The 288,358-nt window shown below is 37.0% G+C and overlaps 1 protein-coding gene across 3 annotated transcripts; it reads right to left on the bottom strand.

Annotated features, from left to right (window-relative positions):
• Positions 1-60,068: 60,068 nt before the first annotated feature.
• On the bottom strand, positions 60,069-282,300 carry WDR72 (WD repeat domain 72). 3 transcript variants are annotated; one of them, XM_039254230.1, is made up of 20 exons: positions 282,263-282,300; positions 255,304-255,467; positions 250,875-250,981; positions 245,077-245,155; positions 243,793-243,967; positions 243,098-243,174; positions 241,936-242,055; positions 240,935-241,080; positions 240,456-240,552; positions 235,298-235,439; positions 233,459-233,686; positions 230,985-231,205; positions 227,755-227,950; positions 197,231-197,433; positions 150,092-150,918; positions 147,377-147,468; positions 143,118-143,197; positions 138,460-138,658; positions 66,633-66,737; positions 60,069-61,098 (listed from the first exon to the last, which is right to left on the bottom strand). In XM_039254230.1, exons 2-20 carry the CDS (start codon positions 255,454-255,456, stop codon positions 61,043-61,045), a joined length of 3,303 nt encoding a protein of 1,100 aa, XP_039110161.1. In that variant the 5' UTR covers positions 255,457-255,467; positions 282,263-282,300; the 3' UTR covers positions 60,069-61,042. The 3 variants fall into 3 exon arrangements, with proteins under 3 accessions (XP_039110161.1, XP_039110162.1, XP_039110164.1); XM_039254231.1 differs by lacking the exon at positions 282,263-282,300 and adding an exon at positions 282,111-282,236; XM_039254233.1 differs by lacking the exons at positions 60,069-61,098; positions 66,633-66,737 and adding an exon at positions 126,820-127,048.
• Positions 282,301-288,358: the final 6,058 nt, after the last annotated feature.

Here is a 288,358-nt window from a genome sequence, read left to right as displayed (position 1 = left end):
TTAAAACATATATGAAATCATTATTGCAGCATATAAATATTAGGACTTTCACATTTTACAGAATTAGAAAAAAATAGCAAGAAGACAAAAAAAATCTTGTCTCTTCATTAAGATAATTTTCCTTACAATATGTACTTTGAGAAAGATTGCTATAATTATTCATTTACTTTCCCTACTCTTTGACTTAAGATTTTCCTAGAAAAATGTACTCCTAGATTCATAATGGATTGTGAATTTTGCTTTCTAACAAATGACCATTATTCATAGTCACAGAAAACCCCACAATAAAAATTACTTTTTCTGATTACAAAAGCTATATCTGTTTATTTTAGATTACATGGAAAATGCACAAGAGCACAAATTACTTGCAGTTCAAAAATGATAGGGTTTAAAACCAAGAGACTTAAAAAAAAACTTTTGTCATATGTCTATAGCCGTTATATAAAAGTTTTTCTGTTGGCAAATCAAATGTCAAAACACTTGGCTAGGAAGCTTATAGTTTAACCCTGCGTGTAGACTCAGGGTGAAGCAAAGGTCTCTAATTCTAAATATTTGTTGGTAAATGTTGCTCCACTAGCTACTTGGAAATCAGTTTCCATCAGATTAGGTAAAGCCTGCTAACCAAACAAAGCAGCAGTCGTGACTGCAGTCAGAAAACAGCCTGTTTTTTCTTCTTCCTATGCCTCTGCTGCATCAGTTTTTCCCTGGCCTCAATCCTCTCACCCTCCTCCTTCTTTGGTATAAAATGTCTTTGGCTTGCAAAGCAATGTCAGTGAGTTTATTAGTACATTTTATGACAGGCTCACTATGAACTGCTTGCCTCACAAGTGTTCATTCTTTGAGAAGGCCTATCTGTGTGACTGGGCCTTCTTTGAGTAGGCTCGCTTGTTGGCAGGTAGCTCGAAGCAACACCCCTATAACTTCCCTTTAATGGCAATATGAACACTGAGAGGGAAGCTGTGGATTTACAGGGCTTTCTTGAGGCAAATTCAACTCTTTAAAGAAAAATAACAACAATTCTTTGCGTGCAGACCCCTCTTCCCTGCCCCCAATGCACACCCCCAAATCAGACAGGCCAGATGTTTATGAAAACTGCAGTTTCCGCAATCAAAAGTACAACATTTACCATAGCTTTTATCAAAGATTTCAATTCCCCTCATCTTAAGGAAAATGACCCTTTTATTTTGTTGTGGACATAAAATTATGGCCCTGGGAAAATTGGAAGCATTTCTGTTGAGGAAAATCAATTTTCTCACTGCCATATATGATCAACATGTCACAGCCATCACCCAGATAATAATAGTAAAGTACAAGTAAAATGGCTGGTAATACTGGCTCTAAAGGTAGCAAAAGATAGAAGCAAGATAACACCCTCTGCCCCCACCACCTCCTTTTTTAAAGCATGTTTGCAAAAAGGAAAGAAGAAGAAGACGAAGATAAGCCTTTAAGGGTTATTTTTGTTCCCTAATTTTCTTCCTTCCCACCCCACTTTTTTCCTTTTGCTAGTGCTTTCTAGAGTGTAAGTATTTTATTTTGTATACTAATCGGCCAAAGCATTAATGAAACTGTAGAGATATGTGTTCTTCCTGGAAAAGAGTAAGCACTTTATGTGTAAACCACTCTGGCTCCTTTTCAATCATCCTGTTAATGGGTGGCTAATTGTCAAAAGATGTGACCAGAGCAAGATGACCCAAGAGTGTGTTTAGGGGGGAGGCAATAGGGAAAGTACAGAAGCAGCTTCTTAATTTGGATCCTGCAAACAAAAGGAAACATCAAATCTGACCTTGCTGCTGGAGTGTTAATGGCTTTCTCCCATCGCGCCCCCTGCCACTTAGCATCTTTTGTGCCCCACCCTAGGAAGCTTCCCGGCAGAAGTGTGCATTAGCAGAACTCTACAGTTACAAAATGCTGCTTACTACAGACAAGGGGAAAAAAACCTTCAGAGTGATTAAATGTTCTTTGGACAAATACATCCACAGCCATAAAAGTACCATCTTTATTTCAGGCAAGCTTCTCAGTGGTGTCCCTGCTGTAGCCACCAGCACAAAGGAGTGTTGTGCCTAGGACATCAGTGAAACCCTTCAAAGAAGATCCAGGTACTATCTTTATAGAAAAGTTGGCCCCATGTATGAATATGGGAAGATAAAATGGCATTAATGCAGGCCAAGACCATAACTGAGAAAATAGCAGGCAAGGTTTTGGCAAAACTTCAAATTTTTAAAATAATTTAACCATTTACAAACAAAATAGAAATGAACAAAAATAATCATAAACAAATAAGCAATACCAAAGAGAAAAACCTAACTGCTTAGTTTGGAATGAAAATGAGAATAGGAAGTAAGAATGAGAAGGAAAAATAATAGCATCTAGGCTCAAGGAATCTCATAGATATAGTAAATGTGTCTGCACGAAGATACTCTTAGAAGTATTATTTAGGATTGAAAATAACCTATATGGCTGGTGATAAAGAATTCAGAAAGAGAAGGTATGGCATCTACATTGGATAACATGTTTTGTAAATATTAGAAATATTGGTTTTTGAAAAAATAATACTTCAGAAAATATGAAAAAGCATGTACTATAGATTTAAGTAAAAAATAATGATAAGAAGTTATAGCCATTTAAAAAAAATGCAAGCTCAGGAAAACATACCAGAAGGATGTTATGGTTGTGTTAGGATGATAGTATTATGGGTGAAATATGGTTCCCTTCTATTCCAATTGGTAGTGATTTGGATATTGTATTGGTTAAGAACAAAACAAAACAAAACAAAAGCACAGGAAAGAAAAAGCCCCAAGAAATTCATTGGTGGGGAAGAAAATCATTCAAAAAGGAGAATTTTTTTCCCCCACATTTTATTAGAATTTGACTAGTTTTTAGGTGGTAAACTGGGAATAAAATGACACTGTGTGCTCTTTCTAGCCCAGAAGAAGCCATGTCACTCTAACAGCAAAGGCTCCAATACCTTCCCAACTCAGACTTTAAAATGTTATATGCTTCTGTGCTGCTGATTTCCAGAGTTGACATGGAATTTGGAGATTTTAGACAATGCTTAATGTTAAATGACATTTCAGTAACTCCAAAATCAGCTTTTACCTCCCATTTATTTTATAGCATTTCTTTCAAAACCTGTTTTTCCTTATACAGTGAATGTGTAAATAGTTCATCTGAAAGTTTATTTCTTGCTAAATCTCTTCTTTTTAAAAGACTAAGAGTTGGGGTGCCTGAGTGTCTCAGTTGGTTGACTGTCCAATTCTTGATTTCAGGTCAAGTCAAGATCTCACAATCTGTGAGTTCGAGCCCTCTGTTGGGCTCTATTATGACAGTGTGTAGCCTGCTTGGGATTCTCTCTCTGCCCCTCCCTGCTTGCACACACTCTCTCTCTCCCTCTCAAAATAAATAAACAAACTTAAGGGAAAAAAAAAAAAAAAAGAACAAGAGTTGTCTGAGGTATCCATATCCCAGCCCATTTCCTGTTCACACTTCCCCGAATGGGTGGATTATCTTCAGGTCATGATGCAAGTTCTACATTAGGAAGCTACTGTCCTAATGGAGGAGACTGGGTGCCTCTTGGCCCACTTATCACTGTGGCTGGTCAGGCTCTCAACTCTCCAGACAGTGGGTGGACCATGTGTTGGAAAAGATCAAACTCAGTGGCTTATTGGAGTGGAATGGTTGGGAGAGAGGTGTTCAAAGAACACTTCCTGTCAGTTAGTAAAAGCACATCGATAAAAATAAATCAATGCCTACTTGTTTTCTAGGAATCTGCTTCATATTCAGCAAAGGTTCCCATTATGCTGCATTTCTAATCAAGTAGCCTAGAAAATATGTGGTTTAGCTAGAGTAAAATATCCTGATGAAAAGCATTACCCTGAGATGCTGAATCTTTCTTTGTGCACCAAAATATAAAGCAAAGATAAATCAACCAAAAACAAATGAAAATGTTCTGTGACCTATTTGGAAAATGGATTGTGAAGGAATTGCATTGGGCTATATAATTTAAGGTTGATTCTTGACTTATTAATTTACCTTCTGTGTGACTTTGATTCCTTCTTCTCCTTTTAGGGCCTTGGTTTTATTAATCGTAAAGCAAAAGGATTGAACTAGGTCAGGGGACTCTAGGTAGCACACGCACCACTACTTACCTTTGCAGCACTTGTAACAGACATTGCTAGTCAATTGTGGCTCTTTCTTGCTGAGCCAAGCTGAGGCCCTCAGAATCCATTTGATGGTGCTCTTGGAAGCCACTTTAGATATAATGGATAAAACTTTCCAGTTACAGACCAAAATTAGTTCCTAAGTCTCTGATCCTACATGACCCTATATATTTTTTCTCAGTCCTTAACAGAACAGAATTAAGACCTCTTCATTTAGATATCTAGACCACAAGTACACTGACACTGTAGGCTGCAGGTCAACATTGATCCAAATTTACATGTAACTGTAACTATGTTTTAAGAATTATTGTGCTAAAAGCATCAGCTTGTCCAAATTCTGCTTCCCTTTCTAGTGGCCAATTTGTACCAATGTCAGATAGCTAGTTTTTTCTTTGTGTGACTTGAGTTATCTGGCAATCTCCACTACTACTATGTTATGTAATACAGTAAAAAAGCATGCATTATTAATTCTTAAAAGGGCAGGGTAATATTCACTCATAATTTTAATAGTTGACATACAATGTTATATACAGTTTTATTTTCTTCCCAATTCATAAAAAAAACAGAGCAGTATTGACCCCTTCTATGGATCAGCTGTTATGTGTTTCAGAATCCAACTGAACTGTTGCATTATATGCTCATGCTATGAAAATATTACCATGTCCCTTCTCCAAAACCTGAGCTCGCTCCACTGACTCATTGGGTTCAGACTCATTGCTTTGTGCTTTATAGCCTGTTCTTAGTTGGTTTGTCACTGTGCCCTCATGTCTCATTATTTATCTTTACGCTGTTATTCTGGGCTTCCTGTCTCCTGTCACTGGCCTGGGATCAGGGTGAGGCAAGTGTGGAGATAAGGGAGCAAAATCCACAAAAGCAAGATCTCAGAGTTGTGCTTTCTTAAGTTTTGCACCCTAAGGTCACTTGCCTTATTGTAGTTCTGGCCTTTCCTAGTATGATTAATTAAATAATAACAATTTTTATTTCTTGGCTAGTTTTCAGCTCTTCAAAGCCAATCCACTTGCATTATCTAATTTTATTCTCTCAGTCCCTAAAAAGGCCAATGTAATGATTTTCCCCATTCTATAAGGATACACATATTTTAGTTTCGGAAAAGTTAAAAGTTAGGGAGTGTTACAATAGCCAAAACATGGAAAGAGCCTAAGTGTCCATCAACAGATGAATGGATCAAGAAGCTGTGGTTTATCTATATGATGGAATACTACATGGCAATGAGAAAGAATGAAATCTGGCCATGTGTAGCAAGGTGGATGGAACTTGAGGGTGTTATGCTGAGCGAATTAAGTCAGGCAGAGAAGGACATATACCATATGTTTACATGGATAGGTGGATTAGGAGGAAGCTAACGGAGGACCATGAAGGAGAAGAAGGGAAAAATAGTTGGGGAGTGGGAGGGAGGCAAACCAGGAGAGACTTTTGAATGCTGAGAACAAATTGAGGGCTCATGGGAATAGGGGAGAGGGGAAAGGGTGTGATGGGCATGGGAGAGGGCACTTGTTGGGATGAGCACTGGGTGTTATGTGGAAACCAACTTGACAGTAAACTATTTTTAAAAAATTATTCACCAAAAAGTTAGGGGGTGTTAGAACTGATTATCAAATGTTCTGAATCTAAGCAGAATATTATTTCTAGCTGAATGAAACTTAACCCTCTTTTCTGTGCTCTGTCACAAGGCATGCCTTTCTCTTCCTTCAAAATCCACACTTTTACTAACTTTTCAGATCCAATTGCTTCATTTATTCCAAGATTTTTCCTATTTCCATGTATTATTCCTCATTTGTTTTGCAAATGTATGTTATGTGTTTTTATCTCTTACCTTTTGGGGGGCATCCTCTTTCCTTAATAGGTTGAATATTTATTGAGTTTTGAACAATATGTAATACATAAAGTATTTTATTTCTATAGAGTCTGAACTTGTAATTAGACTCGGTGAAGGATAGAAAGATTTGTATCTATAGTCAAGTTTTATAGATGAGGAAACTGAGTGATAAGGAAAGATGATGACAGCTAACAGTTATTAAGGACGTCAATGTTGAAAGGATTGTGCTCAACAGTTAACATACAACATTTTCATGGATTTCACAACCCAAAGAGGTAGTTATTGGTATTCATATTTTTAAAATGAAAAAAAAAAAAAAGCTTTAGAAAAAAATAGCAAAACTGCATGCAATCCTAGCACTTATAAATTCAGGGCCAGAATTCAATCTCAGGTCTGGCTCTATAATCCATGTATTTGAATGATGAGTCCAGGGCGGCAGAACCAGTGAGGGTCAAGTTGGAATTTGGGCCTGAGACTTAGTTCCTTTTTCATTGTCCTCGTCTGCTTCTGATTTTCTCAAAAAAGTATAGGTATTTAATGCCTTTTTATTTTAAGTGAACTCATATTTTATTAATTTTAGCTTATCTTTACTTTAATAATTTAAATGCCCCCTTACCCAAAACGAAAGCCTAAATAGAAACATGACCAATGTCTGTATCTACTACTTGTTTATGGGACAGATACAGTGTCTTTGGAGCATACAAATATAAAGATGGCTCAATAGAATGCAGGCTTCATGTCTGTGCCTTGCAGGTTAAGAAGCATGAAAAGGCTTGTGGTTATTAAGCACAGGTGGATCCCTAAGGGCATAAGAGAAATGGGTTGTGGGAACAGTATGGCACAGGGATGGTGAATAAGCAGCATGACTCATCTATCCCAGCCTTCTTTCCAGAGGGGCTCTGCAGTGCCTCACAATCTATCTCTCTACGGAACTCCAGGCAGCCGCTACCCACCTACCAGGGCTGGAGAGAGAAAGGTCAACTGTGAGGTGGAAGAGACTTAGTTACCAGCCCAGAGTGCTACTTACTGGCTGAGTGGTCCTGGATAAGTTATTTAACCTTGAAGATCCTCCATTTTCTCATTATTAAGTAGAGGTAATGATAGTACCTTCTTCCTGGAGTTGCTGAGAGGGTTAAAATGAGATACATGTGGCACAGGCCCCCAAGAGACATTAAGTATCCTTACAAAGAAAACAGAGAAAATGCCTCTTTTAACTCCCCTTTCTAGTAGCAAGTCATCCACAAAATAAAAAATAATGTAAAAGACTCCAGTATCCCCCCATCTTTTTTTGGTTTTTGATTTCTGAACTTACTCAGAATAATTTTGAGTTTTCATGAATTTTTTTTGTTCGTTTTTAAAAGTATAATGCCATCAGTTCATGGAATTTAGTGTCAGACAGACCTATGTTTGAGTTACAATTCTGTTATTTACTTGGAAACTAGGGATAAATTGCTAAACTTACCAAGCATCTGTCTCCTCATCCATAAAACAGGAATGACATTACCTATACCACAAAGCTATTGTGAGATTAAAAAGACAAAACACACAGGCCATAAATCACTTGGTAAATATTCTTTGTAATCATTCCTGCACGGCAGGTCTCTAAGGGGCATCTGTACCCATTCCAGTGAAAGGAACCATCTGGCCATGACACTGCACTTTGAGCTTGTCCTGCTTAGTGCAACCATTGTGCTAACTTCTGTTTACCCTACTCTGATGAAGTTACTCAGTTCTCGTCCTTGGCTGCTTCCTGGCCTTTGTGCAATACCTCCTGATTTGAGGCTGGATCCCTGCAGATCATGTGACCTGGTCACAGCAGAGATGGTTATGCTTTAACTCTCTTTCGTACCCTGTGTTATGAACTATCAAGTGGAAAGAGACTGAAGGTGCTGGGGGTCAGAGTTGGGGAATATCAGGGATCCTGCTCTACCTGATCTTTTGCATCTGATTCAATAATTATTGATTGCTTACCATGCACCAGGCTCCAAGGATATAAACAGGACATGCCCCTGCCTGGGGAGCTCAGAGCCTGATGAGATGCAGTAAGAATAAAATTTCCCTTATATGAACAGTTACACAGAAAGTAAGTTGGATATAATAAGTTTCCTTCAAGAAATATGTGTAAGAGTACACATGCCAACTTGAAAGAGAGTAAGTTTCTTAAAAGATCCCTTTGACACTGAAAGAAAGAAAATGCATATTTCTTTAAAGAAGAATAGAATTAAAAGCTACCAAGACATATGCAGACTTTAATGTATATGTATAACTTTTGTGGAATATATATGAAACTGAAACTGAAAATTTTTGTCAAGTATATATACACATATATGTGTGTGTATATTATATAATATACTATATATATATAATAACTTTAAAACTCAGTGAACTTTCAAAAACTGGACACACTTAGGTAAACAATAAGCAGATTTAGAAACAGAACCTTACCAGCACCCTAGAATCTGACCCATCATGTACTTTCTGATAGCGTGAAATATATTTTTGTATCTGTACACTTTATATAAATAGAATCATACAGTATAGTATGCATATTTTAAGAGTGTTTTCCCATCAAATTTCAATTTATTATTTTGTGCTTTCTACATTAAATTAAACCAGGAAAGGTTTAATAGCATAGGCTTGAAATAAAGTATTCTCAAGCTTACATAAAAATCTCCAACTCTTTCTGCCCAAGATGATGTCTTAGTATCTGAATGTTCTGATTCTGGAGGTTACATTTCAGAATGTGAACCCACTCATTAGAAAAAGCTTTATTTGATGGAGGGCCAGGTACCTGCTTCCCAGCAACACAGCTTAAGTAAATGCCCAACTCAGACAGTCAACATTACTGTCTCAAAAATCTTTCATTCTGACATATTATCACACATTTGTCATTAGGGAACTGCATACTCACATATGTCCATAAATATTTGGTCTTGGTAGACCTAGGTTGACCTGCTTGAGAATCAGAACAGGGAAAAGTCTTATCTCTGTCCTTGGAAAACATACAATTAAATGAAGGGAAAGTTTGAATGTGGCCTCTGAGAGACTCTGTTTCCCTGAAAACAAAATCATTTTGCTCTAGTCAATCAATAACTACATGGTAAATGTGAATCTTAGGCTCAGAAAGAGGTTATCGGCCATGGCATTTCTTAACACTTTCATAATGTTATCAGGAATTAAAAGGTAACATTTATCAAATATTTACAAGTTGCGTGGGACACAGCACAGTGTAAACATATGAATCTGATAATATCCAAGCTGCAGTTTAAAACAGATCCAAAAAAATCTCAAAAATGTTTGCTCTTCAATGATACATTCTCCATCATGTAAAAATTTAACTATTGAGATGCTCTAATGACATGTGGAATGGGTCACACCAGGAGGAATGTATCACAGGTGAAAGGTCAATATCAGCAGAGATGAAAGAGATTGCATTAGGCAAGTTATGCCATCCAGGAAGGACAAACATTTTTACATGAACATAGGAAAAAAACTATCATATAATGGAAAATGAGAGGCAAATATTATTTTACTTCAGTTGATTACGTATGAAAGGTGTGTGCTAAAGTACACAAAAAAGAAATTGTCCCATCGTCCTGTGGTTAACTCCATTCTTTCATTTCCTGTCTGTGGTGGCATTTGTCCAGATTTTTAGGGGACAGAAACTTCATTTATCTTTCTCCTTCCCCAGTTCCTTGGGCACTTTGCCTCTGTATTAGGGCTTTGTCCAGTTCAGAGCCTCCATCACCACTCCCATTGTAGTAGATCTTTTTTTGTATTAATTACAGATGGTATAGAAAAGTAGGAGGAAGAGAAGAAGGAAGGGGAAAAAGAGGAGCAGGAAGAAGGGAACATAAGCTGGGAGACAACAATCTTTAGAAAAAATAAGATCATTAGCTAGAAAAAAAAACACAACAAAAAGAGTCACATAGCCCCAATACCTCAGTCTCCACACACCCATCCTTCTGGTGAACTTGAATGGTTCAGGACACTGCTGTTCAGTTTGTACCTTGCATACTGCTGCTGTCTCTGTTGTGTTTCACCTCTGGGCCATGTGCGAGGGCTAAAGCTCAGAGCAAACTGGAGTGGGCCTGACTGGACAGTAAGGTATATAGCTATAGTGGTCTGAAAGATTTAGGACAGTGAAATAACACTTTCCAGAAAAGAGAATTTCCTAAAGTAGATTTTATTGGTGGAACATTTGTTTCTTTGCTTTCAGAGTTGAAAGTGCTTACATTGTGAATTTTTTAGACCTTAAATCTGAGAACTGTATTAAGCTCTATAGTGATGGCGGATGGCAGCTAGAAATTCAAGGTTGTATTGCAAGGGTAATTGAAAATAAGACCCAAATGCCCTTGTAGAAATACAACAACAACAACAACAACAACAACAACAACAACAACAAAATGTTTCTCCCTAAAACACAATAAGTGAAGATTTTTATCAAGTATAGGAATAAAAACTGGAGACAAAGAGAACCAGAACTTGAGTATCATGAAACGTTGGGTGACTATAGAACAGGCATACATACATTTTTTATTTCAGCATTTTGCTGTGAATGAAATACTGCAAGCTGTAAAAGGTGATTATTTGTTTTTATTTACATGTGTGTAATCATAAGCTTTTTAAATTGGGCTAAAGAATGTAAACCAGACACCAGTTCATTAAATTGGAACTTTAATGGATATTCACCCTGCATAAATATGGGTGGGAAAAAGGAGAGCTTTAGAACTAATTGACTTCCTGCCCCAGGCACCCAAACGTCTTTCTGCAACTCTGGATTTGTCCCTCCAGGATACTACTGCCAAAATGATCAACACAGGGTCCCAAAATAACAATTTATTCTGCCCAAAGGACATTGTGCCCTCAGTCTCCTGGCCAGATGAATTGGCACAATTACATCCTTCTCTCTTGCTTTCCCCCTCAGGATACCCTAGGTGTCAGGGCTTTACATGTTGCGATGATTCAGAGCAAAAAATCTGCTAAGAGGAAAGACAGTGCTACAAGCGTCTTCTTAGATTCTTAGGTCCAAACTGATGGAGCGAAACACAAATCCTCCAATGGTTTGTTTCCTTCAAAACTTCACTGCCCCTCAGGCACATCCACAGATCAAGTGGAAAGCTAAATCCTTTCCTGACTCCTGACACAAATGTATTGGCGTTAACCAACAACAGCCCCAAATTAGCAAATTTCAAGTCCTCTTTTCCAACTGCCTCCCTCCCTTCACCAAGAATTAGTGAGTTAAAGACCATTGTGCAAATGGCTGTTAATCTGCTGAGCTCCAGTGCTTTGTCTGAAGGAATCCAACAGAAAAATAAACATTCATATCTCTTTTTGGAAAGAAAATTCTGTTCAACATGGTTGTTTGATCATTTCCTCCTATTTGTTTTGCCTCTTTTGCCTTAAAACTCTCTTCTATCAGTATGTTCCTTTGGACAGAGCTGTGTTTTGGGGAAAAAAGTTCCTTTACTCATTTTTCTTTCTGAGTCAGACTCACTGAGCTCTGCATGAACAAACCCTTTCATCAGGAAACCCCACAGATCCCCCTCAGGATGTTCAGGAACAGGTGTGTGTCTGCTGGAAAAGCTTTTCTCAATATAAATAAGCTCAAGGTGGCATTGTTAACAAAGAGCTGGGAAGTTGGAAGAAGGTGGTCATTTCCTAAGAGGCTCAACATCTGAGCCCACTGAGGTCCCCACTATCAAGCATTAGGATGAGTGATTCTAAAACCCACACAAAGGTGGGCACTTGAGCATTGTTTTTGACTCTGAAGAGCTACCTGCTAGGGAATTACCAACAGTATTTCACTGCCATTTAAAGAAGATGATATGGTTACTTCCTGAAGTGAGAGATGAGGAGAAGAAAAGGGCCAGGTAGATTGTTCCCAATGAAAATGAAAAAAGAGGAGACATTTACATAAGTCCTTAATAATTCTTTAAGACTAAACTCTTACTTACAAACTTTTTTAACAAAACACAGAAATAGATGGGATTCTTACCAAGAGGGACATAGCATTCTCTTGAATTTTCATTATAATAAGGATTAGTTTGAGGGATTACCTTCATTCTCCATTTATTTGCTCATTTATTCAGCCAATATTAATTATCGAGTGCCTGCTTATGCCAGGTGTGGTGGCAGGTTCTGGGGATGCAACAATGAGCTGAACTGGGCACCTCTACCTCTCTGTGTAGGTGAAGAACAAGAAATTGATCAACTAATCACACAAATAAACGTAAAATCACTAAGCTCTCCAAGGACAGGGACACAGGACTATACAAACCAATAAAAACATTGTTAGTCCTATTCAGGAAGTTTGGGAAATACTTAATGAGAGGAAGTTATAATTGTGCTTGGATGTATAGGTGGAGTAGTACTCAAAGAAGTGAAGGTATGGCTGGATTGGGGAGAGTGAGGAAGGATGGGAGATAAGATACAGCAGAAACAGACCTTTAGGGACGGGATCATGCAGACTCTCATTAAAGGCAATGTGAAGGCTTGGACGTTATCCTAAGAGCAATGGAAAGCTATCAGAGGGTTTTACACAGGAGAAATGATAGGATATGATCCGAAATGACATGACATGACATGACATAATACTGTTAGGTTGGATTTCTCTGCCTGCAGCATGTTGGTGGTGGTAAGAACAGAAGGACAGGCAGGCTATCAATAGACTGAAAGAGACTAGAAAGGTGACTGGTACAGGTTATTTCACTGAGAAATCTTTACACATTAATTAAATCAAATCTGATACAAGGTAAATCAGATCTAGTTTTTTGTCTGACACCTCATATAATTCTTCTTTCAGGCCTATTTACATTTTCCCACTCTCTTCCTAAGAGAACTTCCCCTCCATTTATTCAACAGAGGATTTGCTTCTGCCATTTTATAAGCCAAAATCACTTAGCCAACCTGTCTAAGAATCTTTATTTGTAAAAGGGCTATTGATAGTCTCTAGGCTTTCCTTCTGGAGTGGGTTATTAGGCATATAATCTGTAGTAATAGGTGTGAAAGTTCCCTGCACACTAGAATACATGAGATCAATGTGGGTTGGAATTACTGCATTGCTCCTAATTATGTGTGATGTCTACCTTCGCCGGGAGTTAGTGGAATGTTGGTGTGAATATTCTAGCAGGAGAAATAAGTTTAAATGCTTTAATTATGGTACTCATCAGATTCCTAGGTAAGGCAATACTTAGTTCAAAAGTAAAAGGGCAAAACAGAGGCAGACCTGGAGAGTGAACTGGGACAACTCTGTAGCCACAGCCTCAGGTCTGTGGATATTACAAGGCTATATATACTCGAATCTATTTGCCGTGGTGAAAAGGTATGTTTAATACCAGTAGGTGGCAACTGTGCCCTCACAATGCATCCATTCACAATTGTGAGGAGTCGGAAAGGCCCTAAGAACTGAGAAATGAGGGGCGCCTGGGTGGCTCAGTTGGTTAAGTGTCCAACCTCAGCTCAGGTCATGATCTCGTGATCTGTGAGTTCAAGCCCCCCATTGGGCTCTGTGCTGATGGCTCAGAGCCTGAAGCCTGCTTTGTATTCTGTCTCTGACCCTCTTCCTGCTTGCACTCTGTCTCTCTCTCTCAAAAATAAATAAAGATTTAAAAAAAAGAACTAAGGAATGATATCATCGCTGTCTTTGAGGGTAACTGGCAGATAAGAGCCTCTTGTCTCCCCAGAATAATGAATAGCTATGCTTAACCCCCAACTTCTGTTTGTGCAAGCAGGTTCAGGATTTGGTCAAACAAATCTACTTTAAGGGTAGCAGGGGCACATCTCGGGGTGGGGGGGGAATAGGTAGCAGAACAATCATTGGAGAGAAGAAAATAAAAATATATCAAACTTATTATAGAGCTTTCTATCCAGATTACATGGAGACCAAGCTACTGTAGGAATCAGGGCCTTTCAGATACTTCTGTTCTCTGTCCTCTTGCCCCTTTCTCAAATTTTGACATAATTTCTGATGACTTTCAGAATAGAAAGTGTTCTGTTCATTTTCCAGGGATGCAGTAGTCAGTCAAGAAGTTGTTTGTGTGAGGAGAGCAAAAAAAAAGATGTTGGGGGCATCCTCTTCATCTGTGAGCATTGCCTTCAGTACATTGAGAATCAATTCTAACTGTATAACCCTCTGGGTTTCTCCTAAGGTCATTTCAAATGGTATTAGAAAAGTCCTTCCCAAACTGAAGCAGTGAATTCTAATGTACAGTAACCTTATCTAGATATTTCTATTCTCTCTTGGTAAAGGTAATACTCCCTGGGGAAAGTTGTGAAGAGGTGCTCAAGAAATCCAAACCAGGCCTTATGGGATGTTTCCATTTGAGAACAGAGAGGGCTCTTAGGGTCTGAGGAGGTAAGATCCTGAGAATCCCACTTCCTGTCTCATAAGCAGCCTTTGGGATGGTATGTTTGTGACTGTGTGTGTCTGTGTTTGCAGCAAGAAGTAGAAGTGTTATACATTTACCTTTGTAAGAGATGGAATATATAAAGGGGAGTTGAAGAATCTTCTGGAAGTTTGGATGATCTATCAAATATAATAAACATGTACTGACATGAATGTAGTTTGAGATGCTCTTGAAGATGGATAGGACTTGGGAGGCTGAGGTACATTGAGAATTGGCAGGATGTGGCAAGCAGAAGAAATAGCTGGAGCAAGGAAAATAAGATATGAAAACGTAAGACTTAGGCAAAAAAATATCCAGTCAGTCAGTATGGCTATACATTTCTGAGTCGATTATAGTTGAAAAATAAGACTGGAAAGCTTAAGTATGGTCAAACTATAGAGAGCTTGGAAAGCCAGTCAGAAAGGTGGGAGGACCATTGATTCAGTCACTCTAGAAATATTTATGTAGGGGCTCCTGGGTGGTTCAGTCGGTTGAGCGTCCGACTTCGGCTCAGGTCATGATCTCACTGTTCATGGGTCGAGCCCTGCATCAGGCTCTGTGCTGACAGCTAGCTCAGAGCCTGGGGCCTGCTTTGGATTCTGTTTCTCCCTCTCTCTCTCTGACCCTCCTCTGCTCACGCTCTCTCTCTCTCTCAAAAATAAATAAAACATTTAAAAAAATTAAAAAAAAAGAAATATTTATGTAGTATAACTATGTGCCAAACACAATTCCAGGTGCTTGAGATACATCGGGAAACAAAAAATGATGAACATTTCTGCTGTTACAAGATTTGCATTCTAGGGATGACAGTCTTTTATTTGTCTTTGGTTCAGAATGTTCATGAACTTAATTAATCTCTACAACAACTCCATAAGGTTGGTATTATTATTAACCTGCTTTAAGGATGGGAAATTGAGGCACAAGGAGGTTGAATGTATTGTCCAAGGTCACACAGTTGGTAAATATCTAGAGTGGCTCTTAACAACTGCTTAATATTAGTTGTAAGAGCTGAAGGAGGTGAATTTCAAGGTGCTATGTTTGGCAAGAGGGGTAATTGCAAGCCTCTACCATAATAAAATACCAAAGACAGACCAGGTGGCTTAAACAACAGACATTTATTTCTCTCTGTTTTGGAAGCTGAAAGCCTGAGATTAGGGTGCTAATATGGTCAGATTCTGGTGAGAGCTCTCTTCCTGCCTCGCAGACAACCACCTTCTTGCTGTGTGTTTACATGTCCTTTCCTTTGTGCTTGTGCATAGAGGGAGAGATGTCACTCTTTCTTTCCCTCTGTGCTTCTTCTTTGTTTCTTTCTTTTTTTAAAGTTTTTTATTTATTTCTAGGAGAGAGAGAGAGAGAGACAGCGTGAGCAGGGGAGGGTCAGAGAGAGAGGGAGTCACAGACTGAAACAGGCTCCAGGCTCTGAGCTGGCAGTCAGCACAGAGCCCAATGCGGGGCTCAAACCCATGAACTACGAGATCATGACCTAAGTGAAAGTTGGATGCTTAACCGACTAAGCCACCCAGGTGCCCCTCTTCTTTCTTTTTTTAAACCACTCTGTTATGGTGTGATTGATCACAAAGAGCTGTGCATATACATATTAAATGTATACAACTTGATCGGTTTGGAAATAAGTATGTATCCATTAAACAACTACAACTAAAATAGCCAAACTCAGAAGCAGAGAGTGTAATGGTGGTTGCCAGGACCTAGGAGGAAGGGGAATCAGGAAGGTGTTAGTCAAAAGGTTTTAAGTTTCAGTTTTGCAAGATGAATAAGTCCTAGAGATCTACTGTCAGCATAGTGCCTATAGTTAACAATATCTATTGTATACTTAAAAATTTCTAGGAGAATAGATCTTATATTAAATGTTTCCCTCTTCTTCTTATAAGGCCCCCAATCCTATAGGAGTAGGACCCTATTTTTATGGTCTTATTTAGCCTTAATTATTCCTAAAAACTGTATCTCCAAATACCATCACATTGGGGTTGGGGCTTCAGTATTTGAATTTGGGGGAGGGACACAATTCAGTCCATAGTACCAGGAAATACTAAGATTTTAAAGATCGTCTAGTATTTGTCCAGGCATAGTATCTACATGTGTTTTCTCATTTAATTCTAGTCATGGCCCTAGGAAATGGGCAATATTCTCCCCATTTTACAGACAGTGGGAATATACAGTTGCAAGAATTTAAAGTTTTTTAATTGCACATACCCTGACCTAAAACCCCTGGTCCACCTTCTTTGTACCTCAGTTCCACTGCCTGGCTGCCACCCACACTTCTTACTGAGTGCCTGGCTGGGTCCTAAAGACTCTGTGACTCCTGGAAAGGAAGCACTCATTCTACACAAGAGGTTTCTGATGTGCCTGGAGGCCCAATGGCTGCTGAGGGCTGGCAGAGCTTCCTGGGTAGTCTGGGAAACAACTCTATGCCCAGGGAAACTAGTCTGGAGAGGAGATGGAGAGAAAGAGGGTTTGGATGGTGAATTGATCTGAGTCAGTTTAAGAAAAATGATTTTTTACAAAGATTGTGTTTTCTTTAAGGAACTTTCAGAGGGAAAAATGATAGAACATTTCCCAGGGTGAAATTACTTAGTGATTTGGGAAAATTAAAATGTGTTTTCCACAAAGGGAAATCTGAACCTCCTTTTTTCATAGCCACCTTTCATGGCCTTGCTTTTTTAAGTGTCTTCATTTTCTTATTCCTTTCTACATGGTCTGCTATTCGCATGGCTGTATGTAAAGGTTGCCATGAAAAAGGAGTTTGTGGCTAAAATCATGAAAATGCATTGGTGGAATAGTTTGTTAATCTTCTCATGCCAGCTATCTGATCTTCTAGATAGAGCCATGAAGAGTTGGGATGCTTAGAAACTGACTTGCCACTTAGTGATAAGAAGTGAATATTAACAGCATTCTGTCACTTGGATATTTCATACCAACAGGTCTGTGGGAAAGGTAAATCAAAGTGGGAGTGAAATTCAACAGCTTATATTTGAACAAGTTAATGTGTTTCTCTTAAAGTCATAATAAGTAACATAGATACATGGGTTTGATACCAGATGTCTACTTTTAGTGAGCTAATATTTGTCTCCTGAAACTCTCATAGCTCATCTTTGTTTTCAAACACTCTCAGATCCTACATTTAATTGAATAGTTTCTCTGCACTTGGAGAAGTCACATATGTTAAATAATTTAATCTTCACAAATGGCCTACTGAGATGTGGTTATTTCCATGTTACAAGAGAGGAAACTGAGTGATGCATGTCAGTTTTATCCCCTGTAAGTTCACTAAGGATTGTGCCTACATACGTTCATCATATATCCAGGGCTCACACAAGTACCTGTCACACAGTAGATAGTCAGTATTTGTGAAATTCATGAAGAAAAACATAGCCAATTTCAAATACAGATTTTAGGCTCTTAGGGCAGTAAGAATGACTTATGACATCAGAATGACTTGTGTGGTAATCCTTGTACAGAATTATTTTCCTAGTATTGCAACATTATAGAAATTCTCTGCAATATCCATTTCAATATACTACCCTTTTTAATAACATGTAAGGAACATGTTTATTTATAAGAATTAGGGAGTAGAAATGATCAAAAAGAACAACAGGGCACCTGGGCGGTTCAGTTGGTAAAACATCTGACTTTGGCTCAGGTCATGATCTCACAGTTGGTGGGTTTGAGCCCCACATCGGGCTCCACACTCCTAGTGCAGAGACTCTTGGGGTTCTCTCTTTCTGCCCCTCCCCAACTTATACTCTCTTCTCTATCTCAAAATAAATAAAACTTAAAAAACAACAACAAATACATTTAAATCACTTGATACTAGGCTAACTAGAACACCTGCCTCTGTCTTGCAGCATCTTGTGCTGTGATAAGAATCTGTACCCTTTTTTTCATTTTTTTATTATTACTGAAGTATAGTTAATATATTAGTTTCAGGTGTATAACACAGTAATTCAAAAATTCTATACATTACTCTGGTTCACTGTGATAAGTATAATCACCATCTATCACCTTACAGAACTATTACAGTGTTATTGACTATATTCCTTACACTATACTTTTCATTTCTGTGATTTACTTATTTTATAATTGGCAATTTGTATCTGTTAACACCTACACCTATTTCACCCATTCTCCCTCCCTCCCTCCTCTGCCAACCACCAGTTCTCGTGTTTGTGAGTCTGTTCCTGTTTTCCTGCTTGTTTGTCATTTGTCTTGGTTTCTGGATTCCACATATTAAGTGAAATCATATGGTATTTGTTTTTCTCTGACTTATTTCACTTAACATAATACCCTCTAGGTCCATCTATATTGTCACATATGGCAAGATTTCATTCTATTTTAATGACTGAGTAATATTCCACTGCATATACATACCACATTTTTTTTTATCTATATTTTCTTTCTTAACAAAAGGAGTGTTCTTCCAGTCTACCTTCCTGAGTTCTCCTTGGAGTCAAAGACAAGACAGGTTCTCTCTTTATGATCACCCAACAGGATCTAATAGGACCATTCCTTAGGGCTGTGGACTAGAAACAGGCATGGCAAAGCTCCCATTTCAAACAGTTTTTTCCAATTGCTATCAGTTAAAAACAAGCACCAGGGACAGCCTTCAAAGGGAAGTGACTTTGTCCTCAATCTCAGTTGCTCAGTGGAAAGAACAAATTTAGGTGATTTGCTACTAAATCCCCAGATGAAATCCAGATCTGTCATAGCTATTCTATCTCCCAGATCCTAGCTAGGAAGCTACCTACTATAACAAGCCTTTTGGTTTTCCAAGTTCTCTTTTATCCTGCAATCTAGGACTTAGACACATTGAATTATATTTATTTGACTAACTAAAATATATCCTTGTTTCTCTGACTTCATTTCACATAAATGATAACTAAAAGGCTGATTTGATTAATAAGAATAAGGAATAAACTGCCCATTCCAGTAAAATTAGTTTAGTGCTGTGAAATAGAGCTTTGTTTTTCCCTCAACTCTTACCTTTCCTTGGTTCCCTAACTCATGTGCTCAGGCGGACTGTGCCGGTCTCTCTTTCCCAACAGCAGTGGATGAATGGTTCTTAAGATTTGGGCGAGGTCTTGCCATCACTCTTACTCCACAAGAGTTTTCATTTCTTATTCTTTTATTACTATTTTTAAGATGTAAGTCTTGATTTTTGTGAGAGGTCAGGGAAGACTGGCAAATGTAGAAGGGAGAGAAAAGAGTAACATGATATTTTCTATAGAAAAATGTATTTTGGGTGTCAGGAGCTGTCAGGGGAAAAACACACAGACATTCATGGCAAAATTGTTGATAGAAGCTTAGGGGACTAATCCTGATGCTTACTTTATTTTCTTTTTAATGGGATGTCAGTTCTGAAGAATAAACAGCCTTTCCTGAATCCAGAGTTATAAGCACTTATTTGTCTAGATAAAGTATAGAAAAGAAATATTGTGTGCTGTGGCCCATAAGTCATCTTCATGGCCTTTCAGGTAAACTACCAAGGATTTTTACTGTTCAACTCAGTGGAACACAATTTGGTAAACTGAGAGCTAACTGATCACAGCCATTGAAGCAGTTCACAGCTGACACCCAAAATTTCATCTTAATCTGAAGTGGCAACATCAATTCCTAAAAAAGTGCCACAGAAGGGAATGCCCACACCCCCTATTATGGGCAAAAGAAAAAAAGGAAGCATGTGTCAGATGCTTCAAGGAAGGGCCTATTTTATTCTGATACCTGTTTCAAGTGTTCCCTACCAGAGGAGCAGAGTGGGGTCACCCTGCCCCTCACACCCAACACTCCCTAAGGCAGCATCTGTATAGAAATGTGGATTGCAAAATACAAAGATGTACAATAGGGTTGTAGCATGGGACAAACACAGAAATAAGGTTACTGGAGTAAGTATTTTTAACAACCTGTCCATCTGTTCTAGTATCATGAATTGTGGAGTTAGGAAGACCAGCAGTCAGAGTGTGAATAGCTAAAAATCAATTTAAAATCTGAACCAGGCACAATTGCTGAAGGAAGGCTGAGAATTCTCTGAAATTGCTCTGAAAAGCCAATGGCAAGAGGAAGCTGTAAGTGAAGTGCAGAATGGCATGAAGCAAAATCAAAGAGCATGGAACAAGCAGACAATGTAAAACCTTAATGACAAAAGAAAATGTAAAATAGTCTCACACGGTTCTTACTGAGGACAGTTGGAAAGTTAATACCAGAGCCATATTATTCATTATAACATTAGAATACATTTAATTCCAATAGAGTTTCCTTCCTTGCAAATGGTTGACATAGTCTGTAAATTTGAACAATGATGGTAAACACTTGGAACCCCGGGCTGGCCTCAAGCCCTACCTGAACCTATTGCTAACTGCTCATTTAGTCATTCATGTGTCCATTCAGTCATTCCAACAAAAGTTTCTGAAAACCTATATATTTTACACTCTGTGTGTGTTAAAGCAACTGTCTAATACTTTTGGAACTCAGATTACACATATGGAAACAGGGATGGTAATTCGTATACTGACAACCTTGTAAGGTCTACAGAGAATCAGATGAGGCAGTGATTCTGAACTGAACTATGGCTGTAATTTTTCTTATTCTCTAGACAATTAACATAATTAAGCTCAAAAATAAGCTCACTTAACTTATTTAAACCTGGTCTAAATAATGTGGTAATTATGTTTACACTATGACTGCAGAAACTTATCTTTTGGTCTTCTGAGCCACCACTGAAACTCGAGGCAGCACTCAGGCATTGTTCTGAATGCTTTTAGCACTCCATGTGTGGTTCAATTTTACTTGAAAACTGTCAAATATCAATTGGGATTAATATGATTCCATTGATCTCTTCACCTGGTTAGATAGGAAATATCAGATTTGGAAACTATCACATAAAAAAAGTCATTTGTTGTTCATAAACAGGTTGAGAAGTTAGTAGAGAAGGCTTCAGTGAGCTGCTGCTTGCACAGATATCCCCTTTTGTCTTCCAGAAAGCCCTGCCTTGTCAATTTGTGCTCAGGTGAACTCAAAGAGCACGCTGTACTGGTGCCAACGTTCAACATGCTTATGAAAATGCCTTTCCATTCTTTCCTCTTTCCACAAAGAGGCTTGTCTTTAAAATGGCCCTGCTGGGTGTTTGTAAACTCAACTGATAGAGTAGCCAGAACCTTAGCATATGTATCTCTCTAGCTCAGGAATGGAAGAAGGTTGTTTCCTCTTATTTTACTTTTACGTGGTTGCTCAATGAATGAGAGTTTAGACATATAACTTCTTTTCTGGCTTAGCTTCTTACCAGTGATAAGCCTTCTTCTGGCATGTGAATGGGTCATTTAAAAGGCAGAAAAAAAATCCCATAATTATGTGGAGTAATTTTGACACTATTACCAGGTGTTTAGTGTATATGTAAAGTCGGCAAAAAACGAACATCTCTCAGGACATGCACTAGGTAATGGTCAGCAATGTTACCAAATAGAACTTGTCCCCTCACCATACCCTTAAGAACACCAATGTAGCTGTCCATGCTCTCCCTCTTGCATGGGGCATGCTTGTCTGCATTGAGCTCTAGAGTCCACACAGCACTGTCCCTGACACTCTCTAATTTCATAATCACAAGTTGGTGAAGTTTATTATCTCCCATTTATAGAGGATAATTCCAAAGGATGAATTGATCTTAGGGGCTTTGGTGAACTTGACTGAAATTCACATCATCTGACTATAGGACTTTGCTGGTGAATTTCTGAAACAACTTGTGTGCCTCGGAAAAGAGACCTAGCACTGGGTGAAAGACAGATTGTCACCATACCTTGGGTGCTTTATATGAGTTGCCCTAACACTAATTTGTATACAAAAATTCACAAAGAAATTCAAACTTCACAATTTGTGTTTTTCCTACCCTAATCATTATTTAGCACTCTACTTTGATAGAGTGCATTACATATGTAGGTATGTTGTAAAACTTCTTCCAAGTTCTATTAACCCATCATATTAAAACCTATGCCTTCCCACTCTTAGCATTTGACGGTATAATGTGGCTGTTTTAAAAATAATGTATTTTGAGACTGCATTGATAGAAATACACTGTTTGGAATGTAGAAGGGTATAGCACCATTCTATGCTAGGTCAGGTCACATCTCAAACACAACCTTCAGTTCAGCACATTGATAAAATTAATATTGTATATATCCAGAGGATCATGCCTCCACCACTGGGAACTAGGGATCTGGGCCTGGGGATTAAAGAAATGTAGGGTGAACATGATTGCTGTCTTCACATTTGCAAAGGCTGTCAAGGGAAGACAGATTAGTCTCACTCCATGTTGTCCTCCAGGGCCAAACTAGATTCAGTGGGTGGCAGCCACAGGGTGGCAGATTGAAGCTCAATGGAAGGAAGAATTTTCTAAATTATTAGATCAGTTCACATTGGGCTGAATTGCCTCAAGGGATATGTTGCTCCCAGGTACCAGAAATGTGCTTACAAAGGCTGAGCCATCCTTTGGCAGGATTGCCTCTGCATGTATTCAAGCACTAGAAAAGGATTTAAGAAAATAACATTTCAGATACCTTTCACTCCAGATATCTTGGGTTCTAGGATTCATGGTGAAGCAGCATGCTCAGAGCCTTCTCTCTTGTTTTCAGACCATCTAAACTAGTTTTCTTAAAAAAAAAAAAAAAAAAACTTCCACCAACAGGGAAAAAGGAATTTATTGGTTTTGGATATCCCTTTGGGTTTATTCTCAATTTTTCCTTATTTTCTCTCATTTGAGCAGAAGATTTTATTCCATAGTGGAAATATAGGCATCATTGAATTCCTTTTTTTTAAATTAATTAATTTATTTTGAGAGAGATAGAGACAGTATGAATAGGGGAGGGGCAGAGAGCGAGGAGACGAGAATCCTAAGCAGGCTTCGTGCTGCCAGCACAGAGCCTGATACAGGGCTTGAACTAATGAAACTGTGATATCATGACCTTAGGTGAAACTGAAAGCCAGACACTTAACTGACTGACCTATCCAAGCACCCCAACATCATTGAATTTCTCATAAACTCCTGAAATTTAAAATAAATTGTAATTTGTTTCCTTTTCTAAAGACTTTATATTTTTAGAGCATTTTTAGGTTCATGGCAAAATTAAGAGGAATACAGAAATTTTCAATATACCTTCTGCCCCTAAATATGTGTAGCCCATCCCATTATTAATATTCCCTACCAGAATGGGACATTTGTTATAATGATGAACCTACATTGACACATGATTATCAGCCAAAGTCCACAGCCTACGTTAGGGTTCTCTTTTGGTACTGTACATTCAGTAGGTTTGGATGAATATATAATGGTATGCATCAATCATTATATTTTTCTATATCCATTTTCTATGGAAATATGATATCATTCTGATGGGGGATGTTGATGATGGGGGATGTTATGTGTGGATGGGTAATATGAGAAATCTCTGTATCTTCCTCTTAATTTTGCACAAACCTAAAACTTTTATAAAATATTTTATAAAATATTTTATAAAATATATTTTTTTAAAAGTTTGTGTAAAAGGACCTTGAGCCTGCCGCATTTCTAAGAATGTGATTGTACTGCTAGTTCATGAGTCCTTCTGGTCTTTTTATTAGCAAGAAAAAAAAAGGCACATTCAAACTTCATTATTGAGTTGAGTGTAGTATAGAAATGTTTCAAAGATAGAATGGGGCTTAGAAAACTAAATTTTACAGAACCCAGGGTCTAATAGTAGTGGGTACAGTTACTACTCTGAAAAGAAAACAGGGAAGAACAGTTTCAAAAACCCACTGAGGGTCACTGTGTAGAAAGAATGACTGTCTGGTATAGAGACCAAGGCAGCCCACCATGACCTGGTAGAAGTGGAACTGAGAGAAACCTCCCTCATTCTTATTTCTTGCCACCCTGTCAACTACTAGTGCCTCTTATTGATAGAACCAACTGAAAGCCCATGGGAAAGGGCACCTGTCATTGCTATCCACATGGATCAGCCTTACAGGGCACAGAGTTGGATGGAGAAGAACTCAGAGTGGACATGGAGAGGCCAGCAGGAAATAGCCAGCACTGTCTGCACTCACAGTACATAATGAGGTAGTTATTTCCCATCTGCTGTCTTTGTAGCCTGGAATGTACTTGTTAGCAGAGCCTATTTAATTGACTAGACTTAGAATTGGCTTTAAAATAAGATTAAAAGCAGTCATTGCTTTAAAAGAAATGTTCTCACTTCGGTTTATGAGAACTTTAAAGTAATTTAACAATAAATATTTCAGGGTAAACTAAATTTTTGGTCTCACTTAAGGAAAGGTTTATAGTAGGAGATTTATAAAAATCTCATATTTCCAAAATGCTTTTTTGGAATTGGAATTCTCCTTATCCCAAATTAGCCATACTTATTGTTCCTTCCTTCCAAAACGATCTGGTATGGTCTTTGATAGGAAATCTATGATATACCTCCTAATTTCATTCTGAACATTCATATTCAATAAAATATTATATCATCATGTTTAGACAATTGAAATATTCAATATTTTTTGCTAGGTTAAATGAAAGGAAGATCATTTAAACATTACTATTTGTTGTAGGGCCTGTAACAACTTGCCAATAAAAGATACACACTCTTCTTATGGCATATAAAATACCATGATGTTGGGGAAATCAATAAGGCTATGACTAGAGAAAGGAGGTGGGCTAAATGGCCCTCCCAGATTCCACGCACACACTTCCCTCTCTTCACCTAGAAGGAATTATCAGAAAGCAAGTGAGTCTGGTATTTAAACATAAATTCATCTGTAATTTGGTGCTTTTCAATGGAGGTTTTCAGAGCTCAATTTCAGTTTCATCTCAAAGTGGAATTTCAGAGTTACTTGACAATAACAGGTTTGCTCTTGAAAAATGAAAGTGGAAAGTGAAGTCTGGATACTCCCCACTCCCACTTACCATGCCATAGCCTTTCAGCATCTTCCAAAGTGAAGAGCATGTTCAATGTTGATGGAAACACAGTGAGCTACCTTGTGGGAACTACTTTAGTGCAGCCAAATATTTTACTGTGGCAGAAATGTTCAAATCTTGTTGAGAAATTCATGGGACTAAAAGCAAAAGCTTCGCATAGCCTTTTAGGTCCAGATATGTAATATTCTGTAAAATCTAATATGAATTTGGACTGAAATAAAATATATGCAAAAGGCCCATATTTTGACCCTAAATTCCTCTAGTTTTGTATGTAAGAAAGTTTTCTATGTGATCCATCCAACTGGAGGACCTGATAAGATAATCAAAAACAAAGATTTGTTGTGCCACCCCAAAGAATAGACCCAGATGGTCTCCTAAAGAGAAATTGTCCCCAAACAGTTACCATAAATCCTTTGCTTTGGGGATCAGGTCCAAAGGAGGTGGTTGAGTTGAGTATTTGTATATACTCTTTGGAACTGTTTAGATTTTGATGAGGATGCAAGAGGTATTAGAAGTGTCTCAGATAGAAAAACTATGCCTAATAAAAGCTAAAAATCAAATATTCTGTTTAATACTTTGGAATTAATTTCTGTTTAAATTTGGTAGATAATAAAACTATCAAAAAGAAAAAAAAAAAAAAAGAAAAGAAGGGGCACCTGGGTGGCTCAGTCGGTTAAGTGGCCGACTTCAGCTCAGGTCATGATCTCACAATTGTGAGTTCGAGCCCTGCATCAGGCTCTGTGCTGACAACTCAGAGCCTTCAGCCTTCTTCGGATTCTGTGTCTGTCTCTTTACACCTCCCCTGCTCATACTCTGTCTCTCAAAAAAATAAATAAGTGTTAAAAAAATTTTTTAAAAAGAAAAGAAAACTATTATTAGAATTTCTAAAAACTTTGATGTAAATGGTGTAAAGAAAAAAGTATATAATTCAATGCCAGGAAGTAGGTGTAAGAGTATTAGAAAATTTATTATCTTGTGTTCTGAGTTTAAAATTAGCAGGTTCTTAGATAGCACTGCTCAATTACACCACATGTATTCTAAGGATATAATAGGACTCCATTTGGGTTATTAATATGTGACTCTCTTAATATTTTATTTTTTGATAAACACTGTCCAAGTGAATTTTTTTTCAGATTCAACATGTTGATTTTCCTAGAAAACTACTCAAAGCAGATGACTTTCTTTTCTTTTTTTTTTTTTTTTTTAATATTTTTATTTATTTCTAGGAGAGAGAGAGAGACAGCGTGAGCAGGGGAGGGTCAGAGAGAGAGGGAGTGACAGACTCTGAAACAGGCTCCAGGCTCTGAGCTGGCAGTCAGCACAGAGCCCGACGCGGGGCTCGAACCCACGAACCGCGAGATCAGGACCTAAGCGAAAGTCGGACGCTTAACCGACTAAGCCACCCAGGCGCCCCTAGATGACTTTCTTAAATAAAGCTGAAACTTATAGAAATTAATCAAAAGGAAATTTTTGTCCAAATAATTGGAGGTTGGGCAGAGGGAGAACCCAGAACACACGCGTGTTATCCCAAAACCTGTACAAATACATCTTGGGAGACAGCCAGTTGGTTCTTTTGCAATAGAGTCTGTTTAGAAAGCAACATAAAATCTTCACCATATCATGTGTATTTAGTACACTGTATAGTGTTTTGGTAATAGAAATATGGGAAGTGTTTGTCAGAGTGTGAAAATGACAAATGATTACATACAAATTTTTTCTTATGTTTCAGGTGGGAATACAGGGAAATAATGGTGTACAATGGTCATACTTTTTCTTAAATGTTTGCACCATTTAACAAGTAATATCAGAAAGTGCTATCTGCTGCCTTTCCCTAAAGTTATCCCTCACTGGAAGAAGAAAAAAAGCAGTCCTCTAGTTAGCAGTTAGCAAGGAAGAGGAAGTAATTGCTGTGTTTAGGCCAATGGTAGAATAAAGCATTTTCTTTCAAAATCCTGCAGAAATACACAGAGAGGAGAGTGGGCAATTGCTAAGCATATTTGTTCCCATGGTCATATTTTCTTACATGGGTGACGTTAAACAAAACACTAAAACTTCATTATGTGTCCAGGACACTTGCTACTTGACCATCCCTCAGCAGTTGCCACCACTCTGAATGGCATACAAGATTCTTCACAACCTTACCCTTGCTTGCCTCTCAGTCTCATGTCCTAACACTCATACATCTGTCCATTACTCCAAATGTATCACAGTTAATTATTGTAGATCCTAAATAGACTGTATCTGTAAGCCTCCATGCATTCCTCATTCAGTAAATATTTTGGGGTTATATAGTGTGTGTCAGACACTGTGCCAAGGGCTAATAATAAATGGTGGGCAAGGTAACATGTTCCAAGGCCTCATGCAATTTATTGTGGAGTGAGGATAACAAAGAAACAAAACATCCCCCTACCAACAATAAATAAAGAAATATAAATAAAATAATTATAGATTGTGATAGGTGCTGGGAAAGGAAAATAAACACAGTGTTAACATAGAGACAAAAGGAAATGAGGGGTGTGAAGTGGTGCCATTTGGTATGTGCCAGGTGAAGACCTGGGACCAAGACTTCCAAACCAAGAAAACAACATACACAAGTTATAAGTATGGAAGACTTTCTCAGGTTTAGTGAATTGAATAAAGGTCAGTGTGGCTGGAGTATGGTGTAGGGGACATAGCATGACTTGAAGATGAAGAAGTAGCTTCAGATCAAGCAGGGTCTTCTAGCTCATAGCAAGGAGTTTTATTCCAAGGGCAATCAACAGTTATTGGTTGGACTTAAGCAAAGTTGTAACGTGGCTTAATTTATGTTTTAAAAAGATTGTTTTGGCTTTGTGTGATGAATGAATAAAAGAAACACAATAGATAAAGTGGATGGAGCAGTTATGTAGGCTTTTCTGGCAGAACAAAAAAAAAGGATGAAAGCAGATGCATTCAAGAGATATAAGGGGGAAGAATTAGTAGTACAATTGAGTTTTTCTCTTTTCTGACTAATTTCTATTACCTTAAAATCCCAAACCAAGGAACCCCTACAAAACTAAGCTACTTTGAAAGCCTTTTAAACCGCCAGGGTTAGAGACGATCTCCTGTTCTCTAAGCAGCTTGTCACATGGCTCAACAATGTGACACCCCATAATATTGACTTCCTTGCCTGCTTTCTGTAAGACTGTGAACTCTTTTTAGAATAATGGCCTTGTCTTGTCCATTTCTATATCCTTGGCCTGAGAACAGAGCCCAGTGCATAAGAGGCGCTCAGTAGGTTTCAAATGTGTGTGAATCATGCCTTCTAGATTCTTGGAGAGCTCTTCAGATGACATGCAACACTGAAAGGAAGCCAGATCTAGGAGCCTTGGATTGATTCTGGTATTCAAAGGATTGTGGAAGAGCTTCTGCATTCCAAAGACACCTACATGTGTTGGAAGTGACCAACACATCTCAGACAGGAATCCAAATTGATTTTCCACGGCCTTTTGGGGGGAAAGATTTCTTGACTAAGGTAGACTTTCTCAAAAGTACTTTGAGTTGCATTTCTAAGCCTTGCTGTGATAATTACAGTTCAGAAAAGCTTGCAGCACATAGCTTACCAGACACTGTCATTTTTGACAAGGAGTTTGCATTTATCAGTCATGTGTCTGGGAACTGTTGGGCAGAAATCATAACCAAGCTGTCACCACAGCCTCCCATTACCTTCAAGCAGATTCATTTTAATTCACCCCCATAAAGACTTAAGTGCCTAACATGAAACTTAAGGTGTTGTGCCTGGCTGTTAAAATAGAGATGGATGTCAGAATATTTGTAAAAGACCTCTGTTCATAAGGAACTCACAGTCCTTTGGGGCAAACAACTAAACAGGCATTGCAGTTGGGGATGCTAACTTGTAATGTGTACATATAACATTATGTATATGTAAGAGAAAACAGAATAATTTATGTTTTCTTCTGGTGGGAGGAATAGAACGTATATGTAGTCAAAAGGAGCTTAACTTGAATTGGATCAGTAGTTTATCTGCCTCTCTCTGTCAACTTCCCAGATGCAGGAAAGCCAAGGGCTTAAAGGCATTGGCTTCAGAGATAGACTGTCTGGATTCAAATCAATTACTTTATGACCTGTGTAACCTCTACCAAATTACTTAACAACTCTTCACTCAACTGTTAAATGGGATAATAGTATGTACCTTATAGTGTTGCTGTGAAGATTAACTCAGTTTGTACATAAGAACATGAAAATGTAATTCCAAGCTTCCCTGGGGAATACTATCAGACATTTAAATCAGTGTTAATACCCATTCTTCTCAAGCTATTCCAGAAAATAGAAATCGAAGGAAAATTTCCAGACTCATTCTACAAAGCCAGCATCACTTTGATTCCCAAGCCAGACAGGGACCCAGCAAAAAAAATAGAACTATAGGCTAATGTCCTTGATGAATATGGATGCAAAAAATCTTCAACAAGATACTTGCAAATAGAATTCAACAGCACATAAAAAGAATTATCCACTATGATCAAGTGGGATTCATTCCTGGGTTACAGGGCTGGCTCAATATTCACAAATCAACCAATGTGATACATCACATTAGCAAAAGAAAAGATAAAAAGAAAAACCACATGATCCTGTCGATTGATGCAGAAAAAGCATTTGACAAAATACAGCATCCCTTCTTAATAAAGACCCTCGAGAAAGTCGGGATAGAAGGAACTTACTTAAACACCACAAAAGCCATCTATGAGAAGCTCTCAGCTAACATCATCCTCAACGGGGAAAAACTGAGAGCTCTCCCCCTGAAATCAGGAACATGACAAGATGTTCACTCTCACCACTGTTTTTTAACATAGTGCTGGAAGTCCTAGCATCAGCCATCAGACAACAAAAGGAAATAAAAGGCATCAGAATTGGCAAAGAAGAAGTCAGACTTTCACTTTTCACAGACGACATGATACTCTACATAGAAAACCCGACAGACTCCACCAGAAGCCTACTAGAACTGATCCATGAATTCAGCCAAGTTGCAGGGTACAAAATCAACATATAGAAATCGGTTGCATTTTTATACACCAACAATGAAGCAACAGAAAGAGAAATCAAGAAATGGATCCCACTCACAATTGCACAAAAAAATCCTAAAATACCTAGGAATAAACCTAACCAAAGATATAAGAGATCTGTATGATGAAAACTTATGAAGGAAATTGAAGAAGACACAAAGAAATGGAAAAACATTCCATGCTCATGAGTCAGAAGAATAAATATTGTTAAGATGTCATTACTACCCAAAGTAATCTACACATTCAATGCAATCCCAATCAAAATTGCACCAGCATTCTTCTCAAAACTAGAACAAACTATCCTAAGATTTGTATGGAACCACAACAAAAGGCCCCAAATGGCCAAAGTAATATTGAAGAAGAAAACCAAAACAGGAGGCATCACCATCCCAGACTTTAGCCTCTACTACAAAGCTGTCATCATCAAGACATTATGGAATTGGCACAAAAACAGACACATAGACCAGTGGAATAGAATAGAGACCTCAGACTTGGACCCACAAATGTATGGCCAACTAATCTTTGACAAAGTGGGAAAGAGTATCCAGTGGAAAAAAAGACAGCCTCTTTAACATATGGTGCTGGGAGAACTGGACAGCAACATGCAGAAGAATAAAACTGGATCACTTTCTCACACCATACACAAAAATAAACTCAAAATGGATAAAGGACCTGAATATGAGACAGGAAACCATCAAAACCCTAGAGAAGAAAGCAGGAAACAACCTCCTTGACCTCAACCGCAGCAATTTCTTATTTGACACATCCCCAAAGGCAAGGGAATCAAGAGAAAAAGGAACTACTGGGACCGAGTCAAGATAAAAAGCTTCTACACGGCAAAGGAAACAATCCATAAAACTAATAGGCAACTGACGGAATGGGAAAAGATCGTTGCAAATGACATATCAGATAAAGGGCTAGTATCCAAAAAGTATAAGGAACTCACCAAACTCCACACCCGAAAAACAAATAATCCAGTGAGAATTGGGCAGAAGATATGAACAGACACTTCTCCAAAGAGGACATCCAGATGGCCAACAGACACATGAAACGATGCTCAGCATCCCTCCTCATCAGGGAAATACAAATCAAAACCACACTGAGATACCACCTCACGCCAGTCAGAGTGCAAAAATGAACAAATCAGGAGACTCTAGATGCTGGTGAGGATGTGGAGAAATGGGCACCCTCCTATATTGTTGGTGGAAATGTAAAGTGGTGCAGCCCCTCTGGAAAACAGTGTGGAGGTTCCTCAAAAAATTCACAGTAGAACTCCCCTATGACCCAGCAATAGCACTGCTGGGAATTTACCCAAGAGATACAGGAGTACTGATGCATAGAGGCACATGTACCCCAATGTTCATAGCAGAACTCTCAACAATAGCCAAAACATGGAAAGAGCCTAAGTGTCTATCACCCTACGAATGGATCAAGAAGATGTTGTTTATCTATATGATGGAATACTACATGGCAATGAGAAAGAATGAAATCTGGCCATTTGTAGCAATGTGGATGGAACCTGAGAGTGTTATGCTGAGCGAAATAAGTCAGGCAGAGAAGGACAGATACCATATGTTTGCACCTATAGGTGGATTAGGAGGAACTTAACGGAGGACCATGGAGGAGGAACTTAACGGAGGACCATGGGGGAGGACCAGAAGGGGAAAAATAGTTGGGGAGAGGGAGGGAGGCAAACCATGAGAGACTCTTGAATGCTGAGAACAAACTGAGGGCTGATGGGGTTGGGGGAGATTGGAAGGGGGTGATGGGCATGGAGGAGGGCACTTGTTGGGATGAGCACTGGGTGTTATATGGAAACCAACTTGACAGTAAACTATTTAAGAAAAAAATAATAAAAACTAATATGTGCCAAAATAAAAAAAAAAGAAAGAAAATGTCATTCCAGTCAGTGAAAATAGTATGACCAAAGGCAATGGGTATCTATGGAATGTAAAGGAAATGCAAATCTCTGTGCACAGAGTATAGGGTATATTTGAAAAGGGAGATTGAGGAGGAGATTGGGAACACAGTTTGTGACCCAGATCCTGAAGAATTTGTAAAATATGCTAAGAAATACTATAGGAAATGAGGAGCTGCCAACGGTTTCAAACAAGGAAGTGGTGTGACCAGATCTATGTCTTAGCAAGACTTCTGCCAAGAGTAGAAAGGTTGGACTAGAAGGGGAAAGAATGCAAGGCAGAGAGTCCAAGCATTGATTATAGCAGTAATCCATGAGAGATGATTCAAAACCCAGAATGGGGTATGAACAGTAGGGAATGCTAACCTGCTCAGTTTAAGGTTTCTCAGATATTTTGACCATAGGACTTTTATTTCCTTATATAATATTCCAAGGCTTCCTCAGGATTCAGTTTGGGAACGCTGGCTTAACACCTGCTAATTAAAAAAAATTGTTTTTTAATTTGATCCCTTTATGTTTTTCTGCATCTCAGATTTTCTATTTCTAGCACCCAGCAGGGAATCATGATCACAGAAAGAGCTACTTGTACATTATCTGACATGGATAGTTTAGCAGATCAACGAATGAGCAAGTATTCAGTGGAAATTGAGTTTATGCTGAGCTCTCTGGAATTGCACATGAGCCACTCCTCCTCCATAATGTTCTCTTCCCTTCTTGGCCAGAGAAGTTTTGTGAGGAGAGTAGTGTGATAAAAGTCGTATTTGAGGAATATTAATCTGTTGTTTGCATATACTGTAGGTGGGGTGGTGTACTGCCCTAGAGGCTTAGAATTCCCTTTCCAATGAATTTGGTGCAGTTCTCTCTGAATATAAAAATAACAAATCCTTAGAATATGCTAGGTATTATTCTAAGTGCTATATACTTAGAAAATACACACACACACACACACACACACACACACACACATTCTTCATAATAACCCTATAAGGCAAAACTGTTATTACTACTATTTTATGGATGCAGTGAGTCACAGAGAAAGCCAAAATCACATAGCTAGTAAAGGATAAAACTAGGAGTGTCAGTGACAACAGGTGGTGTGTAATAAATGTTGAAAGAATGTGTGAGTGAGGGAGTGAACAGAGTAAAAGAACAAGACATTATTAGTAAGCATTAGAAAAGTAAGAAGAAATTATGCATGCAGTTTAAGGACAACATTAGGAGCCAAACAGGAAAAGAAGCCCTGGCTAACCTGGGCAGTATTCCAAAGAAATTACTCTTCAAATGAGAGAGTTTGAAGTAGAGTTAGTAAAGAAAAAAAGAGTGAAATTCACTCAAGATTACAGTAAATAGGGCACATTGGGAAAGTTAACACATCTCTCTGCTGTCAAGATCAAGCTCTTGTATTATTATTGGCTCCTATAAGTGGCATTTGAAACAGATACCATTTCAACTGCAAAGAGTTTACTGAGTAAGACCCAAGAAATGTTTTCAATTTGCTGGATTCTGTGACCTCGCGAATAGAAATGACATCTGTGTATCTAGAAAGAGGTGCTGAATACGTCCTGTGGAAGGCTTGCTGACACGGTTCTAAACAAGACATCACTCTCTACCTGAACCTGTCCGTAAGCATGTACATAGCCCTGTGTTAGGTGTTATCAGAGGACCAAAGCATAAATATCATCAGTCAATAAACATTCGCAAAGTAAATACTAGGGCTAAATGGATAAGATATAATCCCTAATTGCAAAGGCCTCCCAATGAAATATACCTAGTAAAGTGTACTATGAAAATATAGCAAAGGGTTATATAATAAGACCAAAAGTACAAAATATATTTAAATAAGAATGTCTCAATAAGGATTTAGGACAGGAGGAAGAATTTCAGGTGGGTCTAGATTATTAAACAAATGATGAAGAGGAGGAGAAAAACATTTAAAGAAGGAAAAAGAGCAGCAGTACTTAATGCTGATTTTAAATCAGGGACACTGAAATGGTTAAAATATAATATTCATAATCATAGTATCTTTGGGTTTCCTCATTGAAGAAAGATTCCGCTGACCTTGAATCATGAAATTAATTACCCAAAGGATATAATGCTAACTGCAAACAGTTATTTCTTCTGAAAGCAGGGTCCACTCTTGGATCTTTATGATTTCACTCTCCCAATCTTTTATCTTTTAGGGTTTTTGGTCTTTAGAGCCCTACAGACTTTCTCTTACCTTTCAGTTCTTGCATTCCCAAGGCTGGCATCAGTAGGCATTCTGAGTCATTTATTCACACAAAATAGAAACTCTGCCTTCTTACTAGCTTAAAATTCTGTCCTTCTCTGACCCATCCTTGACCCCAAATGAGGCACAGCTGAGCACATATCCAATTAGGCTCATCCTTATGCTAAAAGGTAGGCCCAGGCCAGCATCATCTACACACTATACTTTTGTATGTGTGCACAGCTCATGTGTCATAGCTGGCAACCTGGCGCTGACATACAGCAAACCCTGATTGCCATCAATCTGCTTCCAGAACCATCTACCCAACCATCACAAGATATCATTTTGGGGCTGACATCTTTGGGGCCTAGTCCCAGCCAGGAGATGTGAGTCACCCAGGAATGACAGTCTGATCAAAATGCATGATGGATAGGCCTAACCATCATCCCATCACTCATGAGCAAGGAGGCAAAAATTGTCAAGGTAGGAGTGTCAGGTGTGGGGAAGGTAATTTCTGACAGGTGATTAATGCCAAGGAGCTAGCAATCATCCAGGTACTGCCAAGAGAAATGGGCAGTTATATATATTTTCTCCTATGACAGTGTCTCCCTTCCCCCACTCTTGACCTGTGGTTTTACAATGCTGCAGAAAAGTCTCACAGATGATTGATTTTTCTTTCCCAAATTCTAAATATTTATGCTCCTTAAAAATCAAGAGCTTATATACAATATACATGCACACATACCCCAATGTAATTCTAGTTAAGACTTCATAGCCCCATTGTCTTTTGAAAACCAACTGATATGTTCCCCAGTTAATGTTACTCTGCTGATTATTAAGGAAGTGATGGGTCTGTCTGCCTCAGGCCAAATCTTGGTTTTGTCTATGGCCTTGAGCAAATGATTGTACTTGTCTGTGTCTCAGCTTCCTCACCTATAAAATAAGATTGCTTTGAGGATTAAAGGAGGATCTTTCATCTTTATGGTTTATGACAAATGCTTAATAAATACTATGTAATATTGTTACTATCCCTCTGCTGTGCTTATTATGTATGAGAGAAAATTTTCAAGAACTGCAGATTTTGTGAAACACAGGGCACCTGAAGAAAACATAAAATGAGCAAGGGTAGAGGGTACTTTGGACACTTGAATTAAACCAAAATGAGTGTGGGTCCTTTGAGATAGGAACTGGAGTAAAAGAGCAAAAGGCAGAGAAGAAAAGCTATGCTTGAAACTGCTGAGATTTGGCCCTTCTTTCCACTGAGCCCCAGATAGCGACACCGTCAGCTTTTTCAATATGTGGAGGATTCTGTGGCGGTGGTACAAAACCAGAGGTATTAATTACCCCTGGACTCACCGGTGCGTCCAGTGGTGAGGAGAAATCCCATCTAAGGTCACAGCAGGAACAGGTGTCAATACGCTGAGGGGGTACAGCTTCACCCAGACTCCAGGCAAGAGAGAGAAGCCACACTAGCTATTTTAACATTTTTCTAAATGTTTTTGTTTATTTCTGAGAGAGAGACATAGCATGAACAGGGGAAGGTCAGAGAGAGAAGGAGACACAGAATCCGAAACAGGCTCCAGGCTCTGAGCTAGCTGTGAGCACAGAGCTGGACCGGGGCTCAAACCCATGAACCGTGGGATCATAACCTGAGCCTAAGTCGGACGCTTAACGGACTGAGCCACCCAGGTGCCCCTATCCTAGTTTCTCAGTAACTGAATAATTTGGTGCCTGCCAGTTATGCCCCAACTAGCTATTTTAACAGAAAGAATTTTATATAAAGATTTGTTAATTAGGTTTTGAAGAACTGAAAATGCAAAGGAACTCTGAGGTATTACAAAGATAGGAACTGCAAAGAGCAGCTTCAAGCCCTTTGGTCGAGGGAGCCAAGGGAAAAGGCTTTAATTATTCCATTTTAGACGCTTGGAGCCCTGTGGAGCTGAGAGTCAGACCTCTGAGGAGGGGGTGCTGCTCAGCTGAAGCCAGGATTTTGAAAGATGTCCTGGTTTTTCAAGTGTGGGAAAAAATGACTAACAGGATTTAGCTGCTGCTTCTGGAACACAGATGCTTACTGGGGTGAAAAAATGAGGCTGGGGTGCCACTGACAAGAACAAGAAACCCATAGGAAGGAAGGAGCAAGACCCTTCTCTCCACAGCAGCCTTGCAGTCTCCCTCTGGCACCTGCTATTGGATGCACCTAACAAAGAGGTGTCGTTCGCACCCTTCCACCCCACAGGGATTCAAAGTAGGGTAGAGGAGGGTGGGTGTGGAGCTGAGAGATAGTAACTTACTAACTGGCACACTGTCTACGCTACCCATCCAGATGCAGGATAAACATGCCTACTATTTGCCAAAGACTAGAAGCTAAGATGTACTATGTTGCCCTCCAGGGACTCAGGCAAAGGAAAGGAGAAAAAAAGAAAGGGCATATGACTTGGAAACATGACTAAGAAATGTAAACCAGTGTGAGGGATAGAGGAAGGATGGGAAAGAAACTACCCAGAGTTGCAAATTAAAAATGAGTTGGGATCTGCTGGATGAAGAGAAAGAAAGTAGGTAGACACTGATATATGGAAGAACAAATCAGGAAGGGTCTTATATGCCACATATGGACTTGAGATTTTTTTTTCCTGAAGGCGATGAAAAAATACCAATAGTTTTTATCTGATGCAGTCAAGTTTATGTTTTGACAAAAAGAATTTGAAAGTGGTTATGATGGCAGCAGACTGGCCGGATTTTAAAAATTGCAATAGTCTAGAAATAAATGTTTAATTGAGGGTTTTTAATAATTAATACATTTACAAAACACAAATGATACGAAAGGTGGATATTAAGAAATCTCCCCTATAGATAACCGTTTTCTTTTTTATTCAACCTTTTAGTTTACTTTATCTAAACACAAGTGAACATGTATTTGACTTTTTCACCCTGTCTCGTGCAGTCTTTTCTTATTTCAAACAATGCCAAAATGAGTCTCCAAAGTAAGATTTCTGGGTCAATGGGTAAATGCTTTCGTAATTTTGGTAAATGTTGCCAAAAGTGGTGAAGATTTTCCTTTTCTAGTTGTATCATTTTGTACTCCCACCAGCATAACAAGAGAGCCCCTCCTTTCTCACGGTCTGGTCAATGATGTGTGCTGTGAACAGTTTTGGAATTTTGGCCATACGATAGTTGAGAGACAGAACGTCAGTGTAGTCTCTCTGAGTGAAATCATGCTCTTGTTTCATTCTTAGGGACCGTTTGTATTTCTTTTATTTATTTATTTATTTTGCTCTCTATTTTATCTTTTAGGTATTTTTCTTTTGGGATGTTATTCATTTTCCCCCCATTTTATAGGGGATGCAAATGTTTTTCCCAGTTGCTCATTTATTTTTGAATTTGGCTTCTGGCTCTTATTTTCTTTACCATGCAAGACATAATTTTCTACTCTCAGTTTATGAAAGAAGTCACGCATACATTCTATGAATACATTTATTGTTTTATCTTTACATTTAAAATACTTCAGTGCAGGGGAGCCTAGGTGGTTCGGTCACTTAAGCGTCCAACTTTCGCTCATGTCATGATTTCACAGTCTGTGAGTTTGAGCGTCAGGCTTGTGCTGACAGCTCAGAGCCTGGAGCCTGCTTTAGATTCTGTGTTTCCCTTTCTCTGCCTCTCTCATGCTAATGCTCTCTCTCTCTCTCTCTCTCTTGTTCTCAAAATTAAATAAACATTAAAAAAATTAAAATACTTCAACACATTCAGAGTTTAGACTGAATATATGTTCTATCATTATCATTATATAACTGAATAATGTTCTACCATTATCTTTCAGTAATGCTAATGCCATTTATTAAAATGTCCATTTTCACCTCACTGATTTGAGATATCATTATTATCGTATTTTAAATTTCCCTATATACCTGGGCTTCCTTCTGGAAATTTGTTCTATTCCATTGATCAATTTATCTAGTCCTGAGTCAATACCACACTGTTTTAATTATTGATGCTTTATAATATATAATATATATTTTAGCCTGCTAAATGTCAAGATGCCTCTTTTAGCTCTTTTTTTCAACACTTGAATTTTTTAAAGCACTTTTAGTTTACAACGAAATTGAAAGGAAGGTCCATAGGTTTCCCACATATCCTCTGCCCTGACACAAATATAGCCTCCTCTATTATCAGCATCCCCGACCAGAGTGGTATATTCTTTACGGTTGATGAACCTGCACTGATAATCATAATTAACCAAGGTCCACATTTACTTTATGGTTCACTCTTGATGTTGTACATTTGGAGAAATGTATAATGACATGTATCCATTACTACAATATCATACACAGTATTTTCACCGTCTCCCCAAATCCTCTGTTTCATACCCACCCCTCTCCCCCACCTTCTTCCTGGCAGTCACTGATTTTTTTGTATTATTTCCATACTTTTGCTTTTACCAAAATGTCATATAGTTGGAATCATATAGTATCTCCTCTTTTCAGATTGGCTTCATTCACTTAGTAATATGCATTTAAGGTTCCTTTATGCATTTTCATGGTTTGATAGTTCATTTCTTTCTAGTGCTAGAAACTATTCTTTTGCTGAATATACCACAGTGTATCCATTCACCTACTGAAGGACTTCTTGATTGCTTCCAAGTTTTGGCAAACATCCTTGTGCAGCTGTAGAGCTACTGTAAACATCTATGTGCAGGTTTTTGTGTGGACCTTCAATTCCTTTGAATAATACCAAGGAGGGTGACTGCTGGATAGTATGGTAATAATTTGTTTAATTTTGTAAGAAACTACCAAACTATCTTCCAAAGTAACTATTCCATTTTGCATTCCCAAAGGCCATGAGTGAACGTTCCTGTAGTTCTTCATCCTCACCAGCATGTGGAGTTATCAGTGTTTTAGATTTTGACCATTCTGATAGGTATTTATAGTGGTGTCTTATTATTGTTTGAATTTTCATTTCCCTGATGCCCCATGATGTGGAACATCTCTTCATGTACTTATTTTCCATCTGCATATCTTCCTTGGTGAGATGTCTTGTTAATGTGTTTGGCCCATTTTTTTAATAGCATTGTTTGTTTTATTATTATTGAATTTTAAGAAGGTTTTTTTGGTATATTTCGAAGAACTGTCCTTCATTAAATATGTCTTTTGCAAATGTTTTTCTATGACTTGTCATCTCACTCTCTTGATGCTGTCTTTCACAGAGTAGACATTTTAATTTTAATGAAGTTCAGCTTTACAGTTATTTCTTTCATGGATCTTGTCTTTATTGTTGAATCTATATAGGCATCATTATACCCAAAGTCATGTAGATTTTCTCCTATGTTATCTTCTAGGAGTTTTATATTTTTATTTAGGTCTATGACCAATTTTGAGCTTCTATTAGTGAATGCTGTAAGGTCTGTGTCTACATTCCCTTTTATTCATGCAGATGTCCAGTTGTTCTAGCACCATTTGTTGAAAACACTGCATTTGCTCCATTGTATTGCCTCTGCTTTTTGGTCAAAGATCAGTTGACTGTGATTATATGGGTCTTTTCTGGGGTCTTTTTCTTCTCTAGATTCACAGTGTCTTATGTGTACTTAAAATATTTATTTTATTATATCTTGCAGTTTAATAGGTTGTGTCTATCTCCCTATGTCCTGCTCTATGCCACCACTAACATTGTGTACCATTCCACTATACCCCTAAGTCTGATTTTATTTTTTATTAAATATTTTATTAAAATATTTTTAAGTTTATTTATTTTTGAGAGAGAGACAGAGAGAGTGAGCAGGGAAGGGGCAGAGAGAGAGAGAAGGAGATGGAGAATCCCAAGCACACTTCACACTGTCAGCATGGAGACCAATGTGGGACTCAAACTCTTGAACCATGAGATCATGACCTAAGCCAAAACCAAGAGTCAGACGCTTAATGGACTGAGCCACCCCAGGTGCCCCCCAACTCAAATTTTAAATACTGGGGCCTGTATCAATTCACAGAAGAGGCTCAATGTTTGTTGCATTTGTACATTTTTCTGAAATGTGAATTTGAAAACTAATTATAATTAAACCTGCTCAATCTGACTACATACTCCTCCAAAAGCCCAATGAGTGGGTGAAAAGTCTCTAGGCTGGAATACTTCAAGGAGTGTCTTAGTCCTACTGTCTCAGATGGTTGGGATGCTCATCCTCTTCTGGGTACATTCTAACAGCACTTAGGAATTCCCTCTACATTTAGTCTCAGTTTCCATGCACTATATACTAGGGCACTGGGCCCTGGTGAGAAATCCTTCTAATATAGATCACTTCTCCTTTGTCCAACGCTTCTTAACTTAGCCAGATTTTTCTTCTGTTCTGCAATCTGTTTCACTGCGGTTAAATAAAACACGATGTACTGATCCTGCCCCCTCCCTATACATTGACTCCCTTCCGGGTTAGACTCCACTTCACTCCCTTTGGCTCCTGGCTGCTTCCCTGGGGCCCTCTGCCCTCCCAAAGCAGACATTTGGCTACCAGGTGTCTTGCAGCCTCTCTACCTACCGTCTGCCCCATGGGAGATATTGCAATGTTACATCTTTCTCTTTCTCACTCTCTATATCATAAAAGAGTTATTTACTTGAATAGAAGCCCCATTCCCCAAGGAGACAGACCAGAAATTTTTTCTATGGTTCTTCAGGTTTTCTCATTTTCTCTTTAGTAAAGCAGCAGGATCCTGAGGCTGGGTTTTAAACATGTCATTCTCCATATGAGTTTCCCTGGCTCTACTGGACTCTGTTTTGACTGCTGGTTTTTCCTCCTTTTTCTCCCTGTTCTTCCTTCATTGACAGAGTCAAATATCACTAATATTGTTTCATTTATCAATAGCAATACTCTTATCTCTATGCTTTAAAGGTAACTTCTCTAGTAAGAAATTATAGAAACTTCACTCTCTCTAACCCCTCTGATTTAATCAATGAACTTGGATTGTTTCCTATAGATATACATTGTGAAAATGAAGAAAGAGACATTAATTGTGTGGCTACACTATCCTGACTACTCTGATAGTCACTTTAAATTTGTAAGCTCATTTTGTAGTAGATATTAGCATCTGAATTTTTAAAAATTTGCTGAGAGAAATTAAGAAACTTTCCCCAGATCTACAGCTGGAAAGTAACAGAACTTGCATCAAAACTGGCTCAGGTTTCAAACTACTTCCACTACTATTCTACTATTTCTACTGTTGTTGTGCTTTTTAAGCTAATTTCCACAAACTCTGCTATAAATAAGGAGCAGTCAAAACAAATCAGCACTTAGATAAGCTTTCCTCAGGTCCCCATAGCTGTCCAAGATTCAACCACACCACTGAAAAAGTAGAAATGGAGGAGTTTATTTCTTGGGTCCCCATGCTGTGCGAATGAAACAAGGGTGTACGGCACATTGGTCTGAAGGGGCTAGAGTGTAAAACATGTACTCTTGCCATCTCCCCAAGAATACCAAGACTGGGAACAACATGTGTATTTCTTTGTATTTCTCTAGTAGATGAAGTGATTCCAGGATACTACACATGGCACTTTGGGATTCTTACAGATGAAAGGTGCTATATACATGTCAGGTATTACTATACAGCACTTATAAAAAGTGTTTCCACTTATTGGTGTGGACTCATTGTTGAAAAGCTTAGAGATGATAGTTATTGCTGGTAATAGCAGTCAGAATAGCAGTGTAAATGGCCTTTTTTGCTATAATTTGCTCCATATCTTACTGTTTTTTTTTTTTTTTCTCTCCTAATCCAGGGTGCCCTAGAACAAAAAAGGAAGATATTTGCCGACAAGGTTTAAAAATAGAAGGATAACTATTTTTCTTATTGTGGTCAAGGTCAACAGCAAGGAAGAAATTTACATGAGTGCATCATAAATGAAGGTAGACCACAAGAAGTTTTTTTTTTTGTTTTGTTTTTGTTTTTAATTACTACATGTAACATTTTTGCCTTTAAAACTCACGGTCTAAATGTTATTATCTTCTGACAGTGTATCCACTATAATTGGGAATTGTGCACATTTTATTGGTAGAAAAGACAATATACTGTAATGTCTTCATGGTTAGAAACTAATTTTAAAATCTCCTTTTTAGGCAATCATCTGGGTTTTGAATCATTTGGCTTGACCAGTTTTACTACCTACCTGTGTCCATTGGCTTCCTATCTATTCCTTAACCATCTGTAAGAATACACTAGAGAGAGATACCATCACCTTACCCTGGTGTCACTGAATTCTTCACAGTTAGCTATTGTTCAGTCAAGCAAATAGTGCTACCTTGGGAAGAAAATATCCCTATTTTTTTTTTAAATTCCCATTTGGCCCCAGCTTAGATATCTACTCCAGTGCTAGGAAAACTTCAAAATGGCAGAGAAATGAGATTTTCCTTTGTCTTTTCTATGAGACTTGACAAAACTATTCTTCATATTTATTATGCACTGGCTACAACTTTTGGATTACCAACCATTGTCATATACATTTGCTTATGTAATTCTCAAAATTTCTTTTTAAATTTCTTTTATTTTTTCTGTAAATTTAATAATAGAAATATAAATTTCTTTTTATTTTTGAGGAGGGGGGAAGAGGGGGAGAGAGAGAGAGAATCTTATGCAAGCCCCATGTCCAGTGCAAAGCCCAATCAATACAGGGGCTCAGTCTCTAGAGCATGAGATCATGACTTGGGCTGAAATCAGGAGTCGGATGCTCAACTGACTGAGTCACCCAGGCGTCCCTCAAAATTTCTTGAATTAGGCTTGATTCTTACTTTTCAGAGAAGGAAACTGAATTTGGAAAGGTTAAATCAAATGCCCCAGAGTATACAAGCACTAAATCTAGTCAGAATTAGATTTCAAATTCAGGTCTCTTGATTTCAAATTCTAAAAGCTTTCCTTTAGATGAGGGGTTGAGACACTTTCTCTAAGGGGTTAGATAGCAAATATTTTCATCTTTTCAGGTTATAGCATTTCTGTTCCAACTATTAAATTTTGCCTGTGTAAAGAGAAAGAAGCCATAGAAAAAAAGGTAAATAAGTGGCTTTGTTGGATAAAACTGTATTTACAAATTCATTGTAGTTTGCCAGCCTCTGCTTTATAGTTTGCTTCTCCTATAATTATACTCCATTTGAGATTTATTTATGGAATCTCTTCTGATTAAGTTTTCACAAAGTTTATTTATAATAATTAGAAGAGAAAATAATAGTGCTGTCTCATAACCTAAGCTACTAAGCTGACAAAATTTACTAGTTTAATAGTCTATTAATATAGTAAAAATAGCACTGGACGTAGAGTAAAAACTTTGGATTAGAAAATGGGCTCAGGGCACCTGGATGGCTCAGTTGGTAGTGACCAAATCTTGATTTTAGCTCAAGTAATGGTCCCAGGGTGTAGGATCCAGCTCTGTGTCAGATTCCTTGCTGAGCATGGAGCCTGCATAAGATTCTCTGTCTCACTGGCTCTCTCTCTCTCTTTCTTCCTCTCTTCCTCTCTCATTCTCATGCTCTGTCTCTCTCTAAAATAAAAATAAATACTCCCAACAAATAAGAGCCCTGGACCTGATGGCTTCCCTGGGGAATTCTACCAGACATTTAAAACAGAATTAATCCCAATTCTTCTCAAGCTATTCCAAAAAATAGAAATCGAAGGAAAACTCCCGGACTCATTTTATGAAGCCAGCATCACTCTGATTCCCAAGCCAGACAGAGATCCAACAAAAAAAGAGAACTATAGGCCAATATCCTTGATGAATACGGATGCAAAAATTCTCAACAAGATCCTTGCAAATCGAATCCAGCAGCATATCAAAAGAATCATCCACCAAGATCAAGTGGGATTCATTCCTGGGTTACAGGGCTGGTTCAACATTCGCAAATCAATCAATGTGATCCATCATATCAATAAAAGAAAAGATAAAAACCATATGATCCTGTCAATAGATGCAGAAAAAGCATTTGACAAAATACAGCATCCCTTCTTAATAAAGACTCTCGAGAAAGTTGGGATAGAAGGAACCTACTTAAACATCATCAAAGCCATCTATGAGAAGCCTTCAGCTAACATCATCCTCAACGGGGAAAAACTGAGAGCTTTCCCCCTGAGATCAGGAACACGACAGGGATGTCCACTCTCACCACTGTTGTTTAACATAGTGCTGGAAGTCCTAGCATCAGCCATCAGACAACAAAAGGAAATCAAAGGCATCAGAATTGGCAAAGAGGAAGTCAAACTTTCACTCTTCGCAGATGACATGATACTCTACATAGAAAACCCGACAGACTCCACCAGAAGCCTACTAGAACTGATCCAAGAATTCAGCCAAGTTGCAGGGTACAAAATCAACGTACAGAAATCGGTTGCATTTTTATACACCAACAATGAAGCAACAGAAAGAGAAATCAAGAAACTGATCCCATTCACAATTGCACAAAAAACCATAAAATACCTCGGAATAAACCTAACCAAGGATACAAGAGATCTGTATGATGAAAACTATAGAAAACTTATGAAGGAAATTGAAGAAGACACAAAGAAATGGAAAAACATTCCATGCTCATGGATAGGAAGAATAAATATAGTTAAGATGTCATTACTACCTAAAGCACTCTACACATTCAATGCAATTCCAATCAAAATTGCACCAGCATACTTCTCAAAACTAGAACAAACTATCCAAAAATTTGTATGGAACCACAAAAGACCCCGAATAGCCAAAGTAATCCTGAAAAATAAAACCAAAACGGGAGGGATCACCATCCCAGACTTTAGCCTCTACTACAAAGCTGTCATCATCAAGACAGTATGGTATTGGCACAAAAACAGACACATAGACCAATGGAACAGAATTGAGAACTCAGAAGTGGACCCAAAAGTATACAGCCAACTGATCTTTGACAAAGCAGGAAAGAATATCCAATGGAAAAAAGACAGCCTTTTTAACAGATGGTGTTGGGAGAACTGGACAGCAACATGCAGAAGAATGAAACTAGATCATTTTCTCACACCATGCACAAAAATAAACTCAAAATGGATAAAGGACCTGAAGGTGAGACAGGAAACTATCAACACCCTAGAGGAGAAAGCAGGAAACAACCTCCTTGACCTCCACCGCAGCAACTTCTTACTTGACACATCCCCAAAAGCAAGGGAATCAAGAGCAAAAATAAATTGTTGGGACCTCATCAAGATTAAAAGCTTGGTCTCCCCTCCCCAAATCCATTCTACTTTCAAATAAATAATCTAGAATTCTGTTAAACCTAACTTATCTTGGTGGCGATTGGGTTTGGAATATGCATGTCTCCAGTCCTACTCATTGAAACAAGAGGAGAATTGTGCTGTTTAGAAGCTTCTGAAAAAAGTTTCCTCTCTCCTATTAAGAAGACATGAAAAGAAACAGTGCCTTTCATCCTTAACACATCTTTCTCACTGGAAATTTTGTCTGGAATTAACACAGCTAGCTTGAGACCATGAGAGTCCAGCTGAGGGGAAAGCTGTCACATAGAAGATGGCAGAGCAGAAGGATGGAAAGAACTAGAACCTTTGATGACCCTGTGGAGCTTCTGAAACAAACAAGGTAGGAATCTTGTTATGTTAGGTAATAAGATTATTTAAGGTATTGTTTAAGCCCATTTGATTGAAATATTGGATTGTTTGAAGTCCTGATATAGCTTCCTATTATATATTGTTCTTTTAAATTTTTTATTTCATGTCTAAGGATGAAAATAAGAAATGTTAGGTTGCTGCCTTGATTCTGCCAGTCTGATTAACTGAATGATTTCCACATAATCATATTATTTCTATGAGTTTTAGTTTTTCTATTCATATAATGGAGTCAAATCAAAGGATTAAACTTCAAATAAATTTACCTGTTCTAATAATCTCTAAATCCATGATAATGCACAAAATGCTTTCTTACTTCTTTTTCATATATGTTTTGGTCTAGATCTGCTCTGTCCCATATATTAGCCATTAGCCACATATAACTAGTCCATATTGAGATGTCTCATACATGTAAAATATGCATAGGGTTTTGAAGATTTGGTATGAAAAAAGGACTATAAAATATACATTATTTTTATATAACTTACATGTCATAATGATATTTTGGATTCCTAGGGTTAAATGAAATTTATTATTAAAATTAATTTTACTTCTTTTTTAGTACTAAAATCTACTTTTTTTGTTTTTAACTGAAATCTGAAGGAAAGAGCAACAAACTGATATGTCAGGTAGGGTACCTATGTTTCAGTCCTGAGAAGAATTCCTTCTACTTTAGGAAACAGGTCTATCACACTTAAACAGTATCTTCAGAGCAGCACTGGTATTTGACCAAATAACTTGTCACCATTGCCTAGTCAAGGTGACATATAAAATCAACCATCATAACTCCCATATTTTTTTTCCTCTGCTCTAGAATTTATTTGCCTTCTGTAAATAAAAACATAGTATGTTTTTATACTCATCAAGAATTTGAGTTGTGTTGCTCTCTGTAGTTTCTTATACATTTTGATTTTTGATTTTTCCCCTTATTGCCAGCAGTATTTATTATCTTAGGAGAAAGGTGACAAGACACACAAGCAAAGAAAACACCTTTGAGCTTCAAAAGCTTCTGCATCTAGAGTGTAATGTTTATATCACAAAAAACAAATCTGAGAAAATGGACAATAAGTTGGGCTACCTCATTGTAAAGGGGTAAAGACAGAATGGGGAGGGCAAAGAGAAGACAAATAACTCAGATGTACGTGGATTCCTAAAAAGCAATCCTGTGTCTCATCCACAGCTTGTTTCTTAGTTGGGGGTTGAGATAAATAGAATAGAAACTTGAGATAAAATTCAGAATTCAAGAACTGTGGATAATTCCATCTGGATTTTGAGGTAGAGCTCACAAAGACTGCAAGCTCCACAGAAGTTTCCTGCATGCAGTACAACGTAGACAGGGTTGAGTAGAAATGCCTGAGACAGTCATGTTACAGCCCAGTGAAATGCAGGGGATTCAAGTCATTTTTGCCCACCTCAGTGAAGCTTCAAAGGACCTGAAAGTGACCCAGCCAAGAGATACCTATTGCTAGAAAAGAGGGTGTAAGCAGCTATGTATGGACAGATGACAAAAGACCAGATAGGAATGAGGCAGAACATTTTTCCCCTCTGGACATTGTTGTATCTGGATATAATATTAACTGTCATGTAGTATAGACAGATGATTACTGAATAGTTAACAGATGCCAATACTCCTCAACTACTAGACCTACCTTACCTAAGTCAAAGGTGACCATATATCTCCATTTTCCTAGGATAATCTTGATTTATTCTAGTTGCTTCATGCAAAACTCTTAAATAGTGGTTCCTCTCACTAAAGAAACTACAACTATAAAACTAAAAACTATGTGGTCACCAACTAAGTTCTCAAAAGTTAGAGGTGATATATGAGAAAAAGTAGTATGAGAAAAAGTAGAAAGCCTGAGCCAATTGAGATTGTTTCTTCTATCAAGAAAAATGAAGAGGAAAATATAAAATAGAAATTAAATTCATTTATGGGGAAAATAAAGTTGAGTTTCTGGCAGACCTGAGAGAATGTCCTGAAATTCACCTTTACTAATGTAAACGGCACCTAAAGGAGCTTACATCTTCAAGTCCATAACACTATGCACAAACAATTACTTCAATATGATAGGATATATAATACATTTTATGTATTTAGTTTCTGGCTTAAGTTCTCAGAATGCCTTTATCCTAGCAGCAAATGGAATCCTCACTAATTTGTTATAATAAGATGGTAGAAAGCAAGAGATGCTTTACAAAGGGCTTCACCAGCCCAGCTAAGGGGATTTGGACTGTATTTAAAGGAATAAAAGAATGAGATTTGTATTTTAGAGCATTGGCTTGGGCAACAATGCAGATGATACACTGAAGGAGAACTAGCCAGAGGCTCCTGTGGCAATTTGTATGGTAAATAAGTCTGAACTAACAATGAGGATGCCAAAGAACAGATTGGGAAGCCATTTAGAAAATCAAAGAAAAAAATATTTGGAGACCAATTTTACAGATCTCCAGTTTACAGAATGAGAAACAGAGAACATTTGTAGAAGTGGAGAATGAGGACAGATTTGGACACATTGGCTTGAGGTTCTTTTGGGATATTCAGGAGGAGATGATGATTTTTCAGGTGTATTTTTGGGTTTGGAGTTGACATGAAGTTGTGTATGAGGAACATGTGATTTGGAGGTACCAGTTTATAAGAGTTAAGGAAAGTAGTGAGCACTGAAAAAAAGGTTACTTTTTTTTTACTTTCTCTTAGTCTCTCAGTACAAGGAAATACAACCCAAGTAAATTTTATGTCAAAATCAGGCTAGAAGGTATTTTTCTGAAATAAAAATAAAGCACAATAACATACTTTATGAACTGTTTATTGGAAATTTACATAGGAAGAATTTTACCTTTGACCATTATTTCTCTTCTGGGGCATTTTGTGTCATAGGGGACATTTAAAAATGTCTAGAAATATTTTGGGCTGATATAACTACAGAGGGTCATCAGGAGGGACTGTCACTGGCATCTGGTGGTAGAGGCCAAGGGTGCTACTAAATATCCTACAATTCACAGGCCAGCCCTCACCAAACAACGAATTAGCCAGCTCAAAATGTCAATAGTGCTAAGGTTGAGAAACCTCTGCCTTAGACAGTTGAGCTAAGAATTCTGTTGAAAGAGCTGAAATCACCCTTAAATTGTTTTTCTGATCAAGAAACATCACAGAAAGGCTTTGATGTAATGCATGAAAGTACCTTGATATTCTGACTGAGAAGTCCATTCCAGTTAGCTTTTCTAACTCAAAAGGCCACTTATCTACTCAAAAGCTCTTGTGTGCACAAGAGCACACTGGGTGCACATCACATTGAGGGCTCCAAGGACGTATAGCAGTTTTACCTACAGATCCCTCTAACATAGGTTAGTGGTTGATACAGAGTTAAGTTCTTTATGGGAGTGGATGGGAAAGCATATGCCACTAAAGACCCCTTAAAAAATGGAAGGTTGAAAATGGCCGCTAATTTTGGCTATTGCATTGTCAGATATGAGGACAAAAGGTGATGACAGTGGTCAGTAATATAAGATAGTGGTGAAGAGTATGAGTTGCTGAATCTAGCTCTCGGAGCTAGTCCTATAATTCACTAGTTGTATGATCTCAAGCAAATTACTTATCCTCTCATTTGCTGTACTCTTTTTCATCTGTAAAATAGGGATAAGATTAATACCTGCCTCAGAGAGTTGTGTTTGAGAGTAAATCAAATATCATTCTCTGATCTTAGTGGAGTGATTGAGGCTTAATGGGCTCTCAATAAAATGTCATCTACATGGCTTGAGGAGCCTAGCTGATAGAGGGTGTTATCAATGGAGCAAAAGAAGACCTAGACCTAGCCCACTGCTTCAAAAGTGACCCTTCTCTAAGGGCTCTCAGGTAACTAACGCAAAGGTACTTGTAGTGTTGGTACGGGGATTAATACTTCTTGTTTCTTTTTAATCAAATTAATAATTTGCTGGTTAATATTTTTTAAAAGTGGTGACAGTCTTGCTCTTGATTCAACTAGTTTCCACCATAATGAATGGGAGTAGATTCATGCTTTTCAAACTGTAGTTCTCATAAGCCAATGAAAAACTTGGGAACCACAGATGAGACTGTGGTTTATAAAAGACTCTACATGATTCTATGTCTGAATGCAATACCTGTATGCATACAACTATACTGCCATATTTAAACACTTTTGTCACTGCTTACGAACCGTGTGGTCTTTGGGAAGTTACTCAAACTTTCTGTGTTTCTGTTTTCCTGCCTATAAAATAAGCATTAAAACTATCTCATAAAATGGCTGTGAAGATTAAGTGGGAAACAATATGTAAACTCTTAGCCATAGCACACAGAAAATATTCAGTAAATGTTAGCTATTAATATTTTATGTAATTAACAAACACAAAAGTAAACGTGTACAAAATTTAGATGACCCTTTAAAGATAAACTTTGAGATGCCAGAGAAATTTCACATTTGCAGTGTGGTATTTTAAGCTATCCTGTGTACTATTTTGCTTTTCTTCTAAGAACCCCGTGGTAAAATTCTTGAGAAGCATCAGTGTAGAAGGTGACCTTCTAGTCCACTGGATAAATATGCGACATAGAATATTTTGACCAATGTTCTTAGATGCTATCCAAAAAAAAAAAAAAAAAACCAACCCAAAACCCTTATGAATAGATACATACTCAATATTATTTTCAGCTGTTTAAAGTTTCCCTATCTCACACTCATTAATCACACATTACGCTCATTAATCATGTTACAAAAGAGGATCATTAACAACTATGGCCAGATGTGCAGGAAAATCTCCTGCCTGGAAGCCTTGCATGCTGGGTCCCTCTGCAGCCTGAGTCACAGCCACCTGTCAGACAGCGTCAAATGGGGGACATGGCTGGGGTTCACAAGAGCTGTACAATCTGGGTAATTTCTTGAGCTATGATCCTAAACAACCAGAGAGATGCAAAGATAGAACCACATATAGGGCAAGCAGAGGAAGTCACTCAAGGATTCCAGATCATTCTTCTTGTTGATAAATTCAATATACAATCATTTGAATTTGTAAAGTGGAAATTTACTCATTCTTTGAGATTAATTGAATTCTCAATTTTAGTGATTCCTTGGCTATTTCTCCTCTCCTCCTCCTCCTCCCCTCCTCCCTCTTCCTCCCTTCCTCCCTCCTCCTCCCCTCTCCCTCCCCCTCCCCCTCTCCTCACTCCCCCCCTTTTCTTCTTCTCTGAGAATAATAATCATTTTTGGTATTATTCACAGTTGTGCCATGTAATACACTATGACTACATTTCTTCTCTCTCTTCTTCTGCTTCGTTTTCCGTCGTACACAATCCCTGTCACTAACTCATTACGACGCTCATCCATGGGACCCTAAAATAACTCTCAGTTTAGTCAGGCTTACAGCATTGCTCTAGGGCCCTCCTTACTGGAGTCCGCACTTTCCGCTACACCTGGTGGGTTGCTTTCTAGCCCTGTATGCAGCAGTTCACATGCCATCTATCTTCACCATCCTGTGGGGAATTTCCTTCTTTCCTATGTTCCATGTGCTGCTCATTCTTGGTTTACTCCATTTAGTAGGTGAATTATATCCTCCAGTATTTTTATGAAAAACGGTGCATAGAATAGATGGAGTGGCTAAATACTGAATTCCAGGATGGAATATCAGGATATTAAGTCACATTTTCTTCTAGCATCTGGAATTGCAATTGAGAAGTCTAATGCCATTCTGATTCTCTATCATTCACATTGGGCAAAAGTTCTCTTCCTTTTTCTAAGGTTTTTGAAATCATCCCCTTGTCTCCAGCATTCTGAACTTTCACTAGAATATGCTTTCAGGTGAGTCATTTTCATTAATTTTCCTGAGCACACTATGGATTCTTTCAGTCTGGAATTTGCTTCATCATTTCTGGATGAACACACTCCTATTTGTGTTTCTTGAAGGTAATTTCTTCTCTTATCTCTCTGATTACATTAATTATAGATGATTTGGGATTTTCATAAAATACTATCACCTATTTCTGCTGTCTCTTCCTGCATGTTTGTTTTGATCTCTCTCTTTTGAATTAAAATCTTTCTTCATATATTTGCTGATCTTTGGCTTTCCAACTAGTGAAGCACAAAAATATTTGTGTTTGGGAATAGGTCAGAGTGCTAGTCTTCCTTATGAGATTTTCTGATTATGATATTTCATTGGAAGAGCCTAAGTAGTCAGCATTTGTAGGTCTTTTGTTCTCAGGCTTTTTTTTTTTTTAATTTTAAAAATTGTGGCAAAATATACGTAACATAAATTTTACCATTTTAACTATTTTTAAGTGTATACTTCAGTAATGTTAAGTATATTCACACTGTTGTGCGCCAGTCTCTAGAACTCTTTCTTCCTTCAAACTGAAACTCTATACCCATTAAACAACAACTCCTCAGTCCTCCTTTCCCTCATTTTCTTCCCTCTCCCAGTAACTTCCATTTTTCTTTCTGTTTGTATGATTTTACCCTAGTTTCCTCAATAAGTGGAATTATACAGTATTTGTCATTTTGTGACTGGTTTATTGCACTTAGAATAATGTCTTCAAAGTTAATCCATGTTGTAGCATGTATGAGATTTTCTTTCCTTTTTGAAGTTGAACAATATTCTTTTGTGTGAACATACATCTTATTTATCATTCATTCGTTGATGGATCCTTGGGTTGCTTCCACCTCTTGGCTGTCGTGAATAATGCTGCTGTGAACAGGGATGTACAAATATAATTTTGAGATCCTGCTTTTAGATATTCTTTTGGATATATATCCACTAGTAGAATTGCTGGATTATATGGGAATTCTATTCTACATTTTTTGAGGCACTACTATACTATATTGTTTTCTATAGCAACTGTACTGTTTTATATTCCCACCAATGTAGCATAAGAGTTCCAATTTCTCAGCATCCTCATCAATACTTGTCATTTTGTGTTTTTGTTTTGTTTTTTGATAGTAGCCAGTCTAATGGGTGTGAGGTGGTAACTCATTGTGGGTTTGATTTACACTTCCCTAATGATTAGTGATGTTGAGCATCTTTTCAAGTGCTTGTTGGCCTCAGGCTTGTTATTTTATCATAAAAGAGTCATCTGTCTCTTGTCTAGCGTTAAGAGGAATGGTTATCAGAATCTTTGGAGCAAAACAGAAGGGGACTAGGGTGGGAGTGTGGTCATCAGTGCACATATTTGTACCCATCCCTTGTTTTCAGGATGATAGCCTTGCTCTCAGCGGGGCTTACTGTCCTGAATCCAGAATCCTTCCTATTCATCCTGACCAAGGAGGGAACTCCCAGATGTCAAGTGGGTTAGGAAATTGACATGAGACTCAAGGAGATTAACTTTCTTTGGAACAGTTTTCCTGTACCCCCACAAAAGTCACAGCTGACTCTAATTTCTGAGCCTTTAAGACACCCTGCAAAGAGTTCACTTCTTGGCATCATTCTCTATAACATTTATTTGCTCTTTGGCTTTTAAAATTTCGCTATTGTTACTCCTTTCCCCATTCTCTATTTTCCTGTTGGATTCTTGTCTTTTTATCCCATTATTCCAGTGGAGCTTTAGGAGAGGGTGGGGATAAATGTGTCTTTAATTTGCCATTTTAATTGAAAATCCTCCTCATCATTTTATTATTATTCCTGACCAATATCCTTTTTTTCCACTTAGAGAAGAGGAAAGAAGGCAACAGAAGTAATGAAATGTTATATTTCACCAAACTTTATTAAAGTAAAAATAAGGATGAACATCCTTCTCCCAGTACATTCTTGTGTTTGATACTCCTGATACCATGGTCAGCGCCACTCTAACCCTTTCTTGACTCAGGTTTTTCTGACCTGTTCTTCAATTTTCAGATTTTTGTCTCAAGGGAGAAATTTCTAATATGTACCAACCTTGGTAGAAAGGTAGAATTTGATATACACTCTTTGGTTATACACACAATCTTTCAGGGGTCCATTGACTTTCTAAGTTGTGGTACACTTCTTTACAAGTACTTATATGTTTTGGTTTGGTCCATTCATGACATTCATGTAAAGCTATAGAAACATGCTTGCTAGTGTCATCTGATACAAGTAAAGAGAAAAGCTACCTGCCATTTTATACAACCTTAGATGGACCATAGCCTGTTCTACTCTGACAAAAACATTCTCAGAGGATTATCTTTCAGGACCCAGAAGAAAAACTTTGGGCTACTTACTATTTGTTATTATCCACTGAGCTGGGAAACGACTTGACCTTTAAATAAATTGTCAAAAACTGAAATTAGCCCTTGATCCTGGGAGTGCCAGCTAACATGAAACATTTTAAAAGAAGAAACTTTTGTTAAAACCACCTATTTAGCTTGTTTATGCCAAACTGCTCTCCTAATCTGAGTAAGAAGCTTTTTCAAGCATTGTAGTGCCATGGTGGTTGACTATAATTAAGATTATTATAAAAATAGGCATTTTTGGCATGTGTAGTGGTTTCAATTATTTGTAATATTATGTTCAGTAATAATAGTTCAGACATATGGTGCTTGAGAAATTGAAATTATTAGTCTTAATGCAGAGATGAGAGAACTGAGTTTCTGAGTACTATATAAGTTACTTTTCTAATGTCACTCAGCTAGTAAGAAAGTGAAGGGGCTTAGACACAATGCCAGTACTTCAGATTCCAAGTTCAATACCTGTTACAATTTAAAATACTTGCATTGAATTACATAGATATTTGTGGAAAGTGACCAAGGATATGAAGGACAAGAGAAGTTAGAAGTCATATTGATGAGATTGAAAACTATTAGATAGTTTTAGATTATCTATTTTAGATTTAGATTAGAAGAACCTCTTCTCACCTTCCTCAAAACCTTCAATGACCTCCTCATAGCCTGGGAATTTAATTGTTATGTGCTTCATCCGGGCCTGGAATTGTATATATGGATTGTACTTTGGACTTGGTGACCAACCATACATAAAAAGAACACTCTAAAGATTCCTTCACAAAAGCTACCAATATTTGCTATAACATGTATTAATTTTAGCAAAATGCTAGAAATTGGAGAAATTCTTACTGATAATCAGTTTCCAATACTAAAGAAGAACAAACTTATTAATATAGACATGGGCATCCTGGTTTCATTTCTGCCTGGGTACAGGAGCCACCACCTTCTCAAGGCAGTGATCCATATCCATGCAATGACTCAACACCTTCAGTGTTAGCTTGTAAATCCTGTTTGACTTCTGGCTTCACATCAGGTGTCCTGGGCCTCTCTGCTTAGACATAGCCTTCATTTGATTTGCACACACCTAATTTGAATGCAGTCTCCTCAGTTTAGAATAATCAGGGGAAATGACAAAAGGAAAATCCACAATTACGAAATTCCCCGACTTCTTAGATGTTTACAAAGAATGAAAGAAGAGGCTTTTGCTAATTCCCAGAAAAGCTTAGGTGGTCATGGAATAAACCAGAATTTTCTTCCTTTTTCTTGAGAGAAAAGCTTTAGCTCGAGAGAAGGTAAAGAATTAAGATCTTAGTAAATAAAGAAACAAAAGCCTAATACTACCAACATGTACGAGAGCAGAATATGACTTCTGTATTAAAGGAAATGATGAATGTTTTCACATTATGGGAACCGCTTTAGCACAACCTTAAAATAGTGTTTTAGAGATATGTTAGGACATAGAGAAATTTGTCTCTACACTTTAAACCTTTTCTCTTCCACAAGGGTTTTTAGTAAGAATGTGGTTTGGACTAGAGCTTGGAGAATGTGAAAGAAAATTTCTAGCCTTGAGTGTTGCTGCCACCTACATGGCAGGAAGCCTATAAACAAAACCTCACACCTTTCCAGACAGGAATCAACTGCAGTATACTTTCTATGGAATCACACTCTAGAAATCCCCAAATTTGTTTCTTTACTTGACTATCCCAAAGACAACTGAAATGGTAGTATTTTATTTTTGCCTCACTTGCTATCTGAAATTCTTACAGAAATTGGACCAAATGGTTTTACTTAGATTAGTGAAAATGCGCTGATCATATGAAATAGAGACTGATCCAAGGAAATTTTCCTTAACATAAAAAGTCCTAAGTGCAATCTGATCCCTGTGGCTATGATTGTTTTAGGGACAGGATGATAGCTCTTAATCTCACTGTTAGAGGTTTTTTCTTTCTTTCCTTTTCTCCCCTCACCAACCCCGCCCCCAAACCATCTAAAATACAAAAGGAAAATTTTTAAATGTTTCTCTTTTGATTCTGATTACAAATCGAAACAAATGGAGATAACCTAGATGGAAGAATTCTTTTGCTATAGATGAGAGGTTATTTCTGATAGAAATGTAGTTACCACTACACAGTTAACAGAAAATCTCTTTAAAAGTCTAAAGGAAACTTGTGATACATCAAGAACACATCATAGACTGTCCTTTTATCTTAGATGGCATCATCTGAGGACATGATGAGCAGTTATTGAAGCTGTATAATAACACTTCCTTCCTTGAAAATACACTTGCAAGATCGAAAACCCCATTGATGACTTTACAGATAATTGTAATTAAAATAATTACTAAGTGAATAAATTATAGGTTTGTAATGATGTACCAGCCAATTATTGCTATTGCATAATGTTATGGATACTGGTGTTTTGCTGTCATTTGGCACTTTGCAGATTTAGGCAAGGCTATACTAAACGGGTACGCATTATCTTTGGTGTTAAAAACCTTGGATCCTTGAATGAAAAATCACTGTTACCTTTCCAATTAGTAGTGTGTTGAAGACAGAAAGGATCCCTACATTTGATGATAGGAAAACATGCTCTGTGCAATGAAAAAAGGCATCTGGAGAAACATTGTCAAAAAAGAACCACCATAGGTGCCTAATATTTCCCCCTGTACACCACTAAAAATAAGCCATTTCAAACACTCTCACTGGTCTGTGGCTTTCATTTTCACAAGATTTGTATCATTATAATCATTATAATCTTGCTCACAATGATGTGATTGTTCCAGTGTATTTACCTGTATGGTATACTTTCTGGGATAAAGGCGAATCTATCCAGATTTAATGAAAAGGGCCCAAGACTAGCAGGTGGCAAAAAACCCAGTATTCAAGATGAATGTGTTTTAACACAGTATTTTAAAATGTCAGAGTAATGTCCGAATTCCATGATATCAAAATTTAAAATAAAATGGGATCTGAGAAGGTCAGGTGAAGGGTGGCAGGAGCCAGGGAATTATGCTGGGGCAGTCCTTGCCCTGCCAGTGAGATGAGGTGGCACACGATGTCTTCCAGGAAGGGTTGCAGGCTGATGGAGCCCCTCCGTGGCATGTTCACACTGGGAGACCTGTTCATTTTTTGTTTGAGTGTTTCTCGTGCACACCATCTGTAAGGTCCTTGTTGATGAAGTCACAGCACAAAGTGGCCTGGGGATAAGGCCTCATAACTTCATCAGAAAGAAAGCCATTCCAGAAAGCTTTAACTTGGCAACTTCTTTAGTTGTGTTGTTTTGCAATTATTTTACAATGCTGACTACGTACAAGTTTACAAAGCAAGAACTTTCATATTTAATTAGACACACCTTTGGGTACTTGACATGTATAACAAGACTTCATGGAGAATCACAAGGTATATAGCACTGCTTTTAAATTACTGTGTAACCAAAATGTGTACAATAAAAAATTTTAAAAATTACATGAATAAGTCCATTCTGTGAAAATAAGACTGCAAAATCAATTGTCATTAATGTATTCTGAGTCTTCATTTTAAACATATGGAATAAAACATAAATAATTGAATGATTGAATTCTTAAAAATTCAGTTATTATAATGTACCCTCTAAAGATTGAGGAGAAAAACTGACTTTTCTTAAATATTCACTTGAATAATTATAAAAGGCTTTTTTAAAAATACAGAACATCAGAGGAAAATGTGCAAGGAGGGAAATAAAAATCACCTCAAATATTACCATCTAGAGATAGAATACTAATTAATATTCAGCAAAATGTCTTCCTATCGTTTTTCTAATAGTGATGTATTCAAATGGCCTTAACTAGTTTCTAATATAGCAACAGAATGTTTCAGGTCTGAAGCCACCTCTCTATTTGTGTGTTTATAATATTATAGATTTTACCTTATATTTGAAGTGCTTTACAGTGTTCAGATTGCTTTCCATAGACCATCTTGTGGAGTGCCTTTGCCCAAACCCTGGGACCCTGGGAGGATGCACTTGCCTTCCCCCCGTCCCCCCGCCCCGGGGAAGCAAGGCTCTCTGACAAGTACAACAAAGATGAGCTACCTGAACCCATGGCGGTGAGCCCTGGGCCCCATAAACTTTTCCTCAGCAATACAGTAGGCCATATGTAACTCCACAATGAGTAACAGAATCCCCGCTTGCAATTTTGAAAATATGATACTCCTTGGAGGGAAATAGATAATCCTAAATACCACCAAGATTAACGACAAAAAGAAAACACAAGATGATTTTTTAATTAATTATTAATGACAACAACAAGGAAGACACTGGATACAAACAAATTACCTGCTTGCTAATACAGTTACTTCACTTGCTAGGCCAACAAAGGATACACACCTATTCAAGAAGCAAAGAGTTTTGAGTTTTGAGTTGTGGTAGCAAGGGATTAGGGTCACAATGTGGTTGATCCACTTAACAGGGTGGCAACTTGCTATTTCTAGTTCTCCTTAGGAGCAATTTCAATATTGCTGAACTTAAGTTAATACAAAGAAATCATTTTTAAACAGACAGTTGGATTTGTCTACATTTGCATATAGATATTAGAGAATGCTATTTCAATGTCTTTCTCTAAAACTCTTCATTTTTAGGAATTAAAAGTTTTAATGATTAATGGTGGTGGCCTCCAGAATTCATATTGATAAAAGAAGATTATAATTATCATTTGATATGAATTATTAAATTTTAGCAACTGCAAAATGTGATGCCAGAAAAATCTCAAAAATCTCATTTAGTACTGTCAGGGTTATGCCAGTTCTAATTTCCTATATCTGGTGACATCATAAAATATTTATCAAGGATTCAATATTGGTTTCCTTAGTCCTCAAAAATGCTAAATATGGCAACTGTTTAAACTTATTTTTATTCTTCATTGAAAAGGGAATAATAGGACATAGTTATAAAAATAAGCTTATTTTTAATAAATATACCAGAACTTGAGCATCCAAATTAATTTTAACTATTAAAATTGCCCTTTTGAGAGAATATATACATATTTGATAGTGCCATCAAAAAAGATGTTTTTGGTAGTCCTTGTAATGACCTTCAGAGCCAGGACACAGCATGTAAGAAAATGTTTTCCATTGCCTAGCTTATTACCTTCCTTTATTTTGAAACTTAATTCCAAGTAGCTTTGGACTATTTCTAATGTGTGTATGTGGGACAGGGCGAGGTGGGATGTATATATGTTGATTTTCAAAAGATGACAATTTCCCATGATTATTCATATTGATAATATGTTACTCGTTATGAAGTACAACTCAAAAATAATTTCAAGCAATGATGTCATATTTTAGGAGACAAAAAATGAACACAGATTTATGTCTGCTTTAAAGGAGTCACACTCGGGGTGCCTGGGTGGCTTAGTCAGTTAAGCATCCGACTTTCGCTTAGGTCATGATCTCGCGGTTCGTGGGTTCGAGCCCCGCGTCGGGCTCTGTGCTGACTGCCAGCTCAGAGCCTGTAGCCTGTTTCAGTCTGTGTCTCCCTCTCTCTCTGACCCTCCCCTGCTCACGCTGTCTCTCTCTCTCTCCTAGAAATAAATAAAACATTAAAAAATAAAAAAATAAAAATAAAGGAGTCACACTCACAGGATGTCTATATTCTGGTATATTCATCCAGGTCAGCCATTACTTATAAGTTCCTTAAAGATAGAGACCATGCTATTCTAATATATAGTTCTCTTCTCTAATGTCCCCATTGCCTCCCAGCATAGGACCTGATGCTGCTGCCCTCAAAAATGTTTGTTCAATTGAAGTGACTGGAACTTCCCTATTAGATAGATAAATAGATAGGTAATAAACTTAACATTTTATTTCCATCTTTATGGATTAGACAATATTTGTATTTATATGCACACCACTTTTCGATGATTTTCTATAAATCCAGGAATTATACAATACAAGGCACAGAAAATAAATCAGATCACTAAGGGCCTTAATAGATGAGCACTTTGTTCCTGTTTATATTGCTTCACATATTTCAGTTTAAAAATTCCTGCTAGTCAAGCTTCTTTCTGGGAAAAGAACTACAAGAGTTTATACTTAATAAGGATCAATTGTGATATGCTGTAAGTAGATATATAGTTCACATCCATATGGCCAATAAGATCAGCCTTTGGCTGAAGACATTAGCTTCTATGTCATGAGAAGTCCAAATGAACCTAACCACATAAGATTGGTCCCTGTTATACTGTCTATCACATATTTGGGCTAATTGATCACTAAATGGAACTAGCTATTTGTTCACCACATTTCATGCTTTGATGAGATTTATGGCAGGGTGACTGATCCATATTAAAGCATATACTAAAACAAAATGTCCTAACCTACCAAATCAAATGAATTTAGTAAAGTTTTAGATTAAATACATTGAAGCAGCATTAAATTTAGAAGCATTGTATCTTACATTATTTAAAAGCAGTATGATTTTAATGTTGCCTATATTATTTAGGAACTGAAAAGATGGAAGAAAATCTAAAACGGTGTTAAATTTGTATCTTCAGACTAGCATTGCTTGTTGTAAATTTTAAAGGAAAGTAAGAGGCAGGAATATAGCCATGATTTCCACAATGATTTTCAAAAATTAGATCAATTTGGATATTTTCAATCAGTAATTACATTTTCACTACATCCTTCCTAAGGCATTAGCAAATCTACTTACAGTCTAATAACTTGACCGATAACAGCATAGTTTTTAATACAACAATAAACATATGGAATGTTTGGGTTTCATAGTTTGTCCAAATCCAATTCCTATAGATAAGATTCCATTTAGCACAGTTTGCAGGAGCACACCTTTGCTATCCATGAATGATGCCTTGGCTTACCTAGAAAGGAAACAGATGATCAGGTTATATGGTGAAATAAAGAAAGAAGAAAGAAAAAGGAAAGAGGAAGAAAGTGAGAAAGGAACGGAAAAAGACAGGGAAGGATGAAAGAAAGGAAGGAATGAGAAAGGAAGTGAAGGAAGGAAAGAGTTACCTATAATTTCTATATCTTTTCTATCCTGAAATACAATAGGTTACTATAATAAAAAATATTCTTATAAACTAGGCTTCAGGCAAGTGCATTGCACACATTATTATGACAGGTTGTTTTTTCTTTTAATTGCCAAGAAAGATGAAAGTTTCCAACAAGATGAATTGGGCTTGAAATTAACAAATTTGCATAAATTTCAAGTAGCTCAGTTGTTTTCAGAGAAACCCACAACTGCAATTTTAGGATCAAATGTTTTAAATATTAGCTGAAAATTGGCTTGAATTAAAGAATCAAAAGATCATTTATTTCTCAAGCTACCTGGATGATTGTCACTGTAGGCTGATAACTATCACTTAATTTAAATTATTTTGACTATCAAATATACTGAAGCATTGTGCCGTATTTAACTACTTCTAAATACATTTATATTAATGACATGACCATGCATACATAGTAACTCCTAAACCTACTGGCAAAGATTAAAAAAAATGGCTATTTTGTTTAGTTAAATATATATTATACATTCATATACATAGCTACATGTATAGTTATATATATATAGTTACATTTATGTATAGTTATATACATGGTTTTATATATAAGTTATGTATCTATAAAAGCTTATATACATAGAATTTTACATCTTTTAAAATTTAGGTTGATGCTTAAATTTTCCCATTTGAGTAATTTTTTAAAATGTTGATATTGTTAAACTCGACTACAAGAAAGGTCTATGTGTTTTTACTACTGAAATTGTTCTTACTTCTTCTAGAACATTTTTTTTAGCACTAACCCTAAGAAGTGTGTACTCGATAGCTATGATTGATGGGCTGCTCACACATTCCACATTTTTTCTGCTTCATGCATCATCATCAGCCATCTCCAACACTCCAGTCCTGAATCTGTCCTACTTTCTGTTACCTGATTTTTGCTGTTGATTCATGAGCTAGAATAGTAAAAGGAAAAAAAATCTCTCCACCTTGGCTTTTCACAATGTAGAGTCCCCTGGAAACTGTGAGAAACCTAGTTTTGTTCATCAGATTCATGCAAATGCAATATTGATTGACAATGATGTATATAGATCTGTACACATAATGTGCTATATAAAAGCCACTAAAATGTTCTATTAATGGCAGAATGCATACTGATTATAAACTACTTCAGAATGACATGAAAACGCTGATCCCACTGCCCTTTTTTTGTACTTTCAAGCTTTCTCTTGTTACTGTTACTTTCAGCTGAAGCTATGTTTAAGTGCACTGTCCCCAGTGCACTAGGAAGTAAAATCCTTAATTTTCCAAGCCAATAAGGTGATAAAAGCTCAAGGTCTCTCATTAACACTTGGATAAAAATTGTGAATGTAACACTAAATTTTTTATCATCATGAGTGCAAAGATGAGGACAAGAAATGCTTTTTATTATATTCTGGAGAATAGGAATTGAGCTTTAATCACTGTGTATGAAGCAGTTAACAAGAAGTTAACCAGCAAAAGACTGCACTAAACTATTTTTGTGATAGCATCTTTCAGATTCAGAAGTGATGGGGCTTTAGAGAGTCAAAGAAAGTCTAATGGCCCTAAAATCTGAAGAAAAAAAAAGGCAGCTGTTAAGTTCACACCATTGTCTTGGTGCTTCTATTACTAGACATCAAGTTATTCCCGCAGGTTTAGGGAATGTATAAACGCCAGTGGAGAAGCAAGTAGACTTCACAGAGTCTAAGCCAGAAACTTCAGTCTGGGATTCACCTGTGAGTCAAAACTCTTTGCTAATGAATTATTCCAAAGGAAAGACCCTGCTGAGGGAGACCTTAACCTATCAGACAAGACCTCCAGGTTCACTGACAGGGTCAGAGTAGCAAGAATGCTCTGGTCTAAAGTTGCTTTGCCAACCTTAATGGACTGCAGGCACTCACCTGGGTATACAGCATGAACCAATAAAGAGATCACAATGGCATGATGAATAGGTAGAGTGCTCTAGAGAGCAGGTGAACAACCACTTCACCAGTCCTCTAAATTGTGACCTATATGCACACTCTGGTCCATTTACAAATGGGTCATCCTAGTCACTTCACTGCTGGAGAAGTAGTGATGTCAGTTGGGAAATAAACAATCTACCGACCAAGTTCGAAGCCGTTTGCATTCAAAGATAATCAATTCATAATTCATAAAGTCAATCTTATTTTTACATAAATTTTAAAAATTCAATTTTACCAATTACATTTTAAAATGTTGAATCAATATTTATTTTTTACCTTAAAAAATGAACTTATAGTTTTTTCTGTCCTTCAGTATCCCTTTCCTCTCTGCATATGCAAATGAATTTATATCAGAAATATATCAGAAATCTGAAGCTCTAAAGGATAAAGTAAGATGATGTTTAGATGATTTGCAAAGAAAAGACTTTATTTGGTGAGAACAATATGTATGAGGCAATACTCTTGAACTGTGCTTGGATGGGAAAATGATTTTTGTTTTCATTTTCTATATGCTGTTTGAACAACTGGTTTATTCATTTAAAGTGATGTAAAAAATATATTAGTCATTTAGAGTTGCATAGATAAAACCATGTAAGGTCAATATCCATTAAAGCTAGGAGACTGACTACATTCAACTTTGTAACTGGGATTTTGCATCTACATGAAAATATTAAAAGGTCTTTTAAATGAACAATAATATGCCAGGTGAAAATGACAAAAATAATGCAATCAAATCTAAATGCACTCCATTCCATACAGGAAATAACAAATATACCAGTGCAGCTATAAGCTTAGCTACGGAAGCACCTCTCTTGGTTTGACAGCACCTTCCCAAAGCTTATCACCAAAACCCCCAAATTTTGCCTTTTCTTCTAACAAAGGTAGTTAAGTGTACTTTCCAGAGGAACACCACTCATACATGGTAAATAGAAGTAACCACCAAAGTGATGTTTATAGTTTTGGAGTCCCTCCATCTGAATGACTTGCTATTTTTTACTTAATTGTTGGACACTGAGAAGTGGACAGTCATATTTTTACAGTTTGAGAAAGTCCCCCTAAGCTACCAATTTCACATATCTTCCTTCATGTTCAGTTTTAAGAATTTTCCCTCTCAAATGCTCATACTTCAAGGAAATGCACTCTCTCCTCAAAATCTTTCTTACTAAACAAGCACCTCTGTCAGAAGTGTCTTAATTTCTTGTCACAGAATTTTATCCACACAAGGAGCAATAAATAATTCATGTCATTGCCTCTTTGTTGTGTGTCCCTGAACTGCACAGAGCTGGAAGGCTGACAGCTGTGTCAGGACAAGCACCAAAGATCTGACATGACAAGTGACTAACAAGTTTCTTTCAGTTCATAGTGAAAGAAGACAATGGCCCAAAGTGCAGAAAGAAATCCTGAAACAAAATAAAACTGCTTCTTTCTTTTTACCTAAGTGTTTGCTATGAGCTTATTTCCAACCCACAAGCCCTGGTCATTTTATAGGACTGCCCAGCCCCCTTTATTCCTCACACTCGCTTGGCCATTTACGCCTGGCCACGGATCAATATGAGCAATTCTTGGAGAAATACGATGTCTCCATGACAACCAAGCCACAAATTCTCAGTGGAAGGCAGTGAGACCAGTAGTGAACTCTCCAGAGGTTTCTAGGCCTATAAGGCAAGATGTCTTAAAATGCAGGAATGGACAGAGGAAAAAGCCAGAGTAATTCATTCTTTATTACCAGTTTAATGATGTCCGATGTATAGAACAGTACTCACTTTTTAAGTTAAGATTCTTTATCAGTACCTCTCTTTACTAATTAATCTTTGTTTTGATATACCCTTTTGTTTATATCAATCAGATGAACTATGTTGTATTTGAATTTTACTACAATTCCACTCATATTGAGGGATGACTGAAATTTGTTCTACTTTTGAAATGACATAAATCCAATCTATTCTTGCCCAAAACAGTGAATAGTTAACAGACTTAAAAACTTGACTTAAGGTTGATAGGAAAGTATGTATTAAGACAGTTTAAAAATCTAGTCACAACGAGGCAATCTTGTCAAAACTAAAAGCAATTTTTAAATAATTTAATAGAAATTTAATGCTACCACCACCCTCTCCCTGTTAGAGTGGGACTAACCTGTATTTGTTTTTTAGATATTATGCCAGAGGGTGGGGTTAACATTCTGATTAAAAATTTTTGTCATTGTGAAAGGTGCCGTTTCTCAGTTCCATGGGATTCTAAAGCAGAAGTGTGGTTGAGAACAGACACAAGGCAGCAGTTCATCTTTTGAGGAATCTTGGTGTAGTGGAGGGAACTGAAATACAATGCCATCGCCACTGGGTCTATTGGGGTTCCGAGATGACTTAGGGGACCTGACATAGATTGCAGGCTGCACCTTTCACTGAAAATTAAATCTCAGTAGCTCTCCTCGGGGAAGGATCAGGGGACTGTTTGCAGCTGCCCCCTGTCAGCGAAGGCTACAAGATTTGGAAATCTCTTAACTAAGCTGACAGGCCACAGAGAGGATGAATCAAAAATCTGATACAAGGATCAGCACACAAAGATGCAAGAGGGTCGAGGGTACACAGCAGATGGAGAAAACAGGAAAGAAAAATGTTCCATGGGGGTGATAGTTAACTCTTTCACTCATGGCAATAAGGTAACTTCTAGCACCTTATGGCTTTGCAGTGATCCAGGAATGTCATTCAACCTTCATGGGTTTTGTTTTTTTTTTCCTTTTAATTCATTAGCTGTTAAAGACTAGGCGTGTTTTGAAACAAGACAAAAGCAGAAACATAAATCCATGCCTAAGTGTTTCTGACTCTATCCTTACAGTATATTTCTCTCTATTCTTTCTACAAAGAAAATACAAACATAAGTAACTTGGGATGTGGCATGAGGAAAGCTTATCACTTTCTTTTGTTTTGTGTGTTCCAGTCGTGTCCATGAGTCCATTACTGTTACGCCAAAATCCTTTCATCCAGGTTAGAGCACTGTTGGTATTTAGAAAGGTAAATAGATCGTATTGATGACAATCTGTGTCTCTTTTGTCTCTAACTCTCTACTTCCGCTTGATCCCATTGTTTGAAATATTTAAAATGCTGCCACTTCTCTAGTTTTCAATCTCCGCCTCTATTCACCAGTTTAGCTTAAAATGGATGATAATGAACTAATAGTGTCAGCTTCCCTTCTCAGTCATAAAGCCTTTGTACTTCCTCCAACTGAATTCTTGTTGAAAGAGGAAAAGGTAACAGCTCCACACTGTGACCCCTGGAGGTGACCATTAATTTGACAGTGCAGCTGCTAAGAGAAAACAGCATTACAATGTCCTCCCCGCCACCTCCTTCCAAGGACCCCAAAGCTGTATCAAATTTATCATTTTATACTTGACTATTTTTAAATGGCTTTCACCTGGACTCTCAGACTCTTCCAAGACACATCTGTCAGGCATGTCCTCAGTGTCTTGGAAGTTTGCCGAGTTTGAGTCGCTGTCATGCTTGACCGGACTGACTGGAGCTATTAAAAGGCGAGAGAGGGAGAGAGAGAAAAGAAAGAGAGAGCAATGAAAAAGTAGTAATAAACATCACTGAAACATTTCCTTTCAGTTCCACAGATACTTCCAGGGACACACTATGTAAACACAAATAATAAATTGAAATAAAATGTATCCTCTAAGTATGTATTGGCAGACATGTAATTAGTTGAAAAATCTATAGATGAGACTTTATCTTACAAGAAAAATAAGTTCATGGCATCAGCTTAAAAGCTACAAAGTAACAAAGCGATCCCTTTGAAGTAGAAATCGTATTTTTAATGCATAAATCTAAAACAATATAGTCAATTAACAGCCACAGGACACAGATGGAACATTGGACTGGTCAGTTAGACTCTGTGGGTGCAATGGTTCCTTTTGTCGCACAAATCACAGCTGATGAACTTTTTATGCATTTTGTTTCTCCATCAAATTAAAACCTCTAAACACCAAAAAGATAGAAGCTTTATACAAATAAAATTTAAAATATAGAATAAATACTTCACAAATGATTAATAAGAAGGGCTAATGTTTTCAACGGTGACTTCAGACAACTTGTCTCCAAACAACTTGTCTTTATTATCTGGGTAGGAATTATGGGCAGAAATAGAAATGAGCACAGAAACCTAAAATTTCCTATAAACACATTATACCACTAGTCCGTTAGAGACGGTCTCAAGTTTCCACATTTTTGCATAAGTTGTAATATTTAGTCTAACTTATCTCCCTGAGTAACATATTTCCATATTATATTCATTCAAGGAATCACTTGTCAGGAAGAGTGAACATTAGCTTCATGAAAAAAACTCCTTGAATAACAAAACAAAACAATCTTGGAATAATATAAATTATGTCACACTTACTTGTCTGAAGCCAAACAACATAAATATGTATATTATTGACTAATTTTATCTATCACAAATTGCTGCAGTAAACACTACTACGGTCTCTTCAGGTCTTGATAACACACACGACATATTACTTATAGGCCATAAAAACAAAAAAGAAAATATATAAGCCATTCTGAAATAATATGTTTGTTGGCACAGGGGAATAGGCCTGGCCACTGTTCCTAAGCCTCCATTAGGAAATGATAGAGCAAACACAGAGGCTGAAGGCTGTGTCACTTCACACATATACTCAATAAGTGACACATAGGAATGCCACCCAAGGTCTAAAGCAGCATGAGTAGAGTTCACTCTGCCCACACTCATCCTCTTTCCATGGAGTATGTAAAGCACTGGTGATCACAACCTGAGGCCCACCGTATACACGCCTTAAAGGAGACTAGTAACATAATTCTGATACAAATTCTCTTGAGTTTCACCTATCTCTCAGAACAAGGATAGTTCTCTTCTGTTCTGTCAAAGTGTGAGCATAGAGTTTGAATCCACTGCTTCTCTAAAACCTTTTACTTGAGAACAAAATATGAGAAAAGCGTATGAAATTCTGGCACTTAAGTTTTCCAAAAAATATATGGAAGTATGTACCATGTCTTTTTTATTCACCTCTATGTGTGCTGGGCCATCAGAGGTATTCTTAAAAGGATTTGTGGAATGAATGAATGAACAAATGAATGAAACAGAGGTAACATGCTAGATGTCCTGCTGACCGCAAAGGATCTGTGCTTTGAATTATCTTCAATGAAATCTATTCAGTTTTTTGTTTAGGCCCACTTGACACAAAGGATGCATATTTATAAAATGGGGGGGGTAATCTGTAATTTGGAGGGGAGACTATGTGTCTCCCTAAGAGACTATGGCCTAAGTATTTATTGGTGTAATTGCCTTTAATTTAATTTTCCTTGGTTTAGATCATACTTATAGATTATTTTTGTAATATGTTTAAGTGGATAATTAAATGTATCAAAGTTACAGAAAACTATTACACTGGTTAAAATTTACTAGAGTGTTTTAATATTTTATCCCTAAATATCTTGTTAATTTTCTGAAATATTTACATTGGTACTTCTAATAGGGGATTAATCATACAGCTAAATCTATTATTAACAGCCAATGAATTAGCACCTGTGTTTATTTGGGCAAATGCACTCCACTTGTCGTCCCATACATTATCTTTCATAATTTAAAACTCTCATTCATTCATTCATTCATTCTTCCAGAAAGACACTGTAATAGATATAAGAATCTCAAAGAGGAGGAGAGCATGGTATTAGAACTATAAAGCAAATACCAGTAACAATTTTTAGTGACAATAAAGTGGTCCCTGGTTGACCTGACATCCCAAACCTCTCAAGAAAGTCAGAAAGTTAGGTATAATTGTAGCTGAACGATCTTCATTAAAGTCATACTAGTAGGTGGCATGCACTATTTTTGTCTCTACCTCTGATTTTGAAGGATCTCGTTTGTGAAGGGGTAGGAGAGTAGAAACGGTTATTCCTCAGATATTTTGCCCAATTACATTTTAGCTTCCAAATTTGAAATGTTACACGATTTGTCATTTTTACTGACTAATTTATAGAGTACCTGGTTAAATTTACTATAGAGGAAATACCTTCATTCTGTCAGTTGGGAATGGCAGACATTAGAGAAGTTAATTATTGCCATTCCACTTTTTCTTTTTTGAAAGGCTAATCTTTGCTATTGTTCTTTTGGGTGTTTTCTGTGATGTTTCATCATTAAACTCTGACATGATGTGTGACCAGGGCTTCTCTAATGAATCATTTCAAAAACAATGAAATCAACAAATATTGATCTAGTGCTTATTAAGGATAAAACTCTGTGCCAGACTATGTGAGGGGTGAAAATTAAAAAAAAAAAAAAAAAAAAAAAAAGACATTTTTAATGTGCCCTCATACAACTTGTGATATAGTTGAGGTATAATGAAAAGTAACTAGTAGAAGCATTAGAGACAATATCCGGAGAGTGACATAATTTTTAGGAATGCAGAAGTAATTCTCCTGTAATAGGAGGATAGGGAAGTGAATTTTGAATTAGATATCCTTGAAAAGGAATATGGGTAGCCTAAATGGTGCTCATTCAAGAAAAAAGAAAAAAGGAGTGAGCCCAAGCATGGTCAAAAAAAGTACATTAGCCTAATGCCACAAATGTGTTTAACAGAATGTTGCTGCCTACTTTTTTTTATATGCATTTTTAACGAATTCTCTTAACATGTCTCTTTAAGCTTTCCCTAAATTGCTGTCGTGGCTAATTCTTCTCACCTGTAGAAGTTAGCTATAGACAGGTTTTTCCTTGCCCTAGATAGTCAATAATTTGATCTTTACTGATGGTGGGCCCATTTATCACAGTAAGTTGTCCTTTCACTATACATATTGACTTTTATTTATCAATACCCAAGTCCATTTGTAGCTCATCACTAAAGTTCTTGGATATTTTCAGTAGGTTTTGAAGATGCATTTTAAAGCTTGGCAGAGAGATACTTTTGACATCAATATAGTGCAAATGATTGTTAGGTTCATCCTTAACTTAAAATCAACTGTTTATTTCCTCTGTAATGGATTCTGATATAGTCCACATTTGGAGGAAGAGGGGCAAAAAAGACAAACTCTTCTTGACAGTTCTACCACTGAAAGATGTAAAGCTCTTCCATTTACTCATCATGTACCTCAAAATATTGACAGCTCAAAGGCCAGTGTTCTTAATATGGTTGTAATGTCTTTGGTAGCAAAATAGAGAAGTCCATGTACTTTGTATGGATGTGTTTGACTATAATGTGTTTAACTATGAATATGATTGTAGATATTAAATAAATGAATAGTTAAATGGTAGAAAAAACCCAGAAGATTGTATGACAAAGACACTATAGAAAGATTTACTGTAAGACAGTGGGTGACAGGGTCATCAGTGGTTATGCTCCTCCATCTCCCTCTATACTCTGTTTTGGTTTCAGTTAACCTCCAAAAATTCCCTCCTTCCTTTTGCCATCATTTGCAGAAAGATGGTATTTGCTCTTGAAGGTGGCTAGGTCTAGGCAGCAAACAATTCCAAGAATCTTTCCCTCCACCCTCAGTAAGACAAGAGAATGACCACTGGAAAAATTTCCATTCACCTCAACAAACAGCAGCTGGTTCTTCCATGCAAGGCCAGTACTGTAGACTAAATATAGCCCTTGTTAACAATCCATGTCATTTACAGTGTGAATAAAATCTGCAGTACAAATAATGTTTTCAATACAATGACTTATGAATGATTTTAAAATAGATCCCATCCATCATATGTATGGACTTTTTGGAATTATTGAGGATATTTATAGAAAACCATTAATAAAAAGATATAATAGTTTGAAATGTTGGTCTGAATAGAATAAATTACTATAGGAGCAGATAAAAGTCTGAAAAAAATCTTATTCACATCTTACTCAAGAGCATAAAAATAGTGTACATGTTGCAGAAGTCAGGAAAGACTAAAAAAACACTCAGATTTGTGGAATGAGCAATGGAGAAGTCAAAGGCCTGAGTTTAGATCTACTAGCTCAATATGGTGGCTAAGAGGTGATCACTTTCTTGGTTGATCATTTAGGTCTCTTGTCAATCTTAAAGCATCACTGTGAATCAATTAAACAAACAAACAACTTTCTACAGACTTAGAAGAAAAACTACATTAAATTCAAGAAGTAAATACTAATGCAACACTCACAGATCACCAAAGACTGCAATATATTTTAAATGAGAGGGAGACATAATCAGTGAAAAGACTTGAAGTGATAACACCAAATTTGTAAACAAAGGAGATGCCATTTGAATAGATCCCAAATTCACTTTACAAAGTGGTTCTCTCAGGACAGATGACTTATCAGGAAAACATATCTAGCTAAAGAATTATGTACTTATTAACCCTACTTTAAGAGTATCTACTGAGATAATCAAGTGATAGGACCTCTTAATTATATTTGCATAGTATTAGCTACATCCTGCACCAGGCTTCAGGCTTATTTTTGTCACTAAGGACTGGAAACTGGGAAAAATATCACATAAAGATGCCCAGAATTAGATAAAATGTCTAATGCTTTTTTATAACTAAGTAATAAATGTTTTATGGACAAGTTAAGCAGGTTGAGATAACATTAAACTTATGTGTTTTTGCTATCTCTCTGCAACTGTAACCTGACATGGAATATTATTTTCTGGATGACATTTTCTAGTATGAATTGCTTTAAGGATGACATTTTCAACTGGTAGAAAAATGAATTTTCCAAAATGCCGGGAGGGGTAACTCTTACTTTGGTATCCTTACTAGGTGTATAGAATTAAAGTTGTTATTTAATTTAAATATTTATATACATATATATATATATTTATGTATATAAATATATATCACACACACAGGATCACATTGTTGACTACTTAGTCTAAGGGGAACAAAATCTATCTGTAGCTAACTTCCACAGGTGAACTGTATGTCTAGAACAGCCAACCCCAATTTGGAGGAAGGAAAATGTGAATGATAAAAATAATAATCAATTTTGAATTTTTTTAAACAATGTTTTATTCCTCTCAGATACAGAAATTCCTCTGTCATCCAAGATGTTTGGGGAGGGGATGCTTTGGTAAGGCTGATATATAAGCATGTACATCTCTAGCCTTATGCCAGGCACAAGGCACATACTTAGAGTACTTATTAAATGACTGAATAAAACTGCTAATTAGCTTTCCTAAAAATTGAAAACCAATGGTTAATTTCACTTGTAGTTTAAGGGAAAAATCTCAAGGTCAAGCCTAGAGTTTACAACTCAAACATTCCCAAACAACCCTGCGATCTATTATTAATGTCAATAGTCAGTCTACATAAAGAAGGAGCCCCTATTTTCTTTATTTCTGAGTGAAAAATGAAATTCCTCATTGTTTAGCATCCATATATATATGAATTGTAACAAAATATGTATCAAAAATTTCATTATAGAGATGAACTTTTGAGTTACCGGGGAGATATAATATGTTGTGCTGGACAAAAGTGAAATTAATAGGACTCAGAAGATCTGTTTTTTAATTCCACCTCTGGTCCAAATAGTGTGACCTTGTGATTTTGAGTATGTCATTTTATTCTCCTAGACTCAGGTCCTTTTATTAATAAAATAAGTGAATTGGACTGGACAACTTCCTTGATACCTTCTGGCTCAGAAACTCAAATACTCCTCCAGTTAAAAATTCAAGACAACCAACTATTCAGTATGTCATTGAATAAGATATCAAGATGGTAAATGGCTACTATACTAGTCTTAGAAATAGCGGCGCCTGGGTGGCTCAGTCGGTTAAGCCTCTGACTTCGGTTCAGGTCATGATCTCATGGTTTGTGAGTTTGAGCCCTGCATCGGGCTCTGTGCTGACAGTTAGCTCAGAGCCTGGATCCTGTTTCAGACTCTGTATCTTCGTCTCTCTCTGACCCTCCCCTGCTCACGCTTTCTCTCTCTGTCTCTCTCTCTCTCAGAAATAAATAAATATTAAAAAAAGAAGAAGAAATAATGAGGACTTCTAAAGCTCTTTTGCATTTAAGTAAGATTGGTACTTTCCTACAAGTGGCAATGTCTTGTCTGACTGAGAGACAGAGGACATCAAGGCAGCTTCAGAGGGATACTTGGGTAGCTGCAATGGTAGGGTCAGGCAGCCCTATGGAAAGATGACCGAGAAAGATCTGAGGCTGTAGTATGGCTACTCATGAGAACAAACAAGGTGACTCCTTGGCATAGAAGAGCATCTGTCAGATGTGTACCAATGGTGCAAAACGTGTCTTTAAAACCAAATCTTTTTTAAAAAAACTTATATCTTACCCTTCTTAGAATCATATTTATTCAATTAATTTCTTTAAATAACCTCTCTTTTTATCAATCACTTTGGCAAATAGGAACTTTGGTACAAGATAAATCATCCTAAACTAAATTAACTGGGTCCATGTAATTATTGCAAGAAGCACAGATGCAGTGGATGAGCCCTGGTACAGACCTTACATGGTCTAAGTTAGGTTAGGCTTCATGTGCGCTGGACTCCTCTGAGGCCTGGCTCCATCTTGGCTTTGGGGCCCTAGGCATGATGAGCTTCTCAATTATCATTTGTCAAGTGAATGCAGAGATGTGGTGTTCTTTGTGGAATTAATTGTGTTTTTCTCAAGTCAAATCTCTTAAAGTGCAACTCTTTCTATTCCTTTTATACGTAAGGATAGGGCCAATGAAGTCATTTGTCTTAGTCAGACCTGACATGAAAACCAACTCTAATCAAATTATCTAAACAATCAGACTGAAACAGACTACAGAGACAGATCAGAGGTAGGGTGGGGAGGGTATGACAAAGAAAATGTGTAAGGTAAGTTGGGAACTGGAAAGGAGAATAAAAGGTAATGATGCAACTCTTTCTTCTCTTTTTGCTGTGTTTCCTCAGTCCCCAAACAAGTAATTCTTGAGCTACCAATAATAGTCTTGCCTGGATTTCTTTATGTATTCCTTCAGAGTATCATTGCCTTGGCAAGCAGTGTTCCCAGGAGAGAAGGGATGAGCAGGTGAGCAGGCACCATTTTTAAAAACATCAAATCAAAATAATTTGCTCAACTTTGGTTCCTGAACATTAATGGATAAATTCAGAGTGGAAATAACTCAAAGAAACATTATCACTATTTTTCATATTTAAGTATCATCATTGGGTAAAGAAGATAATTTCTAGATGCAAGAAATAAACTGGTCAAATTAGCAAACTCAATCCCAGCTTGCTATGTTTACCAGAGAGATAAATATTCAAGACAAAGAGATTCAGGAACATCTTATCTAAAAGGACTCTGTCCTCACTAAAAGGAACTATAGGTGTTGGATGGGTTCTAAGAATGTACAGAAATTAACTCTCACACTCTTCATGCCATTTAGGTTCTGCAAAACTCATTTGACTTTTCTAGTAGAACCAAATCCTAGGGTAAATACACAAATGCATTCATTTTGCTTTTCAGAAGTTCAAGAAGTGGAAAGCAGGAATAGATTTCAAAGATGAAAACAAATATATCCCTACATATTGATAAATTGAAGAACAGTCAGTAAAGGAAGAATTCTATAAGGAAATTTATAGTCAGCTTCCCAGCTTGAATTTGAAAATTTAGAACAAGGTCAGGAAAACAAAAGAGACCCTTCAATCAAAAGAGCAACAAGCTAGCATTTGAGACTAGAGATAAATGTGATTTATATATGAACGTACGATAAGGATTCCCAGCATAGGGCAATTTAAAGCACAGCAAAGTCTACAGTTATGCCAAAAACATTTTTCCTCTTGAATCGGTGGGAGAAGAAACTGTCAAATGGCCTGACCATTGGAATTCATAAGAGCGGCAACCCTTCCATAGGCTGAACCTAAGACAACACCATCAGCATGTGGAGGATAGTTGGCAGGCAGTCTCAAATTCCCAGCTGATAGTCATCTCTATCTCAGGGGAGAACGTTTGTCTCAGATGGTTAATCAAGTGTCAGAGCTCTTTCATCTCCTAGATAGGAAATGGAAAGTAAGGAAATCAAATTATCTAGACTATGCCTTAGTTTTCTACTCCTTTGTCAACATTAAGAAGGATGCAAGGAAGAAAAGGTCTAAGTTACCGCATTTTGTGTCATTAGGCTTGGTTACTCTGAAGGTGATTTATTTTTATTTTAATGACATCAAATGCTATGTTAGTGGACTTGAGAACTTACTGAAATTGAATGGAAGATATGCTTCGATGCTAATAAAGTGCTTAACCACTGTATTATAATATAATCAGTGGCAAGCATCACTCTCTTATACATGCACTCCTACCAGACAGAGAAAGCATAGGTGGTCTGTTGGCATTGATTGTTTTTTATAGTCATGCCTATAAAATGTAGCCACTCATTTCAAAATATTAATTTTGCTGGGGGATAAATCATTGAAAGATGCCCTCTCAAATCCTCAAGCTGAGTCAGTGCATAACACCCAGTATTTATATTAATATCTCTAAGAGACGATTGTTCAAAATATAGCAATGACCTTGGTACGTGGTAGAAATTCGCATTTTCATACTAAGCAAACCAGTGGCATCTCTAAATAAAGGATAAGAGAAGCATATCTAAAGAAAGCAACATTTTAAACAGCAAACATGCATATGGATAAAGGGAAGCCAGGAACTGTAATCTAATGAGTCTTTCAGAAAACTATGTTCAAGACAAAAAAAGATGTTTTCATAATGACAGAACTAAGTAATAGGTAACAAAAGGCAAGGGACAGATATTTCTAGATAAGACAGTATAAAACAGTGTCCTAGATCATTGGAAAATATTCCTCCTCCTAAATTTTTACAAATTGTTTGGAAGAATACATGGTTAAAATCTCCAGAACTATAGATAACACTAAGAGTTCCTGAGTTGTGAAATATGAGGCTAATTCGATTATCTATGGAAAACAATTGAAAGGCTGAATCACTAGGAACACGTGCTGTGTACACATTTCAGTGTAGTAAAGTCTGTGAACTATTTAAAGGAAACATGATCCAAGCAACAAGTATATGTAACAAGGACATGGTCTGAGCTGTCATTAACTATGACTCAAGGACATTAAGGCAATGTAAAAATACAGGCAAATGGTTAACTGCAGGCTGGCACTTTAGGAAGGGGACAGTCAACACAATAAACCAACCACAAGAGGGGCACCTGGGTGACTCAGTCGTTTGAGAGTCTGACTTCGGCTCAGGTCATGATCTCACTGCTTGTGAGTTAAAGCCCCGCATCAGGCTCTGTGTTAACAGCTCAGAGCCTGGAGTCTGCTTTGGATTCTGTGTCTCCCCCGCCCCCTCTCTGCCACTCTCCCACTGTGCTCTGTCTCTCTGAAAGATGAATAAACATTAAAAAAGAATTTGAAAAGAAAAAAATAAATAAACCAACCACAAGAAAACCAACAATCTGGAACTGGATTCCAGCCCCTGGATCTGGAGCCCTGTATGTGCCTCCAGAGATTGTAGCCAGTATAGGAAATGGTGGAATATTAAGAGGCCAACCAAAGGTCTGGGAGGAATTAGGAGAGTAGAGAGTCTATATCATATCAGAATATCTTAAGAAGAAATTAGGAAGACCAAAGACTCCAGCATGGAAGTAAATGTGAAGAATGTGACTGATATTTGCAAACTTCCCAAGAAATTATATATGCCTGCTACTGCCATTTTCTCTTCTCTAGTTCCTCCAACCCCTCAAGGTGATTATGCTGTCACCCTACTTTCCAATTCCATTGTCACTCCTCTATTTTAATAGCCTGTTAAGACATGTCTCTCCCTCCAGTAACTCTTTAAATTGAGCCAAGTCATATCCCTAAAAGCAGGGTCTGATCTTGTGGCTTCTGTGTAGAAAAACCTGCAAGCACCTCTCTTCAGTCAGCAATGGAGAATTCTGGAGCCATGGTTTGAAGACCTTTCATAATACAACCTCAATTCACACTTAGAGGTTTCTCACTGCATGCTGGCCTCCTCTGCTTTTCCCTATTTTAGACTCTGATCTCATATATTATAGGTGAATGAGACCACTCATTATCCCTTGGGTATGCCATTTCTTTTCTACATCAGTGCCTGTGTGAAGATCCCCAACTTGAGATATCTTCTCTCACCCCATATGCAATTCCCTACTTGACAAAATACTCCCCCTTATTCAAGACTCAGCTCTAATGCTACCTTTTCCATGAGGTCTTTATCATCCTACCAGACAACATTAATTTTTCTCCCTTCTTCTGTGTTTCTTAGCACTTTATTTGGCTTGTGTTATTCTTCTTATCCCTCATTGTCTTTATCATTCTCATTGCTTATGTCTGACTACCTCACTGGGTTACATTTAATAGGGAAGAAAGATATTTAGACACATCTAAAATTTTGAGACTGATGTCACGAAGACAACTGTTCTTCTCTACTGAATTCTAGTGCTACAATCAGAAGACTGGGCTAGAAGAATTACACGCCTGACTTAGTGTGCCTTTTTCTGTCCTCCATAGCTTGTCTCAGACAGTTAGGTATTCATAGATCGCATTCTTTTTCTACACATATGATGAGTCTAATGCACCCATGGGCTGTGAATGCAGGGAAAGTCGCCTGCTCTGCATGGAATAAGGTTATATAGACAATGCATGGACCATGTTGAGGGAGATCTCTAGACCAAAGCATCATTTATACAATAGTCACTTCCCGTCCCTTCAAAGAGCTTTATAAAGTAAAAGTCATCCATTGCAAAATATTGTATCTAGCCCCTACAACAGAAGGAAAATGCACCAATTTCCACTCTCTTTTCTTCACTCTCATAAATCATGAAGTTAAATTTACACTAGAGATTTCATTTCTCTGAACTCAATGTACAGGCATAAAACAAATTTTGTTCTCATAGGACATCCCATTTTTGTTTCATTAGTTCAAGGAAAGGGTCACTCAATTTTTAAAGCATTTGGTTTGATCTTTGCTATGATTCATGCTATCTAACATCCACAGCACACTCTATTTACTGAAATGTATCTTATATATGGAATGTGTCTCTATGGACCCCACAATGGTGGTACCTTCACATAAAGTACTCAAAAGCTACCTTATAGATACATGAGTCTAGGAAAGGTGACCAGAAAAAGAAAGTACACTTTTCATTGAATATTTAAACAGTTTTTGTTTCACTCAGGTTCTTATTCCAAGGTAATTCTGTATCTCTCTCTGAAAGGCAAACTGCTTCCCTGGAGATGGAGGAGGGAAAGCTTTAAAAAAATATTCCCCAAATATGAGGCCTAAATTTATTCTCATTCTATTTCATACATTTACATTCTACGATTAACCACCTCTCTGATTCTACAGAGAGAAAGGTGATAAAAATTTTTATTAATATAATAAAGGAAAAAAGAAATAAAGATAATTCGTCATAATTTAACTAGATAAAATGAATTCTTCTGATCTTAATGTAAGAACAGATTATGATCTCTAAAGGAATACTGAATTATGGAAACATGATTTTTACATAATAGAACCATTTATACTTACCATTTAATCATATTAAATAATAACTCTTATGACTCTATTGGTTCATACGCTTTTTGTCTCTAAATTCTTCCCGTGGAACAGTTAAGATATTTTAAAAGGTTTTCTCATTCTATTGCTATTAAGAAGCTTTCTCCCCCTCCTCTAATGGCCAAAATTTGATTTTCCATGCTGATTATCTACAGGGAACCATGATCATCAGGCTTTGCATAGAACCTCCCTTTCTTCATGAATTAAAGATCACATAGACTTATTCCTCAAAAGGCAAACGGGGAGAGGAGATTTGAATTAAACTCATTTTGCCAAATTACAGTTATTATTTTGTTTTAAAACCTAAAGATCTCAGATTGGAGATTTGACCAACCAAGCACAACACAGTTGGAGTCTGCAAAATGGCAGTTCAAACAAGGAGGCAGAAGTTCTCTCCAGGGCATTTCTCTCATTTCCTAGGGTAAAGAAGTCCAACTTAGAGACATTCGGTACTGTAAGAATAGGGAGGGAAACACAAATGCTTCAGAAGTCCATTTCATTGACACATCTAAACACAGATCAAATTGGCCCTTCTAAGAATAAACAGCCCTGCATCCCCACTGCCCACCTCCCCCCATCCTGAGGAACAGAATCCTAGAGATTCCAACCCACATATGGCAGAAGACCCTGGCCTCCAGTCAGCCAGCTAGTTATCCATGGAAGTGGCTCAAGGCTGACACTCAGATTGACTGGTTCACACTAATTTACTTCACACAGATTCCATTTATCTCCTAGAAGATCCCCTGGCAGCAGCTTATAATGGCATATCCTAGGATGCCTGCCTACATGCGTTTTTAAAGTGGCAGCGCTTGATGAATCTGAGTCCAGAAAACAGTTCACAGATTGAGGAGTAGGTGCAATCAGAAAACATTAAGAGGCACAGCTGGGACTTGGTAGCTTGCTTGACTGGTCTGAGCAGCTGAGCATTAACTGTGTCTGCTTTTCTGCTGGCTGCTCACCGCCACTGGAGCAAATCAGAGAGCCACTCCCTTTTTCCTTTACTACTCACGCTCAGAAGGAAAAGAGAAAAGAAAGTGCATGACCATCCAAGTAGCATGTGCAGCTGTAGGGAAAGCTAATTTGACCATTTAACCTTTACTCTTTAAATATTATGATATTGCTGATCTAAGTAAAACTAGAGCTGATAGTTCTAAGATGCTGGATATTTGCACTAGGAAAAATGTTGCTAGAAAAAAAAAGTAAAAGAGAACTCCCAATTATTTTATTTACTTTCATCACTGTGGAGCTAGGTGGTTACCATCTCAAAGCCTGCTCTCCTGTGTTTATGGTACAGTTTGGGGAAAAGACACAAAAGTGTTAGATGTTTATCAAAAGAATAAGTAGGTGGGTAAATGTATGAACAAACAAACAAGTCACTATTCTCTATTTGATAGTTTAGAAGTGTGGCAAACCACTGACTATTTTTAAATTAAGGCATAAAATACTGAGAATCCTAATGGTAACATGGTCAGTTTCCAAAAGCAGAGAGAACTGAGAAGATATTTTAATGGCAGTGAAGCTAACAGCATTAAACAATAACAATTCAGTGGCAAATCTAAAGCAGTGACAGAACACATTTAGTACTTAGAAGGTTTAACACTGGGCTGCAGTAGCTGGTTTATGGGAAAAAGTAGGATTAAGGCTTTTGCATGAGCCTTGACATGATCGTGTTGTCTGCCTGCTGCCTTAAGCTTTGAAAAACAGCTGGGATCATCTTCTTATAAGCTCCAACCCGAAGATGTTTAAGCAGTCCCCAATCCAATTAAACAGAGGTAAATAGAAGAAAGAATTTTGCTGAGCACCGTCATCACATTTTTTTCATAATGAAAAACACGTAATTGCGGGTTAGACAGATCCTTAATCTCACATTAAATCTAATAGATTGCTGATTTCTCAGAGCGTGGCAGTCCCCGCTTTCTATGTCGGTGTGCTTAATTTTAGGTCATTATCTTTTATTATGTGACTTGTAATCCCTAAAGCCCATGATTGTGTGTGGATATTTGGCAAGGATTGTACTTGGCAATACTGGGATTCTACTTCTAAGAGTGATGATTTAATTGAAAGATACAGTATGATTAGATGTTGAAAGAATTACATATATTGCTTTTCTTTTGTAATTGCCTAGCTTTATAAGTGTTTCCTTTAGCAAACACTGTTTAAGATCACCCTTCAGTTTGGGTACTCTGCTAAAAAAGACAGCTTTCACAACTAAAAGACAAGTAGCTTATTGTTATGGAAATTTATCCATATGCTGTTAAAATAGCCAATTCAAATAAAATCCTGGCTCATCCACAAACTGGGTAACTAGTCAAGTTGCTTAATCTTTCTATGTCTCAGTTTCCTCATCTACAAAATAGTAGTAATAATAACATGATTAACGGTAATAATTCTACCAGGTGTATAGATTTGTTGTTACCATTAAATGAGTTAAAACATGCCAAATGCTTGGACTAGTGGCTAGAAAGCAGAAACCTAAATAACTCCAATATTATTACTATTTCTAAATATGTCCTTGCTAAGAAATATGTGTAAATGGTAGTAAGATAGTCTGGCTTTCAGATCAATGTTCTTTATTATACTAGCAATACAATAATATTTAAAATTTCTCTGACCTAATAATGAAAGAAATATTTAAATACTTATATAATCTTAAACTTCACTTAAAATTGAAGAAAACAAGAAGATATTAGTGGCCCATTAAAAAAAAGTTTAAAGAGAATGTGGGTTTGTATCCATTTGATGATATCTGTAAATAAATTCCTGTCAGAGTCGTCTGTAATTCTCCTTTTTCCTATCAAGAGTGCGGAAGTAGAACTGGTTTCTGATCATGCAAGCAAAGTAAACAGTCTTTAACCATCACTTATGTATGATCGTGGATTGCCAGTCTTTTTAGTGGTTTCCATTCACTATAATATTTTAAGAATGTGCTAGGATTGAAATCGAAAGTCTAATCCAGCTCAGCCCCATCAAGACAAAAACATTACTAGAGGGTGGTCATTGGATGGAGCACAAAACAAAACCTAGAAATAGTGGCTTACTTGTTACTGATATTCTTTTTCTCACTCATTTCTAGGGTAGATAGCACCATATCAAATAAAAACAATAAAACAACTTTTTTCCTTGTACATAAGGTTAAACCATGAAAAAACAAACATGCTTACATCTATCTTAATCACAAGTTTGAAAAAATTATCTATTTCTGTTCATCATTATGTTTCATAAACATAAATCATACAGTTTTGTTTTTAGCCAGGGCTAAAAGTGTACCCAGTCTGATCCAGGTATTTTTACTGCTGTTCCTCCTATCTCTATATATAAGGTAGTTGGTCACAAAAGTGGTCAGATCCTTACATGATTGATTCCTCTGTAAAAGCAGCTGAAATAACTGGATCAGAGGCTTAGTAATTGGCAAGATCTTAGCAAGTACATTTAGATATTAAGTATTGCCTTGCTTTTGGTCTTTTATACTCCATGAAGTCCCATCAATATGAATTTATTAACCAGAGCAGTATCACAAACTTAAGCAAAGTTCAAAATATAAACAGAATAAGAGGTGGGTGAAATTACTCATAAGAGAAAGAAGATCAGATTGTTACAAGATTTTGATAACAATTCTTTACCCCAGAAAATGGAGTAACATGGTTTAAAAATTCAAGGAAGGAAAAATTTGAGCTAAGATTTTCTATCCAGCAAAACTGACCCTTAATTATAAAGGCTGTAAGCTGATATGAGCATGCAATAGTTTAAGAAATGTTATTCAAGTAAACCTTTGCTAAGGGGTCTGCTAGAGAATGAATTTTAGACAACCAGAATAACCGAACAGACATCAGAGTAAGAGCAGGAGGTAATTACCAAATATACATACGTACCTATAAAACTAAGACTGAGTGCTTGTTTTAGAAGTATGACTATATGTTCTGACAGTGCAGAGATAGATCAACTATGAAAATGGAGAGAATTGGAAGGATAAGGAGAGCACAAAAAAATGCAAGATGAACTCACTGATTACATTATGGATATTACCTGAGAGTTAAAGAATATCATTTCTTTTTTTATTAAGCTATAAATGACATATGATATTATTTTAGTTTCAGGTGTACAACATAGTGATTTGACAATTATATACATTACTAAATGCTTACCACAGTAAGTGTGGTTACCATCTGTCACCATACAAAGTTATTACAATATTATTGACTGTATTCCCTATGCTGTACTTTTCATCCCATGATTTATTTAGTTTGTAACTTGAAATTTGTACCTCTTACTCCTGTTCACCTATTTCATACATTCCCCCCAATATCCCTCCACTTCTGACAACCACCAGTTTGTTCTCTGTATTTACGAGTCTGTTGCTGTTTCTGTTTGTTTGATTCAAAAGAATATTATTTCAAATCAGATGCTGGACGAGAAGTAGTGGAAATGTTACTTGCAAAGGTATTTCAATATTGCTCATAACCGAGAACCAATCGACAATGGCAAAATAAAAAAGTATTATATAATGGTATTAGCATAAAGGTAAGCATTGGAACAAAAAATAAACTTTCCAAAATATTACCCCTGACCCCACCTCCCCACAAAAAAAGGAGAGAGAGGAGAGATTTAGAAAAAACTAAAATGAAACAGACCATATAGTGAAAGAATATGTACAATTTCATCTATTTGTGTGTATGCACAAATTTACCAGCATCATCAATAGATATTAATGGAGTTAATTAACCTATCAGAAGAAAAGATGTACAAACTGGTTAACAAAGTAAAATCTAACACTGTGTTGTATAAGAGAGACATACTAAAAACAGAGATTAGGAAAGATTAAACAAAAGGATGGACAGGATATAAACATATAAAAAAAAAAAAGCAGCAGTCATATTATTGAACACAGCGGATTGTAAACCAGAGCTCATTACATAAGGGCACAAAGCAGGGTATTTTATGATACTAAAAGCTACAATTCACAATGAAGTTATTTCAATTATTAATATATGTGTACATAATAACCCAGCCACTTTAATAAAACAGAGACTATAGGAAGTACAAAGCAAAACAAAAACTAGTAACGGATAACTTTAACACATCTCTTGATCTAAGACAGACAATGGAGACAAAATATTGACAAGTATATAGAAAACTTACACAACTAAATCAATAACGTAGGTCTAATAATCAAACTCTGAATGCTAATAATAGACAGCACACCTGTTCTTAAGTGCACATAAAACATTCATGAAAATTGGCCACATTTTAAACTGTAAAGTGACTTCCCAATATTCCAAGGAATAGAATTAGTACAGACAATATTCTCTAATGATGATACATTGAAACTGGAAGTTAATAAGCTTCAAACAAAACAAAATAAAACAAAACAAAAAATCTTCCTACCCAGAAATTTAAAAATGTATTAGCAAATGACTTTGGGCTCAAAATGGAATTCCAGTACAAGTTGAAGAACGTTTTCAATATTACAATAATTAGCATAACATAAAACTTAACAGAATCTATGAAATTAATGAATAATTAATACTGTTATGAAAGGAAATTTTATAGCATTAAAGAGCCAATTAATAAAAGTGAAAATGAATTAAATATCCAACTCAAAAAGGTACATAAAGAAAAATAAGGTAAACCAAAAGAACTAAGAGGAAAGAATTATTAAAGGTATTGAGTTAGAGAACAATAAAACAGAAAAACCGAGAAAGAAATCCAAAATCTGTTTTTTTAAAAAAAATTATAAAACATAAAATAATCATAAAATTTGCCTCTAGCGAATTTAACCAAGAAATAAAGGGAAATTCATGATCACACAATATAAATAATGAAAAAGAGGAAATAGCTATCAATAGAGAGGGAATTTTTAAAAGTCCTAAGTGATAAAAAGGTGCTCAACCCGATACAAATTATTTGAAAATCTAGATTAAGTAATTTTATGGTATAATTTTTAGTGGTCAAAAGGGTAAATATATAATTACCAGAGCAGAAAGGGGGACAGAAAACTCATTTGATAAAATTTAATACTCATTTATATGAAAAAAACTTCATAAAATATGGTTGTTGACTATTTCTTTGATATGATAAAATATATATATGCTTCAGCCTTGAAGCCAGCATTCTACTTAGTATAGAAACACCAATGACTTTCCCACCAAAGTAAGGAAAAACAACAGAATGCTCACTTTTTCCAAATACCATATAACATTATGTTAGAAATATTCATCGATGCAATTCGCCAAACAAAAACAATTGGAGACATAGTAACTGGAAATGAAGATGTATACCCATTTTTTATTAAAAGATACAATTTCATATCTGGAAGCCTCAGAGAATCTATGAAAAAACTGTTGTGAGCAAAAAAAAATTTAGAAAGTAGTATGATATATATATCAATAGTTTTCAAAAATAAAACAAAACCAGTTAGAATATATAAAGAAAAAGATCTATTTACAATCATTAAAATCATAAAGAAATATACAAAATTTATATGACACAAGCTTTGTCACTCTTAAAAGACACAAAAGTAGATTTGAACAAGTAAATTTCAGTAAGATACAATTATTCTTGTAAGAAAAAACTCGGATCCAGTAATTGAATTATTTAACTATGTGAATCTAGTCCTATGGCATAATATCATTTTAAAAAATGTTCAGAGATGTTAAGTTACAGAGATGCTGTTTTAGAGGAACATAGCTTTATATCTGAATTTATAATTTGGTGTTTAATAGACTACACTCAGTCTAAGAATTGTAATTAAAGTATGAGAAAATATACAAAAACAATTTTTTTAGAGAGAGTGTGCACACACAATTAGGGGAGGGGAAAAGGGAGAAGGAAAGAGAGAATCTCAAGCAGACTCTATGCCGGGGAGAGAGGCCGACGTGGGGCTTGATCTCATGACACTGACATAATGACCTGAGCTGAAAGCTGAAATCAAGAATCAGCTGTTTAACCAACTAAACCACCCAGGCATCCCCCAAAATAATTTTTATGTTTATTTATTTGTTTTTGAGAGAGGGGGAGGAGGGACAGAGAAAGAGGGAGAGCAGCAGGCTCTCCAAGCAGGCTCCATCCTGTCAGCACATAGCCTGACACAAGGCTTGATCCCTCGAACCATGAGATCATGACCTGAGCCAAAATCCAGAGCCAGATGCTTAACCTTCTGCGCCATCCTCGTGCTCCCCCCAAAACCAATAATATAAAATTTTTAAACATAAAATTTAAACAAATAGAGTGAATATTCTTATCAAAATTTCTGGAAATGATTTCTGTTAGAAATGAGTTGCATGAGTATTTCATGTGCTACTATTGCAGAGTACCTGAAGCACTACTATTATAACATCATTAATTCTATGGACAATAAGTGCTGACTGGGTACCAGGAACTGTGTGAAATGTTGTACCCAGTGGTAATCAATCTCTGTATTTCAGTGGTAATCTTTATACTTCAGTTGAGAGTGATTTTAAGCACTAACCATTAAACCATTTACTATACTTAATATAGGGTAAAAGGGCAGACCAAGAAAACAGCCCAGAGTAGACAGGAACAGGGAACGTCCAAAATTTCCTCCTAACAAAAACTGCATTAGTCTCTACTGGATGCCATGCATGGAATGAATGATTTTCATCTAGGTATTCTGTTCTTGCCTCACCTAGCTTAAGGTTCTGAGACTCAGAAGGTTAAATCATTGCTTGATCTACAGACAACTCCCCACCCTTTGTCCATACTGTCATAATGGTAGAAGAACTGATCTGCTAGTAGGTGCTTCAGGCATGTTTATGCCATCTGAAGTGGGAATACAAATGACTATGTTGTCTCTGCAGAAATGCACAAAGAAAATGGGGTGTTCTCGTGGCAGCAGTTAGTATCGGGTAGCACCAAACCCCACAAATGTTGCTGATTTCCAAAGGCCAATATGATAGCTGCATGACATTGCAATTGACCGCTTGGATTTGTCTGCTGTATTAAGTCCATGCTGAATGTGAGACAACCTTATCCAATGAAAACTGAAAGTATAAAATTGATCATAGGGGATCCATCCACTCTGCTCACTCCCAATAGTAGTTTAGAGTTAGGTGATGATTACCTCCTACTTAAAACTTCCTTTCTTTACGTAAAGTAGTATATGTTAGCATTGTATCATGTTCCAGACCTTCCTTCTAAATGTATCCATCATACCTGTCTTTCAGAGGTAAGACTTTGCAAAGAGAAGAGGAATGGGCATCGCCATCCTCCTCCTATAGGGTAAGCAGAGGGGGCCCAATGTGAGGGGGCAAACACTATAATGCCATATGGTTTGTCTTCATCACACACTGGGCTTGAAATTCCTGTTACATATCTGCACCTTGTACAGAACTGCAGGCCACTTCAGAGAGTGATTTTGAGGAAAGAGAGTTAGTCACCAAAAGGAGAAAGGTAGGCATTAATCTTTAATAAGCTCCATTTACTAATTTATAGAGGCAACAGAAATTGGGGTGAGGTGAAAAAAGTAAGCACTGAGGGAACTCTGTAGTGAATCCTAATGATTTTCTGACCATGCCATGAACTGTGCTTTTGGGGGGGAGGGGGGGAATGATAGCTCAATTGTACAACAGTACATATGGCTTTGTAGTTTGAAAGCGATTATAAGATTTTAAAAACCAGCTCCAGACACTTAAAAATGGAAGGGCAATTTGCCAGAAGGGGCTTGAAGGTCATAAGTAGTTAAAAAGACATTTTTAGAATACAGTCAACAGAGACTGATTAGTATGACCAGTACTGCAAATAGTGCTCATTTTTGTGGTCAGCTTCTTACTGCCAATATAGGAGAGGTTGGGAATGACAGGTAAGAAGCTTTAGAAAGATCTTTGGGAAACTTAAAGAAGAAAGAGAACTATATCCGTGCCCTGGGTATAAAGAACACAAACTTCTAAGTAAGAAGAGTTGGCCTCAGTTACATATGGACAACATTATTTATTCTTATGGATTTTAATTTAATTCGACAACCTTTTCTTTATTCAACATTTTATTAATTCAGCAACAAACATATTTTTGCGACCCTAGTAAATCAGATACTACCCAGGGTGGGAAGGGGAAGTAATAACAATAAAAGAAAAGCATAGATGATGCCCTCATAGATCTTACAGTTTGACAGGGAAGGGACATTGGACTAGGCATTACAATCACATTTGATGAATGCCATGTAAAGTGACTACAGAGTGCTTGTGGAATAGGTAGCAAGGGGACATTAGACTGTTTTGTTTCTTGAGAGAACTAGAAGGTAGCAAACTCTTTAAATTTTATTTATTTTTTGAAATTGAGAGAAAGAGAGAGATAGCATGTGAGTAGGGCAAAGGCAGAGAAAGAGAGAGAGAATCCCAGGCACTGCACTGTCAGCATAGAGTCTGACGCAGGGCTCCATCCAAGAAACCATGAGATCATGACCTGAGCCAAGGCCAAGAGTCAAATGCTTAACCAACTGAGCCACTCAGGCGCCCCAACAAACTCTTTCAAAATTAAGTCAATCTTCAGAAGGTTTTGTTATTGACACATACATACATATATTTATGTATATGTATATATATATTTACACACATCATGCCTTTTAATACTTAAAACAACCCTACCAAGTAGGTACATATTTCCCCATTTATCAATGAGGAAATTTAAATTCAAGGTAATAACAGTAAGATGTCCTACTCACACACATTTGGCTTCAAAAACAAGCCAATTTGAAGAGGTTTTTGTTGTTGATGTTAAAGGTATGAAGTCTAGACTGACAAAGAAAGATCATCGTTGGCAAGAGCAAAAATGGTTAATAAGTCCATTATAAAGATGAAGTTTTACTCTTAAATTTGCCTAGGCTTTGGTTTTATAATCTAGTAGTTTCCACCTTGCATGTGATGCCTTTCCTACCAAAGGAAATTATCTTGTCGGTATTCATGTCAGCCTATTGCTCTTAGTAATACAAGCCCCACAAGTAGGGAATGGCACAGCCCACCTGTCTTGTGGGGTGGTGAGCATATGCTCCTATTCTGACTGTGGCCCGACTGAAATCCGGAGACTTCAGAACAAGCATTTATATCAGGTGGTTAATGGGAAGGGATGACATGGGGAAGGAGGCCCATCCAAGCCTTCATTGCTTTCACAGACTTCTGCATTCATCTTCAAAATGTAATCTCTGGACCAGCCACATCAGCATTAGTGGAGGAACTTGTTAGACATGCAAATCTCAAGCCTGATCCCAGACCAACTAACTTAACAACTCCGAGTGTGGGCACAGGACTATACTTTAACAAGCCTTTTAGGTGATTCTGACGCATGCTTGAATCTGAGAACCACGAACCACTCTTCCCTCTTTCTTTGAACGATATTTAAGTGCTCATCTAGCTTTGTACCTGTAAGTGTAAAGAAATATAAAGACAGAGGTCATTTAAAAGACTGATTTGTGCTTTGTTTCTACATAGAACAACGTTTGAAGAATCAAGTTATTTGCGTTTCTCTTTTACCATGAGGGATACTGAGTTAGGAAGAGGGAGTAACTTGGACCCAAGGGAATTAAATAAGAGGTTAAGAGAGATTCTGGGATGATTGCTTTTATAATTGAATAACTGAATGACAGAGCTCTGATTACTCTATTAAGGTCATGTGAATTCTGGTCTGAGATCCTGACATACCCTTTATCTCCCTAGCTTTTCCCTTTCCTCCACAGTAAATGTTGGGATCTCCACAGAAGCAGTGGCAAGAATCATACACACCAGAGGCTGCACACCAGGCTCTATGTTAGAATCACCTAGAACAGTTTTTGAACATACAGCTCAATTCACAGCAATTAAATCAGATTCTTGAGGTGGGGGTGGGGCTGTTGGTAGGAGTCAAGCCCAGGTGATTCCAATTAGCAGTCAGCAATGGGAACTATTGCCGTAGCAATTCCATGGTGATTAAATTAGATAAACTACTAAGAGCACCTGCCTCAGTACCAGGCATATGCCATGGGTGTTTAATCAATGTCCCCTCCTTTATCTTTTTCCTTTACTCTATAAGAAGTTGTGGAAAGTAAAGGTACCAATTAACACGTTTTTCTAAGCAGTTAGAGTCCATGTGGCTCTCTACTTCCTGACTTCTCATTATACTTTGCCTTTGCTAAAGAGTTCTAAAACTCACTATATTTAATATTTTAATGTCTAAATGTTTCCTCCTTGTATGTCTTTTTTTCTCAACCCAGATGTAAATTCCTTGAACGCAGGGAGTCTCCTGTTCTAAGTTTCAGAATCTCTTTCCTTACAGGACCTGAAGTTCATGATCCTTCTGTCCTCTTATCCCTACTTCTCAACGTCTACAATAGATAACCACAGGGCTCCTGATCCAGAAGCCAGTTTGTTTCTACTGAATGAGCTTTACCCTTGAACCATGATCTGTTGCCCAGAATTCTGCCTTGTTCTTGTGCCCAAATTCATAACACATTTCCAAATTCAAGTATTTAAGCCCCAGGTTTAGGTCTAAGATTTCCCAGTTACCTGTGCCGTCTGTCATTATCTGCTTTCCTTTTCACTCACACAGGTACTTTACATTCATGAAGATACACAGTTACCTTCCTGGGTGAACCATTTGAGTCTTCCTTAGTAATACAAGTTCCACAAATCAGAAGTTCAATTAAGCTAGAAATATCTAAGTTTAATTAAATACAGTCACTGTTTATGGAATAGTCCTTGATGGAAAGTCCTGTGATAAGTATTGAGGAAACAGACATGATGAGACATAATCTGTGTTCTACAGTTGCTTCCCCTCTCATGGGTCTTGTCCAGGGATCAGCAAACTTTTCTTAAAGGGATAGATAGTAAATAGTTTAGACTTGTGAGCTATACAGTCCCTATTTGAACTATTTAACTCTGCAATTGTATCACAAAAGCAGCCAAAGAAAACACGTGAACTAAGGGGTGTGATTGTGCTCCAGGAAAACTTTATTTACAGAAACAGCAGGCTAGACTTGGCCTATAGTATGTCATTTGCAGACTCCTGGTCTTGAACATTTCTGCTTGGCTCATCAAGCCACCAGCTGAGTTTCCACTGCATAATGATGGCAGTAATGTTAACTGAGAGCTCATCAGATCCTCTAAACCTAGAACTATAACATAGAATTCCCTCCATCCTTACACTTATTAAGCATTAAAGTAAACCTAAAAATTATTTTGTCTTCCTCTTCAAAGCCCCATCCAACCACCACCAGGGTCCAGCAGAAAAAGAGATGTGTTTTGGTTTCTTCCATAGGAAATGGTTAGGGAAATGGTCAGCAACTTTCTGTAAATATATTGTCTCTCAGATAAATAGGACTCCATTCTAGGAGTGCTATAAATCAAGAAGAAGAGAGAATGAAAGCACCATTAATTCAAGGAATATTTACTGAGCACCCGCTATGTGACAGGTCCTGGAATATAGGTGTTGGGAATGGAGTGGCATATAAAACACACACAATCGCAATCGTTTATAAAGCTTAGAATCTTGCTAGGAGACCTACAATAAATATATAAACATAAAACAATGTAAATAGTCACTAATTACACATGAAAGTAAGTGGTTTGAAAAACAATCACAGGGTGCTGTGAGAATGAATAACGAAGTGATCAGGGAAAGCAGTGTGCATTGAGACCTGAAATGAGTAAAAATTACATGAAGAGTAGCTGTTGGAAAATATCACAGGCTGAATGAGTGCCTTTGAGAAGTTTGTGAAAGCCCTGAGGCAGGAAAGAGCTTGGTCCAGTCTAGGGATTGGAAGGCTGTGTGGCTGGAGCCCAGAAAATGGGGAAGCAGCTGGCAGGGACTAAAGATGGAGATGCAGAGCAATCAAACTATAAACTAACTTAATAGAACTCGTTAAGAATTGTGTACTGTATCCTAAATGCAATGGGAAGACATTGGAATAACTTATGCAGGGAGGGGCATGATTAGACTTTGACTTTTAAAAGAGCATTCTGACTGCTGTATAAAAAAAAAAAAAAATGCCTTGGAAGGGAAATTTGATCAAGCCCATTCTCCACCTTCCTCCTTCCAGCACCTTCTCTGGAGAAAGTGCCTTTACACATCTTAAGTACCCAGTGAGGGGATGGGTAAAGAGAGAAAGTCATCTCTTCCTTCCCCAGGGTATAAAATGGACATACTTATTACCGTAAGTTCACTTCCCTGTGCTAACACACAATTATAATGCTATCTGCAAATCAAATAAGAAAGTCAGAATCCCATTTATGAATCATAAAGTCACCATATAAAACAATTTTACCTTAAGAGTCAAACCTTATGGTCTGGACAAAAAGCAGTGAACTGGGTCAAACACTCCTTTGAAGAGGATTCTGATAATGAAAGGCATCAAAGAAATAGGTAGTAAAAATAGATGTAGAGGGATGACTCAGGTATATAAGACTTAGAATACAGCCCCACCCTCCCACACACGCACCTCCACATGAGCATGCACACACAATCTGCTGAGCTGGAAGCTTCTGACCCTATCTGGCAGTTGGTCTCCATTTAGCTTCAGAGTCCTCTAAGATCAGGATCAGTGAGGTAGGAAGTAGAGTGACCACTTGACCATCTGCTGCTGAGCATATGCATAGAAAGGACAGAATGTGTTTGTTTGGAATGCCCCCTAAGTGTCACCTGACATTTTTAGATTATCCCCAAATGAACTGTTCTACATCTATCTGTGTGTGTGTGTGTGTGCGCGCGCGCGCGTGCGTGTATATACTATTATGTATAAATACACAAAGACAGATTCAGTATCAGGTAATTTCATATTGGTAACAAAACCATATATCCAGGATTAGAGTTGTAACATTAGCTGTATGGTGTATTAATGCCTCACTGGACTCATGAATGCCACATATTCTCCACTATTTGTTTACTAGCTTGTCAGAGTTATTCATCATATGCAGTGTCACAAAGCACATGGTCACATCTCATATGTCTGCTTCAAGGGCAGGACCAATGTGACCTTTGACTTTTTGTTTTCCAAAAGATAAAATCATTCCTTAGGAACATTGTCTATTTGCACAGCTATGCAATCTGCTATCAAAGGAGTCTCAATCTTCTGTAGTATTGCTTGTTAAACGTTTATAGCTAATTTTCTGGTATGAAGCTAGATGTCTGAATATTTTCAAATCTATTCTCTACTGAGAATGGATCTTAAACTGCTTCTCTTTTCTTATGTTTTATGATAGGAGACATAGAAAATAATGAAGATGTTTAGAAAAGTCTTTTTATCGGATGATGAAAAACCCATTTAATAAAGAAGAATGCTGTAAAACATATTATATTATATCTTGTCATGTTATATATTGGAGGACATATTATATGTTTGTCACTTATTTCTCTTATTGAAGCAAATATTAACCAGCAAAATCTAATGCCATTTGATTCTATCCTCCTTTGCTTTAGAAACTTATGTGACTACCCAAAGTCAGAGTCAGCATAGTGAATACTAGTTTATGTGAAGTTCAGAAAACCTACAAGAAGTAGGCTGAAAGATTAAAATTACAGCCAAGAAAATGATTTCAAACATTGTCAACAGTCAGTATAATTTAAATCTCAAGAACTCTTATGAAAAAAAAATTAATGAGAAGTAAAGACTAATGCCTTTCTTTTGAGGATCTCTCCATAGCCAGAGCTTCAGAATATTACATTTTTAGATAGGGAAGGAAAAAATAATAATGTCTGTAGAAAGGAGAAGTAATTTTATTATCTGGCAAGATAGTGGCTTCATCATTAAAAAATTCAACCAACTAGAATACAACGTCCTTTGACCTAGTAGATAAGAGGTCAGAAAGCAATTTTGAATAATAAATGAGACCTGTTGACCTCATGACCCAAATCTGGCAGGGTCAGTGTTTCCCCTTTCACCAGATGCTGATGGCAGACACACACACACAGACAGCTCAGCTAATGAGCTGCCTCAACCCAGGTTGTAGGTGCTGTAGTATTTTAGCGTTATGTAGCACAAGAGAGAAATGGTTTTTAAAGCTGTTATGCTGTGTAAAGAGATATTTATAGAAATATTTCTGTTCTCTTAAGGAGGCTCCTTTCTTGTTTCTTAAATCTATTTAGTTGTTAAATTTAATGGAAACCTAAATGTTTGCCAAGATCTTTCTTCTAATGCTGATTTCTTTTATTATTTTAGCACTGGCAAAAAGTAAAAATTGCTTTTGCTATATTTATTTCATTTATTGATGATGTTTATAAGGTGATGTTTTATAAGAATTTCCCAAATATGGAAATGAGCCTACTTATTTCTAAATATGTGACTTTTGCCCTTCATTTTACTGCAAATAGTCCTTGTATTTAGATAATGGATTTAGATGTACATAGTATTAAGCTATATGGATATTTCTGATACAGTAATTAGTTAAAATGTTTACCCTTATTTGAATTACACAGTGATCTAATCTAGAATTTTAAAATTTTTCATAAAAAAACAGAAACAGAAATACAGTTAAACTAAACTAGCTATCCTTACAATTTTAATGTTTAAAATTTTTATTATTGTTTTTGGGGAAAACTGCTTTGTAAAGTCAGTTTGGTAAATATTTATTTTATCTTCATATATTTAATATGTCTCATTTTGACATCTTTGATTAAGAAGAGTACATTTAATTTGTGTTTTCTTGGTTTTCTTTTAAATAAAAATATTCAGGAGTCTGGCCAATTTCCAGTTTAGCTAATTACATTTATCTTGTTAGGTCTCCTTTGAGTTTCAACTGAAAATGATACTCATTTTCACTCTTCATATTAAACTCTTGCCAATTTGTTAATTGCCGAAGGGCCACTTAGAAAAATAACATTATTTCCCCTTACAATAATATAACACATTTGAATAGGGAATGTTTTGAACAAACTGTTTTTTGTTTACCACAAACTGAGGGGGGAAATAACTACTGGGAGGATTTGTAGCAAATGTCACCACCACACATTCATCACAGTTTTCCATATCTGCCAAAATTAGAAAGGCAAATGGCAGCCAAAGGTAGTTGTTCACCTGGTTCAAGCTTATTCAACTTGATTCAACTAAATATATATATATTGAACTTTTGGTGTGCAGGGTCTTGGTAAGCATCATTTTGTTGTGTGAAAACATTATGTCCTGTGCATATTGAACTTTTCAAATATGCACATGAGTTTTCAAAGTAAATTCACTTGACTTAGATTTACGGTGAGGTCACACTCTAATTAATAATACAGAATTCTCCTGCTATATACACATATACTAGCTTCATGAACTGTGAGACAGGAAAAGAAAGAAAGTGAATTTATAGGCTTAAGGAGAATAAAATGACACCTACTGGGTACTGTGGAGCATTTCTTAGTCCCTTTTAAGTACTTCACATTTCCTTTCATTTTAACCTCATTATGACCTCAGTTGTTTGCTGGGGATTATTTAACAATCTGCTATAAGAAAAACAAAAACAAACCTCCCAAACTCTAATTTGAACCATTTGCTGATTTTCTTGGTATGAATTCTTCCACCATACCCAACTCGAAGCTACCAAGTGACATCCCTGAACATGGAACTAGGCAGAGAGGCATACAATTGGCTCTCATGAGTTAGTGCTAGTTGGCTCCATCATACCACTGGACATATGGCAGATATTAGTATCTTCATTTTTGAGTTGGAAAACTGATATGGAGAGATTAGGAGACTGACCTGAGGTGAAGAGGTAAGGAATAGCAGGGTTGAAACTAGATACTTTTTACTACCAGGTTCTAGGTTTTCCTCTCCTTTCTATACTGTGAAGCCAGAAAGAGCATTGGATGGAATAAGATGGCCTTACAAGAAAGAACAAAGCCAGCTGCCCATACACCATTTTTCCCAAACCCCTTTGACTACATTTGCTTTTTTCCTAAAGACTGTTTTGCCCTTACCTAGGCAGGTGGTCATAAGAATGTATAGGTTGAGGATACATTGGTCTCTCTCTGCATTTAAGTACTTTTATATTCCTGGACATTCAGTTGTATGTGGTGGCCAGTAACAGATGCATCTTTAAATAAAGTCTGTTCTTTTCTGGAGTCCTTTCTCATAATGTTCATCTGGTGTTATACACCAAATGAACCACTTTGGGGAGGGAGTGTGGTATGGGACGTAAATGGTCCAGTCTAGTCTCTTGAAAACAAAGCAAAATAAAACTAGTTTAATAAGACAATAATTAAATTTGTTTTCAATTTAATAATTATTTCAGTTCTGGCAGAACTGCGAGACAAATCTGGTCCCAGGCTTCATTTAGTAGATTTTGAACTACTAAACAGCTCTGTTTAGATTTTGAAGGCTAATGAAAAATAAAAATCCATATTAAATAGAGCAGGGGTGAGGAAACTTTGGCCTTCTGATTTCATTTTATCTAGGCAATAAGGCAGATTAAAGACAATACCCTAATTTATTCTAATAAATAGTAAAAGGCAATATGTAATTGAGGGTCTTCAGCTATGATCTATTAAAATGTCACAAGGTAGAGCTATCATTCTATAACATTTTCATCTTCTCCCTTTTGGGTGTGTATTAGTTTTTCTCCTATTGGTTCATTTGCTTCTTTCCCACTTTTATCCCTTCTCTTCATTATGCTGTAAAAAATATATATTTAAAAAAATTTTTATAACATAAATTTTTTAAGTTTATTTATTTTGAGAAAGAGAGACAGCACAAGGGGCAGAGAGAGAGGGAGAGAGAGAATCCCAAGTAGGCTCCACGCTGGCAGCACAGAGCCCAACCTGGAGGCTTGAACCCATGAAGCCGTGAGACCATGACCTGAGTGAAAACAAGAGTTGGTCACTTAACTGAGCCACCCAGGGCCCCAAATCTATTTCTTATTTGTGGTCTTCTTTGCAGTTTTCTAATCCCTATTAATATAACAACAAACAATCTATGGTGTCATATTTCTCTCAACTCATCTGCCCCTCCCCTATCATCCACACTGCAAAGTAAATTAAAATGAGGTTTGGTTTATTTGTTTTATGTTAGGAGCGCTTACTTGATTATTTTGCTGGATTTATGGCTTGCAATGAGGAAAAAAAAAAAAAAAGTGTCCCAGCCCTGTATGATAGTATGACTTTGCAAAAAAGACAGGCTGTACATCCATTACCTAAAAAGTCTTATAGTACTCCTATAAGGGGAGCTATTATTTTCATTTTACAAAATAAAGGTAGACAAAAGAAATGAGGTAATGTTTTTAAACAAACAGCAAAATAAACTGAGACTTGAATCTGTGTTTCTGCATTATTATTCTATGACATTTTCTACTATCCTACAGTATTTCAACATCAAAATCTACACTAAATTTTTAAACACCTTTTTCTTGAAGATAAATGTTTGCATGAGAATATATCCCATCATTTCCCTATGGAAGAAGCAAATAATAAAAATAATAATGGTCTCCTTTACTTGCCAATATAAATAGGCATACTGAAAAGGTAAATGTATAAATGAATCTCATATAATAACATGTTATCAGCAGTTACATAATGAGATTGAGTAAATTAACATTAGTATGAAGATATAGGTTTTAATGATGAAAACCATTTAAGATTTTCAGCATAAGAAAAAAGATAAAGTATTGTGTTAAAACTAAGAATTCGGGTTCCCTTCATTTTAGTTTTCACTATATTGCAAAAAAGTCACTGTTTTTCTAATCTGTTACCTCACAGAATTCACATAGTGTTTCCAGAAGCACTGCCTCTCGTAGGGTCTGGAAATCAGCAGGGTGACATCCAGCAGTGTTCCTGTACATGGATGGATGGAACTGACTTATCAACTGTCACCTATATCACCCAATCATCCATGTGAAGAAGGCTGACTTGGCACCGAGCTGGCAATTATCTGGTGAACCCAACCCAGTGAACTGCCTAGACTGATAAAAGTTCAAAGAATAAATATAATTGCACTGGGAAATCATCAAGAATCCTCTCTGATGATTCAAAATGCAGTATCTTGACCAGATGCAATTTACAATAGCAGCCCAACCAAGCCATCAAAAATAAGACAAAAAATAGACTGCTATCACAGGTATTTAATAACTTAACTCAAAGCATACTATCAATCTGGTCTTTACAAAAATATAAACTATATTATAAAACATGCCTAGTACATGTAGAAGTTACTCATTAATGTCATACGATGGATATTACACATACAACACAGTACATCCACATACATTGCACGTACACATACAATAACTTGAATGAAGAATTTGGGTTATTAGAGCACCAATGAAAAAGTGTTTCGCTCTGAATAGGTAAAAAAGAAAAGAGGACAAAAATGTTTATTGACAGTAGGAATCTGTCTTCACCAATTAAACTATGAATACTGCCAGGGTTGCCTTGGCCAGGATAAGAAACTGTACTTTAAAAGATAATTTACTTTATTAGCTCTTAGTATATCAGGCTATCCAGAGAGCTTAGATGCCAAGAGGCAGTGTCACAGCAGTCAGGGCAAAGTGAATAGTTACAGTGTCATTATACTTAGTGATCTAAGGTTAGGACATTCTTTCCCGTTTTCTAAGTGGAAGGAGTCATTTATGTTCAGCATTTATTCAATTTTCTTGAACTGTAAGATAATCTTGGAGAAACAAGTGGACTGATGCCTTTAGTACAGTAATAAGAGTCTAAGGTAAGGAGCACTATATGTAAACTTTTGTGTGAATTTCAGGGTCCCTTAGACATTAATATGGCTAAGAGTTTCAGCTGACCTGCCACATCCAAAGCAATTATACTAACTGTTAGGAAGAATATGTCCAGAAGATCTATAATGCTTTTTGTGGACCCAAGAAGAAACAGTGCCTTGATTGAAGAGCATTGTCTGCCATAAGCTAGGAATAAAGAAGAGGAAACTCTCATGGTGCCTTTCATGATCTTGTGTAATGAGATCTGGGCTGAGGTCAAGAGAGACCCAGCCAATGAACTTGGGAAAATGGCCATCAGATGTCATGAGGCTCAGTTTCTTTACCTTTAAATAAGGGGGACTGCTACTGCATAATTTTAAAGGCTCCCATGAGCCCTAAGATAATTTACTAACATGTAATATTTGTACAGTGAAATTGCAATTAAAAAATGTTTTATATATATTAATTTCTTGTATCATTACAATTTATAGATAAAGAAACTGAAGCTCAAGTAGGCTAACCAAGGTGACACATATAATGGTGCTAGAATTAAAACACTGGCTTTCATACAACTAACACACTGCCTCACTCATAAACAAATGTACATTTTTACAAACATGCCAAGTATATTTCCTACTTTAGCACCTATCAAATTGTCAAGTGCCAATTCCCTTAATCTCCCTCCTGGGGTTCCCATCTCTTGCCCATAGTAGAGATTACTGTTCTCACTGAACCCCGACATAATATGAGACTCCTCAGCACATCACTGCCAGAGCCACTACCAGTTGATGGGTCTCTTACTCAGGAGTGACTAGGCCCCAGCACATCCTCCACAATGAAAAAGGTTTCCAGCCAGAGTCAACCGTTGAGGTTCAGAAGAGAATGAAACAACAGATACTTTCTTCCTCCAGATCTCGTTATCTGCTTTGTGGGTCATGAAAACAAATGAAATGAGCCATAATGTTGCCCGTGAAAAGCACTGGAGAAAGCGATTTATTAATTTTCATGATAATGACTTGAGCAAATTGACAACTCTGTTATATAAATCTGAAAAAAGAAAATGCTTCTAGTATCTTCACTGCTACATCTAGCTTATATGGAAAAGTGGGTAGGAAATGGCTTCTCTTGTCAATGTTGAAATAGTAGCAATGGTGGAACCATGGAAAAGTGGGGTAGAGCTCAGGACAAGAGCCCAAACTACTATCTTTCCACTGACACTGATTGATACAACTCTGCTGCTACCGTAAATGTGTTTTGGAATCCAGTGCTCATTTTGTAACAGGAATTTATAGCCTCCAATATTAATTTTAATGTCTTATCCAATCTTCATAGCAAACAATTAGCCTGTAATAGTATACCCTTAGTTGCCACATTTTAAACATTATCCATGACATATTTAATTCCAGAGTACCTCTTCCTATCACCTAGCAGTTTTTTGGGGGGATTGTTCCAGTAGATCTCCTGTTCAAGACAAACTAGATTACAAGTCAATTACAAGTCTAGAATAAGGTAGTCCTGATATTTTTAAAAAATGAGAAAAAACTGTATAAATTTTACATTTCAAATTTCATTAGATGACCAGAACTTCATTAAATATTGTTCTATAGATACTACTCTCTGTCTTTGGTCTCTAGAGAAATGACTTAGGGGTGGAGTGAAGTAAGTACAAGGATTATCTGATTACCTCGCAAAATGATGATTTAGCAACTCAACATTCCATTAAAGTATGTTTAATGCAATGTTGAATTGATTCCCTAATTTATAAATGCAAAAATTAAAATCCACCCACTAGGTTGCTATGTAAGAGTAGTCCAGAACATTATGTAGGGGACTTCTTGATTTTATGTGCAACTTCTTCCTTCCAATTGAGCCAATGAGTGAGGATGGCTTATTCTGATTCACAACAGTAAATGGCACCTGCCTTTTGGTTTCATTTGTTTAATAGGAGTTTTTATAGTGACACAAGAAAACAGCTTCAGAATAAAAGTCTCTTAATGAAGCTTTTTCTTTTTCTTTTTGGATTTTGAAACAATGGGGCACTGTACTTTTTTTTTTTTACTTACTCTATTTGTATTCTTAAAATGTGTATTTTAAAAATCAAAGCCACTTCCTTGGAGAGTTAAAATCTCAGGCATGCAGACAAGCAGTTATCTCTTCAGATATCTTCAGGTATAAAGCAAAGCCAGCATTTAGTCAAAGGAAAAAAAATGAAAAAGGAATAGCAACCTTGAATGGGTTATTTACTTGTAACTTGCTACCATGTTTTTCTGCTCGAGGGTTTTTGTTTTGTTTTGTTTTTTAAATGAAAGACATGGACTCAGCTACTGCCATAGAATTTCAACTTTCTTTTAGCCAGGGCTAGAAGAGATACCCTTCATTCTCAATATGAATGACCCTTAATGGTGATAAAGGTATGAATTTGTGTTTTTTTCCCAATACAATGAAAGTTTAAGAAAAAGCATGCAGATTTTCCTTTCATTTTAAAAAAATGTTTTTAAAGCTTAAGCGAAGATCAGCCTCCCCAATAGATTCTTATTTTCTTTTACAGTATCTGTAGGAAAAGCTCATTTGCAGACAGCTGCAATATGAGCTTCCTTTCCTTGCCCTGTCATTGACCTCCAACCTGATCTGAAAGAACCACCTTCTTTCAAAGTGAGAAGTTATTCATTTACCATAATAGCTCTATTCCGGGCCTCCTTAGCAGAAACTGGCAATTGTGCCCAAATAAGAAGGTTTTGTGATCCTGACTACTGTTCTTACACAAGAGGACAAAACCACTAGGAAATTTCTGTTCTGACAGCCACAGTTGGTGGCCATAAAGTTGGTGTTTAAAACTATGGCTGATGTGCAGCAATCACAAAAAGAGAAAGAAAAAAATCATTAGGAGTTTGCACTTGCTTGGGCTGTATACTGGGGTTTGCCAATTATGTTCTCTTAACTTGACAGCTTATTCATTGAGCAAAAGCTGCTACATTAGAAGTTAGCTGACAGTCTGCTGTATGCAACTTTAAAATAAAACCACTTCACCAAGAGAAGTGAGAAACATAAATGATAAGCCTATTGGATAATCATTACAAATAAATAAAAAGCCTTTGATACAAGCAATTAGTCACAAGCATTACAAGAGCTGAAATGCAGTCCAGTGTTAAAGAGACAGTTTAGAAGCACATGGCACATTTATCACAGCTCCACAGACAAGTTATTGAGCTGTCTGTGAAAAAACAGAGCCAAACAGGAAAGCTTTCAGCAGCGAGCAGCAGTTGAGGTCCTTGATTGATAGAGCTAGATGATGCAAAGCTGTCCGATGGCTTTCTGCAAAATAAAGTGAAGGAACTCAAGGTCTTTCATGATGCTCTCTGACCACAGATGAACAGCTACTTTATTACGACCCAGATTGAGGTTGTGCCTTGCTCCATATTCTGCCACTTTCTGATGCACACGGTTGACTTGACCAACCAGCCATTGTGTTTAACATAGGGCCTGACATCTTCACATTGTTTTTTAAAGGTTTACTATAAAGGACCGAAGATTACACTGGTTACAAGCTCAGATTCTTTACTTGTCCTTACCGGCAACTGTTTTAACCACCACAAATTGTGTTATGGCGGGCTTCCCATGCTGATCCACTTCCTTCTTCCTGTGCATGTTGTAACTCCAAAGACTCTAAGCAAGGATGCTAAGTACCATGACCCTAATATGTAAGGTGGTTTTCCCCCAAGAATCAAGGTGCTGCATTGATTCATATTTTAAGTTTGTGCTTTAAAATAGTGAATGAGTTTTATATAGAGCAAGGACACTCTTCTAAGTATTATTTAAGAAAAGGCCATCAACTTTTCAGTTGCTTTTAGTAGATTTCAAAAACTGGGGGTACCTGGATGGCTCAGTCGGTTAAGCCTCTGACTTCGGCTCAGGTCATGATCTCATGGTTAGTGGGTTTGAGCCCTGCATTGGGCTCTGTGCTGTCAGCTAGCTCAGAGCCTGGAGCCTGCTTCTGATTCTGTGTCTCCCTCTCTCTGGCCCTCCCCTGCTCATGCGGTCTCTCTCTCTCTCTCAGAAATAAATAAAACATTTAAAAAAAATTTTTTTTAAAGTAACATTTCAAAAACTGAAATTTGTCTTGTTAAGGAGTTTAACCGGAAATAATAAAATGCACTGATCATTTCTAGAATTAATAAATTCTAACTAAATTTATTAATCTCAAAATAACCATGTTCCATTCTTCTTAAGTTATTCTTACCTATGTGCCCTCTAAAGAGAGAGAAAAAATAAATGAGAAAGAAGAGAACGACTTGCTTTAGAATCATTTTTAAAGGTTACAGTCTTCCACATTATCTTTTTATACATCATTTCCAAACAGAACTCATGCTCCAAAGATATTCTTACCATAATCCTTTGTGGTTATGATTAGAAGATTAGAAATCTTCAAGTTCTACTCCTTTATTGACATTTTAGGGCCAAACATTTTATTGACCTTTAGACTATTTTGAGTATCATAAATTGCATTGTTCAGAACACTTGGATTTCTATCTTTCATAAGTGAGTAAACTGATATAGCACACTAAACAAAAAGGATTTCATCTGAAATTAGTTCTGATAAGGATATATTTATTTCTAAAATGTACGTTTGTAACCAAAACCTAATATTAGACCTCCTCTCCCCTCTACCAAAAAAATAGGAATTTTATTTTATTTTTCAATTTCTTGAGAAGGAAACAAAGCTATCGAAAGCTATTAATGTGCTCAGAACCCAAATTCATCTCCCGAATATAAAAATATAAAGTAAAGTAGTTATAAAAAACATAGTCAAAGTATAACAGTTTTACTTTGTTCAAGGCCGTCAGCAATGAGAATATTCCTCTACATTAAACAAGTACATGTCTTGCTGCATTTGGGCTCTATTTCTTTTCACAGCTAAAAAGGAAGAAATGTTTGCTTCTCTCTAGGAACTCACATATTTCCCAATACCTCAATTTCTTGCTAATAGAAGTAACTGGCACTTACTGGATTCTTAGAGTTTCTAAGAACTCACAGAAGAACTCTGCATTTTAACAGGATCCCTGGTGATTCATATAAGTAGTCAGGTTTGAAAACCCCTGCTTTAATGAGGTAGTGCTCAGTCCAGCTTGCATTTAGATTCACCTGAGAACCTCTTTAAAAATGGAGAAGCCCATGTTCCATGACAGAACAATTAAGTCAGAATTTCTGACAGTTAGGTCTGAGTACTGTTTTCTTTTTCCTGTTTGTTTGTTTGTCATTAAAGCTCCCACGTGATTCATATGTGCAACTGGAGGTAGGGGCTGCCAATCCAATCAAAGCTATGGATCTTGTTGTGTTTGTCTTTTTCCAACAGCCACTAGGAAGCTCAAGTAGTCATATGAATCTTTTAGGTAGCTTATAATGTATATATTTTTAAATTCCAGCTTTATTTAGGTATAGTTGACAAGTAATAATAGAAAGATATTTGAAGTGTACGTAGTACTGGTTTGATATATATATGCATTATGAAAGGATTCCATCTAGTTAATTGACACATCCGTTACCTATTTGTCTTTCCTTTTTTTTTCTTTATTGAGAACATTTCAGTTCTACTTTCTTAGCAAATGTCAATTATACAATACATTGTTATTAACTGTACTCACTGTGTTTTACATTAGGTCCTCAGACCTTATTCATCGTATAGCCGAAAATCTGTAGGTACCCTTTTATCACCCTCTACCCATTTTCCCCCTCCCACCACCAGCCCCTGGCACACAGTCTACTACTCAGTTTTTATGAGTTTAATTTTTTTAAGACTTCTCATATAAGCAATACCATGCAGTATTTGTCTTTCTCTCTCTGGCTTATTTCATTTAGCACATGCCCTCAAGTTCCACTTATGTTATTCACCAATGGAGTAAATTATAATATTAATTACCACTTTATATTAAGAGCAACAAACAGTAAGTTAAAAAGTAATATACATATATCTCATACTGGTCACTGCACTAAATTTTTTATATTTTCTGTTTTGTTTTGTTTTGTTTTGTTTTGTTTTGTTTTGTTTTGTTTTGTTTTAGACAGAGAGAAAGAGCACACAAGAGGAGGGGCAGAGGGAGGGAGAGAAAGAATCCCAAGCAAACTCCATGCTCAGTGTGGAGACCCAACACGGGGCTCCATCTCATGGCCAAGAGATCATGACCTGAGCCAAATTCAAGAGTCAGACACATAACCAATTGAGCCACGCAGGCACCCTTAAACTTTTTCTTATATGTATTTTTCATTTAACTCAGAGGAATATTAGCTTTTCCATTTTACATATAAGCAAACTGAGACTACGAGGGGTTGATAAATTGATCAAAGTCAGATAGCTTATTAGTAACAGAACACCCAGGAATCAAAAGCACTTGTGTCTGAGTATAAACTTACACTTTTAAATCTCTGTGTATTCACTTCTTACAGCTTATTTCCACCTGTGAAATAATTTTCTCTTAATTTCTACCTCTCTTCCTGACACACACATACACACGCACACACACACACACACACACACACACACACACACACTACTTAGTTTTTAGTTCCTAGATTTGGTGTAGACTCCAGAGTAATAGGTAGACCTCAACTTTAGCCTGAATTAGAATCATCTGGGTGTGTTTTTATTTGTTTGTTTGTTTGTTTATTTATTTGTTTAAACACAGGTCACTGATTCAGTAGGTCTTAGGCAGGCCCCAAGAATTTTTATTTCTAAAGAGATCCCAGGTGATGATCAAGCTGCTCATTAAGAGCATTAAGAATCACTGGGTGAATTAACTATAATGGATGTTTTTTATATTACCAGTGTCTATTATGAGTTTCCTTATATCACTTATGTAAATAAGGAACATATAAATGCAAATAGGAAAGAAGGATGATGATATATAAACTATGTTAATTAGAACTGATAATAAAATAAAGCTTCAAATAAGAAGTGATTTCCTAACCACTGCTGCAACCCCTTCTGGAGAAATCATTGGACTTCAGCATTCTTTTTTCTACAAAGCTAAAATTAGACCTGGTGTGGGTGGCAGGCAATGCCAGTACTTGAAAAGTCAAAGCAACTTACATTATGACATTGTTTAGAAAATAAATTAGCAATTATGAACAATTTTAAGGTCTTCTATGCTTTGTGTTCTCTAAGTTACTTGAATCATATCAAGATACATCTAATTATTCCATGAAATATTTTGCTTGAAGTTATAAATTATAGTACCTGAAACAATAAAAGCAAGGAAATATTGTTGAATTTATCTCAGTGATTTATGCTCTTAGTGCAAAATTGACAATTTAAGATATTCACTCAGTTTTTCATCACTTTCAAAAAGAAACTTCCCACAAAACAGAATAGTAACTAGGAGGATGCCCCTAATTATTTGTGTTGGATATTGGTCAGAGGAGATTCAGAAAATAGTATTTGCATCCATCTCAACAAAGGCAAATCTTTGCAACTTTATGATTAGAAGTTAATAAGACTGATTTATTATATTGGAAATTAGGCATAGAAAATATGAAACTATTTTAACAGCCTCTTTCTCTTACTGGCCTGAGTCAAATTTAAAATAAACCAATATGCATCTTTTACTGATAACTTCAGTGCACATGTACTTTGAACTGTTAAGAAAAAGAAAAGCAAGATCTATGTGTTTTAACAAGGGAGTTTTGAAAATATTCATTAACACCCACATTTGAGGGGAAGCTGTTTGATCTAGTAATAGGAATGTCAGCTGGAACACAATTCTTAAGGGTTTTTTTCCCCCCAGTGTGAAATAGTGTTCCTGCTGAAAGTTGGTTAAAGAGCATGGGCTTGCCTATCACCCTGATTACTTGATGTAATAGTAAGCAAGCTTAAGTGAACTGTGTGTCTTCCATCTTTCCAATCACTTAGGGATGGGCATCAGAGCTTGCCATCCATCATCCCTGGCCTGAAACATACGGTGCATCAGCAATCTTGGGCTGACCTAAATGATAGTAAACGCCACTATGCTGTTCACAATAAGAAATTGTTGTCCACTGAATTACAGGTTTGTGATTAGATTGCTAACATGGCCAACTTGATGTATAAGTGAAGTGTCCAGGGAAGATATTCTTTAGGATCTTCTGAAGATTAATTTATATCCTTGAAATGTAGACCAATCACAGAGTCAAAAAATATGTCAAGGTATTTTTCTTGTAACCAAGAAAGCCCAGCTGTTATAACAGTCATTAATTTATTTCTGGCACCTTTATCTGCAACAGAATTTAATAAACAAGGTGTCTAATGGCTATCACCTTGGCATGGCCAGAATTACCCAATATGATAATTAATTTCTTCAAAGTCAAATTCACATAGGAGGAATGGTTATATACTTTTAGGCATATCGTGAAATGTTGCTTCTAATTTAAATTTAATTTAAAAATGTTTAAATATGTCCAAATTCCTATCTGAAATTTCTGGTTGTGTGCTATGCTCTCATACCTCAAACTTTGTCTAAAGATACCATGTAAATTATCTGGTAGACATGTTATGTATTATTTCCTCTCCTACCTCTCCTAAGATTAAAATAAGTGGAATTTAAAACTGAACAGTAAAGAAATTACCTCCAGGTCAACCACACAGCCTTAAATGAAGGCTGGTTCAGGAAATAGAAGGCCTGGCTTTGACTCTGGGTTTTTTGTCTGAATTTGCTGTACGGCCTTAGATAAGCCACTTGGCTGCTCTCACCATCTGCATCCACATTCAGTACTAGAAGAATGATTTTTGCTAGTCTGGCCAAAGTCTTATTCGGGAGGCTGGCATTCATTCCTTCAACATTTACTGAACGCCGCTATTTTTTAGTCACATTGCTAAGTGCATGAAATGAGGCAAGCGCAAGTCCAGCTGACAGCCTAGTGGAAAGGGACAGACTAAAAAACAGGCAAGTACGGTGGAAAGCTTAATGTGCAGAAAAACCAGCCAGGCACTTACGAAAAATGAAAATCCTGAGGGTCCACAAGCCCAGATTCTGAGTCAACAAATCTAGTTTGGCTCAGATGTATCACTTTTTAATGTGCATTTCAGGTGATTCTAATACAGATAATCAGTGGCCTATAAGATAATTTCCTAAGTGCAAAGAGTAAGTGTGGGTGCTTTTGAGGATATAGGAAAAACAACTGATCAATCTTAAAAGCCCAGAAAAGACTCTGGAACAAGGTAGTAGAGAAATGGTATCGGCGCAGGCCTCATCTAGGCACAGTGCAGTGCAGAGAGGGGACAGCGTTCCCAGCAAGGGAACTGGATGAGGAGAGCTCTTGGGGTCTCCAGATAGCTGAGTTAGAAAACAAGAAGCCAAGGGGCACCTGGGTGGCTTAGTCGGTTGAGCGTCCGACTTTCGCTTAGGTCATGATCTCGCCGTTGGTGGGTTCGAGCCCCGCGTCGGGCTCTGTGCTGACTGCCAGCTCAGAGCCTGGAGCCTGTTTCAGTCTGTGACTCCCTTTCTCTCTGACCCTCCCCTGCTCACGCTGTCTCTCTCTCTCTCTCTCTCCTAGAAATAAATTAAAAAAAAAAAAAACATTAAAAAATTAAAAAAAAAAAAAAAAAGAAAAGAAAACAAGAGGCCAAGACAGGATATCCATCTGAAGAAATTGGAAGGAGCCTATCATGAAGGACATCTGTTTCTCTTTTTAATAATTTATTTTTTGAATATATGTGCATTGAAAAGATGTGTAAAAACCATATACAATTAAAAGCTCTTCTCCCATCCTTTCTCCACTTACCCATTTCTTTTTCTGGAAGGAAAACACCATTAACAATTTTATAGATATTAAATGCACATACAATAATGTATTAACACATATTCCTAACACCCTGTCCCAAGAAATTAAAGAATAAGCCATATTATGCATAGTTCTGTACCTTGCATTTTTGGCATGATAATATTTTGGAGATTGAGTCACATCTTATTCTCTGTAAATAGTGCATATAGTAGATGGTATATACATATACCATGGTTTATTTTGCCATTCATCTGCTGATAGAAAATTAGTTTCTTTCCATCTTTGGCTCTTACAGTACTGTAAAGAATAAACTTGTACCTAAGTCATTTCAAATGTTTGCATTTACCTAAACTCCAAGAAACAGAATTTTGGAGTCAAGGAGTATTAGCATTTAACATGTTGGTATATTTTGCCAAATTGTTCTCCATGAGACTGTACCAATCTGCAATCCCATTGGCAAGGTATGAGAGGATTGTTTCCTTACTCTCCATTAAGAAGTTTGAGGTTTATCTTGAGAACACAGGGGAGTAAAGAGTTTTAAAAGGAGGAATGACCAGATTAGACTTATATTTTAGAAAGATATCCCTCACTGTAATGTGGAGAATGGAAGCACTGTAGAAGGCAAGATAGGAATAAAGGAGGGTGGTTAGAAGCTCAGCTGTTACCAAGAAGAAATAACCTGTGATGGATTAGTTGAACAGACAGGGACTTTTATTAAGCATATATTATACACCAGACTCTGTGCTAAGCATGCAGACTACTATCACATTTATTACTTACAAGAACACTAACGGGTAGCTATAGTTTCTATAGTTTCTAGTTTCAGACCAAAAAAACCCATTAAAAAGTAAACAAACAAACAAATAAAACAAAGCTGCGGCTCTTAAGTTAATTAGGGGGTCTATGTTCATGTAGGTAGTTCATGGAATTGAAATCCACTGAAGTATAGGCTCAGAGCAAGTGCTTTGAATCACTATAATATCTCGTTTATGATAGAAAAAAGTTTATTCATTTGGAATTTACCAAAGAAGTAGAATTGACAGAATTTGGCAACTGATTGTACACAGAACATAAAGAAAAGGAATGGATCAGTATTATCTGCCCAAACTGGGAACACAAAAGATTTACACCTGGGAAGCTAGAGAGGGATGTAGGGAGAGACTGATTTTTAGTTTGAGGTGCCAGTGGGAGGTGAAGTCGAGGATGTCCCTACCGTCTGAGAACCAGGAGAGCACTCTGGTCTACAGATGTAGTTGGGGGCATATGGCCACTGTGCTGGAGAGTCACCAGCACGGATGAGCTGACCCTGGGAGCAACATTAAAGGAACAGCCTGAAGATGAGGAAAACATGAAAGAAACTAAGTATAAACAAGAAATAAGAAGGAAGGAAAGAAAAACAGAAGAAAATGTTATCCCCAAGCCAAATAAAAACAAACTAAAACAAAAACACTTCAAATTACTTTACAAAGAAATTCTCAATACTCTTTTTTTCATGTCTAAGATCTCTCATGTATTATGAAAATAATGTTCATAAAATGTTCCCTGAACACAAGGGAAAAATAGGTTACTAACACACCTCCAACAGTACTGTCTTGCAGAGGTGATAGTCCAGGGGAAAATCGCTTTCCCTAAGCTAGCTGAGAGTCCTGATACATTTCTTTAAAGCTCTAATAACCATGCAGAAAAGTGTCAAATTGAGGATTTAAAGGCAACGGCTGTAGTCCCGGGAGAATGTCTGGGAGTGATTCCTATGTACCTGACATAACTCAGAAGCAGGAGAGTCGCACTCAATGGCTAGGAGAATTCTCCTGCACCACCTCATATAAATCTACAGAGGGCTACCTGGAGGTTTATGTGAGCTGTGTGTCCAACATGTGTTAGAAAATCAGTCTCATTATATTTTCCCGGTAAATCCTTCCAGGAGTCTTCGAGGTTTAAGGGGGACCTTCACATTTGGAATCGAGAAATGAGTATAGATTTTCTGAGACTGCCTGGATTGTGTAATATGCAGTTCATACGATATATTTGGGGGGAAGAATATGTAGGTGCTGTCAGTCAGTTGATGGATTCAGTCTCAAGAAGTTCCAACCTGCCCGGTCTCCCCAATTCCCTTCTAAGGAAAAAAAAAAAAAAAAAAAGAAGAGACCCCTTTTCAAAGGGAATACATTGTCTGAAAGTGGCTGAACAATCTCTGTAACATACGTGGTGTGTGGCATGACCTGGAGAGATGAGAATGATTTCCTTGTTTAAAAGTTTATAGTAGATTACAAATAATATTCTTCTATGTTAGCAAATCACCTTCCACTTCTGAATAAACCGAAGTTGAAAATTTATGATTAGACCAAAATGCAGAGGACACTTTTTTTATGTGCTTAAACTGATTGTTATAGGAACAGAAGCCCTGATAATTATATAAATAAAATTGGAATATTACTAAAAGATTCTGAAAAAACAAATATCTACTATATACTCTTAATATTTAAGTCAAAGTAATAGCTAAATTTTTAATAAACAATTTTAAATTATTAGGCCAGATTTTCTATTTTATAAGTAGAAAAAAACCTGAAATAATTTTTCTAAGCTTTATTAGAAACACCTTAAATTTAATATTCCTCCATTCTATCAAATTTTTATTCAAAGTCAACTGCTCATTGTCCCAAACATAACAAACATAGTTGCCTTACATAGAAAAAAAAAATATTGTTTATTTAGAGTGTTCCAAATCAAGTTTTGATTTTAGACACTTTTTCTCCAAGTTTGTTTTAAGCCAACTCTACTTATAATTCTAAATATTAGGCAATAAGTAGCTGATTTTTAAACATAAGTGAACTTATTTATATCAAATGTAAAAGAATTCTTTACTATTTAATATCTGAATCACATATTTGTGTATACATTTGGAAGCAGCAACTTTATCATTTATTTATTCATTTATATTTTATTTGTTTGTTTATTTATTTATTTATTTTTGGTGCTGATACCCTGAAACAAACAGCATTACAGGGCATTTCCTCTTAAGCACATAAACCTTTGTTTTTGCAGATTCTTATGATGTTCAAAAAAGTGAAATCAGTTTCTTTGCAGTAGAAAATAGGGATTTTCTTTTTCTTTTTTAAAAAAAGTTTTTAACTTTTATTTATTTTTGAGAGAGATATAGAGACAGCATGAGCAGGGGAGGGTCAGAGAGAGAGGGAGACACAGAATCTGAAGCAGGCTTCAGGCTGTGAGCTAGCTTTCAGCACAGAGCCCGACGCGGGTCTCAAACCCACGAACCGTGAGATCATGACCTGAGCTGAAGTCGGACACTTAACCGACTGAGCCACCCAGGTGCCCCCAAAATAGGGATTTTCTAACCAATCTCATACTCAAAGCAGTAACTCCGACTTCTTGATTGCCACTGTTTAAACAATAGTAACAGGGAGATCATTACACCAGGAAGCAGACCCATTCATCATTCAACAGATATATGTTGGAATATTTTTCCCTAAATACTGTACAAAAACCTCTCTATATGTCTAGCAGTAGTCCTTGCTCTGGCTTCTGGAACAATCCCAACAGACCTTCCCCCTTTCACTGGGGTGCTCACTAGTCATCTCCCTCATACTAAGATTTTGTCTTTTGAGGCAACACATTTCTATTTGCCTAGTCACTACTCCACTTCATAGTTTAGAAAGTCCTCCTCAGTCCTGCTCCAAAAGTGCTAACAAGCAGGACTATAGACCCTCTTACTCAAATATCACACAATATGTAGGGTTATTATTTCCCAAGAGTTGGGCACTTAGCTTCTATCAAGGCAACCTATATTATAAGCGTATGTAACTTGAACAAACTGTTGACACATACAAATTTCTGTCGTCTTTGGGTTCTACTGCAAAGAATAGAGGACATTTTTAATTATGATATATTTAAATTACAAAATAATATTCAATTTACCAATTTGTCTTAGAGTAATTAGAAAAATTGGAAGAACTCAGAGTATTTAAGCACAGTGAGGAGTTCATTGAAACATAAACACAAGTCCAAGGTTTTCTTTCCTCCTTACAGGACTTAACAGTCAGCTCCTTTCTGCACATGTGATCACTCCTCTTTCTCTATGCAGATGAGTCTTCTATGCTTTGAATTCCTAAAGCCATCCCATCCCAGCCTCTCTATGGTCATTCTGATTTATATCAAATAGAAGCTGTACCAGGCTTCTACATTCCCAGCTTCCAATTTTGGGGACAGAGAAATCTCATTTTGTCCCAGATCTCTACCCACTACTGGTCCAATGAGAGATGAGTGGGGTCATAAGGTTACGTGGCCAGTAAGTAGCTCATGCATCTACACAGTAGGTATAGATTCTCTGAAAAGTCATGGGCAGGCTCTAAAGAAGAGGAATTATCCAAAGGCATCCTGAGAATTGTCTACTATAATGCTATTGAAGCATGTGTCTTTTGGCTAAAACTCAGTATTAAATAGAAAGCCAAGATTGATATCATCATAGAATTTATTTTTTAAGAATTTTTTATTTTTATTTTTATACCTTTTTAAAAATGTTTTATTTTTGAGAGAGAGATAGAGACAGCATGAGCAGGGGAGGGGCAGAGAAAGAGGGAGACACAGAATTTGAAGCACGCTCCAGGCTCTGAGCTAGCTGTTAGCACAGAGCCGGACACGGGGCTCGAACCCACGAACCATGAGATCATGACCTGAGCTGAAGTCGGACCCTTAACCAACTGAGTCACTCAGGTGCCCCTTTAAACAATTTAAAAAATTTTTTTAAATGTTTTTTATTTATCTTTGAGAGAGAGATAGAGACAGCATGAGCAGGGGAGGGTCAGAGAGAGAGGGAGACACAGAATCTGAAACAGGCTCCAGGCTCTGAGCTAGCTGTTAGCACAGAGCCCAACACGGGGCTCGAACCCACCAGTCGTGAGATCATGACTCGAGCTGAAGTCGGATGCTTAACTGACTGAGCCACCCAGGTGCTCCTAAAGAATTTTTTAAAGTTTTTATTTATTAATTTGTTAAGAGAGAGAGTGTGTGTGCACAATGCAGGCACACATTGGGGAGAAGCAGAGAGAGAGGGAAAGAGAGAATCCCAAGCAGGCTCTGCACTGTCAGCTCCAGAATCCAACACAGAGCTTGAACTCATGAACTGTATGTAAGATCATGACCTGAGCCGAAATCAAGAGACACTTAACTGAGCCACCCTGATTCCCCAAATAATCACACTCTTAATCACCTGTATGAGTCATGAGAATTTCATATGTTAGGAATTCCATTAAATATTAAATACTGGCTTATGAGGTATTTGTTTGCATTCACAAGACCAATGTAGAATGTGAGTTCAAGGAATAAACCACCTGGACATCCTAAAGAAATATAGGTGCTGTAGCATTAATTAAGCCCCTCCTCACAGAGTACTCAGGTCTGTTCTCACAAGAGTAATGATCTCATTTATCATGTGCCCCCTGCCCCAGGATGTCATTATGTGAGTGAGCGAATATAATTTGTGCTGTTTCAGATGTCTTTGCTTTTTTTGTTTTGGATTACTTGTTTATCTTGAGTAAAGATGAATTACCAAAAATGAACCAAAAAAGAAAAAAACCCAAAAAGCATTTAAAGTAGGTGGACTTTCTGGTCTTCAATGAAAGATGTGCAAAGGTGACTCATACTCAACAGTACAGTAGAAATGAGTTGGTCTTCCACCATAGACAGACAATGCTGTTATAGGAACATACTGTGTCACTTTTTCTCTTTCTTCTTATGATTTCTTTCTTTTACACTGAAGGATCATATGTTGTAAAAACTTATTAGTGAAAAAAAGAAAACAAGACAATTTTCAGGGTCTAGGGCTAGAGACAGCTTTTGTTAGACTTGACTCCAAAAGTACAACCCATCATAGAAAATAATGATAAAATGGACTTCATTAAGATTAAAAAAAAATCTCTGCAGGAGAGAGTGGGGCCACTGCTGCCAGATATTTGACCTTAGCCAGATGAGCCAACTTGACTACAGATTCCCAGAAAGTTGAATATCCCATTGGAGTGGCCTGTGGCCAATGACTGCTACTAGGATAAAGAAAAGCCCCTGGGTCTTTTATCACTACCCATGCTGCGCTCCATGTATTGCTCTTCTGGAAGTGCTCCTGACCCCTATCAGCATCCAATAGCAAGCAGGACTGTTCCTGCTGGAGAACCACATCTTTATCATTTCACCACAAATACTAATTTTCCACAGTGACTGGAGTTTTCTAATTATTAGTACTAATTGCAAGTCCAATGAAAGGAAAGCAGTATTATGTTGCTGTATGGAATACCAGGGCTTGCAGACTTGGGGCAGGGAGGAGATAAAGGTGGCAGTTTTGATCAGAGACTCTCTGCAGTTGTCATGGGTTCCAAACAGTGCAAACCAACTCTGAGAACAAGTGTTGTGTTAGAAAACTGTTTGTTTTTTCTTTCTGTAACATTCAAACATTAACAGAGGTAACTTTGTTGTTCTTTTGCTAAATACCTCATTTTGTCCAAATGATACCCCCCACAAATGTGTTATGTATGTGTATTTCCTTTATTCTAAGATACCATCAATTCCAAATGTATCATGAATTGTATAACCCTTGTTAGGCTGAAAGAAATTCTACATTTACTGTCCACATTTTGTGTCTCACAATGGCATGCTATTCATATAATACAATTCCCTTTCTTTTCCAATATCCTAATAATGTTAGAGTCTAATACTGTATGTGTTCAGAGGCTAGGATTTTTCTGATTCACTCTTGGCTGTTTCCTTTCTGAACAGTGTCGTTTGATGAACTGCTTTTCACAATTCTTGCTTGCAATTTTAACTGCTTTATCAATTTGGACATCAAATATTTCACTTGCATTTCCTGTGTGTTAATGTCATAGTTTTATATTTCTAAAATATTTTTAATTAAGTGACATTTCCCAGGTATTAAGCAGATCCTCTTGAATGGAAACTTCTTAGTCTTTTATAATTCATGAGTCGGTTGTAAGGATAGCTCCAGATTGAAAAGTTGATGATCTCTTATAAAATATTTACCTATTTTTACTGTCTTCAGTCATATCTCTTGGTGAGACAGGCATTCTTCTGAATACAAGGCCATAGTGTTTCAGTTTTACATCAAAGCTTCTGAAGATATTTTAAGTGACAATTAAAAATCCAAACTTAATTTAAAACTTATCCGTAAGCAATGCTGCTAATGCAAATAATGCAACCAAAGTGAAAACTACATGAGGAGATGCCTTCTACCTATGGCTAATTTCATGCATAGGCAATGACCTTCATTCTGTAGGTGACTGGTAACTGTCTTTAACTCAGATTCACATATTCATTCAACAAATATTTATGTACAGCCTAATACCGACAAGCATTGATTTAGGTACTAGGGAAATAGAGTTAAATAACATAGATAAAATCTTTACTTTCTTTGAGCTTATGTTCAATTCAAAGAGGCAGCAGATTTCAGAAATGAGAAGATGTGTAAAATCTGTCTCTCAAAATAGAGAAAAAAATGATATTGCTTTAGTGACCTTAAAATTACATTTCCTATTCAACTATTTTAGTGCCTTTAATTTTATTAAAACTTCTCCAAAAGAGACTGCTTTAATAGTCACATATTTTTCTTGGGAAAAAAAAAAAAAAGCTTCTTTCATTATATAACGTCTAAAGCAAAATATTGCAGTTTTACATAGTTAATAAGATAAAACCCAAAATTTTCTCTCCTCCCTCTTTTTATTTCTATAAAACAAATTAACAGAATAATTCCATAGGATATATTCCAGTTATTCTTTCTGTACTCAGATATGGAGAAGTATATATGGAGAGGGAGAAGGAGAACATAGGTTTTCATGATGGCAGTGCTGCATAGGATTAAAATAACTCATACATCAAGCCCTCACTTCAGTGCAAGGAAACCTCCCAATGGACTGTCCTAGAATGTGTTTAACCAGTCTGCTAAAATTAAACATAAAAAATTAAATATAATATTATACATATGTATTTAAATTTATATGTACAGATGTGTATAATTTACATATGTGTTATGCTCTGATACATACATATTTCAGAGAGCAATATAAAGAAATAAGTGGTAGTTTCTTCTTTTTATGTGAGTAGTAACACATGTTCCAAACTCAACAGGGGTATCACTACTAACTGTATCCAAGTACAGTATCCAACATGTACTTCATGTGTAAATGTGGTTTTTTGCTATGCTTTTCTGTTTGTTTTTTGACAAAGAGAGAGAGAGAGAGAGCATGGAATACAGAGAGAGAGAGAGAGAGAGAGAGAGAGAGAGAGAGAGAAACTTAAGCAGGCTCCATGCCCCCTCACAGAGCCTTATGCATGACTCGATGTCACCACCTTAAGATTAAAACCTGAGCTGAAATCAACTTAACCGACTGAGCCACCCAGGTACCTCCATGTGTAAATGTTAACTCAATCTTGTCTGTTCCTTGGAAGTGATTCGTGGCCAGTTTCTACAACATGCCAAGGAGATGCCTTATATCTGGGTACTGACACTTTATGTATTAGGCTAAAATCAATAGTATTTGTTACATGCTCTTTCACTGAAATAAAACTGCTTCTTCTACAAATAAAGTTCTAATTACTAACACAAACATCCTCATTTTGAAATCTAGTAGCCCTGTATATTCCCTGACATGGCTTCATTACCAGGTGTGAAAATTAACTCAGGGTTTAAAAGTCTTAAATGTTGATATTTAAAAGGTATAGCCCAAGCCTGTGTGTGTGTGTGTGTTTTTTTTTTTTAATGCAAAAAATCTCTCAGAAGGGAGACTGAACTCAGTTTTCTCATCTATAAATGGAGAGGATAGTTCTAGCTCACAAAGTGGTTATCAGAATCAAATTAGATAATGTGTGCAAAGCACAAAGAATTTTTGGGCTGCTACTAAAGTTGGGAAATGGTAAAAATTTGCTTTTGAACATTGAGGCCCATAATTAGATTAATGTTAGCCCTCTGCATTTCAACAGCTGCTGTCAACACTCAGGAGACACAAATGTTTAATTACTAATGTTAAGCCTACGGAATCATTTAGCCCATTCAACTATCTCAGAGGATAGAACTGACAGCCAACAACTTCAGCACGTTGGAAAAAGGCATCTCCAGAGCCCACTGGAACTAGTCTCCCTGCTTTACCCCTTCGATCTTTGATCCATCTACCATACTGAGAAATATCTAAATCATAAACCTGACAAATTCCTACAGTATGACTTATGAAACCATTCACAGACTGGCTCCACCCCAACATAAGCCTGTTCCATTCACCCTTGAGATAACATTCTAATTACACCCCTCAGATGACTTTTATGACATTGTGTAATTGTTAATTTGTCAGGTTGTGCACCAAGGGCTGTTACTCAAAGTCCTGTAGTTTGGCTAGGGTCAAATCAATCAGTGCATGCCTCTCCACATCTCCTAAGATAATCACACTTGAAAGAAATCCCCATTGTTAGCATTTTTCACAGATTTCTTGAGATATCAGTAAGATAAACATTTTGAAATGAAAATTTAAGGTTATTCAGAAAAGGGAAGTAAGGTATAGTGTCTCCAGATCCCCTGAAACTCTTCATAAGCAGGTGGGGTCAAGGGAGCCATTCCCAGTGCCTTAAGTAAAGAACACACTTAATGTACGTTATGTCTCATTGCTTTTTGTATGTATAATAACTTGTGCAGTGCCTATTACTTATTAGGTGAAACGTAGATGCCCATTAAATGATGATTCCTTTCTTCTTCCCTCCCTCCTCAAACCCTACAAATGAACAAACAGAATTTTTCAAGCTAACGCTACATCTTCATAGTATTTAGCAAGTCAAAAGCTCAGTTCCTGTAGGAACCCAGTGAAAACTGAATACAGCAGGTTTGATGGGGACTGAGATGACTTGGAGAGCATACACTCATTTAGAAAAGATTGTTTCTCAGAGTGTCTGGGTGACTCAGTGTCTGATGTTGGCTCAGGTCACGATCCTACGGTTCATGGGTTCAAGCCCTGCATTGGGCTCTGTGCTGAAAGCTCAGAGTCTGGACCCTGCTTCAGATTCTGTGTCTCCCTCTCTCTCTGCCCCTCCCTTGCTCATGCTCTCTCTCTCTCTCTCACTCTCTATCAAAATTAAATAAGCATTAAAAAATTTTTTAAAGGGAAAGTTTATTTCTTCTAGCCCTCTGCTACTCATCTCCAGCCTAACATCATCACACTAAAATGACCACTTGATGTGGCCTTTCTTGCTATTTTTCATGAGAAGCCCAGAAATCCAAAGTATTTTGTGAAATCTCCCAGTTTTTAAGTGTAGGCAATTAAATTATTTTTCTTCTCCCCCCAATGAGGTACTGTGTAAATTAAACAGAACACACATACAGGGAAGCAGTTTGGACTTGTACACTATGATCTCGAAGACTTGGCAGTCTAGAGTTACTACTACACATCTGAGCATGAAAGATCTGCTGTTCTTTCCAAAAGACTAGGATGCTACTTGTAAGTACCCGGGCTGTTCATGGCTGGGTTCCAATGTGCTGTCTTCTCTTATGTAAGGACTTTGGTCAGTACCTGACTCACAAAATTATGGCTCTCATTTTAATCAGCAAGGAAGAATTTCTGCACTGTAAAATCTTATTAAGGGAATTTGATTGCAAATTGAATGTAGTCCAGCACCTCTCCAAAGCTCATTTAAGATATTTGATATTTGAAAGAAAAAGCCTAAATGGGCATGTTAACTATCCATTTACCTATACTATTCCAAATTCTATTCCTGCACTCTCAAGACCATCAGAACATAATGTCTTAGACTACATTATCTCAGTCAATCAAAGATACGGTTTCTGAGCTATGACTCAATATCATGTTCTTTGATTTTATAGATAGCTGATATAATAAATTACCATATTTGAGAGTATTTTTTCATAACTTTGGGAAAACTGATTAGAGGTATATACTACCGTGTGATGTAATACCACCTTATATTGGAATTCATGTGATAAATTCCAGAAAAAATAGTTCCAGGAAAGGATGTTTATCCTCACAGTTGCCACCTGCATATGATTTCTTAATGGGAAATAATTTCTTTTCTTTAATTGCCAAGCCAAACTTCAAAAACTACGTGACAATAAGAATCCTAGGTTTGTTTCTTTATTTTTGAAGCCCTTATTGACCCCTTTATTTTCCACTAATGTTAACGTTGGCTTTAGATTTTAGAATAAGCCAGTTATAATAGTTTGCTTTATTCGAGTGATTTGATTCTCAGTGGCCAACATTTAATAAATTATTTACAAAATATTCTATAATATCATTGCTTTTCTTTTTAACTCATAAGTACAATTTATTGAAATAAAGATATTCCATATATATCACAGATTTTGATATCTGCTTCCAAAATGTCTTATTCATTACTTATAACAGGGCCTGAATTTTTTACTTTAGAAGTACAGTATTTGTGGTTTTAAATGTGTATTTCTAAATTCCTAGAATTTTCACATCTGCTTATCAAATATTTATTAAGAATCTGAAAAAAAAAAGAATCTGTTAAATGGCTTGCACTGACCTAAGCATTGAAAATATAATGATGAGCACATTATACATATTCTTTTCCAATCATGGAGCTCACAGTCTCATGGGGAGTAGATCAGACACCAGGCAATGACAACTACAGGGCAGTCATTGTGGTGACAAAAGTGTAGGGTAGGCCACCCAACCTATTTGGGGGGAAGATAGAGTGCATCTCAGAGAATGTAATATTTCATTTGGAACATGAAGTTCTCAGGCAATGGTGGGAGAGGGGAAAAGCTTTCAGACAGGAGCTGTAGAGTCCACAAGTCTGTCCTTCTCACTGTTGTATCCTCAGAGGGTTGCTCACTGCTTGGCTCATGAGAGGCACTCAAAAAACTTTTAAGTAAATAAATGAGTGATGGAATAGCATCTGTGAAGCCTGAGAGCCAAGTGGAGACAGGTCCTTTAGAGGAACCAAAAGGGTTTGGTTTGGTTAAATTGTAAAGATTGAAGTGGGTGGGAGTGCACAAGATGGGACTAGAGAGGTGTCCAGCAGCCAGGTAAAAATTATCCTTGTGAATCATTTAAATAACATAAACTTTATCCCAAAAGAAAAAGGAAGCTATGGGCACTTAAAGAATATTTTTAGGAGTGCCTAAGTGGCTCAGTAGGTTAAGTGGCCAGGTCACAATCTCATGGTTTGTGGCTTCAAGCCTCTTGTCGAGCCCTGTGCTGTCAACTCAGAGCCTGGAGCCTACTTCAGATTTTGTGTCTCCTGCTCTCTCTGCCCCTCCCCCATTCATGTGCACACACGCGTGTGCTCTCTCTCTGTCTCTCTCTCAAAAATAAGTAAACATTTTTTAAAAATACTTTTTTAAACACCCCCAAAAAGTTCAAAAATAAAAAATAAATATATATTTTTTTCCTTTTCTGCGTAAGAATTTGACCTTTGGTTAGCTCTAGCTGGAGTCCCTTGGCCCCTTGATAAAAGTAGAATGTTAATTACATCTCAAGGTGACATTACTGATTATAAAACTGGCCCCTCATTGGTAAATTGAGGGACTATGAGGAACTATACATGAACCATAAAAATGTTCATTATGATCACTTGAGGCTTCCCTTTGAGTGGACCTGGCAAGCCATGTCTAAGGAATTATTGCCAGAGTTTAAGTTGTTCTGTAAGGTGACTCCCACAGCCGAGCTACTGGACAACTGCAAAGGACCCCCAGATAAGGAAGGCCCAATGATGCCCTGCAGACAGCTGTGGTTCCTGGTCTTTGTTCCTCTCAGTGTACAGGGTGAGGTGTGGTACATGGGCCTCTTGTAAGTCTGAATGTTTGGTTGAGCCTAGAGAAGGAGGGCCCTACACAACTGTAAGGTTTTAAGTAGGAGAGTTAATATGACCAGATTTGTTTTTATAGGATCACTTTAGCTTTGGAAGCAATTGCCTCTAGGACATGTTACTCTAAGAATACCTTGGCCAAAATTATAGTCTTGCTGAAATAAGATGGAAGCTTACAAGAAGAGAGAAAAGAGAAAAGTTCCATCCTCTAAGTTTCATCGAGACTTTGAGGCTCTAAAGCTCACCAATTGGGATTTTACAGGAATGCAAACTAGTTTCTGTATCTTTTCTGTGTGTGGCTCCTCTGCCACTTATTGGGGGAATATGAAACTTGACTGGCAAATGAAAACATCCAGAGGGAAAGGGAAAATGCTAAATGGCACCATTATAAAAAAATCAGCAAATAATTGGAAAGACTTAGGTTTGAATACTGTCTCACTTCTTAACTAGCTGTGTGACCTTAAGTAAGTCACTGGGCCTCTTTGATTTTCAAGTTTCTGGACAGAAAAACAAAGGGCTTAAATTCAATGACCTACAAAGGATCTTGACTAAAAGGTCCTGTGAGTCTTATTATCTGGGCACCACTCATATGCCTCATACTGTACTAATCTCTAACCCCCCTCCTTCTACCAATAAAGACATTCAAAATCAAGTAAACACCAGATCCCTGTAACAGAAAGATCAAGGAGTAGGGGCCAACAGCTGGAGTCTGTTCTTAGTCCAAGATGGAGCTGAGGACTCTTGTTACTTTTCTACACCTGAATTTTACCCTGTGTAGCATGATGATCGCATCTATGGCGGAAGACCATTATTATGTGCTTTAGACTAAGACTGTGCTTTTCAACTATCTTGAAGAAAGACATAAAAACCCAGTATAATTTAAGCCTGACATCTAAAACAAAGTGATATGGAATGAAAATAATATTAAAAAGTGCATCTCTTATGAGATCTAAGCACTTCCGTTATCTTAAGGGGACACTAAAATGTACTGACATATGGTTATGTGACATTAAAAATGCAAGGGAAACCTCCATTTTTACCAAAAGTTTCAAATTAGGAATTTTAGTGAAAAGCATTGTGTTGTACTTCTAGGAAATCTCATCATGATCTCAGTGTAATAACCATTTGTAAAAGAACCGTTAACGGAGTCCATGCCAGGGAGCATTATTGGAAAATGGCCCACTCCAACGACTTCCTGGAATTCTTCTCTGTGCAAGTCAGCAGCTTGCTTGGCACCAACTGGGCACTAAACTGAGGCAGGGGAAGTGTGAGTGTGCACTCCTAGGCGGCACGGTTTGTGATTTATACCTGAAGTCTTGAAACAAGGCAGCTAGACAACAGCTCAGGCTGTTCAACTCATGAGATCAGCCTTCTTTATTTTACTAAAACAAAACCAAAAGCGGCCATTAAAAAAAAAAAAAAAAAAGAACGGGGGTCAGTAGGCAAGTATTTGTTGCATTGCCACAACGCAATGTAAAAGGGGCAGAGCGTACAGAAAATGACGTAGCCTCTCCTCATGACAGTGTCCAGCAGTTTCCAACCTTCGTTTCATGGAATCTCTACATGATCAGATAGAGGGAACTCCATAATCATCTGATTCAAACTGTCTTTTAAAATAAGTACCCTAGCTATTGTTAAAGCATTTTGATTTTAAAAGGTAAATTTTTATACTAATTTTTCTTTAATATTTTTTTTTAATTCATTTCTAGGAGAGAGAGAGAGACAGCGTGAGCAGGGGAGGGTCAGAGAGAGAGGGAGACACAGACTCTGAAATAGGCTCCAGGCTCTGAGCTGGCAGTCAGCACAGAGCCTGACGTGGGGCTCAAGCCCACGAACCGCGAGATCATGACCTAAGCAAAAGTCGGATTCTTAACCGACTAAGCCACCCAGGCGCCCCTATACTAATTTTTAATACACTTGGAAACTATAAACACATTGACTTATGCTGCCAAATAATAGTTTCTGTGCAGATCCAAGACTTATCTATGTACTTATATTTAAATTTATAAATGTAGCACTGATTAAAGAGGTTGCCTGTGTGTTTCAATGTTTGTAGTAGGCAGTTTTTTACACATGTAAAAATACACAAACAAGTGCTGTCGAAGTACTATTCTGCTTACCAGGATGAATCATCATTTTTCAATATAGCGTATCCTAAGCAGTATACCAAATGAATTGGATGGGGAGACCAAAATTTTATATGACTGTTATCTCTCCATCGTAATTTCAAATCTCATAATTCATTGAAATATCCTTGAACTAAGTGTTTAACTTTGTAGATTATTATAAATGAATAAGATACCATTTGCCTATTTGATTGATTCATTTTTACAAAAGACTCAAATGCTTTTAAAGGTTTTTAAACACCAATTTAGATCTTTTCTCAAATAACAAAAAGAAACTAGTTATTGATAAAATTCTTTACATATGTTCATGCTTTACATATGAGATAGAAGTTAATTGGTGAAACTTGGCTTTATTTTTCTAATATTTTGCCAAGTTTTAATTATAGATAATTGCATATAAAGATCAAAAGAATCTAATTTTCTTTATAGTGTAGAAATTATTTTGTAGTGACTTTCTGATATTTAAGCAACTATGTATATGGGAAGAGCATATTATTTCTTTCTCTAGGAATCAAAAATGGAAACTTTTGGAACCTGTGTTTTAAAAATCACTTCATACTAGAAAAAGCCTATGAAGTTTTACTTGAGTTTTTCACTTCTGACTTGATAAAAGGAATGAATAATTTGGATTTCTGCTGTACATTAAAAGAATATATTAAAAATACTAAAATTTATAATTATGGCTTATAAATTTGGGAAAATGAAGATTGGGCAAGAGAGGACAGGGAAAATGAGACTACAGACAATACAATGAGGAAGGGAAACCTGCCAGTTGTAATAAATAAGATGACTTATGATGCCTTCACCCTCTTCATATAGTTATAACTGGAGCATCTAAGTGCTTTAAACCATTAGTCACTACTATATCAGTTTCATTTTTACATTTTTTCAGTGCCTTTTATACATATGATTTATTGATTTATGCCTACAGAATAACTACAGATACCATACATCCCTTACATACAGATTCCAGAAGAAGACAGAACTCAGCTAAGTAAACTTTTAAATCCAGTTCTGTAATGGTGTTATAAGACACTTGGTTTTCCAGGAAAACACACTCCTGTAGCTTCCCCTTTTCACGTATGGACTTCTTCCAGGGCGCTACTGCTTTCTTAAGCTATATCATGGTGGAATCTTATCCTTTATAATGTTTTGGAGAAAGCTGAGGGTGGCGCCTGCACAATTTGATTTGGTGTAAAAATACACACCAAATCTGATTTCTGTTACATTAAGGCGTTCTCTGACAAAATACACAGAACAAGAAATGAAGTGAATTGTGTTTTAGAAATATCTTGCAAGCTTGTTTCCCCGAATACCTGACCACTAATTCTAAAAAATGGATCAAAACCCATTTTAATTGAATATTTAATAGATGATTTAATGGTCAAGTTAAGATACATCTTAAATGCTAAATATAAAAATGATTTGTGTTTACTTACTGGAAATATTTGTAATACAAGTGAACATATATAATAAACTAATATTTAAAGCAAATTTACTACGGAAGAAATGAAATGACTGTCTTTAGTTTATAAATATACTACATTCATCAAACTATATTTTTGACTAATAGTTGGCTTTTATAATATGAATATCATAACAGTGGATTAGCATTCACAGTAGAAATAATTTAGCTCATTTTTAAATATGTGTAATATATTTTCTTCTAAAATGAGCCATTGGAAATATAAAAATGGTAATGCTCTCCTAGGGAAAGGCCTGAATTAATAAGCTGGAGGGAAACATATCAATTTTCATAAATAAATGAGCTTACTCTTTTATAAATTCCATCTTCCACATGATGACCCATGATGTAGTATGATTTATAGAGAAGAATCTGAGATGTGCAAATAGGAGCATGTGATCTGGTCTAAGGCTGTTTTCTAACGAGTCATAATAACATAGCAAAGGTACTTAAGTCTATCATGCCCCGGTTTTTCTCTCAGTGAAATGGGCAAAGGCTTATCTCATTTAATATCTGCAAAGAGAAATAAAAATACATGCCAAAACCTTTTGAAAAAAGTAAAATGTTATTTAAGTCCTAGAAAAGTCATGCTAATTGTTTGAAAATAATCCACCTAATTTTTTTTGTTTCTAAAAATATTGTTCAAATAGATATCTGGGGGGTCCTGAAATGGCCATTTATTCACAGTGCAATGTAAATAGACTTTAGCTACCTTGGAGAGCTTGAAATGGGTGATCCCTGAGAAAATTCTAAAAACTCCTTTGAATCTCTCAATATTAAACACAGACACAGTACATATTTGAGTAGTACTTATGTAGAGATTCTCCTGACATCTTTACTACAGAAAAAAGGACAATTAAAACTTTCTATTCCCTTTCAGTATTATGAGAAGAGACAAACGTTAACGGGTGTGTTACTGATTCACACAGGTGAGTAGGCAGTGCCGTACTGCATTACAGGTATTTTGCCATTACCTTCTGAAACAGTTTCATAGCGCAGGGTATGTCATATAAAAAATAAATGATTCTTCCCAATCTCAGCAGTTGAAAGAAACATAAATCAATGGTGTAAGGGAAGCAGGTGATGTAATGACTCTAGACTTAAGTAGATGGCTTGAAGAGATGGATCATGAAGCTTAACCTTTGAAATTATTCATTGGATATTAATATAAACACATGGAAAAGCACATTTCAAAGTTACCTTGCTTTGCTAAAATTCTTTTCATTAAATCAAGACTTTTTAAATGGTAAAGAGAAATAATACATCCTATTCCTGGAAACTGTCTAACAGCAAACGCTTATTAAGCCTGGTCTTACTTAATGTTTTAGTTAAGTATGTTTGTAGAAAAGGTCAATAATGTCCACATAAATCCTCATATACAAAAAAGAGAAAAAAATGGATGGTGAAACTCAAACTTGTCAATAAACGATAATGATACAAATACATCTAAAGGAGATGAGAAATCAGACCAAATATTAGTGCATACAAGTTGGGAAAAAATTGAGAACTGACTTAAGGAGGGTAGAGATTGAGATAATGGTCATATATAAAGGAATATTATATTCAAATTAGCAACAACCATAGCAACTCTGGAAGTGTTACTAATGTGATCTGGACTCTGGTGATCCTGATTGACATTCGGTGTTTTGTCTAAAAGCAGGGAGGCAGAATTTTCGTATGTAATGTGAACACACCCTTTCTCCATGTGAGACATGACACTCATGTTCCACCTCAATAACGTACCTTCATGAGGAGGCAATAAAAAGTTAAGAAAATTAAATTCTGCTTTACAAATAAAATACTAAACAGAAACACAGGGTTTCTTTCTATCTCCTGCTTTACTCACGCTCTACTTTGCAGTAAAACATCTCACTTCTCTTAAAATAATTTTTAATGGTTCCCTTTATGTTTCAGGAAAAAGCTCCATACAGGACCTTTACATTCTAGGTGTCTCACCTTCTGAATCCAGAGTAGCACATCCTCATTTCCTGCTATCTTGCCAACACCAAATTTATCCCCAATTCCTCTGTGCCTGTCTTCATTTTAATCCTTTTGCCTGAGATATCCTCCACCAAGCTCCTTCTCAATGGTGTTATTTGGGTCACTCCAGAAGCAGATGTTAAGATGAGTTGGAAATGCAGAAGGTTTATTGGAGATTAAGACGTGTGAGAGGAAAAAAAAGGGCAAAAGCACAATTGGGTAAGGAGCTCTGTATTCATTATGCAGATCTGACAAAAGTCTCTTTCAGCCCAGTGGAAACTCCAAAGCAAACACTGGCTGTTAGAGGGGGTCTATGTGGACTAAAAATAGCTAGGTTCTTATAACACCACCTTGCTCAGTGATTATTCCAAAAAGAGTACCATCTCTGTTGCAAAATGGGGATGGATCCTGGAGATGCCAATAGCTGGAAGCTGTCAGCTAGCCATACTCTTCACAGCTGGGCAAGCAGACCTTTCTTGTAGAGTGATCTAAGCAGTTCATCTCTTCATGTCTGCAATATTGCTATTCTCCAACCACATGTGAATGTCTACTCCTGTGCAAAACCTAAAAAAAAATTATCCCCAGGCAATTGGTGGTTCTCCATGCTTCCACAATAATGGAAACTTTAGTATCTCACACCAGTCATGGTCTCACTATGTTTATAGGACTTTGCCTTTTGGAAAGTAGGAACTGCACCACAGTCTGCTTAGAGACACGTGAGATAGCTTGAGCAACACAACTAGCATATAACATATTCAAAAGAGACTGATCGAATTTATGAATAATTGGATGGACCAATCCAATTGGTTATTCCCTACTCTGGTGCAGACACCAAAGGATATATCTCATATATGTCAAGAGATATGAACATTTCAAAATATAATTTTAATATACTTAAGTACTGATGGTATGGATAAGACACATTAAATTTTAGTATATTCTAAGCCAAGGTTTTGGAATATGTTCCTTAACCTTTAAATGAACCTATGTATCTTTTTTCAACCATTATTCTCATTTCTAGTTTTCTCAATTTACAAATTGGGAAATAGTTCATTCAGGTTTTTGTTTTTTTTTTAAGTAATCTCTCTGCCCAACATGGGACTTGAACTCATGACCCCAAGATCAAGAGTCACATGCTCCACTGACTGAGCCAGCCAGATGCCCCTAATTTACATAATTATTAAATTCTAAAAGAAACCAGTTTTATTCTGTATTGTAAAATAATTTCAATTGAAAATTTTGGATTTTTCTTCGATGACTTCCTTGGAGTATGCTTAGTAGCTTAGTAACATACATTCTTCATTTAATCAACTAACAAACCAACTCTATGCCAGGCTTGGAACCAAGCTTGTAGGACACATAGATGAAAGTGAAAAAATAGGACAAGAAGTTCTTTTTCTAGTGGAAGAGACAGTTGCAATCAGATGATTTACTACATAGCCTGGGAAGTCCTATGACAGAAGTATAAACAACATGGGTGAAACACAAAGGAAGTAACAAACATGAGAGATCCAAGAAAGAAACTTCTTGAAACAGTTGGGGGTTACTAATTTGGTTTTATCTCCCTGTGCACTTTTAAAAGAGGGGAGGGACAGAAACAAAGAAAGCCTCAGAATGTAGAATCCATCCCTTTCCAGAAGTCAGTAGTTCTCGGCAGGGTTGGTACTGCCCCCTGGGGGAAGGCTTTGGAAACTGTTGGGCTAAGGGACACCTGGTTTCCCCAATGATTATGGAGACACTGGCATTTAGTGGGCAGGGACCAGAAATGCCAGATGTCTTGCAATGTTCAGGACAGTCCTTCACAGCGAAAACTTGTCCCAATTTCACATGGTTTCAACATATTCCACTGGACATTCATGAAGGTAAAAGCTCTGTTTATAATTTTCTGAGCCCAGAATCTAACTATTTTACAGACACTTTCAAAGTTTTTAATGTACCCCAAATTTTCTAGGAAGGCCATTAACCCAGTACATCAAGCAGTGGCCAAATTTTGCTGCTGCTGCTGTCCCTATCTTTGCCAAGAAAATCCATTTGAACACTCACATCACTGACAAGTGTGGGAGTCTGCATTAACGGCAACGGGATGTGTCCCAGTCAGCATTTTTATTATATCTTTTAGTGTGGTCATGCCCAAACTTTTACCTACTGAGACACATATTAATTCATTATAAATTACTTACTCTTTTATTTTTTCCTTTAAACTGTAGAGAGCTCATATTACTTATGGACTTCACTTAGGTTTATAAGGGGGACATCACATACGATTGGCTATGGAGTCTGTGCTAGGATTGAGGGAGGTGAAAACCATAGTACTTAAACTTTTTCTAAGATTCCAAATCCAACCTCATTTAGATGAAAAGAAATGTAGGAGGCTGGAAAAATGCTCACCATTACCATGATCTTACATATATTCTGCTAGGGAGAGCTTTCACAATGCCCCCAGATTAGCAGGGATTCCTGGCTGGAGGACAGGTGTTCTGGAATAGATGTAAAAAGCCCATGTTCACCTGTAACAGGTAAAATATTTTTTAAGGTAACAACTCTTCTTTGAACTGTCTTCATTTCTTGTAGCTTATTCTTGAAAATGGAGTACTCTGCCTTGTTTTGTTTTGTTTTTGTTTTTTTGTTTTTGTCTTCTAATAGCTGTCAGCTTTAATTTTTTTCTGGTGGCTCTTAAACAGATAAATTACTCTTAACACTATATACATAAATTTGAAGGAATGCCTCTGAATTAATACTTTAGAAAAAAAATCATCCCTATAATCTTTTCCATTCTCTTCCTACCTAGAGACCATTAACATGTTATTTAGCAATTCTTCCATTCTGCCTTATAGACTAGTTCTTTAATACTTGTCTGTCACTGTCATTTATCATTCATCTGCTCACTCAGGCAACAAACATTTAATGAGCACCCATCATGCCCCACGTGGTGCATTAGCAGCACAAGATTAATAAGTTCCAACTTTTGCCCTCAAGGAGTTCAGAGAGGTGGAAAAGAAAGGCAAATAACAAACAATTATAGTGCTGGATGATATATACTATTTTAGAAGAATATACAAGTGTAAAAAATGATGTAATTGAAAATTGAAAATTTCTATTGAACCTTAGACATAATAAGTGCTAAATGAGAGATTAAAAAAAAATTATTCAAATTGTTCCAAGACTAAAACTTGGGCAGATACACTGATGAGTTAAAATGGAAAATATAGCTACTGCCAGAATGTCAGAATGCTCTTCTGATAGAATGGGATATTCCAATGGCATGAGGATATGAATGGATAATTCTTTTTTTTCTTTAGCCACCATTCTTCAGCCAGATTGCCTCCATATGTGCCAGACACTGTGCTATCTGCTGAGAATACAAAGCTGAGGAAATCCCTGTTGTTGTTGTTTTTAATCTCAAGGAGTTTAGTTGTACCAAAACTTCCAGAACTAGGGATGCACATCCATATTACCTAAAGGGATTGGATTTGATGGAGGAACTAATATCACACCAAGTCCCAGACTCGGGGATCATATCAATGGGGAGGAGGTTGACCCAGCTGAGCAGGTTGTAAAAAGAGCTCCCAGTTAGCAGCATAAGGGCTACTGGCTACAAGAGATCACAGGAATGAGCCACAAGTCCAAAGACAGGCATACAAGTGAGAACCCAGACTGTGAATCCAAATACTGAGGAAATAGTGTTTGATGCAGCAGCTCCTTAAATACCCCCATGGAGAAGCTGTAGCAGAGTGAGGAATAAAAAGGCAACTTTAAGGCAAGGCTTGGGGCTCTCTGAAAATATCAGATGGTTGAAATTTGATCATGACAAAATTAGTGAAGAGCCAAACAACCAGCCATCAGGAAAGAGAAGATTTCTGGATGGTTACAAACCAGATCCATTCATGTCTATTTTTAAATTTTTGCAACCTTCTGTGTGTACCATATGGCCCAGAATGATACTACTTAGAAAACACAATTTCAGTGAATATACGAGACTATGTATATCTGGCTGCTAAAGAAATGCAATCAGCTGATTTTCCTTGTTTCCTCTTTCTCTTATTAATTAGGAGTTGGCTGAGCTTTCCCATGGCCCATCCATTTATCCATCCACTCAATAAATACTTATTACCAGCTACTAGGTAAAGGACCATCCAAGGGGATGGGAGGAAAAAAGATAAATAGACCCGACCTCTGTCCTTGAGAGGTCAGAGTTGGGAGACCAGTCTGAGCTCCAGAGAACAATAGTACAAAACACATCGATTTCAGCAACAGAATCTAGATCACTTTTTCTTTGTCAATAAATTTAAATGGGTATGCAGACAATAATCAATAAAGTGGTGCCTGCACAACTGTTACCAAGGAAATATTTAAGTCAGTTCCTTGATGCTACTGTCTTTGTGCCGTCGGGCCAGGTTGGCATTCTGATTGCTCATGAGGAAAAAAGACGATGAAATACTCTAGTTCATATGCCAAGATGAAAATCATCAATCTCAATCGCTGTGAAAGATGAAACTACTTTTGGAAAAAGAACAGTGAACTCTATCAGTCTTTCTAAGGCAATGCAATCTTTAAGATGATACAGAGAGGGCAGACGCAGTGGAGAAGTTTACAAGAATTTATATGGGGAAAAAGGGAAATGATGAAATTTCTCCATCAATTCTACAGGAAGCTAAAAATAATACAGGACATATATTAAACCCAAATGACAACCATGTTTTTTGAAAAGTATGTAATGTATTCTAGGTGCTAAATAATTTAATTGCTTATCCATAAATAAATTCATCTTCATCTAACATATGAATACCTTGATATTTATGTAAGATTGTCTATTATATAATTCAAATTAATCTATAAAAGCAAAATTTTATGTTTCTTCTTCTCCTCCTCCCCTTACTGCCAACCCATATCCCTCTCAAGTAATATGTATATGCCAAATCTTTTTCTTAAGATTTTACTTTTAAGTAATCCCCACACCCAATGTAGGACTTGAACTACAACCCCAAGATCAACAGTTGAATGTTCTACTCCCTGAGCCAGCCAGGGATCCCTGTATATGCTATTTTTTTTCCTAGCATTTACCAGTTGGCATTTCTAGTTCCCAGGTATAAAACCTTCTGTTTTTTAACCGCTAAAACTTATGTAAATTTATATTCCAAATAAAAGTCTTTAGCATTAAGTACGTCTTTAGTGGAATAGCTTAGAGTGCCATACCCTACGGTTAGTAGAAATTAGATGTTTTCTATTTGCTGATTTCTTCATGAGAATCTTCCCACTGTTGTTTTGCCAGATATCTGAGTTTTTGTTACCTTGTGACCCCCAACTCAGATAACACCTATCTCTATACGTATCATACAGGAAGCACTTGGTAAATATCTGCTAAATTTAGAGACAGTGAAGGAGAATTGTGGTTAATTGGGAGGCAATACTAAATAGAGACAAAGAGCCTACATTTTGAAACCAGACTGATTGGTTTTGACTCCTGGTTCTGTCATTTGTTGATAATGAGACGTTGGGCAAGATATTTAACTTCTTTGTATATATTTTCTCATCAGTAAAATGGGATAATGACACTACCTATCCCCACAGATCTGTTGCTTGGATCAGATAATTTAAGGTATGTGAAGCTAAACTTAGAACATACTAAGCCATATCAATGCTAGTTATTCATCACGTCATTATCATTGTCCTTATTCTAGAAGACTAAGGCTTAGGAAAGGAAGGCATTTGTGTAGTGAGATTCAAAGAGGACACAGATGTTTTCCACAGAAGAAATTAAAGGCATTATGGGTTTCTCTCTGATGTCCAGCCTCCTCATTCACACATGTATTAATCAGATGATTTTGGGGATGAAAAAAAAGGCTGATGTGGCTCTAGTACTCTTAGCAAACAGCTACCACCTCCCACTCCAACTTTTGGCTTGGCTAAATCATAGTTCATCTTTCAGGTCTTGGATTAGGCATCTTTTTTTTTTTCTTTTTCTTCTAAGAAGCCATTAAAACCTCAAAGACTGGGTTAGATGCCTTTCTGATGTGCTTCTGCAGCTCCTGTGGCCTCAGACACACGTCATGGCTACCCCGATGTTAGTCTGTGTCTTCAATTGGAGATTTTCAGTTGATTTACTGTTATACCCCCAACTCTTGGAACAGTACATAGAAGCATAGAGGAGTGATACAAAAGAGAGGTGCATGAAGATTCAGTCAGAGTCTTGGAGACAGCACAGTGTGCCATGTGGAATATCAAGTTACCCACCCTGAATAACCAAAAGCTTCTCGCATCTGCCTTCTTAACTTAATCCACTCAAGGGCTATGGCTGGGGTAGTTTCATGCAGAAAATAACAAGGAGGATCTCTGAAGCATTTATTTAATGTATATAATATATGCCTAAATGTGCATTTTAATGTATATATTTGTTTATAAATAATATACATGCTATTAGTATATCAACATTATGTCTATTATAAGGTATACACAAATATAAGTTTCAAAAAGAAGTCTTTAACACACACACACACATACACACACACCCCTCGTGACGTAGTTTAAGATAAACTTGGCAATCCCACTTGCATCTTATTTGCTTAAACTTGCATTACCAATAATATCTTTAGTCCACGGTTTCTTGGCAAGAACTTCTTGTTCATTTTCTGAGGGTTAGTTTAGCAAATACTAGAAAATAAAATCTGTGGGTCATTTAGGCAGGGACACTTGAAACTGAACACAGTAGGGACCGTCTTCTGTAAAGTACGTCTTTCACTCTTCCTTCAGCATACCTGGAATACCATTTGTGAGTGAACCACATTATCTGACTTAGGAATCAAGTCAGGATACCCAGGTCAACCCATATATCAAATATTTTTTGTTTGAAAAAATGTTAAGTATAGACTTTCATGATCTTATTCATCCATATATAATCCATCAGCAAATACTGTAAGTTATACTTAAATATACATTCAGAATCTGATCACTTCTTCATCCAAGCCACCATATTTGTTCTAAACTGCCATCATGTAGGTTAGCATAATAGCCTCCCAACTGGTATCCTTGACTCTCTCCCTGGTCCTGGAAATGGAAGCGACATTAAAATACGGGCACTTTGTTTGCTCAAATTGTTTCCTATCTCTCTCAGAGAAAGCCTAAGACCTTAGTATCACACTCAAGGCTTTCAATGATATATCTCCCATTATTTTCTGCTTCTTGCTTATACACATCACACAGACCTTTACTAAATGGCTTCCGTAGCCTTAAAGAGGAATGCACTGGCCCTCTCACTTAGCCTGGGTTGCTCACAGAGGGTGCGAGATGCATTTGCTATGAATAAAGATAGTCAAGAAAGTTTCTCTGTGAGGCAGTCAACTCTGTATCAAAGCCTTTCCACCACTAGACAGATTTCCTTCTGAGAAATTCAATAGGCAGAAACCTGTCCTGATCCAGTCCTTCTGCCAATGGCCACCAGTACTAGAAAACTTTTCTGTTGAATTTATTTACCTTTATATTCCACAAATGCATGGTTTTATTTAAACAAAGAGCACATTTTCATTATTTAATTTTGGAGATAAGTCTTTGAAAACAATGCATGTAATAAAGATTATTTGCAGTACCCATATTTGATGCATCATTTTCACAACCACACAGTTTAACATGAATTTAAATTCAGCCAATAATTTTCCAAGTGGCAGTTTTATATACAAAGCCTCCATTTCTATTTCAACCAGTTTATTTGATGGAACAATTTAGAGCACTTGTTTCAACGGATCCAAATAACATTAAAAAAAAATAAAAGGAAATAACTTTCTAATGCATTTTAATAATAGAAACCATTGCTGTTTCTAAAGCAATGAATCTTAACTTCAAACCTGAATGTTAATTCTATGATTTCTTATTAAGCAGATTAAGGAAGAGAGCAATGTAACTATTATAAAAATGTTAACCCAGATAAAATCCAGCACTCTCTCATAAAATACTGATACACAAATATTAAGATCTTAAATAAAATACATGCTGTGAAATGTTAACAAGTGAAAACACTGAAAATAAATAAGGTACAAAATTATAAACTTCAAACGCGCATTATACTTCACTTCTCACTTCACTTGATTTCCATTGCTTTGTAGATGCATCTCATGTTCAAATAGTTCAACAAACCTGGTGATTTTCTTTATTATGAGGGCTGAGATGGCAATGATTGAACACTCTGCATTTTCTTTGGTAATAGAAAGTATGATTTATGAGAGGAGAATAAAAATCTAAGAAAACCACTCAATAAATTATTCAATTTTCAGATCATGCTGATTTAGAGCAAATTTCCTTCATGCTGCCAGTATGGAAAATGCAGTTTACTGGATTAGAACACAGGGTTTAAGAGAATATCTGGGTTTGCCAGATATTTTTTATTTTGTGATTCTAGATAAGGCACATAGACTCTTGTAAGCCCTACTTCATTCATTTTTGAACAATGGGATCATAATAGGAACAATGTCTCAAAGTACAAGATATAAACCACTAGTGGCATTCAAGAAAGCGGGCATAGTGATAGAATATTTTTACAAATACTATTTATTGGGGGCGCCTGGGTGGCTTAGTCGGTTAAGCGTCCGACTTTCGCTTAGGTCATGATCTCGCGGTTCGTGGGTTCGAGCCCCGCGTCGGGCTCTGTGCTGACTGCCAGCTCAGAGCCTGGAGCCTGTTTCAGTCTGTGACTCCCTCTCTCTCTGACCCTCCCCTGCTCGCGCTGTCTCTCTCTCTGTCTCTCTCCTAGAAATAAATAAAACATTAAAAAAAAAAAAACCAAATACTATTTATTGTAATGAGTCTGAGAAAGATACGTAATTAATATGTCAAAAAATGTACACAGGTAATTTCTCAGGATAAGCCTAGATAGCACCATGGGAATTTTTGTAGCGAGTAGTTTATTTTCAGTGCTACTCAGAAACTTCATTTCTGTGAACATGGACACTTAAAAAAATATAAAATTGTTTACATAAATGACTCAAATTTTGGAAAGAGAGGCAAGATTCGTGTGAATAATGTGAGAATTAAAGGAAAAAGTGAGTTAGCATTCATAAAGTACTTAGCATAGTGTTGGAGTGTATTAAGAGAACAATAATTGTTATTGTTGTTATTTTTCCTTATAATCTATTATTGCCATATTGCTATAATGCTAATAAACCTAATATACCACACTTTGGCATATATTCATAAGTTTATGAATATCTGTTCATAATAAAGCCATCATCTGTTACTTTCCAAATAATATACAAATAAAATGCATTAAGAAACCAAGAAAGAATAAAAGAAATTAGGGTGGAAAAGGTGGATGAGAGGTCACAGAGGACAAATGAGCAAGGACCTGAAGCTAAAACAAAATAAACCACTTATCATAAGAATATTTGGTGATAGGGGCACCTGTGTGATTCAGTCAGTTAAGCATCTGACTTCGGCTCAGGTCACAATCTCATAGTTCATGGATTTGAGCCCGGCATCAGGCTCTGTGCTGATGGCTCAGAGCCTGGAGCCTGTTTTGGATTCTGTGTCTCCTTTTCTCGCTGTCCCTCTTCCACTCATGCTCTGACTCTCTTACTCTCGCTCTCTCTCAAAAATAATAAACAAAAAAAAATTTTTTTTAAGAATATTTGGTGATAGATGTGGTGACACTGGGTTGAAGTAAATTCTGTCTATAAAATTTTAGGAATAATCACGTCTACACCATCTCCTTATCCTCTGAATCAGGATATCTGAAATAAATAAAATAGCTTTTCACTTACTATTTTTAAATTTTTTTTTAAATTTTAATTTCAACAAGTAATATATTATATACCACTTAATAAAGGTCCAAAACTTTTCTCATAATTTTACAAAGTTCCTCTGAATATTTTAAAAATATATTTTTCCAAAAAAGAGAGAAAGAAATGGAATGTTAATATCCAATGGTAATAATATTGCTTGTAAATTTTCCTCTTCAGTGCATGGTATATGTTTCCATTAATTGCAATTGTGGTTAGTATTTTAGTATGTTCAGTATTTCCCAAAAAAATATGTGCTCAGCATTTTGGGAATAAGACTTCTAAATTAAATAAGACTTCTAAATTTCATCTACCGACTATCACAAACTCACCCTAATTTTCTTTTAACATTGGCAAACAATCATTCAATAATGATCAATAATATCTTAAATATTAAGATAGTTAATATCTAACTTAAATTCCAGATGTCTTTAGTCATAATAAGACTAAATCCCATAGTATTTTCTAATACTCAAGAATTATTTGGGGATAGAACAGGGCCCAATCTGGTGAAATTTCAAATAACAGGTAAGCTATATGACAGCAAAACTTATCAAAAGTTTCACCTTGATAACCTGCCATGAATTTCTCACCAAGAAAAGAGGGCTATGGGCCAAAGGATAAGTTAGACACTCAAGCTTAGGGATAAAGCATATAAATGCCACATAATGACAGCTAACACATGATGAATGATACTAGCTGTCTTTGGGGAGTTGGAAGAAATGTATTAATGACACTGTGGGTGCTTGCCCAATGAATCAAGAACCCACATGCACTCACTGAAAATTAATTTAAAAAGGAATTTTTCTCCTCTTGCTTGAAAGGTGTAATACAACTACAATTATGTGATATGATCAAAAAGGAGCTCGTTCAACTGGGTGAATTTACCAGATAATTAAAGCTAATTTCTGGACAACAGACAAACAAATAACTTGAAATTGCCATTGAGCTTTATCAAATTGCTTATTAAATTGACCATCCTCAGTGTCTGTCTTGGCATTAGGAAATATTCTACCTATTTTGATCATTGGCCTTCCAGAAGAAGCCTCTCTCTGCTACATTTTCCCTCTCACTACATGCTATCCAATCAGTAATCTTATAAAACTAATAAGAACTAAACGTAATAGATTTTTAAGAATGATACCTGGGAGCACCTGGGTGGCTCAGTCAGTTGAGAGTCTTGACTTCAGCTCAAGTCATGATCTCATGGTTCGTGGGTTCAAGCCCTCCATCGGGCTCTGTGCTAACAGTTAGCTCAGAGCCTGGAGCCTGCTTTGGATTCTATGTCTCCCTCTCTCTCTGACCTTCCCCTGCTCATGCTGCCTCTCTCTCTCAGAAATAAATAAAACATTAAAAAATATTTAAAAATTTAAAAAAATTTTAAAAAGAATGACACCTGTCCTAGGATTTAATATTTTAAATATGGCACCATTTCCCTGAGTCCCAAATAAAAAGAAAATCTCTTTTTGACAGCTAAAAATAATACGTAATAATTTTTAACAACCTGGAACACATAAATTTGTAACACGTTTCCCTGAAAAAAATACATATTTGACCATAAACTTACTTGTTAATCAAAAGCTTACTAAGTGAGGTTGAAAATCATATTTGTACTTTTTAAAATTGTGTTTCATTTATTTTTTTAAGTCCCAGCAAATAGACTGAAAAATCAGGTAACATTTTACAGCAGAAATTGAGATTCAATTGCTATCCATGAACAATACACATTATCATCATGAAGTTACAATGATAAAATTTGTTATATCATCAAATGGTCCCCCTGTCAATCAGTTTAAATTCAGTTTGTACTACATTTCTTATTTTTAGAAACAGAAAAGAAACGTGGCACATAGCTATTATCAAGGTAACAAATGAAAACAAATTTAGGACCCACTATTATCAAGGTATTCTTAAAATATATATCCCTTTAAGCTATTACTGTTAATCCTATTTTCTTTTTTAATCACTTCACTTAAAAACATTTTAATAAACAACATAAATTTTTGTTCTGGTAAGTATTTACTGATTATAATAGAATTTAGAAGTTTTTAAGAAACCTGAGAATTATAAGAAGAAATTGATAGCAGAATAGGTCAGAAATAGGGCACTTGGCTCGGTCCCTGCAGAAATGATATACTGTGAACTCATTCTCAATGCGCTCTAAGTAGTAGGAAAGTTCTGATGAAAGTGCATGCCCATAAATTTTGCACTTACTTTGCAGAGGCAAGGTGTCTGTAGTACAGTGTAACTCTAACTCCTCCCGGGTCCATTCCGTCTTCTGCAGAATCTGCCTCATCGCACAGTGAACGTCCTCTGTCATGGACCCTGGTTGAGTGTTGTCTGCTTTCTTACTCAGGGTCTTCATATGCTGTTGAACTTCTGCCAAGAGAACAGCTTGTATTGCTTCAGTTACCTATAAAGATTTTTTAAATACATTTTAAAATATTATTACAAATGCTTGGGGTCTTACATAAAACTGAGAGCCTGGAATTTTGACTTAAATAGGTTTCACATAAACTGTAATGCTCCATTCCACTAGACTTAGCATCTGAAACCACTGAAATGCAGATATTGAGCACTAGAACCCAAACCATCAGCCTTTCTTCAGGAAACATAAGAGATTCTGAAAGGAAAGTTGGAAGCAATTCTTTGTTCTTTCTCCTGAGGTATTTTCATTTTCACCAGAAGGCAAAGAAAATTAATGCAAATATATTATATTGCTCTTAAAGACAAGTTTAGCTCCTCAAATAATGTCTAGCTCTAAAGTACTATTTAGCTAAAAGCATTTTTACTAGGTTTAATACAGAAAGCTAAAGGCAAGATTTTAAGAATAAATCTCACTAAACCGTGTGTATGTGTACATGGTTTTACACAGTTTAAACATACTGCAAAGCTTGCCTTCCAGTTATTGTACATAGCCAGTGAAGGATCTGTGACTGGGTTAACTGGGAGGGGAATGGTTGTCACAGGGCATCTAATCCAGTGTGTTCATTTTTTTCAATGACAAACTTGGGACATGACATCCCAAGTTCCACATATATATGACGGACAGGTCTTCTGACACCTGATTCTACATCCTTTGTAGTATATGTCCTCCCAAGTTTCTATACTCTTACCCCTCAGTAAAAAGGCAGTGACAATGTACCTTAGCCTCTTCCTGGCAAGATAGGAGGCAAGGTGCAGCAGTTAGGTAGAAATCAAGGAAAGCCAAGAGCTGAATCAGTGAGAGAATAGGAAGGACACCACTAACCTAGGTGACCTTGGGACACTTTCCTATTATCCTTCTCTGGATGACAGTTAAACCTTTCCTATAGCCACACCCCAATGCCTGCTCCTCTTCCCATCAAAAGCTTACCCTCTGTCAAGATGACTCATGTTTCACCACTGCCACTGTCCCCTCTCTATTATCCCGAGTCTACCCACAGGATGCCTAGCGCTAGGGCTTTGATCACCCTATTTTTTAACTATTGAATTTTGGGGCTTTTTGACATATCTTTCACTTTCAATGCATACTGCAAGAATAAATAGCATGAGTGTCATTGAAAAATAAGAGGAAGCAGAAATAACTGAATAAAACGTATTAAACCATAATCAGTAAGATACTCAGAACCATAAAACTTCAAAGCGAATAGTGAATGGTGTACACCCAATTAGAAACAAATTCAAACACATACTTTGTGCTCAGTTTGAAATCAATACTCAGCATGCCTCCAATCCACAGACAGATGGTACATGTTATCAGCATGTAATAATGTCATCACAGTATCTGGTATACAGTGGGTACTAAATAAATGCTAATGGAATTGAAATAGATTCTGTACTCAAAAATAGAAAGTGTGGAAAGTAGAATTTACTGATAATTTCCAACTATCAATACTTAAATCTCTCTAGTATATAAATGCATGTAGTATATAAATGTATACTCATTTATATGTATACTCATCTCTAGTATATAAATGTTTACTCATTTAAATGTACACTCATCTCTAGTATATAAATACATTTTATAGATTGTAAAGCTAGAACTTACCCCAACAAAATATAAACCTTTTAGACATTTCATATAACTTTTTGATTTAAATGATGAGCTGGAATTTAAAGCACTGTGACTATAAGGCTGTCTTCTAAATGCATATAAATAACTTTCTCTGAAAAGACAGATATGCAAAGTATTACACCTTAATGTGCAGAGATTTAAGTGAGGATTTACAAATCCACTGGCTGGAAAGAGACAGTCACAAATCTGGTCCACATACTTATTTCTAGCAGTACTACTATGCCATAGGCAAGCTAAAGGTTTTAATGGTTTTCTGCTAAAACCTTGACCCAGCAAAGTTCTGTAAAATAGCAGAGCATCACGAAGACTTGTAAGAGCCCCTGCTTGTGTCCAGATTTTCGAGTAGAAAAGCATTTTCTCAACACTCAGATTGACACTGATTTTTTCATGTGTTTGTAAAGCAATACTTCCTGGAGGCCTGAATGTCATGAGTTCAGCCACTGGTGTTAAATTATAAAATCCAGAGAACTTGAGAGAAGCATCAGAAACACGCAAATTAGCAGCTCCAAAACCTAACTGTTGCTTTTCCAGCATTTCTTTCATTTAAATTTGTTTTTTTAATTTAATTTTTTTATTCGAGATGGAGAGAGAGCATGAATCGATGAAAGGGACAGGGGTTGAGAGAGAGAGAGAATGAATCTCAAGCAGGCTCCACACCCAGCACAGAACCCTATGCAGGGCTCGATCCCATGACTCGGATCATGACCCGAGCTGAAATCAAGAGTTGGACCCTCAACCAACTGAGCCACCCAAGCACTTCCCAGCATTTATTTCTGCGTTGAGTGTATTTTATTCATAAGAAGCAAAAGAGACAATCTCCAGACAAACTCATCAATCTGCAAAATTTACTCATTTTTACTCTTCCCTTAACGTGCCTGCCCCCCCTTCAATTTCTGAAGTAGGATTTTGCTATTTTACAGAAGCATTCCATTTCCACCTTAAATACATTAAAAGGTAGATTCAAGGATTTGCTTAACTGCTTAAATGAACAGCTTTATAAAGAATTTGAGGATTAGTTAATGAAGCATTTATATGAATACCTGTAAGAGACTCTGAAGTCTCTTGATTCTGAAGGACCCAGGAATTATCATGTCCATTTTACACATGAGGAAAATAAATAATCAACACTTAAACCTATCTTCCAGGGTTATTCATCAGGTTAGTGGCAGAGTCAAAAGGAGAGCTTTGAAGCTTAGACTTCCTATAGAGTGAGTAATAAATGCTCTGGTAACGTTTGTAACATTGCCAGACTTTTACACAAGGTCATAGAATCATAGAACCTTAAAGGTCCATTAGTCCAAACTTGACCAAACCACATTAAAATTTATTTGGAGGTCAAATGAGTTATTACAAAAGATCTTTAGTTAGAGCAATTCAGGATAAATTTTTTGTTGAAATCTTTTCCTTAAGGTTTTTTCCCTCCTCACTGAGGAATTCTTAGGCTAGGGAATGGGGTAGGTGGCTTGGAGTGGAAATCTTATCTTTAATAGAGACTTTTATGGTGGTTGCTAACATACTGGTAAAGTCAACATGTACTAATGTTCATTTGATTGTCACAGAGGCTTTTTTCAGAGTTATTCTTTCATTTGTTAAATATTATTGACAGGCTGCTATGACTACTGCTTTTCTGGCTATTGGTAAAAGAGAGGTGAGTGAGACATACCAAGTCCCTGCTCTCAGCAAGCTTCTAGAACAGCAAGAAGACAGAAGGTAAGCAAGCAAAAAAGCAAATGGTATGATTTCCATTAAAAGCAATTGCAACAAAGAAAATAAAACTGGGTAAAGTGATGGTGACTGGTGGGAAGTACAGAGTGGGGGAGGTTGTGGTGGCATTAGGCACATAATCAGGGAAGACTTCTCTGAGGAGTTGGCTTTTGAGCAAAGACCCAAATGATGAATGGAAAAATGAGTTCCTGCTCCAGAGAACAGTAGAGTCCTGAGGTGGAAATGAGCTCATTTATTTTGAAAATAAAATGGTCATTGTGGCTACTCAGAGCAGTGGGGGAATGAAGAGTGAAGAAATTAGGCTAGTGGCAAATCATGTAGAAACCTGTAGGCCACGGTAAGAAGGTTCAATAACCATTCTCAACTGTGTTTATTTGGTTTTGTGGCATTGAGCCCACATGTGTTCTGAGTAACTTCTTTGTTTTCCTATAACTAAGAATAAACATTTGTAACTGGAATTATTGCTATGCTTGTCTTGCAAATTTGACATTTCTTAAGCTCATGAAGAAGAATAAAGTTCCAATAAATATTCATCTAATCAATGCACAGATATTTATTGTATGTCGTACAAGCCACCTGGTAAGCTTTTAGGATCCCCAAAAGCCTTAAAAGAGATAGAAAGACTTAAATTGGGCCTTCAGGAAACCAGCTTTAAAAAACAGCTTACAGATGAGGTACTCGTAAGATAGAAAAATGATTCCTAAGTAGGCACACCAAATTCCCAAGCTGAGGGACTTATTTTTCATGGCACATGTTGAAATCAAACAATAGACAATTCTGCCACAATACAACACTTCAATAGGCAGTAAGTTACCTGTAACAACAGGAACATCCCCTCCTCAGTCCCCTCTATTCATACCACCTAACCTGGTACATCCTGCATATGTCATTTCCCACTTTCCCCCCTCATTATTAGTCTCTGTGTTAGTCCTGTTAAATAAAATGCCTGGGAGGAAATATTTTGTGAGGACAGCAGTACCTCTTACTTGTACTCTCAGGTTAAGTAGAGTATGAATGAACTAATCACTGGATAGAAAGGGACAGCAAGGAGCTCTCCTGATAACCTCAGGAACATTGCACTATATCATACCTGCACAGACTGGTCTCTCCAACAGGAAATTAGCTTCAAAAGTGAAATGTCAGCTTCAGGTATATGGGATTCACTTTTACCTAGAAATATATAGAACACATTTTATATCTTGAGAGTATTTAAAAATGGATGCAACCCAATGATCTTCACCCCCGGCTGCATATTAGAATCACTTGGGGAGCATTTTTTCCACAAACACCAATGTCCAGTTTCCATCTTTCAGAGATTCTGATTTAATAGGCACTGGGAGGAGGGGAGGGCAAGCATTAGTACTTTGTAATAGTACCTCAGATGATTTTCATGTCTAACAAGAATCAAGAACCATTTATTAATTTATACACATTTCTAATGATTATACTAATACATATTCATATCAAATCATATTCATCTTTATACCTTAAACCCATCTTTGTACATTTGCCAACAGAATGCAATGACTAATACTCCCGCCCAAAACAGACTGCCAAATTTTTACAATTCCTTTCTCATGCAAATAGGTCCTGAAATACTACCTTGCTATGAATCAGTATCTATCACACAGAAATCATATAAAAGCCTTCCTTTGATTTGTCCTTACCCAGCTATACTACTCTGATCAATAGATATAGCACTTATGTTTTAATTTGACTCATTTTGTTATGTATTGTTTCTTTTAAATTTGCCCTTTTGAATGTCCTTTCTATCTATATGCCTTAATGTTCAATGTGAAATTTTAAGAGTGAGCTAGGGCTTGGTTTATTTAAATTGATCTGTAGAATGTCCAGCCCCCCTACACAAAAAAGCACTTAATAAGTGCCTTTTCATTAATTGAAAATGTACATATTATCATCCAAATGAAAAATTGATCAATTAAGGCTTTCTGATGGCTAGAGTATATTATCTAGGTGCCAGATTCTGCAAGTGAGATAAGGAAAAATGATGACGGCTTGCACTGGAGGGAAAATTACTGTAATTGTCTATTTAAATTAATGTATTAATATGTGTTTGAAATTCTGGCATCAACTTTTTAAGTTAGTATTAGTCCAGTATGGTTTTCATAGAATCACCATTTTTATATTAATAGATATGTATGTGTGTATATATATATTTTATAAATATCTTATGTATATTTTATATATCATACCAGTGGTCAAAGGAAATGTGATAGAAAATATTGAGCATAATGTCAACTGAGAATATTAAAGAAATATATAAGAAACTTCCGACTCATTATTATCATTATTTTTCCCTGAAGGAACATATGATGTGAATTTTAAATGACCAAGATCGGTGCATAAAACATGTAAGTATGATAGAACACTATGATTTTGAAGTCATATTTTCTATTTCTTCAGGAGCACAGCAGGTAAGAAAAAAATTTTCTTTTGATCTCTCTCCTTTCCCCACTCTCATTCTGTTGACCCTGTGACTCTACCATCAAAGCTAAGTATTGGTCTCAACTGTAACTACTTACTGGCATCATGGGGTACTTCACAGTGCACTTTAATGTGATGTTAAAATTTTAATATGAGGTAGAAATGAGAGCCAACTTTTCTTGGCAATGTCAGTAAGCTAAAGAATTAATTGCAACATCAGGGGGAAAGATAAAAAGAAAACACCCCAGGCTTACCAATATTACCGAGTCACCATTTTTGCTGACAGAAGTGGGTATTGGTTCCTGTCAACTGTTTAGAACGAGCACCTCAGAGTATTATTTTATTCTCCAGGCTTTGACTTTATTGAGTGAATAGCATAAAGTGAATCCCTCCTTTCCCTTTACTTCCCATATTCCAATTATTAAAACACAAAACCATGTTTCCTTAGGACCTAGGTGAATCTTAAATACTATAAATACAACATCTAAACATGAGGGAAATTATTCAATAATGACACTGGTTACTCTTGGCTTGTGATTGGGGCACCTGGAGCCTCCATGGCTCTGGTTAACAATTCTCTTGGTCGCTGCAGAAACCACTCCTATTATGCCTTAAATTCTAATCCCTTTCTTAATGTCATAAAAAATGAAAATGAGGATAAATGGCCTATTAAGAGCTACAGTTTAAGGAGAAGGGAGACAACCCAGACTGGGACCATTTAGAGGGGACAATGGTTGTAATCATAACTGAGAAGTGTGCTGACATAACGGAAAGAGCAAGTGGTTGGGACCAGATTCCTGGCCTCTCTGCTTCACAGATGTTTGCCTCTGTGTGAGTCATCTAACTTCCCTGAGCCCCAGTTTTCCTAAGGGTAAAATAGAGATAGTCCCTCCTACTGTGTGAGGTTGTTTATATATTGAGATAATATGTAAAATCATTAGCATAATTCTTTGAACATACTAGGCACTCAAAAATTGGAAGTTTTTAACTCTCACTTTATAATATTCCAGATATTCTCTTCAACAGCCTTGAGAAGGGCCCTATATACCATTCTTCAAGGTATCTCAATGTATTGATCATATACTGCACAACTTCGGAGGCACGGTGCATGTCAAGTCTAGAATCTTATTCCCATTTTACAGATGTAGTTAATATACTTTCAAAGGAGTAAAAGACATGCCCCAAGTTGCATAAGTAGTAAGTGGCAGAACTAGATCTTAAACGTCAGCCATCTATTTCCAAAACCATTATTCTATTTAGTATTCAACCATTAATCCAAAGGTATTTGCTTAATTCCTTGAAGTCATTGCTCTGGGAACTGGAGGCACAGCAGTGAAAAAAAAAACTGTCACAAATAAATAATAACCCCCATGAAAATTTGATCTTAGTAGCAGGACATAGATGGAAAATGAAAAAAAAAATTATATTAGAGAATGAAAAGAAATTTAGAATCCAGTAAAACAGGGAATGGGGTAGAGTGTTGCTGGGGGAAAAGGAGAACACCTTCATCGACGAGATGGCATTTGAGCAAGAATGAAGGATGTACGGTAGAGGTGGGGGATGGCAGGTTGACCTCTGGAATCTGAGGAAAGAACATTCTAGGCAGTGGAAATAGCCAGAGCAAAGGCCCTATGTTTGGGTAAGAGTAAAAAGTCCAGTGTAGCTGGAGCAGGCTCAGCAAGGGGAACTCCAAAAAGATTAAGTCAGATGGGGGCATGTGCACATTGACAGAGGCAGACAGCCAAGTTATACTGGGTCTTGTATGCAGTCCTACAGACTATGGCTTTTATTCACAGGGAAACAGAAGCCACTGAAAGGTGTTAAACAGAAGCATAAGGTTCTGACTTAGTTTCCAATAGGTCGTTTTTGCTGCCTTATCATGAACAGAGCCTGTGAAGCAGGAATAGGAGCACAGGGGTGGTTAGGAGTCTTCTGTTGTAGTCCAGGGAGGAGGGGATGAAGGCTGCGGGGGGGGGGGGGGGGGGGGGGGGGGGGGGGGTGCGGGGCATGCAGGTAGAGGGAAACAGTCAGAGTCTGGAATATATTCTGAAGGTAGAACCAACGTGTTTACTGAAAGATTAGAATATGGGGTGTGAGAAAAAGGGGAAAGTCAAAATGACACCAAAGTTCTTGGTGCTAACAACTGGAAGGGCAGATTTGCCATTAACTGATATGTCAAAAATTTATGTAGGGCACCTGGGTGGCTCAGTAGGTTGAAGGTCCAACTTCGGTTTAGGTCATGATCTCACAGTCTGTGGGTTGGGCTCAATGCTGACAGCTCAGAGCCTGGATTCTACTTCGGATTCTGGGCCTCCCTCTCTCTCTGCTTCTCTCTGTCTCTATCTCTGTCTCTCTGTCTCTCTCTCTCAAAAATAAACATTAAAAAACATTAAATTTTTTTTTTAACTTAGAACAGCAGATTTTGAGGATAAATTAGCTATTTGGCATCAAAAGAAAATCTAAGCACTAAGACTATTCTCAGAAGAATGCGAAGATCGTTATTGCCTTCTAAACAAGCTATAAAATTCTGTAATATAATAATTACTTATTTGCTAATAAAGTTACTGATATAATAATCTTTCCCATAAATCACATGTGACCTTAATTTAATAACCAAATATTCCTTTTGCTGAAAAGTTTCAGATGTTCAGGCATTTCAAAGATCATTTGATGAAATTCATCACATTACATGTCCTATAATGTTATTTATTTTAATAAAAAATCATGTATATTCAAACTCCAGGCAGAATACAAAAGTATGGATGTGTGAAATGAAGACTAAATCAAACAATAAATACACATAATGTTCCTTCTAAATTGTTGAGTGCTATCCAGTTATGGATAGGCAAGTTATTTTATTTCATAGAAGAAAAAACACTGAGGCTATATCTGTAACTTCCTTACCATTTCGTAAGTAACCATAGAAGCTTGAAATATTTGAAATCTCATTCCCAAGACTTTTCGCCTTGTTGTGCACAGATTCCATTTTGAAAGATCTGTGGGGGAAAACAAAGGATATTATTAAAGATGTATGAAAAGTATTTTTAGAAATCAATGAAGAGTGCACAGCCACTTCAAAAAATTCAGGAACTGAACACAGATTATTTTTAGCAATGTTGTCCACATTAATGTCTTTGGTAAATATTATTTCCCCACTTTGTTCCTACCTAAAACCTTAACCTCAGTTGAATTGTGAATCTTAGTTTATACCGGAAATACCTGTGACTCACTTTTCTAGAAGGAGCTCCACTATGTTAGGTCATGTAATTTGTGACTAATGTAATAATTTTTTTAGTCTGAAAATGTTGATATCTGCCAAAGAGTTCTCCCCAGGTACAGTAAGGACCCAATGAAGGCAGGCTTTACACCAGTCCCAGTGATTCAATCATAGGAACTTTGAGTAACTGTTCAGGAATACTCTCATAGGCAGATGGCTCTTTCCTTAAAATGCATTGACATCATGAACCCAGTTGTTAAGCACACCAGGATTTTCTCAACCTTCACAACCACAGTGAAATGTTAGTAAAACGGCCAAATCTGTTGGAAGGATTTGGTGTGACAAATCCAATACACATTATTTTTATTTCCTAAAAAACTGATACACAGTCCCTGACAGCAGATCAAATTGAAGTGACTGATTTAGGGAGGCAGTCTCTAATCCTGACACCTCCATTCAACGATTTTTTTAATGAAGAATTTTGCAAAGAATGAACTAATGTATGACAACTTTAAGGCCATTTAGTGCAAGGCATGCTGCAAGCCCCTGATATCCCCTTAAGCTACCGGACACAACCTCTACATCCTGTACTCCTTTTCAGGAGCAAACTCAGAATGAAAACCTCCAGCAAACAATAACTCCTTGGCTTAGTGGGATCATGATTAGGCAAATATAATTTGTTAGCAGCCTAATTTTTTAATAATTTGAAGAAATCTTAGTAGCCACTTACCCCATACCTCATATCCTAAAGGAAAGCCAGGCCCAGAGGGGCTAATATTCCAAAGCATTCCAAATATGTCCAAAGCTACATGGCTAGTTAAACAACAAAACCAGGATTTATTCCCAGGTTTTCTGGCTTCAAGCCTACGGGATTTTTGTTAACCATACTTTGTAATTTTCTTAGCAATAGAAGAGAAATGTAAAAGAAGCCTATTTGAAATTTAAATGTGTGCATGTGTACATATAACATATATTTATATTTTATGTTTATAAACAGAAGAAGAAAATAGAGGAAAACTAAGTATATAAGTCACAGAAATTTACCAATCTGTTTCGTCCCTCTTAAGGCCACAGAACAGAAAATGGGAAATAATGTAGTATAGAAGCAGTATAACGGAAGGAAACATAATACTGAATCCAACATAATCCACCTAGACTTCCTACCAAAATTGCTAGGTCTACTGAAGGCAGAAAATGTGCCTATTACATGGTGCCTGGCACAGATCTGTGTTGAATTGAGCTCCTGTCACAGAACAGAAATGTCAGGGACTGTTTACCACCTTGTAGTGGGCACTCCAAACAATGTCTCTTCTGTAAAGGCTTTCTGTTGGTTTCATCTCACACTAAGTATTCTCTTTACTCTGACCACCAAAATACTTATCTATACTACAAATATGTTTCCTCATTCCTTCACCCTACTTCAGTGTTTCTATTTGTTTCATCTGTATCATTTTAATCAGTTCCTACCCAAATGAGAAATGTATTTATTTTTCCTCTGTAGGCTAGTGTAATGCTAAGGACATATTCAACAAGCACCTGAATTCAGTCCTCTACATCAGATAATGAAAAACTATACCTGATTTTAGCAGTGGAAAAAGGTAAACACATAGTTAAATTTAGTAATTAACCTGGCTATGGAATTAGAATGGTGCTCAGCTTTGAATCCGCCTCTAAGGAACTGAATTTATCTTGAAGTTAAGTTCTCAATAAAAACTCAATCTTCTCATCTTTACAAAGAGCAAATTAATAATATCTATATGCCAGCTTTGCATATTAAATGAAATCATATAGGTATTTACATGGTGACTAATAGATATTAAACAATAGCTAATTTTACTAAACTGTACTTTTTGTAAATGAATTACTGATAGCTTCCTCTAGTTTAATACACCAAAGTATAAATTAAATGGTGGGATTTGAGGTATAAAATTTTAAAACTTTTCCTAATGACATATGAAATACATTATCATTGACATTTACTTAAATGTCCTTTGTTCATAATTAATTCACAGCAAGTGAAATGGATTTCGAGGTGTGTATGAATCAGTCTATCTATCATCCATCTGTCTATCTCTCTATCTATTGTTTCATTCAGCATCCAGCACTATGATTTTCCTGGCACTTATTATGAGAGGAATAGATATTTGTTGAATGAATAAATTTAAAATATATATATATATTGCCCAGATTATCCTCTAATCTCAGTGAATTAATAGAAAATTTTTTTCTTAAATGTATTTTAAGCTAAAGGAGTTGCTGACTATTTACTCTTCACCTGAAAGAAGGAAGAAAAGAGGAAGGAAAGGAGGGTGGGAGGTTAGAGAGCTGAATAAATACAGCAAATAATGATAATTTTTTAATGTCCCAAATAACAATAGTCAAAATCTTTATGCATGTCTTACCTGTCAATTCCACATGCCAACTCTAAAGGTGTGTTAACTAAGTTATTAACTGCAAATAGTCTGCTCAATAAATAAACTATTGTGTTTAGGGTGTTTGACTCTTGCAATGAATCACAATTATTTTCCAGTCCTCTTGGCATCACAACCTGATTTGGAAGAGTGGACATGTATTTATTTGACAAGTCCAAAACTTTTTTGGAAAATAAATTTACTTTTGAATAGTCTTTTTTCATTTCCACATTGCATAAATCCCAACCCGGCAGCATCAGTGATAAGTGATCTTCATTTGAGGCAAGTCCTAAAGAAACAGAACCCTGAAGCTTTAAAATATCGAGATGCTTAATGCATAGGTTATCGAATTCTTTATCTACTCCCCACGGCAAAAAGCAAGAGAGGAACAATTTAGCTGTGTCTATTGTGATGTTGGCATCCACTTTTCTTGATGGCTTAGGGTGCATCTTTTTGGAGTTCTTTATTTTCTTGTGCCTTTTAATGCCATCATTTTCTTCTAAGGATTTGACAGTATTATCTCCCTGGGCTGGGTTCTCACTAACAGGTTTCACCTGTGCCTCTGCTGAGAGAGAACCACAGGCAGTTTTATTTCTTTTCAGCGTCAGGGTTTTCTTCTCAACTGTGCTTTTAGCTCTTCTCAGGATCTCACTACCGTAGAATGAATTGGAAGGGTCAACGTCACAGATTGGAGTTGGCAGCAAAAGTTCAACAAGGTTTTCCAGATCAAATAGAAGGATATGAAAGCCAATGTTACTCCATTTTGTCTTCACAGGCAAGACATTAAAAGGTCCTGAGAAAGGCTTGACATCAGCAACCTAAAGGAGATTTAAAAAAATATGTGTCGAAGTTCTTATTTTTTAAGTGATTTTATTCAAGTTTCCACGATATTAAAATGGCATAATAAGAATTAAGTAGCAGTACAACTAAAGGCAAGTCATTTCAATTTTTTTTGTCATAGTTCTAAACATTCCCCTCTAAATTAAACATTCTATATTCTGTTATTTCTTAAAAACTTTTTTTCTTCCTAAAACTTTTATTTTTCCTCTTAAAAATATGAATTAGGCCTATGGAGTAAGATGACTTCAAATTTATGCTCTCTAATGTATGATTTCATATTTTCCTATTAGCATAGCCATGAACATACAACAGGGAAAAAGTGGGTTAGAAAATTACAGGAAGAATAGAACATCTGCAAGAATTTAGGAAGTCTTGACAAGAATTCTCTCTCCAAATTTGTTTAATATTGTACGTATTTGGAAGTAACCTAAATGTTAACCAATATCATATAGGTGTTCTTTTGTAAGCTTTGCCTTAGCTACTTGCCTTTATTCTTTCTCGGCCTACAATGATTTTCCCCAAAATATTGGCATGGTGGTGTTATGTTTCTGCTCAGTAAGAGGCCTTCCTTGAGTACCCTCTCCCCTCACACCAACCCATTACTCTGCATCCTCTTCCTTGCTGTTTTCTTCCTAGTACCTATGGTTACCTTGTATTACATGAAATATTTGTTTACTGTGTATTTTCCCCAGTAGCATTCAAACTCCACCTTTGCAGGAATTCTTTGCATTGTTTTGCCCCCAAGGCCTATAAAATGATGCTGCTATACACTTACTAAGGGACTCAATCAGTATTTGTTGAATGAATGATTAATGTATGTACACAATGGAATACCATTAAAATATTTTTAATGTTTAAAAAAATTTTTATTTTAGAGAGAGGGAGAGAACAAATGGGAAGAGGGGGAGGGGGAGACAGAGAGAGAGAGGAAGAGTCAGAGAGAAAATCAAGTAGCCTCTGCACTAAGCAGGGAGCCCAAAGTGGGGCTCCATCTCACTACTGTGAGATCATGACCTGAACAGAAATCAAGAGTTGGATGCTTACCAACTGAGCTAACCAGGCACCTCACCCTTAAAATATTTTAAAATGATGATGTAAAACCTTTTATTTTATTTTATTTTTTAAAATAGTTTATTGTCAATTTGGTTTCCATATAACACCCAGTGCTCATCCCCACAAGTGCCCTCCTCCATGACCGTCAACCCCCTTCCCCTCCCCGCCCCCATCAGCCCTCAGTTTGTTCTCAGCATTCAAGATCTCTCATGGTTTGCCTCCCTCCCTCCCCCCCACTATTTTCCCCCTTCTTCTCCCTCATTGTCCTCCGTTAAGTTCCTCCTAATCCTCCTATACTTGCAAACATATGGTATCTGTCCTTCTCTGCCTGACTTATTTCGCTCAGCATACCACCCTCAAGTTGCATCCATGTTGCTACACATGGCCAGATTTCATTCTTTCTCATTGCCATGTGGTATTCCATTGTATAGATAAACCTCATCTTCTTGATCTATTCGTCCATTGATGGACACTTAGGCTCTTTCCATGTTTTGGCTATTGTTGAGAGTGCTGCTATGAACATTGGGGTACATGTGCCCCTATGCATGATGATGTAAAACTTTATTTACTGGGGAAAAATGTGCTATGTGCTCTGTTAAACAGAAAAAATATCTTTTTGTAAAGGTACATGTGTGAATATATAGATAATTTTACATACTGATATAAATATGTATACACATATACTTAATATATAAATATGTATATATTATATATAGTTAATATATATAGTCAACATAAATACATAATATAGTTACACACTATATATAATATATATATATTATATATCATAATAGGCATGCACAAAAATTAACAACAGTTAATAGGAAAGAGGATTAAAAGGGTTTACTTTAGAGTTTTTTGTTCGTTTGGTTTGTTTTTTTGGAATTTTTTGCAGTGATATCTTTAATTTATGACCATAAAAAAGAAAGTTAAAAAACCAACCATTAAAATAATTTAAAGGTAAAAAACAAACTGGGGCAAATTAAAAAGATGTATTTCCATTAATAAGTACAAAGATTAGTATAATTATTAATAAATGATTTTTGCAAATCCAAAATATCGTACCATACAGTTTGAAAAATGAGCAAGTAACATCAAGAGCAATTTACAATAACATTCAAATTAAAAAATGAAAAGAAAAAATAGAAACATTTACCACCAATAGTAACCAAAAAGTGAAACTAAGGTAATAATACCATTCATTACCTATTAATATGGCAAAGAAGGCTTCTTACATTATTTATCATTATGTAATGTTTAATACATGCAAAATAACATGTAAGTCATAAATTTAGTTATTTTAGGACCTATCATCAATATTGTATACAAAGAAACATGGACGTAACATGGACAAAGAAAACATGGACATAACTATAGCATCATTGTTCATAATTGCCCCAGACTAGAAGCAACCTTAAACCGTGCTTAATTTCTTTTGCTAGTGTAATGATTGTTCAGAGGAGTATTTTTAATTTTTGCTTATCAATTTTTTTAACTTTCTGTAGCTATGAGTCTGTTTTCGTTTTTGATATTAGTTTTGTTGCTTTTGTGGTGGTTGTTTTTTTCTTGCCAGAAGTTTGTCAGTTTTGATATTTTTTTCAAAGAATCAGATTTTGACTTTGGAGATCGTCTCAATGGAATAATGTTTTTCTTAGAAGGTCGTTTCACTGAATGTACTATTTTAATTTGACTTTTTTTCTCACAGCATTTTTGAAGGCATTATTCTGTAGTCTTCGAGTTTCCTTTGATGCGGTTGAGATGTCAGCTGGTAGACTGTCACTCCATCTGTCTTTTCTCTCTGCTGATTTTTAGATCTTTTTGTCTTTAATATTCTGCATAGAATCATGGAATCACTAGAATTCTTTTTAGGTGTGGATGCTTAACCCCAATCCTACATTGTATCTGATTATTCCTATTTTTAATTTTCTTAAGTTCTCAGACTTAGCTTTTTGTGTATTTTTTCTCCCCATCCCATTAACTCTGTACAAGACTTTGATGAGCTAGCTGTTTGTCAGACACTCTGTCCTTTTTCATGTTTTTTTTTTTTAATCTTTGTCTTTCTGTGTCAAATGCTGAACATCACTTCAGAATTCTCTTTTAGCTGGCCCATTTTCTCCTTACCTGTCTCTGCTATCATTTAATGTCCTCAATGAGTTTTTAATTTTGATTTTTGCTTTTTTAATCTCTGTAAATCCTATTTGGTCCCTTTAAAAAACACATTTTTACAGTTATTTCTTACACATAATTTTAAGCCTTTTATTTATTTTTTAAATGTTTATTTCTTTATTTATTTTGAGAGAGTGAGAGCAAGCAAGGGAGGAGCAGAGAGAGAGGAAGAGAATCCTATGCAGGCTCCACACTATAGTGTGGAGCCTGATGTGGGGCTCAAACCCAATGAGCCAAAACCAAGAGTTGGACACTTAACTGACTGAGCCATCAGAACCCCCTCTTTTATTTTTTAAAGGTACTTATTTTTGTATGGTGTATCTGTAATTCAGATTTTTAAAATCTTTGTGAGTATGACTGTCCTTTTTGATTTTGCTAATGCTTTTCTGTTTCCTTAAGTTTTGTAATTGTGTGTGTGCATGCGTGAAACATTATCAGTGAGAATCCTTTGAGTCATGGGTTGAAGAAGATTCATTCTTCAAAAGAGAATTTGTGTTTGTCACTGTCAGATACCCAGGCAGTACGAATGTTTATTAGCCCACTGATAGATAAAAATTGGTTTTGTAAATACTGTCAAAAATTAAAATTCAGTAGCTTCCCCATATCCATAGGGTATATGTTCCAAAGACTCCTAGGAGATGCCTGAAACCACAGATTGCACTGAACCCTATATTTACTATGTGCTTCTCTATGCATATATACCTATGATAAAATTTAATTTGTAAGTTAGGCACAGGAAGAGATTAATGATAATAACTAATAATAAAATACAGCATTAGAAGAATATACTGTAATGAAAATTATGTGACTGTGGTCTCGCTCTGAAAATCTCTTATTGTAAAGTTCTCACCCTAGTTGTGATAATGTGAGATGATAAAATGCCTAGAGAGGAGGTAAAATGAGGCAAATGATGTAGGCACTGTGGCATAGTTTAAGGTTACCACTGACCTTCTGATAATATGTCAGGAGGAAGATCATCTGCTTTTCCCACGGACAAGGGAGGAACTACTGTATTTAGTTTGAATAAGCAAGAGAGAAAATGGGCACCTTCTTACATTTTACGATGGGTGTAATTTGGTCTTTCCTTTATGAAAGGCAATTGGCATAATGTATCAACAACCTTAAAATATATACAGATTGCAGCATCTGGGTGGCTCACCTGGATAAGCATCTGACTCTTAATTTTGGCTCATGATCTTATGGTTCTTGAGATCTAGCCCTGTGTCTAGCTCTGTGCTGAAGCCATGGAGCTTTCTTGGGATTCTCTCTCTCCCTCTCTGCCCCTCCCCTGCTCTTGTGTGTGCATGCATGCATGATCTCTCTCTCTCTCAAAATAAACTTTTAAAAAATATATACCATTGGATATAGAAATTCTTTTAAAAATGATTAGACCTAAGGCTAAAATTACAAAACTGTACAAAATTATATGAGAAAGAATATTCATTATAGAATTCTCTACATAAATAAACTAAAAATAAATGTCCCATAGTATAGATTTGGCTAAATATATTATGATATATGCAAACATTAAAGTACTAAGCAGCTATTAAAAAGAGTTTTTTGTAAAATATATAATACCATGGCAAGAAATTCACATATATTTTCTATGGAAAATACCTAGATTTAAAAAGCACAATTCCATTTTTTATAAAATTGCAGAGATTTCTTTATATACATACACATACACACATATATATATATATATTTTAATGTTTTATTCATTTTTGAGAGAGAGAGAGACAATGTGAGCAGGGGAGGGGCAGAGAGAGAGGGAGACACAGAATCTGAAAGAGGCTTTAGGCTCTGAGCTAGCTATCAGCACAGAGCCCGATGCGGGACTTGAATCCACGAACCGGGAGATCTTTACCTGAGCTGAAGTCGGACGCTTAATCGACTGAGCCACCCAGGCACCCCGTAAATTGCAGAGATTTCTTAACATCTCCTTTTAATTGTATCTACTTTTTTAAGGTTTTCTTTTTAAGTAATATCTATACCCAACATGAGACTTGAACTCACAACCTTGAGATTAAGAGTTATATGCTCTACCATCTGAGCTAGCCAGGTGCCCCTTGATTATATCATGTTTTAAAATTTCTACAAAAACCTGCATTTTTACCATACTGAGCAAAATTATATTTAAAAAGTAACAAGTCTATCTAGATGTTTTTAACATTGTGTTTTTTTAAATCTGGGTATTGAAAAGCATAAGAAGATTTATTAGGTAAATAATCAAAGGTTAATATTTTGGGTATATAAACAACTCACAAAAATTAATAGAAAAATACTAATACCTCGAGAAATAAAAGGAGCAAAAGAGACAAAAATATCACAGTGGGGGATAGTATTTAAGCAATTTGTCTCAATAAAAAGGAAACAAGTATAAAATTTTACATATTATACTGGTTTTGAGCCCTTAGATTTGCTAAAATTTTCTCAAACTTATAACAAACCCAGGGTAGAGTATCCCTTGCTGTTCAGTGTTCATTTTAACAGGACTCTGATGACATCTAGATGGCCTTATCCTTTTTCAAAAACATGAGGACATGTAGCAAGAGTCATAAAAACATTCGGTATCATTTTCTCTAAATGAGATACACATGTTCTTGAAGGCTACTGTTCCCAGATCCATGCTTTGGGTTTATTTGTTTCCATTCATTTCAGCAGACATTCAAGAGGTTCTTTCTGGATGCCTACTGAGTAGAACCTGGTATGAGTAGCTGTCCACAAAATACAGAACAAGACTCAGCATCTGCAGAGATGCAGCTCCCACTTTTTACACTCAGAGGGGACAGGGGTAGGTCCCAAGCAAGGACAATATAGCTAGTATAAGGGAAGAGTAAGGACAAATGTAGGAAGCTATGAAGGTCTGGAGCAGGTACCTCAAATCCCGCTCGATGACACAAGGAGTCTAAGCAGAAGTGACAACAGACTCCAGTATGAAAGATTCAGGAGAAATAAACTAAGGAAAAATGCAAGACCAGGTACTCCAGGCAAAGAGGAAAGCATGAGAAGATCCCTGGAGTGATGGCTGGAGGAGGGGTGAGGATGTATGTAGAGAGCATGTACTGTGACAATTTCAGTTTGGCTGGAGAGTAGAATATGGGAGTAGAGACTGAGACACAAAGGACAGGAGCCAAATTACATTAAAGCCTTGCAAACTCTGTTGAGTCTCAGATTTATTCTGATTGTGCTTATGACACTCGAAGTGGTGTTTAAGTGAGGAAGTCACCTATTAACAAACTGTAGCTATGATAACTTCTGAATTACGGGTTAATCAAGCAGGCAGAAGACAGAGTGCCACACTCCTATGCGCCTCCACTTCCCCAAAGCTATCATCTCTGGCCACAGTGTCTAGACTTCTAATTACTGGGACAATCAAAATCATAGCCATGATTCTAGCAATATGACATATTTCTTGGTCTGGGTATTTTGTGATCCATATAGCCAAAATAGACCGATTGTCCTGCTGTAAAGAAAGATTCTACATTTCTGTCCCTAAATATGATCACCTTAAGCCTCAGAAGTCACTGGACACTTAAGAGTTGTTTCAAATCAAACATACTTCAAGTTTTTTTTTTTTTTTAACATACAACAAAGTTGGTTTTCATTTGGAAACAAGTCAATTTAGATTAGAAGTATAAATCATTGTTATATTTCAATGTCCTAAAATGACTGAATATTATAATTTTAGATTTTCATCACTGTTTAAAAATTTTTAAATCTTGGGGCACCTGGGTGGCTCTGTCGGTTAAGTGTCCAACTCCTGATTTCTGCTCAGGTCATGATCTCATGGTTCATGAGTTTGAACCCCACATCTGGCTCTGTACTGTCAGTGCTTGGGATTCTCTCTCTCTCCTCTCTGCCCCTACCCTGCTCATGCTCTCTGTCACTATCTCAAAATAAATAAATACAACTTTAAAAATAAGCTAAAAAATAAAACTCTTAAGAAATAGTGCATTTTTAAAGTCATGTCACCAAAGGACTTTATAAACTATATTACCATCATTTTGAACCTAAATAATATGGAATGACGACAAATGCCAATAATAGTAATGCTTGTTTTCACATTAATAGATCGTACATGCAAAATTTTTAGTAACGCTTAGCAAAGGCTATGATAAATGTTAACCTTATTTATATTCATATTTATATGGTAGTATACACTATATACTCCACAAATGAAAATTCCATTCAAAGTAGCATGCTAAATCATGAATGCATATTGTGCAAAAATATAATTATGTTACTTTTAGAATAATGAAGTCTAGGGGCGCCTGGGTGGCTTAGTCGGTTAAGCGTTCGACTTCCGCTTAGGTCATGATCTCGCGGTTCGTGATTTGGAGCCCGGCGTCGGGCTCTGTGCTGACTGCCTGCTCAGAGCCTGGAGCCTGTTTCAGTCTGTGACTCCCTCTCTCTCTGACCCTCCCCTGCTCACGCTGTCTCTCTCTCTCTCCTAGAAATAAATTTAAAAAATAAAAACTAGAATAATGAAGTCTATGTAAACCGTCGTTTTAACAGAACTGTTTTTAGCAACAATCATCAGTCTGATTACAATTAAGAAGTCTAGAGCAAGTAACTACATACGAAAAGTATTTCATTCAATCTATGGCACTGCAAATAATGTAAGGACTAAATCCAAATTTTAAGTTATTAGTTCACGTGTTGTTTATAGAATGCTCTGTGATTGCCTGACAAATAATTTCCCAAAATGTGCTGTCCAGGCTTTGCACACATAGAGAAGGTACTAGTATTTTCTCAAATGGCTTTTAGTTCCACTGTCTGAAGTTTCAGGTTGAAGCAGGACAGGACCTGTTGTTAGCAGTCAGGAAGGCCAGAGGATAGCCCTAAGGGACAATGGCCCATGCCAACCTCTGAACTTTGTGAGCCTGGGGAGTAAACTGGTATTGATATATCTACATGTGAATGCTCTAACAGCAGGTGGGGAGTAGGAAGAGGCACACAGAGTGCAGCTCTTTGTCTGAGTACACAGACTTTGGGAAGAGCTACTGAGTCAGAAAGTCTGCAAGTAGGATCCCAGATGGCCAGCGGAACACAAATAAATGACAAGTAAAACTAAGGTCAATAACACAAAATTCAAACTCTTTAACAACCCGATATACACATAAAAAGGAGAAGCAAAAAGACCCAAAAGTTTAGGGAAAAAAATGTAATAAGTGTGAAGGTATAAATCTAACATCTTTATGTTTAAAAGTCTACTCATTTATTTTTTCCTGTGTCCTGCTGTGTTCAGCTTGTGCCTCTTCTCTTTTCTATCTGATTCAGAAAGACAAAATGGTTAAACAAGACTGATTTTACCCCCTGCCTTTCAAGGTGGAAATGCACTGTCTGACAACATGTTCTGATAAAACTTCTCTCTGAAAACATATTGGATCCCCTACTGAGTTTGTTGTGAAAGAATCTGACCTGCCCAACCTACCACAACCACAAAATAAGTTTGGTAAACCTGATGCTTAAAACTACCTTCATCTTCTCACTTTTGTGACTTTGTGCAATAATCATTAATACAAATCTTTAAATATTATGTGAAAAAACGTATAGATGATAGCTGCAAAAATTTCTTGGAATTTGGTTCTATTAGAGCAGGAAGAATTTAGAAATTATCTGATCTTAAATAAAGGGAATATGAGGAATAGAGAAGTGAGTTGCTCAGTTAGCCATATGGTAAATAGCCAAGTCAGGGTTTCCACGTACATTTTTTTCCTGACTATTCTTCAGATGACATTGTGTGACTGAAACTTCCCCCAGAATAGAGTAATGTTTCTTATTATTATTTCTAAAACGTACAAAGGAGCCTCATTAGTTAAGTGTTCATTTTATGAAACACCATTATTCATTGAGAAGTATAAAAATTTAAAAGCCATCAATGTATAAAAACATTCCCTAATGAACTGACCCAAACATGGCTCCTTTTCTAACAAAAAGTCCCACCTCCACCCATTAGTCAGGATCTCACTGATTATCAAATGATGCAATCCAATCACAGAGTAGATAGCAAATGCTGTTAAAAATAAACAGGGGCACCTACGTGGCTCAGTCGGTAAAGCGTCCGACTTCAGCTCTGGTCATGATCTCGCGGTTCATGGGTTGGAGCCCTGGGTCGGGTTCTGTGCTGACAGCTCAGAGCCTGGAGCCTGTTTCAGATTCTGTATCTCCCTCTCTCTCTCTCTGTCCCTCCCCCACTAATGTTCTGTCTCTCTCTGTCTCTCAAAAAATAAATAAACGTTAATTTTTTAAAAAAAATAATAAAATAGAAATAATTTTAAAAAATAAAAATAAATGATGGGGGCGCCTGGGTGGCTCAGTCAATTAAGTTTCTGACCAGCTCAGGTCGTGATCTCACCATTCCTGGGTTGGAGCCCTGCTCTGGGCTCTGTGCTAACGGCTCAGAGCCTGAAGCCTGCTTCTGATTCTGTGTCTCCCTTTCTCTGCCCCTCCCCCACCCACGCTCTGTCTCTCCCTCTCTCCCTCAAAGATAATTAACATTTAAGAAATTAAAAAATAAATAAATACATAAAAATGAATGACAGCACTGCATGCAGACAGGGAGGCCAGGACTATCTGCGTCTCACCCAATGCTACTGACAAACAAAGATCCAGCAGAGGAGACCATTTAACAACCGAAAAGAGAAAATTAATTCAGATGCTTCAAATGACAAATCTTTTAATATACAGGATATAAGGAAGGCCTGTGGGAAACTTATCTTTTCAATAATTTTTATAAAATAACTGTATTGTGAAACTCAAAAATGAAGTAAAAGGTGACATATTGTGTGCCATACAATTAAATTAGAAAAAAATTACACAAGACAAAACACAGAATTTGTTCTACAGTCATTTAAAGAACTGATGTCTGGGGCACCTCAGTGGCTCAGTCAGTTAAGCGTTCAACTCTTAGTTTCAGCTCAGGTCAAGATCTCACAGGTTTGTGAGATCTAGCCCCTCTTTGGGCTCTGAACTGGACAGTAAGGAACCTGCCTGGGATTCTCTCTCTCTCGCTCTCTCTACCCCCACCGCACTCCCCCAGCATTCTCTCTCAAAAAAAAAAAAAAAAAAAAAAAGACAAGTTAAAAAAAAAGAATTAGTGTATAATTGTAATCATAATCTAAACTTAGTTAAGTATAAAATAAATTACATTACTTTAACAAGTTAATTTCATTTTTAAGTTAAAAGTAAAATTCATTTTTAAAATTTTTAATAGCTAACTCATCAGATGAACCTGTCCTCTTCAATTCCTCTGACTGCTGATAGAGCACTTTCTACTTTCTGCGTGTTAATCATAGGAACTAGGATATTTACTTTTCAGTAATTTCCCCTCTCCTTGTTCTCAACTTTCTTTTCCCAGATGTGCTTGTAATTTTAATTGCATATTTTAATTAGTTATGTAAACATTGAGGCACTCTGCATGTAAAATATAGTACCTAAAAAAATAAAATGTGGTCATCTGAAAGATCCTATGGTGAAGGGGTTACTCTAAAAACTACTGGCTATACTGGCTAGTTACATATGGATAAAGCCACTTAAACAGATTAAACATAATCATTAAAAAAAATGCAAAGATTCTGCACTCTACTTACTCTGAAAATTTCTAAATTACTTCTATTCATCAAATAAACAAAGCTTGGAAGTCACAGTTGATGTATTACAGGTATAGTTTATGCAAGAAAAAAAATATTAGGAATTCTACAAAATGTACCTATCCTCAAGGGAGAGTATCCACATCAAAAAATTTATAACAAGAAAAGTTTTTCAAGCAGTTTTACGGAAAAGGTAATGTAATTTCCTGAAGTAGAAAATCTTCTGAGAAATAAGTCTACAGTTTAGATGAATATATAATCTAATGTATAAGAAGTTATCTTCAAAATTTATGCCACAAAAAGCAGAGGACATGGTACCTCTATACAAAAAGAAATTATGGTACCTGCTTAGATCTTTGCTACTAACAATTTCAGTTGGTGTTTTCATGAAAAAAATGTAGAGGTTTTAAAAACATAAGTTGACTTTTTAAAAATAATTTATTGTCAAGTTGGCTAACATACAGTGTATAGTGTAGTCTTGGCTTCGGGAGTAGATTCCCATGATTCATCACTTATATACAACACCCAGTGCTCATCCCAACAAGTGCCCTCCTCAGTGCCCATCACCCATTTTCCCCACCCTTCCCACCCCCTTCAACCCTCGGTTTGTTCTCTGTATTTAAGAGTCTCTTATGGTTTGCCTCATCTCCAGAACTTATTTTTCCTACCTCCCCCACCCCCCATGGTCTTCTGTTAAGTTTCTCAAATTACACATATGAGTGAAAACATCAGATATCTGTCTTTTTCTGACTGACTTATTTCACTTAACATAATGCCCTCCAGTTTCATCCATGTTGTTGCAAATGGCAAGATTTCATTCTTTTTCATTGCCGAGTAATACTCCATTGTGTATATATACCACATCTTCTTATCCTATTCCCAGTTTATAGCAGAGCTATCAACAATAGCCAAATTATGATAAGAGCCCAAACGTCCATAAACTGATGAATGGATATAAGTTGACTTTGAAGATGGAACAGTTTAGAATTTGATGAAACAAACTATTTCTTCCAAAGGTATACCAATAATAGATGAAATGTTATTTTAAACAAAACACAGAAAGGGTTAGCCAAGTTCAGAAACAAAATAAACATCTCTGAGGACAAAACATGGAACACAAAATTCTAGATGGAACTGAAATCAGAGGTCTGCTAAGATCAGGTCTACAAGCAGGTGGCTGGGCTTTAGAATTTGACTCCTGAGGATAATGTCACATCTGGGGGCGGGAGTGGATGACCTAGAAAAATTGTGATATCACTTGTAACTGAATCAACCCAAAAGCTAGTTCAGTGATTAGAGAGACATACACCCAATATCATTACAGTTCAGACTTCCTTCTGAACTCAGGACCTTGAGGAAGTAGACAAAAGCAGCAATAAAACCAGCAGAGAATATCAGCTGGGCACAGAGGGAGAGAGAGAGAAAAATAAAATACATCAAAACACAGGAGAAAAAAAAAATCTCCTTTAGATATTAGCTTGCAAACCAAAATATCAAAATGTAGGAAATCTAATACTCAGAAAGACAGCTAAAAAATAAAAGCTGAGATATATATCTACTCCAGTGAAATCAGTGCTGTAGAACAAATAGAAAAAAGTGAAAAAAAGAAATTAAAGAATGAATACAAAAATGAATAAGAAGATATGAAAGAAAAAAAGCAGAATTAAAAAGAATAAATGAAAAAGAATTTATTAGAAATACTAAGAAAATATAATAACTATATTAAAATTGTTGCTGTAGAGGCAGATTAGGAAAGAGCTATAAATAATAATATGCCAACAGTTTGTGAAATACAACTATACCTATAAGACTATTTTTCAACTCAGATCTTAGCTTATGGAGCAAACCAAGGTAGATACCTTCACTTATGAAAATGATAAATTAATGGTACCTTGGGGCAAGTTTTATCTAACCTTCTATAGCCACAGAGACAGGAAGGCATTCCTGTCTTGTTCTCCTTGGGTGGGAGCTTAGAATATATTTTCTTCCAAAGTCACCATAAAAAGTGATTGGTTAAGTTTAAAATGCTGTTGTTTATATATATATATATATAAACAACAGCATTTTATATATATATAATAATATATATATAATATATAATATTATATATAATATAAAATATATATAATATAATAATATAATATATATAATATATAATAAAATATATATATATATAAAATGAATGCCATGGGTTAAAGTAAGTTTAATGAGCTAGCCTGGAAATTAAACACACTTGATGCCATTGTAGCTTTTTTTTTTTTTTTTTTTTTTTTTTTTTTTTTTTTTTTTTTTTTTTGGTAGAAAACTATGCAGTCAAAGTTCCAAGCAACCCATTTACAGACTTTGGGAATATAATTCATCCTAATGTTCAGGCCTCTTGCTTATTTCTTTTTTATTGCTTCAGTGCATCCATTGATGTGGCCTAGCTTTATGCTCTATTATTACTTAATCTGTATAAAAATTAAAGCCTCAAATGCAGCAGCATGCCATTTTAACTCCAAACCATGTTTTAACAACCCCTTTTACTTTCTAAACACCTTATTGAAGTGCTATGTGCATACCATAAAATTCTTCATTGTTAAGTGTTCAATTCAGTGATCTTTAATGAATTTATAGAGCTGTGCCACCATTACCACAACCCAGTTTTAAAACATTTCCATCATCCCAAAAAGATCCCTTGTGACTATTTGGTGCCACACCCCATTCCTACGCCTTCTCCCAGACAGCCATTAATACACGTTCTGCCTCCACAACTTTTCCTTTTCTGGACATATTATATGAATGAAATCATTCAATATGTGGACTTCTGCATCTGGCTTCTTTCACATCAGCATAACGCTGTGCGATTCATTTGTATTGTAGTACTTACCAATACTGCACTCTGTTTTATACTGGACAAATTATCTTATAATTGAGGAGAAATAAAAATGTTTTAACATGTCCACCTGAGATCTTCTTTATACTAGTGAAAATGTGTTCTCTGCACAACATTTCTTAATTTCACATTTTTACCATATAAGTCTACGGACCTTCGTCATTTTACATGGCCTTTCCTCAGAGCACCTTTACTTGTAGCCTGCCTCAAACCCAGCCTGCGTAGCACTGCCACAGTAATAAGGGTAAACTCATATAAGTAAGAAAAAATAAAGAAAACAAAACTGCTTAGAGCATATTACTTTTAGAGTCTCAAAAGTTCCCAAATGCCTGTAGAGTTAAGTCCAAACTCATTGGGTTGGTACACCCAGATTTCCTTTTCTCCTTTTTTGTGAACCTTTACTATCGCTTCTTCTTCATTTGGTCCCATTTCTCTGACTAATCCTCCTGCACGTTTGACTTATTTCTATGTGGGTGCCTTCGCCTCTACTTTTTTTTTTAAGTTTATTTATTTATTTAGAGAGAGAGAGCGAGCAGGGGAAGGGCAGAGACAGACAGACAGACAGAATCCCAAGCAGGTTCCAACTTGCCAAAGCAGAGCCCAACATGGGGCTCAAACTCAAGAACTCTGACTGGAGCCAAAAACAAGAGTTGGATGCTTAACCCCCTGCTTGTTCTTCAGGAGCCTTCTTTGTCCTCTTCTTGGGTTCTACCCCAAATCCTACCTCCCTCACTGTTGTGTCCTTGCTCACTGCAGCCCCATATTCTCTCTCACCTCCCTCAACTCATGAGCCATCACTCTCTGTACCAGACTATTATCCTCAGGCAGTAGTCATGGAAAGTGTTCATGTATGGAAGCTTAATTCCCCCGCCCCAAAGTCAATCTCCTTTACTCCAGAAACTGTTTTCTATATGAGCTACTTGAGAGCAGGATTCATGTCAGATTCTTCTTTTCCTTCTCCTTCTCTCCTCTTTCTTCTTTTCCTACTTGGCAAATCAATATTTTGCAAATGGTAGTCAAGACTATTCAAGATATGAAAAAAAAATCATGTCTCCTACACAACCAGGAAAATGAATGCATGAAATAGTACTGACTGACCAATGACAACAGTTGGTTCCTCTTAAGATAAGAAGTAAAAAAAAACGTTCAACTTTACTATCAGGATTTCACCAACAAAGAGCCAGGAAAAGAGCCTAGGATAGGTGTGTGCAGTCTCTCACTGTAACATGAAACAGTCTTTTTTCAGGGATGAGGGGAAAAACCAAGTTGCCACCTTGGTGGGTGCCCTTCCAAAGGCAGGGCTGTCACTGCCAAGTATTCTTGGTGCCTTAGCAAAGTCAGAGATGTTCAGGTTTGCTTTCAATCTAGCAGAGCTTTGATTTTTTTTTTTTCCAAACATACAAAAGAGAATACAAAAATCACCAGAAAGAATAATGACAGATTTCTACTCCACAGCAACACGGTAAAGGCTTATTTCAACATGGTGCCAGAAGTTTATAAAGAGAGAGAGAGAGAGAGAGAGAGAGAGATTTGGTCAGTGGTATTTTTTTTTTTTTTAAGTTTTTTAATTTACTTTTGATAGAGGGCAGGGGGTGGGAGGGAAGGGGCAGAGAGAGAATCCCAAGCAGGCTCCACACTGTCACTGTGAAGCCTGACTTAGGGCTTGAACTCACAAACTGAGATCATGACCTGAGCTGAAGTTGGGTGCTTTAACCACCTGAACCACCCAGGTGCCCCTAGTCAGAGGTATTTTAACAAATGAAATATCCTTCTAGATTTGTAATCAAGGTTGTATACTTCCTCCTAAACACGATATTTGGCATACACATTTCACCACATTTCAGGGAATCATATTGAAAAGTCAGAAATTGTTTCTAACTTTAAAATATCATAAAGGTATTATTTGTGATCTAAAACATGTATTAAACCATAGTTCCTGCAGCGCCAGCCTCCTGAATAAAGAAATTTGGCTTCATCTCCTGAACACCCTGGTGGCAACATTCTTTTGCTGAACCAGGCACATATAGGAACACCATCTTTTCCTTCTCTTCTCTTAAGTCCTCTCTTTCTTCAGGGCCTCTCACACCTGTCCCCTATCTCCCCTCATTCATTCATTCATCTACCCATCAACTCTTCACTAAGCATCTATTGTATGCTGAGTGCTGGGCCATGTGACGACTTAATGGTGAGCAGGACAGACATGGTCCCTGAAGCATGCACCTTGAAGTCTAATAGACCTCACTCAGATCCCTTCCCAGCAATGGGCAAGTGGCACTGTTGCCTGATTCTTCTGCTATTAATTGTTTGTCTTGGCCTTTCAGCCTTCTCCATGTTCTCTGCCTCTGTGTGTCCTTATGCTGAAAATGCCCCAGTAGTCATCTACAGAAAATCTACTCCCAAAGAAAACTCACCCCCTCAAGAGACTTCCCCTTTTCTACTCTCCTTTTCCAATTGTAATCTTGCTTCCCTTGGGTGTTTCATGACATTGTTATTTCTTTTCCAACATTTGCCTTTTATAATTATCGTCATCACACACACACACACCACTATTTTCATCCATTCCAATCTCTAAAAAATCTGACCATGCCTCAACCTCCATGCATTCCACCAGCAGGAATTTGTTATGTTAAGCATCATAAAACCTGAGGTATTTTACAGAAGACTTTACTGTGCCTGAAAGAGTCAGACAAGCTGAGTCGTATAACCATGGAAGGTAAATGTACTGACTCCATGGCATTCTCCTAGTAACTATTCGATACTGAAAATAATAGTTGAAAGTGTTATTACAGGTATTTTTGAAAAATAACAAAATCCAGCACATAAAAAAATACATAAAGTATGCTTTTGTTTATGGTAATTTGGGATTTAGCCCTTGGGTGTTAGTGATGCACGTGTCCATAAACCCATCTCTAACCTTTGTGTGACCAGAGAAATTCACTTAAGAAACTGTCGCCTAAGTGAAAAATAAGTGCCTCACAACACTAGTCCATTTAAGCACCTAATTACAGGGTCAGTCAAGAGTCAACCTGCCCCATAACAGATTGCCTTCGTCAGTGGGTTCCCCTCTACCCAGAGCTTCAGTTAACATGCCTCCACTCCTGTCTCCTAGAATGCTTGGATGTCATTGCCCTGACTTTGGATTATGTCTCTTAAAAAATTTTAAGATGCAGAATTTGGGGTAATTTGGAAAAGGACAAATGTGTTTTTAAGTAAGCCATTTCTCTACAGATTACAAATTAAAACCACTGTTTTCTATCACTTCTCTGAACATGTTTGTGCTTAAAGTCATTAAACGCTTTTCTAGGTCCTTTAAAAAAGTCTTTGAAATGAAATTTCAGATGGAAAACTATTTAAAATATTGATTAAATTGTTGGAATGTGCTCCAGCAAGATTGTTTCAAAACATACTTTAACCAAAAGTGAATGTATGTAAGTTATTTTGTCATACCATTAAGGAGTTTAGCACTTCTTTTAATGTTTATCAGTATGATAGGAAATTTGTATTGATGTTTTTTAGTGAGAAAAACTTAATGACTATTGGTATTTCTCTGCAGTTTAAGTATTAATATTTGCCCTTTTCCTAATTTACATTTATCTTTCCTTTATCGATTTTTAAGAGCCCTTTTGCATGTAAAGATACTAATCCTCAAATATATTGTAAATATTTTCAAGTCTCATTTGACTTTAAATTTATAGACTTTGAGAATTTCCACAATTAAAAAAATGTAAATAGTAAACACTGTAATTTTTGTTTCATGTATCTTTTGGGAATTTTGCCACTCTTAGGACTTTCACAATGCAATTAGTAAAAATATCATTACCTATTTTCTCCTGGTAATCTATCTTTCTATATTAAAACATCTTTCATCTTAAGTTTATTTTTGTGAAAGGTAGAGAGTAGGGATATCATTCTATATTTTGTCCAAAAATCACACACAGTTGTACAAAAGCCACTTTTTAAATTTACAATTTTAAGTGGCACTTTTCCCAAAGATCAGCTTATGATTTATGTACATGCTTATTCCTAGACTTTTTTTCTTTTCCATTTATCTTTTGCCTGTTCTTGACTTACTTCTGAACTCTACTGCAGATGGTAGATAGGTAGGTAGGTAGGTAGGTAGGTAGGTAGATTAGATAGACAGACAGATAGATAGATAGATAGATAGATAGATAGATAGATAGATAGACTGACTTAACATCTGAGCAATAAACCCCATGCCCATCATTCCTCTTTTACTAATTTTTCTTATCTCATTTCATACATTTATTTTTCCAGAATCTATAACCAAATCTATAACCAAATCATCAAGTTCCCAAAAATTCACCAAGGAGATTTTTGAAAGTTATTGCTATTAAATGTACAGATTTGTGAGTATGGAAATCTTTTAAATACTGAGATTTCCTCTGATATTCCACAATGTTATTGAATCAAGACATTTTTCATGTCATTGAGTGATTTTTAAAACATGTGTTCATAAGGTTCTTACAGATCTCTTATGAAATTTAACCCTATTATTTTTGTTTATTGCTATTTCAATGGAAATGTTTTATTCATTGTTATTTTCTAACTTGTGTTTCTAGTATTAGCACATAAATTTTGTTCTCAGCACTATCATGCTTAATTTTTGTTTTATTGGATTTTCTGTTTTATTCATTTTTTATATATTTTTTAAGTTTATTTATTTATTTTTTAGAGAGAGAGAGAGAGAGAGAGTAGTGAAGAGGCAGACAAAGACTCTAACCCAAGCAGGCTCCATGCTGCTAGCACAGAGCCTGAGGCGGGGCTCGAACTCATGAACTGTGAGATCATGACAAAATCAAGTTAGATGCTTAAGTGACTGAGCCTCCCAGGTATTCCTATTTTATTCATTTTTTGTATAGATTATCCATTATTATATTTGAATAAAGAGAATTTGTTTCATTCTCTTCATTCCTATTTTTTAATTTCTTTTTCTTAACATTTCGTATTTGCTAATACTGCCAGGAAAAAATAAAACATGTTAATAATAGTAGGGATGGCCTATATTATGAATTAAACTGGTATTATTATTACTTTTTTTTTTGAGAGAGAGAGTAAGTGTATATGCATGAATGGGGGAGGGGCAGAGGGAGAGTGAGAGAGAGAATCTTAAGCTTGATCCACCCAGCCCAGAGCCTGATGAAGGGCTTGATCTCACAACTATGAGATCATGACCTAGCTGAAATTAAGAGTTGGATGCTTAGCCGAACCACCCAGGCACCCCTGAGTAACCCCTTGCTTTAATCCCTGTCATTTGAATTTGATTTATGCAGTAATAACAGGTAATTGAAAGAACACTGGGTCTACTCTAAACTCTTTTTTTTACTTTTATTCATTTTTAAGTCAGAAAGAGACATAGCATGAGTGGGGAAGGAGCAGAGAGAGAGGGAGACACAGAATCCAAAGCAGGCTCAAGGTTCTGATCTGACAGCACAGAACCCAATGTGGGGCTCAACCTCACAGACTGCAAGATCATGACCTCAGCCAAAGTCGGACGCTCAACCGATGGAGCCACTCAGATCCCCTCTGAATCTATCTTAAAAACATAAACTAGTAAAGAGTGTATATTAATTTATAATCCTCAATAGCTTTCCTCATCAAATAGTTTCTGAAAGAAAAAAACTAAGATAGGATTTATTGTAGGGTTAGTAAAAATCTAACCAGGATTCTGTGTACATACTAATATAGGAGAATGTCTACCAAATATTTTTGACATAATAAAGCAACTTGTGGAATAGTCTCTAATATAATCTCATTTCAATGTGAAAGTGCAACTTATACACATGGACACAGACATACACATGTTTTTATTTTATGATCTAGAGAGGAACAAAACAGCACCTTCATAATATGGAATCTAACACAAGGGCTGTGGTTTGAAGAGTGAGAGAGGTTTTTTCACTATCCATAAATGTCAGGGTCCTCCATGGACTGTCAAGCACTCATTTCCTAAAATTCAGCCTTGATCCATTAGTGATACATGAAAACCAATACTGCTACATCGTTTTTTGGAAAGTCTTAAATTACAACACAAACCATACATGAAAAGTCAAATTACCGTATATATTACTGACATGATATCCAGGAAAAGAAAATGGTTTTATCTGTCCTCCCCGCCCCCTTCAAATATATCAAGACATGCCATCTACTTTAACTGATTTAATACACATTACCACATAAAAATTTCATGGAAAGTACAACCTAAATGCTGTTTTACCTATGTTCTTGTCTCTGAAGGCTGTTTACCATTGGGATTCAACTCATTCTGGGAACTCTGCTACCTCCCTTAATATACACATTTCCATTAGCTTATGGAGAGTCCCACATTGGTTTCACCCTCTTTCCTAACAGACTAGTTATTTTCCTAATAAAACACATTCCTGATGAATGGGCTCCTCCCTGTGCCTGCTGCCCTTTCCTTAAGCTGATTCGAAGGTGGAAAATACAAATTAGAAAGAAAAATTAAGGAATTGTTTAATAAGTGTAATGATAAATTATCCTTTATCCAGTATCAAAAAGTTTTCACACAATTTTCACTTTAGAAATACTTGCTGTAAAAAATAGAATTCAGAGCCAAGCTAGTATTGACTTAAGACATGTTTTGGTTTATGAATACTTAAGACATGGAGCATAATGAATGCCTGGTCTCCATACCAGCAGCAAATTAATTACTTAATATAATAATAACTTAGAGCTTACTGAGTACAAGACTTTACTTCAGTAAGTCAAATAGTCCTTCAAAGTGCAGTAACAGGATGTTAGAATTTTTCTTCCTGCTATACCTTCCTCTGGTCTTGAAAAAGTGGTAAGCCTCTATTCTAGCCTTCAAAGCTGTAATTCCTAGTTGTTTCAAAGCACAAAGCATTTTGGTTTCTAAAATAGATAGGAGATGGCTTAGGACATGCTTCCCACAAAATTGCCTTTGGGGTGATGGAATGTAGTGTGGAGAACCTGGTCAAAATATAAGCAGCTGGTGGAGGAGAGCCTGAATCTGGTCTGGAGCTTTCTATCTGCTCATCTGTCTGGTGTTAAATCAGAATAATCTTAGGTATTGTTTGCTTAAGTTAAAAGCTGAAATGTGTGTATGTTTGCATGTAGAAAGAAAGAACAGTTCAACAATTTAGTAATTTCCATGATCTAACCTAAAATACCTAAACTTTAATTGAAAAGAAATTTTCATGGAGAATTAGAATAACATGCCATTGAATTTTATATATGGAAAATAAATGTAGGAAAGACTACCTGATCCATTAAACATGTACACTGTAACAAACTTTTAATGCATTATTGGGCCTTCAGTTATAAAAACATAATCAAGTTTAAGTGTTGTGTTTAAATTCTAAGTTGACATTGCTTTCTATATAATTATTTCTGGAAGAAATTTTCTATCATGACCTGAGGAAAATAGGGTATCTCTCAGTCATAAAACTAAGTGATTTTTGAAGTAAAATCAAGTATTTGAGGAAGGTCCGACTATCCACAAGCTTACTGACTTTTATTCATTCAGTAAGTGTCGGGCAGACACTTTAAAGCAGTCACAAACACAAACTAAAACACAAACTGCATCTCCCATATACAATTGGAAATGTGAGGTAAGATTTATTTTACTATGTTTGTGCCTGCAATTAGAAATTTTTCTCCTTTAATCTATCTTTTCTTGATGCTATATATAGTTTATCTTAAGATATTTTTATGGAAAAAAATCTAGATGTTCAAAAGAGCTCATTTATATTTCTCCATGGGAATTTTATCTTCATTGACAGAAACCAGTAACTATTTTTAAAAGGATTTTTTTTATTGATTGACTAAATGAAAAAGATCTACACGGGGCTTTGCTCATATTGCACCAAATACATTTCAACATTTATAACAAATGACTTCATTTTACAGAAAACCATAAGCAAGTAGGGATATACCAGTTACAAAGAGCATATATCTTACAGAGGTATGCAAAGCCATTGGTGGAACAATAGGAGTGAACAAGCATCTCAACAATGCATAAATCAAACAACAAGGTGTAAATGAAAGTGCCAGCCATTCATTTTTAGACCCGTTGAGCCCTTGGTTGCTGGAGATAGTTTGTAGTAATAGTAAAACCTGTCTCCCTCCAAAGGGTCGGTGGAGAGCAGAGTGATTGGCAGCAAGAATAGAAGACAAAGGAGAAAGCCTTCAATCTGCAGCTGATGCACAGGAAGAACATGGGGAGCTGCGTTTACAATAGAGCCAACATTACCAAGCTAATGGCATGGGCCATGGTGGGGCCACCACACATCCCGGGTATCAGCGGGGCATCCATTTTCAGCTAAGTGTTAGAATACCTTTTTGCTTTCTCTCACCACTGCAGGGATAAAACAACCTGGTGGGGGAAACACACTGACTGGTAATAAATTACTATATTGGATACTTTTTGTTTTCTTTCAGCAATGACTTTACTGTGCATTCTTGCTATCATTACCAATTAAAGTGGAGCCTGCTTTAGCGAACTGTATCTAACAGTATATCAGCCCAGATGCTCCAATTGCTTTGGCAAGTATCACAGGGTCAAGAGGCTCCTTTGACCTTTATCATCTAAGTCTTTCTGACCACTCAGTATTTGAAGCAATCTCAGCTGAACAGATGGACACTTTCTGCGACACTATAAAGCTTAGAATATAAAGATAAATGAAATTGCGTTTCAGGCTTCAAACGGGTTTATGGGTGTAAAATATTGTTAGTGTATCCTACAAAATCTCCAGTTTTAAAAGTGCACACTCTGACTCTGGCTAATGGATAAAATTGCTTGCTTCTTTTTTAATTGTATATTTTGTTTCTTCATCTGAGGAAGAGCAGAATTCTGTAAAGCACAACTAAGGGTTACTTGGTTACACTTTAATTACTATAGTAATAGCCCATTTAAAAATGCAGCATGTATTTTTCATTACTGTGCAATATTACTGCATGTTTTCTCTTTTAAATTAATGATGCATCAAACAAAATTATACCATACACAGAAAAAAATTAGACATAAGTTCTGCATAAAGTAAAAATGAAGATTTTAATTTGTCTTACACATAACTTTTTTTCTCTTTACATCATTCACTTGCTGGAAGGAGAGTCCAGTATTTTTACATATCTGGAGGTGAAAGGAAAATGGTTGAGCAACAGCTTTATATTTCATCAATCTGTTCATGTTAGCATGAACATTAGGTTATTAAGCATGAATATATATATTATATATTAGCTAATATATAATATATATTATATATATTTTTAATATATATAAATATATTAAATATATATATTAATATATAAATTAATATATAAAATATATTAAAATATATATAATATATATTATTAAAAAATAAATAAAAGTAGACTTATAGAGTTATAATTGTGATTTACAGAAAAATAATGACATTTCAAGAATGATACAGAAATATAGATTTTTTATTTTATTATTATTATTTTTTAAAATTTTTTATCTATTTCTAGGAGAGAGAGAGAGAGAGACAGCATGAGCAGGGGAGGGTCGGAGAGAGAGGGAGCCACAGACTCTGAAACAGTCTCCAGGCTCCAAGCTGGCAGTCAGCACAGAGCCTGACGCGGGGCTCGAACCCACAAACTGCGAGATCATGACCTGAGCCGAAGTCGGACGCTTAACTGACTGAGCCACCCAGGAGCCCCATGTCTACTTTTAAATGACTAAAGACAGAAATGTTTTTGTTTTTGCTTTTTAACTTTCATGTTCAATTTATTAGTGCCAACTCGTAAAAGCTTTTAATTGTATGGGGTGCCTGGCCGGCTCAGTCAGTAGAGCATGCAACTCTTGATCTTGAGGTTGTAAGTTTAAGCCCCATACTGGGTATAAAATTACTTAAGAACAATAAAGTCTTAAAAAAAAAAATAAAAAACAACCTTCTAATTGTACTAAACAAACAAAATGACCAAAGCCCCCAAAATAAGAATATTACTGAATTGTTCAAAGCCTTTATTTCTGGGGCACCTGGGTGGCTCAGCCAGTTAAAGATCTGACTCTTGATCTTGGCTCAGGTCATGATCTCACAGTCCTGAGTTGGAGCCCCATGTTGGGCTCTGCGCTGACAGTGCAGAGCCTACTTGAGATTCTCTCTCTCCCTCTTCTCTACATCTCCCCTGCTCATGTTCTCTCTATCTGGCTGGCTGTCTGTCTGTCTGTCTGTCTGTCTCTCTCTCTCTCTCTCTCACACACACACACACACACTCAAAATAAATAAATAAACATTAGAAAGAAAGCTTTTCATTTCTATATTTTGTGCTTATGAAGTCCATAAAGCTATTATTTTGTTATGGTATTTCCAAAACAACTTCTGAACAACCAAATATATTTCTGTAAGGCAAACAGACTGGGTTGCTGGCAAGTGAGAAATAATACATATAACTAACTGAGTTAGAGTTAAACCACTCACCACTTTTGAAGAGCTTATAAGTCCAGGGAGAGAAGGAGTGATAGAGAGAAAGAAAAAGAAAATAAACAAAATCACCTAGGGGTCAGAAAAAATGTTTCAAGGCACACTAGACTGGGAACAGACTAACAGCCTTAAGACAGAGGTCAGAGACAAATATATCTTCCCTACAAGGAAACACAATCACAGGTGTGTGCCCACCTTCTGAAAAGGGATAAAAAACTAATACTAGCTTTGAATTTTCAGGGTTATAAGTAATTCCAAAAAGCAAATGCACAACACGATCTCCTTTCTAGTCAATGAAATACTTTAGTGACAGAAATCAACTTCAGGGAAACACTCTCAGAGAGTTAAAAAAAAAAAAAAAAAAAGAAACGAAAAGAAAAGGCCAGTTGAAGTATGGTCACATAGGAATGATGGAAACTAATTCACATAACCAAATGCTCAGATTGAATGTGTCACCCCAAAATTCATATGTTGAAATGCTAATTCAATACCATTGTATCCGGAGGTGGGGATATTGAGAGGTAATTAGGTCACGTGGGTAGAGCACTTGTATATGGGATTAGTGCCCTTATAAGAACAGGTCAGAGAGCCAGTTAGCTCTCTTTCCCCCATGTAAAATACAACAAAAAGAGAGCCATGTACAACCAGGAAGAGGGCTCTCACCAAAACTCATATCATCTGGTACCTTGACTTTGGACTTCCCAGCCTCCAGAACAGTGAAAAATAAACTACTTTTCACAAGCCACCGGTCTATGGTATTTTGTGAGAGCAGCTCAAGCTAAGATATTAAATCAAAAACAAAAACAAAATCTAGTAATAATTAGGGGTCTTTGCTGCTAAACCCATTTAATACTCTATTGAGGCCCCAAACTCCTCTAAAATATAGAGCATCACATTATTAGAGACAAAATAGAAAGAATTTTTTATATTGGTGCAAAGCTATGGTGAGTACTCCATTAGAATGCTGATAAATCTGACCAGATCTTAGGAACAAAATGTGAAGGAGTGGATTTATTTCTACACTCAAAAAGACTAAAAAATAGCACAAATCATTCTGGAAACTTGAAAAGATATGTGTCATTATTATAAAATCATAATAATACATAATATAAAATGTTGACCCGGACACCAAATTCTGAATTACTGAAGAGACTAAAGATATTTATATATATTCGTAGATTTTTTTTTTTAATTAGTAAGATAAGTAAGGGGCTTTTGAATGAGAACTTAACTTGGGAAAAATAACTTTTGCTATATTATTTCTGCCTTTAATAAACAACAGTAATACTACTTACACAAACAAAAAGGTAAACAAAAGAAAATTAACCTTATCCACAATCACAACATCCAGGGAGATTCTTAACTTTCTGAAGTGTAAATCTGGAAAGAAACTGGCCTTTTCCATTCCATGCTCATGGCTTAGAAGAATAATATTGGTAAAATGTCTATCCATCTAAGCAATATACACATTTAATGTAATTCCTATCAAAATTTCACCAGCATTTTTCACAGAGGTAAAACAAACAATCCTAAAATTTGTGTGGAACCACAAATGGCCCCAAAAAGCCAAAGCAATCTTGAAAATGAAAAGCAAAGCTGGAGGCATCATAATTCCAGATTTCATATTATATTACAAAGCTGTAGTGATCAGAGCAGTAGGGTACTGGCACAGAAACAAAAAAGACTAGAAAACCTAGAAATGGACCCACCACTATATGGTAAACTGATCTTTGACAAAGCAAGAAATAATATCCAATGGAAAAAGGACAGTCTCTTAAACAAATAGGGTTGGGATAACTGAACAATAACATACAGAAGAATGAAACTGGACCACTTTCTTATACCATTCAGAAAAATAAATTAAAAACGGATGAAAGACCTAAATGTGAGACAGGAAACCATCAAAATCCTAGAGGGGAACACAGGCAGCAAGCTGTTTGACCTCTTTGACCTCAGCCATAGCAACTTCTCCTGAGGCAAGGGAAATAAAAGTAAATAATTGGGACTTCATCAAAATAAAAAAACCTCTATACAGTGAAGGAAACAATCAACAAAACTAAAAGGCAATCTATGGAAAGGAATAAGATCTTTTCAAATGACATACCAGACAAAAGGTTAGTATACAAAATCTATAAAGAACTTACTAACTCAACACCCAAAAACCCAAATAATTCAGATAAGAAATAGGCAGGAGACGTGAATAGACATTTTTCCAAAGAAGACATCCAGATGGCTAACAGATACATGAAAAGATGCCCAACATCACTTATCATCAGGGAAATACAAATCAAAACTACAATGGGATACCATCTCATACCTCTCAGAATGGCTAAAATGAACAACACAGGAAACAAGTGTTGATGAGGATGCAGAGAAAGAGGAACCCTCCTGTACTATAGGTGGGAATGCAAATTGGTGCAGCCTCTCTGGAGAACAGTATGGAGCTTCATCAAAAAGTTAAGAACAGAACTACCCTATGATCCAGCAATTGCACTGCTAGGTATTTACCCAAAGGATACAAAAATACTGATTTGAAAGGATACATGCACCCCAGTGTTTATAGCAGCAGTATCAATGATAACCAAATTATGGAAAGAGCCCAAATGTTTATCAACTAAAGAAATATATACATATATATGTATATATACACACACATATATATACATATATATGTATATATACACACACATATATATACATATATATGCCATATACATATATATGCCACATTTTTCTGTGTGTATATATACATATATATATGTGTATGTATATGTGGAATATTACTCAGCCATCAAAAGAAATGAAATCTTGTCATTTTAAAAAAAAATTAATGTGGGGCGCCTGGGTGGCTTAGTCGGTTAAGCGTCCGACTTTCGCTTAGGTCATGATCTCGCGGTTCGTGGGTTCGAGCCCCGCGTCCGGCTCTGTGCTGGCTGCCAGCTCAGAGCCTGGAGCCTGTTTCAGTCTGTGACTCCCTCTCTCTCTGACCCTCCCCTGCTCACGCTGTCTCTCTCTCTCTCCTAGAAATAAATAAAAAAACATTTAAAAAAAAATTAATGTTTATTTTTGAGAGAGACAGTATAAGCAGAGAAGGGGCAGAGAGAGAGAGAGAGACAGAATCTGAAGCAGGCTCCAGGCTCTAAGCTGTCAGCATGGAGCCCCATGCGGGGCTCGAACCCACAGACCTCGAGATCATGACCTGAGCCGAAGTCAGTCGCTCAACCGACTGAGCCACCCAGGTGCCCCTAAATCTTGCCATTTTTAATGACATGGATGGAGCTAGAGAGTATTATGCTAAGCAAAAAATAAGTCAGAGAAACATAGATGTTATATGATTTCACTCATATGTGGAATTTAAGAAACTAAGCAATGAACATAGAAGGGAAAAAGAGAGAGACAAACCAGGAAATGGACTCTAACTATAGAGAACAAACTGAGGGTTACTGGAGGGGGGTGGGCAAGGGAATGGGTTAAACAGGAGATGGGTATTAAGGAAGGCACACATGATGAGCACTGGGTGTTGTATACGTAAGTGATGAATCACTGAATTCTACACCTGAAATTAATATTATACTGTATGTTAACTAACTGGAATTTAAACAAAAACTGAAAAAAAAAAAGAAACTAGTCATTTCCACAAAATTTCTTATAATTTTATAGATAAAGATGTCTTAGAAGTTAGTATCTTTGTAGTCATTAGTATGCTTACTAAATACTTCTAGTTATCTGTCTTTCCCAGTACATGGCTTCTGCTTCATTAGTTTGGTTATGACCATGAAGAGCAGAGACCCCCTCCTGATTTCAGATTGGTACATGGACTAAGAAATAAACTTGGGTTGTTTTTAGCTAATGAGATTTCGGGCATCGTTTATTGTTAAACTATGTTGATCTAGACTGTATGCAACTTGATTTACTAATAGATGAATGAATAGATAGGTAACTACAAAGGAAAAATATTTCTGTTTCTTCTCTACTCTTCTCTCTGCTACCATCACACTCAAACTTCTGTACTCTCAATAGTTCTGACACCAGATGTGCTGGAAGCTTTCCCCACACCAAGGAATTCTCAGACACCAGATGGGACAATTTAACTCAATTCTGGCACTACCAATCTGCAGACAACATCACTATAGGTTAAGGGAGTCGTCCCACAAGACTGTCCCACTTCAGATGTCAATTAGAAATCCAGGTTGTCACTTATATTTCTGACCAACCAGCTATCAATGGAGGGTTCCCATGTCCATGTCTTCAGTTTGTTCATTCTCCAGTAGAGCTCACAAAACTCGGGAAAACAGTTTACTTACTAGATTGCCAGTTTGTTATAAAGGATATTAAAGGATACAAATGAAATGTCAAGTGGAAAAGCTACATAAAGGCAAGGTATGTAGGATGGAGCAGGGTGCTTTCACGCCTTCTGTAAGAGTATTCCGCTCCCATATCTGTGTTCAACAACCCAGAAGTTCTCTGAAACCTTTCCTTTGGGTTTTTATGGAGACAACATTGCATGGGCACCATTGATGAAATCATTGGCCTTTGGTGATTATTTCAATCTTCAACTTCTCTCCCTGTTCTGAGGTCCTTGGGTGGGGCTGAATGTTCCAACCACCTAAGCTCCTGGCTGGTTCCTGGCAACCAGCCCCCATCCAGGGCCTTTCCAAAACTGACCTCATTAACATAAATTCTGGGGTGTTTGAAAGGCTTGTTATGAATAACAAAAGACAGTTTTATGGCTCTCATCACAAGAAACTCAAAGGGTTTTAGGAGCTCTGTGCCAGGAACCTTGTAATCAACCCAACTACTGAAGTGCCAAAGTTGAAATTAGAACACAAACTGACTCTTCCGCTCTGGTGCTCTTTCTGCCATATAAAATGTGATCTCACTTGCTTATGTGCTTTATGTTTTTCTTAGAAACTACTAGAAGACACAAAACCATCCCCCATTTCTGAAAGGTGGTCACAACTGTTTGAATAAAACCTTCATAATGCAACTTTGGTTTAATCTGCATTCTATAAAAAAACATTCAGTGATGCTAATTGAAAACAAAAAGTACCCAGTATCAAATTTAAAACCAATTTAAGCAATTTCATTAAAAAGCTAAATTATATGAGTCAGGAAAGATATGCTTCCATATGTCCTATATGTTTTCTTTAAATAGCAATTGTTTCCTTCAATTTTGTACCTGTCTCTGAATATAATTGTCAATTAAGACAAGTATGTGTTGCTAAATTACTCTGTACTTACCCTCTAGAGATGAAAACTAATTAAAAGAGATGTGCTGTAGATATGCTGATTTGACTTACTCCAAACACCTTTGCTTTCCAACTATGACATGTAAGTCAGTGCTACCATCCTGATGCTTTCCAAACATCATACGAATAAGCTTATAATTGGCCAGAAGGTCAGAAAAGGATGTAGGTTGAAGGAAGAATAACTTAATCAGAATTGGTTACCACTAAGTAGACCAAAGGACAAAAAAAAAAGTGCTTCCTCTATTTGGAATGATTTTTAAGTGTACTTACATAAAGAATAAAGAATAACCAGTTGAACACTTATTTTAGGTGTATATCTCTGTGTGACCACTAGCTATTTTAGTCAATTCAATTTAACTATACTTATTAAATTGAAATCAATACCTAGAGAATACACTCATTAAAAATATATAATTTAAAGTTTATGGAAAAGAGTTCTTTCAAATGACCATTTGACAATAAATAGCTGCATTTCTAGTAATTGATTGACAAGATCAAATTTGTAGAGTACCTTAAAGAAATAAGCGTTGGGGGAAATATGACAAAAATGTTTAAAAAGCCAAAATGGATTTCACCAGCCAGGGCTCCAAAATTGATTTAAAACTGTTTTAACTTTTAGCAAAGAGGAAGCATTATAAGAATATCTGTTAATGGCAATAACCAAATATAGTTTCTCCAGTAGAAAGCTTCTACTCCTTGTAGCCTATTACACTGAATTACAATAGAATCTAGTAACAATACTGCCTACTTCAGGGGTTAAAAAATCATGGCCAACAGGCCAAATATTGCCTATCACCTCCTTTTTGTAAATGGAATATCACTGGAATGCAGAAATGGTCATTTGTTTATGTATCCTCTATGGCTGTTTTAGTGTTGCAGAGGCACAAATGGGTAGTTATGACAGATTCTATGGCTCACAAAGATTTAACTATCTGGTCCTTTAATAAAAAGTTTGTCTTTCCCCAGACTATTCTAAATGAACAGGAATTTTAAATGTATACAAAAGTATTTTTTGTAGGCGGTATCATGATATAAATATAAAGCATGTAATTGAAGGTGTTAAATATTCTCAATTCAGGCACGTTATATTTTAACAGAGGATTTTAAAGCTTGTATAGGTTGTTTTTGTGTGATTTTCCACTCGAAATATACGTTATTCTCTTAAGTCCAAGGCCAGGTCCAAAGACTTCTTTTTCTTTTTCTTCAGGACTCTAAGACATGGTCATCTTCCACCATTCCTACTATATGTATATTCTATCTCTGGTCATGTCATTTTTCGTCAGTCCCCTATTCACTACCCATCTTTATACTTTGGGGTTTGGATCTGCTGTTCCCAAAGCAAAATATCATTCATCCATCAAGATTTAGACAGAACATCACTTCCACATTCTGTGGATAGCATTGCTCTCACCATCTACAGAGGCTCCAGTAGCACTCTGAACTGCAGGTCTACAAAACCTTTTGATATACATGTTGCATCAGAGCTTTTTGCAATTTGATATTCAAAAACTCAACACTCATTAGTAATTTCCTTCTCTTGCTGCACCTGTATAATAGCTTCCTCTTCCCACAACCCCTGTCCTCTAATCCAATTTTCCCTGTAGCAACCGAAGTGATCTATTCAAAACATAAATCAGAAATGCCATGACAACCAGGACTTTGTTGACAATTCCTAGTATCAAGAAAAGAGTCTGGCATGTGGTAGGTGTTCAAGGAGTATCTGCTGAATAAATAATGTATTTTCTTCTGTACTCTATGCTACAAAATTTAAGTAACATACGTAGTAGTTCTTTGTTTTTAAGGAACTTAAGGCCTATTTGAGAAGACAAGAAAAATACTTGTAAAATAACTAGGTAATCCATAGTTAATTTACAGGTGTTTAACTAGGAGGTGCATGGTAAATAGTGTATGTAAACGTTGTGCTGTGGGTAGGATTTGATTAGGTGGAGAGAAGAACAGCTCTTATACATGAGATGAGGCACATGGAGAGTGGAGTCAGTCAGGCAGTCATGTGGAGGGGTATTGGCTTGTCTGCAATTACTGACATGCTTTCCTCCCTGGAGGAAAGGAGACAGGACAAAGAACAAATCTTAGGAGGCTTGGTATCTCTTGGGACTGCTAATCCAGCACACTACCCCATGTTCCCACAAGAACGAGTTCACCAAAAGCACTGACTATCATACACATCACAGAGTAGAATCATCCCCCCCTCACCAACCCCTCTTTCAGAGGGAAAGAGTTCAGCAATTTGCAAATAATCTAGGAAAAACTAGGAAGCAGTGTGTACCACTTGAAGGATGCAAGGTTGTGCCAGAGACTCTGCATCTGGGAAAAGAAACATAAATCAGGCCTCTTCATATTTATTACACTTAAATTTCTAAAAGTTATTACAAACCTGTTGATTAGATTGCTGCTGGCTTCAGGGGTTTTGTATCGAGGGGAGGGCTTAGCAAAGTAATTATTTGAGGGAAGCAGAGGACCTATGATATACACTCCAATCCTCAGGCCATTTTTGAGTGCTTATTTTAGATAACTTTGTTACTAGAAAAAAGAGTCTGAGATTTAAGGGCAAGTGAACAGGGCAATAATACAAACTTTGGTGGTGTGAGAAACCACTTAGCTACACTGTCTTTTAATCTTTCTGAATCTATATCAACTCACCAATGTGCCCGTCTTACCCACAGTGAATCATTCCTCCCAGTGTGCTACACAACCTAAATTTCATCACCGGTGTTTAATAAATCCTTTCTTATAAACTTTTGAATTGATTTAGACTGGTCTAAATATCAATATGCCTTATAAACTTTTGAATTGACTGGGACTGGTGTTTAAATATCAGTGGGATAGCTGTCGTTGTTTCCATAGCCTCTTTTCTTTGTTGTTATTGACTATTTTGTTTGCTAGTTCATCCCCTAGTAAGATCAAGTCACACATAAACCCAAGTTGGACTTAAAAGCAATTGTCTAGTGAACTAAATACATACTATATTTCTAGAAGTCATTTAAATTTCTTTTCTCTTACAATTCAAAACAGGCTATATCTTCCATCTTCTTACCATGTACTTTTCATGTTTACACTTTATCAACCTTTTATTACAGGTGTTTATTCCACAAATATTTCTGAATGCCTGCCTTGTGTTAGGTGATGAGGATACTGTACTAAACTAGCAGTGCAGGTCACTGCCCTTTTTGAGATATACGATCATGGAGGGGTTGCAGAAGACACAAAATGAAATAAAAAGGATGCTGAGAAATAAAACAATGGGACATGGGCGGCTACTTACTTTAAGGGAAGGGACATTGAAGCTTATACTTCAAGGTAAAGAACCAAAGAGAAAAGACACTGGCAGATAACTAGCAGTCAAGGAAATAGGAGTTGGGTTTTTTTTGTTTGTTTTTCTTAAATAAGGCCAAGTAGCTGGGAATTAAATATTTGTTATGGTCCCAAATCTACAGTTGACATTTTCAATATCTTTTTCACATATGGTTTATATATAATAAGTAAAATAAAAATTTAATAATAGTAAATAATCATCCAAAATTATTTCTAGATTTTATTCTGAGGTTTATTGAATGTCCATTTCCAAGATGCTTTTCTTCCCATACAGGTTATGGTGGTGGAAGTTGAAAAGACTAATTCATAAACCATGATGTGAGTTCAACAGATTGGAATGCCATACGGGCAAAGAATATGTATAATCGTGATAGGACATTTTCAGCACCTCCAAGGTAAGTGTCAAAATCAAATTTACTTTTTTAATGTTTTTAATTTATTTTTGAGAGAGAGATAGAGGCAGCATGAGCAGGGGAGGGCCAGAAAGAGAGAGAGACACAGAATCCGAAGACAGGCTCTAGGCTCTGAGCTAGCTGTCAGCACAGAGCCCAGTGCAGGGCTCGAACCCACGAACCGTGAGATCATGACCTGAGCTGAAGTCGGACGCTTAACCAACTGGGCCACCCAGGTGCCCCAGTCAAAATCAAATTTAAAACTTAGAAGGTATTCTTGCTAAGAAAATAAAATATATAGTTCCTGCCTTAAGAGATACAATAAAAAATATATAATAATTATTATGATTAGCAATTTTAATTTTATGAACATTTTGAAATATTAAAGGGGATTCTTTATAGGTTTTAATTATGTTCAGAATTTGGAAACAAAGTCAACAGAGGATAGTAAAAACTCGATTTAAATTCTTTCCCAAGTATCACTCAAGAACTACTGACTATACCTGCTCTAATTTTCAAGAAAGTAAAGAAAGTTTATTTAGTTTTTTTTTAAGGAACCTTTTAATTATAATATGGTGTTGAATGTTTACCCTGAATGAAAGTCACCATATCCTGAAAATGGGAATTAAAAGCAACCATATTAAATGACTTATGAAAAAGACATCAGGAAACTATTAGAGGGTTGTAAAAGTTTTAAAGGACATAATATATCATTTCTACATAATGAAGTACTGAGTATCTTGTAGATTATATTGTTTAGTTCTGTTATATTTCATGCTTTGCCTATGAATTAAGCACCACTTATAATGCTTTCTTTTCAGATAGATAAAATAAGAGCCCAAAATTCTCAGGCTTAATCTGTTTGTAAAGAATCAATAGATTTTGGTAATTACTTCCTGTCATGAATCTGAATTCTGATAAAGAATGTTTTAAAATTCAAGAGCTTGGTCCTAGAATCAGTGGCCATAGAATATTAAGTTAAGGCAAAAACGCATCAAGCTGTGGTCCCTTAACTGGGCCAGAAGAACAGTGATGCAAACTATCATGTGGGTGCTTGTTATCCACAAACTCATTTCTGGTGTAACTCATTACATCTGCTCTATCTGATCCCAACTGTTCCCTTGAATAACACAAAGAGTTGGTCATTTAAGTCAATTGTATATTTCATGCCAGAATTTATCATGATTAATAGAATTATCACAGAAAGGAAAATTAAATTTTTGAATGTAATGTACTCAGAACTGGTAGTTTTCTGCTACTGTCCTACTAGGCATCCTTGATAACACTAGAAATTTAATACCTAAGATTAAAAAAATGTTCTAAAGTTTGGTTAAGCTGATTATTAACATAGCTAAACATCAAAAACTTGGGAAATTATGCTTAAGAGACCGTAAAGACAACTTGTTATCATCTGCAAACTTGACTTTAACTATAAAGGACAAAGTTGAATAAAAGATAGGTCCTTGGTAATTAAAGATGTTAGACTGCCAACCATACGATAACAAATTTTGTGAAAACCCTCTTAGATTCAGAGTCATACCCACTGTCAAATTATTTCTTGTTTAAGCCTCATGATAATCTTGTAGAGAGAGACAGGACCCATGTTATTCTCTCCACACTCTGCCGATTGATGCCATGCTACCGTTTTGGTAAAACAGGGTTTGGCTTAAGAGACAAAAGAGACAGATCTCCTATAGCACAGGCCAACTCCCTGAAGGAATAGACAGGATGAAGAGGTCTCAAGAGTCTTGATTCAATTTTCAGAAATGATTAGTAATAGGACAGCTAATCAGGGCACTTATGCAGAGGTTAAATGTTTCAGAACTAGAAGAAGGTAATAGTCCTAAAACAGCAGCCACCCTGGGGCGCCTGGGTGGCTCAGTTGATTGAGTGTCTCACTCTTGGGGTCATGGGATTGAGCCCTGCATTAGCCTTCATGGAGCCTGCTTAAGATTCTCTTAGTTTTTCCCTCTGCCCCTCTCCCCAGCTTGCTCTCTATTTCTCTCTCTTTCTCTCTCTCCAATAAATAAAATGAAGAAAAAAAAAAAAAAGCAAAAACAAGGGCGTCTGGGTGGCTTAGTTGGTTAAGCGTCCGACTTCAGCTCATGATCCCATGGTTCATGGGTTCAAGCCCTGTGTCAGGCTCTGTGCTGACAGCCAGCTCAGAGTCTGGAGCCTGTTTCAGATTCTGAAATCTGACCCTCCCCGGCTCACGCTGTCTCTCTCTCTCTCTCTCTCTCAAAAATAAAGAAAACATTAAAAAAATTTTTTTAAATAAAAACAGAAACAGCAGCCACACTGAGTTAGAATGACTTTCCATCTATAGGCAGAATTGTAAGACTGGCCCCAAGATTCTCAGTCCCTCGTAAAACATACCTTCCTCCAGTTATTCAACCAAACACAAATCTAGGTACTGTCACGAAGCGATTGTGCTGATGCAATTAATGTTCCAAATCAGCTGACATTAAAATAGGAGGATTATAGGAGTCACCCTGACTTAATCACATAGATTTTTTGAAAGCAGAGAGGTTATTTTTGGCTGCTGGAGGAGGGAAAAGTAAGAGATTCAGACTATAAGGGGACTTTGTACAAAACAATTTTTCTACTGCTGGCTTCAAGATTAAGGCAGCTATGTGGAAAAGTATGCATGGTCCCTGGTTGACAGCCACCAAGAAAACAGAGACCCAGTCCTACAACCACAATGAACTGAAGTCTTCCAATAACCTGAATAAGCTTGGAAGAGAGCCCCCAGCCTCAGGTGGCACAGCAACCCCAGGTCACACCCAGATTTCAGCCATGGGAACCCTGCACAGAGAATCCAATCAGGCCATTCCAGACTCCTGGCACACGATTAGATGCCTATGATACAGTGAATATATATGACTCTAAGCCTCTACAATCGCAGTAATTTGTTACGTGGCAATAGAAAACTAAAACACCATCATTTTGAAGAGTTCAGGCTGAAGCCACAGTGGTCATCTGTGAGAGCAGAGACTGAGGTTTCTGGTTCCTGGAAAGGCAACCTGGAAGGAAGAGGTATGCTAAGTAGGGTAATTAGAGACAAGAAAAATCAGAGATCTAAGCAAAAGTTAAATCCTATCAACCAATCACAGCAAAAGCAGGGAATTCTGAAACTCAAGGATATAGAAACAATCCCAAATCAACTTCTGGTAAACTAGATGCCTGGCTTAGTGGTCAGTGAACGTTCAAGGAAATGGGTAGGGAAGTGCAGACAGGATAACACAGGAACCTGGCAGTAAGAGAAATTTGGCCGGTAAGAGCCTGGCTGCAGGGTCCATCCATCAGCAGATTCAGCTATACTGGGACTAAAAGAGCAGAGACAGGAACCAACAGGCCCAGTTCTGTATCTAAACCTAATTTACTGTATGATTCAATCAAGACTGGGCTCTAACATCCTCCTGGTAAAGAAAAGAAAGGGGAAAACAGTAACTTGATCACTTCCCGTTCTTAAATGGCACAGTGCCGAAAGTAGAAATAAAGGGTCTGGGGAACTTGTGCTCCTGCACTACTACATTTTATGCATTCAGGTTAATATTTTACTTCAGGGGGCTAAAGGAAAAGCAAAACTTGTAGAGGATCAACTTTTGTGTAATGACCAGAGACCTCTAGTGCAAACAGGAGGAAACTAATAAAGCTGAGTATGACTCTGTAGTTTGTGAGCTTCCCTAATGGCCCTCTAGAAACCAGGTCTTGGAAACCATGTGAAGAACAAAAAAGTAAAAATTTACAATGGTCATTCCTATGTGACTTTGCATGCATTTCAATATGTACATAAGAAGCCCCCCGGGAGCGCCTGGGTGGCTCAGTCGGCTAAGCGTCTGACTTCGGCTCAGGTCGTGATCACGCGGTTCGTGGGTTCGAGCCCCGCATCGGGATCTGTGTTGACAACTAGCTCGAAGCCTGGAGCCTGTTTCTGATTCTGTGTGTGTCTCTCTCTCTACCCTCCCCTGCTCATGCTGCCTCTCTCTCTCTCTCTCTCTCTCTGTCTCTCAGAAATAAATAAAACATTAAAAAAAAAAAAGAAGTCCCTGTTCTCACAGCAGTTTCTTTCTTTTTTTTTTAATGTTTTATTTATTTTTGAGAGAGAGATATAGAGACAGCGTGAGCAGGGGAGGGTCAGAGAGAGAGGAAGTCACAGAATCTGAAGACAGGCTCCAGGCTCTGAGCTAGCTGTCAGCACAGAGTCCGTCGCGGGGCTCGAACCCACGGACCGTGAGATCATGACCCGAGCCAAAGTCGGACGCTTAACCGACTGAGCCACTCAGGCGCCCCTAATTTTTTCATGTTTTTTTTTTTTTTTTTTTTTTTTTTAAATTTTTGAGAGAAAGAGAGCGAGAGCATGATTGAGGGAGGGGCAGAGAGAGACTGGAAGACAGAGAATCTGAAGCAGGCTCCAGGCCCTGACCTGTCAGCACAGAGCCAGAAGCAGCTCAGATTCACAACCTGCAAGATCATGACTTGAGCTGAAATCAGATGCTTAACTGACTGAGCCACCCAGACTCCCCTCACAGCAGTTTCTTATGACCATCTTTTTTATATCTGATGGAATGATCATACTTGGACACAAAGCTTATCCAGGATATTTTAATTTAGGGTCAAAACAGCTGTTTCCAGAGTAATATGAGCATCACTGTATACAGAGAATTGCAAATAATGTCATTTATGTTATTATTTGAGTTTAATATCATGAATGCCATTTGGGGATGCAGAGAACTGGTTATGTCTCCAGGATGTCACTATTAAAAATTCAATTCCGAAAAATGGATGGGGATATTAGCAGGATATATTCTTCAATAAGTTCATGCTCTTTTAGTTCCAATGAATAAAGCGAAAGTCTTAATACATTTTGTTTTTACTAACATAGGGGAAACATCCCATGAGAATAAATACTTTCTTTTCTGAGAATTGCTTCCTGTTACATTTTTGCCTTTGCAGCTCTCTCAGGACCAGTTTCAACATAAGTCATTGGTACAGAAGTAGTGTTCCTGTTGGGATTCCTTTACATGGGCCCAGATGGTACTCTCAGTCAATAAGTGATATTACCAGCTTTCAGGAAGAAAGATTTTATTCTCCTTCTTTTCTTTCCTGTTATAAGCCACTAACCCTTTTAGTTAACTCAACATCTGAATTTCTAGAAACTTCATTTTTTACATCTGAAAATACCATCCATTGTGGTAGTCATAAACAAGAGGATATAAACACAAGATATTTCTGATCTAGGACGATACCTTGGTCACCGAGGAAACTCCAAGCTTCTGCAAAAGGAACATTTACCATCGATTTGTCATCAGAACTGCCAAATGGTCCAACAACAGAACATCCAAATCCACTGAGGTAAATTTGTATCCCAGCAGATATAGACCTCTTTCAGTAGGCTGAAGACCTTTGGGTCCTACAAGAAGCAGGGTCCTAACAAATTTGGAAAACTCACAGGATTTCAAAAAGCAAAAGCAATTTACAACTAAGAAGAAGGGAAGAAAGAAAATAAGAAATGAGGGAGGAAAAAGGTCCCTAAACAGTCATGGGGTGGTGATGTGATATGGACAAGATTACAGAATTCATAGTTTCCACAAAACCTATACAAAATTATTAATGGAAATGGAGACAATTTAAAGTCATACTTTAAAAAATTATGCCGTGCTATTCTGAGGTTAAGCTAAAAAATTTAAATGCCTGGTATGTTTAACTTTTACTCACATTTCTATTCTGGAATATCCACCCTGCAAGCGAACTAATGACAATAACCAGAATATTTAATTCACAAAAGAGCTGGGATCTTAGATTTCTGTGTTTCTTACAGGGTTGATGAATACTTGGGGAAGGGGACAGAGAGGAAGTGAGCTAAATCTAAGAGAAAATTAGTACTAAAGAAATGATATAAGCATTTATTCACTGAAAGGTTTTACTTTAGAATTAGCAAAAGAGATAACCTCTTTGGAACCAGCTAAAAGCAGTGCAGAACAAATCCTTTCTCCCAGAAATCACGACTGCCTATCAGCAATTATAAAAACAATAACGCTGACCTTGAATCAGCCTTAAAGGTCCTTGTATACAATTATATTATCAGCTTTATGAATTTTCAGTTGCTATCTCAGCCACAAATTCAATAAATGCAGAGTTGGTCAGTAATAGGAAGATGGCTATTTTAACAGCCTTCACTGAAAAAGATGTTTCAGAAAGTACACAGTATATCAGCATTTTTCATGTTAAAAATGACAGCTCTTTCAAATCCTGCTCAGCACACCTTTGATGAAGGCTTATGACATCTCAGGTAAACACCAATAAAAATCAAAATCATTTTCAGACAAAACTAGAAATTATTTAAATAAATACTGCCTGGAATCCTAGGAAATGAACAGTCAGCTAAAAGGTTTTTATACCAAGAAAATTTTTCTTTTATTCAATATTAGCATTCAAAGTGAACTCTTGAAAAAAATTTTTTCTCCTATTGAGTTTATAATTTCACTTCCTTTTCTGTAATCTTAAACGTAGCTACCAAGGGCAGAGAAACCTGATGCAAAAAGATCCCGTGTGCGGAGTTACTGAAATTAAAAGATTCAGTATCTTTTACCAGCAGCCAGGTATCATAGCAACCTTGTATTGCTGAAAACTGCTAAAAACTCTTCAAAACCAGCAAGACTCTGCTTTAGGGAAATCTTTGACAACACTGGGGACATTACTGGCTGTCAACATCTGTGGGTGTTGCTATGGGCACAGCCACAAAGAACCCCGCTGTCCACACAAAAAGGTATACATGCAGAGAAGGTGGGAGGGACACAGATAAATTGATAAGAAAATCAAAAAGAAGAAATAATTGTGCTGGCAACATACAATAGGCACACAATTTTGAGACCATGTTTTACACTAATTCTCTTCCATTGAAGCTAGAGAATCCAAATTCAACCTAACTGTAATTGTGACTAAACATGAACCAGGGGGTGGAAATAATATCCTAAAACTCTGCACTTGTACCATTTATCACAAGTCTTAATTTAAAACTCGAAGTGAATTGCATTTAAAATAATATTTAAACTTCCACTTATAAGCCCTTGATAGTCATTATAAATCTACAGAAGAGAAAAGAACAGGTTACCATGAACAAGAACCCAATATTGATTTTTCGGCGGTGCAGTAAGGCATCTCCATTCTATTTGGCTGCTGTCAAAGCCACTCTTTAACAGCTGGAGTCAAATTGCACTATTTACAGCAAGAGCCCTTGTCAAGTGGACCATAAGTATCCTAACAATACACTATTCAAATGGCACTTTGCCACACAAATTGCTGACTTGATGAATAACCTATGTCAATGACTAAGGCCAATATAAAAGTTTCATTTTTATGAGAGGCTTTACATTCACACATTAAGTAAGCTTTCTTTGAAGAACCATTAGGCTATATATTTCAGGCCTTTGGACGCTAAAAATAATTAAAATCTGTTTAAATACATCAAGGGAACTTGACAACATTAATATGGATCTGGTGTTAACTGCATTTGTCACACGAGTCAGAACAGTGCCCTTCTGTTCCTGGCACTCCCCACCGGCACGTGCAGCACAATGCGGGACTTAAACCAGCCACGCACCATGAAATACGAGCATTCTCCTTTTGTGCTTCTAATTTACATGGCCAACGAATGTTTAGATACAAGCAAGGCTTTGAAGTCCTGTGAGGAAATCCATGGTTGCTTCTGGATGAAGAGGGACAGCTGGAGTCATTTAATGGCGTGCTTCCTACTTTTCACAGCGACTCAGAGACCTCCTAAATTAGTTTTGAAAGAAAGCTGTGCTATGCTTTTCATACTTTTCCTCAACATTGAGGTCACTTTGCATCAAAAAGTTTCTATTGGTGCCACAAAGTGAGAAAGCGACAGTCTTCATAAAGGAGCCAGAAAAGAAGCTATTCACTATTTCAGAAATTTTTATTTGACTAAGACATGTTATAGAAATGGTTACACTCTGTCAAAAATTTGCATCCCTTCACATGTTCAAAGAAGCACATCGGTTTAGTAGATTTCTCTGCTGCTGTCTAGTTCTCTATCAATTCCTATATTTTAGTAGAGTGCCTGGATATCTAATAATAAAAATTTATTTTCTTCTAAAATTTATACAAAATATTGAATCAAAATATTTTGTACATTAGGAAAAAAATAGCCATATACTGTTTGTTACATTTAAAAAATATACCAAAAATTAACTACTCTTCAAAACAGTGAAAATTATCATTTTTTATTAAGGATTTATCCCCATTGTAGTGCAATGAATTCTTTTCTAATACATATTATTTGTTCTTTTCTGTAATGATTAAATGTTGGCAATAAAATATAAATAATTCAATAAAAACAAAGCTAACCACATGTAATGTCTCATGAACTATTTTTTTCATATTTATAAATGTAGATTTGCAGGTGACATTTTTAGGCATTATCATTTATTTTTTTTTAATGTTTTTTATTTATTTCTAGGAGAGAGAGAGAGAGACAGCGTGAGCAGGGGAGGGTCAGAGAGAGAGGGAGTCACAGACTGAAACAGGCTCCAGGCTCTGAGCTGGCAGTCAGCACAGAGCCCGACGCGGGGCTCGAACCCACGAACCGCGAGATCATGACCTAAGCGAAAGTCGGACGCTTAACCGACTAAGCCACCCAGGCGCCCCTAGGCATTATCATTTAAAAATTGCTCCAATTCTATTTTGGTTATCTTTTTGCATCACAGCATTTGAAAGAACTAACATTTCATTTTGATAAAGTGATTACTAGTGGGGTCCAGTTTTCTACTGGTGGCGTACCAGTGCACCATCCATGTTTTACAAGAGGTGGTAGGATAAAGTTCTGATAAGATTTTCTCACCAAATGGCACCAAACAGACATGACTTAAGGTCAAGTAAAGGTTACAAAAATACAAACATATTTCTAGAAAGCTCGCTGGAATATAAATAAATGTAAATGCATTCTTTATCAATAATCAATTTTCTATGTTTGGATGAAGATGTAGGTATAAGTACATTATTTAAAGGAAATGCCATTAAACAATCTTATTTGGATTGGGAGCTATAAAGTGCACATTTGTTTTCATAAAAGGCAGATTTCCAAAACATATGCATTTTGTGATTTCTGTCAGGAAACAGACTTGATGCCAGGTCTTTTGGATTGCATTCCACATAGTACACAAGTTTGAATAAGTTGTTTTATTAAAAATTCAGATATCTAAAGAGAAGAGAGGTGTTGGCTGCTTCGCCAGTCCCTCCTAGTGCTTCATGACCTCTAACTCTAGTGAAGACTATCTAGATCAGAAATTGGCCAACTGTAACCAGTGAGAATCAAATCTGGTCTGCTCCCTATATCTGTAAATAAAGTTTTTTTGGAGCACAATCACACTCATTTGCTTAGGAATTGTTTATGGTAGCTTCTGTGCTCCAACAGCAAGAGTTGAGTAATGACAACAGTGAAAATCTGGACCGCAAAGCCTAAAATGTTTATCACTTGATTCTTTACAAAGAAGTGTGCTTATCCCTGGTGAAGTTCAACATCGACCAATACAAATAAAATACAAATCACATATATAACTGTAAACTGCCCAGTAGCCATATTTTTAAAATAGGCACATAAAAAAATAGGTGAAATTGATTTCAATAACATATCTTATTTAACCCTATATATACAAAGATCATTTTTAACATGTGGCGTTAGCCAAATTTCAAGGGTTCAATAGTCACATATGATCAGCGGCTACCATATTAAAGAGTCCAACACTAAACAATCAACTTGGGGGAGCTCTTGGGGCCCCATTCTATAGAAAATCTTTTTTTTTTTTTTTTTTAAGAAATTCCCTGGACACTACAACGGGTCTAAATTGTGACAGTTAAAATAATCATGTTTATTACTCACTTATAGATAAGAAATGAAAAACAAACAAACAAAAAACAAAGGAGCTTAAAACCAACCAATGAACCGACAGACAAAACAGGCCTTCTCTCTCTTTAAAATATGATGAAGCTACAAAGCTTTCTGCCATGTAGAGATGATTTTAGTAAGGTTGTTTATTTCCTACTTTGAAGCTAAATTCCTCCCACTGCAATTTAAACAGTTTCTATCTTGTTTTATCCTTAGCAGAATCTGAGAAAAGCAGTTCCCCATCACTAATATGATATTGTATTCCTTTAAATCCTTTAAGACTCTGGCCCTCTCCTACCCCAAAGATTTTTCTTTGTCTAGCTGCACAAATTCAGCTCCTCTAGCATTTCAAATTGGACCCGTTTTCAAAGCGTCGTATTGTATTTGTTGTTCTCTGTAAAATCTGTTTCCAAATATATATGTACTCTTCAAACGCAAGAAGAAACCTTGAATACAGCATTCAAATAAATTCCAAATATTTCGGAACACAAAATCGCTCACCACACAGATCTAACATGGTATTCTTCCTTTTAAACAGTTCACTCTACCCTTTGAAAAAAATTCACTGCGTGCCACAAAAATCCACACAAAAAAAGTTCTGAAGCACAAAGTTACTTTAGATATTTCTACATTTCACAGAGTTACTGTCCCTCATTTTCCCACCTAAACGAGTGTGATTCAAATCCTCTTCTTTAAAACTAATTCATTTTCTTATGAAAATACATGAAGCATTTTATTATATCAACAATAAGAAGAAGGGAGTATTTACAAGCATTGTTGAAATTTCATGCATATTAAATTTGTACATAAGAATAAGATAAAAATAATCTCAACAGCTTAAATCAAAAGAATGAAAAGAAGATGTGCAGCACATAATAGAAGATATAACTTAGGGAAAGCACAGATAAAAATAGCCCTAATTAGCGGTAAGCTCAATAATAATAGAAGCATGGTGTACAGAACAAAGGAGGAGATAGTCCTGTCTGATTAAGCTCTGAAGAAAACGAAGGTTCGAAATCACAGTCATCAAAGGCAAAGGGCAGGAGCAAGGAAATAAAGCCAGAATAAGCCTAAGAGTAAGAAAACAAGACCCTGGCATTTTATTGCTTCCTAGAGTCAAGAAAAGAACAAAATTACATAAAGAAAATGAAATCTATATATACTATTACCACTACCTAACGGGTAACTCTGAGGTCCTCCAAGAAACTGGAAGAAATATAATCAGTTTACCTTGTGGGAATGAAACTAGTAAAATAGGCACTTGATGAATGAGATTTGCTACTGGAGATTCGAGCCATCTGACATGCACATCTGACGTGCACAAGTCCAGAGACATCTCCAATTCCTCATCTACTATTCTAGCCTATAATTCCCAATATAAGATGCACACTCTATTATGCATACAAAGTAACAGAGTCACATTAAGATGGGAATGCTTGGTGGCCACCTGGGCTTACTCACTGGGCTTTTTAACCTCAACCTTACAACAAACATGGAGTACTCCACCTTTGGAGACTAAGACCTATGACTGTAGTTTTCATTTGTGAATATTGAAGTTTCAGCATATTGACATTATTTTCCTTATAAAATACAACCCCTTTCAAAATCATAAAAAGCACATTTGAGAATCTAAAGCCAATTTGCCTAAATGAGAAAACAAACAAACAAACAACAAGGAGCTGTAAAGCCTGATGACTGGTTTTAACTTCTGAAGGAGGAAAGTATAAATAAAAGTGGGTGGTTTAAATGGAGACTTTAAAAATCCAAAATTTAGGAATTTGTCAATGTATCACTGTATATCAGATTATATCAATATATATCAATTGTTTATTTCCATGTATATCAGAATCTCAAAGCTCGGTGAATGAGCACCTCCTGCCTCTGAATCCATGCTCATCAAGGAGCCCTCTGTGAAAACTTCATCTCCCTCTTCTCCTCAACTACCTGTAGCTTTGCTGCAAGGAGAATATGCTGAGGGATGAACAAAATGTCAATTATATTTATCACTGTAGATTGGACAATTGTCATTCTAGTTTTTATATGTATTTCTTGGGTGTTTGGTTAGTGTGGTTCAGTTCTCAAAAGACTGATAAATATAAATCAGAGCTCTGATCCCAAAAAGCACACTGGACCCCCTTCTTTCCCCCCCTGCACTCTGAGGCATAGCTTGAGCAGCCCATGGATCTTTCTTGAAGATAACACATCCTTTTGCCCCTAACCATATCCATGCATGTGAGATAAAACAAAGCCTAATTTAAACTCTTTGTTAATGATGTTTCAACAGTCTTCATTAAAATACCACTAAAATAATCGAAAATGTGAACAATAATCAGCTAAATTTGGATTTAGAGATCCCATTTTTAGAAATACGTCCTATTAATACTGAATATGGAAAAAAGCTTTAAGATTCATTTATAAGTTATTCATGAAAGTGAAACATAAAAAATTACCCACATATTAAGCCACAGGAAAACAATCAGATCAGTGTATAGTAATAGTATATGCAAAGTTTAGAGAGCATGATGTAGTCATTTAAAAAGACAGATAATATTAGGAAAATATGTTTACATGGAAAATATTCCATTATATATATATATATATATATATATATATATAAATGGCATAGTTACAACAACATGACGAGCGGATAACTTAGAAATATAGATGACAAAAAGATGGAAAAAGTCCCTTAAAGAAATTGGATTAAATTACTATATCATTTTAAAACTGAAAAGAAGAAAGCTGATCCAAATCTCAGTGAAGACTTGGTTTATGAAACTAAATGCAAGCTCCATCATTGTGTGTTAACTGAGAGTTGGAATTCTAAGGAGCTGGTAATCCTACAGGTGCTGAGCATATCAAAAAACTTGTCCACACAATGATCCAGTTTTTGTGGTACTGTTTTGGTTTATCTGTAATAAGCATTTTAAAAAAGAGGTCATCTATACTCGACTGAAAAAAAAATGGATGCAGACCACAGAATATAGCCCCTCCCCCAACTGAAAACCATCTGGAATTCAAGAGTTAATATAAGATTGACTCAATTATGATAGCCAGAACCTATGTTGTCAAAAAAGAATGCTATACAAAACATAATAATCACTTAAAAATTATCCTGATTCACCCGAGATCATTTGGTAGATATGTCTGTCTGGTACAATCATCTCTGAGTTCTTTTTTGCTGATATTTAATTGCCTCATATTCATGAAGGCATATTACTTCTTACTCAGGGTTGATCATGTTTTCTGTGCGCAGCAACTTGGTTTGAACTTACCTTACATGAAGACTCCACCTGCAGACCAGGGCAAGGTATTGACCCAAATTGACAGGGGCTGGAGGATCTCTGTTCTATACTTTTGTGCTTATGTGTCTCTGAGGTAACTGGAAGTACAGATTCAGGCTTTAGAAGCTGTGCATCATCACAACAATTGAGAATAATTCTTGCTCGTTCTCCTGTTTCATGTCTTTCCAAAGTGCCTGGAAAACAAGATTAGAAATAAAAAATAGGCAAAATATTTACCCCAAAAGAATGAAAAGAACGAAACACTTTTATCAGAAAACTCACAATTCTTTAAGTTATCATGCCTTCTTACATCTGAAAGAGCAGCCTGGGAGCTTTCTTTAAATTATTCAAATCGTCATCTTACAAAGGCTGAAATTATGGACTTGAAAAGCTCATCTTCCCTTTGTGCTTTTTTATCCACTGAAATCAACAGGGCATTCAATAGTCTTTAACAGTAAAATCTCTTACTTATCATACAGTATGCAAGTGATCAATAACAACCAACTATGGAATATTTTAGTGCTGTCCCCTAGTGTTTCAACTCACAAACAACAGAGAATCGCTGTGATTTTTTGCTTAAAAAAAAAAGTTTCTGTTGGTAACATATATACATAATTTAAGTGGATACAACACATGAGAACACAGATACTTTGTGTTACTACCTCCTTTACCCAGGGGCCCTCACAACTTCAGGAATGCAGGCAACTCTAGAATTTTGTTATTGTTGTTGTTATCGTTGCTATTATATCCTTTGATTTTGTTATTAGAAAAACAACAGCAACAACAACAACTCTTTGCCCTATTCTCTGCCACTCCTCCGGTTTCAGAATTTCAAGGTGCCGGCAACTTCAATCTAAAGTTAAAAGGAGCAAAAGTACAAAACAGAGCAAAAGTATAAAAAGCAATTCACAAGAAGTTAGTGCTTTTATAAAATATGATGCCAAACTCTCACTGAAATCTCAATAAATATGAATTAATCATGATCACTGTCTCTTCCTTTGCCTTATTCATACTATATTACATATGTAACCTATATTCTACTAAGTGAAGATGCTAAAGAAAGTAACTTGATATATAATCTTAATACGTATTTCTTTTCATATTACCCCTTCCCTATCCATGAGAAAGTAGCTGTACTAATTAAGAAGGAAAAAAGTAATTCTTACTAATAGTATTAAGAAATATAAATTTAAGGGAATTACAATAAGAAAATAGAAAGAATTCTATACCACCGTGTCTTTACATAAGTTGATTCGAAGATTATAATTATCAGTCTTTTCTCATTTTTCCTCCTGTTTCCTTATCATCCCTTTATAGCAACTAAATGACCATTAGTTGATACTTGGATTCTAAATCACAACAACTAGAGTGCTAAAATATGGGGTTGAAGTTTCGTCTCTCAACTCTTAATGATTTTTTTATTCATTATAACATTTCTGCATGCATAAATTGACACATTTAGCATATAAACTCACAAGCATGTTATTTCTCTAGGCTTCTTTGTCCCATCAAGATTGGTATATCTTGAACAAATAAAGCTGGCAGGAACAAGAAACCCCCTTCTCTCAAGGATAATAATAACAAAAGTTTCTCAAACCAAAGATAATAGTTCTTATTCCTTTCTGAAAAGGACTGTATTCCAGAACTTGTAACTGTGACACCTAATGAAATTCACTGACTTTCTGAGATCTCTCTTTGAATATGGTATCACCATGGATATTTTCTCCTCACAGGTTTTCTGTGGCTCCTCCAACTATGATTTTTTTTAAAGATTTTTGGAATTCTTTGGAAAGAATTTACTGTGCTTTTAATACATACGGTATGTGCCTTATACTACACATTTTAAATATACATAGTTATTATTCTATACCTAATGTCTTACACAAACCTAACTATTGCTTGTATTTCTCAGTGATAAGAATAGTTTACCCATGAACTTGGGCAATTGTAATCTATTTTACATTGATAAATAATCAACTTAGCATCTACTATGGGTCATTCACTGTGCCAGATGCTGGCAATTTATACTAAACAAAAATGGCTCAGTCCTGGCCTCTCCCTAGCTTACTTAACATCTAATGGTTGTGTAGAGGCAAGAAATATCTGAAAACTGATCTGCTATACTATTTAAAATAACACAAAGCTATTTTCACTGCAAACAAAAAAATCTCCCATTCTAACAAAATGGTGGACACTTGATTTTGTGAACAATAGTTTCCATCATGATTGACTGTAAAATAATGTGAAGATAATTATGTGAGGCACAAATGTGACATAAGGATTCATTAGAGTGAGTCAATTTCCCTTAAAGTTATCATAGATAAATAAAAATGAAGTGATTTTATTGTAAGTTCAGGAAAACAGCTTTTAAAAGCCCTTGGTCAAAACCCTGAAAGTGGATAGATAGGGATTCCCAGGTATGCAAGTTACCAATGCATTGCTGCTTAGTCCCACATTCATCGTGCATTGCCTGCCCTGTGAAAATGGATACGCATTCTTTAAACATTTTCTCTTCAACAGCTGGTACAATGTCAACCTTTGTGGATAAAAGGTGATGGAAAATCCTAGTAGAAGAAAAGGTTCTTTTCTTTTTGGTTCTGAAGTGCTCTGTTGCAGCAGCGTGAGTGACTTCCCCAGCACTAGGCTCCTGTAGTACTCAGCAGCAGCTGCCTTTCCCACACTTTGTGTGGCTGTATGACAGAGTACTTCCAGGGAGACATCTCCCTGTGAAGAGCTTGCCTTAGCACCCTACGGAGCATATTTCTGGCAAGTTCCACCACACCACACCATATCACACCACCCCACCCCACACCACACCATATTACACCATACCACCCCACACCATACCACACCATAATACACCACACCACACCATACCGTACCACATCACAGCACATCACATCACATCACATCACATCACACTACACCACCCCACCCCACACCACACCACACCATAATACACGACACCACCCCATACCATACCATACCACATGACACCATACTGTACCACATCACAGCACAGCACAGCACAGCACACTACACCACACCATATTACACCACACCACATCACACCATATCACACCACCCCACCCCCCCTCACCCCACCCCACACCACACCATACTACACCACATCACACCACACCACACCGGCTTCTCTGCCATCTAGTGACCACAGCTTTGACCTCTCCAGTAAAATCAAAATCTTCACCCTAGAGAATCTCTTCCTTGGGCAGCTTATCTCAGTTCTAGGAGTAGTGGTTGCTTCTTAAATCTTCTATTCTTATATTCTCTAGAGTTTTCTTTAGCTCTTACCAACCAATTCCTCATCAAATTCTTTGTGATGGTTAATAATTCTTCATATTAAATTTTCTCCATTCAAGTTACTGTGTCATTTCTCTCTCTTGATTAGACAGATTAATATATCATGATAAAACGCTCTTGATGCAGAATGTTCTTTTTAATACATCCTGAAATTAAGGAGTTTACATAGGTAACCTAGGAGGGATGGCAGGACCCTGAGAAGGTCCCATAGAGTAGCCTTTGTAACTCTGGTAAGCCGGCTTTGGCAACAGACAGAATAGACTTTGTTTCCTAATATTAAAGAACTATCAGACACTGGAGGATTACAAAATCACTTAATTCAACATCCAGTTTCAGAGAACTTTTGCTTTCCAAAGTGAACTCAATGATTACTAGAACTTTATTTTTTCTTTGCATTGTGCTACATCGAAAATACAAGCTATCACGCTTAACTCTTCATTTGAATCGATCTGAACATGGTAAGGAAAGGTATGTGTCAATTCCATATTAATTTACATGATAAGATCATTTCCTCTCTCATGGTAGATACGTGAAAAATACCTTAAAATCTATTCCAAGTAAATCACACTGTATAAAAATACTTTCTAGGCAAGTATGTATCTTGCATTGTTTCTATTATTTTGTCATTAATAATGAGTTTTAATGCAACTAGTTCTAATCCTAAACTAATCATAGACTCTTGAGGATGGAATCAACCCAAAGAAAATAAAGCTCACAACCAGTGTCCTAACAAAGTAAAGTAAAGATGTGGACACCAGTAAGCATTAGAAGCACTTTCACTGATCCCAAACTGCTTATTCCTTCAAAAAGTCAGTGCACAGATGTACAAGGAGTAGCAAGACTCTCCCTGCAGAGCCCTAGGCCCATACTGACAATATTTACACTTGTATATCCTGCTTTCACCACCAACTCAACAGTGCATAGCTAATCACTTCTTTTTCCCTAACCAAAACCTTCCCTGTGACCCCCCTTTGCAACCCTGTCTAGACATTGTCCTCTACTTGTCAAGGACGACAGCCCGGAGACTTCACTGCACGGTGGCTAAGAGAAGACTGAGCACCAGGCTACCCTGCACGTGAATCCTGATTTTATCTTTACCAGTTGTGTGATCTTGGGCAAGTCACTTTACATTCCTGTGCCTCTGTTTCCTCACCTGTGCAATGAGCTTAATAATAACTCTCACCTCACAGCGTTGCTATGAGAATTACATTGAGTACATATTTTATTATTAATTTTTTTGAGAGAGAGAGAGAGAGGGAAAGGGCACAAGTGAGCAAGGGGCAGTCAGAAAGAGAGAGACAGAGAGAGAAGCAGGGCTCACCAGGGTTTGTGTTTTACCCAAAGAGGGGCTCGTGTTCACCTGAAGTGGGGCTCGAGCTCACCCTATGTGGGATTCAAACTGTGACACAAACTGTGAGATCATGACCTGAGCCAAAGTCAGATGCTTAATGACTAAGCCACTCAGGTGCCCATTGAGTAGATATTTTAAAAGGCTTTGAGCACACAGTGTGTGCTGTGCTACATAACAGCCCCCCTCTGACACGTGACAAGTTCTCACTCAGCCCCTTGTGAACAGTTTAACAAACTTCCTTGGTTCTGTGGCTCTGGGATCTGCCTGACACCCAGGCCCGAGGTCACTGGGCATATGAGCAGACTGGGCCTGCACTGTCTCCTACCTGCAACTCAAATGTCTCCTCAATCAGCCTTGCTTCTCTGGCTAGGTTATAATCACAATCAGTAGGATTATATATTTGACTTATGTTTTAATCCTCTTTAGTAAACCAGGCTGAAGTCTGGCATAAATTAAAGGCTAGATAAATACTTCTTAATGGATTATATGACATCAGCAACCTGGCTAATGATTTTTTACTATGGCTACACTTGGGATTAAATCCAAACTCCTTGACCTACAAGTCATATTCTTGCCTCTGCTTCCTCCCATGTCATCCTCCCCTTGCTCACAATTCAGATCTCTTTAAAAATATCCTTGGAATAAACAAATCCTTGTCTGCTAGCTCTAGCTCAGTCTTTAAGTATTAGCCAAATATCTCACCTCCTCAGAGAGGCCTTTATAAAGTAAATCCTTTATCCCCTCTTGCACTGTTTTCTATCTCAGCTTCTTCCTTTTATTTTACAGAACTTAACACATTTGTAATTGGCATATTTTATTTGCTTATTTAAATTCAGGGCTGCCTCCTTACCAGATGAGATATTAACAGATGATATATTAACAGATTATATATATATATATATATATATATATATATATGTATATACATATGTATATACATATGCAAGTATGTATTCTATGAAAGCTTGGAACAAAGCAGGGCTCAATACCTGTTCACTGAATGAATAAATTAAATGTTATCCTTTCCCTGCATCAGTGGAAGGAAAAGGCAATGAAAGCATCAGAGCGTGACAGGGTCTCAGTGTGACAGGAGTTAATCCCAAACTATACTCATTATAAATGTTGACCCCAGAGCCAGGAGGTTGCCAACGCTGGAAACAGTGGCATTCACATGTCTGGTACCTGCCCTACCTCTCCATTGTGTTTCCTGGTCCTTCTGGATGCCCCAAGAATTTGGAACTAGAAACAGTGAATCAGTCTCTGAATGTAACATGTTGATTTATGGAGTAGCTTTCATGCTCCATGGACTGAGGGGCAGAGACCATGCTGGACTAAAGAGAGAAAAGAGTAAGAAAATGCACGCAGAGATGCAGAAAATGCACAGAGAGGGAAGAAAATAGAGAAGGAGAGAGAGACAGACCCTCAACTTTCTAGTTCTGTTTTTAGTCCCTTTCTAAGAATTACTGCCCCTCTAAAGTCTCTGCCACACACCCCTGAGTCCTTACAATAAGGACTTCTTTCTAATAAAACCAACTTAATTTAGCTTCAAACTGGTTCCTACCTAGCTGAAGGGCCTAATAAAGAGGGGATGTAGATTTTTCTTCTATCGTTGAAAAGGCTGTGTTTGAGAACATCCCAAAAGATATGTAAACAGTGTAGAGTTCCAGGTAGAGGTAGAAGCATTGAGACAAAGGCTGAGGCATGACCAGCAGATGGATGCGGACTAAATCTTAATGGAAGAATATCATCTCCAGGAGAGTTTGGAGTGAGACGTGTCAAGACACCAGCACAAAACCTTTAGAAATTTCCGTACACAAAGAGGAAAGAAAAGGAAAGAGGGAGATTCAGAAACCACTGTAAATCAGCATGTTGCTAAAATACAGCCATATTTTAAATGCATTAGGATTGTAGGGGTGCCTGGGTGGCTCTGGTTAAGTGTCCATCTCTTGATTTCAGCTCAAGTCATGATCTCATGGTTTAGGAGTCTGAGCCCCACATTGGGCTCTGAGCTGACAATGTTCAGCCTACTTAGGATTCTCTCTCTGCCTCTCCCCCTCCTCAAAAATAAATAAACTTTTAAAAAATAAATAAATGCATTAGGATTGTCAATATTTATAGGATACCTACAGGTTTTTGTTGCTTGTTTTGCTTTTAAATAGGGCAAATAATCACTTTGTGATGTGCCTGTTATGAACTCTAATTTTGAAGTACCAACCTATCTTAAAGCAAGATGTGTTACCATGAAAGATTCTACTTTCAGTTGTGGGAGAAGAGCAAGGCAGAGTAAATAGAACACTTTCAGGTGGTAAAATATTTCTTAAACATATAGCAGACTTGAATGTCTACGTAAGGAAAGGGAAGAAGGAATAGTAATATTCCAACTGTTAATTTCTTTCCACATAGCCAAAACTTGCTCCTTTGATTTTATGTCTCTTGTAATTGGCCCATATTTTTAATATTTCCTATCTTCTATCTAAACATTTTGTTTCAGCTCCCACTAATAGTTACTTTCCAAAATCAACAAAATCATCATGGCCTATTGCCAATTAATGAATAGTTTTAAATTACTTATTTTAAATCCCCAGCTGGCCAAATTCTATCCTAATACTTAACAATTAGGGCCACTAAATCTGTGGGAAAAGGAATAGCCACTATCCCAAAAGGGACAGAAATGGTTAAAAAAGAAATCATAGTCACTTGATGAATGTATCAGCAAATGATCAGAAATACATTAAGAGTCAAAAATAATTCCCAGATAGAGTAATATTGTACAGAAACATTTTATTTACTTAAAGTTATACATAAATAAATGTGACATAGTGACTGACCTACTAAAACCCATGGTGCTTTTCCTCAGAACAATGTAGAATATTTTCCTCAGATCAACATTACTATAGGAAAATAAAATCCTCCCAGGCCATGAAAACCATATATATTGTAAACCTATAAATTTTATTGTTTATTTTCATTCCAGTATAATTAACGTATGATGTTATATTAGTTTATATTAGGTGTGCAATATAGTGATTGAACAATCATGTAGATTACTTAGTGCTCATCAGAGTTAAGTGTACTCATAATCCCTGTCACCTACTTCACCTACCCCCCCACCCCCCCCTCCCCTGGTAACCACCAGTTAAACCTAAAATTAGTTTCACCAAAAAATAAAAACTTTTTTTTTTTTGGTTAAGTAGTCTCTACTTCCAGCATGGAGCCCAGCGTGGGGCTTGAACTCATGATCCCAAGATCAAGACTTGAGCGGAGATCAAGAGTCAGATGCTTAAGTGACTGAGCCACCCAGGCACTCCTAAAAAGATTTTCAATTAAATATTCAGCTTACTGTGGGATTGTGAAAAATCAAAATTTGGTAAATAATTCCTATTATGTAATTAGTAATGAATATAAATTGTCCTCATATGAAGAAAGCTTACAATAGAAACAAAAAACATGTATGTGGATACATTATAGAATTAGGTCTCTTTTTTCAGGCTGGCATTTTATGACTGATTCCACCACGATATTGGGCTGTGAGAGAGAGGACATTAATATTTCAGAGTAGCTATCTCTAAAACAGAATAGACTTTAAAAAATGGCCTTTTTATCAAATTTAGCAGTCAAATTCATGAAATCACTTTTCAGCAAAACAGCTGACTGACAGCTGTCATCAAACTCCATGTATCAAGGAATTTGCCCACTGGGTCTGTTGTAGGATTTATCATTTATCTTGTTACACATGAAGTCCACTGCCTTTCTCACAGAAGGGAATAGAAATGGACTTGGTCCCCTTCCTAACAACACCATTTCACAATTACTGCATCTTACTCCAGAAAATGTATTCTGACCAGAGAGAGGGAACCCTGGAGCTATCAAATGTGGCTAACTAGAAAGTAAAGGAAGGGTGGGGAAAAGCAAAGGATATGAAAATATTAAATTAGGCATAAAGACACATACTTTCATTCCTTAATATATTTCAATAAAATATATCCAACTGTAAAATAGGTTGTCAAGGATGTGGCTCATTTTGTTCCATATAAAGGTCCTAATATGATAACAAACTCATGTTTGGCTTGGCGTCAAACTTGTATACTTTAAGGGTATATACATTTTTACAAAGTCCCTGACCACCACGACCTTCACCCAAGCTCTGCCACTGCCTCCAGCACATTCAGAGCAACACTGAGACTTACAGTTGAGCCATAACCCTCACATCAAATCCTGACCGCTGACTCCCAGAAAAACAGAATGAAGGGGTGGGGGGTGGGTGTAAGAAAAAAAGGGCTTGAAACCCATAAGGGTTTAAAGTTGCTGAGATGTAGGGGTGGCTCAGTCGGTTAAGTGTCTGACTTGAGCTAAGGTCATGATTTCATGGTTCGTGGGTTGAAGCCCCACATTGGACTCTGTGCTGACAGCTCGGAGCCTGGAGCCTGCTTCAGATTCTGTGTCTCCTTCTCTCTGTCAGCCCCTCTCCTGTTCATGCTCTGTTTCTCTCTGTCTCAACAATAAACAATCATTAAAAAAGCTTTTTAAAAGTTGCTGAGATATATAACAAAAAGTTACTGAAATATAAATAATGCATTTATTTTAAATAAATTTTAAACTAAGTTTCTCTTTACAAGGTATTTGCTTAAACATGAGCTAACGTGTACTTAAACATGTGCTAACACCATAAAATATACTATAACCAACTGAATTTTTAACTCACTCTAAACTTAATGCAATTTACAATCAATTTAATAGGTAATGTTCACAGAAAAGTTTTTCTGTATTATGATGTGAAGAATATATTTAACTAAGTTTATAATTACCTACCATATACAAAACATTAAAAATGTACTGCTTCTGAGTTTTGGGAAATGTCATTAACTCGGTTTTGTTCGATTTTTCTTACACCTGGTATGCTAATTTTTAAATTTTAAAATATTTCAAAAATAGTTCCTTTTTTTCCCCTCTCATGCTCTTGGTGAAAGGTTAAGTTAATTAGAGGATTCAATATCCTTGATGAGATTTGACTCTATCATTTACTCACTTAGGTAAATATCTTGCTGAAATTGATCTGGAATTTTGCCTGAATAGAGGAATTATTTTGGGAAAGAAAAAAAATGGGATACAGTCTCCTGAATAAGGTGCTGGATAATGGGTGAGGGCATATGAAAAGTTTCCTTTTTTGGGGGGTGGGGGTACAGTGAAGCTGGGGGGCAAAAACATTTAATCTCAATCAGTTTTCCCTTTGGGACCTGGCAGTCTTTCCCTGAGGCAAATAATGGGTGATCAAAGCTCTAGCAGGCATGTCAGGGTTTAGTTCGAAAGCACCAATGCTCTGTGTACCCTCACTATAGTCCTGGCTCCACAGGCCATCTGTAAAATTTCATTCCCTGTTCCTATACAGAATAACCCAAAAATCTTTTCCCATCTCTTCAGTCTTCTATCCCTTGGACTCAGCCATGGGAACCTCCAGAAACAATCCTACCCGAACACCAATATGACAGACAGAATCCTAAGAATAATCCCCAGTAACCATCATCTTTATGTGATGCCCACTCTGGTGACTACGATGGACTAGCACTACAATGATTATGTCTTGACATGGCAAATAAAATTAAGGCTTCTAATCAGCTGACCTTAAAATAGGGAGATTATTCAGGTGGGTCAGGCCTATTTAGGTGAGCTCTTTAAAAGCAGAGAATTTTCTCTAGCTGGTGAATCCAGGGGGAAATCAGAGAGATTTAAAGCATAAAAAAGATCCAAAGTGTCATTACTGTTTTGAAGATGGAGAAGGCCACACACAAGGGGCAGAGTAGCCTCTAGACAGTGACAGCTGGTGAACAACCAGCAAGGACCTCAGAACTAAATTCTGCCAAGGCCTGAATGAGCTTTGGAAGTGAGTGAGCTCTTCCCCATGGCTTCCAGCTGAGAGCTCAGGTGGCTGAACCTTGAATTTGGCCTTGGAACCAAGCATAGAACCTACTTGATCTCACCTGGGCTTCTTACCCTTAGAACTGAGACTGTAAATGGATGTTGCTTTAAGTGACTAAATTTGTGGTAAATTGTTACACTGTAACAGAAAGCTGATACAATTGGAATTTGCAGCAGTACTTTTACTTTGGACCAGATTTAGACCTCCAATTTTTAATTCTTTTTATCAATATTTCATATCTGAAATTCCTGCTTCATAAAATAATTACATGGATTCATAAAGTGATAAAACAAATATGAAGACTGGTTAGACATTTACTTCTATTTTTTATCACGCCTTCTCTCGTTATGCTCTGAGTATTAGGAGCCATGAAGATATTTGTTAAATAGCTGGTAATTAAACAATCATATACCACATGAAAAACAATGACTTTTAGGGGTGCCTACGTGGCTCAGTCTGTTAAACATTTGACTCTTGATTTCAGCTCAGGTCATATTTCACGGTTCCTGAGTTCGAACCCCGTATTGGGCTCTGCCCTGACAGTGCAGAGCTTGCTTGGGATTCTCTCTCTGCCTATCTCCTGCTCACTCTTTCTCTCTCAAAAATAAATAAACTTTTAAAAAATGCCTTTTAAAGCACTCATTTATTTTGGGGAAAAAATCATATGTAAGATACATATTTTTTCCTCTTTATCATCATCATCACCAAAATTACCATTAGCTACCACTGAATTTTTTAAGCGCTAAAGTGCTTCCCGTAGCACTTAATACACATCTTATTTAAATTTTATTTTATTTTTTATCTTTTTATTTTACTTTTGAGAGAGAGACAGAGTATGAGCGGAGGAGGGGCAGAGAGAGAGGGAGACACAGAATTGGAAACAGGCTCCAGACTCTGAGAAGTCAGCACAGAGTCAGACCTGAGGCTCAAAGTCACAGGCCGTGAGATCATGACCTGAGCCAAAGTCGGACACTTAACTGACTGAGCCATGCAAGTGCCCCTCTTATTTAACTTTTAAAACAATGCAGGTTATTTTAAAAAACTCAGAAGTTCAGAAAGGATATGTTTCAGGGTATTTGTGTGTCCTGTGGTTGGGAGGGTGGTTAGGACAGGTATTTGGACTGAAACCTAGGAAGGAGTAGTTACATTTCCACCATAGACCATGACGACTAGCATGTTTAGCATTGAGGGTTTTTTTTAGTGTTTGTATTTATTTATTTGTTTGTTTCTTTTTTGAGACAGAGAGAGCATGAGCAGGGCTAGGGCTGGGAGAAAGGGGGGCAGAGAATCCAAAGCAGGCTCCATGCTGATAGTAGAGAGTCCAATGCAAGGCTCAAACTCACCAACCAGCAGATCATGACCAGAGTTGAAGTTGGTTCCTCAACCGACTAAGCTACCCCCACCTTGGAGCCCCAACACTAAGTTTAAAATGGATAATGTTGGGGGCACCTGGGGGCTCAGTCGATTGAGTGGCCTACTCTTGATTTTGGCTCATGTTATGGTCCCAGGGATCCCAGGCTCTCTCTCTCTCTCAAAAAAAAAAAATTAATAAAATTAAATAAAGTAGGTAATGTTTGGCTGGCAAAATGGAAAAGAGAATTGAAGAGTCTAACTAGCAAGGTAATCAGTTAGGAAATTTTTAATAGTTTTTGCAAAAGATAATAAAAATCCCCATCGGTCTCTAAACCTTTTTATTTTTAAATGTTTTTGGCACCTCTGAAATATGTAATTCCATGTTTTACTAGAGGCTTACAAAATAAATGTAGCACATAATTTATCTTGCAATGATCAAAGTTCATCACTAGACACTGTTGATACTATTGAGCCCAGGAAACAGTACTTGCCTCTGAGATTACTGTTCAGGACTTTCATCAAATGAGCTGTTTAGGTTTCTTACATAGCCAGGGGCCTTTGCTGAATTGCTAACTACATAGAACCATTTACTTTTCCTTCTTTAGCCACAGTATATTTATTTTTTTAATTTCAGTAGAGTTGACATGCAATGTTGCATTAGTATAAAGTTTACAACAGAGTGATAGGACAAGTTTATAAGTCATGCTATGCTCACTGAAAGTGTAGCTACCATCTGACACCACACATCACTATTACAATATCACCGATTATATATTTTATGCTGTGCCTTTTATCCTCATGACTTACTTCTTCCATAACTGGAGAGCTGTATCTCCCATTCCCCTTCACCCATTTTGCTCATGTCCCTATCTCCTTCTCCTATGGCAAATCAATTTGTTCTGTATATTTAGACATCTGATTCTGCTTTTTGTTTCTTCATTTTCTTTTTTTTAGAATTCACACATGAGTGAAATCATAGTGTTTGTCTTTCTCAGTTTGACTTATTTCACTTAGCATAATATCATCTAGGTTGATCCATGTTGTCACAAATACCATGATCTCATCATTTTTATGGTTGTGTAATATTCTGATACATATATATAAACCATGGAAGGAGTCTTACAGAATATAGATAGGTCTTCTGGCATCAGCCGTTATCTTACTCAGTGAATCAGAATTAGATTCTAAGTTAAAAGATAACAATGGAACATTATTCAGCCTTAAAAATAGAATGATCTGACACATGGGGCGCCTGGGTGGCTTAGTCGGTTAAGCGTCCGACTTTCGCTTAGGTCATGATCTCGCGGTTCGTGGGTTCGGGCCCCACGTCGGGCTCTGTGCTGACTGCCAGCTCAGAGCCTGGAGCCTGTTTCAGAGTCTGTATCTCCCTCTCTCTCTCTGACCCTCCCCTGCTCACGCTGTCTCTCTCTCTCTCCTAAAAATAAATAAAAATATTTAAAAAAAAAAACAAAAAGAATGATCTGACACGTGCTATAATACAGGTGAACCTTCAAGACACTATGCTATGTGAAATAAGCCCATCACACACACACACACACACACACACATTCTATGATTCCACTTATATAAGTAATCAAATTTATATACAGAGAAAGTAGAATGATGGTGGCCAAGGGCTGAGAAGAGGGAAGAGTGGAAACTTATTTTTTAAAGGGTCAAAATTTCATTTGGGGAAGATGAAAATGTTCAGGACATGGATGGTGGGGATGGTTGCACAACAATATGAATGCACTTAATGCCACTAAATGGTGCATGGAAAAACTGTTAAAGTGGCAAATTTTATGTTATATATATATTTTACCACACACACAAAAAGCAACTATGTTGATGAGACAGCCCAAGGAAAATACGAACGAAAAGAGAAGTGTACTGAGAAAAGATCAAGGGAATGACACAGAGGGCTTGTGGAATCAGCACAACCTGAAAAACTGAGGCTGTTGGCCATCAGGGGCAGGGGTTTCCATGGAAGTCTGCAGGTGGAGAGAGAGACGAGAAGGACACAGGTGACGGTGACTATAGAGAAATCAAGTCCCTGCCACTCAGAGGATAACAACTGAACCTGGCAGCAAGGGAACTTCAAGAAGAGGAATAGTGTAGACAAAAGACAGATTAAAATACACTCAATAAATGGGAGACAAGAAAGCAAAGACACAGGGTGTAGACGGCAATTTTTTAGGAAACTATAATTTACTTTGGGGAGAATGACAAAGATAATAGAAGCTCACGATTCCTTATCCAAAACATTTAGGTCCATAAGGTTTTAGAATTCAGGATTTTTCTGATTTTGAAGAGAGAAGATAATGCACATATGTTTATTGTACAATAGCTGTAGGAGAGTTTGGGAGAGCAGACAGTTATCAAATAAGTCATTTATCTGCAGAAAAAGAGAAGAATATTTACACTTAGTGGAATAAATACCTCAAGTGAGTTAAGGTTTTGTTTTGTTGCTTTACCACAAACTAATAAAAAGTTTGTTTTCAGAGATTTTCAGATTTTAAATTGTGGCAAAAAGAATGTGAAGCTGTATTCAAAATAATCAGTAGACAGGAGGCCAGAAGTAATGAAAGAGAGAATCTCTGAGATGAGATTCTAGGATATTCAGTTTACAATAACATAGGGTATCACATCCTACATTTAACTTCTCCTTTTATGTATACAGGTAAGCTAAGACATATAATTCCAAACTCAAGTTGTACTGACTTTTTTCTCTGTCATCTAAATTAAATTGTAATTTACTAAAGATTCTTTCAAATCTAGTGCTTTAAAGAAAACACAACTTCCTTTATGAAATCATTGATGATGGATAGCTTTGCTAATAGACCAATCTTGGGGAAATGATCATTGCTGTAAGAAATGAAGATAAAAAATTTAATTAAAAAAACTATAGTCATAAAATAAGGAACATGTAAGAATGGGGTTTTCAAACTAGACTTACAAATGATGCTTCTGGAAGTAAGAAAAATGTAATGATTTAAAAAAGTTAAACCTCCACTGCAAATCATGGATTAAAAGTAAATTGTTTTATCAAATCTTATTCCAGTTACTTTCCTAGAATCCTAAGGCTAAATGTTCTCAGTTCTGATCTATCATTTAGTTACATGATTTGGATAAAGTCTTTATCCAAATGGATAAATAAAATACTTTATCCAAATCATATAACTAAATTTGCAAAAGTAACTTGCCATCCACTTAAATCATGACATCCTGTTTCTCTCAGTGGAGTTTCTGATACGCTGGTGCTTCAAGTGGCTGCCAAACACCCTTTGTCTTCTCAGAACATGGACCTAGAGGGGAATGGAAACCACATGCACTTGAGTGTGAAAAGGACTGGGGAAAATCCATGCTCAGGTCTTTTTGCCAGGCCGATTAGCAACCAAGCTTTTCTATAGCACACAAGATAAAATCTGACATTCCCACAGTTGAATTCTCTGCTCACCACTCCTAGTCATGGATTTGACCTTTGGATTTTGTTTTCACCTGATTCATCCCTAGAAACATAAAAGGGCCTTCCCATAGAATCCTAACAAGTTAGTGGTAGGGGTTGGATATTATTGATACATTCAAATGAATAAAGTATATCCAGTATCCTTTATCTTTCAGCTAAATCAGAGAACCCGCTTTCCCAGAGAATAAGAATCATTACAGTCCACTGAGTCTTGCTTTCCAATCATTTCTGTGGCAGCTGGCTACTGGGAAGTTGCTAGGGAATTGAAAGGCAGTGTGAGGAGGGGCAGATGGCTCCTTTGGGTTTATTTTGCCAAATATGGCAGCTGTGAAACTCACTAACGTTCCAGGTGTCCATATAAAATGCTTGCAGAAGGGGCCAAGCTGAGGAGGAGCCACAGAGCAACCATCCGGATGTGTTTCTCTTTCTAGTGTTGTGGAATAAGCTCCTGAGAACGTTACACTCAGATATGTAACAAAAGTATCCAACCAGCACTTGATCCAAAAGTGTAATCAGACCCCAGGAATCAGCTAAAAGTGGTAACAGCAAGTATTTTCTTTACTAAAGTAAAACCCAGGAAGATAGCAATTAACAAGGGAAACAATAAGGCAGTTAAGGGTACAACTTAATTGGCCAAAGTAACTTTAAGAGAAAAAAATATTTAGCTTTATCATTTGAATGAGATTGTATTGATTTTCATATTAGTTTCTGAGCATACAAAATGTTCCAAAGATATCTTGCAAATATCATGACAATATGCCTAATACATATTAGCATGATAGGAGATTGGGAACAAAAAAGGTGGATTGAATAATACCTTAATTAAAAGGCACACACACACACACATATATACACACATACACACAAATACCTGTGTATGTTTTACCAGATAACAATCATATAATGTAGATTTATAAAAATAAGTCAGGGATATCTAAAAACAATATAGAACATGTTCATATGAAGTATAATTCTGTAATAAAATGTAGATAATTGTTCAAATGTTTATAACTAGTAAAAAACTGAGAAAGAAGCAAATCCAAATTTGGAGAAAAATTACTTGTGTTTATTTTAATAGCCTTTCAATGCGATATTTAGATTTTAAAGGGCACAGTAGAAACTACCTCATGTAGATAACGTTTTTCTTGAATTTTTCTACATCTATGGAATTTCCTCACTTTGAAAAGGTTGTGAAATTATGAGATCAAATTAACATTTATATAATTTCACCAAGATAGAGGTCTATGTTCACTAACTGGAATTATAGAAAACTACTCTGTGTGTGTGTGTGTGTGTGTGTGTGTGTGTGTGTGTGGTGTAGGGGGTGTGAGCATGTTTGTGTGTGTACACATATACATGTAAATGTGTCTAACAAGGCTTTACATCAATTTAAAAAACATGAGACTTATATGCTACTCTTCAGTGATGCAGTGTTCATTGTTGGATTTAATTTAATAAGGTTAATTATTATATTTTTGCTCTGGTATATGTACATGTGTCTATACAGATACAGAAAGCTCTTCACTTTTTATCATGCCATGAACCCCTTCAGCAGTCTGGAGTAAGGTAGTGTACCAGCCTTTTTTCACAATATTGGTTTGATTTTAAATGTCAAAAATAAAATACATAGGACTACAAAGGATATCAATTATGTTTAAGTGCAATCATCAAAATATATTAAAAACCAAATTTATATGCTTCTTTATTAAAGCATGAAATGACAACAGCTAGTAGTGTGCCTAAAAGCTTATGGCAGTGGGAAACATAAATGGTACTTTGAGATCCTGATGACAATTGTGATGCAATATGAAAATATATGTGATATCTATTGTTTATAATGTTACAGGTAATGCTAATACTGCTGTGAAGCATTTGCTACATTCAAAGTGGAAAGTAACACTTTTATTTCATTTAGCATTCCCTTTAGAAAGGGATTTGTGGATCATGGAGTCAGGGTAAGGAACAGGTTTTCTAAACCTCCCCACTACACCTCCTGGGGTGTTAACATTAATAATGAAAAAAATGAAAACAAATAATTGGATAATGTTTCCCAAGAGACTTCCATGATATAAAAACACATATAAGCATGTCTCTGTACACATTAATGTGTGAAAGAATAAAATACTGAAAGTGTAATATATCAACCATTAAATAAGGATTGTCTGCAAGTGTTGGGATTCTTATTGCTTCTTCAACATATCTTCTTTACAGTTTCTTTGTTTTTTTCCTTTAATTGAGTTGAAATTGATATAACATGCAATGAATGAACCATTTCAAAGTATACAAGCTGGTGGCATTTAGTGCGTTCCTAATGTTGTGCAAACAACTACTCTCTCCAGTTTCAAGTCTTTTCATCACTGCTGAGGAATATCCCCTACCCATGAAGTAATCACATCCCAATCTCCCCTCCCCTCATCTCTTGGCAACCATTAATCTGCTTTCTATCTCTATGGATTTGCTTATTCAGGATATTTCAGGATATTTCCTATAAAATTAATACAATATGTAATCTTTTGTGTCTGGCTTCTTTCAGTTAGCATAACGTTTTTGAAGTTCATCCATATTGCAGTGTGTATCAGGTCTCTATTCCTTTTTAGAGTGAAATAATATTTCATTATATGTTTATGCCATAATTTGTTTATCCATTCATTCACTGGTGGACATTTGGGTTATTTCCACCTTTTGGCTATTATAAATAATGATTTTATGAACATTTATGTTCAAATTTATTTTCTTTATTTATTTTGAGAGAGACAGAGAATGTGAGCAGAGGAGGGGCAGAGAGAGAGGGAGACAGAGAATCCCAACCAGGCTCTGGACCGTGAGTGCAAAGCCTGATTATGGGCTCAAACTCATGAACCGTGAGATCATGACCTGAGCTGAAATCAAGAGTAAGACGCTTAACCGACTGAGCCACCCAGATGTCCTTCAAATTTCTGTCTGAACATATATTTTCATTTATTTTGGGAGCATACCTAGGATTGTAGCTGTTGGTTTCTTATAGTCATTTATGTCTAACTTTTTGAAGTACTAACCAACAGTTTCTTACAGTGGCTACACCATTTTGTATTCCCACCAGCAACTTACAAGAGTCTTTATTTCTTGGCATCCTTGGGAAACCTTGTTATTTTTCATTTCGTTTCTTTTTTAAAAATTTATATATTTTTAAATTTACATCCAAGTTAGTTAGCATATAGTGCAACAATGATTTCAGGAGTAGATTCCATAATGTCCCTTACCCATTTAGCTCATCACCCCTCCCACAACACCACCAGTAACCCTGTTTGTTCTCTATATTTAAGAGTCTCTTGTGTTTTGTCCTCTTCCCTGTTTTTATATTATTTTTGCTTCCCTTCCCTTACATTCAGGTGTTTTGTATCTTAAAGTTTTAATATGAGTGAAGTCATATGATATTTGTCTTTTTCTGACAGACTAATTTCGTTCAGCATAAAACCCTCTAATTCCATCCATGTAGTTGCAAATGGCAAGATTTCATTCTTTTTGATTGCCGAGTAATATTCCATTGTGTATATACATACCACATCTTCTTTATCCACTCATCCATCAATGAACATTTGGGCTCTTTCCATACTTTGCCTATTGTTGACAGTGCTGCTATAAACATGGGGGTGCATGTGGCCCTTCAAAACAGCATACTTCTTTCCCTTGGATAAATACCTCATAGTGCAATTGCTGGGTTGTACGGTAGTTCTATTTTTAATTTTTTGAGGAACTTCCATACCATTTTCCAGAGTGGCTGTACCAGTTTACATTCTCACCATCAGTGCAAAAGAGATCCTCTTTGTCTGCATACTTGCCAACATCTGTTGTTGCCTGAGTTGTTAATGTTAGACACTCTGACAGGTGTGAGGTGGTATCTCATGGTGGTTTTGATGTGTATTTCCCTGATGATGGGTGAATTTACTGCCATTATGTTTCTGGTAGAGTTGGAGTGTCTGGTGGTATTCTCTGGTACTTTTGCTTTTGCTTTTGCTAGTCTTTTTTGCTTTTGGAATTTACTTATTTATTTATTTTCATCTTTTCTCCCCTCAGAGAGTCCCTCTTAAAATTTCTTGCAGAGCTGGTTTAGTGGTCACAAACTCTAATTTTTGTTTGTCTGGGAGACTTTTAACCTCTCCTTCTATTTTGAATGACAGCCTAGCTGGATAAAGAATTCTTGGCTGTGTATTTTTCCGATTCAGCACATTGAATATATCCTGCCACTCCTTTCTGGCCTGTCAAGTTTCTGTGGCTAGGTTTACTGCAAACATGATCTGTCTTCCCTTGTAGGTTAAGGACTTTTTTTCCCCTTGCTGCTTTCATGATTCTTTCCTTGCCTGAGTATTTTGTGAATTTGACTATGATATGCCTTGCTGATGATTGGTTTTTGTTGAATCTAATGGGAGTCCTCTGTGCTCTCTGGGTTTTGATGTCTGTGTCTTTCCCCAGGTTAGGAAAGTTTTCCTCTATGATTTACTCACGTAGCCAACCTTTCTACCCCTTTTTCTCTCTTTATCTTCTGGAACTCCTATGATTCTAATGTTGTTCCTTTTTAATGAGTCACTAATTTCTCTATTATTAAATCGTACTCTTTTGCCTTAGTCTCCCTTTTTTTTCTGCTTCATTTCTCTCTATAAGTTTGTCCTCTGTATCACCAATTCACTGCTTTGCCTCATCCATCCTTGCCACTATGGCATCCACTGGAGATTACAGTTCAGTTAAAGCATTTTTTATTTCATCCTGATTAGCTTTGACTTCCTTTATCTCTGAATAAAGGGATTCTAATCTATTTTCTACTCCAGGTAGTATTCTTATTATCGTGATATTAAATTTTGGTTCAGACATCTTGCTTGTATCTGTGATGGTTAAGCCCCTGGCTTTCATTTCTTCCTGCTCTTTCTTTTGGGGTGAATTCCTTTGTCATTTTGAAGGAAGAAAATGAATTAATGAGGTAAAAAAAATTTAATTAAAATTAAGAAAAAGATTAAAAAATTAAAAACAGCACACACACACACACACACACACACAGAAATCAAATAAATGATGCTAGATCCTAGGTGTGTTTTGGTCTAGGTATTGAAAAGGGCTTGACAGGGCTTAGAGAAAAAGGAAAAAAGAAAAAAATGGAAAACGTTTGAAAATTTGAAAAAATGAATACAATGAAATAGAATAAAATGAAATGATGGAATTAAAATAGAATTTGAAAAACTTGCAAAGAAGTAAAAAATATAGTAGAAAAATTTAAAGAGAAATATTTTTAATAAAAATTGAAAATAAAATAATTTTTTTCTGTATTTTAGAAAAAGAAACGAAAAAGAAATTGTATAGATGGACCAGTGAACAGACTGAAATCTCATTGAAATTACATCGTTTTCCCCTAGATGTCAACCTACGAAGCACTTTATAGTCTGTAAACTAAGCTGGCGGAAACTTGCGTTCCTGAAGAGTGAGGTTGGCTCAATTGGGTGGGGTTTAGTGTACGATCTCCATTCTCCACTAGATGGCGCTGCTTAGCTTACTGGGGTGGATTGTTGCCGCGCTCTTAAGTGTGTATGCACATGCGCGGGTGGGGAGAAAATGGCGCCACCCAGCTACCAGCTCTTTAGTATCCGAACCGTGTTCTCCCAGATCAGCAATAGCATACCTGTCCTTTGTCTCTGGCGTCTATCTACTTTCCGTGTTTACATTGTCCGTGACCAAGCCGTCAAGTTGCCAGGCGGCACCTCCCTCCTGAGTTTTATCTCCCATAAGGCTGTTTTTCCCGACCCCTTACTTCGGAGGGCCTGCAGCTTTGACCCGTTCTGCCCCTCTGCAGGAGGATCTCACCAAGCAATGGGCCCCCCAGGAACATTCGCAGGACTGTGCTGCTGCTGATGCCCAGAGACTGTGGCAGGGTGCCAGTCTGCCCCAGAAAAAGTTCACGCAATCCTGTATCACCAGCTTTTCAGGGATTATGGAAAATCACAACACACATCTGGGACCAGGCTTCACTCTTTACAACCTTGTTCCAGCACCAGCGAGTGTGCATGTTTTCCAGGATCCGGTGGGACCTTTGCCTGTGGGAAGTCCTCCCAGAAGGGGAACTGCCTCCCCCCATGTGGCCCATGGACCTCTGGACTTCACTCTGCACCTGAGGATTCACCGTTGCACCAGAGCACCACCAGGTATCCAGCCACGGAGTTTCAGACTCTGCGTTTCCTCTGTTTATAGTCTTAATGGAATTTAAACCCTCTCCTTTCTCCTTTTTAAGTTCAGTCCCTGTGGCTGTTTCCACGTTTCCATTTTCTCTACAGCTGCTTTCGGGGACGGGGTGCTTTTCCCATATTCTCCCCTTCTCTCTGTTCTCTCTCTGGGAACAAAAACAACTCCCTGCCCTCCAGGGCTTCTGTCTCCCTCAGTTTACCTCTCTGTGCCGCATACCTGCTGAGCTCTGTCATTCAAGTTGTGCAGATTGTGTTAATCCTCAAATCAGTTTTCTAGGTGTGCAGGATGGCTTAGCATTGATCTGGCTGTATTTCATGGACGCAAGACACAAAAAAAACCTTCTATGCTCCTCTGCCATCTTGGCTCCTCCCCTCTTTTTTTTTTTTTTTTTGTCATAAGTTTTCTAGTAAGTGTGAAGTGGTATCTCATTTCAATTTTGATTTCCATTTCCCTGATGGCTAATGGTGTTGAAATCTTTTCACAAAGTTGTCCGTCATTTGCATAGCTTCTTTGAAGAAATATTTGAGTCTTTTTTCCTTTTTAAAATTGAGTTGCTTGCCTTTTTGTTGTGTTTTAAGAGTTCTTTATATACATGCTTGACATTAAACCCTTATCAAATATATAATTTGCAGGGGCACATGGGCGGATCAGTCGGTTAAGTGTAGTACTTTGGTTCAGGTCATTATCTCACAGCCTGTGGGTTTCGAGCTTTGTGTCGGGCTCTGTGCTGACAGCTCAGAGCCTGGAGCCTGCTTTGGATTCTGTGTCCCCTCTCTCTTCCCCTCCCCTGCTCGAACTCTTTCTCTCTCTCTCGAAAATAAACCAACATTAAAATATTTTTTTTATAATTTGCACATAATTTTCCCCATTTTATAGGTTGTCTTTTCACATTCTTGATAATGTACTTTGATGCACAAAAGGTTTTAATTTTATGAAGTCTTATTTATTTTTTATTTGTTGCTGTAGTTTCATTCTTATTAGAGCAACCATGCAATATGTGCCTATGTAGGTATATATATGTATGTGAGCATACATACATACACACATACATATATATGCTTATAGCATGCAAATGTTTGTTGTATATACACATGTGTTTACATGTATGCACATGTATGTGTATATGTATATACACATATGTATACATGTGTATATATTTATAATATATGAACGCATACATCGTTAATTAAGAAAAATAATTAATAAGTACAATTAATAAAAATAAAGCCAGTATTTTCATATACAGTAATGTCTTACATCTTTTCTTCAACATTGTGTTAAGTGTCATCACATCAAGTAAGGCTCTGCTCAATTTAATTTAGTGATTTGCTTAAGAGTGAACAAATTAAGAGGCAGAATCTACCGTCTCTAAATATTAGGCAATAACATTCATTTGATACATTAAGAGTGAATAATGACTCATAAATGCAAACTGCTATGGTAATATATGAAGGATTTATAGTAAATTTAGTTAATATTTATTCAGTGCTAAATGCTGTGAAGAGATGGTGGGTCTTTGAGGAATTCAAGGCCGACTGGAGTAATACAGATTGGAAAGGGGAGAACAAGAATTCAAACCTATCAGTCTAAATCTCAGGGCTCATGATCATAACCTCTCTGGATGCTAATTCCCACTTGAGACATTAAACTTTGACAATTGAGCAAATATTTTAGTAGTCTACCTGCAAAGTTCATATATTCAAATGTGTACATACACATGAACACACACACACACACATACACAATATTACATGAATCAAAATCTCAAATTATAGTATAGCTATGATAACGAGAGCCAGAGAGGAGGAAATAAAGATTCAAAAAAATAGGCAGGAAACTAAAAATACGTGTTGAGTAATAACATCAGTAATTATTATAATAAAGAAGAAAAGGGCTTGGAAAAGGTGATGTAGGAAAAATCCCATCCTGTGCTTTAATGTATCCTATTTTTCTTTTCTAAAAACAATCATCCCAAGAGGGTTCCGTCTGTAATCTACCACAACAAAATAGCGTGGCTTTGAGAAAATAACATACTGGGGAGACAATTACCTGCCGGATACTGCATACCCAAAATCTACCCTTAACACACACATAATGAAGGTCATTATCTGGTTGTGCTGACAAGGCACCTGTATCTACAGAGAGGTGACCTTGATGAGAAAATCAAGCAAAACCATCCTTCAGAATGGTATGGTTGGTAATTAGTGGAATTAAAAAATATATTTTATACATTATATAACTATAAATAAAGGAAACAAGGTAATCCTTGTGGGCTGGAAAATTACTTCTCCATGCAGTGTCCTTGTATGGTATTTTGGTGTGGCAAAGCAAGAATTTAACCGTATGATTCTACTCTATTGGGAAAAATATGACTGCACATTTCAGGGAATCTGTGTCCTACATACAAGTATATATTCCTCACCCTAAACAATTAAAAGCAAACTCAGATCTATAGTAGAAGAGTAAATGCTGAACATTTTCTAAAAACATGGCCTATTAGCTCTTACTTGACAAACCTTACTTACCTTTCTTAATAGTTTTGTTTTTAATATTTTCTTTTTAAGACTATGTATTTTGAAGCCACAAAAGAAAAACTGCTTCATGGGGCGCCTGGGTGGCTTAGTCGGTTAAGCGTTCGACTTTCACTTAGGTCATGATCTCGCGGTTCGTGGGTTCGAGCCCAGCGTCGGGCTCTGTGCTGACTGCCAGCTCAGAGCCTGGAGCCTGTTTCAGTCTGTGACTCCCTCTCTCTCTCTCTGACCCTCCCCTGCTCACGCTGTCTCTCTCTCTCTCTCTCTCTCCTAGAAATAAATAAAACATTTAAAAAAAAAAAAAAAAGAAAAACTGCTTCATGTATATGGTATCATAATAGACCAATAATTTTCTAACTGGTACTAATTTCACTAGGAAAAAGAAATTAAGAAAGAAAATTTAACACCTGTAGTAAAAATAACTCTGAAATGTACTATCTTCTTCCTGACTTCCTTAATTTCATATGCATAGGCTTTGTTCCAGTTAGTCTGTTTATAAGATAGTTGTTTTAAAACTCAGAATGTGTTTTCCCACAGAAACCATGTCATAACCAGAGGCTGGGTCCTCAGGCCAGGCTTTTGGAGTAAAGCTTCCTGCTCAAGGTCACACAGCTCACATTACCTGAGCAGAAACAGGAAGAAATTAACAAAAATAGACTCACTTGGACCCTGAATCCTACCCAGTCACTGGCCAACGACTTCAGTCTCCCTTGAACTCTGGGCTCTAAGCTGGTTCTCACATCTCCATAGGACTGCAGTCTACCATAGATGGAATACCTTTCAGTATTCTTCCTGAAGCAAGGAGTGCCCACCTTCCCAGCTGGAGTGATGGGAAATGGACAGAGTAGCCCATAACCTGTGCAAAGATATCCAAGAGTTTCCCAAACAGGGGAAGTAATTTCAGCATTTTTGGGGGGACCGTCCTCCCATGAGCCCAGGAAAGACTGCCCTAAGCAGCAATACACACGTTTGCCTGTCCTCCCCTCCCATCAGCTGTCACTTCTGCTGTCAGAGTCCCTGCCACTAACAGACTACCGACTTGCAATTTGCTGCTTCTAATCCGTCATCTGAAAAATCAGATGACCAGAGCTGTTAGAACTGTGTGTAAATTGAGAGCCAGGCTCTGAGAGATAGCCAGAGACCCTGTCCTTGAGGAGAGCATTAGCAGGTTTCCTGGCAGCCATTTCTTTTCTTCTCAGACCTTTCCTTATCTAACTCCCTGTTTGACAGTCTGAAAAAGCTGACCCCCTTCTGCAAGAGGCATTCCTGTGTAGAGTACAGTGGGGAACAAACCAAAAGAGACACACAGGTATCCTATACCACTTCAGACTCAAAAAATATCTGTGTTCCATCTCCTCACCAGCAAAATGGGTATAAACATATAGGGATAGAATGGCATAATGGATTAAAAATTATAAGCTGCTTTAGAATGAGATATGAAAATCATAAGCTTTAAAAAGAACTATCATCATTCTTAGAAGTCTCTAAAGCACCACACTGCAGGGCAAATCCAGCCTGCTACCTGCTTTTGTAAATAAAGTTTTATTGGAGCACAGCCTCACTGACTCCTTTATATATTTTCTGTGGCTTCTCTTATGCCACAGGGCAGAGTTTGGTAGTTGCAAAAGAGATCATATGGCCTACAAAGCTGAAAACCTTTACTATCCAGTTTTTTGCAGAAGTTTTTCTGACCTATCTTATCGAGTAATGTTTTATTTTCAAGCAAGTAAGGTTTCATTTTCACACACACACAAATTGCTTAATATGGCATATTTCACAACACAGACCATAAGCTTAACAGAAGACCTTCAAGAATAATAACATGTGTTATATTAGTAACACATGAGAAATTCATTACACAAGTTTTCTGTTATGTAAATCTGATACAATGAACAGAAAAGTCCTCAGAATTATTTTAAATTCAATTCTTAAAAGAATAATGAGCTCAGAGCTGAGATTTATTTCTGGTGTATATTTTAGAGGAACAAAATCAGTATTGCATTATCCCTGTTGTGTCTCACAGCAATGAGGGTGACAGAGCCGCCCAGAGTTGTCAGTGCCAAACACATTGCGGGAGCTCAAATATTAATCAAAATGACATCTCCAATTTTTTCCCCTTCCTAATCAGGCCTAAACATCATGGGACATCCGGCAAATCAATAAGAGAAACTAGATGCCCTCATCACTCCCAACCTGGCAGTGCTGCATTTTTAGCCAGAAGATGAGGGCCTTCACTGTTACATAAAAACTTCCCTGCTTTGGTTGTTTGCCTCCCCAGGGAATGAGCATGCCCACCTATGGCTCCAAACCTTACCCTGGCATGCATCCCCCTATGCCGCTTGTCACAGTAAGAAACATTTGTTACAGTTTCAAGATAAAATAGGAATGGGGACACATGGCTCTAGAATATGCCTGTGCATCTTACCCCAGAGAATAAATACATGAATACATAAATCCCATGAATAAAGTGAGAATAGGCTGTTTTAAAGGGTTGTGAAAAACTGACAAATTCTCATATTCTATCCTCCACACCGGGGGAAGGTGGGGCAGGGAGTGACTTATATCCCACCCTTGACCTTGCACCAAAGCAGACTTCTGGCACAGTTGAGAATGGTTTACTTTTTGCCTCAGTCCTCTTCCCTGCCTTTTTTTCTAGGCCCCTTTCCCACAAATCTGTGTCTCACACCTCCTACTTCCTCTATGAGCTTAAGAGTTGTTCCAATGCTGAAAGACCTGGATGGAAAATGCCTTATTGTCAATTTATTCTGCCTTCATGTATTTAGAGGAGGCAGAGTACTGGGGAAGTGGAGCAGGGAGTAAGTTTGTTCACACCTGGAACTAAGTGTGAACCTTCTAGCAAAACTAAAAGAGAAGAACCCAGGAAAACTGACTAGAGTAGAAAATACACGGACTTATACCTGAGGAGATGAGACAGGCCCCATGAACTCCAGAAACCGTAGGGAAGACTTAGAGGAGAAAGCAACTTACAGTTGGGCAGCCATGATCTAAGAGCCACCACAGGGGCCAGAGTTAAGGTAAACTCATTTTTACTCAGTCTACTAAAGTCCAAGAAAATTTTTTAGTTCATTCATTCATTTATGTATCCATGTGCCACATACATCAGTGAGCAAGCATGATCTATAGCCTCTTAGGCCTTTTTTCAGCCAAACTGTTTTGGTCTTAGCTGGTATTTTTACACTAATTTTATGAAACTGTAAATGGAAAAGCTTCCCGATCCTGGATTTTCCCACTTCTACAGAGAAATGATGCAACAGAAATCTAGCCCAGTGAATGTGATGGTAGTATTTTAGTCAGATGAAATCCAACTAGGGAAAGAAAAAGTACTTCATTCTATTTTAAACAAAATTGGAATTGCAGAGGTTAAAAGCAACCCAAAACAAAGCCAATGCCAGGCACAGGCTAAAAGGAACGACATAAAGTTATCGAGAAAGGATGAGCATGGTGAGGAAATTTAGAGTGTCAGCCATGTGCACAGTGTTAATTCAAATAAAATTGCTAATTGGGAGGATGTTTTGAAAAACCGAAGAGGCACATCACAAACGTGAAGGCATTTATATAATGATTAGTGATAGTTTCACCAATTATAAGTTCCACCTTAGGTTGAATTAAGGTTGTTTATGAAATATTAATGTAGATAACCATGAGATAAATAGCCTCGCAGTCTTACTTGAAACAGATATTTTATAGTTTTATTTGGCACTAAACATGTACACACTATTCAGTATGGAAAGTTTATTTTATTTCTTAAGTTTATTTATTTTGAGAGAGAGACAGAGAGAGTGAGTGGGGGAGGGGCAGAAATGGAGAGGGAGAATCCCAAGTAGGCTTCTTGCTGTCAGCACGGAGCCTGATAGGGGACTCAAAACTCATGAACAATGAGATCATGACCTGAGCCAAAAATCAAGAGTCAGATGTTTAAATGACTGAGCCCCCCAGGGGCCTCTGATAGGAAATTCTAAAACAGACTTTTTTAAAGGAAAATATTTACATGACCAACTGCAGAAGATTTCCAAGTTAAAGTATGGTGTGTCCATAGTGGCCACCATGCCAATTTCTGTCCATTGACTGACAACCTATTCCACCCTTTCCCTACTCCTCTGCATCTACTCTGAGCCCCTGACTAATGCCCAGAACTGAATGTCCTTCTTCTCTGACTTGCAGTTGGATCAAACTAATGAATGTGATCGCAGAGGGAGAGAGAAAATAATTTCTTCCAACTCTTTCTTTGTCTCAGTTCTTCATCTCTGGGAGGAGCTGTTTGTCTTCCATGACTTCAGGGAATGAATGACCAGTCCTCCATGGCTTCGACTCTCACAGGATTCCACTAACACTATTTTCTCCTCTTGTTGCTTCAGCCCTAGGGAAGTGATAAGAGCTTCCTGATACTACCAGCATCTGGGTGATGGGATCTTTTCCCTAAGTCCTCTCCACACTCTTATAAATATTCCTTTCATTAAAGTCTCTTCATTTGACCAACCTGGGTTAAAGTCAATTTTCTGCTAGGATCATGACTAAAACACAATATATGCATCTATTTATTGACATAGAAAGATGTCTGACAGAAAACAGATCAAAATATTAATAGCAGTTATCTTTAGGCAGTGGGAAAGGATTATTTGTTTTTCTTTATTTTTCTCTGTATTTTTCAAATGTTCTACAATATTTGGTTAGGGATTGGGGAGTATAAAAATAAATAATAAAATTAAAATATGATGGAGGAACAAATACAGTTTCAAGAAGTACTAATGGTTTGGCTTCCCCCCCTTTACCGCCCACCCCATCAAAAGCTACGTAAATAAAAAGCTGCATAGGCTGAGAGTTATCCCGATGGGGCAATGGAACTATAAATACTTGTCAGTGCCCAGAAATTTCTTTTTTCTCGGAAAAAATGGTTTTCAGCAAGTATTCACAATTTCACAATTGAAACCAATGAAATTGCGCACACTTATAAGTGCATGTGTTTTACAGACTTAGATTCCACAAGCAGAAACCAAGATTTTACTGCATTCTTTGATCATATTATTAATAGTTAACTATTACTAAGGCCTTAGCACCTATAGGCATTGTTTACAAGCATGGTCAGTATTAGTTAATTTAATCCTGACAGGAAGGTGGTATCATTACTCCCATTTCATAGATGTAGAAATTGACATGCAGTGAAACCAAGTTATTACCTAAGGCCAACCTTTCTTAGCAGGTCCTGGAAGCAAGCCCAGGCTTTAGAGCTCGTTTTATCCATTATACTCAATTGTCACTCAGCTTGATAGATTACCTAAAAATTCGAAAACTCTTCTAATTTTGTGCATATTGTGCAAAGAAAGACAGGGCCCTCATATTGGTTCACTGCTTCTTACCAATGTAATCTTGCACATGAACAAATCGGAGTTACAAATTCCTCATCAGTAAAATGGGGAATAAAACCTCCTCCACCTACCCTAGAAGTTGTGATAATCTAATGGGAAATGAATATGGAAGGCTATCACAGCTGTAAAGCAGGTACAAACGTAAAACAGAGTTATATTGCACCCTCCATACAGCAGTACATTAGTCATCATCATTAACACATGAAAGTCAAAAGTAAAGAAAATAGCAATTATTTTGGTGAAGTATGACTCTAAACTGTAATATTATAAACTATCCAGTCTGTTAATAACACCCAACATAAAACCACCACTGATTAATCAATAAATATCATGCTATAGTTTCAGTGAAATGTACTCTCAAGCACACTCCCCTGACTCACATTCATTAATTACCTTGCCTTATTTGATAAGTTCCCAGCATCTGCCTGAAATGTGTTACTCTCAATCTTGCATTATACACTAAAACTTTTTTTTTTTAACTTTGAAGTTCAAACCATACATTCTCCACATGACAGCCATCAAAAGTTCAACTGAGCCACTCAGTTTTCAGTTTCCCTGACTCAACTTTTTGGAGTTTTGTAATTAATTATATTCCATTATTACTGATCATCAATTAGCTCAAAAATGTTGCTGAGATCATGAGTATGCTGAAGAAGGCAGAATTTAATGATAATTTGAGAGTAGTAGGACACTAAATTTCTCTCTTGTTAATAATTAAAGTAGATAACTTATGTTTTTATTTATAGCTTCCAGAAATATCCGGCTCATTCCTGTGCAATGCTCTGTCAGCTAATCATGAGTTGGTCAAGATCTTACTTGGGCCACTGTGTTTTATTTTCCACACATGCCTTCAACCAGAGGCATCAAATGCAGCCCAACAAAAGGTTAAAGCAGTGAGGTGGTCACCCTGTATTCTCTGGAGCTCTCCACCCAGCCAAATGCTCTGACTCATTAATATGTAAAGAATCAAAGGGGTAAAGTTCCAATTTACCTGTATCAATTTCCCAGATGTAAGCGGAGTCATCAGCACATCCAACAATGAGAAAATTCTCAACCGGGTGCCATTTTATCATCCTCACGGGGAAAAGGTGCTTCCGGGCGTGCAGAAGGCACCTCTTCCCCTCAAGGTGAAGGAGAGCCACGGAATGGTCACTGCATACACAGCAAATCACCTGATCACTTCTTAGCTATGGCAAAACAAAACAGTTATTTGTAAGTAAATAGTCAAATGTTTTCCTTAAAATTAAATCAGAAATTCCTCCCTAGCAACATCAAAATATTTTGTTTAAATACCATTTACAGAACAACATTTCTGTTTTCTACAGGACCTCTTCACATAACACTATAAAGAGGGGTTTTAAATACCAAGTCGATTTTAAATTCAACAATTAGGAAAGTCAAGAGACACAAGTGAAAAAGGAGAATTCCAAGCCAAATATAAGATAAATGAAGGACTTGACCATCACTCAGCAAATTCAGGTAGTGAGGCAGACATCGGAAATAATACAGAATAAAATAAACCCCAGAACTAATTTGTTGCCACAAAATGATGCTATTTGTAGACACAAGCTTAGGCCCAAGGGTATCATGAACTGATATTTTCCACTTAGAGCCTCAAAATGTGATTTGGTGCTGTTCCCAGAACTATTCAGATTCTAATCCAAACAGGAAACTCAGTGTAGACACAATCTAAAAGAGGTAAGCATTAGATAGTTCCAACTGAATGCACAGCTTCAAAGATACAAGGACCAAAAATAGGCTCACAGGACAAAGATTCTTAAGATACTTTTAAATAGTCAGCATGTGGTTACTTTGAACACAGTTTAGGACAAAGACCATCCATACTGGTTGCTGTGAGGCTAGTCTGGGAGGAGTTAACAGGGCAGGTCTGTGCCTCACCAGGAGGGCCATGTGTTAGTTCCGTGATGGGGGGGTGGGTGGGGTGGGGTAAGGGAGAGAGGGGGAGCAGGTAGTGGCTCTTCTACCTCTTTGTTTCTTTTCTAACCATTTTTGCCATGTGGATGCTCCTACCTTTACTAGGGCATCTAGCCACAGTTTCAGCTGCTGTGTTTAAAGCTTCGGTTGGGATCCCTTGAGATTATCCCTATGCCCATTACTGACCTCTTTCTGTGGGGTGCTGGGGAGCAAGTAATTCTTCCTAATTCTAAGGAGACTACAGAATCCTAAGGGGGGAAAAAATCACAAAATGGCAGGTGCGTTATATGGGGAACCCAGACTTTTAGAATAAGGCAGGTGGCATTCCTCCCTACTACTATCTTTTACAGAACCAGCACAACCCACAGCTTCTAGAATAGAGCCAGCGTACTTCAGGAAAATTATACTTATATATCACATGTAAACATACACGCAACATGTGAACATAGATCCTATAGCCAGAGGTAGACATACACTAGAGACCCACACTAGGCCAATCAGATTCTCTTTTCTACAGATTTGAAATTGTAAAGCTAAAGGAAGTGATAGGAAGAAGCAAGAGAAAGGAGTTCACAAGGGCACCTGGGTGGCTCAATCGATAAGTGTCTGACTTGGGCTCAGGTCATGATTTCATGCTTTGTGTGTTTGAGTTGGCATGCGGAGCCCACTTTGGATCCTCTGTCCCCCCTCTCCCTCTGCCCCTCCTCTGTTCTCTCTCTCTCAAAAATAAATAAACAAAATTTTAAAAAGGAGCAATCACAGAAAACAGACTCCTTTGGATGGGAGACTTGAAGAGTAACCTTGGTTTCTGAATATAAGTTCAAATTGCACAGTCTCCTTGCTGCAGAGTGTTTTGTCTTGTATGCCTAAAATATTGGCTCTCATGCCCTTTCAATAAACCCCCTTTTATTTGGCTTATGGTTATGATTCTTGGAGTTAAGTTATCTGTGACTGAGGCAAAAGTAAAAGGGGTCAGGATTTGACTACTGTCTTGGAGCTTTGAGGAAAAAAAATGGTTAAAGAAGGGAACTTCAGCAATAAAAGACATATCAGAGTATCCCAAATCCCCATATGGAAGTCTTTTTTTTAAGGTCCCTTAACTTTGTTGCACTGATTTGTTTCTTTCATTATGCATTACTACAAAAATACAGTGTAAGTTTTCTCTGAGTTTACTTTGCAGCTGAATTTTTAAATATCAGAGAGAGATAATTCTGGCAAGTCAATCAAGTAATTGACAAACTCAGGAAACTCAAAAGTTAAAGATGTCAGCTTTATGGAAGCTGAAGTTAAGTTTATATTGCATAAGAAAATTATATCTGTAAATATTTCCTTTTGTCCTGCACAAGGTAGATACTCAGAAATTTGTTAGAGCTATGTATTTGTTAAACAAATGAAAGAGAGCTAACAAAAATCTATTTAAGAAAAAATATAACTATCAGTATTGTTATAAAAGTAAATTATTGAAGGCAAAAGTTCTAATGTATAGATTCCTATATATTTGAATTGCTTCTATATTGAATGTCAATATCTTTTCCTAAACAAAATAATTAGGGGCACCCAGGTGGGTCTTGGTTATGCGTCTCACTTTGGCTCAGGTTATGATCTCAGGGTTCATGAGTTTGAGCCCTGCATTGGGCTCTCTGCTGTCAGCACAGAGTCCTGCTTTGCATACTTTGTCCCTGTCCCTCTCTGCCCCTTCCCTGCTCATGCACACATGTACTCTGTCTCTCTCTCTCAAAAACATAATAAACATTTAAAAAAACAGTAACAAAAAATTTAAAAATTAAACTTAAAATTAAGATAAAGAATTAGGGGAAAAAAGAAAAAAAAAGTAAGAGAATTAACAGACTATTCTGAAACCAAGAATTGATAAAATCTTTACTTTAGAATCAAACTATTTGCATAAGCTGTAATAAGACTAAAATGCCCATAAACATTTAGAAAGGAATTTATAAAATTTACCCAGTTGTATTAAGGTACATAGAACTTTTCTAGGGCAATATGGGTTAATTTTTCTTATGTTTTTTAAACATTCTGCAATGTTATATAACTTTTAAATTAGGGGCACCTGGGTGGCTCAGTCAGTTAAGCATCTGACTTGATTTTGGCTCAGGTCATAATCTCATGGTTTGTGAGCTCGAGCCCCACATCAGACTCTGTGCTGACAACATGGAGCCTGATGGGATTCTCCCTCTCCCTCTCTCTGTCCCTCCCCAGCTCATGCTCTCTCCCTCAAAGTAAATTTTAAAAAATTTATGTTATATTTTACGGTTTGTCTTAACTTACTCTGAAGTTCTCTGGTGACATCAAAAGACTTGTTACTGGACCAGCCTCCAAAAAGAATTTATGCAGAATTTCTTCAGTAAAGATATTCCACAAGATGACACATGAATCCTGGTCTCCAGACACAAGCCAACTTTGGTCTAATTTTGAAGAGAGACCATGTGGATAAAGTAATGAAGTAATGCTTTGGTGATGGCCTTTGAGCACTTTGTAAGGAAGGGAATCTGGAAAACAACCAAACACCAAATAATGAAAAAATTCTTTTTATTCAAGAAATAGTATTGAAGTTTTCTTTTATAAAATTTTAATGTAAAGAAGATACACAAATTAAAGTTAAAATGAATGACCAATCCTTGAACCATTTCAAAAGGCAAGCATCTCCTTATAAGCTACGTCATGCTTCTGATGAAGCACTAAAGCCAGTTATTCGAAGTCTACAATTTCTCTAAGGATGTTAGCAAGTTACCAATTCCAGTGCCATCAAATAGCAAAGGCTGTTCTAAAAGAGTGAACAGTTTATCCATTTTGCTTCTATAAAAATTAATCTCAGAACATTACTGCTGCCCTTTTAATAAGCATAACCAAGTCTAGTATAAAAGAAAAGCAAAGTTTCACCAAATACTTTTTTGCCTTAAAAAATATTAGAGATTATCTAGTTCTACCTTTTTGTTTTACAGATAAAGTACCTGAGGCTCAGATAAGTTACGTGACCTGAATCCAAGGGTGAAAAAGCACAGCATAATGTTTAAGAGCATAGCTTTGCTATTACATGAATGGTTTGGTTTTCTAGGTTTGTTACTTACTAGACGGGTCACCATGACAAGTTGCTTTTCCCCCTCTAAGCCACAGGCACTGCATCTGAAAACCCTGGGACAATAATAGCACTTATTTCACACAAGACTATTGTGTAGAATAAATAAGATAATGTCTTTCATTTCCTAGCACTGGCACTTGGTAAGGATGTGGGTATTTCATACCATAGCTCTACTAGAGCATAGGACTACTGACACTCAGTTTCCATACAGCCTCTGACTTCATCATTAGCTAAAACTAAAACTAAACAGAAAAAAATGGAGAAGACCATAGACCACAAACCCTCTTTCCTAAAACTGAGAAAGAGTCCCAAAGAGTCATTACTACTTTGATTAAAGAATCATTAGTTATTTCACTTCCAGGAGACACATGCTCACTTTATATCCCCTCAGCAAACCAAGATGACTATTAATTCAGATATTCAAGTCAAATGTAGCTTTCTGCTTTTTTTCTGGATAAGAAAAATCAGCCTAGATTAAAAGTGCTAAGGTCTTAAGCTTTTTCACTAACTTTTAATAGCAGCCATTGAGCCATGGAGCAGTATTCTCCTCGGTTCATTGCTATTCACTCCTTTCTTTCACGCAATCAGTGAATACAAATTAGTAACATTTAGTAAGTAGTCAAAGTAAGCTGAGAACAGGCAATGTAACAAGGTGTGTCTTAAAAATTGAGATTTGGCCTTATCTCTTAAGGACCTTATAGTCTAGTAGGATCCATGCATTAAAAACTATCAGACATTACCTACACATCCCAAAATCTCAATCACTTCCTGCATTTTCCTTCCTTTACATAAGAAACTTACTGCATAACAGTCTTTATTTAATAGATATTCACTGTTGAAATGGGCAAAAATAGATAAGAACATGTTTATATTAACAAAGAAATTAAAATTAAAACAGGAAGATACCATTTTTTTCTGATTGGCAAATCCTAAAATGTTTAATAGCACACAAAGTTGGCTAAGGTGTGGGAAAAAGACATTTTCATAGGCTATTAGTGGAGACACATGTACACAGATGTTCTTTGGAGAACATTTTAATAACTTTTCAAAATTAAAAATATTCATAAGTGTTGATCCATAATTCTACTCCTGCAAATTCATACTATAGATATGACCACATATATGTGCAAAGATGGTTAATTCAGCATTTTCTCTCAAAGCCAAAGACTAGAAAAACCGAAACACCCATTAATAAGAGATATTTTAAAATGAAAATTTGATTATTATTAGTCATTTAAAATGAGCTCATAAAGAATGTGCTCCAAAATATTTTATTAAGATATGTTTCAGGGTATTTCGGTAAAGTGTATAGAACATGCCTCCATTTGCATAATATAATTAAAAGAATGCATATTGCTAGGTTGGTATGTACTTGTATATGCAGAGAAAATTTTAAGGGTATAAAGAAACTTATTAGCAGTTGCCTTTGGTGAAGGAAGCAGGAAGATCAAGGAAGAAGAGAAACATATTTTCTCATTGTATAACCCTCCATTTGATTATTTAAAAAAACCCAGATATGCATTTTACTTTAACATTAAAATATGTACACATTAATTAGCAAATGTCAGCAAATTTTTTAAGCTTTGGCAATCTTCTTAATACAGCTTGTTAAAGTTGAAGCTTAAGTAAATTAAATAAATGGGGTTAAATAAAATTCAATGACCTTTTAATAAAGAACCGCCTTCTAGAAGTCCTGCTTTGGCAGCATTCAAAGCCTGTGTAATGAAAATGGTCCCATCTTCGCAGCCACATATTAGTTTATCAAGACTTGAAACATACTCTGATGAAGTGACTGCCACTGTTGCAGCCCCAGAGACATAGTCGATAATACTCATGGTATGATGCTTATCAAAATTATCTTGAAGGGTCCAGGTGGCAGTTATTGGTATTTCTAAAAGGAAAACACACAAAAAGGGAAAATTTGGCTTATAAATTCATCATAGACATGGAAACTGTTATCAAGGCACCATCCCTTGTGGTCCACAGAGGCTCTTTTGCCATCCTAACAGTGGCTATATGCAGAAAAGTTCTCCTGCCTTCTATTGTCTTTACTCAAGATGCTATCTCATTGGTCCTCTGTCCTTCAGGCAGCCTCAGAAGAATAGATGTGTATTAGTGCATTCATTTTAGACCTAGGTCAACTGAAAAGAATGGAGAAACTCTTGCAGTGATGTAAAGTGGTGGTCTAGTCTCATGAGTTCTCTATTTGTCTCAGCAATGTTAAGAAGGAAAACTGAGGGTCTGTTAGTTGTGTGAAGAAAATGGAAGAAATGTATTCTTTGAATATGAAGGGTATGAGTATCTCAAAATCATACCAAGCCCCCAGGCAAATATCTAAGAATTACTGAGAGCACTGATTATCATTCTATGTAGCTCATCATCTAAGCATTTGAAGGGAGAGAGGCTTGGATCCAGGAGCAAAGAGGGCGAGTCAGAGCCACCTACTTCTCTATGAAAGGGCATCCCTAATCTTGCAGTACATGTGCCACAGTGATTATGAAAAACCTAGACCCCAAAACGTAGACAAGCATCAAGTGTTGTCATAGATGTCTATGGTTCCAGTTATAAAGAAAATTACCTAAATGCCTCCTTAATTCCGCTGCTGGCAGTGGTACATGCATGAGAAATCCTAGTCACCATTAGATGGCCTTAGCAGGGGCATGGTATACATTTTAACTCTTAATATAGAACTTCTAAGAAACTTTTCCATACACTGTACCAAGTTCTAAATCTATTTTTTGGCCATTTTCTTATTAACCTAGGACTATTAGGAACCGTTTTGAAAACATTTATGACAAAGACACTGAAACTTAAGCCAGTGAGTTTGTTAAGTAACGGAAACTTGTGCTTTGGAATTCAAATATTGAGGACCTTGTTTCTGCTGTGCCTCAGACAGTGATTCAGAGATATCTTAATGATTTGGGAATAAGAGAAGAGTAGGACGGGCTTTCTCAGTTTGGAATACCTAAGTCTCAGGACCTTGACGGTTCTCCACAATAATGTTTCCTTTAATGATTTCAGTTTTGTATTCTAAGAAAAACGAAAATAAGCAAATGGTAAATCATCTAATAGTTCAAAGAGCCACATGGTTTGGTGGCCACGTTTACATCTGCCCTTGCCATTCCAAGCAGCTGTAATAATACCAGGAGAGGAACTGGTTGTAAAGGGTACAGGATGGACATGGGCATGACAAATTCAAAAACATGAGTATGCCATATCAACCTATCCTACGTCCATATTGAAAGCTCCCATTTCATTTGAATAAAACATCATTCCTGTTAAATTGATGTTCATTTGAATTATATCAGTTGTATTGTTGTACCAGATCTATAAACATCATGTTTATACCTCCTTTTATGTTGGCATCTAATGCATAGTGTGGTACATGAGAAAATTTATCTTACTTGTACCCTCATGTTACTCAAATGAGAAAAACTCTGAGTTAATTATAAACTAGTTCCCAGAAGGCATGTGATTAGAAATAGATTAGAAACTGTCTTACCTCTAGGAGAACCATCAAACTTGGATACAGGAACATCAGGGATGTGCCACAAAGTAATTCTTCCTGAGATTTCTCCAGAGAACAGTATCTTATAAAAAGGCTCTTTCCTTTCATTCATGTAGCCCATAACAAAGGAAAGGCCCTGGTCCAAAACAAAAAGTTAGCTTTTATGTAGAAAAAAAAAATATAAATATAAAATGACAACCACTGTTTTCAAATGAAGGAATAAGACTTTATAGATTAACTGAATTGTTTCCATTTGTTTCCCGCTCTTTCAAAAATTTCAAGGTAACTTAAGTGAAATCATCTCTTACTCAAGACAAAAAAGTTTCCATAAGGTAAGAAGCAAAGTCATCAGCTAGACTTCAGAGTTAATAAGAATATTTAACGTTTACTTAACATGTTCTATGTCTATATTACACATACTGTTAGGGGCTTTACATCTATTCCACTAAATAATCCTCACAGTAATTCTGTGAAGTTGGTATTATCATTGTCTCCATTTCCCAGATGAATAAACTTAGAGTGGAGATTGATTTACCCAAAGTGATAACAGACAGCAATATGCTTATGAGTCCAACAGTTCAGACTCAAGAGTCCATGCCTTCATGACCCCACTCTACTGTCCACTAAGGAGGCTTGATTTCTTTTGGTCTGTTCAGTTCCAATTGTCAATTAAAATAGCAACAAATAATATATGTATGGTAATTTGGTGTGATTAGTATGCTTTCAACTTTCTGTTAACTACTTTACAGATTTATATATTTGATTTTAAACATTCCAAGAGGTCACAAATAAAAATGAGTCCATTACATACAAAGAAGTAAACAAATACTAATATAAGTAAATATATATAGTTTATTTCAATACATTACATATTATATATTATACACATACATAAAGCTATAATTTTGCTAAGGCAGAGTATGAATATTGGGCACCAAAGTTCTGGAAGAAATGCCTTTACTAGTGTAATGAGTCTAGAATCTCTCTAGTGCCTCAGTGCAGTGTAGATGTTCTTTGGGCAGATTTGCATATAGAGATTATGAACAAGGGATCAAAATGATTAAGTGATTATAAAAACAAAAACTTATTTTGGTGTACAAATAAAAGGCACCCTGGAAAGAAAGCCAACTGCTGGTGCTGGAAGTAATAAAGTCTAAGAAAGTGATAGTTCCTCATCAGAAAATATGCTTGAAGGTCAGGACTTTGATGTATTATTAGAAAAATTCTATAACATATCTGTGGAGAATATGAAAGGCCAAACCATTGCTTTATTTAATCCTCACAACAAAGCTACAGAGTAAGTAAACACTGCTCTTATTCCAGTTATGGAGAAAAGCAAATGAAGACAGGAAGCGAGTATGAAAGGAATCCAAGAGCATGCAACGGTAGTCCCCAACAAGAGAGTATTGCAGAGGAGAAAACAGTTCCTAGGAAGTTGTTTCTACAGATTTAGAAGGTACTTTCGAGTCTTATACTTCTCAAGCCATCACTTTTGTAGGTGTTAGAAACTGTCGATATAATTTGGTACACTGCCAAACTAGCTTCTCAAACTCTCTTGACCTTGAAGAACTTTAGACTAGTCCAACTCCCTCATGATTTTGATACAGAGAGCCTGGGCGGCTATTCGGTTCCTGGAGTTGGTAGCAGGCAGCAGGCCTCTTTTCCCCTGACCGCTTATGCTCCCATGCTGCAGTTACCCACTCTGTACCTACTATTCCACTGCCATTTATTACTTGCTCACACCCACTCCTTGTCACCTCCGCCCTCATCCTTCGCAGTATTCCCTCTAGTTCTGTCTATTCACCGGGAAACTCTGCTCAGAGCCCCTAACCATATGAACTCTGATTTTTCATCACAGTACCCAGTATTCATCACAAGAAACACCTGCCCTCCAAAAGGCAATAAAATAGTCCTTAAGAGTGAATTCTCAGGGTGCCTGGGTGGCTCACTTGGTTAAACATCTGACTCATAATCTCATGGTTCACTGGATTGAGCCCCACATCAGGCTCTGCACTGACTGCATAGAGCCTGTTTGGAATCCTCCCTCTCCCTCTCTCACTGGCCCTCCCCTGCTCCATCTCTCTCAGAATTTAAATAAATACACATTTAAAAAAAGAGAGAATTCTCTTGGGTTAATTGCCTGGATTCAAATCCTAGTTTAGCATGTATTAACTCTGTTAAAAGCGCCAATTACTTGATGTGGACAACTTACTAACCTTTCTGTGTCTCATTTTCCCTAAATGTGAAAGAAGGGCAATAAAAGCACCTACTCTTTGGGATTGCTGTTAGTATTAATGAATTGTTAAAGGTGAGGTGCTTAGAATGGTGCCCTGCATTTGGTACATACTCAGTACAGATTAATCATTCTTATTATCTGCTTTTCAGAACAATTGAGAAACTTGCTCCAAAGTCCAACTCCCAGACTCGGGCCAAACTGCCCAGGTTCAAATCCTAGAAATTAACCTCTCTGAACATGATTTGCAAAGTGAGGCCACAGTGGGAATGCATGTAATGAAGGAGTGTGTGTATGTGATAATAATAAGGACTCAAAAAAAATTACCCATCATCATCATTGTTATCACTCTTGGTTCATGCACCCAATTCCTTATATGCAATCCTCAGGCTGTACTCTTACCTCAGCCATGCAGTTACTCCACAGCTAAGTCCTGTAAGGCCAGTGCCCCATGTCAACACCCAGGACCCCTGCCACAGGCCTCAGTGATCATCAGCTATGATTGGAAGCTTGGGAAACTCTTAGGAAGCTACCGAAAGAAGGGCTAGTCTCCTTTTGCTACTATAACTTCATCAGCAGATACATTCCTAACATCACAAATGGTAACTCCGGGAACATGTTACTGTCAAACACTCAGATTTAAGTCTAAAGTGCCATTCCCAAAGAAGAGTTCACTTAAGGGGCGCCTGGGTGGCTTAGTCGGTTAAGCGTCCAACTTTGGCTTAGGTCATGATCTCGCGGTTCGTGGTTTCGAGCCCTGCGTCGGGCTGACTACAGCTCAGAGCCTGGAGCCTGTTTCAGAGTCTGTCACTCCGTCTCTCTCTGACCCTCCCCTGCTCACACTGTCTCTCTCTTTCTCCTAGAAATAAATAAATAAAACATTAAAAAAATTAAAAAAAGAAGAGTTCACTTAATACCACATATTTATAGAATACCCTTTTCCAAGCTCATTGTACCTACTAACTTATCTCCCCACCCCATCAAAATGTTACCTTCTAACTTCAGGAGAGACTAAGAAATCTTATATTTAGGGAATATTGGTGATGTTTCAAATAAGGAAAATAATGTTAGGCTTTAGTTTCTGGCTGGACAAAGGACAAGCAAGGGTATAAGGGTGGGTAGATTGGCTTCTTTTAGTTTCCAGTTATGCTATTCATCTTTCACTGGTTTCCAAGTATTTCCAACTTTTAAGATGAAGAAATGACTGTGGTTGTCTAAACAAGAATTGTTGAGGGGCACCTGGGTGGCTCAGTTGGTTAAGTGTCTGACTTCGGCTCAGGTCATTATCTCACGGTTCATGAGTTTAAGCTCTGCGTCAGGCTCTGTGCTAACAGCTTGGGGCCTGGAGTTGTTTCAAATTCTGTGTCTCCCTCTCTCCCTCTCTCCCCCCACCCTCTCCTTACCCCACTTGCACAGGTCCTCTTTCTCTCTCGCAGAAGTAAATGTTTTAAAAAAAAGATTATTTAAGAATTATTGATAAAAGATCCATAGATCTATGTCTTCACATTTTGAAAAGCAAAATAAAGTGGCTTCCCTAAGATTGGTATTTTCTTAAGTTAATTTGTAATTGCTGTGTTTTTCCTCATAGCATTGATATTTGCAGTTGACTAGAAGATCTTAAAGGACACTACTTATATTTTAGCTTTTGGGGAAACCTGCTTTATAAAAAGTGCATTCTGGAGCTAAAAGAAAGAATGGGCATGCAGGTCCTTTACAAAATAACTGGAAATGCTTTTCTGAGTTAGCCACACGACTGCGCTTATGATCAACAGCAAAGCAAGTCTCGACTGCCACTCACCAATGACCTTCGAAATAGTATTTGATGCCACAATTCTGAAGTTTGCCTGTGCTCCAGTGGCACTCAGAGTTCTAATTTGTGGCTGGCAGCTTCTTCATCAAGTTTTTGCAACAAAACCTTGCAGATATGTTAAAGGACAGTCACAGAACTATAGGTTCTCCAATGGCTAAGCTGCCTAATTAAGCAAATCATCACTCCGTAAAAAATAGCATGTTTCCTTGGTTGACACACCAGTAATCCAAAGTCCTTATTCTCCAGGAAATACCTCCTTGGATAATTAACTGATAACTAAGTCTCCAGGTTAATAGTCACAATAACAAGAACAAATCCCACTTTGGGTAGCACTGCTAAAATAAAATAACTTTAAAAGGGTCAGGCTACGTAGAGTGTCAAAGATAAAATTCAGTTAAGTAAAAACACACAATTAATTATATCCTCAATTCTGCCAGGATTCACAATTAAATTTGTTTTGGCAAGAAAATTTATTCAGAAGAATAGCTAAACATATGGGAAAACTATAATATTGAGTTAAAAAAGGATATAAACCATTTGATAAAATTTAAAAATCGGAGTAGACACATCAAAATATTAATAACTTCACACTAAAACATATTCCAAAGGATCAGTGAACAATGTGTGTCTGTGGTGGGGTGAGGGAGGGAGGGAGAGAGAGAATAAATATGGCAAAATGTTGACAATTGGTATATCTAGCAAGAGGGTAGATAAGTGATCATTATGCTATTCTGAAACTTTTTAAATGTTTGAAAGTTTTCTTATTAAAATAAGTAAATACATAAAAACATTCCTTGTGAATATTTATGGTGGCAAAATTATGAATTTTAGTTCCTCCATTGTTAACTTTTAATTTTAATTTTAACTTTCATTATTTTTCTCTAACAAATATATATCATTTAGTTACTCCAGCTTTAAAATATATATTTTTCGAAGGCAAAGTTTTCTCTTCAGTACCCATTAACAATTAGATTTGATTTTCTCATTGACAACTTGATGTGATTCTTCCATTCAATTTTTTCAAGTCTGACTCTGTTACAGACAAAGCAACACTTATCTAAGATGCGGAGTGAAGCTGCTTTGAGGCAGTCACTCTCTCCTTGCATTACCTTATTTTCCTGCACAGAAGTAGAGCACAGTAAATGAGGATAAATGGTCTCTTTAAGCACTCTTCCATCAGCAGGGTATATGCTTTTTGAAAGCCCACTGCATGGCAAAAAATAAAAAGCAGAGTTTAGAACTTTGGGCTTCTTTATTCGTTTTTTTCCTCCTACCACTTTCAAAAGCCGGATGGTACCATTCAAATTTCTAAACTTTAGTTAGAAATTGTTGGGTTAATAATTACAAGTGACTTTTTGAAAACCCAGCACCAGCTGTACAAGTTATACATGGTTAATCTCATTCCTTCATCCCCTGCTGTTTTATACAAAGGCTGAAGCCTACCAAGCCCAGAGTAAATCTTCTAGTGCCAAAGTTGTTTTGTTCTGGTTTTTGATCATGGGCAGCATGCAGAGATTTTTCCATAATAAACCTCCCAAAGTTCATTTTCTACCTGAATGTTTTGTATGCCGCTCCCATCTGAGCCCACCTGTTCAGCAGCTGATAGATGTAACTGTGACCATCTTCTGTCCAGATGATGATTCTGTGAGCAGCAAGCACCTCTCCACCAGCAAAAAGCTGCCCACTTCTACTAACTTCAGTCCGCAGAAGGGAAAAATCACAATAGTCATAAACCTAAAATACAAAATTAATGATGCACATTACCAAAAGCCTCTAATCTAATCTGACAATGAGATGAAAGATAAATTAGGCTTATCAAGACTATCTAGATGGCCATATTAATACAACAATATATTAAATATTAGTTACTGGACACACTATACTCATGCACCAAGATAATATTTTACTAGTACTTATTTTTTCACATTTATCCTAAGATAGGTTTAGTGAATAAACTTTATACCATTTCAGAATGTGCCCATTAAGCACAGAGACCAAAAATCCCAAAATTTATATATAATTTTATTCCTTCTGTATGGTAGTCCAATTTCTACTTTTAAAAAGGTATTATACAAAAAGTTTACACAGCAGAAAACTTTTGTTAGACCAGATATTTTATATTTTTGTTCAAAAATATATTATCAACATATAAGTAAGACAATGTAGTTTTGTTAGCTGGGCCAGCTATATGAAACATTAAAGAGAAAGAGATGCTATTAAATGATAATAAGTCAGCTTTTCATTCTTACTTGGAGAGATCAGCAAATATACCCATAAGAAAGGAATGTATATTCCCTAGAAATGAACATAGCAACTACGCAGAAAAAGAACAAAGTCCATAAATAAAATCAATGTATGTAGATGAAAGGGTTTACTTTGCTTTTTAATTCTAAAGCTCAGGCATCAAAATTTAAAATAACCTAGAGATAAATAATCATTATTGTTATGGTCTGTTACTAATAAAATTAGGATTTATTTTATACATATAATATCCTGAGAAGCAAAACAGCTGAGTGCAAGGAGAGGAAGAGTGATATAAGTGGGTCATAAAGGACAAATAATTCCATTTATCTTGTCATTTTATAATACCTTCCAACATTTAGAAAATACCACCAATAAAAGTCTCTCTGTATATGTGCAAAATCGTATCGCCCGGCAGTTCAGGGAGTCGAGAAATTTGGATTCCTTCTCATAGACATCTTGTTTTTCCTTCAAAAGGAATGAGAACATTTTAGTACCAGTTCTAGGTAATTTATACATCACTATACCAGAAAACTTACTACCCCGTATATCTGAAATAGATCAGACCATTTTTATAAAAAAAAAAAATACTCCAGTTTCCTTTTGAATTCCCTGAACTAAGAAATCACTTCACAAAAGAAACCAAGAATAGGAATCCCACTTGGATTAAAGGATTCCTCATATATAATCATTCATCCAAGCATTCTGTGGGGCACTGTGCTGGATGCTGAGAATGTAAAGATATGAATAAGTTTCTAATTTTCAGATATGGCGGAAAGATAAACAAAAAAAGTAACATGTTAAAAAAAAACCTGTAGTACCTTAATTGCTAAAAAAGAAAACTTTACTTAGTTTTGCTTTGAAAAAACAAGAGAGGCCAACACAGAACACCTAGACTACCATATTCACAGTAAGTTTCTGATGATGCTGATGTGTATTTCTTGGGCTCATCATGGCAACACAATTCCTAGGCTTCCTCTAGGAATTTCTAAGAAATTCCAAAGGAGACCTCAGAGCATGGGGCAGCTAAAACAATTTTATCATCAGCATAAATATGACTGGTTTTTCATCCACCACCTCAAATCATAGCCTGATGCAGGGAACAGGTGAATATACTCGACTCCCAAAGCATGTGACCACAGCTGTTCACAGTCATCTCCCTGGCACCGCTCACATACACTGAGAAGGGGGTCTTTCTGCTGCAAGGGTCAGAAAGATACTCTTCTATGATAGATTTATTTATTTTTATTAAAATATATGTGTGTGTATGTGTGTGTGCTGATAAAAACATTTGTATACGCCCTGAGAACAGGTTGAAAGGATACAGTCTAATTGTCATCAATGCCCACCTTTTGGAGGAGTGATGGGGAAGTACAGAGGTAAAATTTATACACTTTTACATTATTTGAACTCTTAACAATGAGCAGTGAACACCTTTATAATTAATTTTTTAAAAATCAATAAATTTGCTTGAAATTGGAGAATAAAGAATAGAGTTTCACAAGCCAACCTGAATGCTGTTGATAGATGAAGAGAGATCCCATACTTTGAGCTCACCAGCTACTGATACCACCAAGAGAGAATCTTCTGTAAAACAATGAAGGCCACATAAATGTTGACCACTGTTATAAGTGGTTGCTGTAGAGATCATTTCACAGTCATTTAAGGATTATATAGGGTTACATAGGTGGAACATATTCAGCTTTAGGGTTATTTTTCTGATAAAAAAATAAACATTTTAGATCACATTTTTAATTCGTTTCAAAATTTCAAAGTGACCTCCATGAATAGAGGAGCACACTAAAAGCAGAACCATATTGCAAATGATTATGTTGTCAGTATTACATTTTCCTATTTCAGAAATAAGTAAGGAGATCCAGAAGATAAAGCAAGGCAAAAGTTCCAAAAGTCTTGCTAATCCACCACAGATGCCTGCTTGTCACCCCTGAAATGTACCGATGAACTGGGTCATGGAAACACGGTCTCCTCTTTTCATTTCATGTTGACCTCTTGCTGACTTCCTAACAACTTGAACCACTGGCATAGGCATTCTCTCAGTTTTCTTGATGTGGCTTAGAGAACTATCCCCACCAACAGGTAAACACAACGAAGAATTCTGAACTCTTGCCCAATAGTTCAACAAATAGTTCAAAAGTGATCTTTTTATATGCATTCTCCCAGTGCTACATAAGACACAACTCTTACCTTGAATTCTCATGGAGTGTACAATGCACAGGCAGTTGATCCAATCAGGAGACTGAGATGATATAAAAGTGTGAATAACAGCTAAACTTTTAGCATCAATGATAAGAACATCTTGATATTCTCCACAACACAGAAGCCAGCCTTCCCCTGTCATCCGGAAGGAGCAGTGGTAATACTATGGAAATGAAATTAAAAGTAAGGATTTAAATATCACTAGCAATGAACATAATTTGGGCTATGGTGAAGACTCCTCTGGATTTTAGTGTTATCATCTATTCAATGAAGGTATTTACTTGCTAATGAATAGCAAGTAAAATTTCTTTTAGTTCAATGTTTCCACATTGCTAAAGTATTGATTTGGGGCTTGAGTCTCATTTGTATTTCACTATTTTTCTTGAGAAAGGGAGGATCTTTTTAGGAAGAAGAAATCTTATTCCAAGTCATAGAAATCTCACAATTGTTATATTTCTAGAATGTTATGTAGAACTACACAACAACAAAAATCAGATTCTTTGTCCTAGCAGCATCGCTTCATGTTAAGGAGAAATAAAAGTGTTTGAAGAGTATGTAAGGAATTCTTGTGCCAAATAAGTTTTAAGAACAGTTTTTATCAAAGATTGAGTAATACATTCTACTCTAGACAAACTCTCTCACTATTAAGATTTTGGTGCCAGAAAGGAGTTGTGAATATTATAGTGCAAGTCATCAATGCTAAAAGCAATTAATAAAATATAAAAAACACTGTTAGTGCTATTGTATAATGCAACTGTCTTACCTATATGCTTGGAGTACATCTACCGAAAGGTAAAATCTGTTTTAAATACTGGGAAATAGAGGTATGGCTATACCTTTTGCTCTCTTTTCTTATATAAGAAATTCAAAAATAAGAACCTATCCACCTAAAAATGGTTACAATTGAGGGCGAGAAAAAAAAACTTTCTGGCTTTATAAAATAGCTTGTCATTAAAACTGAATCTTTCTATGTGTCTGTGTATGTGTTGTGAGTGCAACTAAGAAAAAAATAAAAATAAATTTTCTTTCGAATGTATCTATGTTAGAAAGACAGAAATAAAGAATCAGGAAAACAATGCTTGAATAGTTAACTTTGGGGAAAGAAAAATATCACAATAACAGATGATAACTGACACTGTTCTATTCCAGGGACAAAAGAAAAATTAAAGGAAAGTATATCCTCCAAGGACTTTTCTTTAAATATGTGCTTAGCAAGTCCTCTAAAGGAATTGTAGAATCCAGAAATGTTTTGAAGGGACTGAATGTACTTACACAGATTGCAGTGTGCCTGTAAGGAAGCGTGGCCTTCTCCACACGCTGTCCGTTCGTGACATTCCAAACACACATCTCCCTAGCAGAGATAACTTGGTATTATTCTCTGTCATTTCCACTCAATTGGCTGAAATAATTTTTGTGCCACCAAGTTTTTCTGTAGTGCTGCACTTAAATGCAACCTGATCGTTTATGTGGCTTTTTGTTACAGATTACTGAGCAAGAAAATGTTGTGGTCATTAGCAGGGATGACATACTGTATCTGTGTCTTTTTGTTTGGGTAATTACACCCTGCCGCCAGCCTACAAACCTTACCTTAGCTCCAACCTGACCTAAAACAAATTGTGTGGATACAGCTATCACAGTCTGTTAGAGTGACAGTACAACAATCTTTCCATGGAAACTGCATCCTCTTGAAAATGGTTTATTTCACTGAACTTAAACTACATATTCTGAAAAGCATAATGCATCAAGGGCTGCATCTTTGGGAGCCGAGGTATCATTTTTATAAAAATAAACAGTGCCACCAAGAGGCTACATTTGGTCTATCACTGATAATGGTTTATTTCTTTGCTTATTCTGAAACACTGAAATCACACTTGCTGCTACATGTTTAGAAAATTCTAATTGTTTAGAAAACTCTGACTTGGTTGCATATATGTTACAAAGATGTACACACCATTAGGAAACAGTGATAAAATACATCCAGGTGCAGGGCAATTTAAATCTACAGGATTTAAGTTCACAAAAACCAGAATGGCTGTTTCAGAGTTGTTTGGTAGTATTCTTCAGTTTTGACACTTTCAACACATAAGCAAAACTTTCCATGAAAAATTAAATGAAAGCTTTATTAGCTCTAAGGGAGAAGCCACTATTAAGAAGCAAAAGATACGAATTAATAATAGTAAATGCTAGATGCATTTGATTTTTGCCAGCCTTTTTGTTTTTCTGGCCAAACACTGGAAATCAATCTTTAAATCAGTGGTTCTCTACCTGGGGCGATTTTGTCTCCCAAAGGACATTCGACAATGATAAGAGATTTTTGCTTGTCACAACCAGGAACACGCTACTGGCATCTAGTGGGAAAGGCCAGGAATGCTGCTACATATCTAGCAATGCAGTGGAGGGCCCCACAACAAAAGAATTCTCCCGGTGCTACAAACTGTCCTGTACTGGGGCTGAGAAATCATGTTCTAGGTATAGAAACAAAATATTCATAAGGTTTTCTCTCTGTTTACATCCAAACAGGATTTCCAAAAAGGATTTGAGGTGATATGAAAACTCATGTAACTCAGTAAAACAAGGGAAAAATGTGTGTGTGTGTGTGTGTGCGTGCGCGCGCACGCGTGTGTGCTGGAGGAAAAGGTAGAAATGAAATAATATATATCAAAGGTAAAAAAAGTGTCAAAGATAAATAGAACTTTAAGTCACTATTAATATAAAAGTTTAGCTTCATAAGAAATTGGAGTTTATTAACATGATTCTCAACTCTAGCTGTACATCACCTGTGCATGTTTCAAAAATCATCCATAGAGATTCTAATTCCGTGGATCTGTGTTGGGGTCCCCACATTGCTAATTAAATTCCATGTTCCAAGGTTGGAGCCTGGGCATCAGTAAAAGCTATCTTGGTGATACTATGTTTCTAAACTCTCTTAGATTCTAATGTTTGCTTATCATCTTATTTTCTATCTTAAAGTAGAAAAATCTATGTACAAAAATACCACAAAACAAAAATTGACTCTTTGTTTAACAGTTGTTTTTAAGAAAGGAAAACAACTGTGTTGTTTCAAAAGTGGCAGACATTTTAGCTGCAACTGTACAAGTTACATATTTAATAAGAACACAGGAAAATTAACTGTTAAAATGTACATTCTTCTTTTCCTTTTGAAATACTGTTCCCAAAATTTCTACATAGATTAAATCATCTTCAATTAAAAAGAAAGCTTAACTCAGAAAAAAATGTTTAAAAATTTCCAACATTTTTAAATTTTTGATTTTTCTTATTTCAGTGAAAAGAGGAACACAGAGGAAAGTATCTACCAAATATAAAATTAGAAAATTGTTAAATTCCCACTGAGTTTCTTGAGAAAAGCCCTTTTTTGTCTTATTCAAATCATATCTCCACCTCAGCACCTCAATAAAAATTCCTCCAGTGGATAAATGGATCAGTCATCACTCTTATATCTACTTTTCTACTTTGAGAAATTGACTATTTTCTTTGGCCCATGCTTCTTCTTTTATTTGTTTGCTTATAAAATTGTTATCATTTCAATTTTAACAAAACATCTAGAGGGAAAGGAGATAAACATGGTTTGCCATCTTGAACCCAAGTCCCATATGTTCTTCAAACTCTATTTTCTCTTATCTTCCATTATACTTTTAGGGTTTCATTGGCATTCTCAGGCTCCATTCTGCTTCTGAAACTCTGGTTTTCCTTAGAGGTTTGTCTTAGGCTTTCTTACCGTCTCATATTTCACACACTTTCTGGGTGAATTATCTAATCCCATCACTTCAGGTAGCACCCATAGGATGTTGGAAGCCCAGAAAAATTCACTGAGCTCTAGATTTCCATACGCAATTGGCTATTAGATTTCTCTACCTGGATGACTTGCAAGACTTCCCACTCTTCATGGTCATAATGAGGCATAACATCTGCCCTCCTTGGTTTTCTATTCTCAGTGAATAGTATTATCACTAATGAGTTTCCCAAGTCATTCTTGACATCACACTTTCTCTCACTGCCCCAAATGTATGATACTCACCATGCCAGTTATGTTCTCTGTACAAGCAGCATGAGCACTGTCCAGCAAACATGTTAGAAATGCAAGTTCTTGAACCTAAGCCTGGACCTACTGAACCCATACCTCTGGAAGTGGGGCCCAGAAGTCTGTATTTAAACCAGCTCTTCAGGTGGTCCTGATGCAAGCTCAGGTTGGAGGAGTACTGTCCTGGAAGACTCTAAGACTGGGCACTTGCCTAACTTTCTTGTCTTCTCTCTTGCTGGTGACTGAATGTTTTAATAATAAGTAACAACTCTCTTCATCAATGCCAAGACTTTTTTTGCCTTAAGGTTTTATTAACTAAACACATTTCTTAATATAAAATATTTACACAGCAAATATTAACATTATTTTGGTCATTATTCCTCTGGTAAATCTTTTTCCATCCATTTACGTTTAACCTTTCTATGTCCTTATGCTGTTTTTGTCTTTTAAATTGTATCACCATCTATGTGATTTAACTCTGTGATTTAACCATCTATGTAAAGAGGGCTCAGTCCCTTTACATAATTGACATTACAGTTTTAGTCAGATTTATCTCTGCTACTTTATTCTGTGCTTTCTATTTGCCCCATTTATTTTGTCCCTTTGGATTAAATTTTTCTTTTCGAAATTGGAAGTTCTGTATTCTATGTTTATTTCTTCTATCTGTTCTTTTAGCAGGTACCCTGGAAATATGTAGATCTAGCTTAAAGTCTAAAGTTGTTCAACATCTTTACCCACCTCTAGAACAAGAACATGTGGAATCTGATCACTACTATCCTATGTGACTGTTGACTAGAACAGACATATATGCAGTTTGTGTGTGTGTGTGTGTGTGTGTGTGTGTGTGTGTGTGTATTTGGCAGTGGGGAATGGGAGGCATATATAAACATTATTGTCTTACAGTCCATGTTTATTTGCATTTTCTAAATATTTGCTGGTTTTGTTCAATATTCCTTCCTCCATCTTAGCTGTTCTGTCTGAAATCGTTTTTCTTACTGAAGAATTTCATTTAGAATTCTGTTGCTTATACGGGGTCTATTGGCAGTGAACATTCTTAGTATTTTTCTTAAATAGTTATTTAAATACTTAGTATTATATTAATATTTATTAATACTTAGCTACTTAAGTACTAATTACTTAAATGCTTAATAAATACTTAATATTTGTCTTAAACACCTATTTTGACCTTATCTTTTTCAAAGACATTTTTGCTAGAAATACAAGTCTAAGTTGGCAGATATTTTCTCTCAGCTTTTTGAAGATTATTTCACAGCTGTCTAGTCTTCATTTTACTGTTCAGAAGTCAGCTTAATTACATTCCTTTATAAATCTGCTTTTTCCCACTAACTCCTTTCAGGATCTTCTTTTTCTCTCGCATTCTGTTGTTTCAACAAGAGGTCTCTAGGTATCTATTTCCTTTCATTTATCCTGGAATTCATTGGGATTCCTGAACTTAAGATTTATACCTATTGATGAAGTCATACTCTGGGGAAAAAATAAAAAACTGAGTCAAAGTAATCTTGTGGCCCCTTTGATCATGTTGGAGGCAGAAATGTTAAGTTCACAGTCATTCCCAAGTCTACTCAAAGCTAAAGTCATTGTTTGGGGGATAATGGACCAAGCCTAGTAAATTTAATAACTTCCAGCAGATTAAACCAAGTATGCAAAACTGAATTGTAGACACTGCCTAAAAAGTATCTCGCAGATGTAGGCTAAGTTTTGCATCTTGAAGGAACAGAATTCTAGAAAATTCAAATCATCTTGGAAAACAAAGACCAAACCAGACTCCTTGGCTCTTTAATAATCATATTTGCAGGATCATACAGCTGAATTTATCTATCATCAAGAATATGTCCATTAACATTAGTTTCTTTTTTGGAGCTAGACTACTGTGGCTGAAAATCTCAAGCTGGAACTCAATTACTTTCCAGAGCTATTTCTCATTTAGCTATTAATTTTCTCAATTCTCCACGTAGTCTCAGAAAAAAAACAATTGCCATCTCTCAAATTCTCTAGCCTGGGAATGGCAGCACTAGCATACAAAAGCTGCTAGTAATTGTTAAAAAAAAAAAAAAAAAAAGAATGTACCAGTGCATTTCACTTTAGCCTCATCCAAAGTTCATCCTCTCTAGGTTTAACAATTATGGCTTTGCTATAAGCTATGAAAAGAGGCACCTCTTTGATATATGTTTCACTAGCATTTTGTTAAACTATTCAGTTTCTACAATGTAGACACTCATTATTCAGAGCCATGTAATTTCTCCTCAGGTTAAAAACAAAAAGGAGGAGGTTCTCTTGTTTCAAACCGTAATCCAATCCCTGATTCACAAATGCATGCTGAATCAATTCCACATTCCTGGGTATACTTTGGCAAATAACTTATCAGCTGAGACCAGTAGACCTTCTGTCAGTGAGGCTTTTCTCTTAAAGCTTAGTTCTTTTTCATTGGAATAAAGCTTGCTTCCATGAAACTGTACCCATACCACAGTCTGTGTTCCTCTCTTTTCTCTTTCCCATCATTCCGCTTACCATTGAGTCCTCTCTTTTCTGTTTCTTCTGTAATGATATCAGACAAGTGTATTACATGAGGATTATAACTATTGAGCTGTTTTACAAAACTATGAAGGCCTGGATACGTTTGCTTAAGAGCTCAAAGTGAGTTACAACTTGAAAAAAGATAAGTATCCAGACTTTTCTGTTTTCAGGTTCTATAAAGAGGTGGTATTTGCCAGTATCTTTTACACAGAAAGGCTAGCACAAAAGCCTGATACACTAGTTGGGGTGTTTATTTTGTCTTAACCCAGCAAAAAAAAAAAAAAAAAAAAAAGTATTAAATTTGTAGACACAGTATTGATCACATCCCTTGGGACCATCACACAGATTACCATTCAGGATCTAAGTTTTCCTATATGTAAAAGGAACATGATAATCACTAAGATTTCCTTCAACTCCATAATTCTGTACCCCATTATTGGTTTTAAAAAGGGAGAGAGAATAGAGATGGTTACAAAGTTGCACACATCTTACCTACCCATTTTCAGCAGCACTGACGACATAGGGCTGTTTAGAGAAGTCCCTTGCTTTTGCCAAACATGTTACTGAAGCCGAATGACCAAATAAAAGTTCTTTAGCTGAAATCTGAAAATAATCAGGGTAAGCTTTTAAACAATTGTAAACTTTTGAAGAATATAAACATCATTTTATGTAAGTATTCATAATTCTATCAGAAAATCCTTTTAATATGGTTTTGCTCTACATACATTTTAGGAAAACTGATATATGCCATATCAAAATCCACAGAATAAAAAAATCTATTTTTTAAAAGTTATTTATTTTTGAGAGACAGAGAGAAAGAGAAAGAGAGAGAGGCAGAGCACAAGTGGAGGAGACACAGTGAGAGAGGGGGACACTGAATCTAAAGCAGGTTCCAGGCTCTGAGCTGTCAGCACAAAGACCCATCCGGGGCCCAAACCCACGAACTGTGAGATCATGACCTGAGCCAAAGTAGGACACTCAACCACCTAAGCCACCCAGGCACCCCTAAAAAAACATCTTGATACAGGAACTGTGTTGTACACATTTTTTGGTTTTTGGTTTTCGGTTTTATACTCATCTTGACACCTAAACAATCACCAGACCTATTTTGTAACATCTAGGTTTTGAATACAAATAAGTCAGTGTTGATGTTTATAGTGCACAAAATGTGCCTCAAATGATAGCTGCATGTTAAAGTACAAATTTCAGAACTCAGAAATGAGTTTACAAAAAAATACAAACAAAACATTACCCTTTTTGTAATCATTATAACTTTACTGTAACCTTATGTGGCTTCTTGCCTCAAAAATAAAAACTAATACTAATTTTTCCACGTTACAAGTGAAATTTTAACTAAGCTATTATTTAAAATGTCAATGGCTTTATCCTTTACATGAGTTTAAAAATATGGCACTGGGAGCTAATTCTTACATTATCTCATGTGTGAAAGATGTCCAGTGCTCTTTGTTTTATAAAACAAGATTTTGAAAATCAAATTACAGAACAGAAAACCTGTAAGATCTCCTCAAATGGAGAAGAGGTTGTCAATAGGGACTAAAAATTTGATTTCAATGACTAGAAAATTTGTGGATAATAAGACTTGTCTTATGGGTAATAAAAATCTATTTCCAAATTAATTCATATTCATTATACTTTTTCTGAACAATGCAAACATATCCATAAAGGATGACCAAATCATATTAATGAATACAAATTATTTCAAAACAGAATTATTCTTTGCCTTCATCTTATTTCTATCATAATCAGCAATACTTCTCTAAAAGATGTATTGTTAAACTAAATTTCCAGTACTACAAAGAAGTTTTGTGGTTGGTTAGAACCATTTACAACCCAAGTTCTTATTCTACTGTTTTCCTGGGAAATCCAGAAAACAACATACTGTCTTTTCCATCATCACATTTGAGAACACATACCCTTACGCACTTAACACCTTTCCATCTATTGCAGGCCAAATTAAGCAATGAATCAGGGCAAAGGAAGGACACTCTGTCTCCTAGAGAAAATCCTCTATGAACCAAACAGCATAATGGAACACCATTGCTTTGCACATGGAGTCATCATTCTCCTACAGACTCCCCACATGTAGTTGAATAAGCCATGACTATTCATTATAATCTCTTCAATTTATCTTATTCTGGAACTGCTGTCAGGAATAACAACAACAACAAAAATCCGCCATCACACCTGCTCATTGTCATGATGAAATCCAGGACACCTTTACTTCTGTTCATGAGCTCTACCTGTATGAAGCACTGCCACCCCCTCCCAACCCCAAGAAATTCCAACAGCACAAATGGGAACACATACCTTGCTGAGCATCCAACATATCCAGGCAGTAGTGCAACTATGAACAGGGTCTAATCCCCATTTCACAGGTGAAGAAATCAAGGCTCAATTAATATGTCATTTGCTCAATATATCAAAGTTGTAAATGTCAGAACTAGAACCTGATCAATCTCTCCATTCTTTTCCTATACACAATATTGCTACTCTTCATTTTGTCATTGTTGCATTTCCTTCTGAGTATTAAAATAGGAAGGGGGCACCTGGGTGGCTCAGTTGGTTAAGCGTCCGACTTCGGCTCAGGTCATGATCTCACAGTTCATGGGTTTGAGCCCTGCATCGGGTTCTGTGCTGGCAGCTCAGAGCTTGGAGCCTGTTTCAGATTCTGTATCTCTCTCTGCCCCTCCCCTGCTCATGCTCTGTCTCTCTCTGTCTCAAAAATAAACAATAAATAAAATAAATAAATAAATAAATAAATAAATAAATAAATAAATAAATAAAATAGGAAGAAAAACAGAAGATCACAGTACTCAGAAATAGATCTGGAAGGATGTTCTACTCATCTTTATGCTTAAAAATGTTATAAATGCCAGCAGTCAATGCCAGAAAATGTAAGTAAAGTACTTTGTCTTTGGGAGTTGGACCCTGAGCTTGGGATGCATGTGATGAGAAGTGCAGGACAGGAAGATACTTATTCTCTAGTTTCACAGTACCCTGCAATCCCACCACCACAGACAGGGAAACACAGTGAACACAGATGTGTTCCTAAATCCCCTAATTAAATACTTGGATGCTCCAAGAGGTCCAGAACTTAAATCATTTCCTTTCACTTCCTGTTCCAATTGTCTAATCACCTCTATTCCTTATGCAGATACAGGATACCATCACACCTCCAGCCCCACCCATCACTCAAACCCCTAATCTGTAGGGTATCCTTGACTATTCTTGCACTTTTACCCATACTCCAATCAGTTGCTCAGTTCCTCCCATTCTTTCCTCTTAGTATCTTCCCAGTTTTCATCTCCTTTTCATCCTATCTGTCACTAATTTGGTTCATCCTCAAAAACTTTATTGACTAAATTAATGTAGAGGTTCCTCCCATAGTTACTGCCCCTTATCTCTTCTCTCCCTCCCTTCAGTATGCCCTTCACATTAATACCAAATGATAGTCTAAATCACAAATATAATAATACAGTATTATGTCATCTCCTTGCATAAATCATCTCAAAATCCCTTAATATTGCCTTTGCTTTTAATTAACATATGGCGTTAGCTCTTGCTAGTTAATTTTTTTTAAATCTAAATCCCTCAGCACTCAAGGTACTCAGAGTACCTTGTATTATCACATAAATGCACAGCATTAGCCTATGTCCTTCCTCTGCTACACTGCAGCCCTTTTGACGGCCAGCACCAAGTCTTCTCGTTCATATCTGAACCCAGGTACCTAGCCTACTGCCTAACTTATATGTAGCCAATAAATGCATGTTAAATAAATGCTGAATAAATACCAGGAGTACATGTAAAAAGATACAAATGCTAGGATTCCAAATTTCTTGCTTATTGCATCCTGCATATTATGCAGCACAACTACTCCAGCCAGAAAACACTATACTGAAATATTAAAAAGAGTAGCAAGACATTTGAAGCCATCCAGAAGTGTGAGTTTAAACTCTAAGAGATAATACATGTGAGGGCCACTTTTCAAAGCTCGGCTGTTGCAGTAAGACTAATTCCTTCTTTCAGGGATGTTCATAAACATTGAGCTGAGCTGGGCTGCTAGGCAGTTCTTGGCAGTCCTGCAGTGTAACTCTTCTGTGATGGGAGATGTTAATTAATTACACTATAAAATAGAATTACAATTAATTGTTAATTTAGGTTTTAAAGTGACAAACTTTAAAGGCTAAAAATAGTCTTTGATCTTTAAAAGGCTTCTTAATGAGGGCAGTATACTTTAAGTACATCATTAGTTTAAATGTTCAAATTGGGTCTAGAGGCTGCTAGCACTAAGCAAATATCTATTCCAATATGTTAAATGTTTATGACTCGGGACAGGGACAATTAATTGCCAATCAATGGGCCAAAACCTAGGTGAGGTCAGGTTCTGAGATAGGAAGACGACAATAGTAAATTGGATTTAGAGCTTTTTGATGTGATCTTTAAAAATCACATGCAAGCGGAGACTAAAAGAATAGCAAAAGGCCAAACTGACAGAAACACCCAGATAATTAAGATATTACTCATTTAGTTAATAGCAGTTTTCAAGGGTGCCCTTTGTTTAGATTAATGAGCTATAATTTTTAGAATTATACTTACATGTCTGTAGTTCAGTTACTTAAACATATAATTCAGGATGTAAAATAGTAAAGCTCAGCACAGCTTAAAGGGTGATAACACTTAGCTGGTAGCTAAGATTAGCAATATTCATAATATAATTTTCAAATAGGATCTTGATCTATCATAGAGTACTTCATTTTCTCCAATTTCAGAAGTAAAACCAATTTATTACTTCAGTGAGCACCTACTTAACAATCATGCAAAACTTCCACTGTCATTGCAGGTAGAATTAAATCGTGTTTATATTGTGAGTGCTATCTGTTTCAATGTAAATCATTTTCACGAACCTTTAGTTCAGGTGAGAGATTCCAGAGACAGAGCTGACCTTCTTGACTTCCAGTCACAATGGTCTGCTGGTCATCAGTGATCATGATGGCAGTGATGCTGTGTGGAGGGGCCTTCCTCCCCCAGAGTGCCACTGCCTGCAGGGAGCACCTCATGCTGAGAGAATCTTGAACAAACAGAGAAGGGAAGTGGACACAGTCATCATTCAAAAATTTGGGAGGATTGATCATATCACAAAGTGGACTCCCCATGATCTAAGCTCTGGGATGTATTCTCCCAGAGATGGAGATCACAGGGTGATTCCCTGTTAATTAGAGTAGAAGGCACTTATTACACATTGAAGTTACCATGCCCAGTATTAATCCATCAAAGGGAAATGATTTTTTCCCAATTTGCAACTTTTTTTAAAAGTAGGATCCATTGCCCAGTGAGGAGCCCAAGAATGGCTCAAACTCACAACCCTGAAGTTAAGACCTGAGCCGAGATTAAGAGTTGGCCATCTAACCAGCTGAGCCCCTCAGAAACCCCCAGTTAGTGATTATTGCTGCAGACAAAGAGAAGGATAGAAATAGTCTATCCATTCCACACACAGCTCTGACTATGGGTGACCCTGACTTGCTCCAAAGCCTAGCTAGGCCTCTTAAGAAGAATAGACCTGGCTTCACAGTATAATATGAAGACAGCTTGCATACTCTCTTTTACCCAAGATGTCATCACCTTACCTACAAACATCTGAACAAATAGCTGAACTTTGTGATTAAGAAGTAAATCTTTTCTGGGGCACCTGAGTGACTTAGTCGGTTAGGCGTCTGACTTCAGTTCAGGTCATGATCTCACGGTTCGTGGATTTGAGCCCCGCATCGGGCTCTGTGCTGACAGCTCAGAGCCTGGAGCCTGTCTTCAGATTCTGTGTCTCCCTCTCTCTGTGACGCTTCCCTGCTCATCATGCTGTCTCTGTCTCTCTCCCAAAAATAAATAAAACATTTAAAAAATTTTTAAAAAAGAAGTAAATCTTTTCTATAAAAACAGTCTTTTTTAAGTCTTCAAAGATTCATATGTGATTGTTCTCATTTCTGTCATAGTCATGTTCTGTTTTTATTTCACCTGTTTTTGTATTTGCTATCATTCTCAATATGAATTTCCATGAAATTACTACCTTCATGTATAAGTTATGAAATATGAATATGTAATTCTCAAAATATGCTTGCCTGAATACACCCCAAAATGATCTCAAATGTCACCCAGTGATATGTGCATTACAGTTTGTGCCACACTGAGTTAAATGTTTCCCCAAATAGGCATTCTTTTATGAAATACAAATAATTTGGTGATTAATCATGCTGTGAATCTTTAGAGTAGATTGGTATGTTTCCTCTTATGACTTCATTGTATCTATTTAGTCTAATTAAAAATGTTAAAGATAAGAGAGGGACAAAGATATCAAACTTACTTCCCACATTTGGCTTAAGAAAGTTAACAAAATGAAGAAACCTTCTGTCCTGCAGGACTTCTGGTACTGAAGCATATAAAGGATAAGCACCAATATAAGTTATTAAGATGTATGGTACCTATTCTTTGTCATGTTGAATTACACATAGGTGCACACACATATACGCGCGAGTATGCACTACACCGTGAACACAAATTCAATGTAGCCAGTGCTTAACCCATAAACTGGTTCCTTTCAGTTTTTTTCTTGTAGTTCAGTTGTTTGGAATTCAGTACCTACTTCCTGATGGTTCACTTGTTAGGTCAGTACACAAGTGGCCTGTATTATTCTTACCACAGTCCCCAGGCACCAGTAAACTAAGATTTCTATGGGAAATACCTGGAGCTTTGTAATTCAGACTATCAAAACCACACATATTAATCACATTACTTAGCTAACCAAAGAGTTCTGGTGTCAATAACCCTGTAATCTGAACTTGGACTTCTGCTTCAAACACAGAGAAATAATGGTGTGTGTGTGTGTGTGTGTGTGTGTGTGTGTGTGTGTGTGTTTCAATTGTTGCTTCATAGCCATGCTTATAAATAAGTTTAGAAAATTCCAAGCATCACAAATCTAAGAAAAACCTGAAATGAGAGCTGAGTCTGTATACAAGTATGTTGGCTAGATCTTTAAGTGTTAATCCCACTTAAGGACAAGAAGCCCTTCCTTGCTCATTGAAATGGAATCTAAAAAAAAACTCCAGCACTACTCAGAAAGATAAGGAAGCTCATTTACAAAGCTCCCAAGAAAAACATGCCAAACTTGAACCACAAAACAAGTTTGGAATAAAAATTATCATGACATACATATAATGCCAGAATCCACACATGCAGAAAAACCCAAATAAATAAATGTTCTCAAGTCAAAGATACCAGTGGGAAGCCTTTCAAAAACACTACACACTTACTACATTATCTCAAATTTTAAAAAAACAAACAAAAAACATCAGGCCAAGTGTTAAGAATGTAGAACAACTGGAATGCATACACTGCTGTTGGGAATATATAATGGAAAATAGTTGATAGTTTTTTTTTTTTTTTTATAAAGTGAAACATGTGCTCACTACATGACCCAGTCAACCTATCCCTAGGTCTCACCCAAAAGGAAAAAAAGCAAATATTTATACAAAGATTTTTACACATAGGATTCTATTTATACTAGCTAAAAACTGGAAACAATTCAACTGTCCGCTATTTGAGGTGAATGGATAAACAAATTATGGTATAGCCACACAATGGGATACTATTCAGGATTAAAAAGGCATAAACTCTTAAACAGCACAACATACATGAAACTGAAAATAATTATATTGAGCGAAAACAGTAGCTAAAAAGAATAAATACAGTATGACTCCATTTATATAAAATTCTAGAAAATTCAAATTAATCTAGGACAATAGAAAACAGGTCAGTGATTGCCTATGGACAGGAGAATGGGACAGGGATTATAGAGTTTGCAAAGAAGAATGAAGAAACTTCTGAGGATGGTATACATGTATTATTTTGACTGTGGTAACTGTTTCATAATGAACATATTATGTCAAAACATATATAATTGTACACTTTCAATACATATATGTAGACATGTATACACACACCTAATATTCATTAAACTTTAATAAAGCTATTTTTTAACAAAGAAAGCATTTTGGAGGATAGTTCCTAACCACAGTTGCATAGGATTTCCATTGAAACATCAGTGCCAAAGAAGCTCCCAATTAAAAATTACAAAACATTCAAGAAAATAATAAACCATAAGTAAACAGAAAGATCAGTACCCCAGGAACTAATAATAAAAGAACAATATTAAACTCATTGCTAAAGAAGAACAAATATATTATTATAAACTATTAAAGAGACAAAAGAAGACATTTAAAACTCAAGGGGGGAAAAAGCCTATAAAAAATTAACAGAATTTTATTTTATTTAATGTTTTATTTATTTCTAGGAGAGAGAGAGAGACAGTGTGAGCAGGGGAGGGTCAGAGAGAGAGGGAGTCACAGACTGAAACAGGCTCCAGGCTCTGAGCTGGCAGTCAGCACAGAGCCCAACACGGGGCTCGAACCCACGAACTGCAAGATCATGACCTAAGTGAAAGTCAGACGCTTAACTGACTAAGCCACCCAGGCGCCCCGAATCGTTTCATTTTAATACACTTGTTTGTATGTATTATAAAACCCAGGCATACGTGCCTGGGAGGCTCAGTGGGTTAAGCATCTGACTCTTGATTTTGGCTTGGATCATGATGTCACAGTTTGCAAGATCACTGCACTGATAGCGTGGANTTTCATCTGTACTGAAATGATTTGAAATGTATGTGGGAAACACAAAGATTGTCAAGGCTGGGTGGCAGATATTAGTCTTTATATATATATTTTTAAGAGGAAGCGGTGTTGTTTTTTTTTTTAATTTTTTTTTAAATGCTTTTTATTTATTTCTAGGAGAGAGAGAGAGAGAGACAGCGTGAGCAGGGGAGGGTCAGAGAGAGAGGGAGTCACAGACTGAAACAGGCTCCAGGCTCTGAGCTGGCAGTCAGCACAGAGCCCGACGCGGGGCCCGAACCCACGAACCGCGAGATCATGACCTAAGTGAAAGTCGGATGCTTAACCGACTAAGCCACCCAGGCGCCCCAACAGGTAGAATTTTAAAACAAACATATACTACTTCTAGAAATAAAACATAATCATTGGACTATAACAAATGTCAAGAGAATAAATCAAAATAGACTCAAGTGAAGAGAGAATCAATGAACTTAAAAATAATTCTCAAGAAGTTACACAGAAAAAAAAAAAGGCAAGGAGTAGTAAAGAAAGAGAACATTGAATGAAAGAAATCAGGGAGGTAAGATCAATCAGAGATATTTAGAGCTGTAGATAACAGAATGAAAACACCCAACATTCATCTAATGTAAGTTCCAAAAAAGGCAGTACCCCTTCCCTTCCTGGCTAGTTCACTCCTAAAACTGTTAGGTAGAGAAAGCTTGAGTGGAGTGTCAGAGCTCATATAGGGTGAGGAGGGCATCTAAGAACACATGTAGTTGGAGCCCAGGGAAGATGAGTAAGATACCCAAACACAGGGCAGGTCTGTGTGAGATGCATAACCCAAGCAGGGTGAAGAGGGACAGTGTGTGCAAGGCTATCTCATACTGGGTGTCAGAGCCTGAGCAAGAAGGAAGGAGCTGACTCTGTAAGGATGATGAAGGAAGTAGCCCTGATGTGAAGCTCAGAAACCTGGGTAAGGTGAGAAGGGTATTTGAACTGAAGGGAGATCCAGTGTGGAGTGCTAAAGCCCAAGCAGGGTGATGATGGTTTTCATGCTGGGTAAGGAGGTATTGGCACAGGGGAGTCAGAGGTTGGGCAGGATGACGTGAACTTCCATTTACAAGGATGTACTGGCCTAGAACACAAGAGCCCAGGGAGGCTAAGGAAGGCATGCATGCTGGGGGAGGTTCAGCATCTTGGTTGTATGAGGAGGGGCGCTTCCAGAAAGTGTAACCAGACACAGGGAATACAGCGGCTGAGCAGAGTATTCACATCTGGGGTTAGCAGACAGCTCTACCGGGGATGATGAAGTGCTCAGGAGGACATCCACACAGAAAGCAGGGCAGCAGCGTTTACAGAAAATTGGTTATATTCAGGGTAATTGATCAAATAATGAATATGTTAACAAGATAACAAGAACCAGGTTTCTTATTATCAGAAAAGAGAGTTGGAAATATAAAAGGAAGAAAACCAGAACACTCTCTGTGGCGTTGCAGTGGAATCAGAGGTATGTGTATGAAGACATGCACATACACTACATACTTCCCATCTCTGTTCCCCAAGGGCCTAAGAGCAGCAACAACTCCCACAGCAACAAGCTCACTTAGGATCTTCTAAATACTATTTTTTTTTCTTTTTAAAATTTATTTATTTTGAGAGAGAGAGAAAACGCAAGAGCTGGGGAGGGGCAGAGAGAGATGGAGGGAGAGACTCCCAAGCAGGGTTTGAACTCACGAAGGGTGAGATCATGACCTAAGTGTAATTCAAGAGTCTGATGCTTAACCAACAAAGCCACCCATGCACTCCCTCAATATGATTCTTTACTAAAAGGAGCTAGGTTTCTTGGGAAATTTGGTTGATTCAGGCATGGATCAGGGAAAATCCAAGATGATACTCGCACATATTATTGTTGAGAGCAAGGAAGTGCTCAAATAATGATGGGACATATCAAATGGACACAGAAGCCAGCTTGAATGATTGCCCACCAGCCAAATTATGGACAGTATGGACATCAAAGTGAATCATGCTAGGAACAGATTGAAACTCATTGAATAAATTGGGAAACCATGCATTCATATTTGTAATTACTAATTACAAAGGGGAAAAAAAGAATAATGTTACAGAAGAAGAGCCTAGCAAGTGATGGAAGTTAGCATCAGTGATATGGCAAGTCAGATTCATGCACCAATGGATAGGATGCCGTTGAGGCGAACTCGGCACCACTTCCACGGTGTTCTGGCCAAAGATGTATGACTTGAATCTAATTGTGACAAATACAAACTGAAGGGCTCTTTCAGATAACAGGCAGATGTGCATCTTGCCTGGATTCTCTTACTACCATGGACATTACTAGGATAACCAGCAATACTTGTGTCGGGTCTAGAACTGAGTAGTAGGAATAGATAAATGCTAATTTTCTAATTTTGAAGCGTTTATTGTGATTATATAGGAGAACATCTTTGTTCTAGGAAATACAAACTAAATTCTTCAAATATGGGAGTAACAGATTGGCAACTTACTCTTAAGTAGTTTACATGAAAATAGTTCTGTGTACTATACTTATTGCTCATCCCTAATTTTGAAATAAGCATTTTTTAAATGCTTATTTATTTTGAGAGAGAGAATCCCAAGTAGGCCCCAGGCTGTCAGCACAGAGCCTGATGGAGGGCTCAAAGTCATAAGCCCTGAGATCACAACCTGAGCAAAAATCAAGGGTCAGACGTTTAACTGACTGAGCCACCCAGATGCCCGATAAGTTTGAAATATTTTTTAAAGCTTATTAATTAAAAAGTTAATGGGTCTACCATTTTCCAGGCTATTTCAAAGATACAAGAACTTAGATTTAAGAATCCAGTGTGTTAAAAAGGATTAAACTAGAAATAAATGGACACCAAAGGACCTCTTAGAGAAACCATATTACATTAAAGGCAAAGCATGAAATAAAACAAAAGAACCTAAAAAAGGAAGAGCATGTATGTTCAAAGTAGATCTCTCCACAGCAATATTGAGGCCAGAAGCTCTGGAATATTACCTGTAAAATGCTGAAGGAGAATGTCAACCTAAGCTTTTATACTTAACTATCCCTCAAAGTGAGGGCAATATAAAGACATTTTTCCAACAAGTAAGGCCTGAGAGAATACGGCATTCATAGATAAATTATGGGCCCAAATCACCATCACTCCTCAGGGCCCCATGATATTTCAAAACAGGACAATTATTATGCATCATGGCACTGACTGACTGAGTAAAACACGATGAGGCAGCCAATACACTATTTAAGAAGGCAGAAAAGCAGAAAGTAATAGTTTTAACAACTTCAAAAGACAGAGTTAAATAGTAAGTTTCACGTATCAGGAAAATTCACCTTGAGGGCATTGGTCATTCCTGTGATACAAGGTAAATATGACAGTTGTGACGATCACTGTGAGAAGAACAGCTTGGGTGTTTTTAACATTCTCCTCCTAAGAAACACTACTCCTAACTTTGTATTAGTCTTTTTGGCATAGCTTCAAGTATTACAACAAAAATCACCATCTGAAAATCATGTGCACTTTAGCCTCACTCTTACCTTGGCTAATGTGTACTTCTCAAAACTAAGAAGTGGTAGAAAAGGGAGTGCTCAGGATCACACTGTTCCAAAGGAAGGCAGACATTTTTTGTCTGTAGGCAGTGTGCCCTTGGCTTTTGTCTAAGGACTCTCCTGTCACCTTTTCAATTATCACCTAGGAAACTGGAGTCAAGGAAATTTGTCTAGTCTACCAAGCAGAAACTATAGCAGAAACAAATTTGGGGAACATTTGCCAGGGAATTAATATATTGTAATTATTAACTAACATTAAGCTGAAGATAAATAATTCCTGAGGGGAGTTATTTATAGCCCCTTTTCTCTGGAAAATTAGCTTCTCTTACTTGAATCATTGCAACATTATCTACTCAATAACCAGCTACTTTGTATTATTCTGGTTTGCTATTTCCCCTAAAATTCTCTGCTGTGCAATGGTGTCTCCCTAATGAAATGAAACACTACTGCAGGGTTAGTGTAGTGCCTAGCCCATAGTGGATACCTGAAAAATATTATTTTAAATTTAAATCATATTATTCTATTATACGATTTTGACGCTTCTTCCCTCTATTCTTTGTGAAGATGGGAATCATTCTTTAATCATTATTATATTCTCTAGTGCCTGAAGCACAGTGCTTTGAACACGAGGAAACCGGGGCGCCTGGGTGGCTTAGTCGGTTAAGCGTCCGACTTCAGCTCAGGTCATGATCTCACAGTTTGTGGGTTTGAGCCCAGTGTTGGGCTCTGTGCTGACAGCTAGCTCAGAGCCTGGAGCCTGCTTCAGATTCTGTGTCTCTCTCTCTCGCTGACCCTCCCCTGCTCATGCTGTCACTATCTCTCTCTCAAAAATAAATAAAACATTAAAAAAGAAAAAACAATAAGGCTTGGTTGAATAAATTATTTCCTGTATTATTTTTCAGCTCTCTATTCCAAAAGGGGGGGGGGGAGGCTGATTAAGATTATAGACTTTAAGTCAGGTAGACTTAAATGTGAGTCACTTAATCACTCTGGCTCTCGTTTTCTCATCTCTAACCTGGAAATGATAATGATGCCTCAATCAGGGTTATTGTCGAGGTGAAATGAGATCATGTTTATAATGTGGAAGACAGAGCAGCATTCAACAAATTACTACACTTTTTACTTTAGTTCCATACTTCTGGATCATAGCAACAGTTACCCGTGTATCAAACTTTTTCACTATTACACTTTTGCTTTATTCTTAATTCAAAATAAATTCACTCTAAATTCACTAGATTTTAAATCCTCCAAGGGCAGTGACTTCTGTCTGTTTTATCTATTGTTGTATTTTCAGGTCCCAGAAAAGGGTTTAGGACAGGCAGGAACTCAATAACTACTTGCTGAAGGAAGAAACAAATAAAAGGAAACGTACACTATAGTCTGAAGACTCAGGTCTAGTAAAGCATCCACCCATGCAAACATTTACAAATGTTTAATACGCAGCAAAATACAAGGCACTTGGAATTTAGAAAATCAAGTAGGTCAAGGATTCCATAGATTAATACCCTCAAAAGTCACAGTATTCCTGACATCCAAATTAGAAAACAAAAAACACCAAGGACACAGCCACAGGAAATCAGATCTCAGTCAGAATTCATCCTGAACAATCTGGATTGCTAACCAGAATGAAAACAGACCTGGAGTTCAGAGACCCAATTCTAGGGCCTCTATTACTATTTACTAATTTAGTCTCAGATTATAAAGTTAATATGTAATAAAATGAGGACACTATAACACCTGCATTCCCTACATTTCAATATTCTTATTAGGAATACAGTAAATGATATAAATAAAAGCACATGGGTATAAATGTACAAATTATGTTATCATTATACCTTGTGTATATTACTCTTATTTTATAAACTCCCTGAAATCTACAATTTATGGCAAGAAGTGGTCTTAGGGATCCTTAATCTAATCCCTCTCTCTCTTATAAGAAAGCTGATCATGAAAAATGTGGTCTAGATAACTCTTAAGGTCACTTCTGTGAGGATCTTAGACACTAAGCAAATTGTACAGTGAAAGTAAGTAACTGATTAAAAGGTTGTACATCTTAGAAGTCACTTTTTTTCCAAATTCTCTTTTTCTTTTTTTTTTTTAAAATTTAAAAGTAACTCCAGAAACTTAGTGCCTTGTTGTCAACAGGAAAGAGAACAAAGCCACAAATTGAGACCTTGTATACAGAAATTCCCCAGAACTTTGTAATCAAAAATAATCCTCAAAGGAAAAAACAGTCTGTTGTAGAGTCTCTATGGGAAACTAAGTGATATGATATGTTATGCCCCTAACAGAAGTATATTGTCCCCTTTCAAATAATTATGTGTCTAGAAGAGTTTTAAAAGCTTTGGAAAGGGCTTAGGAACCTCTATCACAGCCCTCAATTTAAACTACTGTATTCCAAATGTGAGTGCCTGAATGTTTCAGAATGTCTAAATCAGGACTACGAGTAGATGATTACAGGCCCTTTAATGACTCTTAAATCCGGCCTATTTAAAGGCAATTGGAAATAAAAACTTCCTTTGGAGAAAAAAAAAGTGAACCTTAAAAATGAAACACTCCCATGGACAGGGATAAAGTTACAGACTATTATAAAGGGCAAATAAATGTACTTCATTTGGATCTAGTCACAGTACCGAGTACATTTTATATTTTGATATTGTATTTTGCAACTTTTATAAGCAATATGATCAACATTTTGTTGTATAACAAGTACAGTGTTAAAATAATCACGTAAACACACACACACACACACACACACGTCTACTCTTAAGTGACTCAAACAATTTCTAGACAAAGTTTTAACTGCAGCCTAACTAGTTATCATAATGGATTCTCAAGATGAGAAGATGAATGGCCTTCAAGAAGCTCACAACCCAAAGCTTTAAATTCTTTGGGGGAAAAAAAACCCCATGTAAATGAATTACTCACTAGTTATATAGTTATATATAACTGGAATATATATATATTCCACAGCTTGTCCCAAAGTGGCGTCAATAGTATGTAACAAGTGCTCTGGACACATCCAGGTGCTATGAGAACACAGAGCCTGTGTTGTTACCTATAGAAAGTAGGTGATGTTTTATCAACTTTCCCTTCCTTTGGATTTTTGTACCTTTCTTCAGTGACATATAGTCTCTCAAAACCCCTTTCATATATATGGTCTTTTATTATTTATTTATTATTTAGTCATTTCTGAATGGTATAATAAAAATAAGTTTGAGGAAAAAAGATTCTTATAGATCTAGTAATTATCAAAGTGTGTAGTATACAGCTGGCTTTAATACAGTTTAAATATATACAAAGAGAGGGGCGCCTGGGTGGCTTAGTCGGTTAAGCGTCCGACTTTTGCTTGGGTCATGATCTCGCGGTTCGTGGGTTCGGGCCCCGCGTCGGGCTCTGTGCTGACTGCCAGCTCAGAGCCTGGAGCCTGTTTCAGTCTGTGACTCCCTCTCTCTCTGACCCTCCCCTGCTCACGCTGTCTCTCTCTCTCTCTCCTAGAAATAAATAAAACATAAAAATAAATAAATACAAAGAGAAATTAAATTTATACATAACTGAAAAAAGAGCAAATATTACATTTAAACATATTACTTAAATATGTAATATTTTAATAGATTAAACATTAGGTATATGTCAAATAAGACCAAAACTACCTTTCTGATATATTTAGATTTCCTGCTTTTTATCGTTAAGAAAATCAACCTGTTCATTTATATAATTTCAACATTTTGTTGCTGAATAAGAGAGATTTCAGACTGTTACTTACAAGTAGTTTGTAGTAACTCAAATCACATTAAGCTTGTGAATATTTTTACTTACTAGAAAAAAACCTTACTCAGTGAAATCACTATAATTTTCTCCTTTTAATATTTATGTTAATGTTCTTATTTAATATCAATTAATATTGATAGAATATTGATTTTTTAAAGTACTAGTGACAGCTTGATATTCCACATAAGAATCCTTATCAGATGAATGCACCAACAGACTAAAGGAACACTTTGTAGTGAATATGCAGAATTGTTACTATTTTCATTCTCCTTGACCTAGGATTTCAACAGTAGAGTTCTCTGTGCTTGTTTTCTGTAACCATGATAAAAATTAAATAATTCAGAGCTTCCCAGCTGTATGCCATGGCACATACTGGGTTGTGAAAAGCTGACAGAAGGGGTAAGAGAAAGTGAAATCCTTAACCCAGTATATACAAAGATAATCATTTTCTGTGTTCATGCTTTGACATGAAAAAGGATGAGAAACACAGACTTAAGTAAAATTTGTCAAGGAGCACAAATGATTTAAAGCTATAGGAAGTCCAAGCCATCTCACAATTTGGAAACCATACTCACAATTAAGAAATAAGCCTCCTGGTGATGCAGCCATGCTGACAGCCACTAACTATTGCACAAACTCACATGATAGGCACCTGGGAACTCCCAAGTTGTTTCATTTTCAAGTGAAAATGTTTTTAAGTAATATATTTTTAGATAAAAATAGCAAAGGGCTACCTACTGCAATAATGTGAGCTTCCTAATCACCTCCCAAATTCATAGGGGCTCTTAAATCACCAGCAGGGAAATATCTAAATTACAGCTGGCAAAGGATGGTTATGTATTTTCATTGTTTGATCCCTAGTCCCTTGCACACTCTCTGCCACATATATAACATTCAATAAATATTCCTTAAATGACTGTGTTTCACCTAGAATATGTGGCAAGATTTCAGTAGAAACTAGAAGAAACTTTACGAATACGGAATTCAACTCTCATTTTGCTGATAAGAAAGTAGAGGAAAGGTGATGTGACTTTCTTAGAACTAGAGTCTTCTTATTCTTTTTTTTTAAATTTTTAATGTTTTTTTTCTTTTTTCCTGAGAGAGAGAGAGACAGCATGAGCAGGGGATTGTCCAAGAGAGAGGGAGACACAGAATCTGAAGCAGGTTCCAGGCTCTGAGCTGCTAGCACAGAGCCCCATGCAGGGCTCAAACCCACAAACCATAAGATCATGACTTGAGCCGAAGTTGGACACTTAACCAACTGAGCCACATAGGCACCTCGAGAGTCTTCTTATTCTGATAGAACTTATATTTTTGGGGAAGTAATCACTCTGGTGCCCCTCTTCAAGCTCCACCCAAATGGATGGAAATAAGTTTCCAAGTATAGATTCATCATTAGGTTATATTTAGCACACCATCTCCATTAATTGAGTTTGAAATAGTTTACTGTGAAGAAAAGAGGCAAGAAAATATAAGAGTCAGATAACTCTTGGTCCTTTTTCCTCCTTAATAGCTAGCAAATTCTTTGAGCCTCAGTTTTCTCATCTACAAAGTGAAGAAAATAATTACCTTGGAGAATTGATGTAAAGACAGGTGATTCTGTATAGAATAGGTGATTTCTGTACAGAAAACACATATCATAATTATTTGTTCATAATGAGCACTCAGTAAATGTTTTTTGAATGAATGAATGAGGCTATGAATCACTATAATTTTACACAATGGGCAGAGAATGTGACTATTACTTTCTAGCAGTAGCTTTCTTAGTGTGAGATTCCCCACCCTACTTTTGCAATACTGGCACTACAATTTCTTTTCTAAAACTGTGGTTATATACTAGAACATTTGGCACTGAAAATGTACAATTGTTGTTATTCTCAACTCTATGATTGTCTTAAAATGAATGACTCTCGATTCAATAAATAAAAATACAAGACATCCAATCAAATTTGAAATTCAGATAAGCAACAAATTAGTATAATTATGTCTAAGGCTATATTTTGCTCATGGTTACACCAAAAAAAAAAAAAAAAAAAAAAAACACCTTTAATTGCACGGGACATGCTTATAGAAATGGTTTGATTCATTTATCTCAAATTCAAGTTTAACTGGATGTTCTGTAGGCATCCTAGGGCCACTAGCAACCCTAGGCTACAGCCACAAGGAAGCCTTGAAGATCAGTCACTGCTTTCCTTGTTTCCACAGATGAGGGTGTGAAGGCCCAGGGAAGTTGCTTACTTAGCCCACTTCAGAGAAAGCAGCTGAGAACCAGAACCAGGTTTCCCACCAACCCATCCAGCATTCCCCACCCACCTCCCGCACACACACCAGGACAAAGACAACAGAGACTTCCCGGAAGTCTTAGTAATCTGCTAAGCAAAATGTTTTATTATTTTGATAGTTCTTTGAAAAATAAACAAACAGACAAAAAATAAAAAGTCCAGCAAAACAACAACAATAACACCTCCTGTGCATCCAAGCTCCAACAAGGCCTCCCCTGCATTGGGCTAACTAACACACGCCTGTTTTTTTCTCCATACATACGGTTAACTAGCAAGTGAAAGAAAAGATGATGCACCATTTGCAGCCCCAATCCTTCTCACCGTCATCTCCTTCCCTGTAGCAATTTGTTTTTATTTCTCTGACTTGTCTGGGGCTAGCAAAATAATGAATATGATGCAAATGTGGTTTTGTGGCTGCTGTCTACTGGGCACTGGAATTGTTTACTTGTCATAAATAGCTTTAGGGACACGCCCAGACACTGAGTGTCTGCCTCACCAACCTCAGAGAGACACAAATCTCGAACCCCTTGACTGAAGACAGCCAACCAAAGAATACAAATGGTAAAGTCCTATGTCACCATGCATGAATTCCAAATAAATCTGACTATATAGTAAACACATGTGAGGAAAATTTATAGCTGTTAACAGTAGAAGCTTTAGGATAAAATAGATCTGGGTTTGAACCTCAGATCTGCCACTTCTACAGTTGTATGACCTCTTAAAAACCCATCTCCAGGGTGGAGGGGAATCCCAACTACTTTGTTCAAAACTCAATATACGGGTGCTGAGGAACCCAAATAAATTATTTCATGATTCTTTCCTTCATCTTGAAACCAGTGGGAATTTTTTCCCCTAATCTTTGAGTTTAGGTTAAAGCACTAGGAGTATTAACATACATCAAATTGAACACTTGAAATGGGTGCAGTTTATTGTATGAAAACTTTTATCTTAATAAAGCTGAACAAAAATAGAGATTGGAGATCAGGGTAAAGTAGTTTGGCCTACGTCACACACAGCTGGCTAGTAAAGAACAATAAACAGGCAGAGACAAAGCAGGGCTTTATGAAGGAAGAGGAGGTAGAAGTAGACTGGAGAGAAAATGTCTGGGTGTCAGGGTAGGCCACAGAGAGAGCTACTATCGCCCCCAGGGATAAGAAGCAAGCCGCCTCAGGAGTCTGGGGGAACCAAAGGGTTCCTGCACAGCTGGTCTCCGCAGAAGCCTAGTCTGCCCAAACCTGTCTGTTTGCAGATGCTCCTGAAGCAAAAGGTCTTATTTTATCAACAGATTGTAATCAGATCACTCCTTAGAAAAGGTTAAAGAAAAATGTTTCTACTAAGGCCAAGACTGCCCTCAGCATATTTAAATAACACAGAAGATTCTACTTGGTCTACCCAGTGGAGCTTGACTATTTCAGAATTAACTCCTAACCAGGATCAAAATCAAACACCTCCAAAAATGTTATTATTGAGTGACTAACTGCTACTTAAGAAACTCTAGAAAGTAATGTGTCTTAGGTGGGGAATGTCTTAGCAGGTATAGTCAAGGGTGAAATAATTCAGGGATCAAGGAATGAATTAAACACATAATGCAAATTAATTTCTGAACTCCAGACACCCATGAGCTAGAATGTGTATAAAACAAACCAGCCAAGGAATTGCATTCCTATTGCAACACAGATGAAATTTCCATCGTAGCTCACCATTCTCCCTGCCTTGTGAATCAAAGATTTTCACAAAATATCACCTCCAACTTCACCTGCTTGCTCAGTGAGCCATAGTGCGACAGAGCTAACACAGCCAAATTAATGCCAAGAGTGTCCTATTCACAGTCGATTTCAAAGAGATGAACATTGGGCTGGTAAAAGAAATACAGGAAGAACAACTCAGTTCTTTCTTGGTGGCTCCTTCACCTTTATTTATATCAATCTTAGCAACTTCATGGAATTCCATCCCTCTTGTCTAAAACTGTAGTTTTAGGCTGTAACATGTAGATTTTCTCCATTAGTTTATTCTGTATTTAACTCTGAATATTTACAGTCAAGCTGTTGTTTTTAAACCTGTAAGTATCTAACGTGAACAAATAATACCAGTGATTTAGTCCATTCATAAATAAATTCAACATACATTTATTGAAAAACAAATATATCCAAAGTGATGGGCTGGGCTGCAGAAAACACAAAGATTAGAAAAACACGATCCCTGATCTCAAAGTATTTACAACTGAGTCATCTTAGGATTAATTTTAACTAACTATTCCTGCTATTAATAGAACAATTTGTGTGTGTATGTGTGAATTCTGAAAACCTAATTCCAATCTTGAGGGTTTTTTAAATAATTTTTTTAATGTTTATTTATTTTTGAGAGTGAGAGACAGAGTGCAAGTGGGAAAGGGGCAGAAAGAGAGGGAGACAAAGAATCAGAAGCAGGCTCCAGACTACGAGCTGTCAGCACAGAGCACGACATGGGGCTCAAACTTACGGACCCTGAGATCATGACCTGAGCTGAAGTAAGATGCTTAACCAACTAAGCCACCCAGGCACCCCATTTTTTTTTCTAAGTATAATCTATAAAACTGTTTGGCTAATATATTTCTTTAAATTAACTCAGTTCATTTTTAGTATCAAATTAACTTATTTAAGAATAAATTAAGTAACTTAAGAGTCTCCTTTAAAGTTATTTTATCATTAATATCCATAGAATCAAGAAGTTTGATGAACTGGTTAGATTTGTTTTTCAAATTCACATTAAAATAAATACTTGTCTACGAACATAAATGTTTGCTGTGTACCACCTAAAATTATACTGGGAAATATGTCTCCTATCTATTACCATACTGAAGTCTTTTCTTCTACACCTTCAAAACCTCACCCCAACTCAGGCAACTGTTTACACCCCAGTACTTTGGGCTGATGATCTTTCCTTCCAATTAACCAAGAAAATCAAGACACTTAAACATGAGCTTCCTCTCATCATATCAATATTCTGCATCTTTTCCTTAGTTTTAGCCTAATTTTCTAAGATTCTTATATAAATCTCTTCTAATAACATTTTTATCCCTATCCCAAATTTCATCTTCTGTTGCCTCAGTTACTCCCTTTATTAACCTTTATTTCTTATATCCTCAAGTGGTTTCCATTTTTCTTGGCCCCTTGGCTTTTACTTAATATTCATTTAATTAACAATATTTATTGAGTATCTGCTATGTGTCAGAAACTATGCAATATTTTAAGGATACATACAAGAAAGACAAAATCACATACCTCAAAATGCTCAATGGTTTCTAAGGACACAGGCTTGTCTGGCATCACCAACAGTGTGATGAGTGCTATATAAGGTAAATGCAAGTATGTTTGTGGAGGAAATAAAAGTGGAGCTTGAACTCAAACACTGGAAGGATTTCCCCAGGGAAATATCACCTAAGGTCAAACCCTAAATCTTAGACACTTGCTAGTTTTATGATCCAGGCAAGTACCTGGTAACTTTAAACTTTCTTCACCCATGAAATGGGAATAATATCTACCTTACCTAGTTGTAATAAGACTAAGCATGTACCCAGTGTTGAGGTCCTGAAATTTGAATGCCAAATCTATTATTGTATATCCTCAAGCAGATTACAATTGCATATTGGATTCCTCATCAGTAAAATGTAAATAAATAATAACATCAATCCAGTATGGTTCATACAAGAGTTAAATGTGATAATCCATGGGAATCATTAGATAGTAAGCATTCAATAAATGTTAGCTGCTATTAATAGAAAGCTTTTTTCAATCTCAAAATCTGTGTATAAATCCTGCTAAGTAAATGTTAGAATGATAAGTGGATTCTTTGTCATTCATAATCTTTCATTTTGTTATTCATAATTTACAGTAGATTCCATCTAGTAAGTAAATTAAGCGGAACAATGAAGGTGAAACTCCAAAGGTGCCAAAATGTCAAAGTAAAACAAAATCTACCATCTTTCCATCCACTATTGTTTTAACTGGGCCCACCCCAAAACTCACATGTTGAAGTCCTAACCCTCAGTACCTCAGAATGTAACCTTATTTGGAGACAGAGTCACTGCAGATATAATTAATTAATTGAAGAGATGAGGTCATAATGGATGGGGGTATGGCTCGAATCCAATGAGACTGGCATCCCTTGTAAAACAAGAAAATTCAGTGACAGATGCACACAGGGAGAGACGTGAAGATGATTTCATAAATGTGGGTGATACTTCTAGAGGGTTAAGAATGTTAAGGACTGCCAGCATACCACCAGCAGCTAGTGGGAAGTCTGAAACAGATTTTCCCTAATAGGCCTCAGAAGGAGAGAACCCTGCCGTCACCTTATCTTGGACACCAAACCTCTCAAACTGTGACATAATAAATTTCTGTCACTTAAACCACGCAGTTTGCCTTACTGTGTTATGACAGCCATAGTAACTAATATACCATTTAACTGATAGATTTTACGTCTGTCTAGTCAGAAATAGCCCTTAATAATACATATAATTATTCTTAAGTTAATACTTAAATTTTAGTCTGAATCACATAATCAGTCATATACAAAATTTCCTTTTCTGCTTCTTTTGCATACATCTTCTTTCCATCCATTTTATAGGTTCTCTGAAGAAATAATATATTCATTTTATCCATTCCACAGGTATTTATTGAAAGCCCAAATAAATAAAAGGTGAAAAAAACAAAGGTTCCTGACCTCTAAGAATTCACAACCTATGAGTCAAGTCATAAGCATGTAAATATCTAATACAAATACCCCACATCAAGTATTCCCCAAGTACAAGACCAAAGCACACCTTAATCCCATAGTGGTCGATGGCATAGGATTCTCTCTTAGAAAAATTATGTGTTTTCCATTGGGCCTGTGCCTCCTTCTTTGGTGGTGATATTTACTTCATTTCCCCCAACTTTAGCACAAGCTGACGCTGGAAGTCAGCCCACTGTCATTATGATAATCCCTGCCTCCCAGAAAAACAGAAGGAAGGCACTCCCACAGGTAGATATATGGAGATATGCAGACAAGTCCTGTTTGGAAAAGCCTCTTGAAATGCCCATGATTCTAGTGTTTTCTGATTTTGCCCACAAAGCAGGAATGCCTCAGCCAGGGAAGACTACAGACTCATCCTTTTACACTCCAGGATCCCAGCAGAACCTTGGGCAAAACAGAATTATATCAAGAAGGATGTAATGAAAAGTAAATAATTTTATGAAAAGTAGATAGATAGATAGATAGATAGACTAACAGATAAAAGAAGGCTTATGAATGCAGAATTCCATGGTGGTTTGGAGAGAGTGGTTGAAGAGGGACATGACTTGAGGGTCATAATGCAAATGGACTTTAGCTTTACAAGAATATTCAGTTTTGTTTTGTTTTTTTGTTTTTTTTTAAATATTTTTATTTATTTCTAGGAGAGAGAGAGAGAGAGACAGCGTGAGCAGGGGAGGGTCAGAGAGAGAGGGAGACACAGACTCTGAAATAGGCTCCNGAGAGAGAGAGAGAGACAGCGTGAGCAGGGGAGGGTCAGAGAGAGAGGGAGACACAGACTCTGAAATAGGCTCCAGGCTCCGAGCTGGCAGTCAGCACAGAGCCCAACACGGGGCTCGAACCCACGAACCGCGAGATCATGACCTAAGCGAAAGTCGGACACTTAACCGACTAAGCCACCCAGGCGCCCCTTGTTTTGTTTTTTAAAGATATTTCCTAGGACTCCCAGCACACTGTACCATTAATTCAAGACATAGGAGGTGAGCCATTTGCAGCCATTCTTCTCATTTTTGTAGATTTTCTGTCACACTCATCATTTATGTTATTAGGAAAAGGAGGCCTGGTGAATCTAAATCTCTAGGCTAGGATTACATCACTGGATCTGTCTGACTACAAGGCCCATCCCACTTCTCACAAGGCTTGAGAGTGAGCTTAACCACAAAGGCACCTCTACCTACCAATGCTTTACAGTTTATGGCTTTGTGTAGAGACAAACCAGTCCTCCTATTTTAAACAAAACAAAACAAAACAGAAAACAACTTAGGTTCAACCACAGGAGTGGTTAAGGGGCCAAATGAATCTTTAATCTTAAGGTAAATATGTGAGTAGATTTTCTCTGCTTCATCTACAAAACCTATTCATTACATGTGTGTGAGTACATGCACGGGCAAGTGTGTTTTCTAGGCATGAAGACTTAATACAAAAACAAATAAAAAATAAGCCTCTCGTAACCCTGGTGTCATGGAAAAGGACTCTTCGTACAAACTGAGATTTCCATACTGCAATGATTTCAATTCGGTATATGTCACAAGAGGTGGCTGAGGGAGACAGTCAAGGGGTAGACCGGACCTACATCCAACTGTGGCACTTTCCAGCACATCCTGGCCTCTGCTTACTCTTGTCATCTCTGCTCTGCTGGGTTTTTACTGACCAAACAAGTCACTGTCCAGTGGCATCAAGAAATTCTGTCCCTAGGCCATAAATAAATGTCCAACTCCTATAGTTCAGGGGTGTATGAGAGCCCAAGAGGCCTGGAATCGATCCAACCCATTTTAACTAGCAAGAAACTACCCAGTAATACCTTGTTTGTATTTCTTGGAGGAGGGACACCAGAAACACTTATTTCATTCTACACAATAATTCACCACAATCAGAGGGAGCACAGCAAGGGCAACACCATCTCCCAGCTGCTGATTACATCAAAGGCTTGCAGCACAAATTCAATTTTATGATGTTAATCTCGGCCTGCCACTCAGAAATTTTCTCTGAGGGATATGATTTTTCTCTGGATTTCATTTTAAGAATGATTTTTTTTCGTCCACAATCAATAAAGATATGTTTTCATCAAAAGACTCTATCTTGGTAGAATTCAATTGGCTATTTCAATCCCTTTTGGTGACACAATATTAATTAAAATAGTTTATGTTGCACTTCAACTGAAAAAAGAGGCAGTGAAAATAGAAGCTACTCAGAACACATGTTCTATACACATCAACATAGAGGGCAGAAAATAATTTTCTCTTTCTCCAGGCGGCAGACATTAGCTATTCAAGAGAGTTGCTCTGACTTGGTTTAGCTCTGTGATCTCACTGCAAAAACAAACAAATAAAAAAATTTGAAGCCCTTTCTGTTTGTATTTTTTGTTCAAAAGGAAATCAAAATACACATCAAAAAGTTGCTTTATATGCTCACCTTTCATTACAGTAAGAAGTAGAGAAATAAGTGTCTGTGTGACCATGTGGCATGATGGGCTTTTAAGAATCACAGTCACTGTTTCTCCTAACTAAACATAAATACATAAATAAAAATATAAATACATTAATACAATGCTATTAAAATTTATAAAAATTTTATTTTTAATTTCTAAAAAATGATCACATTGAATACATTGTATTTCTCAAAAGCAAATACACAGAATTAGCATGGAGGATTTTATATTTAAAAGAGAGGAGTGGGGCATCTGGGTGGCTCAGTCTGTTAAGTGTGACTTTGGCTCAGGTCATGATCTCCTGGTTTGTGGATCCGAGCCCCACGTCAGGCTCTGTGCTGACAGCTCAGAGCCTGGAGCCTCCTTCGGATTCTGTGTCTCCCTCTCTCTCTGCCCCTCCCCTGTTCGTGCTGTCTCTCTCTCTCTCAAAAATAAATAAACATTAAAAAAATTAAAGAGAGGAGAAAATTATGAAATGGGTTATAGAAAATAGATTGTTTTAATAATAACTTTTCAAGTTTATTTATTTTGAAGTAGAGAGCGAGAGAGAGAGTGTAGGGGTGGGTGCAGAAAGAGAGAGAGAAGGAGAGAATCCCAAGTAGGCTTTGTGAAGTCAGCACATAGCCCGACTTGGGGCTTTGAACTCATGAACCCTGAGATCATGCCCTGAGCCAAAATCAAGAGTCAGATGCTTAACCAGCTGAGCTATCAGGAGTCCCTGAATTGTCTTAACAGTAGTTTGAAAGTGGCAGTCAATTTGCTTAAATATTTATGAAGCACCAACTGAGTGCCTGGTCACCACTTCAGATTGGAGGAAAGCCTTACTTCTGGCCCACCAGGGCGACAGTCCAGGCAACCTCCATCAACACAGAGTGAGAAGGGGGAGGCCTGCTTCCCACCCCCATAGGGAGTGCACAGAGGAGGCTGCAGTTAACCCTGTCTGGGGAAGGAATCCAGGAAGGCTTCTCAAAGGGAAGTTCAATTACTGAAACATTCAGCTAGTAATCTACATCCAGTTTAAAAAATGTTTAAAAAGGTAGCTTAGTATCTAACTAGCTCTCTATAAACCAAATTTTCTCACCTTCATACCCTTTAAATCACCAACCCAATATACTTCTTAATGTAAGAAAGTGGTAAGAAAGGGAAAGTGTGTGTACTGCTACCGTAAGGAGTTTAAGGATTTCATAGGACTTTGAGTAGATCTCACTCAACAATCCATTTCTTCAAAGAAAGGTCTTTACCTGTGATTCTCTTAATCTGGATGTCATATCCAAAGAGAGAAAAGCATCAAATTAAGGAACAGGGTGGAAAATTCTAGAAATTCAACTCCCTATTTTATGAATTAAAGGACACCTGAGTGGTTCAGTCAGTTAAGGATCCGACTCTTGATTTTGGCTCAGGTCATGATCTCGCGGTTTGTGAGTTCCAGCTACATGTCAGGCTCTGTGCTGACAGCTTGGAGCCTGCTTCGGATCCTATGTCTTCTTCTCTTTATGCCCTGCTCCCTATCTCGTGGTCTGTCTTTCTCTCAAAAATAAATAAACATTTTAAAAAAAATTTTTTTAATGACAACCAGTAAGTAAGTTGACTTGGTTAAAAGTCAGGGAGTGGAGTAGAGTTTGGAACTGTTTACACACTTGAACAATAATGACAAGGCTTAGATAGACTACACTGTTCTCCGAAGAGTGCCTGTAAATGTGTACATGAATGTGGAAAAACACTGGCTAAAATAAGAAAAAGCATCCATCAATACCAGCAATATCACAGGGCTTATTAAGATGCAGATTCCTGGGCCTCAGGCTAGATGTGATACATCAGAACCTCTAAGACATAAGGTCCAGAAATTCGAATTTTAACTAGCTCTCCACGATGTTCTTATTACACTTGAGGCTAAGGAACTTAAATCAAATCCAGCATCCCCTATGCACAGCACAGCTAATGAAATATTGAAATTAATTGATGAAATCAAAGTAATATTCAGTAAATGAATGACTGAAAACATCAATTCCCTCAAAAAATTCTTACTCAGGGCCTAGTCTATATGGCCTAGTGAGAATGCCAATCCCTGGCCCGATGTGGGCCCTCCATAGCAAACAGGGCTAGCCTGACCCCAACAACTATTTTTCCCTATAATGACTGAAACTGAAAGTAGTTAAATCCTTTTGTTGTCTATTATGGTCTAAATGGCTTGTGGAAAAATATCCTGCTTTGTATGGATTTATAACAAAACATTCTGAAGCTTGAAATCCTTGTGGGGAAAGTGGGACAACTCATGCATGATCATGTTGGATTTTGAGAAAAAGTACCAAATTTAAAAGGATTTTAAAGTTAGCAATACCAAGGAAAAGTCACAAGGGTTTAAAATCCTGTAACAAATTCCTCCCAAAAAGTTCAGTTTGCATTTTGGTACTCCAAAATAAATAACCAATTTTCAATATCCCCTCCCCATATAAATTTTTGCTAAGATGCATTTCAGTACCTTAAACTAAAACAGTAAGCCTCCAGGAGGGACTAAAGTGTCTGAGATCCTGTCCTGCAAATATAGGAATGCTGACCTTTGCCAGCAAAGAACTCTCAGTGTGGGTGGAACTCCCTTTACAGAAGCTTACCTTAAAACAGGCTAGCAACACTGCCTTAAGTGCGATGAAGGAAAGTCTGATGAGGTTGCAGAATTAGGGTAGTTAGTGGTAGTGGAAGCATATAGAAGTTCATCCTTTATTCAAAACAGTAAGAACAGTTACAACATTACTTGGTCTGCTTTTTTAAAAAAAAATATTTATGTATTTTGTGAGAAAGGGGGAGAGGCAAAGAGAGAGAAAGAGAGAACCCCAAGCAGGCTCCACACTGTCAGCAGAGCCCAGTATGGGGCTTGATCTCACAAACCATGGGATCATGACCTGAGCTGACAGTCACCCAGGTGCCCCAGTTGACTTTTTATAATATGCGTGGAAGTCATAAATGCCATCTACACTCAAGGCTAGATTAGGGTAGTGTTGTATTTTCTGTACTCAAGAGAAGGAAATGATAGAACCTTATCAGGTGATTGTCAGTTGTACATCAGACAGCCTCTTGTTTTATATGCAACTAAGTCTTCCAGCAAAATTGTAAGGTAGACCTCCAGCTAGAGAGACTTGAAGAGTAAATCAGTGTCTGATAATGTAAAACAATATATGATCCTCATTTTACATTTGAGAAAACTAAAGCTCAGAGAGGCAAAATAATTTGCCCATGTCCTATAGCCCATAAAGGATGGGGCACAACATGGGAACAGTGTGCCATGATTTATGTCTGTCGTGCTCTCTCACCCTGTCAGACTTCCAAACAAATTTCTCCCTTGGCCCAGAAAGCTCTTTCTCAGCATTTCTACCTGGCATACTCCTACAAAACTGGAATCTTCCAAACTGGAACTAAATTTTAACTCCTTTGAGTATCCTCTGGCTGATATTTAGCATGCCTCTTTCCCCAGCATTCCCTACGCTACCTTTATCAGATTACTTATCACTGTGCTCTAATTATTGCTGTGTCTGTTTCCTACACTATATTATGAATGCTTAGAAGGCAGAAACCTGTCTCTTACCCATGCATTCTGCTGGCAGGGCGTTTTACATATATCAAGAGGTAAAAACATATTGAAGGAAAAGTCGAAGTATTAATGTATTAGTTATGAATGAATGTGATAAAGCTTCAAGAGGTGTCTCTCTTTTCTCCTTTGTTCAACTCCGCCACCCACCCCACCCAGTCAGTGTATAAGTGACCATCCCAAGTGTAACTCTAATGTCTGCACAAAGCAAAAAGCAGATGTACAAAAATATCCTTGGCTATAGATGTTCATTCTAATTTCTGAAGTTGACTGATTCAATTAATTACAACTCCCTCACCCTATACTTGCTTACTTGTTAAACACTCATGTGTAGGATCTTATATTTTTCTAGGTTAAATTTCATCTTGTTAAAAGAAAAAGAAGAGGGGAATTCAGTGTTGAAAAAAAAGTACCTATAATTTATTGACTTTTAAGTTTAGACACTTTGCTACTTATATGATATGCATCACTTCATTTGATCTCCATAATGATCCCAGGCCTTATTACCATCTATCTGTACTCTAAACAGGAAGAAGATGAAGCTTGTAGAACATAGTAGCTTGCTCAGGATCAGCACTAGGAAATAGAAACAGATTCCTCAGTTTCTAAGACTCTCGCCCTCAACCACTACACTACACTACACTGCTTAAGTGGGGATGGGGCCCCAGCATGCTAGGATTTTTCCTGGAAATGTAGGCAAATTCTAGAAGAGACAGTCCTCTAGATCAGGGATACCTTGCTCTAGAAATGAGGATTTGCCTTTTATAGAAGAGTTGGGAGACCTAACTGTCCTTTAAGACCAAAGACAATCTTATTTTGAAGATAAAATGACACACATACGTTAAAGGACTTGCTGAGACCCCAGAGTTAATTTGGCCCAGAAGGCTTCAGAGATGATCTGGTACGAGAACTTAGTGCACTAATTCTTTTAATCCTGATCCCCATATCATCTTCTTGCCTCTAATTCAGTCTACCTAGAGCAGAACTGAATCTAGGAAAAAATAAATATATATTTAGTACAGGGCTCCAGAGATGCCCTTTAAAATGCACTGACAGAATTATTAATAAGAGATGCCACATACTGTGAGTAACATTATTAAATAATAGAAAGAATAAGTGAATTACCAAGCCACAAAGATAGCTGAATTCAGCAATCTTGAAACCTTCAAATATTTCTAATACCATTGTTTTCAAGGTTCCATGAAGTTATTTCATAATTTAAATACACCTCTATTCCAGCTGGCCTCTATAAACTGGAAACACAGACTTCTAAAGTGTTCACTCCATTGGGTAAAGACTGTTTACTATAAGATTTTACCCATAGGGAGAGGCTTAACAGCTAATTTTTTATTGATAATATAATTATAATTTTAAAATATCTTTCCAAAAAGAGGTAAAAATACGGGAATTCAACAGAGTCTCAGTTTTGTGGTTTAAAAAAATAATAATCCCTTTACTAGATCACTTCAGGGACAGTTTGCTTTTTTTCTCTAGCCCTTTGTATTCTTTACAGAAAACACTATGGGTGCATTTTAATACTGTAGGAACTAGAGGGCAAAGGAACAAGAAGTCACAAGACCAAATTAACAAGTACTTGCATGACAAAGTTGGTTGCCTTCTTCACCCCAGGCCTTTAAGTGGTAAGAATTAAGGAGAGGAGGGGATTAGTGCATTTAATCTTGGGGGGGGGGCAGAGTTGATGAGTAAGGAGGCTGGGAAAGGGAGGTGGGGATGGGGAGGGAAAGAGGATGAAAGGAACAAAAGTTTCTAACTCTTTCCTCGGGTAAAAGTATTCCTAACTGTTGACCTAGCCTCCAATAGGTGACCTTGAACTCATTTAGAATAAAACCTGGAAAGGAAGGAAGAAAAAGTTCATCTTGCTATAGACAGTGTTCTGTTTGTATTTAGTCAACTGTTTAGAAATGCACACAAAAATGCTATAATGTATGAGGAAAGTGGAATGAGGAAGCACCCGGCCCCAAAGGGAGTATTCCTACTCCTTCAATGTTTCCAGATTTTTGTCAGTGCAGACATCTTCCCCCTCCCACCGCTTTATTTTCCTGTCCCTTGTCCAGCTTTGCAAGTGTCAAAGTCTTGGGTCCGCAGTTTTTATTACTGGCTCAGCCATAGGTGCAAGGCAAGGAGGTTGTCGCCAGATGCTCGGAGTCTACAAGGAGTCACTCCGGCGCGCCTCTCATCCATAGGATTTTTTCCCAGACACTGGACTTATTTTTGTTGTTGTTGTTGATTCAACCGATTTCCATTCCATAGAAGTCCGACTTCTCAGTCCCAAGAAACTCTCAGTAATGAATGATGGGGCCCTAAAGGTCTCCGGGAGAGGCCTGCCGGGACCGCTTGTAGGGATACAATACAGAGGCCCTTACCAACCTCAACACCCCTCGCGCGCGCGCGCGCGCACACACACACACACACACACACACACACACACGCTCGCGCTCTCTCTCTCTCTCTCTCTCTCTCTCTCCCCCTCCCTCTCTCTCACACACACACCTGAAAGGACCAATTTGACAGATGCGTGGCTTCGGTCACTACTGATGCGACATCTGGACAGAATTGGAACAGAGAATTTTCCACGTGCAAGAACTTGTAGCAAAATAAGAGGTTCTAGCAATGGCTACGCGCGCTCACCTTTCTTCCCCGCCCCTTAGTATCCAAACTCCGGCAGCGCTGACTGTTAAGGCGGGAAGCCGAGCAACAGCACAAGCCAAGCCGGGGGCAGTCAGAGACCCACCGCCTGGGATCGGGGAGCCTGACCCGTGCCTTAGGGACGCCCAACCTACCCAAGCCGCAGGGAGGAGATGCAGCAGGTGTCCGGGCAGCCAGGCAGCGGAGCCGCTGGACAGCCGGGAGGCCCTAGGTGACTACCCGGCCCCGCCCCGGCCCCGCCCCGCCCCGGCCCCGGCCCCGCCCCGGCCCCCGGCTCCCGGCTCCCGCCCGGCACTGGCTCTCTCCGGCCTCAGCTGCCCCGCCGGCTCAGCGCACCCAGCCTGCGGTTCTGCCGCCCCTCCCCGATCCTGGGGAGGCGGCGGCGGCGGCCGGAATAGGCCCGCCGGCTGCCTCTGAGGTGCCCTGTTCCACAGCGCTGGAGGGAGTTCAGACGAAGTGAGAAAAATCCAGGTGGGTCACGTGGCGTGGACCCCAAGGCGCCGGCCTTGTCAGACTTGAAACTTCGAGAAGGGGTGAGCGGAAGTCCTGTCACTACTGCATCCTCCCTGCCAAGGAGAGTGAATCTAGGTTTAGAGAATGGGTGAGAAATTCATTTTTATATTGAAAACCAGCAGTCAAACATGAACCAGCATTCTAACCCGCTACTGAGTGGACCAACAGACTGGATAGTTTAGAAAAATGGGATGGACGTTTTGTTCTTCTGAGGTTTCTCAGCTGTTTTATTTTACTTACAAAATACAATGGGCAACTTAGCCCTGGATTTTTAAAAAATATTTATTTATTTATTTATTTATTTTTACTTAGTTTTGAGAGAGAGACAGAGTGTGAGCAGGGGACGGGCAGAGAGAGATGGGGAGACACAGAATCCGAAGCAGACTCCGGGCTCTGAGCTGTCAGCACAGAGCCCGACCAGGGACATGAAATCACGAACTGGGAGATCATGACCTGAGCTGAGTCAGATGCTTAACTGACAGCCACCCAGGCGCCCCAGTATTTGTTTATTTTTGATAGACACTGAGACGGAGTACAAGGGGAGAGGCAGAGAGAGAGGGAGGAGGCACAGAATCCCAAGCAGGCTCAGACTCTGAGCTGTGAGCACAAAGCCCAGGATGGGCTGGAACCCCCTGACCCCCACTAACCCCTAGATCATGACCTAAGCTCAAGACCTGAGCTCATGACCTGAGAGGAAGTCCCAAGCTTGTCTGACTGAGCCACCCAGGCTTCCCTGCTTAGTCCTGGATTCTAAGGCTCCTGGAAGCTGGTGGGGAAAGATTTTAACCACACTAGCTTTTCACGGATACCTGGCTTCCCAAGAAGGAAGGCTGTTTGGTTAGATCTAGTCAGATCACAAGTTTTAAGTCTCCCCTGAGGTCAGGCTTCACATATCATGGATCTTACTGTGTGAAGCCCCTCTGACTAGGACAGTCTTCCCACCATCATCCTCTGTGCCTGGTTAGTTCCCATTCTTACTTAGTTCATCAGAATTGTCACTTCCCGCTTGCAGGTTAGCTGTTCCTGCTGTTTGTTCCCAAGATACCTCACTTCCTTTCATAAAACTGGTCACAACATTCTGCAATTATTTGTTGCATTGGCTTCCCCTGCTTGACTGTAAGCTCAGTAAAGGTGAAGACAGTAGATGGGGACAGTAACAGCAGTATAGTAGATACATAATTAGTAAGTCAGAGAAAGACAAATACTGTATGATTTCACTTGCATATGGAATCCAAAAAACAAACAAACAAACAAAACAGAAGCAGATTTATAGATACAGGAAACTGGTTACCAGAGTAGGGAGGGATTGGGTGTTGGGTGAAATAGATGAAGGGTATTGAGAGGTACAAACTTCCAGTTATAAAAGCCATGGGGATGTCATGTGCAGCATAGCAAATATAGTAAATAATATTGTAATAACTGTGCATGGTGCAGTTGCGAATTAGACTTGTGGGGATCATTTTGTAATGTATAAAATATCAGATCACTATGATATACACCTGAAACTAATATGATACTGGTATAGCAGTCATACTCCAATTAATTTTTTTAACTTAAAAATTGTTTAAAATAAATAAATCAATACTATGGCCTGATGATATGTATCTAACAGTTCACTGGTAAGGTACCCCTATCCCCCACTTCTTTAATGAACTTTTCTCACCTATCCTTACAAGTCTCCAGGATTTACATCAGAGCTCATATCCCCATCCCTATCAACCATCCACAAGTCTTCCTTTCATTTCTTGAGCAGAGCCTTCTCCTTCAGTCTTCATAAAAATGCAGGTGTGGTTCCTCTGATGAGCTCTGCCATAACTAGCTCAGTGACCATAAAGGCTAAGTCTCAGATCAGGGCCCTTGGTATTTTTAGGACCTATGAAAATGGGGGGGGAAAGGAAAAAAATAAGTTGAGGAAAGTTTTAATAATATTAATTTATTGGTTTTTATGCCAATACAGTCATTGACAGTGTTGGACTTTCCCAAATCTGTAATCCTAGAAAACAGTAAAAGTACTCTTTCCACTTCGTTTTCCAGGAGATGAGAAGGAAGGAATCTTCCTTCCCCAATGACTTTTAAGACTTGCCTTACTGAGGGCGCCTGGGTGGCTCAGTCCGTTAAGCTTCTGACTTCGGCTCAGGTCATGATCTAACGGTTCATGGGTTCAAGCCCTGTGTCGGCCTCTGTGCTGACAACCAGCTCAGAGCCTGGAGCCTGTTTCAGATTCTGTGTCTCCCTCTCTCTGACCCTCCCCTGCTAGTGCTGTCTTTCTCTCAGAAATAAATAAAACATTTTTTTAAAATTAAAAAAAATTGCCTTACTGATAAGACTTACCTTGTTTATCTATGACAAGGCTGGACACAGGCCTCCAAATTCCCATTCTTTGCCTTGTAAGTGATTCCCTGAACTATATGTGCTCACTAATCAATCTGGACAAAGTACCTGCCACTTTGACATGACCAAGCTGTGGTTAGGCTTCTCTTTTTCTCCCAGTCCCTAAACTTTGACATGCTCTCAGCCTGAACCAGCATAAACCGCTCCTTACCAGGTGAAAATATGCTGAGCTCTGGATAAAACTTTCTCTTCGCCACTGTAAGATCATGCCACTCTGGCTCATCCCACTTCTTCACTTCCTGTTCTCTCCAGAATTGTTTATCCATCCCTAGAACAGAAAAATCTTTTTTCACCTAACTTTGAAAGGCTTACCAATCTAAGGATTAAAGCTTTCTCCCTGTTGCAATTGTCCCTTATAAAGTCATTTTGGATGAAGTCTCTCCTTACCTTAGTTAAAATTTTTATATGACCATACAAAATATAATTTTTAATAGTGTTTATGGAGAAAGGGGTCCTGAAAATTAAAGTCCCCCTTTTCAGGTTTCTGTCTATAAAATGAAGAAGTTGAATTAGATAGACCAAGATCTTTTTTGGTGCCACAACTAATGAATTTAGAAGCAGAATTTCCAAAGAAAGTCAGACCTTCTGGAGTCAGCAGAAAGAGCAAGCTAGCAGCTGAAAGCCAAACCGAGAACTTGAGATATCTTCTTTGGCTAGCCTGGTATTGCTGCTGTTTTGTTTGTGTGTTTGTTTTCAGTTGAATTTGGATGTCACAGTCTTTACCACTCCTTATAGTCTTCACCATTTTATTACCTGTTTGACCACCGAAAACATTTAAACTTGTGTCACTAGAATATTTTTGTGCTCTCAGAAAAGCACCTTCAGTTACAAAATTCTCTTTCCTCCCACCACATCAGTAAGGATAGCCAGGCACTGATGTCTGTTAATCTTTATGCTGTAGGGTTCAGGTGTTTGAACAAAAGGACAAATATTTCATTTACAGTTGAAATATGTTTCTTTGGTGATAAGATGCTATCCAGTGCAATGTTCTTTGCTTTTTAAGCACTGAAAGATTTTTACCAGATAAAATAAATGTCCCTGGAGGGTGTGTGGTAATTTAACTTCAAATCAGAATACATTTTCTGACATATTATAATATAAATATGAATAGAAAGAATGTGGGAGGAAAATGGTTTGGCCAATTCTGTGAAATAATAAAAAAAATACTTTGTGATGGTTTTAATGCATGTCCAAAACTTCTATGATTCTCCTCCATTTGGTGGATCCTAGTTACCCTCCCCTGGAGTCTGGGCTGTACTTACTGGGGCATCTAACAATAGAATGTGGTAGGAATGACGGACAATAAATATCAAATGTACGCCATAAAATGATGTAATTTTCACCTTATTCTCACTGTCCCTTGGATCGCTCTCTCAGCTAACATGTTAGGATATTTAAGCAACTCTGTGGAAAGGTCCATGTGGTTAGCGCTGAGGTCTTCTGCCAATAGCCATTGAAGAACTAAAGCCACCTCATTTGAGGATGCCATTTTATTTTATTTTTTAATGTTTTATTTATTTCTGAGAGAGAGAGAGAGAGAGACAGCACGAGCAGGGGAGGGTCAGAGAGAGAGGGAGACACAGAATCTAAAGCAGGCTCCAGGCTCTGAGCTAGCTGTCAGCACAGAGCCCAATGCAGGGCTCGAACCCATGAACCGTGAGATCATGACCTGAGCTGAAGTCAGATGCTTAACCGCTTAACCGACTGAACCACCCCGGCGCCCCGAGGATGCCATTTTAGAGATGGATCCTCCAGTCCCAGCTGACATCTTAAACACCCTCATGAGATACCCTGCACCAGACCCATACAGTTTTAGCCACTCTTGAATCCTGACTCACAGGTCCTCAGCCAAAATAAATGTGTGTTAGTTTTAAGCCACCAACTTTTGTGATGATTCGTTACATAACACCTGGCAAAATACATCCTGATGGAGGAAGGTGTCAGCACCGCAGCCACTCCTGGTTTCCAGAGGCAACAGGGCCCTGCTTCCCACAGCAGCATCCAGTGGGGGAAAGCAGAGGGATAAAGGTCAGTGCCAGGTGCCAGTGGCAGTGATGACTTCATGGTAAAGTGCAGCAGTCTCATTTTGGATTTTGTCATAACAGCATAATATCTGAACTCAGTTTTCCATTTTCTGAGACAGATCTAGTATTTTATTACAGAATCCTTTTCTGCTTAGATTACCAGTTGTTGCTTCCTCATGCACACAACTAAAAACCCTGACTGACTGTAGCAGATACTACCTCTCTTTCATAGATGAGAACATTGAGGACCAAAACTGTTAAATATGTCATTAGATACAAGTAGCAAATGATAGAATTGAAATAAATTGACCAGCACAGATTAAGTGAAACAAACAAACATGTAAATTTAGCATTTAAAAGATAAAGGGCTTAGAGGCCTCTGGGTGGCTCAGTCAGTTAAGTGTCTGACTCTTGATTTTGGCTGAGGTCATGGTCTCATAGTTGGTTTGGTTCATGAGACTGAGCCCCAAGTCAGGCTCTGTGCTGACAGTGCAAAGCCTGCTTGGGATTCTGTGGCCCTCTCTCTCTGCTCCTCCCCCACTTGCTCTCTTTCTCTCTCTCTCAAAATAAATAAGTAAACTTAAAAAATATGTAAAGGGCTTAAATATTAGATACTAAAAAAAAAGAAAGAAAAATATTTTTCTTTAAACCAGATGAAAAGCTGGCTCTCTGCCCTGACCCGGTATTAGAGCAGTGAACCCCTAACTGCTACAAAATGGACCATGTTCTACCAAACTTCCTTGATATTGTTCAGATACTTCTTCTTGCAAATGCTTTTTTCTGTCCATCTCTACCTCCCACACATTTTAATCAATTTGCCTCTTCTTACTTTGAGCTTCAGTTTTAGTGATGATTCTTTGCGTCCTCACCTGAGCCCTCAGGAAGAGGTAATTATTCTCATCCACTCTAATGCTCTCCCAGGGTTCTGTTTCTATCCATGATAAAATGCTTATCAAGCTTATTTACCTGTCTGAACAATCCTACCCCAGGATCGACTCCAGACTCTGTCTAACTAATGGAGAGAGTCCTGAAAAATGAGGGGCTGAGGACTAAATCTGCTTATTCAACAGGATCCCAGTGCTTCAGTGCCATCAGCTATAAGAATAATGATAGCGAAGTATATAACCTCATGCAGGACACCAGAAACTTCTCAAAATAAAATTGAATGATTCTAGAAAAGACCTCAAGGAAATGACATTTGCAAGTTTCTCAAGTAAATCAGTGAGCACCCATCTGACTGTGAATGTCACTCCTGACAAATCCAACCCTTACACAAAGAAGACACTTAGATTTTAGTGTCTT

This window comes from Hyaena hyaena, unplaced genomic scaffold, assembly GCF_003009895.1.
Source record: "Hyaena hyaena isolate Hyena2069 unplaced genomic scaffold, ASM300989v1 scaffold_479, whole genome shotgun sequence".
In the NCBI taxonomy this organism is placed as follows: Eukaryota; Metazoa; Chordata; class Mammalia; order Carnivora; family Hyaenidae; genus Hyaena; species Hyaena hyaena.
Note: the sequence above shows the minus strand (reverse complement) of the source record. Positions and strands in the feature narration are given on the sequence as shown.

Excerpts from the sequence above, each read along its gene's own strand:
- WDR72 (XM_039254230.1), bottom strand. The coding sequence starts at position 255,456 with ATGAGGTGCTCCCTGCAGGCAGTGGCACTCTGGGGGAGGAAGGCCCCT. Across the intron at positions 227,951-230,984 it reads TGTCACCAGAGAACTTCAGA|CTAAGAAGTGATCAGGTGAT; the intron begins GTAAGTTAAGAC and ends GTTTTGCCATAG. Across the intron at positions 150,919-197,230 it reads AGGTGGAGTCTTCATGTAAG|GTTGCTGATGTCAAGCCTTT; the intron begins GTAAGTTCAAAC and ends AATCTCCTTTAG.